Here is a 288358-nt window from a genome sequence, read left to right on the forward strand (position 1 = left end):
CCCGCCTGTATATGTCTACTAGCAGCCCGCCCCGACGTCGTCCGGGGGCAATGAGGCTTTAGGGCCGTGTCCCGGTGCCAGATCCTTACCTCAGCCGCCGTTCTTCAGGGCTAACCGCCCGCCCCGGCCCCGTCCCCGGCCCCGTCCCGCCCCGACATTGTCCGTGTCCCGGAGCCATACCTGAGCCGCTGCTCCTCCCCGTGCTCCTGACTTCACCGCCGCTCCTCGCCGCTCGTCACCGCTTCTCCCCGCCTGTCCTCCTCTCCTCCCCGCCTGTCTGCCGCTCCACCCCGCGCTCACGTCCGCCGCTCCTCCTCGTCAGCACGCACGTCGCGGCCAGCACTACGTCGCGGCCGGCGCTACTTCCAGGGGACTATTTTTTTTTATGTTACATTTTTTAAATAACGTTTAATTTTTACTTTATATAGCCTATGTCCATCTGCACACCCTGACAATTCCAACGATGTATCGGGTGTGTGGATTGGCGCTGTGGTTCCCGAGTTTACCCGCCTCAAAGCTTTAAATTTCTTTCTTTATTATAGTAGTATAGATAGCATGGCTTTAATGTGCTAATGTTGTTCATCCAAGAGTCATCACAATAGACATACCTCTTCTGGCAAACATTTGAGCAAGAAGACTTTGGTATTTCTCCTGCTGTTTCCCCTTTCCCCAAAATCTTCTAGCACCCTGAAGCTTTTTGCGCCCTGAAGCTTCTAGCGCCCTGACGCTTCTAGCAGCCTGACACTTCTAGCAGCCTGACGCTTCTAGCGCCCTGAAGCTTCTAGCAGCCTGAAGCTTCTAGCGCCCTGAAGCTTCTAGCGCCCTGAAGCTTCTAGCGCCCTGAAGCTTCTAGCAGCCTGAAGCTTCTAGCGCCCTGAAGCTTCTAGCAGCCTGAAGCTTCTAGCGCCCTGAAGCTTCTAGCGTCCTTAGGGTTCTAGCACTCTGAATCTACTGTTTTACTTGCCAGGTTACCGGTGTAACATGAACCTAGCATTCTTCAATGTTTTGTTAACATTAATAGACAGTCTCAGCAAATGCCTTTGCTCTATTTATTTTATTCAGCATGCTGGGGAAACCAACAGAAGCATGCTTTAAAAACCTAGGAATAAAGTAAATAAATCGAAGGCATTTGCTGAGGCCACGTATTAAGGTTTTCAAAATAGCAAAGAATGCTGGGTTCGTGCCACGCCAGTAAGCTGGCAAGAAACAATGGAAAAACGTCAAGTCCAGGCCAGGATCGACAAGTGATGCAAAGAGGGCCTCTTTTTTCAAAAGGTAAGAACTAGGGATTATTTTGACACAGGTGCTACATGAGGGCACAGTGACAACAGGAGGGGCCTAGACAGAGACATGCAGCGTGAGAGGAAAATAGAGATTGAGAGAGGGGAACAAAGATAGAGGGAGAGGTAGAACAGGGAGAGGCAGAGTAAAAGGAGAAAGGGAAAAGGAGAGAGGGCGGACTAAGCGGAAAAGGGGACTGAGAGATGCAAAACAGGAAAAGGAAAAAAGAAAAGGAATAGGGAAGAGGGGGAGACAGAAAATAAAAAGAAGACATAAAGGGAGGGAAAAGGGAAATAATTGATAGGATGACAGGAGATTATCAAAAGCTCCCCAGGTCTCCTTAGGGAAGGAATGGTTCAGATATGAGACGGTCTTTCATCAGCTCTGGTCCCTGCTCACCTCTGGAGGTAGTGATGCCTTCTCTGCTCACAGAGTCCTGGTAGTCAACAAAATATTGCTCTTCCTCCTCTTTTATCTTGAAAGGTGGAATTGATGTGCCAACTGCAACCACAAATGAAGGACATAACAAGAGATCATGTAGGTGTGACAAGGTATTTTTTGTACACATCATTATATGTAACTTCTTATTATTCAACCACAACCAAAATAAAATGCAGTCACCTGTAGTTAACCCCAGAACTGTTCGCCTTTAGCAACTTCTTGTTATAAGCTGTTGTCAGCCACTGCCATCTTGAGGCAGGACTAAAGAGGGGGCTTCATGTGAAAATAGAAAGTCGAATGGAAGACACCGCAAAGCATCCCTGGTCCCACCCATCCTCATGTCCACTGCGAAAGTGGTGTATCAGGTTTGGGCAGCACCGTCTGCTTACAGAAGAATCTCTAAGGAGGAAGAGTGCACATCTACTATTACCTGTGCTTACTCCTGTGTGTGACCAGGGTCAGACGCTCAACTTTTAAACTTGTGGTGCATAAAAAACAGCCAGGAATTGCATCAAGCGAGCAGGCGAGTAAGCAAGTCTGACTTCTCTCAGGTGGGTTTGAAAGGGCTATCTCAACAGAAAAGTTTGAAAAACACCACCATGTGTTCCATTTTACAGTCTATTTCCAAATTAGTTTTGTACTAAGTACAAAGGCCAGAATGCCTGACAACATCACCAAAGCTGCCTAGACAGTTCTTTTTTAAATCTGGGAGTGCTTGGAAATGGGTGAGCCTCTGGTTCCAGAGTGTAATAGTAATCAGAAACATAAGTGTGTGGAATCGAGCAATTAAACTAAAATTTATGTTATTTAGATAAGGAGTTTTTCCAAACTAGTGTAAACTGGTGTGTAAGCAAGCATATTCACTTTTAACAGAAAAATATTATGTTTCATGTCTGGAAGCACCTTATTTTGCACAACAGTTTTTCAGATCTCATTTCTTTGGTAGACGGTAAAACAGCAACACCCTACTTGATATAAAGCCTTTGGAAGCACCCACAGTGGTTCAATCAGTCCTGTCTGTTAGTAGCAGAAAGCAGTTTCTTAGTAAATGATCCAAGTCAGTTCTAATAAGGTGAAATGCGACCAGCCAACACCTTCCACCCCCGAAGGTTGTGTGCTTTAAGCATTTTCAAGACTAAAAACAGGATTGCTGGCATGCACTTTAAAAAAAACATGTATTATTTACAAAATTATTCTCATACACTGTTTGTCAGCCATATTTGGGTGGTTCAAAGTTATGTAGTGGGAAGCAGTCTCAAAATTACAGCCATCTCCTAAAAACATCTTAGTCCAAAAATAAGAAAATCTGCATGTTTGAGAAAGGAGACTGTATGGGAAAACTACGAAAAAAACAATAGTTTATGTTGAGTTGTATGGAAGGAAAATGTTACTTACCCAGTAAGCATCTGTTCTTGGCATGTAGAGCTGTAGATTCAAATGCTTTGCATACTCCTGCCATCTAGTGTTAGGTCCGGATGTTTGCAAGTTGTTTTTGTTCGAAGAAGTCATTCCAGTCATGAGGTAGGTGACTCTTCCTTTCGGTGATATTGCACTTGGGCATCGAATCTTTTTTAGATTGTTTTACCGCAGAGGGTGAGAATGGAGTTAATAAAGGAAGAATAGAGATGTGCATGCGTATCAACATAAGATAAGAAAGAACTGCAACAGGTACAGGTTCCTGGGGAGGCGGGTGCATGTGAATCTACAGCTCTACATGCCAAGAACAGATGCTTACTGGGTAACATTTTCCGTTTGAGGTATGTTTGCTGTAGATCACATGCTTTGCATAGACTATACAGCAGTATTCTCCCAAAGCGGTGGCTAACCTATAGCTGTTGCAGTTGTTTGAAAAAGTGTTTTAAGCACTGCCTGGCCTACATTAGCTTGTTGCCTCACTAACACATCTACACAATAGTGTTTTGTGAATGTGTGCGATGTAGACCATGTTGCTGCTTTACAGATGTCAGCTAAGTGAATATTCCCTAAGAAGGACATAGTAGCCCCTTTTTGCGTGTGGAATGCGCTCTAGGGGGTATTGTCAAGGTTCTTTTGGCTTCTGTTTGGATACATTCCACAATCCATCTTGCAATGCCTGATTTAGAGATGGGATTGCATTTGTGTGGTGGCGAAAAAGCAACAAAAAGCTGGTTTGTTTTACGAAAATCTTTAGTTCTTTCTACATAATATAGTAGAGCTCGTCTAACATCTACTGTGTGTAGAGCTCATTCTACTACATAATCAGTTTAAGGAAAGAACACAGGTAGTTCAACAGATTGATTGATATGAAGAGCAGAAAACACTTTTGGTAGAAATTGGGGATTGGTTCGAAGAACCATCTTGTTTTTGTGAAGTTGAAAGAAAGGTTCTTGGATAGTTAGTGCCTGGAGTTCGCCAACTCTCCTTAGGGAAGTGATTGCAATAAGAAAAGCAACCTTCCATGAGAGGAATTGTAGTTGACACTTGTGCATTGGTTCAAAAGGTGAACCCATTCGCCTTGTAAGGACTATGTTCAAATTCCATACTGGTGCAGGTGGAACTCTTGGTGGTATTACTCTCTTTAGTCCTTCCATAAAGGCTTTAATCACTGGTAGTCTGAATAGGAATACGTGTTGTCTGTTTTGTTAGTATGCAGCTACTGCTGCTAAATGCAATCTAATTGATGTGTAAACTAATCCAGATTGCTGCAAGTGTAACAGATTACATAAGATGTTTTGTACTGAAGCATCAAGGGGATTGATAGTGTTATTACAGTATATATCGTGTACTGTGTACCTTACAGGAGGAATGCTACCACCTATTCCTCCTGTAAGGTACACAGTACACGATCTTCTTTCCTTACAACCTCAGGAAAATCATACATGTACTAACAGATTATCCATTTGCCCTGAGGGACCTTTCTCTTGTATTTCCTGTGGTTTCCAAGCTACCCATACCCACATTATAACTGGGTCACCCTGCGATAATCCTCCGATCATTAAAGGGTGGAAAAGTTTCCTGTTGAATGTAAGGTCTCTCCCCAAACACCATGTACAACTCTGGGACATCCTACATAGCATTAATCCTGAGATTTGCTTTATCACCGAAACGTGGCTCAAACCCCACACTATCCCTACCATCACCTTAGGGCTACCTTTGGGATACAAAATCCTTCGCCAGGATCGCATTGGAAAGGTTGGAGGTGGCATCGCTATCATTTATAAAGATACTCTGAACATCAAAATTTTAGAACAGATACTTCTACCTACCATGGAAGTAATTATCTTCCACCTCAAAATTAGCCCCACAGTATACTGGAAAGGTGCACTAGTATGCCGTCCACCTGGACCCAATGCTGGGTTTTCCATAGCCCTAACTGAGCTTTTAGCCCCTTACATTAAAGCTAATGAAAATTTCATCTTACTCGGTGATTTTAATTTCCACATTGACATCACAGATCGCTCCGACACAATAGCACTTGTAACTGATCTCGCTTTATTAGGCCTTCACCTCCGTAATAATGGGTCCACCCACATTGGGGGACACACCTTGGATTTAATTTTCACTTCCCTCCCAAAAATTTACTGTCATCCTCCTAAGTATATCCATTGGTCTGATCATAAATTACTAGATTTTTCTTTCCTGCATCCACTTGAACGTATTACTTACTCTACCACTCAGTCCATTCAACGTAGACCATGGCACAAAATCACCCCTGCCAAATTCATGCAAAACTGGGAAGAACCTGCGCTTTTGAGCTCGGATGACATAGAAACATCTCTTTCCAAATTTAACTCCTCTTTGATATCAGCTATCAATACTCTAGCTCCTCTGAAAACCATCAAACAACCAATCATGGCTAAAAGGGAAATATGGTATACCGAGGCCCTTAAAATAGAAAAACAGAAATGTAGGAAACTAGAGAAGTGTTGGAGACGAACACGTAAGGAGGAAGATAAGGAACAATACCTGGCAGCAATGAATTTATATTATAAAAATATCAAAAAGGCGAGGAAAATCAGCCTTACCTCCCAAATCACCGAGGCAGGCAATTCCACTCGAGAGCTATTCAGAGTCATAAAAACCTTCACCAATCCAGCAATGTGTGAGACCCCAGACATTTTCTCTCAGGATCTATGTAATAATATCTCCCAGTTTTTCGAAAACAAAATTGAGGGGATATATGAGAAAATCATGCAAGTCGCAGGCCCCCCAAAGAATGTAGTCACTGAAACACCCCCTGTTACTACCTCTGGGAATACTCTACATGTGATCCCTGAAATAACTCTACAGCAACTGAATATGCTCATTACCAACATGAAGACCGGCTCCCCTAATGATTTGCTCCCTGCTAAATTGATCCCTTCTTTGACAGAATCCTTAGGACCATCTATCCACAAACTAATAAATCTCTCCTTTGCCGAAGGAAAGCTCCCACAAACTTGGAAGGAAGCGGTTGTGAACCCTATCCGTAAAAACACCACTCTACCCTGGTCTGAGCTCTCCAACCTGCGCCCTATCTCCCTCCTCCCTTTTGTTAGCAAGCTGGCTGAGAAACACACTAACACCATCATTTCCAGCTTTATCGAGGCGACAGGGGGCCTGGACCAATCACAATCTGGGTTCAGGCCCAACCACAGCACTGAATCTGCCCTCCTCTCGGTGACTGACAAGATCAAAATGTCACAGGACAGAGGGGGCTCCATGATTTTAGTGCTGCTGGACCTGTCTGCGGCCTTTGATACCGTGTCCCACAACATCCTTCTCAGCCGCTTGCAGGGTGTGGGGATAGGAGGCTTAGCACTATCCTGGTTGGAGAGTTTCCTCTCCGGAAGATCGCAATCAATCAGCATTGGCCCCTACAGGTCCAGCTCGAGGGTGCTTACAAAAGGGGTGCCTCAGGGCTCTTGTCTCAGCCCTACATTATTTAATGTTTATGTGGCCCCCCTTGCTGAGATTGTACGAAAATACGGGTTCACACCAGTCTCCTATGCTGATGACACTCAGCTCCTCTACCCTTTCAACTCCCTTGGCCCTAAAGTGAAGGAAAACTTTGCTGAAGGTATGAGGGCAGTGTCACATTGGATGGCAGCAAACTGCCTCCAATGCAAGTGACAAAAACAGAGATTATGCTCTTCGGCAAAGCTAATCTCTTGTGGTCTCCCGATTGGTGGCCGCTGGACCTGGGTCCAGCCCCAACATCAAAGCCACATGTCAAAAACTTAGGGGTGAAAATCGACCAAAAACGAACCCTCAAGGATCACGCGAACCATATTGCAGGATTATGCTTTCACACCATCGGCCTCCTAAGACGAGTCTTCCCATACCTCCCTGATTCCCACAGGAAGACTCTCGTACAGGCTCTGGTCACTAGCCGCCTGGACTACTGCAACGCCCTGCTGACACTTGCTAACGCGGATGCAGTGGGACGTTTGCAGGTAGTCCAGAATACGGCGGCTAGACTGGTCATGAATGCACCACCTAGGACGCCATCCAAGCCCCTACTGGAGAAACTGCATTGGCTTCCTATACGGCAGCGAATTAGTTTTAAAATTTGTTGCACGGTACACAAAAGCCTATATGGAGATAGCCCCAAATATCTTGCACAATCACTAGAGCTGTACCAACCTTGCCGGTCACTTCGCTCCTGCAATCAAGCCCTCTTGAAACCACCAGTCACAAAAAAAGCCAGACAGGGAGACCGTGCATTCTCCTATATTGGCCCCGCTCTATGGAATAAACTCCCCATTGAGCTGAGACTGACTACCAATCACATGTCTTTCAGAAAGTCTCTAAAAACCTTACTCTTCCGTGAGGCATTTCAACCGTAAATAACCCTCACCATACCTGCTAACTGTGACATTCTGGCCCTGACGAGCAAAGCGCGGAGATACCCTTACGGGATTGATTCCTGCGCGGTATAAGAATTTAAATAAATAAATAAATAAATATAACAAAACGTTTCCACTTTGCTGCATAACACACCCTAGTAGTAGGTCTCCTAGCCTCCTTTAGGATGTTCATACAGTCTGGTGGTAATTGAAATAACCAAACTCTATGACTTCAGGAGCCAAATCGCTGGGTTGAGTTCCTTGGGATTTGGATGCCTTATCTCTCCATGGCTCTGAGTGAGGAGACTGGAGTTGAGATGCAGCTTTTGTTGAGAGCTCTAACAGGGTGGTGAACCAAGGTTGACATGCCCATGTGGGAGCTACTAGAATGAGTTTAAGGGATGATTGTCTGAACTTCTCAACTACAAGCGGAATGAGTGGGAGAGGGTGGAAAAGCGTAGGCAAATATCCCTGACCAGTTCATCCATAGGGCATTGCCTTTGGAGAGCGGGTGTGGGAACCTGGAGGCGAAGACTGGGCATTTTGCGTTTTGATCTGTGGCGAACAAGTCTATGTGAGGAAATCCCCATTCCAGAAAGTAGAGAAGAAGGATTTGGGGATGAAGTTCCCACTCATGAATTTGCTGCCTCTGTCTGCAGAGAAGGTCTGCAATTTGATTGTTTACTCCTGGAAGATGTTCGGCTAGGAGATACATTTTGCTGATGTATGGCCCATTTCCAAATGGCTTGTGCTAGTTGTGACAGTTGGAGAGATTGTGTCCCCCCCTGTTTTTGTTTGTAATACATAGCTGTCATGTTGTCTGTGCAGACTAGGACAGTGTTGCGCATTAGGTGAGTTTGAAAGGCTTTGAGTGCTAGAAACACTGCTAGTAGCTCTAGGTGATTGATATGAAGGCGCATGTACTTTAGAGTCCATAATCCTTGGATTGTGTGACTTTGTAGGTGAGCGCCCCACCAGTGAGCGATGCGTCTGCTGTTAGCACTGTCGGTGGAGAAGGGTCGAGAAAGAGCCGCCCTTTGGACACATTTTGAGAGTTCCACCACTGCAGAGAGGGATGGGTGCAGCCGTTTACCAACAATAGACTGAAATGCAAGACGCCATCATGCCTAGCAGTTGCATGAAGACTCTTGCTGGCAATGATTGGTTGGGCTGAAATTGAGTGAGAAGGGACTGAATACTGTGAATCCTGGCTGTATTGGGAGAGGCTAGAGCTTTGTGAGCGTCTATTGTGGCTCCCAGATAAGTTTGTGTGTTGGAAGGCTGTAGATGAGACTTCAACGCATTTACTGTAAACCCTAGTTGGTGAAGTAAGTGAATAGTGTTTTGAGCGTGTTGGAGACACATTTGGTAAATACTGGCTTGGATGAGCCAGTCGTCCAGGTATGGGAAGACATGGATATGTTGTCTTCTCAGCTGTGCTGCGACTACTGCCAGGCATTTGGTAAATACCTTGACTCTAAACGGCAGCACTTTGAATTGGTACTGGTGACCCGCTATGATGAATCTGAGGTATTTGCGATGAGCGGGATGAATTGGAATATGGAAATATGAGTCTTTTAAGTCCAGAGTAGACATAAAATCGCCCTGCTGAGAAGCGGGAGCACTTGTTGAAGTGTTACCGTGTGGATATGCTCTGAGAACATGTAGAGGTTTAGGTCTCCGAGATCCAGAATTGGTCTCAAGGAGCAGTTCTTTTTGGTGATGAAAAAGTACAGGGAGTACACACCCGTCCCTTGATGTTGTAACGATTTAGAAAAGGGGGTGGTGATGAACAGAGTGTCTGAATTAAGCAGACCACTCTTACCCAGTCCAAAGATCAGGGCTTGATCCATCACCGTTATTTAGCTCACTGCCCCATCCCAGCTCAGAACCTGGCTATATGCAAATTAGTCTGTCCCTGGCCCAGTGCATCATGGGAACAGGGCAGACCAAACTACCAAGCCAATTCTTCACCAGAAAGGAGACAAGCTACCGGGGACCGGTTTCTGGCATTTCAGCCTCGTCGGCCCAGCTTCCTTGAATCCTGATGGAGCAGTGAGCAAGGGACTCATGTCTGAGTATACCCTGCCACACCTATAGTGGCCAAAAACGATTTAGAAAAGGGGGTGGTGATGAACAGAGTGTCTGAATTAAGCAGACCACTCTTACCCAGTCCAAAGATCAGGGCTTGATCCATCACCGTTATTTAGCTCACTGCCCCATCCCAGCTCAGAACCTGGCTATATGCAAATTAGTCTGTCCCTGGCCCAGTGCATCATGGGAACAGGGCAGACCAAACTACCAAGCCAATTCTTCACCAGAAAGGATACAAGCTACCGGGGACCGGTTTCTGGCATTTCAGCCTCGTCGGCCCAGCTTGCTTGAATCCTGATGGAGCAGTGAGCAAGGGACTCATGTCTGAGTATACCCTGCCACACCTATAGTGGCCAAAAACGATTTAGAAAAGGGGGTGGTGATGAACAGAGTGTCTGAATTAAGCAGACCACTCTTACCCAGTCCAAAGATCAGGGCTTGATCCATCACCGTTATTTAGCTCACTGCCCCATCCCAGCTCAGAACCTGGCTATATGCAAATTAGTCTGTCCCTGGCCCAGTGCATCATGGGAACAGGGCAGACCAAACTACCAAGCCAATTCTTCACCAGAAAGGATACAAGCTACCGGGGACCGGTTTCTGGCATTTCAGCCTCGTCGGCCCAGCTTGCTTGAATCCTGATGGAGCAGTGAGCAAGGGACTCATGTCTGAGTATACCCTGCCACACCTATAGTGGCCAAAAACGATTTAGAAAAGGGGGTGGTGATGAACAGAGTGTCTGAATTAAGCAGACCACTCTTACCCAGTCCAAAGATCAGGGCTTGATCCATCACCGTTATTTAGCTCACTGCCCCATCCCAGCTCAGAACCTGGCTATATGCAAATTAGTCTGTCCCTGGCCCAGTGCATCATGGGAACAGGGCAGACCAAACTACCAAGCCAATTCTTCACCAGAAAGGATACAAGCTACCGGGGACCGGTTTCTGGCATTTCAGCCTCGTCGGCCCAGCTTGCTTGAATCCTGATGGAGCAGTGAGCAAGGGACTCATGTCTGAGTATACCCTGCCACACCTATAGTGGCCAAAAACGATTTAGAAAAGGGGGTGGTGATGAACAGAGTGTCTGAATTAAGCAGACCACTCTTACCCAGTCCAAAGATCAGGGCTTGATCCATCACCGTTATTTAGCTCACTGCCCCATCCCAGCTCAGAACCTGGCTATATGCAAATTAGTCTATCCTTGGCCCAGTGCATCATGGGAACAGGGCAGACCAAACTACCAAGCCAATTCTTCACCAGAAAGGATACAAGCTACCGGGGACCGGTTTCTGGCATTTCAGCCTCGTCGGCCCAGCTTGCTTGAATCCTGATGGAGCAGTGAGCAAGGGACTCATGTCTGAGTATACCCTGCCACACCTATAGTGGCCAAAAACGATTTAGAAAAGGGGGTGGTGATTAACAGAGTGTCTGAATTAAGCAGACCACTCTTACCCAGTCCAAAGATCAGGGCTTGATCCATCACCGTTATTTAGCAAGCTGCCCCATCCCAGCTCAGAACCTGGCTATATGCAAATTAGTCTGTCCCTGGCCCAGTGCATCATGGGAACAGGGCAGACCAAACTACCAAGCCAATTCTTCACCAGAAAGGATACAAGCTAGCCGGGCCGAAGACGGCTGTAATGCCAGAAACCGGTCCCCGGAAGCTTGTTTCCTTCCCAGTGTAAGAATTGGCTTTTGTAGTCTGGTCTGCCCTGTTCCCATGATGCACTGGGCCAGGGACAGACTAATTTGCATACAGCCAGGTTCTGAAACTGGGATGGTGCAATGAGCTAAAAAACGGTGTTGGATCTAGCCCTGATCTCTTGACTGGGTGAGAGTATTCTGCTTAATTCAGAGACTCTGTCCATCACCACCCCTTGTTGTAAATATTTTTGTCCACCCTAAGCGTGGAAGGGTATACTCAGATGTGAGTCCCTTGCTCATTGCACCATCAGGATTCAAGCAAGCCGGGCCGAAGACGGCTGTAATGCCAGAAACCGGTCCCCGGAAGCTTGTTTCCTTCCCAGTGTAAGAATTGGCTTTTGTAGTCTGGTCTGCCCTGTTCCCATGATGCACTGGGCCAGGGACAGACTAATTTGCATACAGCCAGGTTCTGAAACTGGGATGGTGCAATGAGCTAAAAAACGGTGTTGGATCTAGCCCTGATCCCTTGACTGGGTGAGAGTATTCTGCTTAATTCAGAGACTCTGTCCATCACCACCCCTTGTTGTAAATATTTTTGTCCACCCTAAGCGTGGAAGGGTATACTCAGATGTGAGTCCCTTGCTCATTGCACCATCAGGATTCAAGCAAGCCGGGCCGAAGACGGCTGTAATGCCAGAAACCGGTCCCCGGAAGCTTGTTTCCTTCCCAGTGTAAGAATTGGCTTTTGTAGTCTGGTCTGCCCTGTTCCCATGATGCACTGGGCCAGGGACAGACTAATTTGCATACAGCCAGGTTCTGAAACTGGGATGGTGCAATGAGCTAAAAAACGGTGTTGGATCTAGCCCTGATCTCTTGACTGGGTGAGAGTATTCTGCTTAATTCAGAGACTCTGTCCATCACCACCCCTTGTTGTAAATATTTTTGTCCACCCTAAGCGTGGAAGGGTATACTCAGATGTGAGTCCCTTGCTCATTGCACCATCAGGATTCAAGCAAGCCGGGCCGAAGACGGCTGTAATGCCAGAAACCGGTCCCCGGAAGCTTGTTTCCTTCCCAGTGTAAGAATTGGCTTTTGTAGTCTGGTCTGCCCTGTTCCCATGATGCACTGGGCCAGGGACAGACTAATTTGCATACAGCCAGGTTCTGAAACTGGGATGGTGCAATGAGCTAAAAAACGGTGTTGGATCTAGCCCTGATCTCTTGACTGGGTGAGAGTATTCTGCTTAATTCAGAGACTCTGTCCATCACCACCCCTTTTTGTAAATATTTTTGTCCACCCTAAGCGTGGAAGGGTATACTCAGATGTGAGTCCCTTGCTCATTGCACCATCAGGATTCAAGCAAGCCGGGCCGAAGACCGCTGTAATGCCAGAAACCGGTCCCCGGAAGCTTGTTTACTTCCCAGTGTAAGAATTGGCTTTTGTAGTCTGGTCTGCCCTGTTCCCATGATGCACTGGGCCAGGGACAGACTAATTTGCATACAGCCAGGTTCTGAAACTGGGATGGTGCAATGAGCTAAAAAACGGTGTTGGATCTAGCCCTGATCTCTTGACTGGGTGAGAGTATTCTGCTTAATTCAGAGACTCTGTCCATCACCACCCCTTGTTGTAAATATTTTTGTCCACCCTAAGCGGGGAAGGGTATACTCAGATGTGAGTCCCTTGCTCATTGCACCATCAGGATTCAAGCAAGCCGGGCCGAAGACGGCTGTAATGCCAGAAACCGGTCCCCGGAAGCTTGTTTCCTTCCCAGTGTAAGAATTGGCTTTTGTAGTCTGGTCTGCCCTGTTCCCATGATGCACTGGGCCAGGGACAGACTAATTTGCATACAGCCAGGTTCTGAAACTGGGATGGTGCAATGAGCTAAAAAACGGTGTTGGATCTAGCCCTGATCTCTTGACTGGGTGAGAGTATTCTGCTTAATTCAGAGACTCTGTCCATCACCACCCCTTGTTGTAAATATCCTTGATGTTGTAACAGCACAGGATCTATGTCTCCTTTGGAAAGGAGAGACTGTACTTCTTGCTGAAGTAGAAGTAAATGTTCTGGTGACATTTTGTGAGAACGTGGTGGTATGTTTGGAGGATTGTTGGTGAGCTCCAGGCAATAACCACGGTGGATAATTCCTAACACCAATTTGTCTGTGGTGATAGATTGCCAAATGGGGAGGAATTGTAGAAGGCATCCCCAGCAGGTGTTAGATGCTCGGGGGAAGTGCAGGCATGTTACTGCTTGTTGGGGGAGGTGGAATTACCCGGTGCGGAACCCTTGCCTCAGCCTTTATTGTTGTTACCTCTATATCCTCCTCTAAAGAAACCCCTTGCAGAGAAAGATTGATTGTTGCCTTTGTCATATTGGCATTATACATCATGACTGCGTGTCATCCGTAACCTTCAGCAGGGCAACATGCCTGGTGATCTGTTGACTGAAACACGATTTGTATTTTCGCAATATTCAATTACAGTAAGTGATGTCACCACTCCACCAATACCAATTTTAGTAATGGGTGCAACGGTTAGGTTCTTAGTGAAAATGTAGGACTGGGGAGCGACCATGTCCTCAGAATAATGTTGTCTGGCTTGGCCACTGTCCCTAGAATATGTGTTTGTTTCACCTCTGCTCCTAGTATATGCCTGTGTTGGCTTGCCTCTGCCCCGTGAAAATGGCTGTGCCGGCTTGACCTCTATCCTCAGAATATGCCTGTGTTGGCTAGGCCTCTGCCTTTAAAATATCCATGTGTTGGCTTCCATACTTCCTCAGAACATGCTTACACTGATTAGTCAGCAAAATATGCAGTACCTGGAGTTGGATTACAGTTTAGGTGCCTTACCATTCAACTGGTCACCTCTTCTATTTATGTCATTGCACATGAAAGAGGGAAAAGAGAGTGCTCGGTTGCAAAAGCCTTCACGAGGAGGGACAATACATCCTGCTCAACCTGCCTCAACAGTGAATACCAAGAAGAAGCTTAGTTTGAATTTCTGTGGTCATTGTCCGAAACAGAACCGGGAGTTCAGTGCTCTTCCTAGAACAGTATTTCTGAGAGCCAAATCTTTAAGGGGAACTAGTGAACAGTTTCAAGCTTTGGCTACCAGGCCTGTCTCCACCATGGTACCACAGTGGTCACTGCAATCTCCAACCTACACAAGATCCACATGCCTGCAGGGCAGCAACACCGTAGGGATCACTGCGGATCCATTGTTGCTCTTTCATTTTACGTAACTCCCGCAGCATCACCCACATGACTAGGGATCTTAATGTTTGAGAGATGACCTGTTGATGACGTTCATGTTAGAGCAGTAAGACACATCAACCAACAGACTTTTACAGGAAGTATTCCGGAAAGACCACTTAACATAAAACCCTGCTTGCCCTTCTCGCTTGCAGGGACTATGAGTATGAGCCATGGATCTGTAAGCAGGGCTCATGCTCCAGGATTCCAAGTCACCTTAACAAATATATTTATTTGATGTGACAAGCAATGCTTTCATAGAAATACGTAAGCAGTTAAATAGAAATAACAACTCTATCTTTTTTGTGGTAAAACAGGAAGCACAGTCCAAACAAGCATTTGCAATTCAATCGGTCTCGCGGTTGTGCAAGTTGGAGCTATTGGCATTGTAAATGACAATGTTTTTTTCCTAATTTTTTTGTTTGCAGTGGAGTAACGGCAGAGGTAAAGCAGCTGAACTTGCAATTGGTGAACTATTTTCGAATTTTAAGAATGATTAACAGCAACAGCACCCGTTGAAAGTTGAAAAAGCCCATTTCAGGTAAAAATGTAATTTAACAATGCAAATGACGATTGTTCCTTTGTTCGCCACATTTATGATTAAACTGAGAAGAAGTTCATCGAGCTAATCTAAACAAAAAAAATAAAAAAATAAAACTAAAAAATCAGTGATTTGCAAGTTCATGACTTGAGACAGTGCCTGTAATGACCAGGAGTGAAGTGGTCGGCCTAGCTTGGCAATGAATGCCAGCTCCATGTGGTATTTCTTGTTGACAAATGACTCCACGTTTATTATATATAACGGCAAGCAAATTCTGTTACCCCAACCCTTTAAACATCAATTTATATAACATCAAAGCCTTTGTGTGTCGCATTTGTGTTTCTTTTTGCAACTTGGTGTGCGTCTATCAAATGCCGGCTCGGGATGCAAGTCCTTAAGCCTATCATGGTGCTTGGTGCTAAGGCCCCAGCACAAATGGAGATCCTGTTTTCTTTAACTGTAGCACAACACTCTGAGAGTCATCAGTATTGGAGGAGATAGTCAGAAATTCTTTTGACATCTCTGTGTAACTGCCTCCACACTCATGGAAGTGCTCATTGCCAAAGGCTGCATGCTCCGATAGGAGAATTCCCAAGACGGCTTAGTCAATCTTTCCATGTAGGTGTAGCCCATTGCTACAGGGCCGGCGAAAGCCTCTGTGTTTGATTGGCAGGGACGGGAGGGCTCGGTGTGTGCAACCTACGGCTGAGGACAGTGGGAGACGTGGACCTGCCCTTAAATCTCATTCCCAAACACTGGATGGATCACCAACACAAACTGATATCAAGTGACCTCAACAGGAGGGAGCTGGGGGGTGAGGGGGGGGGGGAGTGCTGGGAGAAGAAGCTGAACAGCAAAAACGGGTGGGGCTTGGTGGTGGATTGGGAGACTAAATGAACTTGACGAGCAGGAAGTTGTGGAGGGACGGCTGGGAGCCGAAGTGGAACAGCACCAACGAGCAAGCAGGAAAGAAATAAACACACAGGAGAGCAGAGGAGGCGGCAGCTATAGCGCCGGAGAGGAAACCAGCAGTGAGCGCAAGCGAGATCATGAGCCTAAACAAGCAAAAATAAAAAAAGATTGCTCACAAGGTAATAAATAACAAGATGAGTGAGAGCTCATGTAACGGGGCAGTCCTCATGGTAGGTTACAAAAGTAGAAAAGTAGGGACTACAGATAATCAAAGAAAAGCAATCATTTCTAAAGGCAGACGAAACAACCAATGGTAAGCGCTGGGCGTGTGCAAAGCCCATAGACTGAATACCGCATGTCGCAAAGACAGCATATGCGCTGCCTAGGCGAGGCCTAAAAACTGTCATGGTTGAACAGCTTGCTGCAGATTAAATATTGTAAAAATAGTTGCAGAATGGTCGGGGAGACTGGGAGAAGATAAGAATAAAACATGATCATCGTATATGCTTACCTGCAACACTGCTGCTATGGCCCCAGTTCTTGGGGTCATGCTGGTCAGCGAAATAGGTCTCACCTCCACCGCTATCAGTGAAAGATCCAACTGATACGGCACCTGCGGCTCCTGTTAGACAGGGATGAACATGGACATGTTTATTATCATATTATGAGATGTCTACAAAGGGAAGGTCATCCATCACAATATTGAATAAAAACCTGGAAATCAAACCCATTACTCTATTTTATAGTAGGTACTTGACATAAGGCAGGCCGCAGTACAGTGAGCAGTGAAACATGTTAATGGAACCATTTGTTTTGTAGGTAGGTACTAAAACTTTATTTCAGCCATAATAAGGCCATAAAAGTACAAGATAAAAACAGAAACACGAGTTTGGTGGCAGTCATGAGTTGATCAATATCACAGTAATTAAAAAAGCACACATTGCACAAATAAAATGTAATAATAAAAAGCAATCAGTCTTGCATTTGTTTGAGTTGGAGCTGTTGGCATTGTAAATGGCAATGGATTTTACTTATGTGTTATGGAGTGTATGTTTGTGGTATGTAGTGGAACTATGTGGGTTAGATTGGATTCGTTAGCTGTGTACTTGTGGGTGTGGAACTGTGTGGTGTGGAGTGAATTTGAGTAGTGGCATTATGTGGCATGGTGTGCTGTGGAAATATATGCTAGGCAATTATGTGGCATTCAGTGTAGTGATATTGTGTGGAGTGGGATTGTGTATTGTGAAGTGGTAAGTAGTACAGTTTATTTATGTGTTGTGCTGTTGAATTTTGTGGCATGATGTGGAATTGTGTGGTGTGGACTGAATGTATGTGGTTTGTTGTGGAATTGTGGTGAGTTGTATTATGAGGTTTGGTGTTAAATTATGTGGTGTGGATTGGAAATGTGTGGAGCTGAATTGTGTGGCATGGAACTGTGTGTATAGCTTTGCATTTATGGTGACGGAAAAGAACAAATAGTTAGGAGCTAAGCATCAGATGTGTGTGTTTAAAAAAAAGGAAAGAGTTAGAGCTATTGGCATTGTAAATGTCTCTTACCTATGTGTTATGGATTGGAGTGGATGTATGTGGTGTGTACCAATCATGTGGGTTGGGTTGGACTGGATTTGTTAGTTGTAGGATTGTGTGGTGTGTAACTGTGTGGTGTTGGGAGTCGTATATTGGAATTATGTGGTACGGTGTGCAGTTGTATTATGTGGATAGTAATTATGTGTTTTGAGTGTATTAGAATTATGTGGAGTGGGACTGTGTGTGCTATGTAATGCTGAGGTGGGGCCGAGTGACGCTGAGTCATGCTGAGGTGGTAGTGCTGCGCTGGTGCTGAGGTGGTTCTGAGTCATGCTGAGTTGAAGCTGTGTTGAGGTGATGCTCTACTGGTGCTGAGTTGCTGCTGAGGTTGGGCTGAGTTGGTAGTGGTGCACTGATGCAGAAGTAGGGCTGTGCTGATGTTTATGTTGTGCTGCACTGGTGCTGAGGTGGTGCGGCACTGATACCGGATTGGTGGTGAACTGATGATGAGGTGGTGCTGAGTGATGATGCGGAGGTGCTGGTTCATGCTGAGGTGGTGCTGCTGCAATGGTGGCCAGGTGGTGATGAGCTGGTTCTCAGGTGGTGCTGTGCTGAGGTGATGCTGCGCTGATGTTGAATTGGTACTGCATTGGAGCTGAGTTGCTGCTGAGATGGGGCTGCCTTGGTGCGGAGCTAGTGGTGGTGCACTGATGCAGAGATGGTGCTGTGCTAATGCTGAGGTGGTGTTGAGTCATGCTGAGGTGGTGCTGCTGCACTGGTGCTCAGGTGGTGCTGAGCTGGTGTCCAGTTGGTGCTAAGTGAGGATGATGTGGTGTTGTGCTGAGGCGGTGGTGCACTGATGAGGATATGGTGCTGTGCTACTGCAGAGGTGGTGCTGCGCTGGTGCTGAGGTAGTGCTGCGCTAATGCAGAGTTGGTGGTGCACTGATGAGGTGGTGCAATGTTGATGCTGAGGTGGTGCTGAGTGATACTGAGGTGGTGCTGAGTGATTCTGTGGTAGTGCTGAGTGATGTTGAATGGTGTTGGGTTATGCTGAGGTGGTGGTGCTGTGCTGGTGCTGAGGTGGTGGTGAGTGATGCTGAGTTGGGGCTGGGTTGCAGTGATGCTGTGCAGATGTGGAGGTGGCACTGCGCTGATGCTGAAGTGGTGATGCATGGGCCTTGAGTTGCTGCTGAGGTGGGGATGTGCTGGTGGCGGTGCACTGATGCGGAGATTGGGCTGTGCTAAGATGGTGCTGTGCTGATTTTGATGTGGTGCTGCGCTGGTGCTGAGTTGGTGGTGACTGAGGACGCAGTGCTGTGCTGATGCTGAGATAGTGCTGATGTAGAGGTGGTTTAACACTGATGCTGCACTGGTGCTGAGGTGGTGCTGCACTGATGAGGAGGTAATGCTGTGCAAAACTTTTCTGTACCCCTTTACACAACCATCCCTCCAAAACAATGAGGTCTGCATCTCTAAATCTACTAACCAACCACCCAGGCAGACTCAGGAGTGTCTGTGGAAGGACAAAGCAAGCCTGCAGCCAGGAGCATGGCTCAGTGAGCCACTGACAAATGTGGTGATCAAATCCCAGCAAGGCAGGCTCAGCTCTCTATCACATCAAGGAAAGTAAAAGGAGTGCCATAAACTGGGTAATATTACCCATTGTTATTTACACATGATTATGAATTACACAAGTGAGGTATTTTGTGCTGTATAAAGCGAAAGTTATAAATTATCGCTCAAAACTTTCAAACCACTTCCTTGCCCATCGCAAGGCTGTAGGAGCCCTCCCATATATGGGTAAGAGTCACATAAACCGACCTTCCTCCCTGCCTCCACTGCTATCCGGCACATGTACCAGGGTCCATCCTTCTGGTGCAGCACCCCTTCTTTAACTTCCTCGCTGGCATGTAGAGCCTAAAATGATCATTGCCGACTCCTCTTGAAAAAGCACTTTTGAGACTTCTGTGTGCTACAACTTTACCAACATGGATTTGGTGAATGTATTGAGGAATACTGAACAAAAGAAAAAATGGAAGGGCACACTGCTTGAATTAATCCCTGCCACTGATAATTCCTCAAGCTGCAGTCCAATAAATGATATTATAGCCCACCCTGCCAACTCAGACACGAACCAGCCATGTGCAGAGCCGTCTTGGGCCTGTTCCAATAGGAACAGTTTAGTCTGAACTGCCAGGACAGATCCCCTGAGTAGGAACACCAGCAACCTCAGACTGGTTTTGGTTCATTTGGGCCTTATCAGTCGGGTGCAGCTTGGCTCCAGTGGCGCAGTGAGCACAGGTTCCATATTTGGGCATACCCTCACACCTAGAGCGTTGCACTCAGGAAAACCAGAAAGTGATGGGTATATTGCTTGAATTAACTGGTAACCACCTTGAGTCACAATCCAGTCCATCTGATTTTGTCCACCATGCCAATTAAGACAGGAACCATCCATATGCAAATCAGCCCTGGGCCTGCTCCAATGGGTACAATTTAGCCTGAAATGCCAGTCAGGTCCCCTCTGAGCAGAAGCACAAGCAAACTTAGACATGTTTTAGCCTATATGGGCTTCATCAGTCGGGTGCAGCTTGAGTCCTGTAGCATAGTGCACATGGGACTCATGTCTATGCATACCCAGCTTACTACTTTGTTGCTACAACCGATACGTGCTTCTTATCAGCTGCTGCATGGCCCCTGAAGAAGGGTGCACAACACCCAAAATGTATTGAGATTCATGTAAAAACAGCTGCCATCATATGTTTTGAATGGACCCTGTTCATGAGGTTGAGCAAATAAACAATTCGTATTGAATTCACATGACTTTTTGTTGAAAGTTATTTGTTACATTTGTATGGATGTATTACTTTGTTGAGTTAGCCTACGGGCTTCAATGGTTTGAGCACTGTGTTTCCAGGCAACCACCAGTTACCTAGGTCATTTGCAATTTATCTTACGGAGACGGTCAGGCTCTATCACAGAGTATCACACCTAACCCGAGAATTCGTAGTAACTTCTAAGAAAATATGAGTGCACAGCATCAGTTCTTGCATAGTTGGACTGAATGTGCTATATCATTGCTTTGATCTTAAAAGAGGACAACAGTCTCAATCACAGATATACATCAATACAATCAATTAATGAAAGTTTGTTCCAGAATGAATATGCTACTTACCAGTATGCATCTGTTCTTGGCATGTAGGGCTGCTAACATTCATATCTTAGCATTAGATCGCCGCCTAGTGTTGGGTCCGGATGATCGCACATTGTTGTCCTGGAAGAGTCTTCGAAGTATCCTGAGATAGGTGGCTCCTCCCCTGGACTACAGTGCGCATGGGCATCGGCTCCATCCCCAGATTGTTTTTCGCCATTGTGGCAGAAGATGGAGTGAAAAGTGTAAAGGATGTCCATGCTAATGATTGAATACAATAGTATATCTGCAGCTGCGACAGGCACCGGGGAGGAGGGTGGGCGATATGAATGTTAGCAGCCCTACATGCCAAGAACAGATGCATACTGGTAAGTAGCATATTCAGTTCGAGGCATGTGGGCTGCTAAATTCATATCTTAGCATAGAATACATAGCAGTCCCTCCATTAGCGGCGGTTGCCTGTGCCAGCTGCAGAAACCTGAAAAAGTGTCTTGAGAACAGCCTGTCCTACAGCAGCTTGCTGCTTGGAATGCACATCAACACAGTAGTGTTTTGTAAAGGTATGTGGGGTAACCCACGTGGCTGCTCTGCAAATGTCTTCTAAAGGAATGTTCCCCAGGAAAGCCATGGATGCCCCCAATTTGCGTGTGGAGTGCGCCCTTGGGGGTATCGTTAAAGTGCGCTTGGCCTTTTGATAACAGATTTGGATGCACTTAACAATCCACCTGGCTATTCCTGCTTTGGAAATAGGGTTGCCTTTGTGCTGTGGTGAGAAGGCAACAAAAAGTTCTTTTGTTTTCCTAAAGTGTTGTGTTCTGTCTATGTAGTACATTAACGCCCTCCGTACGTCTAACGTATGGAGCATTCTTTCCGCTACCGTTTGTGGGTTTTGGAAGAATGCCGGTAAGTCAATAGTTTGGTTGAGATGAAACTGTGACACCACCTTCGGAAGGAATTTGGGGTTAGTACGTAGCACTACCCTATTTGGATGAATCTGAATGAATGGCTCTTGGATTGTGAGCGCTTGTAGCTCACTAACGCGCCTCAGTGACGTAATAGCAATGAGGAAGGCTACTTTCCACGTTAGGAACTGGAGTTCACATGAGTGCAGTGGCTCAAAGGGTGGTCCCATCAGTCTGGTGAGGACCACATTGAGGTTCCACATCGGAGCTGGCGGTGTTCTTGGGGGAATGACTCGTTTCAGACCTTCAAGGAAAGCTTTAATGGCAGGCACCCTGAAGACAGAGAGATGCTGCCTATTCTGAAGATAAGCTGCGATGGCGGATAGATGTATCCGAATAGAAGTGAACGCTAGATTGCACTTGTAAAGATGTAGCAGATAGCAAATGATGTTAGGGATAGATGCATCTAGCGGGTTGATGTCATTGGCTGTACAGTAAATGACAAAACGCTTCCATTTTGCAGCATAGCATGCTCTGGTAGTCGGTTTTCTTGCCTCCTTGATGATGTCCATGCATTCTGGAGGTAGGTGGAGGTATCCAAACTCTAGGACTTCAGGAGCCAGATCGCCAGGTTGAGCTGTTGCGGATCTGGATGCTGAATGTCTCCATGGTTCTGCGTCAAAAGTCTGGGCGTGAGGCGCAGCCTTTGATGCGGCACCACCGAGAGTTCGAGGAACGTGGTGTACCATGCTTGGCGCGCCCACGTTGGAGCAACCAGGATGAGAGTCATCGAGTGCTGCCTTAGCTTTCTTGCCACCAGCGGTATCAGAGGGGCTGGCGGAAAAGCGTACGCAAATCTGCCTGACCAGTTCATCCATATCGCATTCCCTTGCGACTGTGGGTGTGGGAACCTGGCGGCAAAGTGTTGGCATTTTGCGTTTTCGTTTGTGGCAAACAGGTCTATCTCCGGATGACCCCACTGCTGGAAGTACGGGCGGAGTATAGATGGGTGTAGTTCCCACTCGTGCATTTGATGGCTGTATCTGCTGAGCAGATCCGCCATTTGATTGTCCTTGCCCGGGAGGTGTTCTGCCATGAGGAAAATGTTCCTCTGAATGGCCCACTTCCACATGCCCTGAGCCAGATGAGACAGCTGTGGCGAGTGGGTGCCCCCCTGCTTTTGAATGTAGTACATCGCGGTCATGTTGTCCGTCCGGACTAACACTACCTTGTTGCACAGATGTACAATGAAGGACTTGAGTGCCATGAAGATTGCCATCAGTTCCAGATAGTTGATGTGCATCTTCTGTTGCTGCGTCGTCCATAGTCCCTGCACTGTGTAAGTGAGCAGATGAGCTCCCCATCCCTGGAGAGATGCGTCCGTTGTCAGGATAATCTGTGGCACTGGCTCCTGGAACAGTCGGCCCTTGCAAAGGTTGTGTGGAGTCCACCAATGCAGAGAGTCGTATGCCCGACTGGTAACCAACACTAGGTCTGTCAATTGTCCCTGAGCCTGTGTCCACTGATTTGCTAAGCACTCCTGGAGCGGACGCATATGTAGACGTGCGTGAGGGACTATGAAGATGCAGGAGGCCATCATGCCAATCAACTGCATGAACACTCTCGCTGGAAGCGAGTGTTGTCGTCTGAACTTTTGGATTAGCGACTGCATGCTGTCTATCCTGACTTGGTTTGGCTGGGCCATGGCCGTCAGGGTATTGATTGTCGCACCTAGAAACTGCCGGACATGCGCCGGCTGAAGATGCGACTTTGGGTAGTTCAACGAGAAGCCCAAATTGTGAAGGAGGTGAATGGTAGTCGACATGTCCGCGGCGCACTGTTGTTCCGACTTGGCTTGAACGAGCCAGTCGTCTAGGTAGGGGTAGACATGGATGTTCTGCCTCCTGAGGTGCGCCGCCACTGTCGCCAGACACTTGGTAAACACTCTTGGGGCTGTGGTCACTCCGAAGGGTAGGACCTTGAACTGATAATGCTTGCCTTGGATAGTGAATCTGAGGTATTTTCTGTGGGACGGGTGTAGTGGAATGTGGAAATAAGCATCCTTGAGGTCTAAGGTTGCTAAGAAGTCCCCTTGTGTTAGCAAGGGAAGAATCTGTTGCAGTGTAAGCATATGGAAATGTTCTGATAGTATATACAGGTTGAGGGGACGCAGATCTAGAATGGGTCTGAGAGATCCGTCCTTCTTTGGAATAAGGAAGTACAGGGAATATACCCCTGTGCCCTCCTCCTCCACCGGCACGAGCTCGATAGCGCCTTTTTGCAGCATCACCACTACTTCCTGCTGCAATAAGTGCAAATGCTCTGTGGACATAGGCCGTTGCCTTGGTGGAATGTTGGGTGGAGTGGACTTTAACTCTAGACAATAACCGTACTGGACAAGTTGTCGCACCCACCTGTCTGTGGTGATGTTTCTCCAGACGGGCAGGAACTGCTGTAGTCTCCCCCCGACAGGTGTTAGGTGGTCGGGGGGCAGTGACAGAGAGTCACTGTTTGTTTGGGGCAGAGGAGCGGGAGTTGTTGTTTCCTTTTCCACGTCCTCTGGTACTGTTTCCTCGGTAACCCCCTTTGTTTTGCTTGGGGTACGAGGATTGTGCTCCACCTCTGGAGAATTGTGACTGTTGACCCATCTGTCCTCTGGTGACTCCACGTGCACCTTAGCGACGAAAATTGTTGCCACGAAACTGTTGTGATTGTAGGGCCCCCATAGACTTAGCAGTTTCGGTGTCTTTCTTAATTTTTTCTAGTGTGGTGTCCACATCTGGACCAAACAGTCTATCAGGATTGACTGGCTGATTAAGAATGGTTGTCTGAATGTCAGGTTTAAACCCCGATATGCGGAGCCACGCCTGTCGTCTCAGCATGACGCTAGTGTTAATGGCCCTAGCTGCTGTGTCTGCGGCATCAAGTGCACACTTTATGGCCGCGTTGGAGATCAGTTTTCCCTCTTCTATAAGCAGTTTGGTGCCCTCTTGAAACTGCGAAGGCAGGTGTTCTATAACCCGCTCTAGGGTGTCGTAATGCGCCCTATCATAACGTGCCAAGAGTGCCTGTGTATTTGCAATACACCAAAAATTGGCAGCCTGTGCAGCTACTCTTTTGCCTCCTGCCTCTAGCACTTTGGACTCCTTATCCGGGGGAGGAGCTTCACCCGTTGTTTGGGAGTTGGCCCTTTTGCGGGCATTTGCGACCACCAGGGAGTCAAGCGGCAACTGTCCCCGAATGTATGCAGGGTCTGCAGGTGCTGGTCTGTACTTCTTTTCGATACGTGGATTGACCACTCTCGCCCTGGTAGGTTCCTTAAAGATGTCCGCAGCATGTTTGAGGACCCCTTTGAGCATAGGCAGTGTCTTTACTGTCCGTTCAGAGACTGAAAAAGTGTCAAATGGAAAGTCTTCTTCTACTGGGTCAGCATGCATGTCCACATCATGATTAGCAGCTGCCCTTTCAATGAGTGCATGAAAACCTGCAGAATCTTCTGTTGGGGATGCACGTGCAGTGAAAGGCTGTGGGTCTTGCCCCACATCTTGGGTGCCTTGGTCACCAATGTCATCATATGAATCCGGCTGTGCATCTGGTTCATTGATGGGGAAAGTGTATTGGTCATCTTCAACATATCCTTCACCCTCAGAGTGTTCTGGGGAAGGAGTTGGGCTCCTTCTTGGAGGAGGCTGGATAGGTTCCATGAGGCCTGAAGCGTCTTCAGGAAGCCTTTTTTTCTTTAGGGGGATGACATAGGAGTCCACTGGCTGTGAAGTGATCCTCCTCTTGTAAAGGGTCAATTTGCCCGTGTCTGCGTCGATAAAACGCTCTGAATCCTCTTCAGAGTCGAGTACCCGACTTGAAAGTGCCCCTGCCGTAGAAGAATCCGACTTCTTTGGCGTCGATTTTGTTGAAAAGGCCTTCGGCGTCTCTTTTGGCGGCAGAAGGAAGAGAAGTTTACCCGCAGGCTTCACCGGAATGTCCATCGGCTTCTGTGGCGATGGCATCGGAGCCGGCGTAGCAGAGGCCTTCTCCCTGATTCTCTGTAGTGAAGCGGCGACGAGGGACGCGTCACTTACAGCGGCCCTTGGCGCCGACGAGGAGGTCTTGACCTTGCCCTCGGATCCGACGTCCTGTTGGCCCTTCTGAGTCTTGGACGACGATGCCGCAGCCGCCGACCCAGAGTCCTTGGACCGATGCGCAGATGTGCCAGCCTTCGATCCGTGTGATTTTGTCGGCTCCATCACCACCACGCGTCCGACTAACGGAGTCCCAGTCGGAACCGGAGCCGTGTCGCTGGCTTTGGCGGGCTTTGACGGCGTCGCAGCCGTTGACCCGTGCCTATTACCCTTCTTAGAGGATCCCTCCTCTGGCGCCGATTTCGACCCAGTGGAATCGACAGATTTCTTCGACTTTTGTGGACCGGAGGTCGACGGAGTCGATGAAGCAGCGGGTGTCGTCGTTTTTGGTGGTACGGCCGCCATCTTAGGGTCGTTCGAATCGATAAGTTTCGGTTTCGTTTTCGGGTCGGCCATTTTAGGTGTAGTCGATACCGAAGGTTTCAGTTTCGGTTTCGATACGGGCTGCGCAGCAAGTAAGTCCGTGGCCGGGCCTGAAGGCGGGGCCGAGGCTTGCGGTACGGGGTCTTGGGTAAGGCCGACAGGCGATCCCGTGACCCGATCTTGATCTTCGTAACCTTCGGGGCATAGCTCGTCCCCTGAGCTATCTTCCGCGGCCCCATAAATTTCTTCGACGTCCCCTACCTCGTCTACGTATTCAAGGCCTTGATCCACGACTCCGTCGTCGTCTTCCGGATCTGCCTCGACCTCCGTCTCGGGCGGGGAGATTTGAAGATGATGGCTCTGGTCCTCCTCTTCTCGGTCGCCGAAGATGTTTTCTGGAGCCGGGGCCGCTTGTCTGGCCTCAAGGCGCACCGCGCGCCGAAGCTTGAGTGTCTTCTTTGACCTGAATTTTGCGCAGGCCCTGCAGTTGTCTTCGTTATGGTCTGGTGAAAGGCATTTGTTACAGACCGGGTGCACGTCGATATGTGGGTATTTGGACCCACAGAGCGGACAGTACTTAAACGGACTCCGCTCCATGCTGGAAAGTTGCGTCGTGTCGCGATGAGAAGGCCTCGATGTCCGAAGAGTGCAAGCACTCCGTTGATTCCGACTCCAAGAGACGGAAGAACTCAAGACCGTGCGCAAACAATACCGACGCAAAGAATACAAGGCCTTTTGGCCGTAAAAAGTTAGTTTTTCTCGGTTCCGACCGGGAGAGACGTCGAGACCGCATCCGAACCCAATGGCGGAAAAAAACAATCTGGGGATGGAGCCGATGCCCATGCGCACTGTAGTCCAGGGGAGGAGCCACCTATCTCAGGATACTTCGAAGACTCTTCCAGGACAACAATGTGCGATCATCCGGACCCAACACTAGGCGGCGATCTAATGCTAAGATATGAATTTAGCAGCCCACATGCCTCGAACCTATTTTTATTCAAGGAGTTTAGCAAATGTGTTCTTAAGGTTCACTAACTAGATCAGGACCGAAACAAAGAGATATCCAAGTATTAAAGCACCAAGTACTAGATTAGTGAACTTCAAAACACGGTGATGGTAGATCTTGGAAGAAAATCAAACATATCCAAAAACTAGACATACTGCTGCTGAGCAGTGTGTTTTTCAAGAGTCTCACTGACACCAAAACTGTTAGTTTTGATTGGTTTTACCTGCTGCTGTATTCATGCTTTCCTTCCTCTCAGATTCGCGAAGGTCAACAGAATAGTTTACTTCTTCCTTGTTGATAAATGAAAGGTCTTGTTTTATAAACGCATTGCCTATTATTAAAAGAAAAATAAAGAGCTTTGTTTAACAGAAACATACCAGAAAGAATACATTTACAATTTAATTTTGTAAACCAGTAAGCATGGCCATAGAATTGAATTGAAAGAAACCACCTAAAAGGTAATCTAAACTGCTGAAGCGGTCAAGATGAAATGCAGAAATATTAGCACAGTTTTGTAAATATGTAAAATATTGCTTTAGTTTGATGACAAATCTATTCAATTACATATTGGTTTTGTAAAGTGACGACATATCGCCTTCTAGACAGTTGTCCCAATTCTTCAAAGTTAGACTGAGGTTGTTCTTGAACGATGGACCAAATACTCTGATGTTTTTAACCATGCTTCCCTATGTGACTGAAGTAATACTTGATAACTCGTGTGGTACTTCCCACCACAAGGACAAGACCAGGGTTAGACTGGAAGACAAGTTTCACCTACAACTAGTCTGAATTTGATTATTTCTTCCACAGGACCCAGTGGAGCTCCATGGGGGCTGGGTCGCTTGGGTCTGGATCCTCGTTAGCTTCAGGATGTCTTTCTTACATTTTCCTATAAAACATTATCTGTGGAATAATAGAAGGAACTATAGATTGTGGGTGCAGATTTGTCTCCGGGAACGTATATTTGTTGTAGGATCAAGCTGCTAGTTTCTTTTGGGAGAACATTGCTTTAAGGAGTTGGAGTATGGGAGGGAAAACCTATTTGGTGAGCAGTTTGGATACATGTGGTGTGAAGCACAAGGGGCAATGGATTTGGTTTTATGACCTGGAAAGGTGGCATAGTTGATGGCTTTGAGTGAGAATATTGGGTTGACTGAGATACTACAAAATCATCCAAATGTATAAGTATTTAAAAAAGTCCTGGATGGATTTTCCAACAGATATGTTTCCCCAGGAAAGGCTGTTGAGTTTCCTTGTGTCAGACAATGATGTGAAACTTGTTTCTAAAAACATGCAACTGTTCTGGAAAGAAACTATACCATCTATGACCGTGAGCTATTAGCAACCAGGAGATGGGTATGGCCAAGGTGGCGACCAGTATGGTCGCTCTGATCTGCGTTCTTTTACCTTGACACACTGTACAGCATCCTGAACAGACCGTGGCCAGACATGGGTTGTTCTTAGTTCCCCGAACGTCACTGCTGGGGCAATTAGCCCCCACCTTCTAGGCTTTTCCAGAAGGTATATTTAGCTCAATCCCGTTTTTCAATCACGCAGGACTACAGCATAAGTCCATACTGTAGAGGACGTACATGACAGAGACTTATTCACACCGTCCCCACTAGAATAGACGAGGATTTTATGGTCCTGATGAAATGCCGAAATCCTATGGACAATATATGGCATGAAACATGTTGACCCCACGCACTTGACACACATAATTTAGAGCTGAAGAGGGTGTAATCCTCCCTCTGCAACCACAAAACTTTTTAGTCTTCTGTTCTTATAGCATAGAAACCCAGCTAATAAAATTATTGTGTGGGATTCTGACAGACACACAGACACACTCCCTTCCATCTCTACTCTTGACATACGTGCCCCACTATCACATTGGCAAAAAGAGAAGACCTCCGCCAAAGAGCCCCCTCGCGGGGCCCGTTGGGCATTGCAGTGCTGGCCCAACGAGGAGCTGCCCGATGATGAAGCATGATACCCTCCACGGGGGCGAGGGTCCTTGCTCCTAATTGGAGCTACTCCATATTTATCATCCTTCACACCTTTACAATTCCTGGACACCAGGCTTCCGTTGCTCCCCCCCACCCCTTAGGAACTGCATTCCTTTGCTCTTGCCACTGTTATTAGAGGACAGTATGCAGGACCTGCCAAACCCCTGTTCCTCCCTCTATTTTTAAATAAGTGGGGGATATGCTCTGCCCAGTGTGAGGCGCTGCAAACTCGGCTGGACCCCTCATCCCCAGAGGACAGCGGCAGCATCAGGGGGCAGAGGCATGAGGGGCAGTGCGGACTGCGGTGGTTCTTCTGCTGGTGAAAGGCGGCCTGCAAACAATTTAACAGCCACTTTGTACTGTGTAATGGGGCAACCCCCCAGGAGAAACACAGTCCCGCCAACCAGATGAGGGGCAGGTCTTTGGGAGGAAGGACAAATTGCTAATAGAGAGGAGAGCCCACTCCCACCCACATACCTCCCCTAGCTGCAACTACGAACTGTATGCCCCAACGCTGCTCTCAACACTTCTTACTGAGGGACTTTGGAAGTGGACAGAGCTCACACATACTCACCACAATTGGGTGGCTAGGTGGTGCTACAACATCAGATCTGTGAAGTGAGTTAGGTGTCCAGCAATTCTATATGGTGGTAGTGCCTGGACATGCACCCCTCCTCCTGATGCGCCCCAGACACAACAGGTCCACAGCTGCTATGGCTCAGCCGGGGGCGTATGGGGGCAGATAGGGGACCCTCCTGCACTTCAACACAGGGCTCGACCCAAGCTATCAGAACACTCCAGGAAATTTGATGAAATCCTAAAGGCTATACTATGCATCAAATCGACACTGGAACCCAAGATAGACTTCCTGGGAGTCGACATGGGCCTACTTCACAATGATGATCATAGAAAGCCGAAGGACCATATGGACAACAGTAACAGTAAGTAACAGTAATAGTTTATTTGCATAGTTAATTAAAACAATTGCAATACAAGCTTTAAAATTTCCGTCTACATGTAAAAAAATATATTACAACAACCTTTAATTCCATCTATATACAAACGATACAAAGTGATCGGAACGCTTCAACCACAAGATACAACCGAAAAGAGAGCGGGGGACGCACTGAGAGCAGCACTCGCCGCTATCACACAATCAAGGAAGGTGGAGGAGAAGCAAACCCAAAATGGCGCCCGCCTGAAGCAACTCTGCCGTACTCAAGGTACCAAACACTAGAAAGCCCGTCTGACGGAGGTGATGGCAACGTGAGAGAGGAGAATACAGGACAGAAGCCGGTCTCTGTGAATCACCGCCTGCAACTCACCCTGCAAAGCCAAGGCAGAAAAGTACGAGAGGTGAGAAACGAAACCAAACCAGACCCAAAATGGCGCTCACCTGAGGTCGCGAACAAATCGGACAAACAAAGCAGCAGGCGCAAGAACCAAAATAACTGGACACACGGGCTGGAACAAATCTGCCGTATAAGCAGGTACCGGGCGCTAGAGCGCTAGAGTCGTTTCATTTTGCTAACGAAGGAAGCGAGAGGCGCGAGGGGTGAAAAACAAACCAAAACCAGACCCAAAACCAAAATGACGCTCACCTGAAGCCGCGAACAAATCTGCCACACAAAACAGCGGGCGAAAGAGTCAAAATAGAACCATATATAAACAAGTATCAAGCGCAAGAGTCCTCAGTCGCTATCGAGGAAGCGAAGAGCGCGGGATGCGAGAAACAAAATCAAGACCTCAAACAGCGCTCGCCTGAAGCCGCAGCTGGCGCAAGAGCCAAAATAACTGGACACACGGACAGAAACGGATGAGAGCAAATCTGCCACATAAGCAGGTGCAAGAGTGCAAGAGTCTCTTATTATTGCTAAAGAGGGGAGTGAGAGGTGCGAGAGGTGATAAACAAAACCAAAACCAGACCCAAAACCAAAATGGCGCTTGCCTGAGGCCGCGAACAAATCGGATGAGAACAAATCTGCCGCATAGACAAGTACCGAGCGCAAGAGTATTTTACTATTGGTAACGAGGGGAGTGAGAGGTGGGAGAGGTGAGAAACCAAAATGGCGATTGCCTGAGGCCGCGAACAAATCGGCCATACAAAATTATGGGGAGAAACAGAGAAAAACAAATCTGACATTTAAACAGCGGATGCGAGAGTCAATTTTAGACCAAATCGGCCATATAAGCAGGTACCGAGCGAGAAACGGAATCAAGACCCGAAACAGCGCTCGCCTGAAGCCGCAGCGGATGAAAGAGCCAAAATAACTGGACACACGGACAGAAACGGATGAGAGCAAATCTGCCACATAAGCAGGTACCGAGTTGCAAGAGTCTCTTATTATTGTTAACGAGGGGAGTGAGAGGTGCGAGAGGTGAGAAACAAAATCAAAACCGGACCCAAAACCAAAATGGCGCTTGCCTGAGGCCGCGAACAAATCGGCCATACAAAGCCATGGGCAGAAATGTATAAAAACAAATCTGCCATATAAGTAGCGGGAGCAAGAGTCAATTTAAGAAAGTCCAATTGGTCGCACACTGCTTGTCCTACCAGCGTGCTACCCCAAAGCATTGTGGTCCATGAAGTAAGCATCAGCGGGTGCGCCTCTGCCGGCGTCTTGAGTAAAAATTGCTGTCGCGTTGGCCATCCCTGGACACGTGTTTCGAGGTTGTTACCTCTCGTCAGCAGGGAATAGGCATGTATGTAGGGGTGCTGCGTAGGCTACCAAAAAATATTCTCAGGTCCAGTACCGCTCGTGGCACGCAGGTGCGTAACCCGGGCTCGTCAGCCCCACCAGCTAAAGAGAGCCTGAATATAAAAGAAAGTCCAATTGGTCGCACACTGCTTGTCCTACCAGCGTGTTACCCCAAAGCATTGTGGTCCATGAAGTAAGCATCAGCGGGTGCGCCTCTGCCGGAGTCTTGAGTAAAAATCACTGTCGCGTTGGCCATCCCTGGACACGTGTTTCGAGGTTGTTACCTCTCGTCAGCAGGAAATAGGCATGTATGTAGGGGTGCTGCGTAGGCTGCCAAAAAATATTCTCAGGTCCAGTACCGCTCGTGGCACGCAGGTGCGTAACCCGGGCTCGTCAGCCCCACAAGCTAAAGAGAGCCTGAATATAAAAGAAAGTCCAATTGGTCGCACACTGCTTGTCCTACCAGCGTGTTACCCCAAAGCATTGTGGTCCATGAAGTAAGCATCAGCGGGTGCGCCTCTGCCGGAGTCTTGAGTAAAAATCACTGTCGCGTTGGCCATTCCTGGACACGTGTTTCGAGGTTGTCGAGGTTGTTACCTCTCGTCAGCAGGGAATAGGCATGTATGTAGGGGTGCTGCGTAGGCTGCCAAAAAATATTCTCAGGTCCAGTACCGCTCGTGGCACGCAGGTGCGTAACCCGGGCTCGTCAGCCCCACCAGCTAAAGAGAGCCTGAATATAAAAGAAAGTCCAATTGGTCGCACACTGCTTGTCCTACCAGCGTGTTACCCCAAAGCATTGTGGTCCATGAAGTAAGCATCAGCGGGTGCGCCTCTGCCGGAGTCTTGAGTAAAAATCACTGTCGCGTTGGCCATCCCTGGACACGTGTTTCGAGGTTGTTACCTCTCGTCAGCAGGGAATAGGCATGTATGTAGGGGTGCTGCGTAGGCTGCCAAAAAATATTCTCAGGTCCAGTACCGCTCGTGGCACGCAGGTGCATAACCCGGGCTCGTCAGCCCCACCAGCTCAAGAGAGCCTGAATATAAAAGAAAGTCCAATTGGTCGCACACTGCTTGTCCTACCATTTATACAGGCTCCCTTGAGCCGGTGGAGGTGACGACCTCGAGACAACGCACCTGCGTGCCTTAAGAGGTATCTGGACCTACGAATATTTTCGGCAGCCCACGCAGCAACCCCGTGCACACGCCTAATCACTGCTGATGAGCGTTAATGAACGCGTAACACGTGTCCAGGGATGGCAAGCACACCAGTGAACACCCGCAAGACTCTAAACTCGGGTAGAAGCGCACCCGCTGATACCGACTACATTGACCATCATGCTCCGGGGTCACACGCTAATGGGACGAGCAGTGTGCGACCTCATTCGGACTTACTATTTATACAGGCTCCCTTGAGCCGGTGGAGGTGACGACCTCGAGACAACGCACCTGCGCGCCTTAGGAGGTATCTGGACCTACGAATATTTTCGGCAGCCAACGCAGCAACCCCGTGCACACGCCTAATCCCTGCTGATGAGCGTTAATGAACGCGAAACACGTGTCCAGGGATGGCAAGCACACCAGTGAACGCCCTCAAGACTCTAAACTCGGGTAGAAGCGCACCCGCTGATACCGACTACATCGACCATCATGCTCCGGGGTCACACGCTGATGGGACGAGCAGTGTGCGACCTCATTCGGACTCAAGAGTCAATTTAAGACCAAATCGGCCATATAAGCAGGTACCGGGCGCAAGTCCTCAATTACAAACGTGGAGGTAGTAGATCACTGGGGAGGAGAGGAAGAGGAACAGAACTACCGAGCGCACGGACAAAAACGGATGAGGCAGCAGTAGAGTCCAGACATACGCCTCCCTCTGAGACCCCCACCCTGACACTAACACCCCGGGAACACCTGTGACAGAAACGGATCACCAGAGATAGCAAGCCCCGATATCAGGAACTCGAAGCGAAAGACCAAGAGAAAATTGGCGAGGGACCAGACACACATCCAAAACAAAGAGCGGAGAGGGAAACATGGCAGACAGGGAGTCCAGGCTGCAGGCACAACTACAGAAAAAAAGCAAGGGCGAGCCACAAATATCAGACTCGCCCATAAAACAAAAACAGGACATATCCACCACGCTGGAGACCATTCTAAAGAAGCTGGCTGTGGTGCACGACCTAGCGAAATCCACTAAACTCACCACCGAGTCTATTCAACTTGAACTAGCTGCCGTCAGAGCTGATCTGAACACAGTAAACACCAGGCTCGCAGGGGCAGAGCAGCGCATCAGCGACACGGAGGACGCCACTCAGCGCACCAAGAAAGAAGTTATGTTATGTTATGTTATATGCTGTTTTATTACGCGCTCAATTACTACCGGAGTATCCTGGCGCGGAAGTGAGGGGTCTGTGCATGAAAACGGACTCTTTGCAAAGGCAAGCAGCAGAATTAGAAGATAAAAGCAGTAGGGGAAATATACGAATACTAGGAATCCCAGAAGGCGCAGAGGAAGAGATGCGCCAAATTCTTAGAGGATCTCATCCCGAAGATCACAAACCTAAAATTTGAACGCCAATTTGAACTAGATAAGGCCTTCAGAGTTCCAGCCTCAAAAGAACCAGCGACAAAATTCACCAGCCCAATCATCTGCAAGCCTCTCAGAGCCCAGCACGCGGAAGAGATCTTTAACTACGCCAGAAAAAACAACCAGATCATCTGGAAAGGCCAAAAAATCATACTGACGCAAGACTACTCCAAAACAACAGTAGACATCAGGAAAGGTTTTCTCGGCTAACGCCAAGAGCTCAAGAGCAGACAAATCCTATTCACCTTCGTAGCGCCAACAAAGTTCAAAATAACCGATAAGGAGAAAAGCCTTTTCTTCACCGACCCACAGGAGCTGCACCAATACCTAAGGAGGCCGCCGACTGCAAAGATGGAAACGTCCACCCATGGAACTGCCAAAACAGGGCCCTTTCCTGAGCCTGCGGGCGACTAAAAAACAGAAAGATAACAAGCCAACCTCTCAAAAGAAAGAACTAGCAAACGTTTTTGCTACCTCTAGAGGATCATTCCAACGACCGGACCTACCTCACGAAACGAAGACGCACGTCTTTTATATCATCTACCTTATCTACCTCAAGGAAAATAGATCCTGACAACCATGACATTCCGGCACGCCGAAGCACATGGCACTCTTTGTAACTCTGTTTTTAGACCAGAACTACCTCATGGAAGGAAGACACAAGTCTTGAACCTTACCCACCTTATCTACCTCAGGGAAAACAGACTCCGACAACTATGACATTCCGACATGCCAAAGCACATAGTATCCTTTCCTTTTTAACCAGCTTTTAAGACTCCTAGACCATTGCTAGACTACTAGCCTCGATATGTGAGGAACACTGACTATACTACCCTGACAAATTTACCGATCGCAGTGTTGCTGAATCAGACATGGCTCCGGAAAGCGCAATGGCGATCCTGCCGTCGCACTTTCCAGATCCTGGATGCGGGGTGGAGGGAGGAAGAGGGAGGGGGCTAGGGAGGGAAAGGGGGGCAGGCGGGACACCAGGAACAGAGGAGGGAAATGGGGAGACAGTACTTCTTTCTAATCTTACTTTCGCACTTTCTAGACTTTACTTATTCATTCTACACTACTGCAAAATTCAGTCTTTGACTGCAAAGAATTTGCCAATGAGGGTCGGGCACATAGAGCGGCACAGAAAGCGGCACCCACACCACCTAGATAATGGTTAACAACACCCCTGTCGTGCTAGTGACTGACCTCAAAATAACATCACTGAACGTCAAAGGCCTGAACCACCCAATTAAGTGCAGGAAAATACTCGATTACCTAGCCAAATCCAAGAGTGACGTAGTCCTACTACAAGAAACTAAACTCGACGAGGAAAGCTACAAACTAGTTAAAGCAAAGTGGATTGCCCACTCGATCTGCTCCCCAGCTCATCTCATCTCCAAGAACTCCAAACTCACGATTAGCTCACACGACAGCGAAGGCAGACTACCGATAACAAACATCTCAAGAGGGAGTGAACTATACCATATAGCGAATATATATGGCCCCAACTCAGGCGACCTCCAATTCTGGGAGGAAACAGCCATCACCCTTGACAAAATCCCACAAAATTAACTACTGATAGATGCAGGGGATATCAACATGCCCTTAGGCCCACTGTTAGAGAGACAATCCCACTACCATTACCACCCCAACAGCTAACACAAAGCACTCCTCAACCTATGCGTAAGATTCAACCTCAAAGACACATGGCGACTCACACACCCAACCACGAGGGATTATACATTTTACTCGAATCCACACAAATCACACACAAGAATAGACTACATTCTAATATCAGGGACACACACACACATGAAAGAAGAGGCTCTAATAGAGCCAAGGCTAGTATCAGGCCATTCAGCTGTCAGCCTGAAATTGGCTGGCTTACACAATGAGGCAAGAGCGCGCAGATGGACGTACAGAAATAGCATTATCACAGATCCCGCCCACAGGAAAGAAGTCACAGACGCCCTCACCGAGTACATAGCCACAAATGATAATGATGAGGTAAACGTAGATGCACTGTGGGACGCTCTGAAGGCCACAATTAGAGGGAACTAATCGACATTTCGGCTAGGATCCGAAAGAAGGCAAATCTAAAACTGACTGAGTTAGAGACAGAAATCAAAAGGCTAGAACTCAAATTCATAAGAGACTACCAGACAGATCTCACTCTTCACAAACTAACAACCGCCAGATACGAATACACCAAAATCACTAGTGAAAGAGCCGGCCTCTGGTTCAGCAGATGCAAGGCACTGAACCTATGCGAGGCCAACAAAGCAGGGAAACTCCTCGCCTCATATCTGAAATACAAAAGCAATCAGAGAGCAGTCACTTCGATCACTGACACTGACAGCAAAACACACACCAAACACAAAGACATTCTCAGAGTCTTTAGGCAATTCTTTTCAGATCTCTACAAAAACGAGAAACAACTAGATAAAGACACGTGCAAACAATACCTGGAAAAACTAGGGCTACCTAAATTAGATGACGTAGACAGCAAGAAACTAGGAGCACAATTCTCTGCAACAGAGATAGAAAAGTCAGTTAAGTCCCTAAAAAAGTACAAAGCTCCCGACCTGGACAGTTTCACGGGAGACTTCTTCAAGTCCTTCCTTCCACAACTCGCACCACTCATGAAAAGAGTTTTCGACCACACAGCACACACAGGGAAAATACCAGCAACCATGACAGGGGCGACCATAACAGTTATACCAAAAGAAGACAAAGACCATCAACTACCGAAAAACTACAGACCAATCTCCCTCATCAACTTAGATTGCAAAATCTACACTATAATCCAAGCCACTAGATTAAACAAGATACTGCCAAAACTAATAAGTAACACCCAGGTGGGATACATGAAGGGCAGAATGACAAGTGACAACAAACGCCTCCTATGCCACGTCCTAGAACATGCCTCAAAAAGCCACTCCCAAGCTGTTGCCATAGCGCTTGACGCAGAAAAAGCCTTCAACAAAGTCTCCTGGGCTTTCCTAGAACAATGCATGGTAAACTTCAACCTAGGGGAAGATTGCATAAAAAAGATAATGGCCCTGTACCAAACACCCACGGCAAGCATCACAATAAACGGAGGTCTATCAGGACCACTGACCCTCCAACAAGGCACGAGACAGGGATGCCCGCTCTCACCCGCTCTCTTGCTACTAGCCCTAGAACCCCTAATCCAAAGCATCAAACAAAACGAAGATATTCGTGGTATTTGCATAGGCGACATTTCGGTAAAAGTAGCAGCCTACATCAATGATATACTAATTATGACAGACCAACCAAAAACCTCGATAGAAGCCCTTATGTCCTCAATTAACGCATATGCGTCCCTTGCGGGTCACAAGCTCAACAAAGTCCGAATGCATACCGCTAAATATCCACTGTAACAGAGAGTTGCTAGGCTCATCGGGAATCAAGTGGCAGACTGGGCACGCAGATACCTGGGTATCCACTTTAATAATGACCTGATCTCCACCCTTAGGCACAACGAGAAACTAATGCGAGACAACATAAAGAAACAATATGAAGCATGGTCCCCAAAATTCATGTCCTGGTGGGGTCGAAACGAGACAATAAAAATGATGATTACCCATTGGTGAACTACCTCTCAAGCATGCTCCCAATATTCCTCTCAGAAGATTTCCACCAAAGACTAGATAAAATGTGCTCCAAATTCCTGTGGCGGGATTAATGAGCCAGAATAAGCATGAAGAAACTAAGAAGGCCGAAAACCCAAGGGGGTGTGAACCTTGCAGGTTTCAAGATCTTCCAACTAGCTTTCCTAGCCAAGCAAGGCACACACTGGGTAGAACCAGCGAAAGACTACACACCCACCTGGGTACAGCTGGAAAAAGCAATACTAAAAAACCTTAACCCACTTGCCCTTCTCACCGCCACCAAACACCCACTCCCATACAACCCAATACTGAAAAATACCAGGATGGCACTGCTGAAACTAGATAGTAAACTTGAGGTGAGCATCAAGGGCTCCAAGGCAGAATCCCTATGGTCGAATAGCGCCGTAAAATACAGGGGCAAAAAACTCTACTTCGACAACTGGATAATGAAGGGCATTTCACACCCACACCAGCTCGAAGTAAACTCCACACCACTAACCTTCGGCAACCTAAAATCTTCCCTTCAACTAGAAGACCTATACAAGTTCCTAAAGATCAAAACAGCCATAACAAAGTCCAAAATAACAAACTCGATGCCTTCTATATTCGAATACGTCATAAATATAAATAAGATAGGACACCAGATCTCTCGCATATATAAAACTCTCACCGTGCAAAGAAACAACACCAATGAAAAGACAGAGAAATACTGGAACTCGCACATACACCCACCACTAGAAGAGCAAGAATGGGACAAACTACGGGCATCAGCCACACAGGCCAAGATCACCCCTGTACTTGCGCAGACCAAACTGTGGCTCCTACACAAAACATTCTGGACCCCAGAGCGCCTGCACACACTAGGACTAAGAGATAGAGATGCATGCTGGAACTGCAACAGGGCCAAAGGAGACCTAGAACACCTGATCTTCCTATGCCCGACTCTCACGGCATTCTCAGGGAGGGTCTTTGATTTCATAGACAAGATGTTCCAATGCAAAATGTCAAGGGGATTCCACTCGATCATCACAGCCTCTATCCGAACCAACCTCCCTACAAAGGGAGAGAGAGAACTCTTGGACCTTCTCCTAATCACAGCAACGAAGCTAAAACTCACAAACTGGAAGGACACATCCAAAGTGTCATATGGCGGGTGGCTCTCCTGAATAACCTACCTAAGGGGAGCTGACACTTTAGCGAGAAGATACTCACCCTGGAGATCCTCCTCCAGAGACTTATGGAATTTACTAGACGCCACCCTGCCAACTTTTGACCCTCCCTGAGCGACAAACAACCTAAGCTCGACAACCAGCCAACAATAAATGTATGAAATCTTGCTACTAGCAGACCGATGCAATCTCTCTCCCTTCTCTCTTTACTTATTCACTTTTTCCCCCTTTCTTCTCCCTATATTACTCATCCGAACAAGGAGCCCGTCATTGACCGAACATGTTTGATGTAAAGATGCCAACAGGCGGGCTCCCACATTTAAGTCACCCTGTTGACTGTATGTATATATGCAAATACTTTAAATAAAAAATCTTTTTAAAAAATAAAACAAGGAGGAGGAGCCAAGATGGCGACCGAGATGGCTGCGTAAACGCTCGGCTCCGTGAGCCTTCTCCCCCCGCGCATACATCCTGGCACTTATCCTGGGCCGTAACGACATATTTATGTAGGCGAAGGATAGTCTTCACTTACCGTTTGCTCCGGAGGCTTCTGCTTGCTGCAGACCCGTTGCAGTGTTCCCGAAAGTTTTGCGGCCTTCACGGAGCTGGGACCGGGGCCTCGAGTGCGAAGAGTGGCCGGCCACGACTATAACAACAGCGGCCTCTGGTGATGGTGAGGAGTCGGCCGGAGGGAATTGACGACCAGCTGGCCGATGGCGACAGTGCCGACTCAGCCCAACTTGCGGAGAACCATGTCAGGAGTGCGATACAGCTGGGTCGAGGGGAGTGCATGATACTTGGCCCCCACTCCGGTGTTGTATCCGGGCACACTAACGGCTTTTCCCGGTGTCAGCGTGTGGCCCCCAGGGAGCGGCGGAGTTTTTAGCATTTTGGTGACTCTCCGCTGAGAAACCTGCCTTGACTTTTGAGATTCCCGTTGTGAATCCTGTCCCTCCCTGGTGTGGGGCCTGATCCCGAAGTGAGGTGGAGAAAGACGAGGCCGGATCAGCTAAGATGGCGGATAGCACCCTCTTACGCACACCTCATCCGGGCAGAGAATCCGTTGTGTGGGAGAGTCCTGGGGTCTGGCACCACGAGAAAGAGCCCACGTCCAGAGATATATTGGCTGCGTTAACAACCCTGTATATGACCCTGAGCCGGGACACCTGGGATCTGGGAAGAAGGATGGCCGCCATTGTTGTCCCGCCGCTCCACATGGGCATGATTCACTCTCAAGGAAGCGCTGATGTGCCCGCCTCTGCGTCAGTTACAAACGTCCCAGCTGAGCCTTCGTTCGTGGAGACGCCGACAGACCCGGTCCGTGATGCCGCTTTGGATTGCCCTGTTGTATGTGTGGTTGCCTCGTCGGGGCCCTTATCTATACGGCGGCTGAAGAAACGACACCGATCCATAGTTTGGGCTGCACCGGCGGCGTTTCAACGATTACTGGATTGTGTGACTCTCTCTTCCTGGCTGGTGAGACTGGATTTGGGCTGGGGGATGTTTCCGGAATCGCTACTGACACTGACGGATTTCCGCCATACGTATTCGGCTGGGTTTTGGGGGCTACGGTCCCATGGAGTAATGGCGCTGCCTGGTCTGCCCGGATCGATTGGATCCTCCGCACGGCTCTGTATGCCGCTTGATGACTGGCTGCATGTGGGTACTATTGATAGAAAAGACCAGGGGTGATACCATCTGGGAGAACGCATTGTTGGCTGACGGTGTTTGGGGGGACACTCAACGGGGATGTTATTGATTGAATTGATAATTCTTGCCTACTGTGGTTATTCTGACCTTGCTTTTCTGATGCTTATAGTGCGCGATGGGTGAGGGGGGGTGGTTTGATCGAGGGCCCTTCTCCACTTTTCTCTTTCCTTCTTTTTCCCTTTTTCTATTATTCTATATTACGGGTTCTCCTTTAGGGCGATAGGCACGCTGCTGGGGGTGGGGGGGGGGGGGTAGGCCATAGCCTTCTGCAGGGGTGCAGGGTGGGCGGTAGGGGGAAGGGGGTTGTTTATTTGTTCTTTCTTTGTCTCTATGGCCCTTTGTCTTTTCTTCTTTATGGTGTCGTCGTTTTTCATGTTTCCTACAGTCTGTCTTGTTTTAGGGGCTGGGGTGCTGTTTGACACGTCCTGTATGTGTTGTTTACATTTATCCTGACTCGTATGCCTTGCCCCCATGTCTTTAAGAGTGTTTGCACTCTTTGCAGATTTCTGTTTCATGTTGCTATTGTAGGACCATGTATGATCGTATGGCAATTATTCTGCTATTTTTTATTTTTCTTTACTGTAAAATGAACCCTATTGAATCCTGATTATCACGCTGTATGCTTGAATACGAGTTATATCCTGGATACGTATCTGACCCCGAATTACGGGTTGCTGTATCTTTCTATATTGCTCTGCTGAATTTCCGAATTGACTAGCGGCCGGCCGGAAGGGTTGTAGGCCCATGCTTGCATTTATGTGAAGTGATAATAAAGGTTCTCAAAAAAAAAATATTTAAAAGACAATTAAGAATCAAGTCTTGGCAGTTTCTTTTCCTCTGCCTTCATGAACTTCACAAGACTACAGTTCAGCTGAGGATCGTGGGGTATAACAATTATCTAAAAAACAATTACGAAACCAGTCTTAACATTTTCTTTTCAACTACCTTCATGAACTTCACAAGACTACAGTTCAGCTGAGAGTCGTGGGATGCGAAGAATATCTGAACGACAGTTAACAGTCAAGTCTTGGCATTTTCTTTTCCACTGCCTTCATGAACCTCACAAGACTACAATTCAGCTGAGGATCATGGGGTGCGAAGCAGGCAAGAACTGCCTGTCTTCGTGAGTGAATTCCACGTCGGTTAAAATTGTATTTTAGCACATTCTTTCGTTCTTCCAGCAATTTATCACAGGAACACAGCAAATGCGGCATGTCCTCCGGCACCGTTCCACATAAGTGACAGATGGAGCCCGCCTTATTCTTTAACCAGTGTGGAAGGTGCCAAATACAAGGTAACAGACCCAGCCTGTACTTTAAAAATGTCATTTTAACTATTTTTGAGTAGCCCAAATCAAGGTAGCTCTGCAGTGCCTGTGTATAATACGTGTTCAGGATCAGCCAGCCGTGTGACCTTTTTGCAAGTGATGCCTTGTCTTCAACCCATGAGAGATGTTTAAATGTTTTCCTGACTAATCTTTTAAGCGTAGTATGGCTTGTGGGAGTGTCCCAAGGCTGATGTAAGCCAAGATTCAACAGGATCCTTTTAAGGTACTTCGCGGCTGGTGAGGCTGGGTGTTGTGCTAATTCCTTCCATAAATAGTCATTTAAGGTTCCTTGTTTGGTTTTGCACGTTTTGTCCCAAACAGTTATGTATGCCCCCTGTCTTACCAGGAGCTGTTTCTGGACGCCAAACTCGAACCTAATTTGAGCCGGTGAGGTTTGTTTAGGCAAGCTAAAAATAATCCTATACGCAGCTGTAACTGTGTTGTCCAGGATATTGGCATCTCTACCTCTCAGTACTTCGCTCCCGTAAGTTATTGTAGGCAACAGTTTAGCTCCTATCACTTGTGTCAGAGGCAGGAGAGACGGGCTGGTAAGTTTACTGTTTAATGCTTTTAGAGCAAATACTGTCACAACGCCTTTGCCTCTGATGCTCATTTTCTGAACAGTAAACTGGCCACTGTTATCAATTTTGTCACACAAGAACCAAAGCCCCGGCGTCCCAGGCACAGGGTCTCCCAAGAAAGGAGGACGAGACCCAGACACATAAACTTACTAGAACCATAGCCGCAATGTCTGAAGAAGCAGCAGATCTAGCCTCCACATACGACTCCCCTCCCACAGCCTCCCTTAAATCCAAAATTCAAGTGATCACGGGCTTCAGTAGTGATCACGGGCTTCAGTAGAGAATACCCCCCCACAAAAACCTCTAGACCCCCACCTCTCCTCACCACCATACCTAGGGCCCCACCTGGAAACAATCTCAGCAAAAAAGGGCTCTCCACCAACTGCATGATCATTAACTGCAGATCAGCCACTAAACATGCAACAGAATTAGCAGAAGCCATCCTCTTTCAAGACATAGACATTGTGTTCATCACGGAGACTTGGCTAAATGAGATCTCACCACAATGCTTAGATATGCATGTGCCCCCAGGCTTTACTATCATCAACAAAGATAGGAAAGATCAACGAGATGGAGGTGTAGCTATCATTCACAAGGACTACATCGACATCATAGAAATGGACTCGTGTAAATACAACTCCTTTGAATGCCTTACTGTCAACATCAAAATTAAGGACAACAGTCCAATACTCTGTCACCTTCTCTATCACCCACCAGGTAACACTCCCTCATTTGGGGAACACCTCTCCGACCCGATTGCACATTGCGCACTCGGAGACGCTAACAACCTATTCCTGGGTGATCTGAACCTTCGCTGGAATGAATCGAGCAACACGCTAATTCAAACCTTAAACAATCTTCTATGTGACAATAATCTATTCCAACACTGTACAGAGGAAACTCACAACAAAGGAGCAACCTTGGATGCCATCATTGCTCATCGAGACGCAATCACGATCAACTACATTCTACCTGTGGACTGGTCGGATCACCAAAGAGTGCTATTCCTGCCTCTTGCACAAGACCCACCCAAATGGTCTAGAAATCTCATCAAGATTCCACTTAAAGTCATGGAAGAAAGGCTAAGCTTGCTCCTCCCCAGCGGCAACGAGCATCTCTCTACAACAGATCTCACCTTGCTCCACAATGCAAACATTGATAGACCGATCATTTGGTTCCTGAGGCGTGAGCCCGGAACAGCAGCACCAATTAAGCTTCGAACTATTTTAAAATTATAAAAGTGTATTTCTTGTGTTTTTAACTTTGAAAACTATCCTCTGTGCATTTCCTACCTCTGACGGCTCTTGCTCGCGCTTGAAGCTGAGGCCACAGCAGCTGATCTAACGCTGCCTGAGAAACACCAGCGCCATCTTGGGTGAGTCAGAGGACGAGCAGACTACTTGCTCGGCCCTCCCACCCTAATCACTACAAAAGCCCAGTCCCTCGGCACTCCCTCCATTGATAGACCGATCATTTGGTTCCTGAGGCGTGAGCCGGGAACAGCAGCACCAATTAAGCTTCGAACTATTTTAAAATTATAAAAGTGTATTTCTCGTGTGTTTAACTTTGAAAACTATCCTCTGTGCATTTCCTACCTCTGACGGCTCTTGCTCGCGCTTTAAGCTGAGGCCACAGCAGCTGATCTAACGCTGCCTGAGAAAGACCAGCGCCATCTTGGGTGAGTCAGAGGGCGAGCAGACTACTTGCTCGGCCCTCCCACCCTGATCACTACAAAAGCCCAGTCCCTCGGCACTCCCTCCATTGATTGTTAGGGGTGCTACTGGTCGTCTTACGTAGTTTTGAGTGAATCACATTCAATTCATGATTTATTTTTATTATTAGTTCAATTATTTTTAGTTTTAAAAAAATAGGCAAGTTTTGGTATGTAATTTATATTTTATTTCCTTGTTTAAAGCTGATTAGAAAATTGCATTAGCTTATGCTTGTTGGATTTAAGTCAGGGTATTTAGTCCAGGAGCTTTTGCTGTTAGATTGTGCGCTCTTAGAAGAGACAGGCTCGCGCTGGCTCTCCTGTCTGACACCTAATTGGTTAGTGAGCTCGCGCTGTCCTCGAGGCAGTGTAAGGCTATAAATAGACTTTTGATCTAACGGTCGGTGCTTCGTCTCATGTTGGAGTTCCTGACGAGCGCTACTGTTTTCCGACGCTGGGTAGAAAACCGATCCAATTTTCCACCTCGGTATTCATCTTTGAGCACCCTAATTCCGACCTTCATTTCTTAAATCTAGTCGAGCCCTTTTTTCCTGATCAGCTGAGAAAAGAAGCCGGGACTTCGCTTAAGAAAGAAAACCCGCGTCTTCCTTTTAGTCCTGCCAGGTCATCGAGTGTCAGTACCCCTCTAGTAGCAGCTGGTTCAAATTTCCAGTTCGCGTCTTCCTCAGAAAACTCAGCCGGCATTACGCGTGTCAGTTTCCTACACGCAGCAGCTGGTTCGAGTCATCAGTCCGCCGCGTCTGCTGCTACGAGCCCAGCCGGGATATCGAGTGTTGCTTCCTACACGCAGCAGCTGGTTCGAGTCTCCTGTCTTCAAACCAAATTGAAGGGACAGTAAGATTTAATGCTTAAATAGCCAGAGAGAACTGAAGAGTTTTAGCGTTTCATAGGAAAGACTTTTCTGAATAAATTAAAAGCTCTTCCTGGTTTCTGGGTTTGAAAAGGCTTTGGGTTAAGACAGTCTTCAAAAACAAACCTTGGTAAATACAAGCTAAAACTCAGGTGGAACAATTGCAGAGTTGGTTTAAGGAGTCAATTAAGTACTTTTAACCCAAGACTAGACTCTTGCTGAGAAACAAGCCTTGGCAAGACAAGGAACTGTTGTTAAACCAGAAGTTTCAGAATTCATGTGTAAATAGGAAATTGTTTAAAATTTGAAAAAGAAGATTCAAAGCCTTAAAAGACTTGCTGGTTTTAACTTGTTTAACTGCAGTATATGTGTAGGCTGTTGTATTCTCTTTCTATCATCCTACTGCAGATTAATCTTTCAGTGGTGAAATTGCTGAAGTCTCCAGGTATGAATCTTGCATGTTTTAAATTAGTTTTTGTTCACTAATCCAATTAACAATTAACATTTAATTAGGGGAAACCCTTTTCTGACTCATAACTTTATCTTTTAAAGGAGCCTTGAGTTTGAGACAGAGCAATTCAGTTATTATTGAGTGTGAACAAAGGCCACAAGAATCCTTGGTCAGTAAGAGATGTGTTTAAACAATTTTTGAGATTAGAATAATTGTAGAGAAGAGTTATTTATTGTTAAAAAACCTTACTACAGAATTGCATGAAACCTTAAGCACATTCCAAGGAGAAGTCAACGGCCTAGAACACTACAGAGAGAAGCAACAACAACCGAAGGAAATATCTCTTATATGTTGTTAGTTTCTCTGTCCACTTCCCCTTTCCCTTAGGGAAAAGTTGATTCAGTCAGTGTTGAAATTCCTGATTGTGTTAATTAATCCTAGAGGGAGTTGGGAGTTTGCAGCTTAAGAGGAAACGTCAGAAGTGACTTACAGGACTTCTCAACAGTAGACGAAGCCTAATTAATTAAAATCGTTTCCTCTTAAGTCTGTAAATTCGCCCTCATGGATGTCTCTCAGTTGTCGCAATTAGTGCAAAAAATGACAGTGGAAATGGAGAATTTACGATTGGAGAATCAATCGCTTCGTCAAGAGTTAGACGAGACTAGAGCGGGTTTTTCTGTTTGGAGGGATCCCTCTAAGGAGAGAAAGCCAGTTTTAGCGCCAACAAAATTTGGAACTGAGTTACGTCAGGCACATTCCTCTGGAGGTCCGTTAGATAGTCAACCAGTCCAAGTCACTGTAGTCACACGTACACCTGTTCCTTTGGCAAATCCAGAAAGATTTTCTGGAGATACTAGTAGATTTGCAACTTTCATTAATCAGTGTCAATTACATTTCATGTGTAAACCCCAAATTTTTTCTTCAGACACAGCTAAAGTGGCATTTATAATTTCATATCTTGGTGGGGTGGCTGCAAATTGGGCAATGCCTTTGGTTGATAATAATGACCCTCTTCTTCATAATTTGCAAGATTTTAAGGTTGCCATGTCTAATTTGTTTGCTAAGCACACCATTATTCAGTCTTCTGATAATAAGTTATTGAGTCTTCGTCAAGGGACTAAGGATCTCATTTCTTATATTACTACGTTCAATAGACTTTTGACTGAAACTCATTGGCCAGAGGAGAAGAGAATTTCTTTGTTTTATAGAGGTCTTAAAGATGATTTGAAAGATTCTCTTGCACACATAGTTAATTTGCCTGGTGATTTTAAGGAATTTCAGGATTTAGTGGTCAAGCTTGACCACAGGTTAGGGGAACGTAAAACTGAAAAAACAAGAAGTGATTTTAGAAGCTCACAATTTAGAGTTGAGAAAAAAGATTCAGAAGTTAAGAATACTTTTGTTGAACCTGTTTTGTCGGGTGGTTTTAAGGGTCCTTTGACCCCTGAAGAAAAAGAACGGAGACGTAAGGGCAATTTGTGTTTATACTGTGGCAAGCCTGGGCATTTTGCTAAGGATTGTACTGTTAAACCTGCAAAAAAGAAAGTTCTAGCTATTGAAATTCCTTCGTCAAATCTGTCGGAAAACTAGAATTCTCGAGGAAAGCCGAGATCGTTTCCTCGAGTAAATTTTCTTCTAAGATCTCTCAATTTGTCACTAATATAACTACACATATTCCTAAACATTTTACTATTCGGATGGTCTTTATTTTAACTACTCTTCAGAGACATAGTATTCCTGTACTTTTGGACTCTGGGGCTACTGGAAATTTTTTCGATATAGAGTTTGCCCATAAATTAAATCTAAAATTTGTTGCCAAGGAGGAACCTGAGCCTGTGAGGGCTGTTGATGGTTCAGTTTTGTCTTCTGGGATGATTCGTTTTAATACTGAAACATTGACTTTAGTGGCAGATAATGGTCATACTGAAAAGGTGGTCTTTGATCTTATTGATGCTCCAACCTTTGGTGTGATCTTGGGCATTCCTTGGTTGGAATTACATAATCCTAAAATTGATTGGATTAAGAGAACTGTTACTTTACAGTCTTCTTTTTGTAAATTGCATTGTTATCAAGAAACCAGAGATCCGGTGATGCCTCTTTTTTGTGCTACTTTAAATCCTGAAGTTAATAATCTTCCAGTCGAGTATAGGAATTTTTCTAAGGTTTTTGATCCTGTTGAAGCAACTAAATTACCACCGCACAGAATTTTTGATTGCAGGATTGACTTAGTTCCTGGCGCTATTTTACCTTGTAGTAGAATTTACGCCTTAACTGAACCTGAAAATGTTTATTTGAGGAAGTATCTGGATGAACTTTTGGAATTAGGTTTTATCCGTCATTCTACTTCTCCGGTCTCGTCTCCTCTTTTCTTCGTTGCGAAGAAGTCTGGGGATTTGAGGGCTTGTATTGATTATAGAGCGGTTAATAAAGCGACCATTAAAAATAGGTATCCGTTGCCTTTGATTCCTGTGCTTCTTAATCAAATTAAAGGCTCTAGTATTTATACCAAACTGGATCTTAGGGGAGCATACCATTTGATTAGAGTCAAAGAAGGTGAGGAGTGGAAGACCGCTTTTCGTACGAAATTCGGTCTTTTTGAGTATACTGTTATGCCGTTTGGTCTTTGCAACGCTCCGGCGGCTTTTCAATATTTTATCAATGAGGTCTTGCACGATCTATTGGATGTCTGTTGCATCGTTTATATTGACGACATTTTAATTTATTCTAAAAATTTGGAAGAACATGTGCAACATGTTCAGTCAGTGCTACAGAGACTGAGAGATCATTCTTTATATGCTAAATTGGAAAAATGTGTCTTTAATGCCCCCAAAGTGGAATTTCTTGGCTATTGTTTGTCACCTGAAGGGATCCATATGGATCCTAAGAAAGTTGAAGCAATTTTAACCTGGCCAATTCCTGTTTCAATTAAAAACACACAGAGAATTCTTGGATTTGCTAATTTTTATAGGCGATTCATTTCTAAATTTTCTGAAATTGTTACTCCCATTACCCATTTATTGAAAAAAGGGAAAGCTTTTTCTTGGACTGAGGAAGCTGATCAAGCCTTTTCTTTATTGAAAAGGGCTTTTACCTCTGCTCCTATCTTGGTTCATCCTGATCCTGATAGACCATTTTTTGTGGAAGCGGATGCTTCGCAGACAGTCATTGGTGGTGTGTTGCTTCAAAAGGATGCAAATACTGGTCATTTACATCCCATTGCTTTCTTTTCTAGGAAGTTACTTTTAGCTGAACAGAATTATACGATTGCAGAACGAGAATTGTTAGCCATTAAAGATGTGTTTCAGGAATGGAGACATCATCTCTTGGGGGCTAAACATACTATCACTGTATATTCTGATCATAAAAACTTGCAATTTTATTCCACTGTTAAGGCTTTTACTCCTAGACAGATGAGGTGGTTACAATTTTTTAGCGAATTTGACTTTCTAATAATGTATCGGCCTGGAAATAAGCAGTTGTTATCAGACACACTTTCACGATTAGTTTGTGAAAAAGACTTGAATTCTGTTAAAGAACCGCCAAGTATTCTACCCTTAGAAAAAATAGCTGCTGAAATTCATTCTGAAAGTTTCTTAAACTCTGTTAAGAAGGAATTGAAAACTTAATTTTCATGAATGGTTATCAAAGAAGGGGCATTCTATTAGGGATGGTTTTTTCTATCACAACAATAAATTGTTTATTCCCACAAGAGATTTACAGGATATGGTTATGCAATGGAATCATGATTTGGCAATTGCTGCTCATCCAGGTATTAACAAAACCTTGGAATTGTGTCAGCGTCATTTTTGGTGGGAAAAAATGATTCCTGCAATTCAGCAATTTGTGAAAGCTTGTCCAGTCTGCTCACGTCAAAAGTCCTTACATGTAGCTCCTATGGGTTTACTTCGTTCGATGACAATACCTCCTCAACCTTGGCACACTATCGGTCTGGATTTTATTACTGATCTCCCTAAATCTAATGGTTATACCACGGTTCTTGTAGTGGTGGATTTGTTGTCTAAAATGGGACATTTTATTCCTTTGCACAAGATTCCATCTGCTGCAGAATTTAGTACTGTGTTTTTATCTAATATTGTAAAGCTTCATGGTCTTCCCTCAAAGATTATTTCGGATAGAGGTCCTCAATTCATTTCGAAATTCTGGTCACAACTCAGTAAACAGTTAGGAATTGAGTTAGCTCTGTCTTCTTCTTTTCATCCACAGACTGATGGACAGACTGAAAAAGTTAATCAGCATGTTGAACAAGGTTTAAGATGTTTGTTAACAACTTCTTCTAGTCCTTGGGATGAGGTTTTACCTTGGGCAGAGTTTTCTTATAATAATACCACTCATTCGGCTTTGGGTTGTTCTCCTTTTTATTTTCTCACTAGTCAACATCCAAGATCTATCCCTATTCTCTTACCTGATGAACAACTGTCTATGCCTGCAGTTGCTGATAGGTTGACATATCTGATGGATGTTCAAGAAAAGGCTAGAAAACAATGGATTAAAAGTAAATTGACTATGAAAAGGACTGCTGATTCTCATCTTAAACCTTCTCCTTTGTATGAGGAAGGTCAGTTAGTTTGGTTATCTACTAGAAACATCCAGTTAGAGGGTCCTAGAAAGTTGAAACCTAGGTATATTGGGCCTTTTCAAATTAAGAAAATTCTGAATCCTGTGTCTGTAAAATTAGTTTTGCCGGAAGAATATGCTATTCATCCTGTTTTTCATGTTTCCCTTTTGAAACCTTTTGAACCTTCTACTCAACCTGACAATCCTCCCCCGCCAGTGGTTATTGGTGATCATGTTGAGTATGAGGTTAAAGCTATTTTAGATTCTAAAAGGATTCGGGGTACCTTGTTTTATTTGGTTGATTGGAAGGGTTATGATCCTTCTGAGCGGTCTTGGGAGCCTGAAAAGAATGTTCATGCTTCTAGACTTGTTAGGTCTTTTCATGCTTTACATCCTGATAAACCACGACCTGTAAGACGACCTTTGGGGGGAGGAACTGATAGGGGTGCTACTGGTTGTCTTACGTAGTTTTGAGTGAATCACATTCAATTCATGATTTATTTTTATTATTAGTTCAATTATTTTTAGTTTTAAAAAATAGGCAAGTTTTGGTATGTAATTTATATTTTATTTCCTTGTTTAAAGCTGATTAGAAAATTGCATTAGCTTATGCTTGTTGGATTTAAGTCAGGGTATTTAGTCCATGAGCTTTTGCTGTTAGATTGTGCGCTCTTAGAAGAGACAGGCTCGCGCTGGCTCTCCTGTCTGACACCTAATTGGTTAGTGAGCTCGCGCTGTCCTCGAGGCAGTGTAAGGCTATAAATAGACTTTTGATCTAACGGTCGGCGCTTCGTCTCATGTTGGAGTTCCTGACGAGCGCTACTGTTTTCCGACGCTGGATAGAAAACCGATCCAATTTTCCCACTCGGTATTCATCTTTGAGCACCCTAATTCAGACCTTAATTTCTTAAATCTAGTCGAGCCCTTTTTTCCTGATCAGCTGAGAAAAGAAGCCGGGACTTCGCTTAAGAAAGAAAACCCGCGTCTTCCTTTTAGTCCTGCCAGGTCATCGAGTGTCAGTACCCCTCTAGTAGCAGCTGGTTCAAATTTCCAGTTCGCGTCTTCCTCAGAAAACTCAGCCGGCATTACGCGTGTCAGTTTCCTACACGCAGCAGCTGGTTCGAGTCATCAGTCCGCCGCGTCTGCTGCTACGAGCCCAGCCGGGATATCGAGTGTTGCTTCCTACACGCAGCAGCTGGTTCGAGTCTCCTGTCTTCAAACCAAATTGAAGGGACAGTAAGATTTAATGCTTAAATAGCCAGAGAGAACTGAAGAGTTTTAGCGTTTCATAGGAAAGACTTTTCTGAATAAATTAAAAGCTCTTCCTGGTTTCTGGGTTTGAAAAGGCTTTGGGTTAAGACAGTCTTCAAAAACAAACCTTGGTAAATACAAGCTAAAACTCAGGTGGAACAATTGCAGAGTTGTTTTAAGGAGTCAATTAAGTACTTTTAACCCAAGACTAGACTCTTGCTGAGAAACAAGCCTTGGCAAGACAAGGAACTGTTGTTAAACCAGAAGTTTCAGAATTCATGTGTAAATAGGAAATTGTTTAAAATTTGAAAAAGAAGATTCAAAGCCTTAAAAGACTTGCTGGTTTTAACTTGTTTAACTGCAGTATATGTGTAGGCTGTTGTATTCTCTTTCTATCATCCTACTGCAGATTAATCTTTCAGTGGTGAAATTGCTGAAGTCTCCAGGTATGAATCTTGCATGTTTTAAATTAGTTTTTGTTCACTAATCCAATTAACAATTAACATTTAATTAGGGGAAACCCTTTTCTGACTCATAACTTTATCTTTTAAAGGAGCCTTGAGTTTGAGACAGAGCAATTCAGTTATTATTGAGTGTGAACAAAGGCCACAAGAATCCTTGGTCAGTAAGAGATGTGTTTAAACAATTTTTGAGATTAGAATAATTGTAGAGAAGAGTTATTTATTGTTAAAAAACCTTACTACAGAACTGCATGAAACCTTAAGCACATTCCAAGGAGAAGTCAACGGCCTAGAACACTACAGAGAGAAGCAACAACAACCGAAGGAAATATCTCTTATATGTTGTTAGTTTCTCTGTCCACTTCCCCTTTCCCTTAGGGAAAAGTTGATTCAGTCAGTGTTGAAATTCCTGATTGTGTTAATTAATCCTAGAGGGAGTTGGGAGTTTGCAGCTTAAGAGGAAACGTCAGAAGTGACTTACAGGACTTCTCAACAGTAGACGAAGCCTAATTAATTAAAATCGTTTCCTCTTAAGTCTGTAAATTCGCCCTCATGGATGTCTCTCAGTTGTCGCAATTAGTGCAAAAAATGACAGTGGAAATGGAGAATTTACGATTGGAGAATCAATCGCTTCGTCAAGAGTTAGACGAGACTAGAGCGGGTTTTTCTGTTTGGAGGGATCCCTCTAAGGAGAGAAAGCCAGTTTTAGCGCCAACAAAATTTGGAACTGAGTTACGTCAGGCACATTCCTCTGGAGGTCCGTTAGATAGTCAACCAGTCCAAGTCACTGTAGTCACACGTACACCTGTTCCTTTGGCAAATCCAGAAAGATTTTCTGGAGATACTAGTAGATTTGCAACTTTCATTAATCAGTGTCAATTACATTTCATGTGTAAACCCCAAATTTTTTCTTCAGACACAGCTAAAGTGGCATTTATAATTTCATATCTTGGTGGGGTGGCTGCAAATTGGGCAATGCCTTTGGTTGATAATAATGACCCTCTTCTTCATAATTTGCAAGATTTTAAGGTTGCCATGTCTAATTTGTTTGCTAAGCACACCATTATTCAGTCTTCTGATAATAAGTTATTGAGTCTTCGTCAAGGGACTAAGGATCTCATTTCTTATATTACTACGTTCAATAGACTTTTGACTGAAACTCATTGGCCAGAGGAGAAGAGAATTTCTTTGTTTTATAGAGGTCTTAAAGATGATTTGAAAGATTCTCTTGCACACATAGTTAATTTGCCTGGTGATTTTAAGGAATTTCAGGATTTAGTGGTCAAGCTTGACCACAGGTTAGGGGAACGTAAAACTGAAAAAACAAGAAGTGATTTTAGAAGCTCACAATTTAGAGTTGAGAAAAAAGATTCAGAAGTTAAGAATACTTTTGTTGAACCTGTTTTGTCGGGTGGTTTTAAGGGTCCTTTGACCCCTGAAGAAAAAGAACGGAGACGTAAGGGCAATTTGTGTTTATACTGTGGCAAGCCTGGGCATTTTGCTAAGGATTGTACTGTTAAACCTGCAAAAAAGAAAGTTCTAGCTATTGAAATTCCTTCGTCAAATCTGTCGGAAAACTAGAATTCTCGAGGAAAGCCGAGATCGTTTCCTCGAGTAAATTTTCTTCTAAGATCTCTCAATTTGTCACTAACATAACTACACATATTCCTAAACATTTTACTATTCGGATGGTCTTTATTTTAACTACTCTTCAGAGACATAGTATTCCTGTACTTTTGGACTCTGGGGCTACTGGAAATTTTTTCGATATAGAGTTTGCCCAAAAATTAAATCTAAAATTTGTTGCCAAGGAGGAACCTGAGCCTGTGAGGGCTGTTGATGGTTCAGTTTTGTCTTCTGGGATGATTCGTTTTAATACTGAAACATTGACTTTAGTGGCAGATAATGGTCATACTGAAAAGGTGGTCTTTGATCTTATTGATGCTCCAACCTTTGGTGTGATCTTGGGCATTCCTTGGTTGGAATTACATAATCCTAAAATTGATTGGATTAAGAGAACTGTTACTTTACAGTCTTCTTTTTGTAAATTGCATTGTTATCAAGAAACCAGAGATCCGGTGATGCCTCTTTTTTGTGCTACTTTAAATCCTGAAGTTAATAATCTTCCAGTCGAGTATAGGAATTTTTCTAAGGTTTTTGATCCTGTTGAAGCAACTAAATTACCACCGCACAGAATTTTTGATTGCAGGATTGACTTAGTTCCTGGCGCTATTTTACCTTGTAGTAGAATTTACGCCTTAACTGAACCTGAAAATGTTTATTTGAGGAAGTATCTGGATGAACTTTTGGAATTAGGTTTTATCCGTCATTCTACTTCTCCGGTCTCGTCTCCTCTTTTCTTCGTTGCGAAGAAGTCTGGGGATTTGAGGGCTTGTATTGATTATAGAGCGGTTAATAAAGCGACCATTAAAAATAGGTATCCGTTGCCTTTGATTCCTGTGCTTCTTAATCAAATTAAAGGCTCTAGTATTTATACCAAACTGGATCTTAGGGGAGCATACCATTTGATTAGAGTCAAAGAAGGTGAGGAGTGGAAGACCGCTTTTCGTACGAAATTCGGTCTTTTTGAGTATACTGTTATGCCGTTTGGTCTTTGCAACGCTCCGGCGGCTTTTCAATATTTTATCAATGAGGTCTTGCACGATCTATTGGATGTCTGTTGCATCGTTTATATTGACGACATTTTAATTTATTCTAAAAATTTGGAAGAACATGTGCAACATGTTCAGTCAGTGCTACAGAGACTGAGAGATCATTCTTTATATGCTAAATTGGAAAAATGTGTCTTTAATGCCCCCAAAGTGGAATTTCTCGGCTATTGTTTGTCACCTGAAGGGATCCATATGGATCCTAAGAAAGTTGAAGCAATTTTAACCTGGCCAATTCCTGTTTCAATTAAAGACACGCAGAGAATTCTTGGATTTGCTAATTTTTATAGGCGATTCATTTCTAAATTTTCTGAAATTGTTACTCCCATTACCCATTTATTGAAAAAAGGGAAAGCTTTTTCTTGGACTGAGGAAGCTGATCAAGCCTTTTCTTTATTGAAAAGGGCTTTTACCTCTGCTCCTATCTTGGTTCATCCTGATCCTGATAGACCATTTTTTGTGGAAGCGGATGCTTCGCAGACAGTCATTGGTGGTGTGTTGCTTCAAAAGGATGCAAATACTGGTCATTTACATCCCATTGCTTTCTTTTCTAGGAAGTTACTTTTAGCTGAACAGAATTATACGATTGCAGAACGAGAATTGTTAGCCATTAAAGATGTGTTTCAGGAATGGAGACATCATCTCTTGGGGGCTAAACATACTATCACTGTATATTCTGATCATAAAAACTTGCAATTTTATTCCACTGTTAAGGCTTTTACTCCTAGACAGATGAGGTGGTTACAATTTTTTAGCGAATTTGACTTTCTAATAATGTATCGGCCTGGAAATAAGCAGTTGTTATCAGACACACTTTCACGATTAGTTTGTGAAAAAGACTTGAATTCTGTTAAAGAACCGCCAAGTATTCTACCCTTAGAAAAAATAGCTGCTGAAATTCATTCTGAAAGTTTCTTAAACTCTGTTAAGAAGGAATTGAAAACTTAATTTTCATGAATGGTTATCAAAGAAGGGGCATTCTATTAGGGATGGTTTTTTCTATCACAACAATAAATTGTTTATTCCCACAAGAGATTTACAGGATATGGTTATGCAATGGAATCATGATTTGGCAATTGCTGCTCATCCAGGTATTAACAAAACCTTGGAATTGTGTTAGCGTCATTTTTGGTGGGAAAAAATGATTCCTGCAATTCAGCAATTTGTGAAAGCTTGTCCAGTCTGCTCACGTCAAAAGTCCTTACATGTAGCTCCTATGGGTTTACTTCGTTCGATGACAATACCTCCTCAACCTTGGCACACTATCGGTCTGGATTTTATTACTGATCTCCCTAAATCTAATGGTTATACCACGGTTCTTGTAGTGGTGGATTTGTTGTCTAAAATGGGACATTTTATTCCTTTGCACAAGATTCCATCTGCTGCAGAATTTAGTACTGTGTTTTTATCTAATATTGTAAAGCTTCATGGTCTTCCCTCAAAGATTATTTCGGATAGAGGTCCTCAATTCATTTCGAAATTCTGGTCACAACTCAGTAAACAGTTAGGAATTGAGTTAGCTCTGTCTTCTTCTTTTAATCCACAGACTGATGGACAGACTGAAAAAGTTAATCAGCATGTTGAACAAGGTTTAAGATGTTTGTTAACAACTTCTTCTAGTCCTTGGGATGAGGTTTTACCTTGGGCAGAGTTTTCTTATAATAATACCACTCATTCGGCTTTGGGTTGTTCTCCTTTTTATTTTCTCACTAGTCAACATCCAAGATCTATCCCTATTCTCTTACCTGATGAACAACTGTCTATGCCTGCAGTTGCTGATAGGTTGACATATCTGATGGATGTTCAAGAAAAGGCTAGAAAACAATGGATTAAAAGTAAATTGACTATGAAAAGGACTGCTGATTCTCATCGTAAACCTTCTCCTTTGTATGAGGAAGGTCAGTTAGTTTGGTTATCTACTAGAAACATCCAGTTAGAGGGTCCTAGAAAGTTGAAACCTAGGTATATTGGGCCTTTTCAAATTAAGAAAATTCTGAATCCTGTGTCTGTAAAATTAGTTTTGCCGGAAGAATATGCTATTCATCCTGTTTTTCATGTTTCCCTTTTGAAACCTTTTGAACCTTCTACTCAACCTGACAATCCTCCCCCGCCAGTGGTTATTGGTGATCATGTTGAGTATGAGGTTAAAGCTATTTTAGATTCTAAAAGGATTCGGGGTACCTTGTTTTATTTGGTTGATTGGAAGGGTTATGATCCTTCTGAGCGGTCTTGGGAGCCTGAAAAGAATGTTCATGCTTCTAGACTTGTTAGGTCTTTTCATGCTTTACATCCTGATAAACCACGACCTGTAAGACGACCTTTGGGGGGAGGAACTGATAGGGGTGCTACTGGTTGTCTTACGTAGTTTTGAGTGAATCACATTCAATTCATGATTTATTTTTATTATTAGTTCAATTATTTTTAGTTTTAAAAAATAGGCAAGTTTTGGTATGTAATTTATATTTTATTTCCTTGTTTAAAGCTGATTAGAAAATTGCATTAGCTTATGCTTGTTGGATTTAAGTCAGGGTATTTAGTCCATGAGCTTTTGCTGTTAGATTGTGCGCTCTTAGAAGAGACAGGCTCGCGCTGGCTCTCCTGTCTGACACCTAATTGGTTAGTGAGCTCGCGCTGTCCTCGAGGCAGTGTAAGGCTATAAATAGACTTTTGATCTAACGGTCGGCGCTTCGTCTCATGTTGGAGTTCCTGACGAGCGCTACTGTTTTCCGACGCTGGATAGAAAACCGATCCAATTTTCCCACTCGGTATTCATCTTTGAGCACCCTAATTCAGACCTTAATTTCTTAAATCTAGTCGAGCCCTTTTTTCCTGATCAGCTGAGAAAAGAAGCCGGGACTTCGCTTAAGAAAGAAAACCCGCGTCTTCCTTTTAGTCCTGCCAGGTCATCGAGTGTCAGTACCCCTCTAGTAGCAGCTGGTTCAAATTTCCAGTTCGCGTCTTCCTCAGAAAACTCAGCCGGCATTACGCGTGTCAGTTTCCTACACGCAGCAGCTGGTTCGAGTCATCAGTCCGCCGCGTCTGCTGCTACGAGCCCAGCCGGGATATCGAGTGTTGCTTCCTACACGCAGCAGCTGGTTCGAGTCTCCTATCTTCAAACCAAATTGAAGGGACAGTAAGATTTAATGCTTAAATAGCCAGAGAGAACTGAAGAGTTTTAGCGTTTCATAGGAAAGACTTTTCTGAATAAATTAAAAGCTCTTCCTGGTTTCTGGGTTTGAAAAGGCTTTGGGTTAAGACAGTCTTCAAAAACAAACCTTGGTAAATACAAGCTAAAACTCAGGTGGAACAATTGCAGAGTTGTTTTAAGGAGTCAATTAAGTACTTTTAACCCAAGACTAGACTCTTGCTGAGAAACAAGCCTTGGCAAGACAAGGAACTGTTGTTAAACCAGAAGTTTCAGAATTCATGTGTAAATAGGAAATTGTTTAAAATTTGAAAAAGAAGATTCAAAGACTTAAAAGACTTGCTGGTTTTAACTTGTTTAACTGCAGTATAGGTGTAGGCTGTTGTATTCTCTTTCTATCATCGTACTGCAGATTAATCTTTCAGTGGTGAAATTGCTGAAGTCTCCAGGTATGAATCTTGCATGTTTTAAATTAGTTTTTGTTCACTAATCCAATTAACAATTAACATTTAATTAGGGGAAACCCTTTTCTGACTCATAACTTTATCTTTTAAAGGAGCCTTGAGTTTGAGACAGAGCAATTCAGTTATTATTGAGTGTGAACAAAGGCCACAAGAATCCTTGGTCAGTAAGAGATGTGTTTAAACAATTTTTGAGATTAGAATAATTGTAGAGAAGAGTTATTTATTGTTAAAAAACCTTACTACAGAATTGCACGAAACCTTAAGCACATTCCAAGGAGAAGTCAACGGCCTAGAACACTACAGAGAGAAGCAACAACAACTGAAGGAAATATCTCTTATATGTTGTTAGTTTCTCTGTCCACTTCCCCTTTCCCTTAGGGAAAAGTTGATTCAGTCAGTGTTGAAATTCCTGATTGTGTTAATTGATCCTAGAGGGAGTTGGGAGTGTGCAGCTTAAGAGGAAACGTCAGAAGTGACTCACAGGACTTCTCAACATTGATAGACCGATCATTTGGTTCCTGAGGCGTGAGCCGGGAACAGCAGCACCAATTAAGCTTCGAACTATTTTAAAATTATAAAAGTGTATTTCTTGTGTTTTTAACTTTGAAAACTATCCTCTGTGCATTTCCTACCTCTGACGGCTCTTGCTCGCGCTTGAAGCTGAGGCCACAGCAGCTGATCTAACGCTGCCTGAGAAACACCAGCGCCATCTTGGGTGAGTCAGAGGGCGAGCAGACTACTTGCTCGGCCCTCCCACCCTGATCACTACAAATGGCTCCCCCTCCCCGGAAGCGCAGCGGACGGGTGCAGCGGGCGCGCCGGGGGTGCGCCAAAGGCGAGCCCGTCTGCGCCCATCCGCGACCGACCGGGACCAGGGGCCACTGACCCTGCACCATCGTATACCTCTGCGCAGCTCCTTGCCCTTCGGGGCGACTGGCCTATTAGGCCTCCAACTTCTGACCGCATTGCAGCCCTTGACATTTTTATATCTTCCTCTGCTTCTACTATTGCCTCTTCGGTTATGTCCCCATCTGTCCCTCACTCGGTCTGCTCTCCTACTCCCCTCTATCCCCCGCATACCTTGGCCTCCGCCTATCTTCTCAATACCCGCTCTGCGGGAAAACACCAATTGGAACTATTTAACCTTCTCGACTCTGAGTCCGCGGACTTATTGTTCCTCACGGAAACCTGGCTTTCTGCCGATTCCATGCCTGATGTCCTATTATTGTTCCTTACGGAAACCTGGCTTTCTGCCGATTCCATGCCTGATGTCCTATCGGCTCTACCTGCCCCCTACTATATCCTTCGGGCAGATCGCACTGACGGTAAAATTGGTGGAGGTGTGGCCCTGATCGCTCGGTCCCATCTACAGTTTCAACCGTTGGCCCATCCCCCAATACCCAACGTGGACTTTCTAGTCGCCCGCTCCACGAACCTTCTTGCCCCTCTTACTATAGTTCTTCTCTATCGCCCTCCCCAAACTATGCCCCATTTTCTGCCCGCTCTGCAAGATCTGTTGGCCACCCTGGCGATTAATAATTCATCTGTTCTCCTACTGGGGGACTTCAATTACTGGCCTGGTGACCCTAGGGAAGACCAGACTTCCAAAGATTTTTCTGATACACTCCGCTGCTTCAATTTTATTTCTCATATTCACATTCCCACTCATACCCGCGGCCATGTCCTTGATCAGATCTGGTCATCTGGCCGAACCATATCGTCCACTACTGTTCTCCCCTGCCCATGGTCGGACCACTCGATTATTTTCTTTTCCATTGATCTTTCAGTAACCAACAAGCCCCCCCTGCCCAAGAATGTCCTTGCACGAAACTGGAATCGGGTGGATTTTAACGCTCTTCACTCTTCCCTGGTGACCTCCCTCCCTGACCTATCTGACCTCCCCCTTGATCTACAGGAAGACTCCATTAATTCCTGGCTCTCCTCCTCTTGCGACCTGGCCGCTCCTCTCAGGAGGGTCAAAGCTTGCCGTCTCCATGATGCCAACAAATGGTTCTCTTGTGACCTTAAAACCCTTAAATTGGCCCTTCGGCAAGCCAGCCAAGTGAAGACGCACTTACTGTCCCCTCCTGAGGGACCGTTACAGGTCCCTCCTGAAAAATTATAAAGGAGCCATCCTTTCAGCCAAGTTACAATACTTCTCGGGCAAAATTCTATCTGCCACCAACAAATCTAGGGAGATCTTCTCCATCGTCCACAACCTGGCCACATCAGATAGAGTTAACCCTAACCCCGTCCCCTCTGAATCCCTCTGCCTGTCCCTTAATGACTTCTTTCTCCAGAAGATCGCTAATATCAAACGCAATATCCCCCACCTTCTTCCCCTCTCCCCGCCGCTCCTCTTCCCCCTCTGCTTTCTTCTCTTGATCACTATCCCTCCATCTCGAGGGATTCTTTCCTTGCCTTGCTCGGGAAGGTCAAGTCAGGCTCCCCCGCTGACTGTGGCCCGGCTCGCATACTAAGAGAGCTGTTCACTGGGTGCCCCGATCCCCCTCTATCCCTTCTCAACGCGTCTATCTCCCAGGGTATAGTCCCATCCTCGTTGAAATCTGCTACAGTCATCCCTATTCTAAAAAAACCTGGCTCCGACCCTTCTCTCCCTGCCAATTTTAGGCCTATTTCCCTGCTTCCCTACCTTAGCAAAATCCTCGAGAGCCATATCACCTTATGCCTGTCAACCTACTTGGAGGATAACCATCTTCTTGCCTCCCATCAAGCTGGCTTCCGCCCAGTCCATTCGACTGAAGCGGTAGTGACTTCTGTTCTTGATGACTTGAAGAGCAAGGCGGACTCCAACTCCCCTCAGGCCCTGGTGCTCCTTGACCTGTCCGCCGCTTTTGACACGGTCGACCACTCCATCCTTCTCGGCCGTGTCAGGGCGGCGGGCATTCAGGGCACTGCTCTCTCCTGGCTCTCCTCGTTCCTCCAGGGTAGGACGCAGGCTGTTCGCCTTTCAGGTTTCTCTGCCCCCCCCGTCCGGTGCCTTGTGAAGTCCCCCAAGGTTCCTCCCTTTCCCCCCTTCTCTTTAATCTCTATATCTACCCCCTTATTGTTTCTTTACTCAGCATGGATGTTTCCGTGTACAACTACGTGGATGGCCTTCAGCTGATTTTTGATCTTTCCCCCACTCCTGGCTCCCCTCTAAAACTTCAAACTGTTCCTATTTTTATTTCTGAGTGGATGAACCAAAACCATCTCAAGCTCAACCCGGACAAAACAGAGCTAGTCCTGACTGGTGGCGCCATTAGTTACTGGACGCCTGCCCTTTGGCCATCCATCTTTGGCCCTCCTCCGGTCCCCTCGGCAACGGTAAAAACTCTTGGCATTAAAATCAGTCGGGACCTATCCATGCGTCCTCAGGTTAGCTCTGTTGTGTCGTCCTGTTTTTTGTCCCTCAGGATCATTCGCAAGGTTTCCCGTTTTTTTTTTCTTTTGATGCCCTCAAAATAATTGTCCTTGCCATGATCGTTTCACGGTTGGACTGCGGGAACTGCCTATATGCGGGCATCCCTGCCTATGAGCTTCGGCGCCTTCAGACCATCCAAAATCAGGCAGCCCGTCTTGTCCACCGACTCCCTAAATATCACCACACTACCCCCCTCCTCAAATCCCTCCATTGGCTCCCCATCTTGCAGAGAACCCTCTTCAAGATGGGATGCCTAGTTTTTATGGCCCGCGCCCGCACTGCCCCCATTTTCATCAACTCCCTGATCACTCATTACCTTCCTAGCCGCAACCTCCGGTCCTCCAGTCAGGCACTCCTTATTGTTCCTCGCTTTCGCAAATCCAGAACTGGTAGCACCAGATTTTCTGTTCTTGCTCCCCGGCTCTGGAACAGTCTTCCGCTTTCTATTCGTGTTATCACTGTCTACTCCCACTTCCGCAAGGCGCTCAAAACATATCTGTTTGCCCAAGCCTTTACCATCCTGTAATCCCCTGGCTGCCTCCTCCATCTGATACTCTCTATCTATTAGCGCCAGGAAGCCGCTTGGTCGCAGTGCGCTTTATAAATATTTTCAAACTCAAACTCAAACTCATGGTGGTCTTTGTCCGTGTTTTCTCCAAGTTTATTGTCAGTTCATTTATATCCGAGTATTGCTGTGTTGCATTCACCAGATGTTGTAGCCCAACTTTAGTATGGCTAATTAGGACTATATCGTCTGCATAGAGAAGACACAGTAATAAAAGCCCTCCTAATTTTGGAGCATGGGAGTTAAAACTATAGCGGATCGGGATTAGATCCCCTAAAAACAAATTGAATAATGTGGGAGCTAAAACACATCCCTGTTTAAGACCCTTATTGGGTGCTATTCGTCTTGACAGGAGTGTACCATTACCCAACTTTATCTGGATCCACGTCTCCGTGTGCAGGTTGATCAGCAGGTCTAACAGTGGTCTTGGTATCCCCCATCTCTTTAATTTGGACCATAAGATGCTCTGGTTAATATGGTCGAATGCAGCCTTATAATCTATAAAACAAAAGTGAATCTGCATTTTAGTTGTTTTAGCCTTATCTATTAGCATGCCCATTGTTAAGATGTTGGAGGATGTCCCCACCGATTTGGCGATCCCGGTCTGGTTTACTGGAATTAAGGATTTCTCTGAGGCCCATTGCTGCAGTTCTTCTAAAAGTATTTCTGCTAAATATTTTGCACTGTTATCCATAAGGGCAACTAGGCAATAATTTTGAGGAAGAGACTTGTCCCCAGATTTAAAAATGGGAGAGATGATTGAGCCCTTCCAAGAGCTGGGCAATATATTGAAGTGCCTTATTTCCAAGAATAATGGCTCGAGCACTAAGGCCCATTCTTTTTCCTCTTGTTTATAAAGGATGGGCGAATTCCATTCGGGCCTGGCGCCCCCTCTTTTCTTCCCTTTTTAATTTGCGCCTGATAATTTCTTATAAACTTGACTATCCTTAATTTGTGGTTGGTGCAGAGCCTTCTGGATTACCTGTGCCCCTATGCAATGTCAGTGATTTTATGTTGACAGAATTTTCATTCACATTAACAGTTTCTGTCAACAAATAAGATTCTTTATCCTGATTAAAATGACTTCTAAGGTGGCATGCCCAGACTTCTTCGGTGATATTAGAGAAAACTCCTTCATGCATAGGTCTTAAAAATTGGATCATGGTTTTCCAGAATCTTGCACCATCACTCTGTTTGGAATCCGCATGTAGTTTTGCCCATATGTTTTCCTCCACAGATCTGTTGGCTTCCCATTTTGTTTTTTTCAGCAATGCCTTCGATTTCCGTAACTGGTCGTGTTTTACAATATCCGTAGAATTCTGCCATAATTGTCTTATCATATGATTGATTGATTTTTTTTTAAACACTTGATCTTCTCTATTTGCTGTTGTGTAACATTTTTCATATGGACAACAGGAAATCTATGTTGGCAGCCCTAAAAGCCCACAGTTGCGGAAGCGGAATCCCTCATTAGGGTACCCCAGGGGAAGGTACATTACCTTAGGAAAAAGATAAACAATTCTGAGGTCAATTCACGTTGCAACAATGTTAGGATTGTGGGTATCCCAGGGTGTGCGGAGGGCCGCAGCTTGGAGCTCTATCTGGAGGAATTCTACTTTCTACTGGGAGACCTCAACTTCCACCTGGAAAAGAACAACGACAGCAACACCACCACCCTTCTGGACAACCTCGCCAATCTCGGACTCAAACAACTTGTTGACACCCCCACCCACTACGCGGGACACACGCTCGACCCAATCTTCACCTCCAGCAAGCACATCTCCTTCAATCACACCACAGCTCTCCACTGGACGGACCACAGCTGCGTTCACTTCAACTACAAAAAGACTACGACCCACAACCACCCACAACCAATCCCCCGCAGAAACTGGAACAAAATTACCACCGACCAGCTCTTCACATCGCTTCACCAAAACCCTCCTGCCAAATCATCGGACCCAAACCAAGCAGCCTCCAACCTCACACAATGGATCACCCACAGCGCTGACGAATTAGCACCCTTGAAAAACCATGAAATCAAGCAAGGTAGCAAAAAAGCCCCCTGGTTCAATGATGACCTTAAGAAATCCAACAAGATCTGTCGCACCCTCGAGAAAGCCTGGCGAAAAAACCCAACCACTGACAACCTGGCCACATTCAAGAACGACACCCGCAAACACCACCAACTGATCCGATCCACCAAGAAATCAGCATTCAAGGATCGACTCGACAACAACGCCCATAACAGCAAGGAACTATTCAACATCGTCAAAGAGCTTACCAACCCCACCGCCGGCACCAACGACATCACTCCCTCCCAAGACCTCTGCGACTCTCTAGCCTCGTTCTTCCACAACAAAATCGCTGACATACATAACAGCTTTGGAGACCAGTCCACCCCACCCACCTCCGAACTAAAACCCCCCTCCAATAACCTGTGCGCCTGGAACCCAATCACCACTGAAGACACCATCTGCCTGATGAACTCCATCCACTCAGGATCACTAACCGACCCATGTCCCCACCACATTTTCAACAAAGCAGACTCCATTATCGCACCCCATCTCCGTTACATCATCAACTGCTCCCTCAACTCCGCTACCTTCCCATAAAGCTGGAAACATGCCGAACTCAGCGCCCTCCTGAAGAAACCCACAGTGGACCCTTCTGAACTTAAGAACTACCGCCCCATTTCGCTCCTCCCATTCCCTGCCAAAGTCATTGAGAAAGCCGTCAACAGTCAACTCGCTGCCTTCCTCGAATCCAACAAATCCCTCGACCCTTCACAGTCCAGGTTCAAAGCCAAACACAGCACCGAGACCGCCCTCATCGCAGCAACAGACGACATTCGAACTCTACTGGACAACGGAGAAACAGCTGCCCTCATCCTACTTGACCTCTCCGCAGCCTTCGACACAGTCTGTCATAGCACCCTTATACAGCGCCTCAACAACGTCGGAATACAAGGAAAAGCATTGGACTGTATCATCTCGTTCCTCGCCGGAAGAATCCAGAGAGTCCGCCTCCCCCCTTTTAGATCAGAGGCCACCAAAGTCATCTGCGGCGTACCACAAGGATCATCACTCAGTCCCACCCTCTTCAACGTATACATGAGTCCCCTCGCATCTATCGCGCGCCAACACAACCTCAACATCATCTCCTACGCAGACGACACACAGCTGATCCTCTCCCTCACCAAAGACCCAAACACCGCCAAAACCAACCTACACGAAGGGATGAAAGAAGTAGCCGAGTGGATGAAGAACAGCCGTTTAAAACTGAAATCGGACAAAACGGAAGTCCTCATCTTAGGATCATCCCCCTCCGCCTGGGACGACTCATGGTGGCCACCGGCCCTGGGAAACGCACCCATACCAACGGACCACGCACGCAACCTGGGCTTCATCCTGGACTCCTCCCTCTCGATGACCAGACAAGTCAACGCAGTCTCATCATCATGCTTCAACATCCTACGTATGCTCAAAAAAATCTTCCGTTGGATCCCCACCGAAACAAGAAAGACGGTCACCCATGCACTGGTCACAAGCCAACTGGACTACGGAAACACCCTTTACGCCGGAACCACAGCCAAACTACAGAAAAAACTCCAACGCATCCAAAACGCCTCAGCCAGACTCATCCTAGACATCCCCCGCCAAGCTCACATTTCCGGTCACCTGAAAGATCTCCACTGGCTCCCCGTCAACAAGAGAATAACGTTCCGTCTCCTCACCCACGCACACAAAGCCCTCTACGACCTAGGACCCGAATACCTCAACACGCGCCTGTCCTTTTACACCCCCTCCCGCCAACTACGATCGTCCAATCAAGCCCTCGCCGCAATTCCACGCATCCAAAGATCCACCATGGGAGGAAGATCCTTCTCCTACTTAGCAGCCAAGACCTGGAATTCTCTCCCCACCTACCTCCGCCTTACACAGAACCACCTCTCCTTCAGAAAACAACTAAAAACTTGGATATTCAACAAGTAAAGCACCTCCCCTCCCTCAAGCGCCTTGAGACCCTCTGGGTGAGTAGTGCGCTATACAAATTTTAAACTTGACTTGACTTGAGGAATGGCTGGTCAGACTGTGTGGGGGGCAGAGTCTCAACTTTTTACTCAGTGGAAGCAGCCCACAGGGTGCCAGCCTCTTCAATTACTGTGAAAGGGACCACATCCTGCAAGTGGCACAGGCTGTGGGTCCCCGGCTTGTGGGGAACTGAATTGTCAACTTATTTCATGACTACAATGCGGAAGTGCAGAAAAGGAGGGCTTTTTTCTGGAAGTCAAAAGGCATCTGAAGGAGCTGAAGTATGCGCTGTACTTCACAGCCCCACTTAAGATCATGTGCAACAGTAATACAATCTTCTGCTCATCCACTGAGGAGGCCTGGGACTAGATGCAAGATAGGGGTCTCATGTCCATCTCCAGACACCACAGAGATAAAGGCAGTTAGTCAGTGCACAGAAGAGTGCCCCCCGCAGCAAGAATAGAATGTCATGCCCAACGTAGGGGCAAGCAGCAAGGAAAGGGCACAGATGGTTTCTGTGCTTGAGCAGCACAATGTGCATTCCCTAGGCGCACCAGAGGGTGGAGAGCTGGTTCCATTGGATGTCAACCTTACATTTGCAGACACTCCACTGGGGAGGGCCAAGACCGTATGCCCATCACCGCAAGAGTGTTATGACTTGCCTGAGCCCAGAGAAATTTGTGTAACCACATCCAGTCCCTTCTATGCTACGCAAAATAGGAACTTCAATGCCATACAGTGGGCTGACTGCATTTTCCACCTCGCTTCAGGTTTTTTCCATCAAACAGCAGGTCACCATCCCTAAGTTTATAGCCCATTCCCAATGGGTCGCAAATTGCGACCTGCCTCATGAATATTGATACGGCAGGTAATTTGTGACCCCATCAGGCATTGCTAAATGAGTCTGAGACACATTAGTACATTCCGTTTGACACGTCGCAAATTTACGACCTACAAAACAGAATGGTGGTACATCTGGCCAAAGGTTTGTTAAGCAGGGGAGAATTTATGGCTGCAGTATATTGTTTGTGCAATGTAACCCATAGTTTCATTGCAGGAGGCAATGAAGATAGGACTAAACGAGACACAATATGTAACGTATATTCGAAATGTATTTTGGGGTTTCAATGTTGAAAACAGCAAATAAAAAATAAAACTACAAAGGGACCATTTACCTGAACTGTGGCAATTTCTTACGTCTGTAGCTTGGGGATGCTTCAAAATGGAACACAACTCTCGCTCCTTCCTCAAAGCAATGTCAGATTCATGCATTGGAAATCCTGCAGATGAAAATCATTTTTGGATCTTCAAATATCTTGTATGTTCAAAAGAGGAAAAATCAATTATATAAGAATAAAAGGTATCTGACGTGCATAGATTTAGGAATAGTTAAAAGATACAGCATTTATAGCACATAATGACTTAAGGTGTTTTAACATGCTTAGAACGGTAAACATTTAGAACCAATTCATCCTGACCTGGGTTGGGCCAATATTGGCTTTCCCACTGATTGGTGTCCTGGACTTCCTTCATATCCAAGGTTGGCATCTTCTTCTTCCTTAATAATGCGTCAGATCCGGCAATCGCACAACCTGGTCAAAAAAGGCATATATTGGTGTCCCTGGGGCTATTATAACAGTGTAGAAATGTCACTAGCAACTGTATAATACTTGAATAAAAAGAAAAGAACAGGAGCCAATAAAGAGTAAATATAAACGTTAGCAAAGCCAGTAAGTCTAGCTTACGTATGTGTTCTGTATTGTGAGAGCATCAACGAGAAATGCCATCATGTACCCAGCCTGATGGAAAGATCTTGTGCTGTTCCACTGATGTAGCTGCCAAGTAGTCTGCCTCATGGGTAACACTTTCAGTCAGCCCTCCATTACAGAGCTTGAGCAAGTCATTATTCATGCACTGCAATGGAAGCAGTTTGTTGGCCGAATCACTCACCCAATGTACCAATGTATGCCCATGGAGTGGAAATAAGCCATTTTATGAACGCCGAACGCAGTACATGCAACCAAGGCCCTGGTAACAAGGGCGGGTGGCCGAATGCAGTACATACAACAAAGGCCCTGGTAACAAGGGCGAGTGGCCGAACGCAGCACAAGCAACAAAGGCCCTGGTAACAAGGGCGAGTGGCAGAACACAGAACATGCAACAAAGGCCCTGGTAACAGGGGTGAGTGGCTGTATGCAGTACATGCATCATAGGGCCTGGTAAGAAGTGCGAGTGGCCGAAAGCAGTACATGCAACAAAGGCCCTGGTAACAAGGGTGAGTGGCCGTACGCAGTACATGCATCATAGGGCCTGGTAACAAGGGTGAGTGGCCGTACGCAGTACATGCATCGTAGGGCCTGGTGACAAGGGTGAGTGGCCGTACACAGTACATGCATCATAGGGCCTGGTAAGAAGGGCAAGTGGCCGTATGCAGTACATGCATCATAGGGCCTGGTAACAAGGGTGAGTGGTCGTATGCAGTATATGCACCAAAGGCCCTGGTAACAAGGGTGAGTGGCTCTACGCAATACATGCAGCATAGGGCCTGGTAATATGGGCAGGTGGCCGTACGCAGTACATGCAACAACGGCCCTGGTAACAAGGGCGAGTGGCCGAATGCATACATGCAACAAAGGCCCTGGTAACAAGGGTGAGTGGCCGTATGCAGGTCATGCATCACAGGGCCTGGTAACAAAGGCGAATGCAGTATGCAGTAGATGCATCATATGGTCTGGTAACAAGGGCGAGTGGCCGAACGCAGTACATGCAACAAAAAGCCTGGTAACAAGGGCGAGTGCCCGTACACAGTACATGCATCAAAGGGCCTGGTAAAGAGGGCGAGTGGCCATACGCAGTACATGCAACAAAGGCCCCGGTAACAAGGGCGAGTGGCCGAACGCAGTACATGCAACAAAGGCCCTGGTAACAAGGGTGAGTGGCGGTATGCAGTACATGCATCATAAGGCCTGGTAAGAAGGGCGAGTGGTCGAAAGCAGTACACGCAACAAAGACCCTGGTAACAAGGGTGAGTGTCCATATGCAGTACAAGCATCATAGGACCTGGTAAGAAGGGCAGGTGGCCGAACGCAGTACATGCAAAAAAGGCCCTGGTAACAAGGGCGAGTGGTCATACACAGTACATGCAACAAAGGGCCTGGTAACAAGGGCAAGTGGCCGAACGCAGTACAAGCAACAAAGGCCCTGGTAACAAGGGCAAGTGGCAGTACGCAGTACATGCATCATAGGGCCAGGTAACAAGGGCGAGTGGCCGAACGCAGTACATTCAACAAAGGCCCTGATAACAAAGGTGATTGGCAGTACGCAGTACATGCATCATAGGGCCTGGTAACAAGGGCGAGTGGCCAAACGCAGTGCATGCAACAAAGACCCTAGTAACAATAGTGAGTGGCCGTACGCAGTTCATGCATCTTAGGGCCTGGTAATAAGGGCGAGTGGCCGTGCGCAGTACATGCAACAAAGGCCCTGGTAACAAGGGTGAGTGGCTGTACGCAAAACATGCATCATAGGGCCTGGTAACAAGGGTGGGTGGCCGTATGCAGTACGTACAACAAAGGCCCTGGTAACAAGGGCGAGTGGCCGAACACAGTATATGCATCATAGGGCCTGGTAACAAGGGTGAGTGGCCGTACGCAGTACATGCATCATAGGGCCTGGTAAGAAGGGCGAGTGGCCGAACGCAGTATATGCATCATAGGGCCTGGTAACAAGGGTGAATGGCCGTACGCAGTACATGCATCATAGGGCCTGGTAAGTAGTGCGAGTGACCGTACGCAGTACATGCATCATAGGGCCAGGGAACAAGGGTGAGTGGCCGTACGCAGTACATGCATCTTAGGGCCTGGTAACAAGGGCTTGTGGCTGTACGCAGTACATGCATCATAGGGCCTGATAAGAAGGGCGAGTAGCCGTATGCAGTACATGCAACAAAGGCCCTGGTAACAAGGGTGAGTGGCTGTACGCAATACATGCATCATAGGGCCTGGTAAAAAGGACAGGTGGCCGTACGCAGTACATGCAACAAAGGCCCTGGTAACAAGGGCGAAGCGGCCGAACGCTTAAATGCAACAAAGGCCCTGGTAACAAGGGTGAGTGGCCCTACGCAGTACATGCATCACAGGGCCTGGTAACAAGGGCGAGTGGCCGAACGCAGTACATGCAACAAAGGCCCTGGTAAAAAGGGCGAGTGACGGTACGCAGTACATGCATCAAAGGGCCAGGTAATAAGGGTGAGAGGTTGCACGCAGTACATGCATGAAAGGCCCTGGTAACAAGGGTGAGTGGTCATACGCAGTACATGCATTATAGGCCCTGGTAACAAGGGCGAGTGGGCGAATGCAGTACATGCATCAAAGGGCCTCGTAACAAGGGCAAGTGGCCGTACGCATCAAAGGGCCTGGTAGCGTAGAGGCAAGGCCCTAAAGAATACAAAAAAAGATGGATGGAACGCTCAAGTTAATTTCAGCCACTGGCCGCATCCCAGTTCATCGTTATTTTGCACAACGTGCCACCTCAGTTTGGACCCAGCCATACTCAAATCAGTCTTGACCATGCGCCAATGGGAACAGTCCAGTCCGAACTGCCAAGCCAGGTCCTCCATGAACTGGAACTCAATCAACCCAAGACCAGTTTGACCCTTATTCAGGCTCATCAGTCGGATTTAACTAGGTTTTAGTGATATAATGAGCAACAGACCCAAATCAGGCCATACTCGTCTCACTTAGGAAAGGATACAAAAAAGTGATGGATGGAATACTTGCATTAATCTCAGCCCTGGTAATTACTAGGTGCTGCCTCCCAGTCCATTAATCACATAAACACAAAACCAGGGACACAACTGGTCTCCTGCGTATGCCTCAAATTCACTGACATTAAAACAGCAAGAAGGAACTCACCTTGTTCTGCCCCCAGTGGCAAAGACTGCATCCCATTCGCCCTACTCTCGGTCTTGACTGGAGCTCTCTGGCTGTGGGAGGTCACCCCGCGCAGAGATGTTCTCTACTCTTCGATTATAGGTGAAGGATGTATGCAGAGTTCAAAAGAAGCTTTAGTCCCAGAGCTCCAGGCCCTTTTTTTCACAGTTGGGCACCCTACTTTCTCCACTACAGGGAGGGCTGAGACTTCCTACATTTTCCTCTTGATAGGTCTGCCTGGAGCAGAAGGCACATCACTGCTAGACTAGTCTCTTTCTCTGGGCCCCTCCAAATGTCAAAAGGCAAAGGTCAGAAACAGCAATAAAGTCAAATGTTCCCCTATGATCCTTTTCCTATCTCAGGATCTTTCCATCCTAGATCTGTGGTAGCATAGTTCGGATCCATTGGAGCCCAAAAACTATAGACCAATATCTTTGCTTCCTTTCCTGGCAAAACTATTGGAGGCCCAAGTTGCTTTCGAATTATGCGTGTGCTTACATGATACAGAGCTCTTGCTTCTTGCTCAGGCGGGTTTTCGTCCCCAACATAACACCGTATTGGTTTTACTATCAGCAATCGATGACTTGAGGTGGAAAGAAGATCAGGGTAGTGATGCAGCATTGGTATTGCTGGAGCTCTCCGCGGCCTTCGACGTGGTCGATTAAGATATTGATCGAGCATGTGAAGGACCAGGTATTGAGGACAGTGCACTGAAATGAACTGCATCCTTTTTTAAAAACAGCACAACTCAAATTAAATGCTGATAAAACAGACTTTGTCTTGCTAAGAAATTAAACGAAGGCATGAGATCAATATTACTGGCCTATGGATCTGGGCCGGCTGCCTGTACTTTAACCACTGATTAAGAACTTAGGGTGATGTTTGACGGTACCTTGTCAATGCAGACTCGAGTAGGATGGATCTATAGTGTTTAAATGCACTTTCCTTTTCAAAACTATAAGGAAAATAGCCCACCTATGCAAGCATATAAAGTAATGACTAGGGGCCAGATGTAGGAGGCCATTTACCGACCGGTAACGGCCGATTTTGGCCGTTACCGACCGGTAAATGGGTATTTGTGATGTAGGGGGCCTATTTTACCGATTCGGTAAATTTACCGAATCGGTAAAATACAGAATCGGTATTTTTACCGATTCAGTAACGGCCAGATGTAGGTGGGACTCTTCAGAGTCCCTAAGGCATGGGTACTCATAGTACGGCCCGCGGGCCAGCTGCGGCCCGGCAAGCCTTCCCTGGCGGCCCGCCGACCTTCCAGACATCGTACCCGTGCATTAAAAAAAAATGTCATCGTGTCTTCAAACACTGCTGGTTGCAGCCGCGCAAGTCTAAGAGACTCTGCTGCTCTGTGGGGGCCGGCCGCCGGGTGATTCCAATGACAGTCACAGTGGAGCTGCAGGGGTCTAAGAAGAGGTTAAATACAGCAAGGCCTCATTACCATACAAATGGTCTTGTGAAGTGCTCGGGTGGGGCTGTGTGTGCCAGGAGGCTGTCTCAGCCCGGGCTGACACACAGCAGGGTGAAGTGAAGAGGGTGACGGAGGTAATGGGACGGAGACAAAGGGAGAGGGAGGGAGGGAAAGAAGACTGTAACACCGGGGCTTGTTCCATTAAATATGAGAGCAGCAGCAAGTGCAGAATCCAGGAACACCGTCTGGTGTTCAAATCCAAAAGGTTTCTGAGTTATGTAGACGCATTCCAAACTTGCCTGTAGTCAGCACATGTTGAAGCGCTGGTGTGTTTTGGTTCGAGTAATTATTAAGTTATTGCTGGCAATTCCTGCAGTGCAGGAGTATTGGGACCACTCAGTCCAATGCAGGTAAGCAATTGAAGGTGCCAAAGTATTGCGGTACTTCAGACAAGCAGCGCTAGTGCTTAGGGCAGTGTCTTTAGAACCCACATTGTTTTAAAAACAGGCAACGTTTCTCAGTCCTGGCGTCGCAATGAACAAGATGCAGGCACTCCCGTTTAAGGGAATTATGGTAATGGCAGCCCCTCACAGATAAATGTGCTGGGGCACTGGGAGGGAGGAAAAGGGGAGGGAGACAGAGGGGGAGGGAAAGGGGGGGAGAGGGAGACCGAGAGAGAGACAGACAGAGGGAGGGAGACAGACAGTGGGAGGGAGAGGGAGGGAGAGGGAGACAGAGAGTGAGACAGAGGGAGGGTGACAGACAGGAGGGAGACAGCCAGAAAGAGGGAGACAGCCAGAAAGAGGGAGACAGCCAGAAAGAGGGAGACCGCCTGAAAGAGGGAGACCGCCTGAAAGAGGGAGACCGCCTGAAAGAGGGAGACCGCCTGAAAGAGGGAGACAGCCAGGGAGAGGGAGACAGCCAGAGGGAGGGAGACAGCCAGAGGGAGGGAGACAGCCAGAGGGAGGGAGACAGACAGTGGGAGGGAGAGGAAGGGAGGGAGAGGGAGACAGAGAGTGAGACAGACAGGAGGGAGACAGCCAGAAAGAGGGAGACAGCCAGAAAGAGGGAGACAGCCTGAAAGAGGGAGACAGCCTGAGAGAGGGAGACAGCCTGAGAGAGGGAGACAGCCTGAGAGAGGGAGACAGCCAGAGAGAGGGAGACAGCCAGAGGGAGGGAGACAGCCAGAGGGAGGGAGACAGCCAGAAAGAGGGAGGGAGACAGAGGCAGGAGGGAGACAGACAGAGGAAGACAGGGAGAAGGAGGGAGACGGGGAGAGGGAGGGAGAGGGAGACAGAGAGTGAGACAGAGGGAGGGTGACAGACAGGAGGGAGACAGCCAGAAAGAGGGAGACAGCCAGAGGGAGGGAGACAGCCAGAAAGAGGGAGACAGCCTGAGAGAGGGAGACAGCCTGAGAGAGGGAGACAGCCAGAGAGAGGGAGACAGCCAGAGAGAGGGAGACAGCCAGAGAGAGGGAGACAGCCAGAGGGAGGGAGACAGCCAGAGGGAGGGAGACAGCCAGAAAGAGGGAGACAGCCTGAGAGAGGGAGACAGCCAGAGAGAGGGAGACAGCCAGAGAGAGGGAGACAGCCAGAGGGAGGGAGACAGCCAGAGGGAGGGAGACAGCCAGAAAGAGGGAGGGAGACAGAGGCAGGAGGGAGACAGACAGAGGAAGACAGGGAGAAGGAGGGAGACGGGGAGAGGGAGGGAGAGGGAGACAGAGAGTGAGACAGAGGGAGGGTGACAGACAGGAGGGAGACAGCCAGAAAGAGGGAGACAGCCAGAGGGAGGGAGACAGCCAGAAAGAGGGAGACAGCCAGAAAGAGGGAGACAGCCAGAAAGAGGGAGACAGCCAGAAAGAGGGAGACAGCCAGAGGGAGGGAGACAGCCAGAAAGAGGGAGACAGCCAGAAAGAGGGAGACAGCCAGAAAGAGGGAGACAGCCAGAGGGAGGGAGACAGCCAGAAGGAGGGAGACAGCCAGAGGGAGGGAGACAGCCAGAGGGAGGGAGACAGCCAGAGGGAGGGAGACAGCCAGAAAGAGGGAGGGAGACAGAGGCAGGAGGGAGACAGACAGAGGAAGACAGGGAGAAGGAGGGAGACGGGAGAGGGAGGGAGAGGGAGACAGAGAGTGAGACATAGGGAGGGTGACAGACAGGAGGGAGACAGCCAGAAAGAGGGAGACAGCCAGAGGGAGGGAGACAGCCAGAAAGAGGGAGACAGCCAGAAAGAGGGAGACAGCCAGAAAGAGGGAGACAGCCAGAGGGAGGGAGACAGCCAGAAAGAGGGAGACAGCCAGAAAGAGGGAGACAGCCAGAAAGAGGGAGACAGCCAGAAAGAGGGAGACAGCCAGAAGGAGGGAGACAGCCAGAGGGAGGGAGACAGCCAGAAGGAGGGAGACAGCCAGAGGGAGGGAGACAGCCAGAGGGAGGGAGACAGCCAGAGGGAGGGAGACAGCCAGAAAGAGGGAGGGAGACAGAGGCAGGAGGGAGACAGACAGAGGAAGACAGGGAGAAGGAGGGAGACGGGGAGAGGGAGGGAGAGGGAGACAGAGAGGGAGACAGAGAGGGAGACAGAGAGGGAGACAGAGAGGGAGACAGAGGGAGGGCGACAGACAGTGGGGGGGGAGACAGAAAGAGGGAGACAGACGTGGGAGACAGACAGTGGAAGACAGATGGAAGGAGACAGACGGAGGGAGAAGGGAGACAGAGGGAGAAGGGAGACAGAGGGAGGGAGAAGGGAGACAGAGGGAGGGAGAAGGGAGACAGAGGGAGGGAGAAGGGAGACAGAGGGAGGGAGACAGAGGGAGGGAGACAGAGGGAAGGAGGCAGAGGGAGGGAGGCAGAGGGAGACAGGCAGAGAGAGACAGACAGAGGGAGACAGAGAGGGAGGGAAACAGGGAGGGAGACAGGGAGGGAGGGAGACGGACGGAGGGAGGGAGACGGAGGGAGGGAGAGGGAGACAGAGGGAGCCAGAGGGAGTCAGAGGAAGGGAGGTGGAGACAGAGGAAGGGAGGGGGAGACAGAGGAAGGGAGGGGGAGACAGAGGAAGGGAGGGGGAGACAGAGGAAGGGAGGGGGAGACAGATGGAGTCAGTGGGGGACAGAGGAAGGCAGGGGGAAACAGAGGAAGGGAGAGGGAGACAGAGAGGGAGAGGGATGGAGACAGGGAGTGAGACAGGGAGGGCGACAGAGGGAGGGAGAGAGAGAGAGACAGACAGAGGGAGACAGAGAGGGAGTGAGTGAGACAGAGGGAGAGAGAGGGAGAGAGCTAGAGAGAAGGAGGGAGACAGAGAGAAGGAGGGAGACAGAGAGAGAGAGAGAGACAGAGACAGAGACAGAGAGAGAGAGAGACCGAGAGAGACCGAGAGAGAGAGATGTGTGTATGCCGGGTCTGGTGGCTCAGTGGACGAAGGCGTCCGCTGCAGGGACCTGTGATCAACCTCATGGTAAGAGTTTTTTTTGTTGCTCTAGCCCCGCCCCCTACCCCACTGACCCCGCCCCACCGGTGCGGCCCTCGGACACAAACCACACTATAATTTTGGCCCCCGAGAGAAAGTTTGTTAGTACCCATGCCCTAAGGCCTTACAGATTCGGTATTTTACCACCCAATCCAATTGGGTGGTAAAATACAGAATCCAGGTGTGCATGCACATGTGTGCATGCACACCTATGCCATGTGACAGACAGACATGCCCTTAGGGCATGTTTGTGTGCCACATGGCACACATGCCTGTATTTGGGGTGCTAGAGGGTGTCAAAGTGACACCCCCTGCACCCTTACTGGAATCGGTATTTACCGAATCGGTAAATACCGATTTGGTATTGCCCATTGATTCCTATGGGCTTCAAGGCCCATAGGAATCAATGGGCATTACCGAATCGGTATTTACAGAATCGGTAAATACCGAATCTTAACAATTAGGTATTTACCGATTCTGAAATACCTACACCCCCCCCCCCCCCCTCTATTTTACCACTTCTTAAATACCGAATCGGTAAAATTCGGTATTTAAGAAGTGGTAAAATAGAATTACCTACATCTGGCCCCAGGACTTCTATTTTATTCAGGTTAGACTATGCCAATGTGATCCAAGCCGACCTGTCCAATAGCCTTTTACACACACTGAGGTGCAACAGAACGAGTCCGCCAAGCTTATCTTTGGTGTCCCAAGGTACACCCTTGTTGCACCAATGCTGAAAAACATACACTGGCTCCCGGTGAAACAAAGGAACGATTTTAAACTTTGCTGCATAGATTTTATGAGTGTATCCAACTACGCTCTGACATATGTGGCAAACAAGATTACCATATATACCTTCCTGTAATTTAAGATGTGCCAAATCTAATTTAATGATTGTTCCCAAATTTCAGAAATGCAGGTCAGGAGGCAGGGGTTTTGCAGTTTTAGCTCCAGCTACTTGGAACTCTCTGCCGTGGACAATCCGGCAAGAGTGGGTTTTGTCCTTCAGGAAACACTTAAAGACCTGGCTGTTTAAACAAGCCTTTGGGCTTTAACTGGAATTGAAAATAATTCTTCCAACTAGTGTTTTACGTCAGCACCAGAGACCTTTTGGTGCACGTGTGCTTTATAAATGAGTTTCAACTTAACATAATATGTGATGTTTGATGAAGTACAGCTGGGGCCGGGAGAGAATAGTTGAGAAAAGATTGCAGAGCTGAAGGTGGACAGATCATGCCTGAGACTGGACGAAACCTAATGAAGGTCAGGAGTACATTTTAGAGGGTGGGCAGAGGACAAGTGAGGAGGACAGAGCACGGCTGAGGCTGTTAAGGGGGGATGACCAGAGAGTGATAAAGCATATATTGCAGTATGTTCAAAACATGGCTGTGCATAACGCTTGTGTGGCTGAGCGCGTGCTGCTTATGGCTAGAGCTGTAGTTCAGAGTTCGCAGACTGCGATCGACTGCGTTCAGAGCATGAGGGGGCAGTGCAGAGTGTTTATCTCTCAGGATGGTAATGCCTTGGTCACTCAATGGGGCAAACCCAGACTTTGTCTTCAGTACAGTAGGATCATGTGCTGCTTACTGAGGATTCAGTCGCCAAGTATTGCCAGCGCAAGGAGCCCTGTGGTCTACCAGAAAAAAAGATCTCTGTTTCTAGGATCAATCGGTGTGTGTGGTCCCTGAGGATGAGTTTATGCACACTAATGTCTCTGTATAGTGATCATGTGCAAAATAACACTAAACAATGCCATATTTGCTAGACAATTTTTTTACTCCTCACTCACTTGGGGAACAAATATTGCTGCCTCGTATCTTGGATTCCTGGTAGTCCACTGGGAAGAGTTCCTGAATCTCTTTAGGTCGTAGGGAAAACACAGATGTGTAAATCACAGGACCTGGAAAAGAAAATGAACATGAAAACTGCACACATGACTAAATACCAAGCACATGTACTTGTGCTAACACACAGCAAAGCGTACTTGACAAAACCCAAAGCCCCTTGTATATTGAATGAAACACAAAAATGTACAAATGTATAAAATACAAAAGACTCCAAAATCGATAGTGAACAATTTACCATCCCTCCTAAATCATTAGCAGTTTCACAAAGCAAACAAATCAAAAACAGAATAGGACTCAAGAGCAGTCCTTTAAGAATGCAACTTTCTTACACTATTATTAAACAGCAATGAAACTTTACCCAAAGACGTGACAGCTTGATGCAGTTCTTTCATCACAATCTCATAAAGTTCCGTCTGCCATTTATGCAAAAGTTTCCAATCCTCCTTAGAGAAGCGGGCTGCAAAATCAGTGAATGAACCCAGTGCCTATGAAAACAAGAGAAGCAGTGCCAGTTCAGAAATTAAATTTACTACACAAAAGAGATATTAGTGGTGTCCTACCGTGCCTGGTAGAAAAGCTTAGTACGTGCATACTGCTAGCAAAGCATCTTGCTCCCCTCCAAGCACTAGCTCACAGCTACCAACTGATCCTGGGGGGCTACTGACTGTACCAAGTGCGCTGTACAATATGGGAAGTGCCGGCCAGACACATGCTGTGCAAGCCGTATTAAGATTGACTTACTTCCTGCAACTTAGGGGTTATTTAGAGTTTGACGGACAGGGCAATCTGCCACAAATGTGGTGGCATTCGCACAGTCTCCTAAATGACTCTCCGCCTGCCCGCTCTATTTAGAGTCAAGTGAACCTTCATGTTTCCACCGGCAGAGTCCCCGCTGCTTCCACTGGCAGAAACCTTACACAGAAAGCCCCATGGACATTAGGCTGTCGGTCAAAGTTCCTCGGGCTATCCTTCCCACTTAGGGGCTGATTACAATCTCGTTAGGAAACACTTTTGACCAAATTGGTTTCGGAATCATTTCCGTACTAATCGGATTCTGCAAGTCCGACCGATCGATTATAATGCTTCCCAACATCGTTTGGTCGGATTCCCCTTGACTTCAATGGGAGCCTGTGTTCCGAACGAGAACACAGGCTCCCATTGAAAAAATGTAATGTTGGGGAAAACCATGCAACCTGTGATGGGCAGCCCATGGTGCCTGCTACACTGTGCATGCTTTAAAAGGGGGATCCCATGGGTACCCCTTGTGCCCCAAATAGAGACCTCAGAGTGAAGAGGGACCTGCTACAGGCCCCCGAATTCAGATTCCAAAGGCCGTTTTGTGTTGGGCACACCGAATCAGAAAGGCTGTCCGAATCGGTCATCATAATCTCTCGTTCGGAAAACGTGTCCATAGCACTGTACGAATCCACTCCGACTGACTCGGTCTGTCCGAATGCCATTTGGACAGACCGAATGGTTTCCTTGCATCGTAATCAGTTGTCCCGAAAGGTGTCCGATTCGGACGGAAACATAGATTCCCGGAAGCCGGGAGCACTTTAGCAATTATTTTTAATACTTTGAGTGTCACTGTTGTGTTGTGTGCTTTTAACCTACCTGATCCCCATTCCCGACATAGACTTCGGGCTCAAGCAAGCTCCTGATCACCCCGTGCAGCGGATCTTAGCCCTGCCGCGGGACTCTAAACAAACAACACTGCCGCCATTACCGGCGAACCCACAGGCCACGCCCCTTTCGTGAGGCCACACCCCCTCTTTTCCGCCACCTACCTCCTATAATTCATGTGCATTTTCCGGACGCGCAGCGGACGAGCGCAGCGGGCGCGCCTGAGGCAAGCCCGTCTGCGCCCGTCCGCGCCAGCTCCGGGCCTAGGGCCAGCCATGCTGCCGGTTCCCATCCTGCGTAGAGGCTGGTGTGGTCTAGATCACAGCTTATGGATCTAAGAACCACAACTTGCACGCCCTCTTTACAGTGTAACCTCTCTTCGACGAACCCTCTCCTTTTTAGATGTAACAGCTGCCCTTTCTCTTTCTCTCCTTATACAAAATGCCCCTATGATCCATTAATCAGTCAGCCCATACCTATAAGAACATATTCTATGGGACTGTTGAATTGTCACTCCTTGCCATGTCACGCTAGTGACATTTGGCTGCTACTATCTACCATGTCCTGGGACCTACTTTTTCTGACTGAGACATGGATAAAAGACTCCTCTAATTCAGACATTTCCCTCGCCTTGCCCTCGGGCTATCGCCTTACAGGTATTAGCCGTGAAGTCTCCAAGACGGGAGGCGGAATCGCGGTTTGAGGTTCCGTAAAAATCGTTACGACGTTTTGGGCACCGCCGAATATGGACGAATGGGGTATCAATGAACCGTAAATGACGAGTTGTGTAAGTGTACGCGTTTTCGCCATACTACTCAGAAGAGTTCCTTACAATTACAGGTTTCTTCAAATGGACGCTCGGGTTCCATTTTAGATACGGCACCCATTTTGTTTCTTGCCCTCACGTAGTCAGCGAACAGGCAACTGTCCGCATCGTGACCCCTTTTGTTCCCAAGCTTCACGGAAGAAGCATATGCCTTTTCATGCGTCTTTTATGAGTAGGGGGAGGACACTGCTAAAGCAGTTATCTCCGCTCGGACGTGATCCTGCCGTGCCGGTCTATTGTTTCAGACTCGCACGTGCTGGGATCAAGTCCTTTTAGGCTACGATTACGCATCCAATATTATCCTCACACTCCCTCTTCACTGTTGTCTGACTTCCTCGCAGCTGTTCTTGTCTCTTTCTCTTGTTTATTTACAACTCAAGTGGAATGTACCTAATGGTGGGAAGATGTGCTTTTACAGTTGGAACTGGTGATGTTGATGTAATTATGTTCCGGTGCTCTGAATACATGAAAGCGATCCTTTGAATTTTACTGTGGGAAATGAGTTGTAACCTTTTGCTTACATATTGTGCAATGACAAAATCCTGTATAAAAGAGAGCGACTCACATATGCAAGGAGAGCAGACTCTCAGAACCTACACTCTGTTGTACTTCTTGTGACTTTTGCCTCCCTGCAGTAATAAACCCTGATCTTTGACGCACAAGGAAGTGTCCCGTGTCTCTGTCTTTAGTGCGCCAGAACAGGTATCCCACGAAGGTTCTAGGTGTTGTCCCCTGGCACCGCTGGGCCTTAAATAGCCCAGTCCTTCAGTTGGCGCCCAACGTGGGGCGACATCGGCGATACCGGTCCAAAGCCTGACGATTGTGAGGAACTTCGTGTGAAATCTCCGAGGAAAAGGTGCACCCCGCTTCATCGATCCTGTTGTCGAAATAAGTGGTCCGAAGATTTTTCCCGCGAAGATTCCCGCCTCCTGACGGCTGCGACGGACCGATGCCCTGACTGTCGACCTGTTTTCGACGCCTGGCGTACACCTTTCGTACAGCGAGACGATAGACGGGCCTTCCTGGTGACGCCATTGAAGCCCTCAGTTAAGTATTTGTGGGTCGCTCCCAGTCCTTAGTTGTTGTTACAGCTTGTTGAAGCTTTGTTGTTTGCATAATTCCAGTGCATTTGTGGTTCTTAGTTGTTGGTTCTTAGTTGTTATTTGACAATTGCAATTGCCAAAAACCGAGGGTTTTGTTTTTCACGAAGAATTAGTGCTTCGGCAACCCTTGAAGTTTGATACTAGGTGTTGGACTTTGGCCCTTAGGGCAGGTTCACCCCTAGACTTTTTGCTGGAAATGGTGACCTGGAGATGGTGATTTTTGGATTCTGCGCACTTTCACTGTGTCCCAGTGGAAAGTGCGTGCGCCCTCTGAGTGCATGTGCTGAGCTAGGCCTGCCCGCCCATAGGAATGCATGGGGAATGTATGTGTCCCTGGTAGTTCCTGATGCGTGGGGTGTACAGGCTTGAGTCTGGTATGTGTGAACTCGTGAGAGTGAATGCTGCGAGATGGTGTATGCAGCATGTATGTGTCTAGTAGCGAAGCGCCATTTCTAGACATGGCTGTACGTGTGCTGTGAGGGTGCTGGCGTGTGATTGGCTGGAGCTGGCTGGCATGCCAGGCTCCAGGAAGTCTGGATGGGTCTGCCCGGTGGTGAGTGGGAGATTAGCATGAGTAATGTGTGGGAGGAGTGTACCTGTGTCCTGGATGGGCTGGGTTTTCCCCACACAATGCTGGCTCCGCCCCCCTGTGGTGTGTCTAATGACCCAAGCCCTGCCAGTGAATAGAGAGGGTGGTTGAGGTAAACAGAGTACTCAAGAACCAGCTGCGACTGGTTCAGCCCCCACTCTGCACCCTCAGACAAAGGAATGCACTGTATAAAAATGGGGCTGTGTCCCCACTGAAGTTGTTCTTTCTTGATCCTACTTGAGGGGGCTGCTGCTGCTGCTGGGGCCAGGAGGAACCGCCACTTGGACTGCCTCCCTGCCTGGAGGGCCAGTGAGCTGGCCCCTGGCCCAGCCTTGCCCCCCCTGCCTGCCAAGGAGGACTTTTGCTGGACTTGTGTTTCCCCTGAAGCGCCTAAGAGCGCTTTATTTTGTCCTGGCGCTGTAGTTTGTGCCCACAGCGCTTGGGAGCGCTTTATTGTCCAGGAGCGTTGTTCATCGTCTCAGAGCGCTTGGGAGCGCTTTCTGTAAGGCAGGTGCCCACCCTGCATTTCGCTGCTCGAGCGGCTGCCCACGCCGCATATTTGTTTGATTTATTTAACACGGGAGCCCACTCCGTGTGAAATCACCGCTGCAGCCCGGGAGACCCGGCCGGGCCGCCGCGCTGCCTACGGCGACCCGGAAGTCCCGCCTCCTTCCTCCCAGTGCCGCGCTGCTATTGGCTGCAGCCGCGACCCGGAAGACAGGCACAAGACGCCCGGACGAGGGCAGGACCGGCGAGGTTCCCTTCTGCTTCCCCCGGTCTGGGGAAGCCTAGGTGAAGACAGAGGTTGGCCCCAGCCGGCGGGGCCCCCGCAGCGGAGCCGAGAAGCAGCCTGCCGAGGCTCCCGAAGGAGAGAGGAGCCCCGCAGCCCGTGAGGAGAGCAGGAACAGCCGGTGAGTGAAAGCCGGCTAGGGGAGAAGTGCGAGGTCGCGCACCTTCCCCCCCCCCCTGCCTCTACTCGAGCGGCCCCCACTTGACAGCGGGCCGCTCCACCAAGGCGCACCTTTGCCCCACGAGTCCCCCGAGCCGGGACTCCAACGGTTGGGGGCAATTACTGGATCTCGAGTCCCCCAGAGGGGGGGACCCCCAAGAGGGCGCCAATTGTCGTGAGAGCCCAGCGAGGCTCTTGAGAGGGCATTTCTTTGTGAGAGCCCCGAGGGCTCCAACCAGGTGGAAAGTTGCTTTGCGAGCCCTGAGAGGCTCTTGGGGGCACATCAGGAGTTAAGAGCCCAGAGAGGCTCAGGCGACCCCATTGTTGTTTAAGAGCCCCAAGAGGCTCAGGGGCCATTTGTGTATTCAGAGCCCAGCGAGGCTTCAAGGGGACAGTCATTCTGCAGAGCCTGTGAGGCTCCCCCAGCGTGTTGGCCCCATCATTGTGCTACCAGTTGCCCAGCACTTTGTGGGCAACTGCCACGTTTAGGCCCTGACATTGGGACACAGGGACAGTCACAGGTGGTGACTTGTGAGTTTTGCGCAACTGTGTTTTATTGTTACACCTCTGAATGTATTGTTGATGCATCATGTGTTTTCCTCTTTACACCTCTGAATGAATGATATGCATTGCATCATGTGTTATGTGCTTACACCCCTACAGGTATTGTGATACATAGGTGGTTGTTTTCTCCCTAGTACAGGTGGTGCTAGTGAGGTCCTGGTTACCAGTGATTACTGGTTGTGTGCTATTTTGTGCTATATTCTATGTACTAAGTGCTATTTCTGAAAGTGCTACTTCTGATTCCTGACAGTGGTCCAGGTGGCCCTGTCTTGTACATATCCCCTGTAAATTCTGCCCGTGCCGCTGGCACATTGTAAAGTGTGTGTTTTATCTAATGTGTTTTGGTGTAATACAAAGGCTATTTTTTATATAACCTTGTGTGGAGTTTCCTTTGTGGTGGGCCTTTGGTTGTTGTTGCTGGGGTGCGTGCGCAAATACTTAGCCTACATCGCCTCCAAGTTTAGCCTTGCTGCTCGCGCCACGTTACCTAGAGGGTGAGTAGGGGTTATCTTGGCGTGTAACTCCCTTGCCCTGACTTGGGTGTGGTGGTCTCTGACTGACTTTGGCGAAAGCCCTGGCCAGCCGGGGATCCCATTTCCAACACTAGGTTAGTGTACATGATGCCTAGCCATAGTGGTTTTCTCGGTTTCTTTAAATGTTGCAACAAGGATTCCCGGTTGGAGGACTCGTGTCCGATACCTCCAGTTGGAACTCCGATATATGAGCTCTATAGTCGACATGGTGTGGGCCCTATTATATATAATAAATATTGGGTCCGTTACACGAAAAAAGATGGTGTCCTTAGTTGGCCACCGCACGGAAGTTTTGAACTTGCGATTTTAGATAATCTTGAAGCTAAATTGTTTAAAAAGAAAGCTAGGCCAGCTATGTTTGATTCCTTTCGGTTGTGGCGTAAAGAGGCCAAGCAGAAAGAAATCAAACAGTCTAAAAAGAATCGAAGAGACGGTATGGTCCCGATAATGCAAGTTGTACAACAATGTCAGCGAGATAAAGAAGAAAAAGAAATAGAAGTTTCTACTAGATTACAGCATATGAGGATAGACAAATGTTATCCGGTTTTACCAACTAGTCAGGATAAGAAACAAGAGGATTCAAAGGAGGATCCCTTGTTAGCATATTTTATGAAATCGCCGCCCCCTTATGCACAGGGTGCTACGGCCCCTGTAGTTCCTCCTGTAGTTCCGCCTGTTGTTCCTCCTGTTGTCCCTCCTGTTGTTCCGGCGGCTGCGGGTCAGCCAGTTGTTGGTCCTACGTTTGTCCCACCACCTGTCTCTATTCCTACTGCTCCTTTGCCTGTACCTTCTCAGCCTCTTGTCCCTGCCACCCCGACTATCTTGCCTGCTTCTGCTGTGTCTGCCTTCACTTCAAACGTTGTGGCTCCTGTTCTCCTTTCTCCTTCTGTTCGTAATCGTATCCCTAACACTGTTGCTACCCTTTATTCACTGCTTTCTGGTCAGTTATTTCCATCCGATACTTCTGAAACTCCCCAAAGACGGAGTCAGATCCCTAGTGGAAGGGAGAAAGAGACGTTAGTGACATTGGCACATAGGTGGATAAGACATCCTGCCAACTACCCTCCACGCATGGTTTTTGAGCCGTTTTCTCAGTTTAATGAGCCTACACAGAGATTCGTGTTCGAAGAAATGTGTAACTTTTTGAGGGAACAATGGTATAATGACAATTTAGATAACGTACCGCCCGATATGATTGAACTTCAGAGTCAATTTTCGAACGGTATGATTGTAGGTGGCGATGTACGACGTGCCTTAGAGCGATTGTTATCCTTTAGATCCACAGTGCCTTCTCGTGTGTCATTTAATGTTGACGACTTGGAAACTTGGAAAGCGGCTCCTGGTCAGTATCCTATGAGAGAAGTTCCGCCAGTATACATGCCAGGTGATCCTAATGCTAATCCTGTGGTTCCTCCATATTTCCAGAGAGTTTGGATACACCTCCCATGGAAGCGATCAGAAGTATTGCAGGTCAAACAGTCCTTGCCTGATCCACGCAAGAATCCGGCGGGTTACTATAAGGAGTTGTCTCAATTGGTAGATGCTACTATTATGAACCTCGCCGACATCGACATGCTGTTCGGTAATGTTGTACCACAGCCGGTTTGGGCGAAAATTCGTCAGGAAAATCATGCGAATGAGTTAGGCGGTGATTGGGCTGCAATATTAGCGGCTGATGGCCGACAAGTTGGTGGGGCTAAGCCTGAGCAGGTAATTTCGGATCTGCCCCAGAGAATAATTACGTTCATGAAAACGCTTATGCCGGCGATGAGGGTAAACTGGGATAAATTAGCAGCTTGTAAGCAGAAGAAGGACGAGAGTGTCTCTGATTTCTTTACTAGATTCGAAGAGGCATTTGACGATCATAGTGGTCAGGATATGGGCACTGAGGGAGGCCAACGGTTGTTTGTTGACAAATTCGTGTTGAATTTGTTGCCTGAACTATGCAACAAATTGAAAAATTCAGAAAGTGCATGGGCTGTTTCAACCACTGCACAGATATTAGCAACGGCTCAATATTATGAGAATAGGGAAAAAGAAGAAAGTGATCGTGTAGATAAGAAAACGAAGGAGCTCAAAACTAAGGTTTTGTTGCAGCAAGCGTATCCTCCGCGTTCAAATCACACTGATTTGCAACAGCAATATAGACCACAATCACAATCCTCCAGAATACAGTCACGTCCTGACTCCTCTGACTTTAGATCTATGATTGGGTATAACCAGTGTGCATATTGTAGAAGAGAGGGACATATAAAATATGATTGTCCCGCTTTGCGTGACCGCCTTAATGGTGTGTCGGCACGAGGGGGTCGTGGTGGTCCTCAACAAGCATCTCGAGGTAGAGGTCGCGGTGCCTTTCAAAATCAGACTGAGCGCCCTACTACGTCCTCGGACGCGAATAATTGTTTTGACCAGCGAAATGTAAGGTCCGATAAATCAGCGCAGTATTACGCGGACGACTATTACGTTGAACATGAGACTGTTGTAAACGACCGTTACTAGGACAGCCACCGACAGACAGAGGGAGTAGTATCAGTTCCGGTTGATCAGAGTGGGCCTTACGTCGCAGTTGCTACATCTGGCGTAGTTGAGCCTTTTCTGCTGGACACTGGTGCGACGAAAAGTTCCATCATGCATTCAAAACTCCCTGGCGCACCTTTGTCCGGCTTAACAAATGTTTCCGTTGGATTCTCTGGCGCCCCTGTTAGCAATCCTGTATCTAGCCCTTTGCCCCTTGCAATTGGCCCTCGTGAACTGGAGGCTCCATTGATTCTATCTACTGGTTGTGGTGAGAATCTTTTGGGTCTGGATTTGCTGAAACGGTTATACGCGACTTTGTATTGCTCTCCTGAAGGAGTGGAGCTTACATTAGGTCGGAGAGTAATCTCTCCTATGTACTTGTCGATCGATAAATTCCCACCGGAATTGAGCTCCCTTCCTGCGTCTCTATGGGCCACAGGTCCCAATGACGTGGGTCTCTTGGACATCCCACCTTATATGATCAAGCTGAAACCAAATGTGCGATTGCCACGTATACCACAGTATCGTATCTCCATTGAGGGAGAACGGGCGCTATTAACGATTGTACACGATCTGATCGAAAAGGATGTCGTTGAAGAAACTCGGGGAAATGTGTGTAATAGTCCTGTGTTACCCATTTTAAAACGAACTGATCCATCTAAACCTCCTGTGTACCGTTTCATAATCGATTTGAGAGAAGTAAATAAAATCGTGATTCCACAATACCCCGTGGTCCCTGATATCACGACTTTGTTGACCCTGATTCCAGTGTCTGCCTCCTGGTTCACGGTAATCGACCTAAAGAATGCTTTCTTTAATATCCCGATTGCTGAGGAAAGCAGAGATCTATTCGGATTCTCATTAAGTGGTCGCAGTTTCAGACTGAAACGCGCACCACAGGGCTATTGCGAGAGTCCGTCGATCTACAGTCAAGCCCTTAAAAGTCAACTTGATTCATTTATATTACCGGCAGGCGCAGCCTTGATTCAGTACGTTGACGACCTGTTGGTCGCCACTGATACCGAAGATATTTGTAGAACTGCTACAGTATCATTGTTGCAGCATCTATGTGACTTACATCACAAGGTGTCACCTTCCAAGCTGCAATATTGTTGCCAAGAAGTAACCTACTTAGGTCACTTATTGTCAAAAGAAGGGAGAAGGTTGACCCCAGAGAGAATTGCAGCGATTACCCGAATGACTGTGCCAAAAACTCAGAGAGATGTACGTGCCTTTCTAGGTATCACGTCATACTGCAGACAATGGATCCCAAATTTTTCACTATTGGCAAAACCATTGTTAGCTCTCACGTGCAAGGATGTTCCGACTCCATTGCCATGGACTGAAGAGTGTCAGAAAGGTTTTTCTGAATTACGTGATGCGTTGTGTTCGGCTCCTGTGTTAGGTACTCCTGATTACAGTAAGCCGTTTACACTGTACGTTCACGAGAGGGATGGTTGTGCGTTGAGTGTTCTGGCGCAACAATTTGGTGACAAACAGCGCCCATGCGCATATTTTTCTTCGACCTTAGACCCAGTAGCTAAAGCTTTGCCGAGTTGTTTAAGAGCAACAGCGGCAGCTGCGGCGTCCATTCGACAGTCCGCAGGTCTGGTCATGGATAATATGCTTACGGTGATGGTTCCGCATGCAGTTGACACTCTCTTGAACCGAACGAAAACTCAACATTTGACGAGCGCAAGGTTGTCTGGGTATGAGCTGACGTTACTGGCTAGTCACATACGGATAAAACGGTGTAATGTGTTGAACCCAGCAACATTATTGCCGATCAATACGGATTCGAGTGATGTAGCACCACATGACTGTTATCTGAGAACCGAAGAGGAAACGAAAGGTCGTATTGACCTAAAAGATACTCCGTTGGTAGATCCCGATGGTACTTTGTATGTTGATGGTTCCTGTTTTAAGTTACCGAATGGTGATGTGACGACTGCGTATGCTGTAGTGACGTTGAGAACGGTTGTGGAATCTACGAGATTAAATCAGAACTCGGCTCAGGCAGCTGAGTTGGTCGCCTTGACGAGAGCGTGTGTGTTGTCCAGAGGAAAGCGGGTGAATGTGTTCACAGACAGCCAGTATGCTTTTGGTGTGGCACATAGTTTTGGGCGATTGTGGAAAGAAAGAGGATTCTTAACGTCGCATGGCACAAAGATTCAGCATGGACAGCTTGTGAATGACCTTTTAGATGCACTCACATTGCCTAAACAGGTGGCCATAATTAAATGTAGTGCGCATCGAAAAGTGACAGATGATGTTGGTCGTGGTAATGCGTTTGCAGATGTGACTGCTAAGGAGACAGCGAAAGATCTGACAAATCGAATGTATGTTACAAGTTCAGTGAGATGGCCTGCGGAAACTAGTATGTGTGAGGACACAGTGGAGAGTTTGAAGGAAATACAGAATGAGGCCACTGAAATGGAAAAGACTAAGTGGAAAGAAAGCACGGGAAAATTAGATGAGGATGGATGTTGGGTTGATTTGTCAGAGAAACAGAGATGGATGTTACCGGATGCATATGTGCTTGCTGTTGTTACAATGGCCCATGGCACAGCACATATTAACTCGAAGGGCATATGCAAGTTGTTGTCTCCTGTATGGAAGAATGATGGGATTACTAAGTGTGCAGAGAGAGTGGTTAAGAATTGCATGCTATGTTTGATGCATAATCCCGGTAAGGGCACCCACACTCCACCTGGTCATTTTGCCCCTCCTACATGTCCTTTCGAAGTTATCCAATTAGACTTCATCCACATGGAGAGATGCAATAATTTAAAGTATGTGCTGGTTGTGGTTTGTGCGTTCTCCAGATGGATTGAGGCTTACCCTCTTAAGGATAATACTGCCCTATCCACAGCTAAAATTCTGCTCAAAGAGTATTTCCCCAGGTACGGCATGCCTCGGATTGTATGGTCGGACAACGGAAGTGAGTTTGTGGGAAGCGTGATGAAGAGTGTGTGTCGTGGTTTAGGAATATCCCAGAAATTTCATAGTGCTAATCATCCTCAGTCAGCGGGTTTGGTGGAAGGATACAATGGCACCCTGAAACTAAAACTTGCTAAAATTCAGGCAACAACTGGTTTATCATGGCCTGACGCTTTGCCTCTAGCTCTCTTATCGACCAGGGCTACTGTACACTCTCGAGTAGGGCTTAGCCCATATGAGATTGTGTTTGGCCGTCCTGCGAACATTTGGGGGGTTCCGAGGCCTAAAGAATTGAACAGACTTGAATATCCAATGTTAATTGATTATCTATATGATCTGACTGCTAAATTGAGTTTGATTCATCAACAGGTCTTTGAGGCTCTGCCGTCACAAACAGAGGGTCCTGGTCATCGGCTCCAACCAGGGGACTGGGTCCTCACTAGAAATTTCGGAAGAAAACGCCATCTTGAGCCGAGATTTGTGGGACCCTTCCAGGTGCTACTAGCAACGAGGACGGCGGTTCGACTGGAGGGACGGAAACACTGGGTGCATGCCACCCACACCAAGAAGGTTCCGCTTCCTCTGCCGGCAGACACATGGATACGTAAAGGTTTTTCCTCGTCTGAAACTGATGTTCCCCAGCGCTTTGTTCCCCAGCGCTTTGTCCCATTTAGCGAAGCTCAGACCATAGGGAACACTTCAGTTTTATCTGACACCCCTGTTGATTCCTCTCAAACAATTTCCCTTCCTTCAACATTGGGGAATACAAGTACTGAACAATTGCCTGGACAATCGAACACTCTTTCGCCATTCAATCCACTGTTTGAAGATCAGACTCGACCCGGAAGAAACCGATACTTTCTTCGTACACGCAATAAAGATGAATAAATTGTTATCATTCTGATTTCAAAATATCCCCTCACATTCTGCCTTGACCATTGTGGACATTTTATTATGTATGTATTTCTTTTCCAGAACAGCTAGGAGACGTATATGAAATTGATTATTTAACTGATTAAAACCTGCCATCTGGGTTGGCTGTAGGGCCGCACGGGCACTTCCTTCTGTTTAGCAGTTATTGACATTAGGTCAATTTCTTTTGTCGATTTCCGGGAACCCCTGGGAATTGATAATCGCTACCCAGAACGAAGTGCGTCAAGAACGTTGCGGACGGTTGTTAGAGGATGGAGTTCTCCAAGCTGACGAAGATAGAGGAAAAGACGGTGCAAAGATCTAAATTGTACAGCACATTTCGAACAAAGTGTTTTTTATTACAGGTTTTCACGTTGTTCCTAACTGTTTCTATGCTGCTGGTGGGTGGAGTATATTTTGGTTTTCTATCATTGCTGCCTTCTGCCTTACCCACCTCTCCTTCTCATGATCTAAATTTCGTCTCTACTGTTTCTCCACATTCTTTTCACCTACTGCCTCAACATGAACAAGTCAGACGTGCGGAATTTAGAAACAATTCCTTTGTGCAACTTTTGCATCAGCATCAGTTGGTGGTAAATACTACAAACTGTTGGGTGTGTGGGCTAATGCCACATACAATGGACAGGGGTATCCCATACTTGGTCCTTCCGTACAGCCCCCAAGGGTCAGTTCGGGCATTCCAAACCATGTTCCGTAGTGCACTAGATTCCTACCCCCATCGAGAGCCACGCTCAGCAAACTTTGGTCCTGGCCAGTATCGCAAGTCTCTAATGATAGCTATTGCCGATCTAAATAGAGATATCTTCGATACGTCACTTATCCCAGAAGAGGAGGTGCAAACCTATAAGTACCTTAGTGAGGCTGAGTATAGTATATCAGTGGGTGATAGGCAGCTTAAAAGCTCATCTCCAATCTGGATTGTACCTCACCTAGGCCACTTTTGTCTGCAAGGTCGTGGCCGAAATCCAAGAGCCCAGCTTGGGAAGAGTGCTTGTGTGGATACTTACGTTCTACCGATGCTCTCTTCCCCTGTCTTTCTGACTGCCAAGGGTACCTATTTTGTATGTTATGACCGAGCATATACGTGGTTACCACATGACTTCTCAGGTACCTGCTATATTGCAAATCTCTTGCCCCGACTTTCACTGTTGCTGCCGACTATCACAAAACCAGAGTTGTGAGAGGTGTCATTAGTAAAGAGGATACTTCCGGTCAAGAAGCAGGAGACTTCTTCAAGGGTTTTCTACCGTTTTGGGGCCCCATGGTCAATAGCAGAAATCTGAGACAGTTAACTCGTGTAGTAGAGTCAACTGCTAACATAACTGCAAGTGCCCTTGGTAACCTGACAGCAGAGCTTCAAGCGGATAGGCTTATGACGTTACAGAACCGTATGGTTCTAGACGTTGTACTAGCAGATAGAGGTGGTGTGTGTAAGGTCATCCATTCGAGCTGCTGCATTTTTATACCTGATAACGCTCCAACTGTCTATCAAGCCATCTCAAAGTTGCATAAAATCTCGGAGTCCATACACGAGGACGAAGGAGATTGGACGCTTCTAGGATGGATTTGGGGTCTAATGTCGACTTGGGGTTGGAAGATTCTGATGATTATAGGGGTTGTCGTGACATTTGTGTTCACGTGTTGTCTTTGTGTACAGTGTGGTCCTGCCTTATGTGGCCTTTGTGCTACAACGTGTATAAGAAGGCCACCTGTTTCCAAGGAGACATTGATGGATAGAGTTATGTTCCAACAACATCTGAATGATCTGATGAATATCGAGATCGACTCCGACTTCGACTAGTTCTTGCCTACAGAGGGCAAAAGGAGCGTCTGAGGTTCCGTAAAAATCGTTACGACGTTTTGGGCACCGCCGAATATGGACGAATGGGGTATCAATGAACCGTAAATAACGAGTTGTGTAAGTGTACGCGTTTTCGCCATACTACTCAGAAGAGTTCCTTACAATTACAGGTTTCTTCAAATGGACGCTCGGGTTCCATTTTAGATACGGCACCCATTTTGTTTCTTGCCCTCACGTAGTCAGCGAACAGGCAACTGTCCGCATCGTGACCCCTTTTGTTCCCAAGCTTACCGGAAGAAGCATATGCCTTTTCATGCGTCTTTTATGAGTAGGGGGAGGACACTGCTAAAGCAGTTGTCTCCGCTCGGGGGTGATCCTGCCGTGCCGGTCTATTGTTTCAGACTCGCACGTGCTGGGATCAAGTCCTTTTAGGCTACGATTACGCATCCAATATTATCCTCACACTCCCTCTTCCCTGTTGTCTGACTTCCTCGCAGCTGTGCTTGTCTCTTTCTCTTGTTTATTTACAACTCAAGTGGAATGTACCTAATGGTGGGAAGATGTGCTTTTACAGTTGGAACTGGTGATGTTGATGTAATTATGTTCCGGTGCTCTGAATACATGAAAGCGATCCTTTGAATTTTACTGTGGGAAATGAGTTGTAACCTTTTGCTTACATATTGTGCAATGACAAAATCCTGTATAAAAGAGAGCGACTCACATATGCAAGGAGAGCAGACTCTCAGAACCTACACTCTGTTGTACTTCTTGTGACTTTTGCCTCCCTGCAGTAATAAACCCTGATCTTTGACGCACAAGGAAGTGTCCCGTGTCTCTGTCTTTAGTGCGCCAGAACAGGTATCCCACGAAGGTTCTAGGTGTTGTCCCCTGGCACCGCTGGGCCTTAAATAGCCCAATCCTTCAGGTTATCTTAAAGACTCACCTGACGATCACGTCGAGAAAAAGTATGAATATAGGGCCCATAGTGGCACTATATTTTTCTGTCTCGGACACTTTTGCAGCCATCTTTTCAGGGATCCTGGTCTACAGTCCCCCTAATACCCTACAGCCTGCTATTTCTGAACTGTTAGCAGTTACTGCAGATCTGTCTCTTAAACATCCTCACTTCACGGTATTGGGAGATTTTAACCATCACATAGATGTAAGTGACTGCAGTCGTGCAGTCCATCTTCTAGACTCCATGCAAAGTATGAATCTGACACAAGGGGTCAGTGGCCCCACACATGTTGCGGGACACACCCTTGATCTAATCTTCTCTAATTGTACGAAGCTAAAAATTCTCCACTCCTCTGACATGGTCTGATCATTTTCTGATTCCGTTCGAGGTATCTATACCCCATTCCCTTAAGAAGGAACCTGCCACTAGAGAACAAGGCAGGAAATGGCACAAGATCTCCTGCACTGCCCTTGAGCAAACGTACAACAATAGCCTTGACTCACATTCTGACGATCTCAATGTAGCGGTTCTTACATTTAATAAAGACCTCATGACCGCCATCGAGAAAGTCGCGCCCTTACAGACTTTTACCTCCCGCAGACTAAAACCGCCTGCTCCTTGGTTCACCCAGGAATTAAGGGAAAATAGAAGCAGCTGTAAAAAACTGGAGCGCCTATGGCGCCGGACCTATGATCCTGCTACCAAATCTCTTTACAGACAGGCTCTTAAAGAGTTCCATAAACTCAAACGTAACATCATGAGTGTATACTTTGCAGAAACAATTGTTAATGCACAAAACTCCACTAAGGCCCTCTTTAACATCGTTAAAGAGTTTACTAATTCCACTGCCCTGTCCGCTCCCGTCACCCCCTGCCAAGCACTTAGTGAAAACCTATCTGACTTCTTCTCTGAAAAAATTGCCAACATCACGGCAAATATCCTCCAGCATCGTACGAAAGTCACCCCAAACTATGATACCACCTGCAAATCAGGCTCGCCGCTGGATCCTGCCCCGGCTCTGATCCTAAATGAGATTGCCCCGCTAGTGATCAACCCCCTTTTGGAAATCTGGAACTCCTCCTTATATTCAGGTGTTATCCCCTCCGTATGGAAACACGCGCTGCTAATTCCCATTAAAAAAAAGCTGGTGTCGACCCAATGTGTCTGAGCAATTATCGACCGATTTCACTCCTACCTAAGCCAGCCAAAGTACTCGAGAAGGCGGTACAAGAACAACTGTCCGACTATCTAGTGTCAAACTTACTGCTCCACGACTCTCAGTCAGGATTCAGGCCGAACTTCAGCACCGAAACAGCCCTTCTAGAAGTGTCTGAGTCGATTCGTGAGTGCACGGATAGGGGAGAGGAGGCCATGCTTGCCCTCCTCGACCTATCCGCAGCATTCAACACCATCTCCCATGAAACTCTACTTACACGCTTGCAGGAGGTGGGAGTTGGTGGGACCCCTCTAGCATGGGTCAAATCATTTCTCACGGATCGATTCCAACAAGTGATGCTGGGCTCTTTCTTTTCCACCAAGAAACCGTTGACATGGGGGGTTCCACAGGGATCTGCCCTGAGCCCTCTCCTGTTCAATGTATACCTGAAGCCTCTGGCAAAAGTGGTAGAATCATGGGGCGTCAGAGTGATCTTTTATGCTGACGACACTCAGCTGGTGTTTTCCTTCAAAGATCACTCTGAAAGCTCTCTGCTAAACTTTTGCCACTGTACGGTAAATATTGCCGCCTGGATGTCCTCAAACAATTTAAAACTGAATACAGATAAGACGGAAGTCTTATTTTTTAATCAGAAATCCCCCATCTCTACTAGCCTCTGGTGGCCGGCTGAATTAGATCCTCCTCCTGTACCTGTCCAAGCTGCCCGCAATCTGGGCTTCCAATTTGACACTTCCCTCTCCTGCAAAGCCCAAATTAACAAAGTCACAGCGTCTTGCTTTGGAAAACTTCGTATGATTAAAAAAATCATCCCTTTTCTTCCATTAGACTCACGCAAGACAGTAGTCCATGCCCTCATCACTTCCCATCTGGACTACGCAAACAGTCTGTATGCTGGAGTCCCGGCTTATCTCATAAATCGACTGCAGACTTTACAGAATTCAGCGACCAGGTTGATCTGTAATGTCCCCTACCGTCATTCCATCTCCCCTCATCTGATCAAACTCCATTGGCTCCCAGTGAGACTACGTATTCAGTTCAAATCCCTGACCCTTGCTTTTAGAGCTCTTAATGGTCGTGGCCCCGCTTATCTGAGACGCAGACTGAAGATCTCGCAAGCACCCGCAATCTCAGATCTAACCATCTTCGCCTAATGATCTGCCCCCGTTTTTGTTTAGCGCGAACGGGAGGAAGGGCCTTCGCAGTGGCCACATCTAGATTGTGGAATCATTTACCATTGGAAATGAGATTCCTGACCTCTGAGCCTCTGTTCCGAAAGAAACTTAAGACATGGCTCTTCTCCCAGATCTAGCCTACCTGGTATCCTCCTAAGCTTCCCTGAACCTCACCAGTTGTTGTCTTTAGCCCCGGGACACCTCCGTCGGAGGTAGCTGTGCGCTCTACAAACTTCTAAATAAATAATAAATAAATAAAATAAATCAGATTTGTCGAATCCGAATCCCGTTCAAAGCCTTTCCGGATGGCATCGTAATCAACCCCTTAGTGGGGACATTCTGACATACTTGTTTTCTGGTTGGGACTGAAAGGAAAAGCACGCCAGTCCAGAAAATAAACGATAACAAGCACTGGCATAGCTAATAGGTCTCGCATTTGGGACCTTATAAGTGTTTAGCCGGAGCTCTTGGATTTGCCAATGTTTTTAAGCTATGCTGCAAAGCAGCGTGGCTGATGTGTAGCATGTTGAAAAGTTATAATAAAAAAGTGTTATAGGCATTTTTTTTACCATACATATAACAAAAAAGGCATTATATACAACTGAAAAAGCACTGGTAAAAGCATTTGGTTTCATCTATCTGATTCACATTATTTTTATTTTGTTGTAAGATTTAGCTTGGTGAGCAGTTGTGCAGTGTGATAGTAAAGAGTGCAGCACTGGAGACAGGACTGCAGTTTGAGAGTAAAGAGTGCAGCACTAGAGGCGGGACTGCAGTGTGAGAGGGGAGTGTGCAGCAATAGAGAAGGGACTGCAGTGTGAGAGTAAAGAGTGCAGCACTAGAGGTGGGACTGCAGTGTGAGAGTAAAGAGTGCAGCACTAGAGGTGGGACTGCAGTGTGAGAGTAAAGAGTGCAGCACTAGAGGTGGGACTGCAGTGTGAGAGTAAAGAGTGCAGCGCTAGAGGCGGGACTGCAGTGTGAGAGTAAAGAGTGCAGCACTAGAGGTGGGACTGCAGTGTGAGAGTAAAGAGTGCAGCACTAGAGGTGGGACTGCAGTGTCAGAGTAAAGAGTGCAGCACTAGAAGTGGGACTGCAGTGTGAGAGTAAAGAGTGAAGCACTAGAGGTGGGACTGCAGTTTGAGAGTAAAGAGTGCAGCAGTAGAGGCGGGACTGCAGTGTGAGAGTAAGGAGTGTAGCGCTAGAGCGGGACTGCAGTGTGATAGGGGAGTGTGCAGCACTAAAGGTGGGATTGCTGCGTGAGAGTAAAAATTGCAGCACTAGAGGCGGGACTGCAGTGTGAGAGCAAAGAGTGCAGCACTAGAGGCGGGACAGCAGTGTGAGAGCAAAGAGTGCAGCTTTAGAGGCGGGACAGCAGTGTGAGAGTAAAGGGTGCAGCACTAGAGGCGGGATTGCTGTGTGAGAGTAAAAATTGCAGCACTAGAGGTGGGACTGCAGTGTGAGAGTAAAGGGTGCAGCACTAGAGGCGGGATTGCTGTGTGAGAGTAAAAATTGCAGCACTAGAGGCGGGACTGCAGTGTGAGAGTAAAGAGTGTAGCACTAGAGGTGGGACTGCAGTTTGATAGTGGACTGTCCAGCGCTAGAGGCGGGATTGCAATGTGAGAGTAAAGAGTGCAGCACTGGAAACGGGACTGAAGTCTGATGGTGTGTGCAGCACTAGAGGTGGGAGTGCAGTGTGAGGGTAAAGAGTGTAGCACTAGAGGTGGGACTGCAGTGCAATAGTGGACTATCCAGCGCTTGAGACGGGTAAAGAGTGTAGCACTAGAGGTGGGACAGCAGTGCGATAGTGGAGTGTGCAGCACTAGAGGTGGGAGTGCAGTGTGAGGGTAAAGAGTGTAGCACTAGAGGTGGGACTGCAGTGCAATAGTGGACTATCCAGCGCTAGAGGCGGGATTGCAATGTGAGAGTAAAGAGTGCAGCACTGGAAACGGGACTGAAGTCTGATGGTGTGTGCAGCACTAGAGGTGGGAGTGCAGTGTGAGGGTAAAGAGTGTAGCACTAGAGGTGGGACTGCAGTGCAATAGTGGACTATCCAGCGCTTGAGACGGGATTGCAGTGTGAGAGTAAAGAGTGCAGCACTAGAGGTGGGACTGCAGTGTGAGAGTAAAGAGTGCAGCACTAGAGGCGGGACAGCAGTGTGAAAATAAAGAGTGTAGTACTAGAGGCGAGACTGCAGTGTGGAAGTAAAGAGTGCAGCACTAGAGGTGAAAGCAATGGAAGCAAGGGGCGGGATGTAAGTCCCCTTTAAAGATATATTTAATACAAAAGATTGTGCAGGCAAAATCAAAAAAATAATTAACATAAAACTGTCTTCTAGTTTTTTGTCCTTGCAATGTTGGCAATTTCTTCCTGCCTGTCTTAAATGCTTGTTTGCTATAGCTTTTTAATATGGGGGAGGGAGTGGGAGGAGGTTGGGAAATAGTACCTGAATTACAACACGAGCAGCGGACGGATAATTGGGGAGAATCAACAGATGCAAGATTCCGAGGGCAGACTGAGGTGGTGCTGAGGTGGTGGTGTGCTGGTGCGAAATTGATGCTCAGGTGATGAAGAGTGATATTGAGGTGGTGCCCAGTGATGCTGAGGTGATGCTGAGTAATGATGTGGTGCTCAGTTATGCTGAGGTGGTGCTGTTGCACTGGTGTTCAGGTGGTGCTGAGTTGGAACTGTGCGGAGGTGATGCTGATGCTGAGGTGGGGCTGTGTTGTTGGAGATGTGCTGGTGGTGGTGCGCTGATGCGGGGGTGGTGCAGGGCTGAGGGGATGTTGCGCTGATGCTGAAATGGTGCTGCGTTGGTGGTAAATTGCTGCTGAGGTGGGGCTGCACTGGTGCTACAGTGGAGCTGCGCTGGCGCAGAGGTGGTTACCTAAGAAGGGTACACCCAAAACTAGTCTCTGGGACCTGGGTGCAAAGCAGTACGTAAGGACAGTGGTCCCAGAAAATGACAGTACAATGTGAGGGATCGAAACAAATATTCAAAAAAATAATAAAACAGACTCAGTTTTTAATTCACACTGGGCAACGATCTGTTAAAGGCCTCTAAGCCGGAATCAACAGAACTCTCCTTCAATGCAGAAAATGTGGCAGGAGCGTAGAGGGGCGGTGGGCACAGCACAGAGACTGACCCTTCGAGCAGAGGTGCACATGAAGCGAACTCGCAGTAGGTGACTTTAGGAAGAAGAGAGCCTTGGACAAGGGTGGGGGGATGAATGCTGGGGTTGTTTGACAGCAGCAGGAGCTGCAGCTGTATCTCACCCCATGTTCACATGGTGCACACGCCTCGGAGTCACTGGGATGTGGTGTAGGGTAGGTGGGGGGGGGGTTATTAAAGGGGCCGGGTGCGAGTGGGGGGTTGAACGTAAACATCATTACACACACTGCTCAGGAGTCCAGCCCACCTTGCCTGCATCCTGCTGGGACATCCCTTCCCTGGGCTCCATTGCAGCTCCGCGGGCCGGGGGATGGCGCTGCCGCTGCCACCGAGCAGGGGTGGCCGGGTGAGTGGCCGGGCCCAGGGACGCCCCACAAGCAGCACCTCACAGTCCTCAGGTCAGCCCTGCTGCTCTGCAGGATGGAGGCTGAACGCATGCGTCCATGCGCATGCGCAGGAGGGGGACGCTGCGCTAATGCGCATGCTCAGCGCGAGATGACAAGCAGTAGTTCACCGCTCCCGAGAAAGCGCCACGCTGCAGGCGAACCCATGCGACAAAGCGCATGTGCAGGATGAGAACATATAACTGATGCGCATGCTCAGAACGAGCCGTGACGCAGCTCTATTGTGCAGGCTGGAGGCTGCACCCACGCTCCACAGCGCATGTGCGGGAGGGGACATCCTCTATTGTGCATGCTCAGGGCGAGACGTCAAGCGGCACCTTGCAGCTCCCAGGAACGCTGCTGAATCTGTGCTCCAAAGCGCATGCGTACGATAGGACCACTGATGCGCTCCCTCCGAGCCCCTGAGCCCTTGAACATTAGAGGGAAGCTACAGACCGGAAGTGGCAGACATTGAGCTCCACTGCAGTCTTTATTTATTTATTTGTGCGTTTTTATATAGCGCGGACTTTACCCGAAGGTGTCAGAGCGCTTCACAATAGGAACAGAACTGATACATGAGAACATTACACGTGAGCAAAATACAAAGGCAAACGTTACATTAAATGAAGCAAAAATGACATCGTGCGCCAACAAAATATAAGAGGTAGCAAACGGTGCATTACAAAAGTGACAATCGTGAGCCAACAAAATACAAGAGGTAGCAAACGTTGTATTGCATGATCATTTTCCATGACCATGGAAGTGCCTTCCCAGCTGTGGTTGGAGGGTCTGCCTTTTTGCAGTATTTTCCATGTACTGGTGTTCGGTGCCCTTTTGTAACATGCACACACCACTCTGCCCTTGTAACACACGGTTGCTACCTCTCACATGTTTTTACCTTTGATATTTGCACAAGTGCCACCTTGCCTACGTAACGCTTGTGTAGTGTTGGGGCCCTAGGCCCACATGGTGGAGTAAAGGATGACACAGGACACCATTTAGGGGATAGCAGATCTGGCCACGAGCACGTGCGCTCGGGTCTTTTTATTAACAGCGTCACCTGACCCAGTGACGTCTGTGGTGAGTGGGTGTTTAGTGTAGGGTTACACAATGGAACAACTAGACTGTGTCCTAGCAGGACACTACATTCCTCCCAAACTTTAATGAAAGGAAAAACGAATGTCCAACCTGCAAGAAAACAGAACAATAACATTTGATAGCCCCAACAGATCTTCTTCAGGTGATCAGCTGGGAGAATGTTGAAAGTTCCAGGACTACAAAGTCAGTCAGATGAGCTTCACCTCGGCGGTGTACTTCAGATCATCCTTGTCTTGCTGTGTTGACGCTTATATACAGTGTTCATCACTTGGAGCATTGGGAGCAGAATGGGTGTGACCCTTGAGGGGTCTCGCAGGTGTTCCTAGTCCAGTGGATGACAACGCTTGTTGGTTGTAGGAGACGACTATGGCACGAGAGGTCTTTCTTTGGATTTGCTGATCTTGATGCCTTCACATCTCCGTCCGGCCAAGTAACTTCGGACTTGGCTTCCTTGCCAGACTCCTCTCTCACTGGAGCCTCGAAGACTGGCCTCTCCTGCTTGGACTCTTCTCTCACTAGAGACGCTGGGAGGACCCTCTTGCCGGACACGATGGGACCGGGTGGGCCGTGCGGGCTTCGCATGAGCCGCGCAAAGGTGTCGCTGCCGAACTGCCAACGGACTCACCGCCAAGTCTCTCATGATGTCCTCGGGGGTGTTGATGTCATCCGCCAGGATGGTCTTGCCGTTAGGACATGGGTTCAGTGTCTTCAACAGACCGTTTCTCGGTGCCAGGTGTTTACCTGGGGCCTTCATGCTTCCTGTTGCCTGTCGTGGAGCTGCCGCTGCTGCACCTCTCCCATCCGTATTCCTCTCTCACAGGACATGCGGCCGAGGCCCTTGTCCCCTGGACTGCCACATGATCGCGTGGGCTGTGCGGGTCGCTGCGGAACTTCGAACATGGCCACAGTCGAGTCTTGTGTAGTCCACAAGGGTGGATTGTCTAGTGCTCGGGTATGCTCTGCTTCGGCAAGCTTCAGGTTCACGGGGCACCCATGCAGTTCTTCAGTGGTTGGTCCCCTCGAATGCAGGTTGTAGGGATTACTGGGATCCACACGGATGTTGCGATGTTCCTTGGCCAGCACCGATGTTCCTATGTGCTGACTGTTGCGATGCTCCTTGGACAGCACCGATGTTCCTGTATGCTGTGGTTCTCTCTCCTCCTCTGTGGAGTGATGTTGTGTTACTCCATTCTTCCTCTTCGTTCACTTCCTCGACGCGGTCCGGTCTTCTTTCTTGCTTACTCATGCTAACCAGGCTTCTCCATGTAGCGGGCCCTCTACATGTCGTCCCCTAGGTCTTGTCCACGTGGTAGGACACTGTCTTCACTTGGCTTGGTGATTAGACCTGTCGTCGTATCTTCCTGTCCCTTCTTCCTTTTCCTTTATGGCGTCGCGCCCTTCCTTTCCATGTTCCTTCTTGCGACGTGGTCTGGTCCTCTTGCTGTCGTTGGCCTTCCCGACCAGTCTTCCCCAGGCGGCGTGTACTCCACCTGTTTCTTTCTGGTCTGGGCATAGATCTCCAGCATGGTATTCTTCTCTTCTCGGACTGGACTGTTTGTCGCGATCTTCTCTGTTGCTGCTTTCTTTTCTTGGTGACCAGACTGGGTGGTCGGCTTTCATCTTGGGCATGAGTTGTCATGCTGTGCTATTTTTTTTGTGGTCGCTATTCACCGTCATGGTGTTTTGGCGTTGGCGCGCTTTGTCTGCGCGGAGGAGGGTTGCGTCACCGCTCCTGGTGCAACTCTGGTGCATGCTGCCATGCGTGCTGACGATGGCGCTCCGGTTGCTGCGAGACATCGCTGTCTCTGTTGGGGACCTTTGTATGCTGTCCCGTGGCGTTGGCGTGTCGCTGTGCAGCGTCACTCTGGCGCTCCTGATTTCTGGCACGTTCCGGCGCAGTGCTGCGCGGTCCTGGCATGCGGGTGTGGAGTTCTTGGATGCCTGTTGCGAGTCATTGGGTACTTGCTGCTTTGGCTGTTGTCAGGGACTTGCTGCTTTGGACCGTTGGCGGGAGTGGTTGATGCTGCGGTGAACACCTGTGGCCACAAGGCGTCGCTGCTCTCTCCGTCGTTTGATCTCGGCACTCGTTTTCCCTGGACGTTCTTCCAGTGCTTGGCAGTCGTTTCCTCCAGACGTTCTGTCAGTGCTTGGATGCTTAGTGAGGCGTTCGTGCCTCTTTCCCACGTCGCGCATCTGCAGACCCCTTGCTGGTGTGTGTGGGTGTCTTCTGCGTGGTTGCGCACTTACTTGCTGCGTGAGATTGGATGCTTTCCTTGGGGCGTTACTCAGTCTGTTGCCCTGTGCTGCTGCTGATTTCGGGGTGGTGGCAGCACCACTGGTAGACGTGGATGTGGCTTTGCGCCACTTGTTGAGATGGCACTTGCTTTGACCAATGCTTGTTTCTGTCTCGCCGGGAGTCCTTCGGCTTATGGAGCTGCACTCTGCGGGCACTGTGTTGCTGCGGGCTTGTTGTAGGTTGCAGTCTGTAGGTGGTTGGCCCAAGGCTTGTTTGCTGCTCCCTCCTGTGCTCTTCTTACAGCCGGCCACTAGATGGCAGTAGACACCGATTTGGCAGCAGCCTGCCTTGTGGCTCTTGTCTTCCCTGTGTTGTGGGCTCTACTGTCTGTCCCTCACCGGCTGCACACAGGGAGGGCTGGAGCTGTTGGTAGCTGGCCCCAGGGGCTTGGACGCCACCTCTTTGCTGGTATCCCAGTCCTGCGCTGCTGTGTTTGCTCAGGGGGGGGTGGGGGGGGGGGGTAGTGGGGCGCAAATGTTCTGATTCTTGCCGGCACTTTCATTTGATGTCCCTGTGGGGGCACATTTGAACTCGGCGGCTCCTGGCCGCATACAGGCTCTGCAGACCTCTCTACCCTCCCCGCTCGCGGCAGCCTCCGGCAGTCCTCGCGCGGGCGGGGGGGGGGGGGTGTGCGTTGATGCTTCCTCAGGCGGGTGAGCTCCGGGTTGTTTTCTGTTCTCTTCTGGACAGGGTGCGCTCGAGGCAGGCCGCGGGTGAGCTCCGCCGGCTCTGCAGTGTCTGTCCTTTGCTGGGGTGCCACCGGCAGGCCGCGGGTGGGCTCCGCTGGCGCTGCTGAGTCTTCCTTTTGGGGGGGGCGCTACCGGCGGGCCGCAGGTGGGCTCCGCTGGCCCGGATCACGTGCGAGGGGGGGTCGGGAGGCAGGTAGCTACTCCGCTCCCTCCCTCTTGTTGTTCTCCTCTATGGCGGGTCCGGTCGCTCCTTCTCACGCCGCCTCCAATCTCTGTGCCCCGCCGCTTCCACTCACACACGCGGTGGGGACAGGGGACGACTCGGGCAGGCCGCGGGTGGGCTCCGCTGGTCTTGCCTTGCTCAGAGTTTATTTTCGGCCGCGTTGCACGCAGGCCATGCGGGTAGGCACCGCAGTTGTGCAGCATAAGAGGGGGGTCGCTCCTGGCATTCGTGGCCCCCTCCGCTCACCTTCGGCCGGCCGGCCTGATGCTCTGTCGCGGTCGTGGCGGGTGGGCTCCGCCCGGCCGGTGCACCTCTCCGGTGGGGTCACTGCTTCGCGGCCGTCGCAGGTGGGCACTGGGCGGTCTGCTCGGCACCGGTGGTGCTGGATGGTGGCGGCCGACGCGGGTAGGCTCCGGTCGGCTCGTCCTTGAAGGCTGGTGCGGTGGGCCTCCCGGTCGCTGCAGGCTGTGGGGCTCAGACGTGCCCACCGGCTTTCCGGCGCTTTGCGCCCTGCTACAGGGGGTGCCCTGCAGGCGGGCAGCTCTCTCCCCCTTTTTCCAGGATGATTGGCAGTGGCACACGTGGGCTTCACTACCGACCTCGTCGCCAATGTAGTGTTGGGGCCCTAGGCCCACATGGTGGAATAAATGATGACACCGGACACCAGTTAGGGGATAGAAGATCAGGCCACGAGCACGTGCGCTCGGGTCTTTTTATTAACAGCGTCACCTGACTGTGGTGGGTGGGTGCTTAGTGTAGGGTTACACAATGGAACAACTAGACTGTGTCCTAGCAGGACACTACAGCTTGTTCTTGTGAGGTAAAGGGTTTTTAGGAACCCGTTTGGTGCCAGGGGATAACATCCGAAGACCTCTGGGTTCTCCCTGTTCCGGACCACAGAAACACGGAGTCTTCTAGTCGAGTCAGAGATCAGGTTTTATTGATAGCTACCAAGTAACAGGTGTCCTAGAAGCACAACAAACACGGGTCATGTGTTCTCAGGAGACTGTTCGTTTTTACAGAACCAGCCTTCTCCTTATATACAAAAATAATAGCTGCAAGCAAGAATTCTTGAGTTTATGATATGGCTATACACATATTTCTACAATAATACAAAAGAGCGAAGTCATGTAGGCAAGCCCGTATTTTAGATGTCCAATTCGTGATAGATTACTCGGCCAAGCCCGGAACTCCCATCAGATATCGGTGAAACCCCAATAAAGGAAGGCACCTCCTAGTCATAAAACTGGCCATAAACAGGGAGCGTGGACAGGTGTGTATGTGTGTAGAAAACATGATCTGTGCGCGGTGAATGGTTTATGGTATGTTGTACATTGATGCTATCTGGTTTGGCCACTGGGCGAGGAGCTGCCTAAACAGGTTTGGCTGGAGGAAAGGGAGTCAGTTGGGACAGGTCAGTGGGAAGTCAGGGAAGGTGGACGTGTCCTTTTAGATCAAGCTCGACCTTTTATTGACTTATCATGAGGGCAAGACACAAGATGGATACTGTTTACAAAATGGAGTCTGGGGTTTGGGACGGAAACTACGATTCAGGGGTGTTAGCATGCCTCGATCATGACGCAAATACATAGGAATGATGTCCTAATCATTATCGGTTCGTCGACACCAAATTCGTCATGGTACGTTGATGTTTCGGGACACGGATATCGGGCCTCGATACCGGGACAACAGTAGAGTCCAGAATTTCAGAACCACAGACCCTCCTTTTGCCCTCATATAAGGCTATAATTCATGTTAATCCGAGTCTAAATCTGTATGAAGGAATTCGTGGAGATGCTGCTGTAGCATCATTCTGTTGCTCAGTTCGTCCCTTGACACAGGCTTCCGTACACATGAAGTAGCACAGAGGCCACATAGTGCCGGAGCGCACTGTACACATAGGCAGAACATAAACAGAAGTGCTAAGATCATCCCAATGAAGATCAGTGTTTTCCATCCCCAGGTAGCGATCAGTTCCCAGAACCACCCTAGTAAGGACCAGTCCCCTTTTTCTACATGAAGGGAACCAGATATCTCGTGTAACTTAGAGATGGCCTGGTACACCGTCGGTGCGTTATCAGGGATGAAAATGCAACAACTGGATTGGATCACTCTACACACACCACCACGATCGGCGAGTATGATATCTAGGGCAACTCGGTTCTGAAGGGTCATAAGTCGATCCGACTGAAGTTCGGTCGTCAAGTTGCCAAGAGCTCCGGCCGTTGTACTCACGGCGGATTCAACTATCCTTGATAACTGGCGAATATTCCTGCTGTTCACCATAGGCCCCCAAAATGGCAGAGAACCCTTTGCGAAGTCAGCGAATTCCTGACCCGCGGTGTCGTCTTTACTCACGACACCTCTAGCTGTCCTTGTCCGATGGTAATCTGCTCTGGCCGTGTAGGTGGGAGGCAGCAGAAATGCGATAAAGCATGTACCTGAGAAGTCAGGGGGCAACGAGGTGTGGGCTTGGTCATGGCAGACGAAATACGTGCCTTTGGCTGCTAATAGTATAGGGGAAGTTCGAGAAGCGAACACATATGTTTCCGTGCATATACTCTTTCCTAATTGTGCTTTGGGATCCCTGCCGATACCTTGTAAACATAAGTGACCTCGGTTGGGTACTATCCAAACTGGGCGGGATTTCTTTGCTGTCTGGCTCTTACTCAGGTAAACCCCATATTTAGTTACGTTCCAACGAGTGTACGGAGTGAGTTCATCTTTGGGAATCGTAAGATAGGTGTCGAACTCTCTACTCATATTTCTTATCCCTGCTATTAGTGCCTTGTTACTGGAGTCACTTTCAGTAGAACGTGTCGGGTATGGTTCTAGGGCGAATAGGAACATGGTCTGGAAAGCCCACAGAGAACCATAATAGCTGAATGGCAGGATGAAGTATGGGATACCCTTATCAGTCGTGTGTGGCATGAGTCCACATATCCAACAGTTCGATGTGTTCATGATGGACTGGTGTTGGTGTAGGAGTTGAATGAATGAGTTATTTACAAATTCGAGTCTTCTGGCAGATTCGTGTTCAGGTAGAGGGTGAAAGTAGTGTGGAGAGATAGTAGGAGGAGGCTGTGGCCGGGTGTCATTTGAAAAGGTAACTTGGAATACGAATAGAGTATAGCCAGTCAAAAACATCGTTATGCTACACAACATTAAAATACATGTTATCAAAAACTTTCTTTTGGCCAGTACAGTGCATAGTTGTCTTTCAACGTTTGTGAGTGTGGTAGGTCTCTTTACCCCAGGAAACTCCATCCTCTAGTTGCTGCCCGCGGTGGTAGGTTGGTTCTGCCAGGGGGTGCGCTCTGTTCAGTCCGGGGTAACTCCCTTAGACCAACCAGAACCGTTGACCTAAACGTCCCCAGTTGCACTCCCCAGCCTTCAACCGCGACCCTAGCAGCAGAACCGGATGGCGGTTCGAAAATCAAAAATGAGCAAGTTTCCTGAGAGTGAGAGAGCTGAAAAATCAAAAATAGTTCTTGGGGGAAGGGAAAATCACATTCGTTCGTTTTTATTTAGTCTCTTCGTTTAGACCTTAAATTGTACCGTAGTTTTCCTGGCACGGTGTGGTCTTCAAACAATGTCTCAGGTTCGGTAGTGTCCAACTGCATAGACTGTGGCACAAATCCTTGTAAAATACGATCACTCTCCTTTTCGGTACCAGTTTCTTTTAGACGTGCATCGCTGAAAGGGATGAAACGAGGTATGGATTCTGTCTCGGAGTCGGCAATTCCTTCGTTGACCCACCGGTCGTATGGAAGGGGCAGAGGGACCCGTTTACAATGGGTCCCGTGCACCCAGTTCTTTTTGCCTTCCACCCGAACCGCTGATCTCGTGGAAAGAAGTACCAGGTAAGGTCCGGTCCACCTCGGCTGTCCGTTGTTTGTGCGCTGAAAATTCCGCACCAAGACCCACGAGCCGGGTGCGATGGAGTGACCTGGATCGTCAGAGGCTGGCGGAGAGGAACTGTGAACCTGTTGGTGTAAAACACGCAATTTAGTTGTCAATTCGCACAAATAGTCAAGCAGTACGGGGTACTCTATTTCGCTAAGTTTGTTTGGCCTTGGCACGCCCCAGACGTTGGCTGGGCGGCCAAACACTATCTCATGGGGGCTAAGTCCTAATCTGGAATGGACTGTCATTCTGGTTGACAAGAGTGCTAGGGGCAAGGCGTCAGGCCATTTAAGACCTGTGCAGGCTTGGATTTTGGCTAATTTGAGCTTCAAAGTGCCATTGTAGCACTCTACTAATCCAGCTGATTGGGGGTGATTCGCAGAGTGGAATTTTTGTTGGATGTCTAAACACTCACACACTCTCTTCATCACGCGTCCTACGAATTCACTTCCATTATCACTCCAGACGATTCTAGGCATGCCAAATCTCGGGAAGAACTCTTTGACAAGGGCTTTGGCAGTTGACAAGGCTGTATTGTCCTTAAGGGGGTACGCTTCCACCCATCTGGAGAAAGCGCAAACAACAACGAGCACATACTTCAGATTGTTGCATCTCTCCATGTGAATGAAATCGAGCTGCAAAACCTCGAACGGATACGTTGGAGGCGCAAAATGACCAGCTGGAGTTGAGGTTCCCCTACCGGGATTGTACTTCAAACACACCATACAGTTTCTGACCACATTCTCTGCATATCTCGGGATATTACTATTTTGCCATACTGGGGCCAATACTTTACAGATTCCTCTCGAACTGATGTGTGCAAATCCGTGAGCCATTGTTACTACTGCGAGTACATATGCGTTAGGTAATAGCCATCGCTGGTGTTCTGACAATTCGACCCAACAACCATTCGCATCTAACCTACGCTTACTTTCTCTCCATTCATTCACCTCTTTCTCAGTTGCCTCGGCTTGTATAGATTTCACGCTTTCAATGGTGTCCTCACACATTCCCACATCAGTAATCCATCTAGCGGGACCTACAACATACATCCGACTCATTGTGTTCCTTGCAGTCTCTTTTGCAACCTCGTCTGCAAATGCATTCCCGCGGCCAACATCATCCTGAATCTTTTTGTGTGCACTGCATTTTACAATGGCAACTTGTAGTGGCAAGGTCAGTGACTGGAGGAGCTCATTAACTAGCTGACCATGTTGTATCTTTGCACCATGTGACGTAAGAAATCCGCGTTCACGCCACAATCCCCCAAAACTGTGAGCCACACCAAAGGCGTATTGGCTGTCAGTGTACACATTCACTCGCTTTCCTTTCGCTAGCACACATGCTCTGGTAAGCGCAATTAGCTCTGCAGCTTGTGCAGAATTATGGGAAATGCGCGCAGTCTCTATAATGGTGTGTAATGTCGTTACGGCATATGCTGCAGTCGTATCACCATTCGGCAACTTGAAGCATGAACCATCAACCCATAAAGTATCGTTGCATTCAGGAAGGGGAGTGTCCTGTAAGTCTACTCTCCCTTTTGTCTCTTCTTCTGTCCTAAAACAGCAGTCATGTTTATCAATCTCGTCTGTTCCTGTCGGAATGGGTAATAACGTTGCGGGGTTCAGTGTATCACACCTCTTTATGTGGATGTGACTTGCTAGCAGTGTAAGTTTGTAACTGGATAGTCGAGCGCTGGTAAGGTGTTGTGTCTTCGTCCTGTTTAGTAAAATGTCTACTGCATGTGGAACCATAACGATCAGAGTATTATTCATGACTAATCCAGCAGATTGTCGGATGCAGACAGCTGCTGCGGCGGTAGCCCTCAAACAACTTGGTAGGGCTTTAGCCACAGGGTCTAGAGTTGCCGAAAAATACGCGCATGGGTGCTGTCTGTCCCCAAAATGTTGTGTTAAAACTGATAATGCACAACCTTCCTTCTCATGGACATATAATGTAAAAGGCTTGTTGTAGTTGGGGTTTCCCAACACAGGAGCCGAACGCAATCCATCACGCAACTCGTGGAAACTCGTCTGGCAATCTTCAGACCAAGGCATAGGATTTGGCGTGTCTTTGCAGAGTAATGCCAGCAAGGGTTTAGCTAGTAGTGAGAAATTCGGTATCCATTGTCTACAGTACGATGTAATGCCCAAGAAGGCTCGAACCTCTCTCTGTGTCCTTGGGGCACTCAGTTCTGCAATTGCCTGTATTCTTTCTGGTGTCAGTCTCCTTCCCTCCTTCGACAAGATGTGACCTAAGTAGGTTACTTCTTGTCGGCAAAATTGTAGTTTGGAAAGAGAGACTTTGTGCTTCATATCACATAAGTGATGCAATAATGATAACGTAGCTTTCTTGCAAATCTCTTCAGTGTCTGCAGCGATCAGCAGATCGTCTACGTACTGAATCAGAGTTGAACCATTCGGTAGAACAATCGTGTCTAGTTGTGTTTTCAGGGCCTGACTGAATATTGGAGGGCTTTCGCAATAGCCTTGAGGAGCGCACTTGAAGCAGAAGCTTCGTCCTCCTAAATTAAATCCGAAAATATCTCTACTCTCCTCAGCAATCGGGATGCTGAAGAAAGCGTTCTTCAGGTCGATCACCGAGAACCAATTTGCTGAAGCTGGAACCATCGTCAATAAAGCAGTAATATCGGGGACAACTGGAAACTGTGGGATAACTATCTTGTTCACTTCTCTGAGGTCGATCACGAACCTATACACAGGGGGCTGTGAAGGATCGGTACGTTTTAAAACCGGTAAGACTGGACTGTTACAAACATTTCCTGTTGTTTCTTCGATGACGTCTTTATCAATCAGGTCATAGACAATCGTCAATAACGCCTTTTCACATTCGCTAGATATTTTGTATTGGGGAATACGTGGCAACCTAACGTTGGCTTTCAACGTTATGACATACGGTGCTATCTCCAAACGACCTACATCATTAGAGCCGTTTGCCCAGAGTACATCAGGAAGACACGACAATTCAGTTGCAATACTTTCTTTTGACACATACATTGGAGAAACTATTTTCTTACCTAAAGTAAGCTGTACTCCCAATGGTGAACAGTACAAAGTCGCATATAACCTTTTTAGCAAATCCAAACCTAAGAAATTTTCACCGCAACCTGTGGTAAGAATGAGGGGTGTTTCTAATTCGCACGGGCCAATAGAAAGAGATACAGGACTGGAGATCGGGCTTCTAACAGGGGCGCCAGAGAAACCTACTGAAACATTCATTTCGCCGGACAAAGGTGCGCCAGGAAGTTTTGAGTGCATGATAGAACTTTTTGTAGCACCAGTATCCAGCAGAAATGGCTCTGACACTCCTGAGGCTATTACCTCGACATAAGGTCCATTCTGATCTACTGGAACTGAAACAACTCCCTCTCTTTGTCCATGGCTGTCCTAGCAATCATTACCCTCATTTTCGTGTTCGGTTTAATAGTCGTCAGCATAGTACTGAGCTGACCTAGATGATGCATTATTCTGTTGGTCAAAGCTGTTCATCGAATTCTGAGGCGGAAAAGAAGTTGTATTCTGCGTGAAATTTCCACGGCCCCTACCTCTAGGGGCATGTTGAACACCTCTTCCCCTTACACCTGAAGCACCGCTCAGACGTCGCGCAAGAGCCGGACAATTACTTTTAAAGTGACCCTCTTCCTTGCAATACGCACATTGATTCGGGCCATAAGCAATACGCTGGTGGGAAAACTCGTTTCCTTGCGCGTCTCTCGAGTACTGCTGTTGTGGTTGATAATTGGGCTGACTAGCCGTACGAGGCGGATAAGCTTGCTGGAGAAGAACTTTAGTTTTTAAATCTTTCGTCTTTTTGTCGACTTTATCTAGCTCGTCTTTGCGCCTATTTTCATAGTACTGGGCTGTAGCTAAAATTTGAGCTGACGTAGAGACAGCCCAAGCACTCTCTGAATCTTTTAGTTTATTACACAGTTCAGGTATTAAATTATGTACGAACTTGTCTACAAACAATCTTTGACCACCCTCGGTAGCCATATCCTGACCACTATGATCGGTGAAAGTCTCCTCAAATCTTGTGAAAAAGTCAGACACATTCTCATCTTTCTTCTGCTTGCACGCAGATAGCTTGTCCCAGTTTACGCGTACCTCGGGCATTATCGTTTTCATGTACGCGATAATTCGACCGGGAAGTTCAGCTATTAACGGCTCAGGTTTAGAACCACCAATTTGTCTAGCATCGATAGCGGCAATGTTCGCCCATGAGTCACCTAGTTCTTGGTCATGGTTCGTATGACGTATTTTGCTCCATAGAGGATGTGGAACAACGTTCCCGAACAACATGTCTATGTCCGCTAAATTCATTATACATGAGCTTGCAGTTTGCGATAACTCCTTATAATACCCAGTCGGGTTTTTACGAGGATCAGGCAATGTCTGCTTTAGTGCTAAGACATCGGATCTTTTCCAGGGGACATGTACCCATACACGCTGGAAATGAGGCAGAATCGGTGGATTCGCATTCGCATCACCTTCCCTCCAAACCGGAGGAACCTCTCTCATGGGGTACTGTCTCGCTCTTTTCCCGTCTGGTGCATCGTCTTCATGACATGATCTAGAGACGTTTCCTTTACTCCTATAAGAGAGCAATAATTCTATAGCTTTCTCAACATCTGCACCTATAATCATACCTTCATAGAACTTAAAGCGTGTACGCCATAGTTCGTTCATTGTATATTTGGGATCATTTGTCTTTACATCTTCGCCTAGATATACACACATTTCTTCGAATACGTATCTCTGAGTGGGTGCATTCCATTGACGGAAAACTTCCATAACAGACTGAACATCATATCTAACAGTGTCCGTAATCCATTGGCGTGCTAGTTCATTCAGCACTCGTCTTTCCTCGTAATCAGGCAGTTGACTACGCAACTGTCTATGTTCTGTTTTAGGGGTCGTTCTAGGCGACCCGAAGAAAGGTGAAAGCAGACCAGTGACGGTACCTGTCACTCTTTGTCTAATAGAAGGAGAAGCTTGCGGAGGAGCAAGTGCATCGGAAAAAACAGGCTGAGGCAAAGAAGAAGTAGAGGCAATAGTAGAGGAAGTTGAAACAGTGACAGACGTAGTATCATAGGGAACAGTTGGAGCTGTAGGCAAAGTGGTAGAGGTAGATGGAGTATGTAGCAAAGATGGCGGCCTTTGAGAAGGCTGCGCCGGAGAAGTAGGAACCAGCTGAAGAGTAGCTGGCGTGTGTGCAAGAGCTGTGTTTCGTGCGCCGGGGCGTGGTATAGAAAAACGCTTTGGCGTTGTAGTAGCGTCTAACGCATACGGTGGAGGTGAGCTTAATAAGTGGGACATTAATGGATCTTTCTCAGATCTTTCCTCTTGACCTTGTCCCTTATTTGGTAACATCGGGTAGCATTTATCTACTGCTAGTTTCTTGCTCCTATGTATTTGTTCGTTTTCTTGCTCTTCCTCGTTATCCCTGTATGCAACGGCAGCTTGCACCATTGACATACCTCTTTTATTCCTTTTTGCTAACTTTATTTCTTTCTGTTTGGCTTCTTTGCGCCATAAGCGAAAAGAGTCAAACATCGCCGGCCGGGCTTTTCTCTTAAATAATTTGACCTCTAGGTTATCTAATATTTCTGAGTCGAAACTACCATATTGGGGCCATTTTAAAACACCATCCTTGCGGGTGTATTTTATCCACACTTCATTATATGTGATAGGGCCTACGCCGTGCTTTACGTAGAGCTCGTATGTTGGAGTTCCAATCGGAGGAACCGGACAGGAATCCTCTAATCGGGAGTCCTTACTACAACCAAGACAAAACAAGTTTCCAAGTCTGCTAAAACCAGGCATCTTTGCTCACTAGTCTAGCTTCAAACTTCAAAGGATTATCTGTTACGATATTTCTCGTGAATACACAAGTCCTTCGGCTTTGGGGCTTGCAAGTACCAAATCAAGGCGTATCTCAAGGATACCAAAAACTAAGGACTGGGAGACGCTCCACTTATACTTAACTGAAGTATTTGAAGATCGGTGACGTCGCTAGAAGACTCGTCTATCGTTTCGCTCTACCAAGGATCACTGGGTCCAAAACAAGGCGATAGTCAGGGCAGCAGTCCTTCGTAGCCGTCGGGACGCGGGGAACCTCGCAGCAAAGACCTTCGGAACCACGTCGACATACAGGGGTCGCTGAAGTGGCTGGCCGTCCTCCGGAATTTTCACACGAAGCTCCTCAAGAACATCTGGCTTGGACCGTCGCCGCTTGATACCGCCCCGAGTTGGGCGCCAACTGAGGTAACGGGTTTTTAGGAACCCGTTTGGTGCCAGGGGATAACACCCGAAGACCTCTGGGTTCTCCCTGTTCCGGACCACAGAAACACGGAGTCTTCTAGTCGAGTCAGAGATCAGGTTTTATTGATAGCTACCAAGTAACAGGTGTTCTAGAAGCACGACAAACACGGGTCATGTGTTCTCAGGAGACTGTTTGTTTTTACAGAACCAGCCTTCTCCTTATATACAAAAATAATAGCTGCAAGCAAGAATTCTTGAGTTTATGATATGGCTATACACATATTTCTACAATAATACAAAAGAGCGAAGTCATGTAGGCAAGCCCGTATTTTAGATGTCCAATTCGTGATAGATTACTCGGCCAAGCCCGGAACTCCCATCAGATATCGGTGAAACCCCAATTAAGGAAGGCACCTCCTAGTCATAAAACTGGCCATAAACAGGGAGAGTGGACAGGTGTGTATGTGTGTAGAAAACATGATCTGTGAGCGGTGAATGGTTTATGGTATGTTGTACATTGATGCTATCTGGTTTGGCCACTGGGCGAGGAGCTGCCTAAACAGGTTTGGCTGGAGGAAAGGGAGTCAGTTGGGACAGGTCAGGGGGAAGTCAGGGAAGGTGGACGTGTCCTTTTAGATCAAGCTCGACCTTTAATTGACTTATCAGGAGGGCAAGACACAAGATGGATACCGTTTACAAAATGGAGTCTGGGGTTTGGGACGGAAACTACGATTCAGGGGTGTTAGCATGCCTCGATCATGACGCAAATACATAGGAATGATGTCCTAATCATTATCGGTTCGTCGACACCAAATTCGTCATGGTACGTTGATGTTTCGGGACACGGATATCGGGCCTCGATACCGGGACAACAGTAGAGTCCAGAATTTCAGAACCACACTTGTGCCTGAGTGTCTAGCACCTATTGCAGTATTATACCTCAAATTATACTCTGTTTTCTCTTGTAACCGCACACTTGTCACTTTTTCCTCTTGTGCACTTTTGACTACCTCATGTATTTTTGGTTGCTCACAATTTTTACTACCTCAAGTATTTTGTTTGCTCACGATTGTCACTATTACCTTTACTACCTCCTGTATTTTTGGTTGCTCACAGTTTTTACTACCTCATGTATTTTGTTTGCTCACAATTGTCACTATTACCTTATGTAAGTAACGTATGTTTTTGCAATCTGTTCTTGTGTAATGTTTCTCATTATGTTTCATTTCTGTTCCTAATGTGAAGCGCTCTGACGCCTTCGGGTAAAGTCCGCGCTATATAAAAATGCATAAATAAAATAAAATATTGCAGGAGGAAAAAGTGACGTGTGCAGGTTACAGAAAGCATACAAAATAAACATAGAGGTATAATACTGCAAAATATGGAGGACACTCCAGCACAAGAACAAACGTTACGTAGGCACTGGTGGCATTTGTGCAGGTATCGAAACAAACAAATGTAAGAGGTAGAAAACAGTGTGTTACAGGAGAAAGTGACGGGTGCATGCTACACACGAGTCCCAGATACAGGAAGAAGGATAATACTGCAATAAAAGGCAGACTCTCAAACCACAAGAACACACTGGGAAGACACTTCCATAGTCATGTAAAGTAGATTTTTCAGTAGTTGAAGGGCTTCCTTCAGATAAAAGAGAGGGCATGGATTACATTTGGAAATGTCTTTGAAGAAGGAGAACTTTGAGGTCAGTTTTGAAGGCCTGGGAGGAGGTGGTGGTCCGGAGCTGAGGCGGAAGTGAGTTCCAGATTCTCACTGCGCTGCCTGAGAAGGATTGGGCCATCGATCTCTCCTTCTTGAAAGTGGGAGGTTCAAGCAGTAGATTTTCCGCATTTCGTGATGGTCTAGAGCCTCCAGAGAGTTTTAATTTATTCGCCAGGTAGCGTGGAGAGGAGGAGTGCAAGGCTTTATGGGTGATGCAGGCAGTCTTGTAGATAGCTCTAGCCTCGATGGGAAGCCAGCGGAGGGAGGATAACATGGGAGTGATGTGGTCGCTTCTTTTGGCCCCATAAATAAAACGAGATGCTGAATGTAGAACAGACTTCAGGGGGGAAAGGTGGGATTTGGGGAGGCCAGTCAGAAGAGAATTGCAGTAGTCCAGTCTGGAGAGGACCAGCGATTGGGCCAGGGTTTTAAGGTCATGCACCGGGAAGAAGCGACGAATCCCCCAAAGAAGGCGCAGTTGGTATCGGGCAGACTTTGCAATTGAATTAATGTGGGAGAGTAGATTGAGTTTTGTGTCGAGTATGACACCAAGGGATTTTGCGCTGTCGACAATGATGGGTTTATTGTTCAGCAGATTCATCTGGTCCATCCATGATTGCACCGGGGGAGGAGAAAGAGAGGAGGAGAGGAGGAGGAACTCAGTTTTGGAGGGATTAAGAATCAGTTGATGTGTTGACATCCAGTTATGAATGGAGTCGAGGGTAGAGCTTAGGAGAGAGAGATCGTGAGTGGAGGCAACCTTGAGGTAAATTTGAGCATCGTCAGCGTAGAGGTGATAGTTGACCCCAGATTTACTTAAGAGATTTCCCAGAGGTTCCAAATAGAGATTGAACAATGTGGGTGCAAGAATAGAGCCTTGGGGAACACCTTGACCCACCGCCAAAGGCGATGAAAGACTGTCCGCTATTTTGATCCTTTGAGATCTATCAGAGAGGAAGGAAGCAAACCATTTGAGCACAGTGCCCTCCATGCCCATTCTCTGTTGAAGAATATTGAGGAGGGTGTTGTGGTTGACAACGTCAAAGGCTGCCGAAAGGTCAAGGAGAATTAGAAGACAAGACCCCCCCCGAGTCTAAAATTCTCAGTGCGTCATAGATCACTTGCAGCAGGGCAGTTTCAGTGCTGCAGTTTTGGATGAAGCCGGACTGAAAATTGTCAAGAAGATCATTGTCCTTGATATGACGAGAGAGTTGTTTCGCAACACATCTTTTTTGTGATCTTCGCAAGAAAGGGTAGGTTAGTGATGGGGCGGAAGTTGTTGAGGTCATTTGCATCCGCAGTGGGTTTTTTAAGCAAAGGGGTGACCTGCCCAGATTTGAAGGGAACAGGAAGAGAGCCTTGACAGAGGGAGAGGTTGACCAGAGTGGTCCAATAGGGAAGAGAAAGGGTATAGAATTCAATGGCAATGGCACTAGGGATGGGGTCGAGCGAGTGGTTGGAGGGCTTAGTTTCGAGGATGCACTTGCGGAGGACATCTTCAGAGATGGGGTCGAAGTTCTGCCAGATGGCTAGTGATTTGCGCTCCTCTGGAGGGGTAGGATGAGCGACCTGAACCACAAGTGATTTCACTTTTTCGTCAAAGAATACAGCAAAATCAGCAGCTTTCTTTGTAGAATCTTCCAATTTGGAGGTTGGGGGAGAGTAGTTAGAGTTCTTGATGAGATCAAATAGTTTTTTGGGTCTATTTTTGGCTGAGTCAAGGAGGGTTCTGAAGTGTGATGCTTTCTCAAGGAAGATGTGCTTGTGGTACTCGGATCTTGCTGAGCGAAGCGTGGCCAAATTATCGGTGGAGGGTGCTTGCCTCCATTGTTTCTCCAGGCGTCTTAGGTGCTTCCTTTCTTCATATAGGGATTTGCTGAACCAGGGTGCTGAGGGAATGGGCCTTTTCTTTTTGCTTTGGAGAGGAGCAACGCTATTGATTTCGACTGCGAGGACTGAGAGGTATTGTGAGGTGAGATCATCAACATCTAGGTTCGGGTCTAGCCTTGGAAGTGACAGCAAAGCTGATTCACAGAAGGAAACAGTGTCAATATTCTTAGCGTCACGGAACCAGGAGGTAGCCCTCTTAGGTTGACCAAGAGTAATAGAGTGAGCTAGGAGAAGAGAGAATGGAATGAGGAGGTGGTCAGACCAGTCTACGTGAATTGGGGTAGCGATAGAAAGCATGCCTGCTTTAGAAATAACAAGGTCCAGGATTAAGCCCTTAGAGTGTGTTGATTCTGTGCAGTGTTGGGTGAGATCGTTTGTAGAGAGGAAGGAGGCCAGCAGGTTTGCGGACGAGTCTTGCAGGGAGCCCCAGTGGAGATTGAAGTCACCCACGAAGGTCTGATTTTCACTTTGTGCGTATTGGTCGCTGATGAAGTCAGTGAGTTCATCCGTAAATGAAGGGCCACTGCCAGGTGGGCGGTATATGACATGGAATCTAAGGGGTGAGCGGTGGTGAAGTTGAAGCTCAAGAGATAGACATTCAAAAGTGCGGAATGCGCTGATGGGAAAAGCCTTGAGTTGAAGGGAGTTTCTAAAGATAACTGCAACACCTCCCCCAACTTTGATAGGTCTGTCATTCCTGAAAATAGAGTAGCCAGTGGGTAGGAGGAGGTCAAACATGGATTGAGAGGTATCGTTGAACCAGGTCTCTGTTAAGAAGAACAGGTCAATATTGTGAAGGGTGATGGTATCAGAGATTTTGAGTTTGTGTTTTATTGCAGATCTGCAGTTGTGAAGCAGGCAGCGCAGTTCTGTCGAGACTGTTTTGGTGACGGGGGCACTTGGGCAAAGAAGGGTGATAGGGATATTATACCTATATGGGGGTGCACGGGAGTGTCTAGGTGGATGCTTGGTTCTGACAGAGGAGATGGTTGGAATAGAGTAGGTAATTTGGTTACTCGGAAGTGCTGGTTGAAGAAGGGTGGCGTTCAAAGGTTTGCGTGAGTGAGCGATGTTTGCAGACGACAGGTTATGCTTGGCTATAATGGTGTGAGGGGGCGAGGTGCAACTCGTGGGAAGGTGAGAGTCTCACGCGCCGTGCTGTCCAGGAAGCCTGTGAGCCCGCGGCCCTGCGCCAAGGATCCCAAATGAGTGTTTTCAGGCCGGCTCCCATAAACCCGTCCATTTTGCTTCTTTCCCCTCCCACCCTTGTGCCCCCGTCTGTCATCTCCCTCCACCCGCCCTCGTTTCTGTTTCTCCCCTCCCTCTATCTGCCCGTCCGTTTCTTCTCCCCCACCGCGCCTGCTCTATTTGTGAGTTTCAACACAAAATGATATCTTCGTTGTAGTCCAGTTTCTTGCCAGTGGTGTGTGTAAAGACGATTCTATAGCAGGACCGGAGGCTTCGAATTATGCTTCTCTTTCTTATATTTGCTACTCACAGCAGCCAATGAAAAACGTTTTGTATGCAAATAAAACTACATTTCCCATGATGCCTGTACATACATCACATCCTGCATAGCCCCATAAGAGCTGCTGTACCCTGTGTCTCCTCCTCTTTCTTTGCTGCTCCCGCTGGAAGTTAAGTGCTCAAGATCTATAATATGATGATGATGTTTTTGTCTACTATTGCACGTTGATTGTTAATTATTGAGATTGTCATTGTTGTGCTTATGGTTGCACGTAGATCGTGCTACGTTTTTATTTTGCTGTTTGGCACTTGTATACGCATATCGCACCGTGGGTTGTGACTTCCCCCACCCCCCTGCCCCCCTCCATTCTTATTTAAGGCTGCGCGTTCATCGCGCTGTTTACCGAGTAATCTTCTTTTTCAGGTTTGCATCGCTTTGATTAGTTGACCTCCGGGCGTTGGCAAGCTCCCGCCTGGAGCAGTGGTTGTAGTTGTGGCCCGCTCCCGCTGGGAGCAGTGAATAAATTAACACGATCCCCTGCTAGCAGCAGTTAACGCAGTGCGCTCCCTACTGGGAGCGGTGAAACACTTTAACGCGAGTGACCTGACCAGGCTTACTTTCACTTCTTGCCGGTCTCAAAGTACCGCGCTGTCCTCGGCAGCTTAGATTTACAGGTTTATAGGCCACAGGCTCCCCTCATGTTTATGCGCTTAATAACGTCATTGAGTCAAAGTGGCCTAGGGGCAAGGTCTTGGACTCCTATCCTGAAGGCTCAGGGTTCGAACCCTGGTTACCCTGGTTGTGTTTTTAGAAGTTACAAATTTGTAGTTTAATTCCACTTTATATTTAAATTTGAATTCATAAAATTTAGGCTTCGGAATTTTTATTTATTTATTTATTCTCAATATTAATGCTGCACTGGCTTGTGTGTGCGTGATAACGCTATTTGATTATGCCACTCTGGCCCAGAATAAGGTCGCTCCCACGGGGGCGGAGATGTCGTGCTGTTGTTGGCAGCATTAAAAGAGAGTCACTGTGAGACAGTGGTTAAGGTATACATTATTACTCAAAAATGTAGGTGTTCAAATCATGGATTTCGGTGATTATGGTTTTCTGAATTAACATTACTCCGGTTACTTCCATCGGGTTTTGCTGATCACTGAGCGGTCTCGCGCTTCCCTGCCAAAGGCTTTCCCTAGTAGCCGAGTGCGGTTATGGAGTCATAACGCTCCGGTGTGCGTATCCCAAATTGGGCTACATTTGGGCGATTTGGCCTACGCACGTCGCACGCGTCCCCTGTTTGTTTTGTTTCGAGGTCTCAGTGCCTCCTGCTTTACCTGAGCAGATTTCCTGGTAGCCTTCAGGCTTTAACAATAGGCTGGCCCTCGGAGTGCGCACACGCTCCTTGTATTTTACAATGACTCCGACGCCCTTTGGGCTGGTATTGTGACTACAGCTTTGCCGAGGAGCCGCTACATTATTCATTTCTCTGTTTTTAGTGTGCACAGGGTTGGCTCCCCCTCTACTCCTCCATTGAGCTGTGCTTTGCACTACTATATATATTGAATACGGATATCCCTTGAGGGTGATGATGGGCTATATATATATATATCTTGTGTGGTCAACAGGGCCTCGAGTATGATTTTCCCTAACTCAGGGTTATTGGGCTTGATTGGCGCCCATTATCGTTCTGCTACCACAAATCCTTGAGCATGATTTTGTTTTATTTGTATTTCCTTTTCGCCAATACGTAAGGCAGCCGCGCGCGTGTCGCGGGATTTAGCCTAGGGCATTGCGACCCCCCCCCCCTTTTGCGTTTAGCTGAGGAATTGCCAGATGGCGTCGCCAGGCTTCCTTTTTTCTAGTCGTCTCAGTAAGGGATTCCCAGACTTGACAGGCCGCAAATCAATGTAGTAGTCAGCCACGATCGGCGATAGGCGTCGGTGTGACGCCATTTGCACCAGTTCGTCCGAGAGGCGCAAAGCCTTTCACAAGGTTGGGCATCAGGACTCCGGATCCAGGTAGGCCCTTTGCGACAGGCCCGTCTGGGACAGACTGGTTTTTGTTGTGTATATAAAGGGTAGACGTTTTTTGCTTGTGGTCACATTCCTACTAGTTGATCAGTTCTTTTTCCATCATTTTCCGCGGCTTCTGGCATATAGCGTTCAGGAGAGAGTCTGGTGGTCTCCTCCTTCCCTTCATTGGCAGTTGTTCCGGCGGCGGTTCTAATGGTTGATGCTAGGTATAGGTTATCCCAAGCTCTCAGCTCTCTAGTACTCTCCGAGTACCGAGTTATTTTACCTTTCAGGTAAGTGGGATATATATGTATGGATAGGTCTATCTTAACGGGCCTTGGCCTCACACTTCCAGACATCGGATTATGATGTGCTGGAATAGCCCGGTTATAACCTTCAGACATTGTGGCTCTTAGATTAAGTTACAGGTTTATCTTAATCCTGCGCGACTCAGTTGTTGTACGACCCACTCTACAGTGCGAGGAAGAATTTCCGCTGGTATCAGTGCAAGAGTTTCCATTCGGGTGAGTGCCATAGTAGCAGTGCGTTGGGCACTGTTAGAACCGGGGTCTCTAGTTGGCAGGGGTATGTACCCTAGCCCAAGTAGGGATCACCGCTTCCGACCTGGTAGCTTGACGCAGAGCAGTAAAGGCGTAACTTCAGAGGCAATGTGTAAAGTATTTGTGCAACACACAACGGCGATGACACCGTAAAACACTCACAAAAGGAACACCACACCAGTTTTATATAAAAATAAGAATAGCTTTATCTAAAAATTATGCGAGAACCAAAAGCAGGTAAATCCAGCTCCAGGCAAGATCAATAATAAAAAGGATTCCAGTTTCCAAGCAAGACCAATAATCAATAAGAATGAATCCAGTTCCCAGGCCTGATCAAATCACCAAAAGTCCATGTGTGCCAAGGGCTCCTGCTGGTAATGTCTTTCTCACAGTGTCCTTGGATGGTAAAAGTTCACTTGAGGTAGGATCTTATGGTCACAATTCTCTGTGGGAAGGTTCTTAGGCCAAAGTTCCCTTGTAGCGTAATAAGTGTGCCTCTCATAGAAATGATGCTCCCAGCGTAGGAAGTGCTCTGCCCAGGTGCTGCTGGTAATGCTAAAAAATGCCCCAGTGTCAATTACCAAGTAATTATGCCCCCGTAGGCCGGTCAGTGAAGGACGGTTCCCAGCCAAGCACAAAGCACACACTCCAGGTACCCGGCCAACCCGCACCCCACCCCCTCGCAGTAGCCTGGTTGCACTGAGGCGTTACCTGGGGTGGTGGTTGCGGGCACGGGTGCGAGGCTCCTCTCCCCCTGTGGCCTCGGGCTCAGCAGGCGCTGCACGGGTGGGGGTCACGGCCACACAGCGCTCCTTTAGCCCAGCGCTTAACAGTGCCTCCAAGTCCAGAGCAACGACGGAGCCTCCTGCCACACAGCGCTTCGCTTCTCAGCGCTACACAGCGCGCTCCGGTCCCAGTGGCGGTGACCTCAGAGCCAGTTTCAGTCGGCTTGCGCCAGAAGCAGAGGCAACCACAGAGCGCTCGGGAGGATCACGGGGCAAGCAGTGCTGAGGGCAGACACAGCGTTGCAGGGCAAATCTTGAGTGTTGTTGCTGTTCCAAAGGGCAGTCTTTAAAACGCTGTGGTCCAAGGACAGGTAGTTTCCTTTAGCTTAAAAAGGGTGCAGTCCCAAAAAGGCAATCTTTAAAAGGTTGAAGATTCTTTAAAATGTGGTTCAAAGAAAAGTAGTTCCTTTGGGATGTTGTGGAGACACTCTGGTGGTGATGTTGCAGTCTCCCATGCAGGGCAGGATCAGCAGACAGTAGGGCAGCTCAGCAGGTTGTGGGGCAGCAGTTCCTTGGAGCAGTCAGCCTCCTTCCCAGTGGCAATCCTCTTGCGCAGCAGTCCTCACTCCAGCAGGGATTCTTCCAGGTCCAGCAGTGTAACAAGAATGTGAGGCCAGGACCCTCCCTTATATATCTTTTTAGTCTAGGGGCTAGAAAGTGGTGGAAGTCTCTGGAAGGGTCTGGGGGCAGGGGCTTCTGGAAGAGTCCAGTGTGTTCCCTGCGTTCCCTGACCTAGCTGTCACAGTGACGAGAGACAGGCCGTTAAGGCTACAGTGGGCAGCCCATCACAGCTCATCCCAGGGAAGAAGGTGTGAGTCACCACTCCCACCTCCCAACCCAGGCAGGCTATCAGTATGCAGAGGGGAGGGGGGAGTCTGCAGCCTAATCTAAGTGTAGGCAGGAAAAGGTCCCCTTTATAAAAGTGGGATCCCTAGCGTAGTAATGCCCAAACCCTATATATCATTGGAAAGGGTTCCCCGCCTCGAGTCCAACAAGACCAAACATGATAGACTTATTAGGTCCCTGTCAGAAGTTATTCCACAAGGGGAGGTTCCCAATGTTAGCCTAAGGAGGATTAAACCTTACTGCGGTAGCAGTGGCTTGTGGCAGATATGCCAGCCTCACAAGGTTTTAGGGAAGAGCACCTGCACCTCAGCACTGTTTAGCAGTGGTGAGGCGCCCAGAGTCCTAAGTCCAATGAAATGTAAGGTAAAAATGGGAGGCAAAAAGGGCAAAAATGTAGGGGAGACCACCCTAAGGCTGACAGGTCTAACACGTGTCCCCCCCAGCTGAAAGTGGGGAGAACTACCCAACCTCCAGGGAGTTCTCATCACTAAGGCGGAAAAACCGAGAGAGACCGTCAGCATTGGCGTGGTCTACTCCGGGTCTGTGTTCCACCCTGAAGTCCATCCCCTGTAGGGAAATGGACCACCTCAGCAATTTGGGATTCTCGCCCCTCATTTGCATGAGCCATCTGAGGGGCCGGTGGTCAGTCTGGATCAGGAAGTGGGAGCCAAACAAATATGGCCTCAGCTTCTTCACAGCCCAGATCACCGCGAAGGCTTCTCTCTCTATCGCACTCCACCGCTGTTCTCGGGGGAGCAGCCTCCTGGAGATGAAGGCTACTGGTTGGTCCTTTCCCTCCTCATTGAGTTGCGAAAGTACCGCCCCTATGCCATGCTCTGAGGCGTCCGTTTGGACAATGAACTCTTTGGAGAAGTCAGGGGCCCTGAGCACAAGAGCGGTGCACATGGCCTGCTTTAGAGAGTCAAAGGCTTTTTGGCAAGCCTCTGTCCAGATCACTTTTGTAGGTTGTTTCTTAGAGGTTAGCTCAGTCAAGGGGGCCACAATAGTGCCATACCCCTTGACAAATCTGCGGTAGTATCCTGTGAGGCCCAGGAACGCCCTGACCTCAGTCTGTGTTTTGGGAGGCTCCCAAGCCAGGATGGTTACTATCTTGGCCTGTAGGGGCTGCACCTTGCCCCCTCCTACCAAGTGTCCTAGGTAGACTACCGACCCCTGCCCTATCTGGCATTTGCTAGCTTTGATAGTCAGGCTTGCCTGCTGCAGAGCCTGAAGCACTTCCTGGAGGTGACCCAAATGGTCCTCCCAGCTGCTACTGAAGACAGCTATGTCGTCCAGGTAGGCAGCAGAGAAGGCCTCTAAACCAGAGAGGACCCGGTTCAACAGCCGCTGGAAGGTGGCAGGAGCATTTTTCAGTCCAAAGGGCATTACCCTAAACTGGTAGTGGCCCTCTGGGGTGGAAAAGGCGGACCTCTCTTTAGCTCCATCTGTTAGGGTGATCTGCCAGTACCCTGACGTGAGGTCAAAGGTACTCAGGTATCGGGCAGCCCCCAGCCTGTCAATGAGCTCATCCGCCCTCGGGATAGGATGAGCGTCAGTCTTGGTCACAGAGTTCAGTCCCCTGTATTCCACACAGAACCTAAGTTCTGGTGTGGTGCCCGGTGGGGCAGCTTTTGGTACCAGAACCACCGGACTGGACCAAGGGCTGTTGGAGGGCTCTATCACCCCCAACTCCAGCATCTTAGTGACCTCACTCTGGATGCTGGCCTTCACCTTATCTGACAACCTGTAAGACTTGGACTTGACAGGGGGACTGTCTCCTGTGTCCACATCATGGGTACACAGGTGGTTAATCCCTGGGATAAGGGAGAACACTGAGGAGAACTGCCCCAGGACCTGGCGGCAGTCCCTCTGTTGCTCAGGAGTCAAGGATGGGGAGAGGACCACTCCCTCCACCGATCCATCCTTCTCTTTGGAAGCAAAGAGGTCCGGGAGAGGTTCACTTTCCTCTTCCTCGGCCCCATCAGTTACCATCAGTAAGGTAAGCTCAGACCTCTCATGGTGGGGTTTGAGGCGGTTGGCGTGTAGCACCCTGTGGGGCTGCCTGGGGGTTTTAAGGTCCACTAGGTAAGTGGCCTTGCCCTTCTTCTCCAATATCTCATAAGGGCCTGTCCAGCGATCCTGGAGGGCATAAGCTCTCCAGGCTCCATGACCCACACCTTCTGTCCAGGTTTTAGCTCCACAGGGTGAGAATTCTGGTCGTACCATTCCTTCATTACCGCCTGGCTGGCCTCTAAGTTGTCAGAAGCTTGTTTCCACAACTTAGCCATTTGGCTACGGAAGGCCAGCATGTAGCTCACTACATCCTGGGGAAGCCTCCTTGGAGTCTTCTCCCACCCATCCTTCACTAAACTGAGAGGCCCCCTTACAGGGTGACCGTACAAAAGCTCGAAGGGGCTGAAACCCACCCCCTTCTGCGGTACCTCCCTGTAGGAAAACAGCAAACAGGGCAAGAGGATGTCCCACTTTTTCCTCAGGCCCTTAGGCAGACTCCTGATCATGCCTTTTAGGGTCTTGTTAAATCTCTCCACGAGACCATTGGTTTGTGGGTGGTAAGGGGTGGAGAACTTATAAGTAACCCCACACTCCTTCCACATGGCTTGCATGTAGGCAGACATAAAGTTGGTACCCCTGTTGGACACCACCTCTTTGGGAAAACCCACTCTGGTAAAAATCCCCATCAGGGCCCGTGCCACTGCAGGTGCAGTGATGGTTCTCAGAGGAATAGCCTCTGGGTACCGGGTGGCGTGGTCCACCAGAACCAGGATAAACCTGTGACCAGAAGAAGTCGGTGGATCCATGGGCCCAACAATGTCGATGCCCACCCTCTCAAAGGGGGTGATAACGACAGGCAGCGGTTCCAGGGGAGCCTTCAGCTTAGTCCCTGTTTTCCCACTAGCTTGGCAGGTCAGACAGGTCCTGCAGAATGTATCTGAGGAGATCCTCATCTGCGGCCAATAAAAATGTGGGACAAGCCTAGCAAAGGTCTTGTCTTGGCCCAAGTGTCCTGCCAATGGGATCTCATGAGCCAGTTCCAAAAGAAAGGCCCTGTAGCACTGGGGGACCACTAAGGCCCTTGATGACCCATGCACAGGAGCCTTGGGCTCACTGTAAAGGAGCCCATCCTCCCACTAAATATGATACTTCGCGGAGGCATTGCCTGCTGCTTGGGCTTCGGCCTGTCGCCTCATGCCCTCAAGGGTAGGACACTCCTTCTGTGCCCGGCAAAACTCCTCCCTGGTGGGCCCTCCTTCCACCTGCCACCCTGCAGGGGTAGGTAGGTCCCCCAAGGGAGCAACGTCCCCCTCCGTGGACTCCGGTGCAACCTCCTCAGGTGCCCTATCCATCTCACGGGGTGACTGCCCCGGGGCGGGCTTCCCACTCCCTCGGGCTCCTCCCTTCTTAGCAGCTGGCTGGGCCATTTTTCCAGGCTCCAGCCCTGGCTGACTCCCTTTCCGGACAGCCATAGACCGTGTGGTAGCACAAATCCACTCCGGTAACCCCAGCATCTCCACATGCGATTTGAGCTCTACCTCCTTCCAGGCAGTATGCTCTAGGTCATTCCCTAACAGACAGTCCACTGGCATGGCAGGGCTCACAGCAACTCTTAAAATGCCTGAAACCCCTTCCCCCTCAAATGGAACCTGTGCTATGGGATAGTGACCCCCCCTGTTGTCAGCCATCACAACTGGATGGACTGCATCGGGAATTATTTGCTCTGGGGACACCAGCTGACTCCTTACCATAGTCATGCTGGCACCTGTGTCCCTCAGGGCCTCCACCCCCGACCATTGAGGGTGACCCACTGCCTATACTTGGTAGTATTTGAGGGCACATGGACCTTGGGAACCATCTCACTGTCTCCCAGAGACACTAGGACAAGCCCTGCCCCCTCACTCCCATCATCTAGGGACAGCTCCTCCCCAAGCGCTACACTAGCCACCCCGGGGTTTTTACCTCCAGTGGGCTGTGGTGCTCTCTTGCGACACTTGGGATCCCCCTTGTAGTGTCCAAGTTCACCACACTCATAGCACCGGACAATTCTGGGCAGCTGACCTTTGTCAGGATAAGTGGGCTTCTGGTGGCCAGATTGGGGCTGGGACCCAGACCCTTTCCCTTGTGAATTATTTTGGGGGCCTTTGGGAAACTCTTTCTTTTTATCTCCCCCCTCTTTCTTCTGGTAGGAACCCTGACCACCCCTTTGGGAGTCCCCCCCAGAACCCTTGTTGGACACCCTGGTACTGACCCAGGTGTCCGCCTCCTCCGCAAGCTTCCTAGGATTGGTCAACTTGCGGTCAACCAGGTGTTGGCGCAGCTCTGGAAAACATTTCTCTAGAAGGTGCTCTCTTAAAAACAAGTCATACAACCCTTCATAGTCATGCACATTGCTGCCCCGCACCCAACCATCTAAAGCTTTACCAGCGTAGTCCAGGAAGTCTACCCAGTTCTGTGTGGGAAGTTTGTGGCTATTCCTAAACCTCTGCCTATACCTCTCAGGGGTAAGACCGAACCTCTTAAGCAATGCGGCTTTCATGACAGAATAGTTAGTCTGGTCTTCCTTCTCTAGGTAAAGGAGGGTGTCCCTAACATCTGGAGGTAGGTACTTATACAAACCACCCCCCCAATAACTCTCTGGGACCCCATGGGCTCTTAAAGATACCTCATAGGCGGCTAACCACTTATCAATATTATCCCCCACCTTAAAACTGGCCATCACATCTTTAGGCATAAAGACCCTGGACTCACGTGAAGCTTCCATAGGTACGCTGCCACCATTCTTGTTGCTGTTGGCCCCTACTTCTAGGGCCCGGATTTCCAGTTCCTTCAGGCTGAGCTCATGGGCAAGTTCTTTTTCTCGCATAGCCAGTCGCTTGTTCTCGCGATCCTGCTCCATGGCCCACCTTTCTCTTTCCCGCTCTTTCTCCAGCTTGGCAAGCTCCAACTTGAGCTGTCTCTACTCCCTCCTGTCCTCCAGGTCCTCTACGGACAGGCTCTTCACTGACACACTACTGCCTGCCCTGGAAGGTACCCTTGTACCTGGTAACAAATTACCATTTCCCGCCAAGTGCAGTAGGTCAAGGTTTCCTGTGGCGTCATGCTCTGGTCCTTGCCCGTCCCCATCTCCTTCTGAGTGGGCTGTTACCCATGCTCTCAAAGCTTTCTGAAGCTCTGCCTTCTTGGCGCTTCGCTTGAAGGGCACCCCTTTCTCCTCGCAGAACTCTTTGAGTTGCGCCACTGTGTAAACTTCCAGATTGGCCAGCTCGAATTCCATGTTGCTAGGTGGGGCCTCAGACGTTTGTAGAGAAAACCAAATGAGACTTAGGCAAAAGGACTTTTAAAAAGAGCAGCCAGTCAGGGAGAATTAAAAAAAATTCAAAAATGCCAATTGGAGAGGGTAGACAAAAATTCAGTAGAGTCAGGTGTAGGGTTGCGGTGTACACTGCGTCGCTGCGTGGTGTTACACAAGCACAAGTCCTATCCCATCGCTCGATCACCAATGTTAGAACCGGGGTCTCTAGTTGGCAGGGGTATGTACCCTAGCCCAAGTAGGGACCACCGCTTCCGACCTGGTAGCTTGGCGCAGAGCAGTAAAGGCGTAACTTCAGAGGCAATGTGTAAAGTATTTGTGCAACACACAACGGCGATGACACAGTAAAACACTCACAAAAGGAACACCACACCAGTTTTATATAAAAATAAGAATAGCTTTATCTAGAAATTATGCGAGAACCAAAAGCAGGTAAATCCAGCTCCAGGCAAGATCAATAATAAAAAGGATTCCAGTTTCCAAGCAAGACCAATAATCAATAAGAAAGAATCCGGTTCCCAGGCCTGATCAAATCACCAAAAGTCCATGTGTGCCAAGGGCTCCTGCTGGTAATGTCTTTCTCACAGTGTCCTTGGATGGTAAAAGTTCACTTGAGGTAGGATCTTATGGTCACAATTCTCTGTGGGAAGGTTCTTAGGCCAAAGTTCCCTTGTAGCGTAATAAGTGTGCCTCTCACAGAAATGATGCTCCCAGCGTAGGAAGTGCTCTGCCCAGGTGCTGTTGGTAATGCTAAAAAATGCCCCAGTGTCAATTACCAAGTAATTATGCCCCCGTAGGCCAGTCAGTGAAGGACGGTTCCCAGCCAAGCACAAAGCTCACACTCCAGGTACCCGGCCAACCCGCACCCCGCCCCCTCGCAGTAGCCTGGTTGCACTGAGGCGTTACCTGGGGTGGTGGTTGCGGGCGCGGGTGCGAGGCTCCTCTCCCCCTGGGGCCTCGGGCTCAGCAGGCGCTGCACGGGTGGGGGTCACGGCCACACAGCGCTCCTTTAGCCCAGCGCTTAACAGTGCCTCCAAGTCCGGGGCAAAGACGGAGCCTCCTGCCACACAGCGCTTCGCTTCTCAGCGCTACACAGCGCGCTCCGGTCCCAATGGCAGTGACCTCAGAGCCAGTTTCAGTCGGCTTGCGCCAGAAGCAGAGGCAACCACAGAGCCCTCGGGAGGATCACGGGGCAAGCAGTGCTGAGGGCAGACACAGCGTTGCAGGGCAAATCTTGAGTGTTGTTGCTGTTCCAAAGGGCAGTCTTTAAAACGCTGTGGTCCAAGGACAGGTAGTGTCCTTTAGCTTAAAAAGGGTGCAGTCCCAAAAAGGCAATCTTTAAAAGGTTGAAGATTCTTTAAAATGTGGTTCAAAGAAAAGTAGTTCCTTTGGGATGTTGTGGAGACACTCTGGTGGTGATGTTGCAGTCTCCCATGCAGGGCAGGATCAGCAGACAGTAGGGCAGCTCAGCAGGTTGTGGGGCAGCAGTTCCTTGGAGCAGTCAGCCTCCTTCCCAGTGGCAATCCTCTTGCGCAGCAGTCCTCACTACAGCAGGGATTCTTCCAGGTCCAGCAGTGTAACAAGAATGTGAGGCCAGGACCCTCCCTTATATATCTTTTTAGTCTAGGGGCTAGAAAGTGGTGGAAGTCTCTGGAAGGGTCTGGGGGCAGGGGCTTCTGGAAGAGTCCAGGGAGTTCTGGTATGTTCCCTGCCTTCCCTGACCTAGCTGTCACAGTGACGAGAGACAGGCCGTTAAGGCTACAGTGGGCAGCCCATCACAGCTCATCCCAGGGAAGAAGGTGTGAGTCACCACTCCCACCTCCCAACCCAGGCAGGCTGTCAGTATGCAGAGGGGAGGGGGGAGTCTGCAGCCTAATCTAAGTGTAGGCAGGAAAAGGTCCCCTTTATAAAAGTGGGATCCCTAGCGTAGTAATGCCCAAACCCTATATATCATTGGAAAGGGTTCCCCGCCCCGAGTCCAACAAGACCAAACATGATAGACTTATTAGGTCCCTGTCAGAAGTTATTCCACAAGGGGAGGTTCCCAATGTTAGCCTAAGGAGGATTAAACCTTACTGCGGTAGCAGTGGCTTGTGGCAGATATGCCAGCCTCACAAGGTTTTAGGGAAGAGCACCTGCACCTCAGCACTGTTTAGCAGTGGTGAGGCGCCCAGAGTCCTAAAGAAATGTAAGGTAAAAATGGGAGGCAAAAAGGGCAAAAATGTAGGGGAGACCACCCTAAGGCTGACAGGTCTAACAGGCACCGTCACTCAAACAGTTTTCCGGTCTTTCAGTTATTCGGGCTCTTTATCGTGCAAGCCTCTGGAGGCTTACTGTTCAGCATGCGTAATATCTCGACTGCGAGAACTATCAGCGGGTATGGGCATATAGGGCACCTTCTTAGTGGACTTGTTCCAGGACTCAGGACATTCTGCCGAAATTCCCATATTTCGGTTGTTGCGGAATACCTCCTTGGCGTACAGGACAGTAAAGGATTGTTCCATCTGGTTTCCTGGTATTCCGGCGACTGGGTAGCAGCTTTCGCGCATGGAGGACTCCATTTTGAAATTCCAATGCTCCTTGGGTCGGTGGCGACCGGCTCGGTTTCCTGCCTTATCTTACAATTTCCCCTTTTTCTCATGAAGTAGCACTCATGTAGATAAAGGCAGATGCCTTTATGGTTCACCAGGGAGCTACGACTCGCAGGTTAATCGTTGCCGTTTAGTAAGCACGGGTCTGGGTTTGACACATGGCAACGTGGTGAGTACAGTTTCCCCTCGTGGCATGTGTTCCGACTTTGCTTTATTTACGATCAAGTTTCTGGTATCTACAATACTTTCCAGGTTTTTCGAACGTGTTGAGGGCGTTCATTTCGTATTTCTGGGTCCTTCCACCCCCGCCATACGTTTCGGCGATAGAGGGTCGCTTGGTTGATATGTACGCCATGTGGCGGCTTTGTGAGGATGGATTTCTCTAATTGTGAATTGTTTACCAAGTAATGTGCGGGGACTTCAGTAGCGTTCACCTTATGGCGTCCATTTTGGCCGTTTTTCTGCGGTTCATTCTCGGTTCAGGGCAGGTTGCTGAACTTGCGTCGGGGTTTTTCTTTCGAATTCTTTTTTGGTGACGTAAATATCCCGAACCGGAATAATTCTCGTGATTTCCTTTTTATTAATAGACATATAATAGTATGTCGACTGGACATTAAATATTGTCGGGCAGTGTTACGAAGCATTCCACCTTTGGGTGTTCCTAGGGCGAGGCAAGCCCGCGTTTTACAGGTACAGTATATACTCTAGGAAATTGCTCTGTAAGCAATGTCTGAACTGCATGTGGTCAGGGCCTGGGCACACGACTTCGAGATAATGCACTCTATGTGTGTTTCTTCCCATTCCTTATGGCTTACAACGATGATTCTCGGATTTACTATGTGAGGTTTTCGTATAATTGTTCATATGATTGTTGATGATTATTGACATTTCATATGTGGGTCCGAGGTTATTATAGCCGATGGTTGAGGGCTTTTTGCCAGAATGGGTGTTTAGTTCAAAGAACAATGCTTATCATTCTTGTTTTGATAATTCCCATTGTTGAGCAAGTTTTAATTCTTCTGATGGAGTTTCTCAGACTCTATTTAAACAGTATATTATGTAACGGTGGGAGATTGAAGACTGTAGTTGTGTTGATAAGCGTTAAACTAGCATAATCCGAAGCCTCCGGTCCTGTAATAGAATCAAAAATTAGCTCGCATTCGCGCCAAGAATTTTCAATTCTATTAAGGACACGGAGGCGAGGATTATCCCACCCGGTTTATTACAGTATTGGTAATAATTACCCACCCGCATGTACTTGATATTCTGTATCAGCAGAAGTTACGGGTTTTCCTGTCTCATTCCTTTCAGCTTCGAGTAAAGAAGAAGGAGCAGGTGTTCTTCTGGCTTAGAAGACGTAATCTTTCCAGTTGAAGATGGTTCTCCATGTTGAAGGATGTTTATTGGGACTCATATTCCGTGGAATGGACTGGATTTATTAATGTGTGGACTATATAAGTTCGAGCAAAGAAAGAGGAGGAGACACAGGGTACAGCAGCTCTTATGGGGCTATGCAGGATGTGATGTATGTACAGGCATCATGGGAAATGTAGTTTTATTTGCATACAAAACGTTTTTCATTGGCTGCTGTGAGTAGCAAATATAAGAAAGAGAAGCATAATCCTCGCCTCCGTCTCCTTAATAGAATTGAAAATTCTTGGCGCGAATGCTAGCTAATTTTTGATTATGCTTTCTCATTTCTTTACTGCAAAACACAGCAGCCAATGAAAGTAAAACTACAGTATTGAAAAAACCACAATACCCATTAGGCTTTGAACCACGCCTCCTTATCACAGCCAAACACTGCATTATCAAGTATACAAAGTAGAGAGACACTAATCTGGCCCCCTCTTTCTTTGCTGCTCCGCAGCCCAGATAAGTGTCTCTCTACTCTGTATACTGGTTTTCAGCTGATATGTGCATTGCTTGAATTTGCCTTAAAATCGTTGATTTTAAATGTTATTTGCGGTATATTATTGTGTTTTACCTGTGTTGTATTACGGGGTTGGCGCTGACTTCTATCACGCTGCGCAATCTCTGCACGTCGGGACCGGAGCGAGGCCTTCTGAGCCCGCTCCGCGCCCCGCGGCCTTTTCCCGTATAAGCACGTGTTGCACTGTAGGCTTCCTGTGTGTCTCCTCCGGCTGCCGACGCTCAGCTGTGATCACGGTCCGCGAGCCGGAGGAGTTTGGCCCCCACCTCTGGGAGAGGAGCGTAAGTTGGGGCCTTTGCGGGCACCCAGCGTACGTCTCCAAGGCTTGCATGCATCTCTACGCGCGCGCAGCCCACAACAAAGTGCTGAACATCGACGCTCCACCCCGGGCTGAATAGGGGTTACCGCAGCAGGCCAGGAGACAAATTGGGCCTTTTCTCACTGTCTGAGGCAGCGTTTTCGATCGGACGATCAGCAGGCATTTGAAAGACATTAACCCTTGACTGAACAAGGCCTCTGTGAGCAATCATTTTAGGCCTCTGTGAGCCATCATTTTTGGTGACCCGCCTGCTGGCTGCAGATAGGGTCACTTCCCTCCATTAGTCCTAGAGTGGGACTTACTGACTGAGAGTGACTTTAATACTGGTATTGTGATTTTGTTGGCTCCTGCGTCTGGCACTACTCCCAACCGACACCCTCTTCCTGGGCTGATAATTGAGCTTCCCTCTGGGGAATTGGATTAGAATTTATTCTATTTTGAGGATGGCAGAATTTGATTGCTATCAGGAGGAGGTTGATGCATGCGGTGAGCAGGGTGACGAGGAATACTACGAGGAAGATTCCATGGAAGACATTATTGATAAAAAGCTTGACGCTAAATTAGATAAGGCCTTGTCTTTCACCCTGTTACCCTTAGCTAAGAAATTGGAAATGCTTGTCCCTGCAGCTCCCAAAGCCCCCCCTCCTTCAGGTGCGGGTCAGATCCCTGCTTCCCTGCCCCGTGAGTCTCCTGGGTCCTCCTGGCCACATGTCCACTCCTATGCTAAATTTTATAATTCCAAAGAATTCGCCAAGGACGCCGTTCCTTTCCTTCCCCTTCCACAGTCGTCCCCTATCCTTGTGGTGGATACAACTACTGGTACTGATACGGACACAGACTCCTCCCAAGCGTCTAAACCGCGAAAGTGCGCAAAGAACCGTAAGCATGCTTCCTCCCCTGTTACCCCATCCCCTTTCATGTTTGACCCATCGGACATTGTCCACCCTAGATCCTCCGACTGGGTTCCTCCCCCCGCGGTGGCGGAATACTTACAGACCCACCTGCGCAAGGGGTTTGACAAAGAAGTCAGGGTTCGCCTGAAGTCTGAATGCCCCCGTCCGGACTTAGCCCACAAGGTGGCTCTCACCCCTGACATTGATACATCGATGACCACCTTGCTTAAGAAATATAAGAAGGACCCCAAGAAGGGGATTGACCGCGCACTCATAGCGTGCCAGGACAAGGTCCTCGACCTTTCGGGCCCTTTGTCAAAGATCCTTGAATTGGCCCTCCAAGCTCAAGAGACAGGTGACGCCATCCATCCTGAGGTCCTGGCTGGTTGGGCACAAAGAGCTATTTGCATGTTAGGTAACGTTAACTGCGCCCTAGCTTCAGAACGAAAAAAATCATTCCTGCTTAGGATTGATCCACAGTTAGTGGAGTTGGCCTCATCAGAACCGGGGCCTTTGGCTGAAGGCCAATTGTTTGGAGACTAATTTGTTAAAGATATCGCCAAATTTGTAAGCACGTTCCCAAGACAAATCTCAGGCCTCCTTGAAGAGAGTTCTACACCAGATCTCTGGTAGGGCAGGGCGTGGCAGAGGACGCTCAATCGGCCGCTACTCCAACACAAGTCCACAGAGAGGATATGCCCCCAGGCGTGGCAAAGGTTACACCCAAGAACCCGAGCAGGCTGGATTCTATCCGTCCAGATCGCGTGGCTACAGAGGCCGTTTCAACCGGGGTGTCAACCGAGGATACAAGAATTTCGACAATCAATCCTCTGGTAAGTCCTGTGTGTCCTGTCATTCCCCTAGGGGGCAGATTGTTGCATTTTGTGGTAAATTGGACGAATCTCACTTCAGATGTTTGGGTCCTTCAGACCGTGCAGGGTTACCAGATAGAACTGTTAGAGTGTCCCCGTCAGGTGTTTTCCTTCGCCCTCTCCTTTTTTCCCATCTCGAACAGAGTTTTATAAACACAGAACTGGAAGAGCTTTTGGCCAAACAGGCTATTGCCGTGGGAGCCTTCATCCCCGAAGGGTTTTGCAGCAACGTCTTTTTGGTTCAGAAAAAAGGCAGCGGTAAGCGCCTACTATTGAACTTAAGAGATTTCAATCCCTATGTCGTGTATCATCACTTCAAGTTGGAGGGTATCCATCTCTTAAGGGATCTCCTACTAGAAAAGGACTGGATGGTCCGGCTGGACTTGAAGGATGCTTACCTTACTGTCCCGATTTACCCCTCACATCAGAAATTCTTGCAATTTCAATGGAAAGGGCAGTGCTACCGTTATCGCACTCTTCCATTTGGCCTCTCCTCAGCCCCTTGGGTGTTCACCAAGCTCCTCAAACCAGTGGTCTCCCGCCTCTAGGAGATGGGGGTGCGTCTCATTGTGTATTTAGACAACATGCTAATTCTGGCGCAGGATCAGGATCTTCTCCTCACCCATCTGGAGTGGACGATGTCCCTGTTACAGAATCTGGGTGTTGGACTTGGCCCTTCAGGCAGGTTCACCCCTGAACTTTTTTCTTTTAGTATGTGACTTAGTACTAGTGATTTTTGGCTTCTGTGCACTTTCACTGTGTCCCAGTGGAAAGTGCGTGCACACTCTGCATGCGTGTGGTGAGATTGGCCTGCCCTCCCATAGGAATGCATGGGGAATGCCTGTGTCCCTGGTAGTTCCTGATGCGTGAGGTGTGCAGGCTCGAGTCTGGTATGTGCGGACTCGTGTGATTGAATGCTGCGCAATGATGCGTGCAGCGTGTTTGTGTCTAATATGGAAGTGCCACTTCTAGAAGTGTGCCTGTCTGTGCAGTGAATGTGCTGGCTTGTGATTGGCTGGAGCTGGCTGATGTGCCTGGCTCCATGAGTCATGATGGGTCTTCCCCGGTGGTGAGTGTTCAGATTAGCATGTGTGATGTGAGGGAGTGGTGCACCTGGGATCTGAATAGGGCTGGGCTTTCCCCACACAATGCGGGCTCCGCCCCCTGTGGTGCGACTGATGACCCTTGCCTGCCTGGTGAATGGAAAGGGTGGCTGAGGAAAACAAGGTGCTCCCAAACCAGCTGCGACTGGTTCTTCCCCCACCCTGCACACAGACAAAGGATTTTACTGTATAAAAAGAGGCTGTGACCTCTTGAAAAATGTTCTCTTCTTGGATCCTGTTGTTGAGGGGGGCCTGCTGCTGCTGGGCGCCAGGAGGACCGCCACTGGGGATTGCCTCCCTGCCTAGGAGGACCCTGTGAGCTGGCACCTGGGCCCAGCCCTGCCCCCCACCTCCTGAAGGACTTTGTGCTGGTCCCTGGACTTTTGGGACCCTAGCGCCTGGAAGCGCTTGATTTTTGCCTAGCTCTTGAGAGCGCTTTATTCTGCCTAGCGCTTGGGAGCGCTTTTGTTCTCAGCCGGTGCTCACCCGGCATTTGCCCCGTTTATTTGCCGATTATTAAGTACCCTGGCAGGTGCCCACCCCGCCAGGGACCTGGTGCGGTTTTGTGGCCCCAAGCGAGTGCCCACCTTGCTTTATATTTAAATTGAAGAGGGAGCCTACCCCCCGTTTCACTGCCGCTAGCCCGGGACACCCAGTGACGTCGTACCCTGGACCGCGCTGCGATTGGCTGCCGGCCCGAGGTGGGACCCGGAAGTACTGGGTCAAAGCAGGAAGCATTCTGCCTCCCAGCGAGGCTCTACCGAGGGAGAGAGCCCCGCCCACCGCCGACCGGAGGAGCAACGGGAGCCCACCCCGCGCCCCGGCACCCAGGAGGAGTGTCGCCGGTAAGCCCGAGCCCCAGGAGAGGAGCCGCCGCCTGAAGGAGCAGGCGGGGCTCCGGTGTCACAGAGAGCCCCGGACTGCGGACGACTAGAGGAAGATGCCCGGGAAGCTCTCCGGCCCCAGCCGCCGTCCCGGTGAGTGCACGGGGGGTAGAGAGAAAGAGAGGGGGGCCGTCAGGGCACATTGCCGGTGTCCGCCCCCGCTCCATTGCTGGTAGAGAGGCCTGAGAGGCTCCGTGGCACAATTGTACCGAGTCCCCCGAGCGGGACTCCACCGAAAGGGGCATTGCTTTGTTTTAGAGCCCCGAGGCTCTAGGGGGCATTTTGGGCTTTCGAGTCCCTAGCGAGGGACTCCAGCATCAGAGGGGCATTTCGTTTTAGAGCCCGCGAGGCTCTTGGGCATTGTGGGGTGGTAGAGCGGCCCCGGCAGACAGCGGGCCGCTCCCCCCACAACGGGCATTCCTCTTCAGAGCCCCGAGGCTCCCCGCCCGCATTGTTTGTGTTATGAGCCCCGAGAGGCTCTGGGGTACCACATTTGCTCGAGCCCAGAGAGGCTCAGGGGAACATTGTAATTGTTCAGGGCCACGAGGCTCCAGCATTGGCCCCATTGTCTCCACAGCTGCACAGCAGTTAGTGGGCAGCTGCTCCGTTTAGGCCCCTGACATTTGGGACAGTCACTGGTTGTGGCCTAATGTGATTTCTTCACAATTGTTCTTCCCTGCACCTCTGAATGTGTTTTAATTCGTCATGTGCTCTTTCTCCTACACCGCTGAATGTATGTTTATGCATCATGTGTTTTTCCTACACCTCTGAATGTTGTGATGCATCATGTGTAATGTTCCTATGCTTATACCCCTAAATGTATAGTGATACTTAGGTGGTTGTTTTTGCCTAGTACAGGTGTTGCTAGTGAGGTCCTGGTTCCCTGCGTGACATTTTCCTATGGTGGTTAGGGTTGCGTAGGTGGTACTTACCTCTTACCAGTGATTACTGGTTGTGTGCTCTATTTTACATTGGTGTTAAAGTAATTATTCTATGTTCTACAAGTGCTATTTCCAACAAGTATTCTAAACCTAAAAGTGCATATTCCTGACAGTGGTCCATGTGGCCCTGTCCTGTACATATCCCCTGTAAATTCTGCCCGTGCCTTTTGGCACATTGTAAAGTGTGTGTTTTTATCTAATGTGTCTGCTACAATACAAAGGCTATTTTTATACATAACCTTGTGTGGAGTTTCCTTTGTGGTGGGCCTTGGGTGTTGTTGCTGGGTGCGCGCGCAAACGCTTAACTCGCATTGCCTCCGAGTTTAGCCTTACTGCTCGTGTCACGTTACCAAGGGGGTGAGCAGTGGTTATCTTGGCGTGTAACTCCCTTGCCCTGACTTAGAGTGGTGGTCTCTGACTGACTTTGGCACGAGCCCTGGCCAGCCGGGGATCCCATTTCTAACACTAGGATTTGGAATCAACGTCAAGAAAGTCAGCAAATGGAATTTCTGGGATTCCTGATAGACTCAGTTTCTGCTCAGCTCCTCCTTCCAGCGAGCAAAATCAGGTCCATATAGAGAGAGATCAGATCCACGTTGTCCAAAGAGATGATTTCCTTGAGAGTTCTAGTGAGAATTGTGGGGCTTCTTGCATCCTCGATACAAGCCATTTTCCCGGGACCCTTGCACTACAGGGCCCTTCAGAGACTCAAAATCTTTTATCTCCAAAAGAGGTTCCACTACGACCATCTCATTCCCTTATCCCCGGAAGCTCGAGAGGAGCTTCAGTGGTGGCTGGAACACATGACAGCCTGGAATGGGCGAACAATTTTCGACGCCGCCCCGGACGTGGTCGTCGAATCCGACGCCAGCCAATGGGGTTGGGGCGCTCGTTGTGGGGAATTTACCACAGGAGGATGGTGGTCAACAGAAGAACTAAAGTTACACATAAACTGCCTTGAGTTGTTGGCAGGGTCCTTTGCCATCAGATCTATCTCACCCCTGAAGAGCAATTGTTGCATCCTGCTTCGAATGGACAATGTCTCAGCGGTGAGTTACATCAATCGCCTACGGGGGACGAAGTCCCACATGTTAGTGCACATTGTGAAGGAGTTCTGTTATTTCTGCCTGGATCGCAAGATCTCTGTGGTGGCAGAATTTCTCCCGGGGAAGCTCAATCACGTAGCGGACTGGAACTCCCGGGTCCTCCGAGACTACAGCGATTGGAGGCTTCATCCCTCGCTTTTTGCTCAGATCATGGATATGCGAGGCCCATGCCAGATAGACCTGTTTGGCTCTCGCCTCAATGCCCAATTTCCCCTGTTCTTCAGTTGGAGACCGGATCCGATGGGAACGGACGCGTTCCTTCACCATTGGGGGCATCAGAGGAATTATGCATTTCCTCCGCTTGCTCTGATCCCGAGAGTGGCGGCCTTTGTCTGTCGTCAGAGGGCTTCAGTCGTGTTGGTGACACCGTTTTGGTCTACTCGGTTGTGGTTTCCCACACTGTTGGAGTTATCTGTGGATCTGCCGTTCCGACTTCCTGTGTTCCCGAATCTCCTCCAGGACCCAGTGGGGTCAGGCAATCCGCTGGTCCTACAAAATCAGTTAACTCTGATGGTGTGGACGCTCTCAGGAGACATGAGAGCATGGCAGGACTTTCACAGGCAGCTGCCAGCTTTATGCAACATTTCTAAATGGAGGGGTTTTGTCCTACGGGTCCTGGCTGGACAAGTTACATTTGATAAAGAAGAAAGTGCCAGGACTCGATTTTGACAGACCAGAACTGGTTTATTCAGCTGGTGTGTGCCTTCTATTATTTATTTAGAGAAGGTATGCATTTGTCATAAATCATGCATTTCAAAACAATTTCAAATTTCACAATATACAGAGGCTGAAAATATCCCTTTTGCTGGGGATACAAATAAACGCAATATTTCGTACATTTCAATACATTTCAAAACAATGTGTACAAACAATAATAAATGAAAAAATAATTCATGAGCTATTATGCTTTCATCATTTTTTTCATTTTTTTCATAAAACAGGCATTAAATCCTATACACCAAAACTCATTCAGGTACATTCATTATTATGTCGCTGTGTTGTATGCCTACAGCCAGATGGCCGACGCGTTTCCAAACCCTTCTGTTATTCTAATGGGTTCTTCCTCAGGGCCGGGCTGTGTACCTATGGTGTAAAATTGGGGACATTAAATATCTCCTATTTTCCTAAGTTCTTTACTTAGCTTCATATGTAGGCTGAGCCTATGGAATTTTACCTTGTGTGACAGGTTTATTGACTGCTGTTTTCTAGCACGGGGTATCAGGTGGCCTTGCCTTTTCACCATTACCTAGATGTGGTTAAGGATGGGTGAATTTAGTAAATATATTAATTTTCACATTTCTTTATGCTGAAAGGTATCTATATAAGGGCTGCGCTAACACTTACTTGTTTTCTTTCGGTTACTCTCTCAAAGTGAAGTTGTTGTTAAAATATGTGTCGTGTTCCGCGGTGACTCCGATCTGTGTGTTTAAAAATTCGGAATCAGTTTCAAAAATAAAAATGTTAGATCGAGTTCTGTTTTTGTTTGTGATTTTCGCCTACCTGCGTGTAGCGCGGCTGGCGACCCAAGCTCTTCACATGGTTCGAATGAGCGTTCGCGTTTCCTACTCAAGTTCTGTGGAAGGAATCAAGCCGATATTGGAGTTTACTTGGCATTGATTCTATTTTATTGCTGCGCTTTTAGAAAGACATTCACAATGTTTCCTTACCTCCGTTTGTGGGTCTCTCGCTGCGCTAGGGGTTCTATGCGGCCGCTTCTCGCTCCGAGTGCTGCTAGTCTAATTTGGATTGAACACCAAAAGGAACACGGTTTCCAGTTTAAGTATGCTGCTAGGGATTGTGGGATTTGTAGTTTTTGAGGAAAAAGGGGTTTTGATGTGATTGTGTGTTAAGTTAAGCGCAGCACATTGACTCAGTACCTTTTAATGAGTCATTCTTTAGTGGTGGTGGGGTTCACATTGGACTCAATAGTTAGTTCTTTGTAGTTCCGACATCTCGTTCAAGCCATCCATCACGCAATTAAATTTTAGTATTAGATAAGCCTCTTTTTTTAGTAACATGGCATCGATGTTTCCTCCTCTCGGAGGAACCTTCATGGCTTGAAGTATTGTCCATTTAAAATCGTTTTCATTGTGTTTCTGTTCGACAAAGTGCTGCACCATGGGTGCGGACAGTACTTTGTTCTTGATCCTAGATCTATGTTGGGATATTCGTTGGTTGGCTTTTTGGGTGGTTTTTCCTATATACAATTTGGGACACGGGCACATGACTGCATATATTACATTTGATGTTTTGCAGTTCGAGAATTCTTTGTGTGTCCATTTTATTGTCTTGAATGAGAATTCTTCACCTTCAATTGTGTTGGGGCAGGAAGCACACGACCCACACTTGTGGTGGCCTGTTACTGGTGGTAGTTTCCACAGTGTGCGTAAGTCAGTTTTGACTTTGCTTACTCCCAGATCGGCTCTTACAATCCGCTGGGCTATGCTTCTATTTTTCTTTAGGGCAAACAGAGGTTGCTCCATCGGGACTTCTGAATTCTTAATCAGATGCCAATTCTTTAGAATGATCGATTTCAACTTGTTTGTGTATGGCCCGAAAGTGGTAACACATACCGGCCTCTCCAATGGTTTGATTTCTTTGTTGGTTCTCAATAACTCATCTCATGGAGTGTGCCATGCCCTGGTAGTTGAATGTTTCAGTAATTTGTGGGGATAACCCCTCCGCTGTAATTGATCACTCAGTATTTGTGAATGGATCAGAAAGTCTTCTTTTCTAGAGCAATTCCGTCGGATTCTCAGCATTTGTCCGTACGGCAAGTTGGATTTTAGACTTTTGGGGTGATAACTGGCATAGTGTAAAATTGTATTCTTATCAGTGTCTTTGCGATGTAAGGTGGTAGTCAATTCGTTTTCATGAGGAAAAACCACAACATCTAGGAAGGTGAGCGATGTTCTGCTAAATGTCATTGTGAATTTTATATCTGGATGTCTGGTGTTAAGCCACTGATGGAACTGGGTGAGCGTTTCTTCTGACCCATTCCATTGGCACCAGATATCATCAATGAAACGATACCATTTGGTTATGTTTTGAAGGAATGGATTGTTGCGGTAGATGAAGCGCTCCTCATACAGGGCCATGAAGAGCACCGCCATTTCTGGGGCATAAGGACACCCCATGGCAGTGCCCTTCACCTGCACGTAGAACGTGTCCATGAACCGAAAGTAGTTCTTTTTGAGGGCTATTCTCGCTAAGTTGATGATGAAATCTGTGGGGACTCTATGTGGTCTGGGTCGTGTGTCTAGGAAATACTCCATTGCTTCTAATCCTTCTTGTTGGGGGATTTGTGTATAAAGGGAGGTGACATCAAAGGATACCATCACCTCTTGGTTTCCATCGAATGGAGTGCCTTCGACTTTGTTGATGAAGTCCCTGGTGTCTTTAAGGTATGATCTTACTTCAGACAAAAAAGGTTTAAGGAACACATCCACGTATTTCGCGAGTGGTTCCAGCACCGAATCACACCCGGAGACAATGGGTCTTCCGGGTGGTTCAGATAAGTTTTTATGAATTTTTGGTAAAAAATAGATTACCGGAATTCGTGGGCTTTTTTTGTCTAAATATTGGAATTCCTTCATTCCTAGTATCCCCTTGTCCCGACCTTCTGTGATTATAGTCCGAATCTCAGCTGTTATTTGTGGAGTTGGGTCCTCTTTGACTTCTCTATACCACTCGGTATTTTTGATTTGACTATTGGCTTCAATAATGTATTTCTCTCTGTCCCAGACTACAAGGGCGCCCCCTTTGTCTGCGGGTTTTAACACTATCGATTCGTCGTTGCGTAAAGTATTCAAGGCTGTTTCTTGATCCCTAGTGATGTTCCTCTTGAGGAACACTTTTTGTTTGCTTAATTGAGTGATGGAGGATAGAACGATCTGTTCAAAGGCTATTATTTCCTTTGGGATGGTATATGTGGAAGGTACAAACGTGGATTTATTGGAGAGATTAGAGGGTTCATTGACTCTGGTATCATCTCTGTTGTGAAAAAATGCTTTTAGTCTCAATTTTCGACAAAATTCCAATGCTTCAATTTTTAGATGCGTCAGGTCGGTGTAGGATGTTGGTACAAATTTAAGTCCTAGTTCTAGGACTGATTTTTCCTGTACAGTTAGTTCCCTGTTTGAAATGTTTACTATGGAGGTCTGATCTACGATTTGTATTGGGTTCGTCGCGTTCGCATTTCCCATGGTTGGGGCTGTGGTTTGAATCTCACTCGTTCAGCTTTATGCAACAAGCATGGGCTCCTTCCACCCGAAAACGATATTCAGCTTCGTGGAAGAAATGGGTGGGTGGTGCCTTCAAAAGCAGGTGGATCCCGTGGGATCAAATGTAACTGAGATTTTGAATTTCTTGTCTGAATGTGCAGAATCAGGCCTTGCTTACAGGTCAGTTAATAACTTCAGGTCTGCTATTTCTGCTGGGCATGATCAGGTTGATGGTAAGTCAGTGGGGATGCATCCCCTGGTTTGTAAGTTACTTAAAGGTGTCCGCGTGGCTAACTCTCCTCGGCCCAGGTATTCCACTTTATGGGATGTTTCTAAAGTTCTCTCCCTTATGGAATCCTGGCCGGAGAATGTTGATTTGTCTTTGAAACAGATTTCTGCCAAGCTTACAATGTTGCTATGCCTCATTTCATGTCGAAGAGTGTCTGATGTTCGAGCCCTAGACCTGGCTGGTAGGATGTTTTCTCCACAGGGTGTTTCTTTTATGATCACATGACGGACTAAGACCATGTCTCGTTCAGTGGAGTATCCTTCTTTTCCTCATAATAACAAATTATGTGTATTACAGTGTTTGAAGTGTAAAGAAGAGCGTACTATTGCACACAGATCTGATCCTTTGGGTCAATTGTTAATTTCTGAAGCCATTCAAATCAGTCTCTGCTGCTAGATGGGTTCAATGGGTGATGTTGGAGGCAGGTAGTGACATTTCTGTTTATGGTACCCACTCTGGTGTGTTTTGCAGTAAAGAAATGAGAAAGCATAATCCTCGCCTCCGTGTCCTTAATAGAATCAAAAATTCTTGTTGCGATAGCTAGAAAATTTTGTATTACACACACCAATTAGAGAAGATTTTGAAGAACTGGGGAGAGGATGTGGTCTCACGGCCAGAGTTGCCGACTTTTGAGCTGGAGAACCAAGGTTTGAGCCTCGGGGTTTACTCCACATCCTCTGATTTTGGGCAAATCACTTAATCTCCTGTGGCTACCAAAAAAATGAATGTGTTGTTGTGCAACGTAACTGGGGCTCATGTAAAGTGCTCCTATACCCTTGGGTTGAGTTTGCGCTATATAAAAACTGCAAAAACAATAAAAGATTCTTTCCAACGCTCTCCATGAGGGAAGTAGCGCAGATGCATCCTCTCCAGACTGTGCCTAAATGTCGTCTGTCAACATTCCAGAACGGACAGCTGATTACATCACAGATGTCATAAAATACGGTGTCCCAACATGTGCAATTCAAAACGCTCAACACAACAGTGTGGTTGTCCTCACTGTTCAGAAGACGCAAGGAAGTGGGTGTGTGATCACGGCATTGTGGCACCGGTGTCCCTATTGCAGCCACTCGACTTAACTCCCAACTCTGAGCTCTGCCTGTAGGTTCCTCATCATATCACCCAAGCAGACCGCGTATGGGCACTGACACTACTCCCTCTGCATGCAAGGGCTCTTCAGCTGAGCGTGGAACATGTATAGTGTTGTACTTCTTCATGGCAACCCTTGACCGCGCTTGTGCTGTCAGGTGATCTGTTGTATGTGGGTTTCTGTTGCAGTAACCCCCCCCCACACTTTTTGCCAGACTACTGATGCACTTTTTCTTGGTGTGCCCTGGGTCCCTGCCAATCAGGTTCTCAGGGCCTGTGTTCTTTCCCCAAAACTAACCCAATTGGCATCTCTGGCCACAGGTCAGCCCCTAGTAAATACACAGGGCACTGTGACCAGGGAAGACCTCTTTAAGGGCTGCAGCACTTATTGTGCCAACCTTAAAGGCCCTGCACCTTTACGCACACACACTGCCTTTGCAGGCTGCATGTCTTGGTACAGAACAAAGTGAAGATTCGACATGGCACACACCCCTGTGTACCATGTCCACAAACCACTGCCCTGGCATACATCAGTCACCCCTCTAGCTGAGTGCCTAATGCCAGTGGAGAGGGTACAGGTGCATGACCCCTGTACCCCTACAGTGCCCAAGTCCATTCCTGGGCACTGTAAGTGCAGTGCTGCCATTAAGAGTATATGGTGCTGGTGTTGTGTTTCTATCTAGGACCCTAATTCGATATTCCCGATGTATGCACTTATGTGGTTATAATAAATAATATCCTTATAAAGGCATAAGAATCATATCCATATTTAGTAATAGCCCATGCAGTCCAAATACGGCAAGGCTACTCCCCTAGACTCCTACAAAGTACAACGCGTTCTTTAAACAAACCAAGCCTCCAGCAGCCTGGGAATTCCCCCTGCTTTTGTTTTGATTTGCACAAGAACTCCTGGAGTACAGAAAGAACTGTTAGTTCTTAGTGACGTCTTATGTCCAACCTTACGTCAAACACGGCACCTTTCAGGTATAAATATACCAACGTTGCCTTAAGCAAACACACCGTGGTTTGGAGCAGAGCGGCTATCTACTTACCCGACGCCCAGCTGATGCGAGAGCCGAAGGAAGCCGACCCACCCTTTTGACGCACTGAGGAAGACGCTGTCTTTTTCTCCAGCCGAGAAAATCCAGCTCCGGTGTTTCCAGTCACCCTTGCGGGTTGCTGGGAGATCGAGTCCTGAGAGAGAGATACAAGACCTCCTACATTCTAGAACCAAGGTACGGAGCTGACTAAACCCTTAAGAGAATTCTTGATTCAGATTCTTGGCAAGAAACAAACTTAACTTAAACTGCAACTTACTTACTCCTTCCCACGTATTAGGCCTAGGTCAGGTACCCCGGGGTAGGCGTATCTTAGAAGCACCAGTTGAGTACGTTAGTCAATATTTTTATGTATGTATATATTTTATCCGTTTAAAGTATCATATGGCTAAGAAACCATATCAATGCTTTTACAGTATTATTTCATAATACTCCTTTTACTGTACGCACTTTACTTCATGATAAGTATTGCAATTCATTTCTCTTGCATGAGAAAGAAGACTGCTCAATAAATAACACATTTTATTGAAAACGCCCGTCTCTCTATTACTCTGCACTCTAGTGAAACTAAGTACGCACGATTGACTGAGTGAAATAGTTGTCTATTGTTTTCACACGACTCTAGAGATATACTCTTTATTCTGAGGGAGCAAAGTTGTCATGTTTATGCGGTTGTCAGAAGCTAATTCCTTCTTGTCTATTCGGGGAAGTTGAACTCCTCCTTGTTTACTCGAGAAAGTTTCTAGTGACCTCTGAGCTAGCTGGCAAAACTAATTAAGTCTAATATAGTCAGTAGAGACCTAGATGACCTCAGTCCTACGTCTAAACTGCTGTTTATATTATTCCAATGCGCAGAGCCTATAGGGAAAATAGGAACTACACTACATGGCGCCCAACGTTTGGTAAGGCGATACTCTAACGCAAGACGCTAGAGTAACTCAGTCGTGCTTTTCACTCAGACCCCTTTTTCCCGTAAAAACTCCAATAGACGTCTGGAGTGGGTAAAAGGTTAATATCCGCCGGAACTTAGGATGAGAATCCTATGTATTAGTTTTTGGTTTAGTCAACGTTGAAGGATACAGTGTTCCAAAATATTGTGCACCTAATCTTTGTTTCCCTTTAAACTTGCTCTGCAAACAAAAACTTTCTGTCAGTAAAATGGTAGAAAGTGACGATGAAAGGAGAGAGCTAGAATAGCAGCTCAACTCCTAGCGGATGACACAAGTCTCCAAGAAAATGACCCGAATGTTATACTCATTCCGGTAAATGTTAGAAAAACTATAACAATTAAACTTATAGAAAATGGACTATCATCAAGAGGTGGTACAGTCATATTTGTGGTAGAGGCCCATGAATATCGGCAGACAGAGGTATTCTATTCATGGATACATTTTCCAGCAGCACACGCTGTGACACACGAATTCCACTATTACAAAATAGAGGAACCTCCGGATGAATACGCTCCTTTCGAGGACGTTGAAATTCCACTAACTTACCAAGAGCACCTGCTCTGGTTTAATGGCGCCCTAAAACATCAAAATCACATCACCAGGCTTGGTCCACTAGGTAGACCAGGAGCTACATGGCCGGTTCTAGCCAGCTACACACCACATCCCAACATTGAAAAAATGTCAAGTGAAGAACTTTTAGTTAAAATAAAAGAACTAACAAAGGCATACAGAGAATTAGTTCAATTGGCAATGGACGATATAACGTACCTCCAGAAATTAAAAGAAACAGATATAGCAGAACAACCTTTTTGAACTTGCCAGAATCATAGAAAAATCCTATGAAGAACTAGGTAGAGATAGTTTGGGTGGGAAACCAGTAAAACACCAACTACTTGAAAATCCTGAAAAAACATTTATTAAAAATAATCTTAACACTCCAAAAAAGAGTTGGGAGGGTAATAAACAATCCACTCCCAGAGAAAAACTATTCCAGTCCAGAGGAAGGTCTCCTCAACGGAGAAAAGATACAACCTTAGAGATAGGGATAAATTAAGAAAACCTGACAGATATCAAGATAATGATACACGTCCCTCTCGATCTTTTCAGACTTCCTCACAGAAATCGGAAAGAAGAGGACGGTCAGAACACAAAGAAGAGCACGCCAAGTCCAAAGACAAGGAACCTGCTCATCAAAGTAAAAAATTACAATATCCAAAGGAGAAGGTAGCTAGTATTAAAATAAAACATGCCGAGGATTCTGAGGACACAACTGAAAAATGGAGAGTGGGCCCAGACAATGCTAGACAGCGCAGCAGAAGTAACCATAGCTCGCAAGATCTTGATGAATCTTCTGGAGACAGTGGACACGAACGAATACATTCAAGTGGAAACTGCAGACACCAGAGTTAGCAAACCCCATAAGTTATACGAAATAACATTGCTTATAGAGTGGGACAAGACTAGGAAAGTAAGGGGTCTCTTTTGGGATAACCTTTCGAAAGGCTATGACATCCTGTTAGCTGAAAAAGACTGGCCACCAGAGTTTGTCAGGGAGTGCCCTCATGGCGAAGAAATTATTATGCCTGCCTTCTCAAATCATATTCCAAATCATAAAAAATATACATTTGCAAGGAAATGGGCAGTGGCCCAAGCTCCTGCATTATATAAAAATCATGTAGGATGGGATGAGGATTCTCCTCCTTACAAAATCCAGTTAAAAAATCAACCCACTGCACAAAGGCAGTACCCAGTTAAACAAGAAGCTAAGAAGCAAGTCAGGGAGATCTTAGATCAACTTGAATATCAGACGGTGATTGAAACATGCACCTCACAAATGAACAATCCTTTGTTTCCTGTCTCCAAGCCAGACGATTCATATCGTCTAGTTTTGGACTACAGACACCTAAACTCCTGCTGCAAAACATTTGCAGTACAAAACTCACACAGTGCAGCACTAATGAATAAAATCGTGCGCAAAAAATATAAAACGACATTAGATATCTCAAATGGATTCTTTTGTCAAAACATTGCACCTGAAAGTAGGTATTTGACCGCTTTCTCAATAATGGGGTCGCAAAAACAATTCTGTCGACTACCACAGGGGTTCAAAAATAGCCCAGGATTATTCTCAGCAAGAGTAACAGAGTTACTACAAATATATGATGATGAGGCATTATCCTATGTCAATGACATCTATCTTACAGATGATGACCTGGAGACTCACTTGAAAAGAGTGAACACCATAATACTTGGGTTCGCAGCTGAAGGGTACAAATTCCACTTTAAAAAGTCACGAATTGCTCACCTAACTGTCCTGTTTTTAGGATATGAGTTATCAAGTGAAGGCAAAAGCCTAGCAGACAACTTCTTAGAGAAGTGTGCAGTACTCCAAGCTCCAAAAACGCTGAAGAACTTACAATCAATACTAGGTTTCCTGAATTTCGGAAGAACATACATTTTAAATTATGCAGTGAGGGTTAAACCTCTCTATGAATTAATAAAACCTGATTTCAAACCAATTAATTGGACTCAGAAACACACAGAAATTTTAAGATCATTACAAACAGACATGTTAACTAAAACAAAACTACAAACACGCGAAAACATACGCTACCTTGTAATCCGAGTCATCCCAGGAAGATGCGGATTCACGTACCTGACCTCTAATGAGGGAGAAACGGTACCAATAGCTTACAAATCACATTTGTACACACAAGCTGAAATGAAATTCAGTTCTACTGAAAAAATTCTAACCGGTTCAAACTGCTGTAGCAAAAGAAAGAGCCCTAGTCCAAGGGAAAAACATATCTGTTTTAACAGCAGAATAAGCCCTTGAGGCATTAACAAGCCCACGTAATCTAAATGCAGTGGCATTAGATCCAAAATGGATACAATGGGAAACTTCTCTGCCAATCGAAATTCTGCCCCTCAAACAGTACACATGTGTAATCTACATGGACAGATTTGCACAACACTACGATGTAGAGGAAAAATCCTACAACGCAGCGTGCGCGATTGTTAAAGGTCGCTGGCGCTTTGGTAAATTCAGACCAATAATAACCAAAACTGAATCACTCAGAAACTGTTCAGCTCAGCGAGCTGGAATAAGATCTTTAAAGATGGCGCTTGAAATTGCCGATCGTGAATACCCCACACTAATAGTGTGCGATTCGCATTTCTGCGTCAAGTCTTACAATAGTGACATGCAGACCTAGATTCAAAACGGTTACAAAGATGACACAGGTGCCACAATAAAGCATAAAAAGCTCTGGGAACAAGTAGTTCTTTTGCAGAAAGAACTACGAAAGACTCACGTGATACATACACTGAGTCATCAACGTGATGGCGTTCACGTTGCAGGGAATTCATTGGCTAACAGAGCCACAGCGGAAGCAATTCAACCGGCTCCCGTAGTCACAAAAAAGCGTTCTAAAAAACACATAGACGGAGAAACCATGCTAGCGGTAAAAACATCATTAAAAGGCGACTATGCAGCATTACCTCTCGGCTATCCACTCAATAATACATACATAATTGATGCAAACTCCGTTCCTTTTGCTCTAATCCCTGGAGTGGGGGATAGAGTAATTCCAAACACGAACCTGAGAGTCTTCTTGATTGAAGACGCACACATGGGATTGGGTCTAAGGCACCAAGAGATCGTGAAATCTCTAAAAGAATTACAATCAGAATACTGGTGGCCGGGGATGAGCCTGCAAAATTACAAATTTGCAATGGATTGTCCAGACTGCAACCGAGATCGCAGTCATGAACGGGACCAGACTACTGCCAGGACACCTTTATTAGAAAGCATCAGGCTATCTATACGCAGAAATCCAGCCGGAGAAATGTGTTCCCATAAATATCAAGACTAGATTCACTTAAAATGCAGACACCAGCGCTCGGCTGACGCCAGAACTGTTATAAAAGATTTGCGAGTCTTTATCGGCACATACGCAATTGGCATGCTTCATTCTGACCAGGGTCCTGCGTTTAGCTCTCGAGCTTACAAAGAAGCCATGGCCAGCATGGGCATTGCATTGCGGTACTCTTCTCCCTTCCATCCTGAGGGAAATGCGGTAGTGGAAAGAAAAAACCGTGACATAAAGAAATCTATAACGGCGAGGGTATTAGGTTCGGGTGATGGGTGGGTCAAACATTTAACAAGTGTCCAACGTAGTCTTAACAATCTGCCAAGAAATTCTCTAAAAGGTCTCACTCCGTACGAACTATTGTTTGGCACTAGAATGCACATCCAGGATCTAGATTGTCAGACTTCAGTGGTAGAAGAAAAACCCTTTGATATCAAAGAACGTTTGGCTGTTTTACAGGACTTAAATGAAACAAGAAGAAGTCTGAGTAATATAAAGTTAAAGCCAACAGCCACTGAAGAGAAACCACCTGTCCCAGCAAGACCTGTCTGGATTCCAAAGATTGGGGATCTAGTCAGAGAGAAGATCGCGGTAAAGAAGGAATTTGGGCCTTCTTACAGAAAAGCAGTACCTGTCTTAGCTGTCAGCGGAACAAGATCAGTTGTACTACCGCCCCTTGCTGGTAAAAAGGAGAACCGAGTTGTATCCATCGACCTGGTAAAACCACAATCATGTGGCCAATAATAAGTAGTAGGCCCAGTGGACTCCCAAGAAATAGCAGAAGACCAAATCTGGCTACAATTCAAGAGGTTCAAACTGAGAGACTAATCACATTTGATAAACCTGCAGTAAATAAAAAAGGACTATGCAACAAAGCCATGGAACTTGTGCCTCTTGAAACCCAAATTGCAACAGTTCATCAAGAAACACCTGTCTACAACGATGTAGCCTCAGACTATGCTGATGAAACAAAGAAAAATGCAAAGACAAATGAAAATCCGAAAGCAATTCCAACAATTGACAGAACTGCATCTGGCTACTTCATCAATTTCGATTACTTTTCTGATGATCCAAGCGAACATGAAGAAACGCCAGCAACAAAAACTTTCAAAGAAAAAGTAACTGAACTTTTTCATCAACTAAAAGAAACATATCTGATTTCACCATGGATTGAATTTTGGATTGTGTTAGGTGTACTTTTCCTCCTGCTTTGGCTCATCATGGTTCTATGTTTGGGAAAATTCTTTGATGGAACATAGAGTACAATGGACACAGCAAGTCAGAACATCAACTTGGTCCTAAAGCCTCACACATCCTCTCATTTCCAGAAAATAGAACTGTCACCAGTAAACATCACAGCCAATCCAATACCCGGTGGGGTAGCATGGGACAAAACGGATTATGAAATCTATGGCCCGATTGAGCTCTTGAAATATCCACACCAGTTTAAGGTTTCCTTAAGTGACTTTGTGACACCAAGTACTTTCTCTGATGATTGGGACTTTGAAAATATTAATAATATGATGTCAGATTTAGTAATGTCAGCAAAATTTACAGAACTTGATTATTTACAGGGTTCATTGAACTATGAAGAAATGTACTGTTTTAACTACTATGGTCATCACTATTTGCATAAATCTGCTCAACCTAGAAATGTTTTAAATTACAATCAATGGGAACATTGTCCAACACCGCCAAAAGGCAGTTCGAAAACATTTTATGGGAAATTCACATTCTTCTCACGGTTTAACAACAGTGATCCAGAAACATTTTATTTTAAATTGTTAAATAAGACAGGAATGAAAACAATGTTGACAAATAGTAAATTGATTTACTCAGAAAAAAGTTATGAAAAAATGTCTACATTTGGTTTTGAATTTTGGAAAAACAACATTGAAACAAAAACCATCTGGGGTGCAAAAGACTGGCAGGTACAAGGTCTAGAAGCATTATTTAGAGCCTGCATGATCCCAGAACAAATAATATTCTTGAATGTCACCGTTCAACAGACAACCTGTCTTGGCCTAGCCAAGATAAAAGACTTAAACAAACCGTCTATTCCAAAGCCCATGCCTGATAGTAATAGCACTACAGATGTGGAGATAGACTTATCCCATATTTTACACCAAAACAGAACAAATCCTAATTGGAAAGAATGGTTGATCTGGCCCACAGACACAAATAACTGTCAAGATAGATTCCTGAACAAAACACAGGGATTTAAACAAGCCACGCCAGACCCAAGATACTCCCAGGGACAACATCCAGGGATAGTTACAACATAGAGTGTAGGGAAACTATGCCTCGAATGGCTACAGAAATCCACACTGGCTGAAATTAAGCAACACTTGACTTTACTTAAAGAAGGTGCTGACTTGCGTGATTTCATACTGGGACCACGCAAACAGCGTCAAAAACGTTTCATATACGCCGGTATATACGCTGCTTACAACGAAGCTTGGAAAGTAACACAAATTGAAACAGCAGAAAAAAATAAGAGAAATTGATCGTATAAATTTGGAAAAATCGCTTTCTGTAGTGGACAATGGGTTAACGACTCTGTCCTCCAGAATATATTCACTGGACAGTATTGTATCATCTGCTATTGATATAATAGAGCAGGACTTACTAATGTTACAACATGGTCAGTCGCAATTACGTTCTATTGTACAGCTTGGCTGGACGTTGCAAATTCTGCGTTCAGGCTACGTGCCATGGTGTTTAATCAACGTAACGTCATTATTTTCTATCTTTAACCTTACTGATAAACAAATCAGTTGGGCACAAAAAGGAGCAGGCTATACGATTCTGAGCACTGAAAAACTTAAGAGATTACCATTGACAATGTCAGAGAGACCTGTCATTGAATGGATAATACACGGAACAATTACAATTCCGATAACAACTTTCCAGTTTAAGTATTGCCAAAAATATATACCAGCAGGCCTGTATGAAAGGTTGGGTAAAGGATACATCAAGTCAACATGGAAATTACCTTATACACATAAATGTTATAGTGAAGGGAAAAAAGAGGTATTCCTTAGTGGTAACAATTGTAAAAAATCACTAAGCGGTACACTCCTGTGTCAAGATATTAACTTGTATGGAGCCTGCGAAGGGTCTTCAAATAACCTTTCATGTCCCCTGCACGGCACTCCTGCAGCACAGATAGATCCATTTTTCAGACAGCTTTCCAACGGCAGCTACGTTCTAATAAGTGACCACAACTGTTGTGGCATGGTGCCAGGAAAAGCCTATCTCATGAGCGTAAGTTCCATGGTCCCTTGCTGTATGCAAGTATTGTATCCAAACAGCAATCCAGACATGGAAGCGGCAATATGGCCTTCTTTGAATATCTCTTATATTCGAATTGATACTTTAAGCAGAATGAAGTCTATTCTTTTACAGACAACTGTGCCTTTAACCTCGTCCAAAGAGACGTATGATCTGCAAGTTGCAAGGACAGCAGCAGAGATACATTCCCTATTATCAACAAATTGCCCCGTACATTTTGTAGAAATGTTAGGTCAAATTTTAAACATGTCTGACACCAGTGGCATCGCACATGTATTTAAGACAATTTTTTTGGGACTGTTAACACCCTTTGAAACAGTTCTGGACATTTTTCTGAATTTTGTCCATTCTGTATTCGGCGGCCTGCCTCTTCGTTTGGGGCTCGTAGCAGGAATTTTATTTTTGATCCTTCTGCTCCGATATGGCAAGCCAAGCTACAGACAGAACTCCAGCTACAATGGAAGAAACGATCTTAGCAATACGCTACAGAGACCAGATAACTAGAGTCCTCGGATTGGCCCGGCTAAGAGATCTAAGTGCAACCTGGTTTCTTGCATTCAGACCTATCTGGCAAGATTGCATCTTACCTGTGCTTCGATGTCTGCTATGCGGCGAAGAATGTGTGTTGGACGTCTGTCGTACACTTCCATCAGCAGTACCAATGGATATCGATACTTTGCTAGGTCCAGTAAAGACTCATGCATCGTGTTGTCCCCAGCGGCTACCTATTCTGATGACGGCATTCGTTGAGACTTCACCATTACGATTAGGTGGCAGTGAAGTACGAGAGAAAAGCAGCACCAAACAGGTACAACCTTCTGTGAGCATTGCTGATCCCGACACCGATGATAGCAATCATTCTCACATATGCACAATTTCAGCATTTTCGAACTTGGTCGAACTTTCACCTGATGTTGTAGACCAATTTTTTGCAAGCCTGTCTGATATGATGTTCTCCCCTGAACAAAAAGAATAACTTTTTAAACAACGAGTACACAGCGTTCCCTGAACTCTGAATTCGGCCTTCAGTTTTGATAAACAGACCTACTGAAAAAACATTTGGAACTATTTTTCCCCTGAGAGCGAAATTATTTTTCACTTCCAAAATATTTACTTTTTTTTGGGCACACAGTAATCTGCTTAAAGTAGAACTATTCTTAGAGAACAGAGCTTCTATTTTTTGAGATACTAGTGACAAAATTTTACCTCAGCCTCTAGCGCATGTACAGCATTTGTATAAATATGTGATGAAATGGTCTCGACCTTCTTTTCTGTATTCAGAGCCATTTCATGTGTAATTTTCGCAATTCATTCAGCTGATACACATATGCATTTTTTAACTGAATGATGACACTGCTTGAAAAGCGTACAGTACCAATACTCATTTTCGTGTATTTACCATATACCATTTCAAATGCGAATTTTGTATTTTGGGGTGGGTTGTTAAACACACATGCATCGTTATATGTTTAATATTGCTTAGTTTTTAGTAATGATGGACATTAATTCGTGGAGTGGGTGTTGTGTTTCTATCTAGGACCCTAATTCGATATTCCCGATTTATGCCCTTATGTGGTTATAATAAATAATATCCTTATAAAGGCATAAGAATCATATCCATATTTAGTAATAGCCCATGCAGTCCAAATACGGCAAGGCTACTCCTCTAGACTCCTAGAAAGTACAACGCGTTCTTTAAACAAACCAAGCCTCCAGCAACCCGGGAATTCCCCCTGCTTTTGTTTTGATTTGCACAAGAACTCCTGGAGTACAGAAAGAACTGTTAGTTCTTAGTGACATCTTATGTCAAACACGGCACCTTTCAGGTATAAATATACCAACATTGCCTTAAGCAAACACACCGTGGTTTGGAGCAGAGCGGCTATCTACTTACCCGAAGCCCAGCTGATGCGAGAGCCGAAGGAAGCCGACCCTCCCTTTTGACGCACTGAGGAAGACGCTGTCTTTTTCTCCAGCCGAGAAAATCCAGCTCCGGTGTTTCCAGTCACCCTTGCGGGTTGCTGGGAGATCAAGTCCTGAGAGAGAGATACAAGACCTCCTACATTCTAGAACCAAGGTACGGAGCTGACTAAACCCACCAGTTGAGTACGTTAGTCAATGTTTTTATGTATGTATATATTTTATCCGTTTTAAAGTATCATATGGCTAAGAAACCATATCAATGCTTTTACAGTATTATTTCATAATACTTCTTTTACTGTACGCACTTTACTTCATGATAAGTATTGCAATTGTGGCAATTCATTTCTCTTGCATGAGAAAGAAGACTGCTCAATAAATAACACCTTTTATTGAAAACGCCCGTCTCTCTATTTCTCTGCACTCTTGTGAAACTAAGTACGCACGATTGACTGAGTGAAATAGTCGTCTATTGTTTTCACACGACTCTAGAGATATACTCTTTATTCTGAGGGAGCAAAGTTGTCATGTTTATGCGGTTGTCAGAAGCTAATCCCTTCTTGTCTATTCAGAGAAGTTGAACTCCTCCTTGTTTACTCGAGAAAGTTTCTAGTGACCTCTGAGCTAGCTGGCAAAACTAATTAAGTCTAATATAGTCAGTAGAGACCTAGATGACCTCAGTCCTACGTCTAAACTGCTGTTTATATTATTCCAATGCGCAGAGCCTATAGGGAAAATAGGAACTACACTACACTGGGAGTTTGTCGTTACAAACTCCACAACATCATAATGGCTACATTGAAGGCTGGGAAGTTTGGTATCAAACTTCTCAGCACATTAAACCCACACTGATGCCAGTGTGGGATTTAATGTAAAATGCACAACAGAGGGTATCTTAGAGATGCCCCCTGAAACTCGAACAACTTCTAGTGACCTCACTGAGTGGCAGCCTAGGCTGCAACCACCAGATATGTTTCTGGACCCCTGGGTTGAGAGCTTCTGCTCTCGGGGGCCTGAAATAATGCATATCCTGGGACGAGGTGCCAAGCCTCCTCCCCCAGGATGGGCAGGGTTCACGAAGGAGAAGCTTCAAAGGCATGCCGCCTTTGTGAGCCTCTCCAGACCATTTGCTGCTTTAACCACCTGGTCTCCACTGCTTCTACCCCCTGCTTTGGGCAGGAGAACCGGTGGGAAAAACAAGTGAGGAAGAGAGGTGTGCCCACCTCTGCCAACTCCACCCTTCAGGTGGGGGAGGTGAGGTGAAGCACAACCTCGAGTCCTCGCCATCTTGAGGATGGGGGGACCCAGCCAACCAGGGACAGGCTCCTGCCCCCCTCCGACAGGAAAGTGGCAGAATAGGGGGTGTACCCACCACAGGGAAGGTACCCATTGGTCCCTGCCCTTTACCTACCTGTAACACCCCTAAATTTAGTATTTAGGGGGCACCCTGAACCTACCGAGAGTCAGTGAGCCGGCTTCCTTAGTCGTGCTTCCCAAACGCGTTTAAACGACTCTCTGTAAATGTTTTTCAACAGACGCTCAAGATATTGATTGTCTGACATGGGGGACCATTGGCGTACACAGAGTTGTTTACACAGACCAGTTCAAAGCTGGTTTTATGTTTTCTACGGAGAATTCAACGTAATCACATTTGAAATCTGCACATTGAGAAGGAGTACATTAAGCCCCTGATGAAGGGCCACCGCCCGAAATGCATTGGGCACCTGGGCACATTGAAACTTTGATATATACTGAACTTTTATCATGAGGATGTAATGATAATAAGGATACACAGTTGAAGAAACCTTTATGAAAAAAAAGAATAAAAGAGTTGATTGAGAATATCTTATGAACACAGAGCTTACTTGATATTTTTATTGCATTGAGTGTGAGTGGGAGACGTTCCTCTACATTAGAGGACTGCGCTACTGTAAAGTGAATCATTTCATCCTTACACTCAGAAGGATTAACCCACCTGCTTCACTCACACGACGACAGAGATCACCTTGATAACATAGGAGTGCGTGGGTCAACAAAACAGGGTATTATTATTTTCAGACAACCACTTGGGTAACACAACGAGGAAAAGCGCAACTCATCCGTACCTGTTTCCAATGCATCGCTGAAGAAACCGACGCATCGCCTGCTCGCGGCTTGAGAAATTGCCGTACGCCGCATCGAGTGCGCGATCTACGAAAGCCGAGATCACCGCACCGATTCCGACACAGGCCTTGCTGTGCAGCTGCAAGAACCAATGCATCATGGGGCCATGGCTGAAGGAATCAACGCAAGTGCCGCTGCTGCATCGAGAACCGAAACACATCCCAGATCCTCACGCATCGCACCAGGCGCAAAGTCTACGAGGACGCTAGGGCTGCTGGAAGAAACAGACGCCTCACCTCCCGCATAGTAAGAAACCACTGCATCGCCTCCCCGCACAGTAAGGAACCAACGCATCACCTCCCCTGTGTGGCAGTTAGGTACCTACGCATCACCTCCCCTGGAGGAAAGCGCAGACGCATCAACCTCCCTACATGTAAGGAACCCACGCATCACCTTCCCTGCGGCTGTTCTTGCTTTTGAATTTGACGTATCCAAGGCACTTTGTGTTAAAAGTGTTGCATCTGCAATTTGCTTTGAACAAAACTATTTTTACCTTTTAAAAGTTATATTTTGATTATTGTATTGTGGATTTTTGCGGTTGTGGTCTTGTTTGGTTTAGATAAAGATTACTTATTTTTCTAAACGGATGTGGTTTCCATTTGTAGTGTTTTCATTGTATTACAGTGTATTTGTTCACAAATGTTTTACACATTGCCTCTGAGATGAGCCTGTCTGCTCGTGCCAATCTACCAAGGGAGTGAAGTGCATCCCCCTTACCCTGACTAGGAAGAAGGGTCCCTACTTGGACAAAGGTGCCAATCATTGCCAACTAGAGACCCCCATTTCTAACAGACATCATAGAGTCGATTAACTGCACCAAGTAAACAACCCATTGTGGGTTTCCCAAAGTAATGCTTGTCACATTGTTCATTACTCCCCACAAAAGTGTCGTAGGGCAGCCTATCTGAAAACCCCTAATTCGAGAAATTTATTTACCTAATCAAGGGAGGGAATTAATCTGAAAATAACCAGAATGACTATATCATAACTATACTATTTCTTTAGTGTTCTATTCAACAAAGTAACCTGTTTCCATGTTACTGGCACCTGTAATTTGATTAGCACTGCTCTTGCTTCTTTCTGCAACTTTCTTTTTTTCTGCACTTCTTTTGCTTCTTTCTGCTCATCTCTTCCACTTTCTGTTCCTCTCTTGCCTCTTTCTGCACCTCTCTTGTCTCTTTCTGCACGTTGGTTGCCTCTTTCTGCACCGTACTTGTGTCTTCCTGTACCCCTCTTGCCTCTTTCTACAACCCCCTTCCCTCTTTCTGCACCTCTCTTGCCTCAGTCTGCCCACTGTTCCCTCTTTCTGTACCCCTTATGCCTGTTTCTGCAACTCTCTTGCCTCTTTCAGCAGTTCTCTTGCCTCATTCTGCACCTCACTTGCCCCTTTCTGCAACTCTCTTGCCTCTTTCTGCAGTTCTCTTGCCTCCTGCACCTCTCTTGCCTCTTTCAAAACTTCTCTGGCATGTTTCTGTACCTCTCTTGCCTCTTTCTGCACCTCTCTTGCCTTGAGTCATATAGAACAGGTAATGCATAAGAGGCAAATGAGATGAAGTGGCACATACAGGTTGAAACTGCAGTTTTGCATGAACAGTTGGTGCATGTCCCTGTAGAAAATCGAGGGGTGGTGTTTGAGTTGCCTGAGACACAGGATTCCCCTTTGCAATGGAGCAAGGAGTTGTGGCAAAACATTTGGGAAATTGTACTGCAAAGTACAGCTACTGTGTATCATGCAGTTACTAGACAGATGCTTTAGTTCCCTTACAGATTAAAAGGCTAAAATCTTGGAGACAGAGGTGGTGATGCACATTTCTGATTTGTTGGGCATGACTAAGTGCGAGCACCTAGGAGGGAAAGACCCTTCTAACAGGTGGGAAGAGAATGAAAGGATGCATATTCTCCCAGGCATACTTAGAACTGTGACTCCTATTTGAAAGTTTGCACAGCACAGACCAGTCCCACAGGAGGTGAGGGGGCAGTTGGAGAAAGGAAAATTACCAGAGCAGGTAGGGCAGATGGATTTCCTTGGACTTGTGCCAAATGATCAAGGGTGTACTTATTCAGCAGTGTATGGAGAGACAGTCAGGGAGGGACTGCCCCAGCCCTTCATACAGAGCAAGGGAAATGAGAGTTTGATTCCCATACCAAGAATCTAGGGGCCGAAGTGTGGGCAGAATTCTCATACAATTACCCAGAGTCAGCTGAAAACCATGCAGACAGAAAAGATAAAACTTTACCATCAGACCCAAAACAGAAAAAGGAGAACAAGTGTTTTCTGAAAAATAATTTGTTTGCAAGAAGAGTGATGCTTGTTTCTCTCCTAGATCATACTGCGACGTCCGTCTCTGGTGTTAGTGAGTAGAGTTCGCTGAGAATTAGCATGACTGCACTACTCAGATTCTACTGTTAAATAAGTACCCAACCAACGTTGGTGGCGCCATGTTGTGTAGTTCCTATAGTACCCATGCAGGACCTGCACGTTTGCATAACATAAACTGTAGGGTTGGTGGCAGACTGGTTCCGTACACCCCATGGAGAAATGTTAGCCTACTTGCATTTAGGCTAGCTCACAGTGCCAGTGTCTCCTCTTATCGGGGAGAGATTCGTTTCTGGCAACCTTAGAACATGACAACCCTGATCCCTCAAGATCATGGAAACAATGTACTCCTTTACGCTCAGTCACTCGTGCTCATTTAGTTTATGTCAGAGATACACAGAATAAACAATCTGGGCGTTTCAATAAGGGTTTATTGAACAGTTGTTATTCTTTTGTAAAATATATGAGCTGCAGCAACCATTAGACAGTAGCAGAGATATATGATTTTTTCTGTCTCTGTGAAAATAAAAGGTTAGTACAATTCTACCATCTGCCAAGGACATCTACCTGGATGAGCTAACATGGACTAACCACTTTACTAGTCTTTATAAAAAATATGATGATGCTCACATGGATTTGGAAGTCCCACGCTACGATCACCCCACAGATTCCCGGGTTTCACTTTAGGTGAAACCGAGCTGGCAATTAATCAAATAAAGTCTGGCAAAGCACCAGGTCTAGACAAGATCCCAGGGGATTTATATAAGCACGATCTAAAAGTATGGGCACCATACATTAACCTTTTGTGCAATAAGTTATCCCTTACTTTAGATTTCCCAGAAAGTTGGAGAGGAGCTGAAATTGTGTTCATTTTTAAAAAAGGGGATAGGATGGATCCCTCTAATTATCGGCCAATCAGCCTGATGGATATCCTCCAGAAAATTTACTCACGACACATTTTAACCCGTGTCAGTGATTGGATGGAGGGAAATGCAATTTTAACCAAATTCCAAGCTGGTTTCCAATGTAAAGTAAGCACAATTGATCAGATATTTAGATTTTGTTGCCTTTATTGGAAATACGTTTTAATTAAAAAGGGTCATTTATATGTTGCTTTTGTTGATTTGAGGGCAGCATTTGATTTAGTGCCACGCAACCTCTTATGGAAAATGCTGAGTGTAGTAGGGATGCCAACTAGTTTATTAGTTCAGATAAAAGAGTTACACGAAGGGAATTTTGCGAAAATGCGATGGGGTCCAAGTGGGGAACTAACCCAAAAAATCCCTATCGAGCGTGGTGTTCGCCAAGGCTGCGTACTGGCCCCCACGCTCTTTTCCCTTTTCGTGAATGACATCCCGTCACACCTAGAGGGATGCAAAAATGACTCTCCAAAACTGAATGGAGAAAGGGTAACATCTCTACTATTTGCCGATGACACTATTCTGATTTCCCAAACTAAGAAAGGACTCCAGGCACTACTGAATTCTTTTAGCGAATACTATAGCAAGAAAGGACTGGAGATAAATGGGAAAAAGACTAAATGTATGGTCCTAAATCCAACAAAAACCGAAAAAGGCTGTTTATTCTTGGAAGGAGTAAGACTAGAATCGGTCTCCCTATTCTCATATCTAGGGGTCACATTAGATTCCAAATTTTCATGGAGAGCACAAATGGAAAAAAGCAAAGTGGCATTCGCTCAGAATGCAAAGCCAATCCTCAGGGAGCAAAGTCTGAGCACTAGCAAAGCTGTGTCTCCGGCTATTGAACTTTTTAAATTTAAGGTACAACCAGCAGTGCTATATGGCGCAGAAATATGGGGACCAGGGTCTAAGGATACCTTTAGTGTCCTGGACAATAAATTTATGAGAAGCCTGGTAAGGGTCCCAAGAGGCACTCCTCTAGTGCCCCTTCAATTAGACCTAAACATCAAAAGAACCGATCACTACACTATAATCCGGCCACTGATGTTATGGGTCAGACTATGGCGGGTGCCAGAATTACACGACTATAGGGACGGGCTAAAAGAAATCATGGAGTTAGATAATTTAAAAACTATCCCATGGTTAAAACACGTTAAAAACTGGTTCAGTAAAATAGGCCTAAAACACTTCTGGGAGAACCCTGAGCAATTACCGCCCAACTCGAAATTAATTTTAAAAAGGGCTTTCTGGAGCTGTATTGTTAATATGACAACAAGTGCCTCAACTGCTGGGACCATAGTAACAAATTTTCTTAGCTTTAAGAATGTACCACTATTCGAGACCTTTATGGATGAAATAGAGCCCCCTCTCGCAAAAACTATATTCTTAAAATTAAGGTACGGGAATCTTTTACTAAAAACAACTTAGGCACGTTGGGCAAAGAGGCCTAATGCCCCATCCTTAGTGACTGATGAAATTTGCTCCATGTGTGAATGCCACCAGATTGAAAATGAGTCTCATATTTTTTTCTTTTGTCCTGCTTACGTATTGGCCAGGAAAAGATGGATAAAACCAATATGCCTATTGTTGGGCGTGAGATCATGTACACAGGCTATGAGAATTCTTACAACTAACACAAACCAAACAATAATATTTAGTGTTAGTAGATTCTTATATTCAATCTTTTTCCTAAGGAAAAAAAAGGGCCAACAGTTGTAAACAAAGTTTATCCATAAAAACAGGAATAATATAGCAACTAGTGGGGGTCTTTTTCCTTTTCTAGTATCTCATTGATGTTTGTGCTCTGATTTACTTTTATTACGAAATGTATTTTAGCCGATGGTCTTTTATGTTAAATGTTTTTTTATTGTATGAATGTGTAGTGACTCTTTTATGGCAACTATGCCGAAATAAAGATATTTTGAATTGAATTGAATAAGGGTTTAATGAACAGTTGTTATTCTTGTGTAAAATATATGAGCTGCAGCAACCATTGGACAGTAGCAGAGATATATGATTTTTTCTGTCTCTGTGAAAATAAAAGGATAGTACAATTCTACCATCTTGCAATTAGCATGAATAAATACACAAATATAAAATGCATGATGAAAGTGCGTGTACTCCTAGGATCCCTATCTAGATGTACCTAAGTGTACCTAGCATATGACTAGGTGGTATGCCAAGCATCCCTCTACGATTTAGTCGAGCCCCATTACCTGAAGTGTGAGAATGTCGGAGCCCATCTTGATCTCGAGTGGGACACCCCGCAAGGGCTGTTCAGACCACTGTCAGCTGGAGCATCTGCATGCAGGAGCCTCAGCGTCTCTGGTCAGTGTGTCGGCCTGGAAGTCTTGGTTCACTCTAAGTAATACTAGCAAGAGGTGCTGTATTCATACCGAAAGTACCTAAGGTCCCTTTGTCCCTTGTTACTTGTATTAGCCATTGTTGGGTTTGAGTATGACGTATGGGATGAACCATGTACGTAGATATGGGGAGGAAGGTGGTGTAGGTAGGTGGTGTAGCCCCAGCCTGGTTTCCAAGAACCCTTATGAATATTCATGACTAATGTGACAGTCTAAAGATGGATTCATAGAGTGCCATTGTTCAGGGAAACCCTCCTTTTGCGCCCAGGACTAGAACTAGGTAAAGGTCAATGCTAAACGGCTTGTTACTGTGTAGTGTAGGGGAGATGTAGGTGAAAGGGTATTATGTCACCCGGGCCTATATTAGAGTACCTATATGAAACATAACAAATGTCCCTCCCCTGCGTGTGGGTGCCTTTGTCTGAGTGGGGCCATGAGGTGTGGGACCCCCCAACACCGAAGTGACCACCTGACAGCGCAGACTGGCATCTTTGCTGAAATCCTTTGGCTGAATCAACCATATGAACTTACCTAGAAAAGATGGTTTTTGAAGGTGCTTTTATGACAATGAAAGAGAAGAAGAAAAAAAAGGTATCATTTCAAAGCAGGAGAAGCTGTTCAGTTTGATGAAGAATATTTTGAGATTTCTTATTTTTTAAGCAAAGTATATAAGTTTGCCTGCTTCAGATGTTCCAGAATTTGCCATTTCTAACAGTATGAGCAATAATGAGCCAACATGTTTCATTCTATTTCTGTATCTCCATCCCTGGCTCATCATCTCTATCTCTCCAGCTCTCCATCTCTAGTTCTCCATCTCTCCATCTCTAGCTCTCCAGCTCTATCTATTCATCTCTAGCTCTCCATCTCTAGCTCTCTATCTCTAGCTCTCTACCTCTAGCTCTCCACCTCTAGCTCTCCACTTCCATCCCCCAGCACTCCCTCACCATCTCTATCTTCCCATCTCCCATCTCTAGCCCTCCATCTCTCTATCTCTCCTTCTCTAGCTCTCCATCTCCACTTCACTATCTCTCTCTATATCTCTAGCTCCACATCTCTATCTCTCTATCTTTATATCTGTTGCTCTCCATCTCCAGCTTTCCATCTCTAGCTCTCCATCTCTAGCTCTCCTTCACCAACTCTAGCTCTCCATCTCTAGTTCTCCATCTCTCCATCTTTAGTTCTCCATCTCTATCTCTCCATCTCTAGCTCTTTAACTCTATCTCTCCAGCTCTCTATCTCTCCATCTCTATCTCTCCATCTCTATCTCTCCAGCTCTCCATCTCTTGCCCTTCAGCTCTGTCTTCATCTCTATCTCTCCAGCTTTATCTTCGTCTCTATCTCTCCAGCTCTGTCTTTATATCTATCTCTCCAGCTCTGTCTTCATCTCCATCTCTCTCCAGCTCTGTCTTCATCTCTATCTCTCTCCAGCTCTGTCTTCATCTCTATCTCTCTCCAGCTCTATCTTCATCTCTATCTCTCCAGCTCTATCTTCATCTCTATCTCTCCAGCTCTATCTTCATCTCTATCTCTCCAGCTCTATCTTCATCTCTATCTCGCCAGCTCTATCTTCATCTCTATCTCTCCAGCTCTATCTTCATGTCTATCTCTCCAGCTCTGTCTTTATCTCTATCTCTCCAGCTCTATCTTCATCTCTTTCTCTCCAGCTGTATCTTCATCTCTATCTCTCCAGCTGTATCTTCATCTCTATCTCTCCAGCTCTATCTTCATCTCTTTCTCTCCAGCTGTATCTTCGTCTCTATCTCTCCAGCTCTGTCTTCATATCTATCTCTCCAGCTCTGTCTTCATCTCTATCTCTTCAGCTGTATCTTCATCTCTATCTCTCCAGCTGTATCTTCGTCTCTATCTCTCCAGCTCTGTCTTCATATCTATGTCTCCAGCTCTGTCTTCATATCTATCTCTCCAGCTCTGTCTTTATCTCTATCTCTCCAGCTCTGTCTTCATATCTATCTCTCCAGCTCTGTCGTCATCTCTATCTCTTCAGCTGTATCTTCATTTCTATCTCTCCAGCTGTATCTTCATCTCTATCTCTCCAGCTCTATCCTCATCTCTATCTCTCCAGCTGTATCTTCATCTCTATCTCTCCAGCTCTATCTTCATCTCTTTCTCTCCAGCTGTATCTTCGTCTCTATCTCTCCAGCTCTGTCTTCATATCTATCTCTCCAGCTCTGTCTTCATCTCTATCTCTTCAGCTGTATCTTCATCTCTATCTCTCCAGCTGTATCTTCGTCTCTATCTCTCCAGCTCTGTCTTCATATCTATGTCTCCAGCTCTGTCTTCATATCTATCACTCCAGCTCTGTCTTTATCTCTATCTCTCCAGCTCTGTCTTCATCTCTATCTCTCCAGCTCTATCTTCATCTCTATCTCTCCAGCTCTGTCTTTATCTCTATCTCTCCAGCTCTGTCTTCATCTCTATCTCTTCAGCTGTATCTTCATCTCTATCTCTCCAGCTGTATCTTCGTCTCTATCTCTCCAGCTCTGTCTTCATCTCTATCTCTCCAGCTCTATCTTCACCTCTATCTCTCCAGCTGTATCTTCATCTCTATCTCTCCAGCTGTATCTTCATCTCTAGCTCTCCAGCTCTATCTTCATCTCTATCTCTCCAGCTCTATCTTCCTCTCTGTCTCTCCAGTTGTATCTTCATCTCTATCTCTCCAGCTGTATCGTCATCTCTATCTCTCCAGCTCTATCTTCATATCTATCTCTCCAGCTGTATCTTCATCTCTATCTCTTCAGCTGTATCTTCACCTCTATCTCTCCAGCTCTGTCGTCATCTCTATCTCTTCAGCTTTATCTTCATCTCTATCTCTCCAGCTGTATCTTCATCTCTATCTCTCCAGCTGTATCTTTATCTCTATCTCTCCAGCTCTATCTTCATCTCTATCTCTCCAGCTCTGTCTTCATCTCTATCTCTTCAGCTGTATCTTCATCTCTATCTCTCCAGCTGTATCTTCGTCTCTATCTCTCCAGCTCTGTCTTCATCTCTATCTCTCCAGCTCTGTCTTCACCTCTATCTCTCCAGCTGTATCTTCATCTCTATCTCTCCAGCTGTATCTTCATCTCTAGCTCTCCAGCTCTATCTTCATCTCTATCTCTCCAGCTCTATCTTCCTCTCTGTCTCTGCAGCTGTATCTTCATCTCTATCTCTCCAGCTGTATCGTCATCTCTATCTCTCCAGCTCTATCTTCATATCTATCTCTCCAGCTGTATCTTCATCTCTATCTCTTCAGCTGTATCTTCACCTCTATCTCTCCAGCTCTGTCGCCATCTCTATCTCTTCAGCTGTATCTTCATCTCTATCTCTCCAGCTGTATCTTTATCTCTATCTCTCCAGCTCTATCTTCATCTCTATCTCTCCAGCTCTGTCTTCATCTCTATCTCTCCAGCTGTATCTTCATCTCTATCTCTCCAGCTGTATCTTCATCTCTATCTCTCCAGCTCTGTCTTCATATCTATCTCTCCAGCTCTGTCTTCATCTCTATCTCTCCAGCTCTGTCTTCATCTCTAGCTCTCTATCTCTATTTTAGCTCTCAGCTCTATCTTAATCTCTATCTCTCCAGCTCTGTCTTCATCTCTATCTCTCTAGCTGTATCTATATCTTTATCTCTCCAGCTGTATCTTCATCTCTATCTCTCCAGCTCTAGCTTCATCTCTAGCTCGCCATCTCTATTTTTAGCTCTGCCGCTCTCCATCTCCATCTCTGTCTCTCCCTCTCTAACTCTCCATCTCTATCTTTCTCCATCTCAAGCTCTCTACCTCTCCATCGCTAGCTCTCCATCCCCCAGATTCATCAAAGTCCTGTTTTGCGAGTCCTTAATAGCGAATTTTAAGGAATCGCTATTAAAGACTCTCAAAACGGGATGCATGTAGAAATCACAATACTTTTTGCGATTTCTACTGCTTCCTTATTTGCGATTCGCTAATTGCTAATCGCAAATAAGGAATGGCTTTCCTATTCATTCCTATGGGAATGGGGAGTCATTCCTTATTTGCGATTAGCAATTAGCGAATCGCAAATAAGGAAGCGATTTCAAGGGTGCCAGGGTGTCCAAAGGACACCCTGTAGCACCCCTTAAATGGTAATGTACACTGGTGTTGCGCACACACATGTCCAAAGGACATGTGTGTGTGTAACATACAACTTAGAAAAATGCACTATAGTGCATTTTTCTAAGTTTTCGCTATTTACCACATAGTTAGACTTCGCGGTAAATAGCGACCCCAGATTGCGAATTCGCAATTTTAAAATAGTTCATGAATTGCATTTAAGGAATCTCAAATTGAGATTCCTTAAATGCAATTATTCGCAATTTAGCGATTTCTAGTATTGCAATTTTTGCATTTGGGATGATGAATCCCAAATGCAAAAATAGCGCTCGCAAGGGCCTGATTCTCGGAATCTGGCCCTTTGCGAGCCGATTTTGGATTGATGAATCTGGCTGCATGTCTCTTCATATCTAACTTTCCATCTCTATCTTTCTCCCTCTCTAGCTCTCCAACTCTCTATCTCTCCATCGCTAGCTCTCCATGTCTCTCCATATCTAACTTTCCATCTCTATCTTTCTCCCTCTCTAGCTCTCCAACTCTCTATCTCTCCATCGCTAGCTCTCCCTCTCTAGCTCCCCATCTCTATCTCTATTTCCATCTATTTCGCTCCTTCACTAGCTCTTTAACTCTCCATCTCTAGCTCTCCATCTCTGTTTCTCCATCTCCAGCTCTCCATCTCTAGCTCTCCATCTCTGTTTCTCCATCTCCAGCTCTCCATCTCTAGCTCTCCAGCTCTAGCTCTCTGTCTCTTAATCTCTAGCTCTCTATCCCAGCTCTCCATGTCTAGTTCTAAGAGAAAGTACTGGGAAGAAGAAAGACATCAAATGAGCCACATTTAAAGGAAAGAGAACCAGTACATGTACAAAGAAAGGAAAGTCAAGATAGCAGATTGAAAAAAATGTTGGAAAGAAAGTGCAAAAGATGAGAGATTAGGGAAGTAAGGCGAAGAAATCAGAAGGGTGCAAGCCTCCCAGTGCCCCACGCCCATCGTTGGATTACCACCCTCATCGCTCCATTCTTCATGCACATAGCTGAACTAGGGGTGCTTTGAATGCAACTGAAGAGCGTTACAATATTTACAGGCAGTAACTGTATCAGAGTTTGAGAGAACCCCAAAAACGAGGGACCTCTTCTGCTAGCACGGGGACATGCTTGCAGTTGTCGTTATTCTTCTACGGTTGTTGCCTACAGATTGACAGTCCATCAATTTTCCTTCCCTCTCTGTCTTGTGAGTCTCGTAAGATCATACTCCGATCACCACAATTTCCACAGAGATGCAGGGTCAGGATGAGTTTAACCCCTCCCATGCTGATGACGAGCTCATCTCGTCATCAGTCATGGTGCTCGTGTGCTGATAACGAGCTGAGCTCGTCATGGCTGTTAGAACGCTCACACGCGGGGATTATTCCCCCGCTGTGCTGAGCGTTCTAAGGAAACGGGTGTGGCCGTGACAAGCTCAGCTCACGAGCACCGTGGCTGATGACGAGTGAGGTACTGGGTTTTTAAGAACCGGCACAGAACCGGTAACCCAGCGGTGTCAGGGAATACACACCCAGAGACCTCGGGTTCTTCCTGATCCAGACCACAGAAACGCAGAGTCTTCTAGGTGAAGTCAAAGATTAGTTTATTGGCTGCAACCAAGGTAACAAGTGTCCTAGAAGTACAACATATGGAAGTATATTCTCAGGAGACTGCTCGCCTTTACAAAGTCAGGCTTCTCTTCTTATACACAATTTTAGGCTTCAGGCAAAACATTCTTGGTTGTAAAATAAATCGTTAACATATTTCTAATACAAAGAAAAAGCAGAGTCATGATGACATGTCCATATTTCACTTCGTGCTGCCTACAACAAATCATTTGGCAAGGCCCAACATTTCATCAGATATCACTGGACCCCTAATAAAAACGGGCACCTCCCCACCATAAAGTAAGTGAAGCAAAAGAGTGGAGATAGATGTGAGCGAGATATGGCAGGTGTGCGCGCTGAAATGGTTTTATGGTTTGTTGAGCCTAGATGCTATCTTGCTCAGCCACTGGGAGGGGAACTGACTTAACGAGTTCGGCCTGGGGCAATGGTTCCAACTTGTACAGGTCATGGAAAAGTCGATTAAGGAGTATGTGTCCTTGTGGAATCGAATTCAGCTGGATTAAGGCCTATGTAAAGGGCAACACATAAATGGAAGCCAAGGGTTTAGAACTCAAATGACGATTTCGGGGTGAAATCGTCATTCGAATGTGCTGAAAATATATGTACATGATGTACTCGCCATTCTCGATCTTTCGATACCAAACTCGTCATGTTTCGACGAAGTTTTAATTCTCGAGTCCAGAATAATTACACGAATCCAGATTTTCAGAACCTCAATCCCTCCTTTAGCCCTTACATAGGCAATTAATCTATCCTCATGTTAGTCTGAGTCCAGGTCTATATTCCTAAAGTCATTGAGATGTTGCTGTAACATCATTCTAGTACTTAGTTCATCTTTTGACACAGGCTTCCTTACACATGATGTAACACAGAGGCCACATATTGCAGGAACACACTGTATGCACAGACAGAACAGGAAAAGAATGGCTAAGACCATCCCAATGACCATTAGAATTTTCCATCCCCAGGCGGATATCAGTTCCCAGAACCATCCCATTAACGACAAATCTCCTTTATCCATATGAATAGATTCGGAAATCTTATGTAGTTTGGAGATGGCCTGGTACACTGTTGGAGCGTTATCTGGAATGAAAATGCAACAACTAGACTGGATCAATTTGCATACTCCACCTCGGTCTGCAAGTATAACATCCAAAGCGACCCGGTTCTGAAGGGTCATAAGTCGATCCGACTGGAGCTCAGCAGTCAAGTTACTAAGGGCACCAGCAGTTTCAGTCACAGTGGACTCAACTACCCTCGTTAATTGCCTTATGTTTCTGCTGTTAGCCATGGATCCCCAGAACGGCAGAAAACCCTTTGCAAAGTCCCCAAATTCTTGACCTGCAGTGTCTTCTTTACTCAAGACACCTCTAACTACCCTTGTCCGGTGGTAATCCGCCGCTGCTGTGTAGGTGGGAGGTAACAGGAATGAAACAAAACATGAGCCCGAGAAGTCAGGGGGCAACCATGTATAGGCTCTATCATGGCAGATGAAATAAGTACCCTTAGCGGCTAAAAACGCAGGGGAAGTCTGAGATCCAAAAACATACGTTTCTGTACAGATACTCTTCCCTAGCTGAGCTCTGGGATTCTTGCCAACACCTTGCAGACACAGGTGACCCTGATGGGGTACGATCCAGATAGGGGACGATCTTTTGGCTTGCTGTTTCTCACTTAAAGTAGTGCCATATCCGGTCACGTTCCAACCTACATATGCAAGTATCTCATCATCCGGAGTATCTTCATAAGAAGTTACTTCCTTGATCATGTCAACTATACCTTTGACTAGGGCGCTAGTCTTGAGGTTGTCTTTTACAGAACGTAGGGGTTGGACTTCTCGTGCATATATGAACATTGTCCTATATGCCCATACTGAACCATTGTGACTAAATGGCAGGACCAAATAGGGGATACCTTTATCCGTTGTGTGAGGCATGAGACCGCACACCCAACAGTTAGTTGTGTTCATTACAAGTTGGTGTTGGTGTAATAACTGAACAAAGGAGTTATTAACGAACTCTAATCTCCTATTTGATTCGTGGTCAGGCAGAGGGTGGAAAGAATGAGAGGAAACAGTAGGAGGAGGTATGGGTGATGCAGTGGGCGCAAATGTTACATGGAAAGAGAATAAAACATAACTTATCAAAAAGATCATTACGCTGGATAGCATAAGAATACACAATATTATAAAACTTTTCCTTGTCATCGTGTTACACAGTCTCTGCTTAAAGTTCATTGGTTTGGCAGGTCTCTCCACATCAGGAAACTCCATCCTCTCTAAAGTGCTGCCCGCGGTGGGAGGTTGCCTCTGCTAAAGGATGCTTCCGTCAGTCTAGGGCAACTCCCTTGGACTAACCAGAACTACCGACCTAATGTCGTCAGCTGCACCCAAAAGACTTTAATCAACCGCGGCCCTAGCAGCGGAACCCGGATGGCGGTTCGAAAAACAAAAAAAAGCAAGTTTCCTAAATGGGAGAGCTGTACTTTCAAAAAGAGTACTTGGGAGGAAAAAGATATATTTATTTGTCCATAGGTCTTGGTCTCAAATCATAAAAAGGAATCACTTTTATTAGTTCGTTTTTCTCGGTCTCAGATTGTAGCGTCTTTTCCCTGTTACTGTCTGGTCCTGAAACAGGAGTTCAGGCTCCAAAAAGTTCAATCGTTCTGATGGTGGCACAGTCTCTTGAAAAATGTTCTCGCTTTCACATTCAGGGTTAGTTTCTTTTATACGGTCATCGCTGACAGGTATGACACGTGGCACAGTTGTAAGCTCTGAGTCAGTGACACCCTTCTGGACCCACTGGTCATGTGGCGGAGGTGAAGGGATTCTTTTGCAGTGGACCCCGTGGATCCAGTTGGCCTTCCCCTCCACTCGAACGGCTGACCTAGTGGAAAGAAGGACGAGGTGTGGCCCGGTCCACCTGGGCTGGTCGTTCTTTGTTCTCTGGAAGTTTTTCACGAGGATCCAGGGACAATGGAATGGCCTGGAGTCTCAGAGGCCGGAGGCAGGGTGTTGTGGACCTGTTGATGCAAAACACGCAATTTAGCCGTCAATTCATACAGGTAATCAAGCAAAATAGGGTGTTCTAGCTCGCTGAACTTCGTGGGCCTAGGCACTCCCCATATGTGGGCTGGCCGGCCAAAGACAATTTCATAAGGGCTGAGTTTCACTCGCGAATGCACAGTCATTCTGGTGGATAGGAGTGCTAAGGGTAGAGCGTCAGGCCATTTAAGACCTGTGCTCGCTTGGATTTTGGCCAATTTAAGTTTTAAAGTGCCATTGTAACATTCTACTAATCCAGCTGATTGGGGGTGATTTGCAGCGTGGAACTTCTGCCTAATGCCTCGCCCTTCACACACTCTTTTCATCACACGACCCACAAATTCACTTCCGTTGTCAGACCAGACCATTCTAGGCATTCCAAACCTGGGGAAGTACTCTTTCACAAGGGCTTTTGCTGTGGACAAGGCAGTATTGTCTTTTAGGGGATAGGCTTCTACCCATCTTGAGAAAGCACAAACAACAACGAGCACGTATTTTAAGTTGTTGCACCTCTCCATGTGTATGAAATCTAGCTGCAAAACCTCGAACGGATACGTAGGAGGTGCAAAATGACCAGCTGGAGTTGGGGTTCCCCTACCAGGATTGTCCTTCAGACATACCATGCAATTCTTGACGACATTCTCTGCACACTTGGGAATCCCTGAATTCTTCCACACTGGGGCCAACAACTCGCAAATCCCTTTCACGCTGATATGAGCCATTCCATGAGCCATTGTAACTACTGCAAGCACATATGCATCGGGTAACAACCATCTCTGATGCTCTGCCAATTCAATCCAACAACCATTTGCATCCATTCTACCTGTACTCTCTCTCCACGTGCTCAACTCTTTCTCTGTGGCCTCAGCTTGGATGGACTTCACACTCTCTATCATGTCCTCACATATTCCAACCTCCCCAGTCCATCTTTCAGGGCCTGCAACATACATTCGGCTCATCACATTCTTTGCTGTCTCTTTCGCGATTTCATCAGCAAATGCATTCCCACGACCAACATCATCCGTCACCTTCTTGTGAGCACTACATTTCACAATCGCCATTTGCAGAGGCAAGGTCAGTGATTCAAGAAGCTCATTCACCAACTGACCATGCTGAATCTTAGCTCCATGCGAAGTCAGGAACCCACGTTCTCTCCACAATCGTCCAAAACTGTGAGCCACTCCAAATGCATACTGACTATCAGTGTAGACAGTCACTCTCATTCCTTTAGACAATACACATGCTCTCGTGAGTGCAACTAATTCTGCAGCTTGAGCTGAACCATGTGGTACTCGTGCAGTTTCAACGACTGTGTGCAAAGTTGTGACAGCATATGCTGCAGTCACGTTACCATTTGGGAGCTTAAAGCATGAACCATCCACCCATAATGTACCATCACATTCAGCAAGAGGAGTGTCAAATAAATCCACTCTCCCTTTTGTCTCTTCCTCTGTTGTGAGGAAACAATCGTGCTGTTCTAAAGCATCTGATTCCTCTGCAATTGGTAACAACGTGGCTAGATTTAAGGTACTGCACCTTTTTATGTGCACATGGCTCGCTAGCAGCGTCAATTCGTAACTGGACAGTCGAGCACTAGTTAAGTGCTGTGTCTTGGTCCTATTTAACAATGTGTCTACTGCGTGCGGGACCATCACGATTAGTGTATTATTCATTACTAGACCAGCAGACTGTCGAATAGAAACAGCTGCTGCTGCTGTGGCCCTTAAACAAATAGGCAATGCTTTAGCTACCAGATCCAAAGTTGACGAAAAATAGGCGCATGGCCGCTGTCTACCTCCAAATAACTGAGTCAACACAGACAATGCACAGCCCTCCTTCTCGTGAACATACAATGTGAAAGGCTTACTGTAGTTGAGGGTACCTAACACAGGAGCCGAACTTAATGATGTGCGTAATTCGAGAAAACTTTTCTGACACTCTTCAGACCAAGGAATGGGATTGGGTGTATTTTTACATGTCAATGCCACCAAGGGTTTGGCCAATAACGAAAAATTTGGAATCCACTGTCTACAGTACGATGTAATGCCCAAGAAAGCACGCACTTCTCTCTGTGTTCTTGGCACACTCAATTTCGCTATTGCCTGAATTCTTTCTGGGGTCAGTTTCCTTCCCTCCTTCGATAAGAGGTGACCTAAGTAGGTCACTTCTTGTCGGCAATATTGAAGCTTGGAAAGTGACACCTTGTGATGCAGATCACACAGATGACGCAATAATGTCAAGGTGGCCTTTTTACAAATTTTCTCAGTGTCTGCAGCAATGAGCAAATCGTCCACATACTGTACAAGAGTGGCACCTTTAGGCAAAACAATCGTATCAAGCTGTGTTTTCAGAGCTTGACTGTATATTGATGGGCTTTCACAGTAGCCCTGACGAGCGCGTTTAAAGCGGAAGCTGCGACCTCCTAAACTGAAGGAAAAATATCCCTGCTCTCCTCAGCAATTGGGATGCTGAAGAAAGCATTCTTTAGGTCAATCACCGAAAACCACGAAGCAAAAGCTGGAATCATAGTCAATAATATGGTAATGTCGGGGACAACTGGGAATTGTGGCACAACTATTTTATTCACTTCTCGAAGATCAATCACGAATCTGTACACAGGTGACTGAGAAGGGTCAGTTAGTTTTAAAACAGGCAGAACAGGACTATTGCAAACGTTGCCTCGCGTTTCTTCAATCACATCCTTTTCAATCAATTCGTAAACAATCGCTAGCAAAGCTTTTTCACCCTCATTGGAGATTTTGTATTGGGGAATTCGTGGCATTTTGACGTTGGCTTTCAATGTTACAACATATGGTGGAATTTCTAAAAGACCTACATCATTAGGACCAGTGGCCCAAAGAATATGCGGGAGAAATGACAATTCTGCTGGAAGTGCATCTCTCGACAAATACATGGGAGAAACTACTTTCTTACCTAAAGTAAGTTGTACTTCTGAAGGAGAACAGTACAAAGTCGCATACAATCTTTTTAACAAATCCAATCCTAGCAAATTTTCACCACAACCTGTTGTCAGAATGAGGGGTGCTTCGAATTCGCAGGGACCAATAGAAAGAGACAAAGGGTCAGAAATCGGATTTCTAACTGGGGCGCCAGAAAAACCTACAGAAACATTCATTTCGCCAGACAAAGGTGCGCCAGGGAGTTTGGAGTGCATAATCGAACTCTTTGTAGCACCAGTATCCAACAGAAAAGGCTCTGACACACCTGATGTAATCACCTCAACGTAAGGTCCACTCTGATCTACTGGAACTGAAACAACTCCCTCTCTTTGCCTATGGCTGTCCTAGCAATCATTATTCTCCAAATACTCATCTTCGGTATAGTAATCATCAACGTAGTATTGAGCTGTCCTGTCAGATACGTTATTTTGCTGATCAAACCTGTTCATAGAGTTTTGTGGCGGAAGGGGACGTGTGTTCTGAGGGGCGTTTCCACGCCCTCTACCTCTAGGTGCTTGCTGACTGCCACGACTTTTTACACCAGAAACTCCATTTGCACGTTGTAATAGAATAGGACAATTATACTTGAAATGACCCTCTTGTTTGCAATGTAAACACTGGTTGGGGCCTACAGATACACGAGGTTGAGTATACTCGATTCTTTGCGAGTTTCTCTTATACTGTTGAGGCTGCTGAAAAGTATTTTGGTAGTGATTCTGACCATTATTATTTTGATTACCACCACCACGTGGCGGATAGGCTTGCTGTAGCAAAACCTTCGTTTTCAGTTCTCTAGTTTTCTTTTCTACTCTATCTTTCTCATCTTTGTCTCTATTCTCGTAATATTGTGCAGTGGCCAATATCTGGGCTGAAGATGAGACTGCCCAAGAACTTTCTGAATCTTTTAATTTTTTACACAATTCTGGAAGCAGATTGTGCACAAATTTATCGACAAACAATCTCTGACCACCTTCTGTGGTCATATCTTGACCGCTGTGGTCAACGAATGTTTCTTCAAATCTGGTGAAGAAGTCTGAGACTGTTTCCTCTTTCTTCTGCTTGCATGCAGACAACTTATCCCAATTTACGCGTATTGCAGGCATTATCGTTTTCATGTAATCTACTACTTTACCAGGGAGTTCTGCTATCAAAGGCTCAGGCTTGGCACCACCAACTTGTCGGGCATCTGCAGCAGTAATATTAGCCCATGTGTCATGATCCCTGGTCATGATCTATATGACAAATTTTACCCCATAAAGGCTGTGGAACAATATTTCCAAATAACATATAGATGTCGGCTAAATTCATTATACATGACCCAGCAGTTTGCGACAACTCTTTATAGTACCCTGCAGGATTTTTACGCGGATCTGGTAATGTTTGTTTGAGTGCTAAAACTTCAGCTCGCTTCCATGGGACATGTACCCATACACGCTGAAAGTGTGGCAGAATAGGTGGGACAGCAGTCGTGTCACCCTCTCTCCATTGTGGGGGAACTTCTCTCATAGGGTATTGTCGCGCCTTTTTCCTACTGGATGTATTATGCTCAGATTGTGACTCAGAACTGCTCCCCTTACTCCGATATGATAACAACATTTCAACTGCTTTCTCCACATCTGGACCTACAATCATACCCTCTCCGAACTTAAACCGTACACGACACATCTCTTGTGGGATGCATTCCTGATCATTGTCTTCTAAATCCTCGCAAAGGAAAACACACATCTGTTCGAAAACATATCTCTGTGTCGCTGCTTCCCATTGATGGAAGACTTCCATGACAGACTGTACATCATATTTTACAGTGTCCATGACCCATTTCCGTGCTAAACTATTCAGTGAATCTCTCTCTTGATAATCAGGCAGTCGACTTCGCAACTGTCTTCTTCCTATGTTAGGGGTCGTGGTAGGCGACCCGAAAAGAGGTAAAAGAAGATTAGTAACAGTGCTGGCCATTTTCTGCCGAATGGAAGGTGAAACTGAAGGAGGAACGGATGGAAAAACGGGGTGAGATAAGGCAGGGGCAGAGATAGCAGAAGAGGTATCAGGGGAAATAGAGGGGGCACTAGGCAAAATCGTAGAGGGAGCATTAGGCGACGTGAAAAATACAGTAGGCAAAATCGTAGAAAACACAGGTGAAACAGAAGTGGTCGGTGGGCCTGGAGGAGGCTGCACTGAAGAAGTAGGAGCCAGCTGAAGAACAGCTGGTGGGTGCTGTGGAGGAGCAGGAGGCGTAGTTTGCGCAACTAAAGGTTGCGGGGGTGCTGTGGCATTCTGCGCATAGGGGGGTGGTGAATTTAGTAAATGCGACATTAATGGGTCTTTTTCATGCTCTTTTGCTGCCTCTTGCTGAAGAGACGGCAAAACTGGATAACACTTATCTATTGCCATTTTACGTTGCCTGTGCAACTGCTCATTCATCTGCTCTTCTTCATTATCTTTAAACTGCACAGCAGCTTGCATTACTGAAAGTCCCCCTTCTCTCTTATTTTTCTTAGCTAATTTAATTTCTTTTTGTTTGGCTTCTTTACGCCATAAGCGGAAAGAGTCAAACATCGCCGGCCGGGCTTTCTTTTTAAAGAGTTTTACATCAAGGTTGTCTAAGATTTCGGAATCAAAGCTACCATATTGGGGCCATTTTAGAACACCATCTTTCCTGGTGTATTTAATCCATACTTCGTTGTAGGTGATGGGGCCTACCCCATGTTTCACATATAGTTCGTAAGTCGGAGTTCCAACTGGAGGAACCGGACATGAGTCCTCCAATCGGGAGTCCCTATTATTACCACCAAGACAAAACAAATTTCCAAGTCTAAGACTAGGCATCTTCGCTCTCTAGTCTAGTTCCAAACTTCAAAGGATTATCGATTACGATATTTCTCGTGAATACACGAGTCCTTCGGTTTTGGTGCTTGCAAGTACCAACACAAAACTTTGTATCCCAAAGATACCAAAACTAAGATCAACTAAGGACTGGGAGACGCTCCACTAATACTTAACTGAAATATCGATGACGTCACCAGAAGACTCGTCTTAGTGTTTCGCTCTACCAAACTTTAAGGGTCCAAATCAGGGCGATACCCAGGGCAGCAGTCCTTGTAGCCGTCGGGAAGCGGGGAACCTCGCAGCAAAGACCTTCGGACCACGTCGACATGCAGGGGTCGATGAGGTGGTTGGCCGTCCTCCGGAATTTCCACACGAAGCTCCTCACGATCTTCTGGCTGACTGGTACCACTGGAATCGCCCCAAACGTTGGGAGCCAGCTGAGGTACTGGGTTTTTAAGAACCGACACAGAACCGGTAACCCAGCGGTGTCAGGGAATACACACCCAGAGATCTCGGGTTCTTCCTGATCCAGACCACAGAAACTCAGAGTCTTCTAGGTGAAGTCAAAGATTAGTTTATTGGCTGCAACCAAGGTAACAAGTGTCCTAGAAGTACAACATATGGAAGTATATTCTCAGGAGACTGCTCGCCTTTACAAAGTCAGGCTTCTCTTCTTATACACAATTTTAGGCTTCAGGCAAAACATTCTTGGTTGTAAAGTAAATCGTTAACATATTTCTAATACAAAGAAAAAGCAGAGTCATGATGACATGTCCATATTTCACTTCGTGCTGCCTACAACAAATCATTTGGCAAGGCCCAACATTTCATCAGATATCACTGGACCCTTAATAAAAATGGGCACCTCCCCACCATAAAGTAAGTGAAGCAAAAGAGTGGAGATAGATGTGAGCGAGATATGGCAGGTGTGCGCGCTGAAATGGTTTTATGGTTTGTTGAGCCTAGATGCTATCTTGCTCGGCCACTGGGAGGGGAACTGACTTAACGAGTTCGGCCTGGGGCAATGGTTCCAACTTGTACAGGTCATGGAAAAGTTGATTAAGGAGTATGTGTCCTTGTGGAATCGAATTCAGCTGGATTAAGGCCTATGTAAAGGGCAACACATAAATGGAAGCCAAGGGTTTAGAACTCAAATGACGATTTCGGGGTGAAATCGTCATTCGAATGTGCTGAAAATATATGTACATGATGTACTCGCCATTCTCGGTCTTTCGATACCAAACTCGTCATGTTTCGACAAAGTTTTAATTCTCGAGTCCAGAATAATTACACAAATCCAGATTTTCAGAACCTCACGAGCTGAGCTCGTTATCAGCACCGGGGCGCTGTGCGTGCCCCCTGCCCCCCAGCACAGCAGGGGATTAATCTCCGCAGCCAAGGGGTTAAAGGCTGCCCCATCCTCACCCATGGATATGATGCACACCGGTGAAATGCCCACCCCTTCAGAGCCTTGCCACCTGGGTAGGGTGACCAGGAGTCCCGTATTTGCCCTGACAGACTGTCCCGGCAGAGTTCAGGAAATTTAGCTCATGTCCAGGTTTTTAGAGAGGGTCGTCTGAAACAGGTGGGAGGTATTTTTTTAATGTTTTGCAAAGCAGGGATAGTTAGCAGCTGTTATAAGAAAGCAATTTAATTAACAGTCATTTTACTGGCTCTAAAAATTGCATTTTATTTATGTTCTTACTGCCGCTTCTGTAAATGTCTGCTACGGCACACTGTTATTCTGTGCGCTGGGTTGAAGCAAAAGTGCAGTCCTTCTATTTTTGGAAAATGTCCCGGTTTTTGGCTTTAAAATTCTGGTCACCCTACACCTGGGTTTATTTTACTCTGGCCCCTCTGATGCTCATGCTCCCATGGTATACATTCTGTCAGGGGTCAATGGGAGATTGAATGAGCTGTGCTTTTAAATTAATGCTTTTAAAATAAACAACACCTGGCCCACATGCCTGTCCAGGAGGTAAGGCCACCTTCAAACCAGCAGTGTTTCCACTCCTCACACTGCCAGTGCCCGTCTTGTAATCAGGCATCGCTGGTGCATGCGCTGCATTCGTGTTCCTTCCTACGGGCAGGCGCATTAGCTGAATATAATATCTCGAGAGTGCTGCTGAGTTTTCACGTTCTCTTCTTTTAAGTTTTTTTTTGGTGCAGATTTTATATAGCGTGAACTCGACCCGAAGGTATTGGAGCACTTTACATGAGCACCAGTTACGTTACACAAGGATACATTCATTTTTTGCAGGAAAGGGGAGATTAAGTGAACCACAGGAAGTTGAGCCGAGGTTGAGCTTCGAACCCGGTTCCCCAGTTCCAAAGTCGGCAGCTCTGAGCGTTATGCCACATCCTCTCCTCTTACCTCCTACATTGTTGCCTTAATATACGACTACTCAACGTAGGTGTGACATGCCTCAGTCTGCAGCGTTGTATGTCTGTGGGAATTACATGCCTCGGAGAGGTATATGCTGACCCAAGAAGGTGTGCAGGAAAACCGAGGGCTTTTGTTTTATGCTGAGGACTGAAGAATCTGACCTTCAGCGTTATATTGATAGGAGTAAAACGGAAAGTACCAAACTTCTTTGTGGAGCTAGCATTGGCCAGTCCTGTAAGCCTGGTCCTTATTCCTTTGTAATATTTATTGCTTTGTGAAAGTGGTAATTTATTGGTTATTTTTAACCAGATGTACCAAACTGTTTTTGGTATTGCAAACCTAGCACGTCGCAAAATCACAGAGCTTGCAACAACAAAATGGCTTCTTGATATGCTTGGAAACAATTTTGCTGGTCAGAAAAACCTTTCCAACTTGCAAAATGGGTTTACATACCTAATCACTGTTAAGAAGTGGCATGAAAGGGGTGTTTCTTCCTATTTACAATTCATTATTGTATGTACCAATGTTTTGCATCACATACATTTGATCAGCTGACCACATCTCAATGGAGGTGGTAACTGATCTGCAAAGGGCCCCCCTCCCTTATGTGAATAGTGTTAACAGTCTTGGTGGGAGTAGGCAGTGGACCTGAGAAGGAAACACAGCAAGCATGGTTAGTGTCCAAATATGTATTGACTATGAGACCTGCACACATCAAAGAGCACCACCAGGGACATCAATGCAACTGAGTGCCAATTGTCTACTCCCTTCGGAATCTACATTCACTCTCACCTTACATTCTACTCACCCCAATCTACTCCCTGTGTTCCACATTCCGCAGTAGATTCACACATGAACAGGGCATCGCCCCCGCTTCACCCCAACACTAACATACACGAAGACTCTTCGAACCTGGTGATTACACTACATACATTTCCTATATACATTACACAAAAAATACTATCCCAAGATACACCTGTCCAACTACCTAGGAAGTCTCTGATCATGTGTATTATGCTGTTTGCCAGATTAAAAAACAATGATCTTTATTCTCAGTAACTATACATGGCGGCTCATTCAAAACATTAAATTCTAAACTTGTCCCAGGAAAGAAAAGTCAATCACATGCAGTACTTCCACACTATTCACCCTTGTTTCAGATTGAACACTTTCTTCCATCTTCCTTGCTTCATACATTTACCACAGAACAAAGTGCACATATGACATTCTCCCCTATTGCCCCAAAAAATCCACAGTTTTCTTCACCATCAATTTTCTCATCAAGACTTCTTTTATTGCATGCATTATGACATATCAATACCCTGCAAAAGTTCTCCATCTTTCCATTATATGCTCTTGACTGCCCTTAGTAAAACCTCTTTTAATCTTTGGCATTTAGATCAACGTATCAAACCTTTCTCCATCAAACTAGGCTTTTTAATTCTTACATACTGCCAACATGTCTAACCATAATTGTGGGTAGTTTATTTCCATGGACACGCTCTCTCAACTTGCACTCAAACTCCCTAACCCGCTCTCTCATTTTAATATCTTCACCAAATAAGCACTTCTCTGTCTGTCTTTTAAGCAACAATTTCATAGTCGATTTCTGTCCTCTCAGCAACTAAAACAGCATTTTACCCGTTACCAAGTTTAGAATACTTCTGTTAGACAATGTGGCCAGCAAATGTTTTATTTTCCCTAGATTTCCGACTCAAGGGAAAACAGGAAAAATTACTACTCTGTTAAAACGTTCATCTTATGCAATCACTTTGGAGTGATCAAATGCCATATCCATATGCCCGATAGGATAACTTTTCAAAATCTGGGGTTTCATTTGCACTCCATTATTGGAAACAAATACTACAGGAAATTCTATTACCTCTCCATAATAATGCTTCCAACCAAATGCACCTAGGGCCACTGTTGTGTTCGATTATAGATTCCGAATGAAATTCCAGATTCATGCCCTTATATAGATATAATTCACATTGCCCTTATATAGTCATAGAAATCCAGTCCTTATTTAGGCATAGCCCATGCTACCCAAATACAGGCATGGCTACTTCCATACGTTCATCTACGTCACAATGATTTCTTGGAAAACCAGACTCTTAAGCCGTTAGAGACTTCCCCTTACCTGCATATTGATTTCACCAAGAACTCATTATTATATATGAACAACTATTCCTTAGGAGTTCAATCATGACGTTCATATGCCCGACCTTTACATCAATACTAAGCACCTTCAAGGTATAAATATACCTTCTCTTGCTATGGCAAAGCACGGTGTGGTTCAGTGAAGTTCAACTACTTACTTGCACAACGCAGCTCGCTACAGCAAGTGCAGAAGGAAGCCAACTCTCCAGCTGACGCACTGACAAGAAGTTGACATCCTCCTGCCGAGAATCCAGCGCCAGTGTTTCGGACTCCCCTTGAGGGGTGTTGGGAAATCGAGTCCTGTGATAGAGATACCAACCTCTCTCATTCTAAGGTATGGAGCTGATTAGAACCTAGAGAAACCGTTGGCAATTCTTGGCAGAACTAAAACTTATGCTAAACAGTACCTACTTCTTCCCTGGTACTAGACCTAGGTTAGGTACATTGGGGTAGGCGTATTTTAGAAGCACCAGTTGAGTATTTTTAGCCTGTGTTATTTATGTATGTATTTTTATATATGTCATAGCAACAGACAATGCTATTACGGTATTATTTTATATTACTGTTTACGCTGTACACATTATACTTCGCAATCTGTCTAACGATTGTAGCAGTTTATATCTCTTGCATGAGAAATAAGTCTGTTCAATTAACCCTATTATTGAAAAGCCTGTCTCTCTATTTCTCTGCTACTCTGTAGAAACAAAGCATGCACGATTGACTGAGTGAAATAGTTATCTATTGTTTCCACGATTCTGAAGATATTGTTCCGGTCCTAGGGGAAACAAAGTTGTCATGTTTATGAGGTTGTCAGAGACTAATCCCTTCTTGTTGATGCGAGAAAGTTTCTAGTGACCTCTGAGTTAGCTGGCACACACACAATTAAGTTTAGTATACTCGATAGAGACATACTGACCTCAGTCCTATGTCAAATCTATAGTATATATTATTCCAATGTGCAGAGCCTATTGGGAATATAGGAACTACATTACACCACTTGCAAAAATAGTCAATGAGAACAAATGCTTAAGATTTTTCTGGGGTAGCATTGACAAAGTGTCCATAAAATGAATGGCAACTTTATGCCACGGTCTATCTGGCCCCTCTGTTGACCCTAAAAGTACGTTGCATGACTTGACAAACTCGTCTCTACAACAACTCACATTATACTCCCTCGCTCACTGCTCAATCATTCCATCAATACGTGGCCAGCAAACCTACTCCCGTGCCTTCCCCTCAGTACCCAAAATACCACTGTATTCATTGTGACACATTTTAACTATCCCTATGCATACCTCAATCGGAGATACAATTTTATCCCCCCTTAATATGAATTCAGCATCCTTAACCTTTCAAAATGTGGCTCAGTAACCCCTAACATCCTCCCCTAAACCATCCTTTGGCTATGTAATCCTTAAGACTAATCAATTCACTCTTGCATCCATCAATACCCCAATAACTTACCACCATCTGATCAATTTACACCCCTTACAACATCTTCACACATGAAAGCTACCTCACTCTCATGATTGTCAGCTTCAGATCTTTCAATATTATAACTAGTGGTAAGACAGGTTAATGAAACGGATATGCTATTTAATTTGCCTGGTACATACTCACACATACAGTGATGCACTTGGAATTTTGAGGACAATCACACCAGACATTGGGTTAAGTTCCTCCCTGCAGTTGAACTCATTATTGACCAATGTCTGATGGCAAGTCCTGCTGTTGAACTACTTCCCCCACACATACAACTTAAAGCACGGCTATGCCCACATATATCCCAATCACTTTCCTTTCTGCTGGCCTTAGTTTTCATGACACATCAACACCAACCATTCATCCATGCCTTTTGTGTAGCACCCTACTGTCCCAGACCCTCTGGCATATACTGCTATTAAATACTCAGCACCCACAACAAACCATCTCTGGTATCGTGCAGCAGCAATCTCATCTTTGAATAACTGGAAACCGCCTCCTAGCTCTTGGGACCATACACATTTCACGTTTTTCTATAGCAACCTTCTTAACGGCTCTTCTTTAGTAACATAGTTGTCCACAAATCTTGGACAGAGATCTAGAAGACCCAAAAGTGAGATTAATTGTTCTTTATGTCCAGGTTCTTGTGCATTGAGGATAGCATTAACATGTCCATTCTTTAGTTGAACTCCTCAACATGCAATTTTGTGACACAAATATGCCGCTCCTTGTTGTCCAAACGTACATTTTGCATGCTTCACAGTCAGTCCCACCTTCTGCAAAGGCATTAGCACATTTCTCAGATTTTATCATACTGCAGACTGTCTTTACGAAATATCAGGAAGTGATCCTGGTACAACCTTGCAGCATGTAGTGCCTTCGGTGTTTTATCATCACCCTCTGAAACAATGCGGATGTACTTCCAATGCAAAATGGCATCCTGCTATACTGAAAAAAACGTTCTGGTGCACTGCAGACAATTGTAGCGCAAATGAAGAATGAGCCAGGACTATACACACAGAGCATGTTCAAATCCACCCTGAAACACTACCACCAAATGATTCGGACTAGCAATCACACCGCTGTAGAGGACTGCATCAATGGTAGCACCAAAAGAAGCAAAGAAACCTTCGCCATTGTGAAGGATTTCACCTCATCAGCAATGCCTCCAACTCAATCGTCCTTTCGCAAAACCTCTGCAACAATCTCTCTCAATTCTTCAGCAACAAAATCACTGTCAATAACAACTTCAACTCGCAACCGAACCCAACATACCACACCAAATGCCTCTTGATTATCCAAAGAACCAATGCTTACCACATGGCCTTTCATTGCCTTAAAAGAAACCACCGCCATCATGAAGTCCATACACTCATGGGCCCCATCGGACCCCTACCTTCACTTCGCCTTCTCTAGAACACAGCGACCCACCAGTGCATTCCTTATGCCTCCAACTCTTCAGCGACCTTCCGAGATGCTTCAAAACATGCAGCTGTCCGTCCACTGCTGAAGAAACCCTCCAATAACCCTTCAATGCTCGCCAAATACAGACTGATCTCCATGCTACCATTCCATGCCAAGGTCTTAGAGAAAATCAGAAACATACACTTTACAGAATACCTGAATGCCCACCAACTCCTCAACACCACTCAGTTTGATTTCAGACCCAACCACATCATGGAAACTGCCCTCATCACTATCGCAGATGATATCCACATTACTCTGGACAGAGGCGACACATGAACTCTAATCCTCTCGACTCCTCTGCACCATTTGACACGGTCTCCCACCTCTTCCTCATCCAACCCCTATTCGTCATCGGAACACAAAGGCCTGCACTCTGATGGATCTGCTCCTTTCTGGCTGGAAGAACCCAGTCAGTCAGTCTGGCACCGTACACCTCAAATGCTTACATTCTCCTCTGTGGAACTCTACAAGTATCCTCCCTGAGGCGACCCTCTTCAATGTATACATAATCCCTCTAGCCAGCGTCAACCACTCTCATAACATCCTCTCCTGCACTGATGACATGCAACTCATTATTTCCCTCACAGACAAGTTGCCCAGAGCCCAGATCAAGTTCAATGCCTGTATGACTGAAATCACCCTCGGATCAACTGTCTAAAGCAGAACACCAACAAGACCAAAATCATGATCTCCTGGAGGAGTACTTCACCGTGGGACTCAACCTGGTGGCAGATAGAGCGAGGGCTGCCACCCATCCCACCACCCACACCAAGAACCTCAGGATCATCATCAACAGGAAACTCGACATGCCCACTTAAGTAAGCGATGTCACCACCTCATGCTTCCATACCCTGAAGATGCTGAGGAAGATTTTCAAATGGCGGTCAGTCAGCACCCAGAACACCATCACACACACCCTGGTCACAAGCAAGCTGGACCGCAGAAACACCTTCTGAGCTGTGATCAACAAAAAACTCACCAGAAGGCTGCAAACTTTTCAGAACTCAGTGGCTAGAATCACTCTCAACCTCACACACCAAACTCACATCTCACCACACCTGAAAAAGCTTCACTGGTTCCCTATACACAAACACGCACAATTCAGACTCCTCACCCCCACTTTCAAGGCACTACATAACAGTGAACCAGCATACCTCAACAATCACATCTGCTTTGACAAACCTTCTGGTCACTTCCACTTGTTCGTTCCTACTTGCATGCATCCCTCGCATACGGAAAACCAAGCCCGGTGGTCAACCTTTCTCTTATATTGCTCCTAAAACATGGAACAACCTGGCTCTATACATGAGAGCCTCCTCCACACCATTTGAATTTCTCAAGACGATGTAGACTTGGCTTTTTGAGTAATTCCACAAACCACCGCTCAGCGCCAGGATTCCCTCCTGGGTGATAATGCGCTCTTCAAATCTGCATCACCTAGTTTGCGAGAGACAAATTCTTGGTCAGTTACTACACTGACATAGCAAGAGCTGTCATCACTCTTCCATGCAAGCCTGATACTTTCCTAAGATCCTAGAGACCATTGCTCTTATCAGGTTACATAAGGAGGCATCCTCCTGACCTTCTAGAATTTACTCCTATCCAACTTTCACTTTCAGTAGAAGTAGTGAAAAATATATCCAGAGTAAAACAAATTGACAAATTGGTGAAAGGAGAGTTACCCTGCTTCCATTAATTTGGCTAGCACAGCAGCATGACACAAATTTGGTGGTCCTCATTTTGTTCAATCGTAGCCCAGCTCTCCTCTGATCTACAAGCCTTGCAAAAACATCTTTCATATATGTCCCTACATATCAGCTTTTCTTTAGATCTTCTCTGGTCTATTCCCATTCTCACCTGCCTCCACCATTAACTTTGCAGTTATCTCTAGCAACATATATTTGACCTGAAACAATAGTGTTATTTACTGTCCTAGATAACTCCACCTTTAACTTTTTTGACTGCCAGCACTTTGATTTGGTTTAACCTGCTGGAACACTACAGCTCAAGTCTGCCCTGGAAGAGTGGGCCTTTGTTTGCCTTGTATATCCAAGAACTCTAGCCGTGAGCCCTGAATGCACATTTTAGGGAATGTGACACTACCCTTTACTGCCTTTAGGCTGGTCACAATGTCTTTGGCTAGCTCTGCTGACTTCAGCACACATGGTCCAATCCTACAGACCATTCCTATTGCAAAGATATGACCCACATCTGCCTTTAGTGGCATTACAAGATGAAGGCATTCCAAGCCCTACCAACCAGGAAAAATCAAACTACTTCATACCACTTTGAGGCTGCTCACAATGTCTCATTAAAGACATCATTGCAAACCTAAATACTACTCTTGAAGTGAGTGTAAAGCATTCAGACTGACTGTAATATAATTGGTAAAAGTTACTGTGTGACCTGATCACTTTTACAGTATTTAAAGAAAGAAATTAGTCTTAACCCTTTTACAGATGTATAGTGTACTTTTACATGATTATTAGAAATGGGGGTCTCCAGCTTGCAGGTTGTTACCCTGTCCAAGTAGGGACACTTCTTCCTACTATGAATAAGGGGGATGCACTTTCAAAATAACCCCTGCTCACACTCTTGGTAGCTTGGCACAAGCAGTCAGGCTTATCTCAGAGGCAATGTGTAAAGCATTTGCACATAACAAACAGTAATACAGTGAAAACACTACAAACAGACACCACACCAGTTTGAAAAAAATATCCAATATTTTATCTGTTCAAAACAAGACCAAAAACAATATAAAATAGCAATACAGTTCTCAGAAATGCCAAAAATCAAACATAGACTTAAAATACAGGTGTCGTGAACAACAAATCCAACTAGTTCTGGCTGACCGCAGCGTCGGGGCTGGCTACGGTGTCAGGAAGACCCACAAAACAATACCTTTAGAAATGCAGGGTGTGGGCGACCTCTTGTTGAGCTCCAAAATACCAGAGTCATCAGGTGTTGGTTCCGAAGGTCGGTACAGGAGTCATTAGGCCCTTAAAGTCACTCGTGTTGCAGATCAAACTCCTCGCTGTTTAAGTCGGGAATGCCGGCGTAGGCAGGCATCAGGGCTGTGGTGCAAAGTGTAGCGGTGAGGAGTGAGGTGCCCTCAGGTCGCGGTGCAGGCAGTGGCTTGGTGAAGATCGTCCAGTGGCATCAGTGAGACCAGGGCTGCAGTGCGAAGTGAGGTGGTGTTCAACGCTATGCTGGTAGGTCACGGTGCAAGCAGCATCGTCGTCGTTGCTGAAGCTTGTCGTCGGCTGATGAACTGGAGTCTATGGCGCCTGCGTCAGTTAGGCCAAGTCTGCTGTGCGGGTGAGGGTGGGACATCATGTAACTGACGAGCAGTGCCCTCGGACCACGGTGCAGGCAGCGGCATCAAAGTCAGCATGCAGCAGCATCGTTGGGGATACCTGGGCAGCGGCGTAAAGCAAGGCGTAAAGCAAGGCGTGCGAAGTGCAGTGTCCACAGGTCGCGGTGCTAGCAGCAGCTCGGTGGTGGCATCGCGTGTCATCGTCAGTGTCGATCAGTGTTGCGGTGCGTAGTCCAGCGGCACCCTCTGCGGTGCCTACAGGCCACAGAGCCTGCAGCGACATCGTTGATAGCGTCGGGTTGCTTTTTTCTTCTGTTGCAGCACGAAACAAACAGTTCCTTTTTTTTTTTACTTTACTTTCTATATTTTAAGAAAGGGAAAAAAACAGGTCGTGGCATCAATATTCACATACATGTACAACCAAATCAGAAAAACAAACAATTAGCAAGAGAAACAGTGGAGAAAATACTGAAACATTAACTAAATGACAGTCAAATACAGAACGTATCCAACCATAATGGGCAGGACACAAAAAAACAAAGCAAAAAAAAGCTCATCAGAAAAACCAATAAATGAACACAATTCAATACTCCTTGATACCCTAAAGAAAAAAAAACAAGAACGAAAAAAAAAATATTTCAGCGCTTAGACCATTCCTCTAAAGGGGCAAATATCTTAGAGGCCATCTCCCGCCTTCTTCTCTCCCTTAATAAATACACTGAGGACTCCAGATTATACAAAGCTAGCATCCTAGCTCTCCAATTCAAAAAGGTAGTGGCCTCTACACTTACCACTGAGATGAAATACAGAGCTGTATCATTGCCATCACTATAAATAGGAAGGTGGTAGTATGTCTAGATCTTTCGACAGTCCCAGTAGACTCGCACCCCATTATGAACAGCTCTAGGGAGATCACAACCGGAATATCCAGCACCTTATTTATGAAGACCTCAGTTTCACGGAGGAAGTCCCCCAAATTTGGGCATGAAAAAAACATGTGGATTAAATCAGCCACTTGAGATCCGCACCTGGCCAAACAATCTCCCTTCCGGCCACCCCACTTTGCAAATTTTGCAGGAGTATAATATAGGTCGAACATTGCCATATAACTTTGAGTCCTAGACTACCAGAGTCTACAACATGGCTTGCTAGTCCTAACACAGACCTTATATCGACTCCTCCCTTACCCAGTTTCCCCAACCACTAAGTATTATGTGTATCAATATCATCCGGAAGACCTAATAAAAGATGTTGATAAAAGGTGCCTATTTTAGCCCTCCTTTGAGCCAATTCGATTAGGATAAACTTGTCAAACATTGTGGGATTATTATAATAATATTTATCTACAAAGCTTCTAATTTGGAGATATTTGAAGAAATCTTGCACTTGTATATGACATTTTCCCCTTAAAGAGGAGAAAGAGGCCATTTGCCCACCCGAGCATAAGTCACCTATGAGATTCCAACCCAGTCTCTGCCATCTGAAAATAACCTGATCCTGGAAGATAGATGGTAGGACCCCTACAGCATTGAAGGGCGTATAGATATTAACCTTCGGAATTATACATTTATGGCAAATTATCTGCCAAACCAAGAACATGGCCCGATGACTTTAAACCTAGTTTTTTTAAAGTAACTGGGTTCCAATACCCGCATTAGAATCCCCTTAGCCGCCTCCCCCAAAGCAAACTCATATATAGGTGGCCTACTGCACAACGGAACATCTGCCCTATCACCCAAAAGCAGTGACCCGAAATATTGCAACATGGCTGACCAATAATAAAATAAGAGATTGGGGACCGCCCAGCCCCCTCGATCCCTAGGAAGACAAGTCCACTTGGCTGTCCTGTGTGCCCGACAGTATCCCCAAAGAAACCTAAGACGAATTCTCTCGGCCCTAACCAAGGTTGCTTGCGAGAGCTCCAGAGGGATGGTCCTGAATAAATATAAAAACTTTGGGAGAACCAACATTTTGAGTACGTTGCAGCGGCCATAAAGTGACAGATGCAGATGATCCAACCTCTTCAACTTGGTCTTGACAGAGTCAACCACTGGAAGAATGTTTAGGTCAGGGATTTTGGCAACTGCAGCAGTAATTTTGACCTTAAGATACACTGCTTCTGTAACAACAGGAACATCGGAGGGGGACATAGCAGCTGACTGAATGACCTGCATTTTTGTGATATTTAACTTATGCCTTGATGACGAGCCCAATTATTCAGCAAGAATCTCTAAGGCAGAAAAGGCAGGTCAGACATCCCTAGTTAAAACCACAATATCATCAGCATAAGCCAACGTCTTGTATTCTACCCCCCTCACCCTAATTGGGGGGATATCTACACTCTCTTCGATTTTACTGAGAAAGGGTTTCGATGTAAAGAGCAAAGAGCAAGGGCGAGCAGGGGCATCCTTGTCTGGTGCCCCTGCTGATGTTAAAACGCCCTGACTCCTGCCCAGAGATCCGGATTGTTGCAGCTGGGGAGATATATAATGACTGAATGGCCGGGATAAACTCGGAATTAAAGCCCTTCCAATGGAGCACAGCCCATAGGAACCCCCAGGAAACCCTGTCGAACTCCTTCTCGGCGTCCAACAGGATCACACCCAGGGGAAATCCTGTGGTCTAAGCCCAGTCCAATAGGACGATGTCCCGGCGAACATGGTCAGCCGTATTCCTAAACGGAGTGATAGCCTGTGCTAGTCTTGAGGATAATATTTTTGAATATATTTTGCTGTCCGTGTTTATGAGTGAGATTGGTCGATAAAATGAGGGATTTAGCTCAGGTTTGTCTCTTTTTTTAAACAATACAATTGTAGCAGCCCTAAAAACTGACAACATTTCCTGGCTGATCAGTGAAGAAAATGCCTTGTAAAATTCCAGAGGAATGGCGTCTGGACCAGCAGCCTTCCCGTTGGCCAAAGATTTGATTGTCAGCTCAACCTCTTCCCAAGTGATTGGAGCAGAGAGTACCTCATTCTGCCCCAATGTGATTTCCGAAGTGTCAATATTCTGAAGGAAACCATCAGCCAGAATCTCATTCTGGGATTTACACTCTCCTCCTCATACAGCAAAGTATAAAAATTCTTAAAAACATCCATAACCCCCTCGGGCGTATCCTGAATAACACCCTAATGATCCTGAATTCTAACAATTCGACTTGCCATGCTTTTCTGTTGCATTCTTTTAGCGAGAATTTGACCTGAGTTTTCTCCAAACTCATACATCATTGTGCGGTATTGCACATACTTTGCGGCCAAGTCTTGGCCAAAAAACAGTTTAGCTTTGCTTATAGCCACCGCCTGCTGGCTCTGATCAATATTTAGGCCATACTGAATATTGTATGTTAATTCCAGCTCAGCCACCCGAAGCTCCTCGAAACGAGCCTTAGTCTGCACCTGTATAATCTTCCATCGATGAGCTGCAAAACTTTTAGTCTCGCCACGAAGTGCTGCCTTAAATGTGTCCCAAACTATGCAATCAGATGCAGTTTCCCTATTGATATTTAGAAATTCAATTATCCACTTTTCCATGTGGTCCCGATAAGATTGATCCAGAAGAAGCTTTCTTTCAAATGACCACACTCTAGGAACTTCACCGACCGCCCCCAGGAACACTCAACTATCAATGAATTATGATCGGATAGGGTTCTTGAAGATACTACAATAGAGGTCGCCCCTGCCAACTGATCGTAAATAAAAAAAATAGTCCAGCCAGACCATTTTATTATGGGGGGCAGAATAGAATGTATACCCATTGTTATCTTTATTATGTCGATGGCAAACATCAACAAACCCGTGTTCTAAGACTAAAGTTTGAAGACCATTGAAGGCCCGAGGTTTCCTACCAAAATACTTTTGATCACTTATCAAATTAAAATTACTTGTCAAATTAATATTCAAATCCCCACACAAAAACATTGGGTGCGGCCATGCTGCTAGTTCTAGATTTAGGCATTTTATAACTTCTGGGTCATCTAAGTTTGACCCGTATATCGTACAGACAGATAGGGATCTGCTATTGATAACAATTTCCACTATAACACACCTGCCTGCAATATCCTCTCTAACTTTCTTACAGGACCCCACCCCTTGCTTTAGCATAATGGCCACCCCTCTAATCATAGATGTCTGGCGGGAGCAAGCTACAAGATCATACCCAGGAATTTTCAGACACTCCTGCTTCCCCCATGGTATATGTGTCATTGGTAGACACAAAGGGGCCGATTCACACAACTAACTTAAGACAAAATCCTAAACTTACTACTTTTGGTATTCACAGAAGTTAGGATTTTGTATTAAGTTTGTCTTAAGACAAACTTAAGACAGACTTAAGACGAAATCCTAACTTAAGTCTGTCTTAAGTCTGTCTTAAGTTTGTCTTAAGACAAACTTAAGACAAAATCCTAACTTCTGTGAATACCAAAAGTAGTAAGTTTAGGATTTTGTCTTAAGTTAGTTCTGTGAATCAGGCCCGAAATCTCTACCTGCATGGTTTGGACAATTTTAGAGAGCAATGTCCATTTTTTCCCATCATTCAGACCACAGATGTTCCATGAGCTTAAACACAATCTAGCCTGCCCATTTATACAAAGCCCGCATCCTAGTCTCAAGTCAAAATGAACATACTTTTTAGTCATAGATTCTAATATAAGACAAAAACTGCTGTCACCAATACCACGAGTAAAAATTAGACCCAAACGCTTACTCACCCCCCAAAAACCCCAAATCCACCTCTACATCCTACCACCCACCCCTACCAGCCCAAACCCTTCACCCCCCTTATGAGGCATCAGGACCGAGGCCCTTGTGATGGGATAGGTTGGTACCTCCCACTCTCCCCTAGATCCTACCTCCTATTTAACTAACATCTGAGGATCTGAGCCGATCACAACCAAACAACACAATACTAAAGAGAAAAAAAAGAAGAAATCAGCTCAGCCCCCATTACAACACCTCAAGCCCTCTGCAATGTTGACCCAAAGAAGCAAACATTATTAACTAAATAGAATTAAAAAACTCCTTCGCCTGAACTTCAGATACGAAAAACCTAGTCTGTCCTTGATAAATTATTCAATTTGCAGGGAAAGAGCAAAAAGGATTGGGCTCCCTTTGCCTGAAAAGGGGCTATTTGCTGGCGGAGCTGCCACCTCCGCTTAACAGTTGCTGGACAAAAGTCCGGTCTGACAAAAAATTCACAATCCTTCTGTTAGAACCGGGGTCTCTAGTTGGCAGGGGTATGCACCCTAGTCCAAGTAGGGACCACCGCTTCCGACCTGGTAGCTTGGCGGAGAGCAGCAAAGGCGTAACTTCAGAGGCAATGTGTAAAGTATTTGTGCAACACACAACGGCGATGACACAGTAAAAACACTCACAAGAGGAACACCACACCAGTTTTGTATAAGAATAAGAATTTCTTTATCTAAAAATTATGCGAGAACCAAAAGCAGGTAAATCCAGCTCCAGGCAAGATCAATAATAAAAAGGATTCCAGTTTCCAAGCAAGATCAATAATCATTAAGAATGAATCCAGTTCCCAGGCCTGATCAATAATAAAAAGGATTCCAGTTTCCAAGCCAGATCTATAACCAATAAGAATGAATCCAATTCCCAGGCCTGATCAAATCACCAAAAGCTCAGGTGTGCCAAGGGCTCCTGCTGGTAAAGTCTTTCTCACAGTGTCCTTGGATGACAAAAGTTCACTTGAGGTAGGTTCTTATGGTCAAAATTCACTAGGGGAAGGTTCTTAGGCCAAAGTTCCCTTGTAGCGTGATAAGTGTGCCTCTCATAGAAATGATGCTCCCAGCGTAGGATGTGCGGCTGCCCAGGCGCTGCTGGTAATGCTAAAAAATGCCCCAGTGTCAATTACCAAGTAGTTATGCCCCCGTAGGCCAGTCAGTGAAGGACGGTTCCCAGCCAAGCACAAAGCTCACACTCCAGGTACCCGGCCAACCCGCACCCCGCCCCCTCGCAGCAGCCTGGTTGCACTGAGGCGTTACCTGGGGTGGTGGTTGCGGGCGCGGGTGCGAGGCTCCTCTCCCGCTGGGGCCTCGGGCTCAGCAGGCGCTGCACGGGTGGGGGTCACGGCCACACAGCGCTCCTTTAGCACATCGCTTAACAGTGCCTCCAAGTCCGGGGCAACGACGGAGCCTCCTGCCACACAGCGCTTCGCTTCTCAGCGCTACACAGCGCGCTCCGGTCCCAGTGGCGGTGACCTCAGGGCCAGTTTCAGTCGGCTTGCGCCAGAAGCAGAGGCAATCACAGAGCCCTCGGGAGGATCACGGGGCAAGCAGTGCTGAGGGCAGGCACAGCTTTGCAGGACAAATCTTGAGAGTGTTGTTGCTGTTCCAAAGGGCAGTCTTTAAAACGCTGTGGTCCAAGGACAGGTAGTTTCCTTTAGCTTAAAAAGGGTGCAGTCCCAAAAAGGCAATCTTTAAAAGGTTGAAGGTTTAAAATGTGGTTCAAAGAAAAGTAGTTCCTTTGGGATGTTGTGGAGACACTCTGGTGGTGATGTTGCAGTCTCCCATGCAGGGCAGGATCAGCAGACAGTAGGGCAGCTCAGCAGGTTGTGGGGCAGCAGTTCCTTGGAGCAGTCAGCCTCCTTCCCAGTGGCAATCCTCTTGCGCAGCAGTCCTCACTCCAGCAGGGATTCTTCCAGGTCCAGCAGTGTAACAAGAATGTGAGGCCAGGACCCTCCCTTATATATCTTTTTAGTCTAGGGGCTAGAAAGTGGTGGAAGTCTCTGGAAGGGTCTGGGGGCAGGGGCTTCTGGAAGAGTCCAGGGAGTTCTGGTATGTTCCCTGCCTTCCCTGACCTAGCTGTCACAGTGATGAGAGACAGGCCGTTAAGGCTACAGTGGGCAGCCCATCACAGCTCATCCCAGGGAAGAAGGTGTGAATCACCACTCCCACCTTTCAACCCAGGCAGGCTATCAGAATTCAGAGGGGAGGGGGGAGTCTGCAGAGCCTAATCTAAGTGTAGGCAGGAAAGGCCCACTTTATAAAAGTGGGATCCCTAGTGTAGTAGTGCCCAAACCCCATATATCATTGGAAAGGGTTCCCCGCCCCGAGTCCAACAAGACCAAACATGACAGACTTATTAGGTCCCTGTCAGAAGTTATCCCATAAGGGGAGGTTCCCAATGTTAGCCTATGGAGGATTAAGCCTTACTGCGTTAGCAGTGGCTTGTGGCAGATATGCCAGCCTCACAAGGTTTTAGGGGAGAGCACCTGCACCTCAGCACTGTTTAGCAGTGGTGAGGCGCCCAGAGTCCTAAGTCCAAAAAAAGGTAAGGTAAAAATGGGAGTCAAAAGGGCAAAAAGGTAGGGGAAGACCACCCTAAGACGGACAGGTCCAACACCTTCCCTACCCTCTTCCTATATGGCCTAGCTAGGTTGTAAACCTTCTCCCTGGCCAAAAAGTTATTCAGTCAGATTAAAATTGCCTGAGGCTTATTGCCAGCCAGGCCAGAGTTCTGCTTCTGCTTGAAAGGGAAGCGATGCGCACGTTAGACTTCAAGTTGCCAGTCCCACTGTGTAACCTCCGGGAAGGCTTCGGAAAACAGTTGCACAACGAACTGTCTAATATCTGACCCTTCCCTGCCTTGCGGGGTTCCCAAAATCCTTAAGTTATGTCTCCTGGCCCTGTTTTCCAAATCAATCAATTTCCAGAGCATGTCCTCCCTTTGTACTTTGATCGCATCCGCAAGTCCCTTCTGAGTAGTCATTGCATCCTCCAAAGTGGAGATCCGTTCTTCAGCCTCTACAATCCTCACAGCGATGTCCGAACACGTTTTTGCAACTCTTCGAATTGAGTTTTGCATCCTACGGCATGCAGCCTGTGTACGGGCACTCTCCTGTCGAGTCTCCTCACGATGTGCCATAATAGTTTGGTAAATGATTGACAAAGTCATTTCTCCATAGGGCACCTGAGGATGGTCAACAATGCCGCCTCCAGCTACAGACCCATCATTACCAACTAAGCCAGGCTGTGCAGAGAAGGAATAATCCCACATCTTTGAACCAAGAGACCCCGGGGTCTTACTTGCAACCAAGTCCCCTTGGTCTTTCAATTTCAAAGCTTTACGGACCGTGCGGGGGCCATGCGGTGAAATCTCATCTTTGGATACTTCAATCGACCGCCAGTCTGCAAGATCACTATCGTCATCAGTCCATTCTCTGTCTGGCCCTTCATCTTCTGATGAACCAATGTGGTCCAACATAGAATAAAATGTATCTGTCCCTTCGGGCTCCTTTATGTCTCCATTAGTGTCCAAAAAGCAGTTTCAACGAATCTCCTGAGCATCTAAACTCCCAGCGGTAACAGGTTGACTGGATAGCTCAGAGATTTGTGGGACTACAGGTCCCATAGTGCACTTAACAGGGAGAAGAATACCTGGATGAGGTTGATTATTACCTTCATTGGCAGCGTCAGAAGGTTTCTCACTCCCTCCCAGCCAGCAGCATATTCTTATCAGAAACGACCCCATCCAGGCCCAATACACTGACCTGGGTGTGTTCCTGAGGTCCAGAGCTGGTTTTCTCAAGGAGGGGGGGGTCACAGCGCTGCAAACCTCCACAACATTAGACACAGGTAGCAAAGGAGTAGAGGCTACATCTTTCGACTCTAAAACCGTATCCTTCAACATTTTTAAAGTAATCGGCGGCTCCCACTTGCTCTCTCATCCGCCTACAGGCATCTTAACTTTCCCTGTTTGCAGCTTAAACAAGGCAAGCAGGGTCTGCTTACCCTTACCGCATGCCGCGGTAGGTGCCTGAATCTCCAACTGCTGCCTCCACGCCCCCCCCCCCCCGAGCGGCCTGTAGCTCCTTTGTTCCGTCGACCGCTTTGCCGGGGCTGCCTGCTCGCGTAGTGGACGCTCGTGCCTTCCCGGTCGCGTTCTTTGCTGCTACTTTCGGGGCCATATTACCAGAAGAGCAATAAGGCAGATGGAAACGCTGGAGGCTAGAGCAACTCAATATTTATTTATTTATTTTTTTATTTTTTATTTGCATTTTATTATAACTGAACAGTACAATCATGTCATTAGCCTCGCACACACCTTTACCCCCCTCCCTTGCCACCCCCCAATTCACTGCCCGGGTTGACTTAAATATCTTCCAAATGAAAAGGACCTCAAGATCATAATTTCCCTTTGTCACAGACATTTTAACCCCCATGCGGTCCCATTGTGACCGACCGTGTAACCCCGATCCTTTCCCCCTTACAACCCCGCATCCAGGCCATGGTGGTGTCGCCATTTCCCCCAAACCTTGCGAAACTTCCTCGGGCACCCCCTTGCTTTATATGTGAATTTCTCAGCCGCCACATATAAGTCCAATCCCCTTCTCCATTCATCTAACGTCGGTATCTCTGGTGCACCCCAATGTTTTGCTATGTCCCTTTTGGCCACCACTAGGGCTAACACCAGAAAGGTCAACAGGGGACGTGTCAGATCTACATCATTCGTCATGCCTAAGAGGGCCAACTTAGGATCAGTTTGGATTTGGGTCTCCAGTACTTCACTTAGCTCCATAAAAATGTCCGCCCAGTAGCCTTGTATTTTACTGCATGTCCACAAAATATGGAAAAAATCCCCCTGAGGGTCCTGGCATCTTAAACACCTTGCATCTTCTAACTTCCCCATCCTCTGGAGCCGTACTCTATCAAAGTAGGTTCTGTGTAGAATATTAAATTGGATTAGGCGGAGTCGGGATTTAACGGCCACCTCTCTAGGATGCGTTAACACCAATTCCCAGTCAATGTCCTCCATGCCTCCCACTTCTGCCTCCCACGCCCGTCTAAGCTTGGACAGATCGCCCTAGCATATTATTTGTGAGGGTTTTATATGTTAGGGATACCGCTTTTCGCTGAATGTGTTCCTGTAGGAGTCTACCCTCGAGTGGGGCGAACTCCACCAGTTCTGCAGTCCTAATGTTTTGGGCCTCCCAGGCATGTCTTAGTCTTGCGTACTTGTAGAGCTGTGATGGATGTAATCCGAACTCTGATTTCAGTGCTGCAAACGATTTCAACTCCCCCTTGGCCACAATATCCCCCAATGTAGAGATACCTATGTCGTCCCACCGTTGGTATCCCGTTAGCTTGTGTAATTCCGCTAGCCACGTACAGTGCCATATTGGTGTCTGCCTCGTGGGTTTCCTCCCCCAGCCCGTGCGTTTCACTGCAGTATTCCATATCTGTAGGGTGATTTCTGTCGCAGGTAGAAGCCATCTCCGTCCGGCTCCCCCATAGAGATAAGATAGTATGTGTCGTGGTGCTAACTTCTGGCGTTCTAGCGCGTAGGTGGGATGGTCAGCTTGCGCATACAACCAGTCGTTGATCGGGGCCAAGTGCTCCGCCCAATAATAAGCCTCCAGATTAGGGAGTGAAATCCCCCCGCTGTATTGATGCCTTTGGAGCGTGGTTGACGCAACTCTGGGTTGTTTACCCAACCAGAGGAAGGCCCGTAGGTCCGCGTGGATTCTGGTGAAAACTTTTGGGGGCAGCGGGTAGTATTCGTTTTGCAAGGCGTACAAGTACTTGGGGAGTATGATCATCTTGTACATTGCCGCGCGGCCTAAAAGAGTGAGCGGGAGCTGCCTCCAGCGATCCATATCTAATATGGAGTTCACCATAATGCGTTCTACGTTTCGTTGATACGCTATGTGTCGGGCCAGGGTGAGATTAGAGCAACTCAATATTGACCCAAACCAAAGCCACAATATCTTGCCGGTAAGTCTTTTCTGTAGCTGTAGGAGTCGCCTCAGCATTGCATTTGTTGCTTTTTAAAGTCAATTACAGATTAAGGCATTTTTGCTTCAAAGTTCAACCATCACAGCGGGAACGGCAGCATAATGTGGGAAGGATTATCCAGAAGAGCCACAGCACCAACCTACACAGCCGAGTGACCGGCCGCCATCTTGCCTCGAAACACACAGTTCCCAGTGCTGATAGCAGATGAACTTGAAGTCTTTGCTGTTCCTGAGACTTCTTGAACAGGGGGCAAGCTCTTCTGCAAGCCCTCGGGGCAACTCAAACAAAGAACTTGCTGAAGTTTCATTCAAGTTCTTCCTTTGCACAAGACAGAAGCAGCTACTGAAGGCCAACACAGCAAAGCAGTAGTACCTCTTCACAGCTTCTCCAGCTCTTCTTCTTGGCAGGTGTCTGAGTCCAAAAGAGTTCTAAAGTTCTGGGGTCAGGGCCCCAATATTTATACCACATTTCCCTTTGTTGTCTTCGTGCAGAGAGTCTCTGTGCTTAGACCAAACCAGTTCTGTCCTCTCTGGTCCAGCTTCCTGGCAGGAGGTGGAGACAACATTGCTTAAGGCAGACTAGGCCTATTTTGGTGCAAGGAAATCTCCTTCCACTACTCTAAATGTAGCCCAGGTCTATTTAGCCCAACCCTGACTGATCCAGGAAAAGTAGGACACACCTCAACCCCCCCAGTGGCTGTCTACAGTGAATGTACATCCCCAGCCCCTGTCAATCCAAAGCTAGACAGTAAATTCACAATCCAGCAGAGGTATATAGGAGGGCTTAGCAAGAAAATACCCACTTTCTAAAAATGGTATTTTCAAACACCCAACATAAAAATCAACTTTACTAAAAGCTGCATTTTTACATTCTGAGTTCAGGCATATTAAACTCCATTTCTCTATCTTGTCTCAATGGGAAATTATACTTGTAAGATGTTACAAAGCATCTCCTATGTTGTCCTATTGGACAGATAGCCTCTCAATAGTGAAAAACGAAATACACTGTATTTCACTATCAGGACATGTCACACACATCAGTACATGTCCTACCTTTCATGTGCACTGCACCTTGCCCATGGGGGTGCCTTGGACCTACCTGAGGGGTGCATTACATTTAAGAGAAGGTAAGGTTTGGGGGCCTGGCAAGTGGGTGCACTTGCCAGGTCGACATGGCAGTCACAACTGCACGCAGACACTGCAGTGGCAGGTCTGAGAACCCTTTGAAGGGCTGCTAGTGTGGGTGACACAACCAGTGCTGAAACACCACTAACAGCATTTGACTTGCAGGCCCTGGCACACCTTGTGCACTTTACTAGGGACCTACCTGTATATCAAATAAGCCAAACATGGAAACATCAATCCATAAGCACCATTCACAGTAGGAGCACTTGCACTTTAACGCTGATAAGCGGTGAGAAATTGTTACGAGACATTAAGCCAGCAAAAACACAGTCAAAAACAGGAGGTCAGAAAGCAAAAGACTGGGGCAACACGCCAAAGGATGCCAGATCTAACAATGACTTATAAAGGTTCTCAAGAGTAAACCAACTTGAGTTGATTGAAAAAGAAACTAAGTCCTCTGTGGATCAAAACCTCACTTGTGTAGGAATTGACCATCATTTGCCTGGTGTACCCCAGTTTTTTGCCTTAACTGTTTGTGCCTGCTGTGGAACTCTATGCACTTCTCCATTGCTAGGAAAGTGCCTGTGCATCCCCTTTTAACATGATGAAATTGATATACACATGACTTGCCTATCTAATTTAACTCTAAGTCCCTAGTATAACGGTATTAAGCATACACAGGGCCTGTAAGTAAAATATCACTAGTGGACTGCAGTACCCATTGTGTCATCCCCTATAGTGACAGTGCAAACATGACTGCAGGCCTACTATTTGTAGACTGGCTGTTGCACTTTCAAGCACATTCAACATGCCAACATAATCCCATTTGACAGGACAGAACCTTCCTTTGAAATACTTATGTCATTCCTATATAGACTTTATTGGCCATATGGGAGGGTGAATTGGGAGGTCTTAAAAATCATAAAAATGTTACTAGACCTGCAAGTCTAGTGATTTGAATAATCAACTTGACCTAACAGTAATATATTTGAACCATAAACTGGTCTCAAATTGTGTGATCCTAGGCAAATATGTGATTTTACAAAGCCGCCTTTTTCTTTATTATCACATATGAGAGCATCTTCAAATAAGCGAGTTCAGCATTTCTGCTGCACACAAATTGTTTTGTTTGATTTAATAGACTAAACATTTGCTTCACGTATAATAGGAATCTAGCCCACCCATATGGTACACATGACCCCTAATAATAATAATAATAACCTCTGGAAAAATTTTTATTTGCACATCACCAAGTAAAGTGCTCTGATTTGTGTTCATCCTATTCATCTTTTTTTATCACATAGAATTACAAAAAAATATTTCATAACCACTGATATATATTTTGAAATGTTTGTACAGGTAATTTACAAGGGTTTTAAATGATGTGTATTAGAAATATAATCCTGACATCCTAATGCCTGTTATTTCACACGTTTTGTACAGTACGATTGTCAGACTCTTCACTCTACAAAATCAAAGAAATAAAAGTAAACACCAACTTCTAGGATAAAAGAAGCAGCAAATTGTAAGAAGACATAAGCTGACATTTGATTGACCTCTGTCTCTGAACACAGAGCAAATGTGACAAGATAAAAACAGGATTTAAAGCATATTTATTGCTCAGTCACTTAACGAGTGAACAGAACACCTGGGGCCGTATTACAGAAGGTTCACCGGGGTCGCAACGGGCGTTTGCGCCCACTTTGCGCGCCTCCGGGGCACTTTGGTATTATAGAAGAGGGCGCAGACGCTTGTGTGTCCCCTTCTATAATACCAATAGCGCTGGCACACTTAAAGCGCCAGTGCTACCTTCAGAGGGTGTTCCCTCATTTGCATAAGGGCCTGCCCTATGCAAATGAGGGGATTTCCTTTGACTCTGCACCTGCGCCATATTACCGATGCGGGCGCAGAGCCAAAGAAGCCCTTAAGAGGTGCAGTGACAGTGTGCCATTTAAATGGTGGCGCACTGTCAGTGCACCCCCTGAGACCAGACCTTTGCAGGGATAAAGGGGGTCCCATGGATGCCTTCACTGCACCCGCCGGCAAGGGGATCTATAATCCCCTTTGAAAGTGCAGGCGGGTGCCGCCTGCACTGTGAAAACACGGAGCAGCTGCTCCCTGTTCTCACATGAATGCGCTGCGCCAAGGGCAGTCCGAGGTTACGCCTGCCCTGGAGGAAGCATATACACCATAATTGAGAGCATTATCATTGTTTGCATCCGGCACGCCTGACTGAAAGGTGTGCCGGCTGCAAAGAATGATAATGTTTAATACGCCCCTGTTCTATGTCAACTTGCCAGAATGGGCCAGTGGGCTGTAAAAATAGCTCGCCCAGGACTAACCAGGTTGGTGTATCCACCCGTTCTCCAACGCACTCAGCGACAAATTATGCTGACATCCTGGTCTACTGCGGCCATTGACTATCATTGGCACTTTGTGCTTCTTGGAGCAATCTCTGGTTAAAACTTTAAACATTCATATCTCCTGATATCTTTATTGGATTATTGTAATTTTATTAACTCAATTTTGCTTTATTTTTTAATTCGTTTTGGAAATTTTTATTATTTGGGATTGTGACTATTTTTGGTACTGCAGAAATACTTTACATATTGCCCTAAATTAAGCCTGTCTGCTCTGTGCCATAGCCTGTGCCAGTGGAATTATGCGATTGTGGGTCTGTGGCATTACTTGCATAATTATGTATTTGCTGCATTTACCACATAATCCATCGTCTTCTTCATATTCTGCTGATTTTAAGAAAAAAAATAGGGGCATATTAGCAAGGGCAATATCGCCGCTTTAGCGGCACTTTTTGCCGCTAAATCGGTGATATTTTTATCACCCTATTAGCAAGCTGTCGCTAACAGCAGTTAGCAACAGCTTTCAGGCGATAGCGACTGGTTTGGGGCCCGCTTTGCATGTCAGCGATATTTATCGCTAATGACATGCAAATTGGTGGTACCCAAACGGTTAGCGACTGAAAGCAGTTGCTAACAGAGCTATCGCCTATTAGCAACGTAGGCTTTGCGATAAAAAAAGTCACGCTAAGTGCGATTACTGCTAGAATCTAACACCTGCTAAAAACATGACTTACCTGTTCCTTCAATGGGAGGTGGATTGTCAGGTTAAGTCCCCATTGGCATTAATGCCTGAATATCGCTGGATTTCCAGCGATATTCAGGAATTTCGCCAATATCGCTGGATATATTAGCACAATGGAGATAAATGTTGCTAATAGCATGTTTTCTCTGCTAACATATCCAGCAATAGGCAGCGATAACAATAAACGCGCTAAGCAAATTTTGCAATAAATATTGCAATTCCTTGTTAATATGCCCCAAAGTTTTTAACTCACACGGTTCAAAAGTTACTAAAACGCAGAAACATGTGTTGTCGAGCAGTGGAAGGCCATTTGCAAAGGTTGACTGGTCAACTTTATGTTGTTTATTGCCATATTTAGGTGTTAAACCGGTGCTAATGGTGTGCAACCTATGCCCAGACGGTGTTAATAAGTGGAAAAATGAGAAAATATTTAAGTAATATCATCACAAAATGTAACATATTATGCTGCATAAATTGCCTTTCTAGCCCCATAATTTAGTCAACACTGCAGCCTAAATTGGCCCTCCTTTGCCACACACTTCCGGTGTCCCGGGCCAAAGCGAACGGGGTTGAGCTCAAGTGGATTTAGTGACTTTGAGTGTTCACCGTGACAAGGCTTGGGATCATTCCTTGAGGTGGGTAGTCACCACCCCAAATAATAATCCCATTTCTTACAACATGTAAATACTGTAATATCTAATGATGAACATAATAATATCCCTCTGAAACCTAAGAAACTATTTTCTGATGAATGGCCTGCATCCTCGTGTGATGATAATTTTTTGCCTGGATGCTCTGTGCCTTTGCTGTCCTCACACTGTAACAAGCTATGCACGTGCAGAGACCGCCCTCAAATGCCTTCTCATCCATCTCAGCCATCCTCACACTTCCTCTCAGTCCTATCTGAGAGTCCTCTGGGACATCACAAGGGCCTTGCGAGCATTCTTTATTCCATTCCATGATCCCAGGTTGCTAAAGCCACCGAGAGCCGCAGCAGCTGAATTCCTGTAGAACATTTTCACACAACGTGTGATCTGAGGACTCCTCAGGGTTCTAGTTCAATTCTCACAGCACTTAAAATGTCTTTACAGAGGTGTCTCCGTTTGTTGACACTGTTTTATTACCGAGAAACTTAAGGGTGATTGAGCTTTTTACGAACAGAATATGCATGTGTCTTCTGTCTTATTTTTTTTTAATAATGGCCACACCGCCTCATTTTTCAGCAATGGACTAAAGGGCTCACTTCATCCAGAGAGTGGCCGTGGAAGGGAGGCAGGGAAGGCCCTGGGGTCTGCCCTGAGACCCGGCTTTGTGTCTTCAGATCTTTGTGTCCTCACGATGCGATGATGCTGATTGGTCAGAGGCAGCCATCCCATTGTGACACCATGGCTCTGGGCTGCTGGGTCTCCAGCCCCTGCCTGGAGACCTCTTTTTAGTACCAGGGCTGGCCTGCCATTAACAGCAAGGCAGCAGCAGGCAGAACGAGAACGAAGCAAGGAGAGCGTCCAGAAACAGCTGCTCAGAAACACCACAGAAGACCCTCTCGTACAAAAGCACCATTGAAGTGGCCTGATGCCCAAGAAGCACAGACAGCAACAAGGCATCTGTCGCTGCACACGAGCACTCACACTTCCTGACGCCTCGGCTTGCCTACAGATCCAGCTCGAAGGAGCACAGGTAACCCCTTCTTCTTGTGAACAGCACCAATTAAACCTGCTGTCTCTTGTTATCAGTACTACTGATCATGGAATGACCAACATCATTTCTCCAAAACAATCGGAAGGTAAACATATTGAATCGGCTCCCCCCCTTCCCTTTCTGCCTCTTTCCACCTTATTTCTGGCTTCTCTTCTGCCACTTTCCACCTTATTTCTGGCTCCTCTTCTGCCACTTTCCACCTTATTTCTGGCTTCTCTTCTGCCACTTTCCACCTTATTTCTGGCTCCTCTTCTGCCACTTTCCACCTTATTTCTGGCTTCTCTTCTGCCACTTTCCACCTTATTTCCTGCTCCTCTTCTGCCACTTTCCACCTTATTTCTGGCTCCTCTTCTGCCACTTTCCACCTTATTTCTGGCTCCTCTTCTGCCACTTTCCACCTTATTTCTGGCTTCTCTTCTGCCACTTTCCACCTTATTTCCTGCTCCTCTTCTGCCACTTTCCACCTTATTTCTGGTTCCTCTTCTGCCACTTTCCACCTTATTTCTGGCTTCTCTTCTGCCACTTTCCACCTTATTTCTGGTTCTTTTTCTGCTTCTTTCCACCTTATTTCTGATTCCTCTTCTGCCACTTTCCACCTGATTTCTGGCTCCACTTCTGCCTCTTTCCACCTTATTTCTGGCTTTATTTCTGGCTCCTCTTCTGCCTCTTTCCACCTTATTTCTGGCTTTATTTCTGGCTCCTCTTCTGCCTCTTTCCACCTTATTTCTGGCTCCTCTTCTGCCACTTTCCACCTTATTTCTGGCTCTTCTTCTGCCTTTTTCCACCTTATTTCTGGCTTCTCCTGTGCAACTTTCCATCTTATTTCTGACTCCTCTTCTGCCACTTTCCACCTTATTTCTGAATCCTCTTCTGCCACTTTCCACCTTATTTCTGGTTCTTTTTCTGCTTCTTTCCACCTTATTTCTGGCTCCTCTTGTGCCACTTTGCACCTTATTTCGGGTTTCTCTCCTGCCACTTTCCACCTTATTTCTGATTCCTCTTCTGCCACTTTCCACCTTATTTCTGGTTCTTTTTCTGCTTCTTTCCACCTTATTTCTGGCTCCTCTTGTGCCACTTTGCACCTTATTTCGGGTTTCTCTTCTGCCACTTTCCACCTTATTTCTGGCTCCTCTTCTGGCACTTTCCACCTTATTTCTGGCTCCTCTTCTGCCACTTTCCACCTTATTTCTGCCTCCTCTTCTGCCACTTTCCACCTTATTTCTGGCTCCTCTTCTGCCACTTTCCACCTTATTTCTGGCTCCTCTTCTGGCACTTTCCACCTTATTTCTGGCTCCTCTTCTGCCACTTTCCACCTTATTACTGGCTCCTCTTCTGCCTCTTTCCACCTTATTGCTGGCTTTATTTCCTGCTCCTCTTCTGCCACTTTCAACCTTATTTCTGATTCCTCTTCTGCCACTTTCCACCTTATTTCTGGCTCATCTTCTGCCACTTTGCACCTTATTTCGGGTTTCTCTTCTGCCACTTTCCACCTTATTTCTGGCTCCTCTTCTGCCACTTTCCACCTTATTTCTGGCTCCTCTTCTGCCACTTTCCACCTTATTTCTGGTTCCTCTTCTGCCACTTTAAACCTTATTTCTGATTCCTCTTCTGTCACTTTCCACCTTATTTCTGGCTCCTCTTCTGCCACTTTCCACCTTATTTCTGGCTCCTCTTCTGCCTTTTTCCACCTTATTTCTGGCTTCTCCTGTGCAAATTTCCATCTTATTTCTGACTCCTCTTCTGCCACTTTCCACCTTATTTCTGGCTCCTCTTCTGCCACTTTCCACCTTATTTCTGGCTCCTCTTCTGCCACTTTCCACCTTATTTCTGGTTCCTCTTCTGCCACTTTAAACCTTATTTCTGATTCCTCTTCTGTCACTTTCCACCTTATTTCTGGCTCCTCTTCTGCCACTTTCCACCTTATTTCTGGCTCCTCTTCTGCCTTTTTCCACCTTATTTCTGGCTTCTCCTGTGCAAATTTCCATCTTATTTCTGACTCCTCTTCTGCCACTTTCCACCTTATTTCGGGTTCCTCTTCTGCCACTTTCCACCTTATTTCTGGCTCCTCTTCTGCCACTTTCCACCTTATGTCTGGCTCATCCTCCGCCTCTTTCCACCTTATTTCTGGGAATGTCTGCTCCATTTTAGTGCTGTGCCATGAACTCACACATTGTGATTTGTGCACTAATGCCAGGGGGGAAGCCTCCTAACCTAGAGTTGGGTCATGTTCTAACAATCCTGCAGAACCCTTGTGATTGTACACGTAGTTGGAAGCCCACACTTTTGTACGGTATGGGGCTGTAATAGTGCTTGCTACCCCTGATGACGGACTGAGGCGCTTTGCAGATGGGGAGCATGCTCCTCTATGGAAGCCCAATGTCAAGCACAGAAGTGCATTTAATAAGTTGTTCTATTCAGTGTCATATCATTTGTAGCCAGTTTCCTATGCAAGTGTGTGCACAATCCATATGTTGATGATAAATAAGTGAAACTGAGTAGAATGTTTTACCCTGTGAGGCATATAGATTCAATTTGACATGGTTAATAGTTCAATGGTTTTGCAGTTTATGCTAAGCTCTGACATCATTACTAGACAGATTATGTTATATAGTAGCACATGGCTGTGCCTTCACTCTACAGCTAGATCAGAGCAATAAGGAAAATACTTCTCGCGGTTATTTGTCTGTTCAATCAATCAATCAATCAGAGTACTTGTAAAGCGCGCTACTTACCTGTGAGGGTCCCAAGGCGCTGAGGGAAGGGGGGGGGGAGGTGCTGAAGGCGAGTAGGTCTTGGGTCTGCCATATGTGGGTAGGGAGGGTGTTCCAGGTCTTGGCGGCAAAGTAGGAGAAGGATCTGCCGCCAGAGGTCGTTCGTTGGATGCGGGGGACAGTGGCGAAGGCAAGGCTGGCGGAGCTGGCGGGTAGGGGTGTGGAAGCTGAGTCTGCTGTTCAGGTAGGCTGGTCCGGCGTATGGAGTGCTTTGTGTGCGTGGGTGAGTAGCTTGAAGGTATCCTCTTGTCGATGGGGAGCCAGTGTAGGTCTCTCAGGTGGGGGGTGATGTGGCTGCAGCAGGGGACGTTTACGATCAGTCGGGCGGAGGTGTTTTGGATGCGTTGTAGTCGCCGTAGGTGTTTGGCTGGGATTCCTGCATAGAGTGCGTTGCCGTAGTCCAGTCTGGTGCTGACTAGGGCCTGTGTCACCGTTCTTCTTGTTTCGGTCAGGATCCACTTGTAGATCCTGCGGAGCATGCGGAGGGTGTTGTAGCAGGAGGAGGAGACGGCGTTGACCTGCTTAGACATGGAGAGGGAGGAGTCGAGGATGAATCCTAGATTGGGTACATGGTTGGTCAGTGTTGGTACTGTTCCCAGTGTGGTCGGCCACCAGGAGTCGTCCCAGGCTGAGGGGGTGGGTCCGAGGATGTTGACCTCCATCTTGACCGAGTTCAGCTTCAGACGGCTGCTCCTCATCCAGTCGGCGATGGCCTTCATTCCCTCGTGGAGGTTGGTTTTGGCGGTGTGTGGGTCCTTGGTGAGGGAGAGGATGGGCTGGGTTTCGTCGGCATAGGAGATGATGTTGAGGTCGTGATGGCGGGCCACTTGTGCGAAGGGGGCCATGTAGACGTTGAACAGCATCGGGCTGAGGGATGAGCCCTGGGGGACGCCACAGATGATGTCGGTGGCTTTGGATCAGAAGGGTGGGAGGCGGATGCTCAGAGTTCTGTCGCAGAGGAAGGACGTGGTCCAGTCAAGAGCCTTCACTTGGATTCCGGCTTCTAGGAGGCGTGCCTTTAGAGTGCGATGGCATACCGTGTCGAAGGCGGCTGACAGGTCCAGGAGGATGAGGGCTGATGTTTCGCTGTTGTCTAGTTGGTGCCTGATGTCGTCTGTGGCGGCGATGAGGGCTGTCTTGTTGCTGTGGTTTCATTTGAATCCGGACTGGGACTGGTCCAAGATATTGTTGTTTTCCAGGTGGCGGGCCAGTTGCATGTTGATGATTTTCTCGATGACCTTCGCCGGGAACGGGAGCAGGGAGATGTACCGGAAGTTCTTGAGGTCCTTGGGGTCCGCTTTGGGCTTCTTGAGGAGGGCGTTGATTTCAGCGTGCTTCCAGCTGTCCGGGAATGACGCTTTTTCGTAGGAGATGTTGATGACCTTCCTTAGTTGGGGTGCGATGGCTGCGTCTGCTTTGTTGAATATGTGGTGTGGGCACGGGTCAGACGGAGATCCTGAGTGGATGGAGTTCATGACCTTGCGTGTCTCGTCGTCGTTGACATTGTACCAGGAGGTCAGACGGTTGGCGCTGGTGGTGTTCACAGGGGAGGTGGAGTCTGGCGTAGTCGGGGCGGTCGTGGTGTTGAAGCTGTCGTGGATGTCAGCGATCTTGCGGTGGAAGAAGGTGGCTAGCGAGTCGCACAGTTCTTGTGAGGGCGGGATGTCGTTGGCGTTGGCGCTGGGGTTGGAGAGTTCCTTTACGATGCTGAAGAGCTCTTTGCTGTCGTGTGCGCTGTTATCCAAGCAGTCTTTGAAGGAGGATCTCTTGGCTAATCTGATGAGGTGGTGGTGTCTGCGGGTGGCATCCTTGTGGGCTGCGTGGTTGTCCGGTGTGCGTTCGTGGAGCCATGTCTTCTCCAGTTTCCGGCATGCGCGTTTCGAGGTCTGGAGCTCGTCGTTGAACCAGGTGGCTCTCTTGTTGGCGTGGCTGTTGGAGGGTTTCTTGAGCGGGGCCAGGGGAACATCCTTTACAACGCGGATTTTACTCCGCAATGCTTTCACAACGTGTCCGTTACAACGCAAGTCGTAACCACGACTTGCGCTGGAGGGCGCTAGAGGATTAAGAATAGTATATTTACTATTCCAACACCTTCCCTAGTGTCCACGGGGACTGGTGTTAGAATAGTAAATTATACTATTCTCAATCCGCGCCCCCAACGCAAGTCGTGGTAATGACTTGCGTTGTAAGGGACGTGTTGTGAAAGCACGCGTTGTAATGTCGTACATCCGCGGGGCCAGGGTGTTGATGCAGTCGTCGATCCGCTGTCTGAGGTTTTGGGCTGCGGCGTCTGGGTTTGTGGGGTCGGTGGGTGGGTTCTTGGCAAGGAAGGTGATCAGCTGGTCTTTGGTGACTTTGCTCCAGCAGCAGCAAGGCAGCTGTAGGGTGCGGTGGTGCGTGGTTGGTTTCTTGTAGGTGAAATGGATGCAGCGGTGGTCGGTCCAGTGGAGTTCGGTGGTGTTGTCGAAGGCGACGTGGGAACCTGTGGAGAAGACGGGATCCAGCGTGTGGCCGGCGGCGTGGGTGGGTGCGGTGACGAGTTGTCGGAGGCTGAGGTTGGCGAAGTTGTCGATCAGGGTGGCGGAGTTGGCATCGTTGTTGTTCTCAAGGTCCCCGAGGAGGATGTAGTCCATCGAGGCGAGTGCGTGGGTGCTGGCGAGGTCGGCGATGGAGTCGCTGAACTGAGCCCAGGGTCCGGGGGTCTGTAGATGAGTGTTCCTCTGAGGGTGGTGTTGGGGTCGGTCTGGATCCGGAAGTGCAGGTGTTCGGCGGTGTTGAGGGTGTCGTCTGCATGGGTGGTGACATTGAGGGTGGACTTGTGGACGATGGCTATTCCTCCTCCGATTCCGTTGGTGCGATCCCTGCGGGTGATCTTGTAGCCGTCCGGGATGGCTATGGTGATGTCGGGCGCCGAGGAGTCGTTCCACCAGGTCTCGGTCAGGAAGGCCACGTCTGGGGCGGAGGTGTCGAGCATATCCCAGAGCTCGACGGCGTGTCTGCATGAGGAGCAGGTGTTGAGAAGTATGCAGCGGAGGTCTGTGGGTTCGTTTCGGGGCAGCCTGGAAGCAGGTGTGGTTTCGGCCCGCGTTGAGTGCGTGGAGGGTGCTGGCATCATAGTGGATTCTGGTGTCGTGGCGTTCGTGGGGTCCAGGGGTTCTGGCGCTGGGCACGGTCCAGGCGCACGCCTTTGGCGTGCCAGCGGCGCGTCCGCTGCACACGTTCGCTGCGTTGCCACTTCTCGGCCTGCATATGAGGTGGCTTGGGAGGGAGGAGCAGCTGGGAGGCGGGAGCGGGGAGGTGAATGGGTGTGCAAGGGGGCGGAGCCGCAGGGAAGCAGAGGCGGAAAAGTGCCAGGTCGGGAGCGGCGGGGGAGGACTGGCGCACAGGGCAGAGGGGAAGGAAAAAAAACAGGAAACAAGGAGGCAGCAAGGGGGCAGGAACCAGGCAGTCAGGTGACGGCGTGGGGGCAACCTGCCTGCAAGCGGGCTCAATTTAAGGCATTTTAAGTACTATTTAAGGACTTTCAATTTTCCCTGCAGGATAGCATGTATATTTGTCTGCTAAACATTGCAGGAGATGGAGGGCATTAATGATATCTAGAGGTGAGGTCCCTTGCCTAATGTTTGTCTACAGAGAGCCCCCTCCCCCACCTGCCTTTTATAGGGGTGGTATCATTCCTTAAACTAGCATAGTACCCATATGCTACTCTGCAAAAACACAATTTTAGTATCGTTAAACAGAATAAAATATCAGAGCCATAAAAGACTGAGTTCTAGATGAAAATAGGGCAATTTAATTACAGAATATCAAAATGCAGTACAGAGAAACATGCATGAAATGCCATGAGGACTCAACGACAGAACTGCAGATAATGTAAAATCATAAAACGTAATAATCCCTTGGCAGGTATAATCTAAGTGTCAAAGCCATAACCAGTACTGTCCGCATCTCATTAGCAAGTACGAGTCTTGGGGGAAAATGGAAAGTCAACCACAAGGAAAATAATGAAAGAATCCCCAAAAATCGACCAAAAATCAGAAGCCCGCAGGTTTTGTAGATAAATCACACAATCTATTAATAGATTCTAAAAATTCAGTATAGTATGATCATGGTTTGGGTCGCATTGGCTAACCACAAAGAGCAACATAATATTCTAAAGTTTTCGTTCCAACCCGTTTCTTGAAGAGAAATCTTACATCTCCTCCTTCAGCAACTGCGCTCCGGAGACACAACAAAAAATGAAACATCTCTCTATCAATGGCTCTTAGAATTAGCACATCTACACTAACACTTCCGGCGGAAGTCCTAGAAAATAATACTTTGGCTACATGATGGATGGAAACTTAATTCACAATACATGTTTTCCAACAAAGTTGTACATTGCTAATACATTGACTTAATTTACTTGCTGCTGTACTGAAATGCGGGGGGAGATGGTGATAGAGCGCAAGACCACTAGCTCAATGTACCATACTCACCTGGGCCCATAAAAAATTCACACTTTGAACTAATAGTCCTGTTTCCTTTTACTATTTTTAGTCTATCAGTACTTTGAGTCCTCTTAGGACTTATACCTGTAAACCATGACTTACCAATCCTTGTCACCTTAGCTATAAGTCCTAGGGATTGAAAAGGAGTTAGAATAAATAAGTAGTTTTTAAACAATTTTACCTTTCCTGCAATAAACACAGACTCGGGGAAAAGTTTTAAAAGTTTTGTCTATGCAAGTTTAAGTGAGTCTTCATCCAAATTACAGAGATCATAAATTTCATAAGTAAGAATATTGTTAATAGAATATAAAGTTTGCAAGAAATCACAGTAATACCTTTAAACATTGGTACCTGGGAAGGGTGAGAAAGGGAAATAGCACAAGGACATACCACATGGATTATATTTACCTAGAATGGTGTAAGGACCAATCCTAGCCACGGGCTGGGGCAAAAGACAAGACTCCCGACTAATCAGGTGCCCACGGGACAAGTCAGGTGTAGATCAGGACAGGTGACCTCCGCTAAGTGCAACGCCAGCGTCACACCCCTCTCTCTCTAGACCAATTAGTACCCCGACTAGGTAATCGATAATTTCCCACAAACACCTCAATTCTTCTGACACAGTGCTCCGCCAGCACCTCTGTTCTCGATTCCCTATAGCATGCGTTGGGCCTACCTTAGTTATACCAGTTCGAGGGCAATGTACCACCCCTAAATGTTGCAAATCTATGTGTTCCTCTTCGGTGATTGGTTGGAAAGGCAAGGAGAGGTCATCACACCATACTAAGATGAGATCATTCTTCATTGACTTGTATTGATCAAGTTCCCGCCCATAATTTTATTTTCTCATGTTTTTATTCCACCCAGCAATATTGGTATACAATTTAAATACATTGTATTAGAGACAGTCTATTCGCTTCCTCTCTAGAGGTCAGATGAGCAGGTTCCCAGGAACATTGTGGGTAAGAAGGGTGTTGGCAGCCATTCAATGACAGTGGATGCATGACTTTCAGGGATTCTTTGCGCGGGCGCAGCTTTTTCAACATGGGGTTTTGCGTCACTTTCAGGCCCAAATCCGAGCTAGCAACAAAGTAAAAGAGAAACATATTAGAATACAAAAATAAATGAATGCACTGTATACCACTTATCTCTACTCTACCCCCATTACTTTATTTATACTATAGCATTAATGGTTAAGCAGAACAAACAAAGTTTAGTACAAGCAGCAGCATATGCTTAAATGTGTGAGACATTAAGCTGCCATCTTGGCACTAGTGTGCAGAAGCAAGAATTTCTCACCAAAGCAGACGTAAGTCACACCAGAAAATGTGGCGGACGCATGCGCAGTAAAGTTCCCGCGTTTTCGGCGGCCATATTAGGACACTCGGGTTACTGTTAGTAAAAGCACATATGCACGCTTCCCCAGCTTACTAAATGTGTTGTGCAATGCAAATATTAATTAGACAAAACATGTTGATTAATTAATTACAAGTTATTTCGAGAGGGTTGAATACAAGCAAGTTTCTGTACATGTGAAACCTTGCTCCATTAATACCCTCTTTGATGATATTTTATATCATCACTAATTACGGAATTAGATGTCAACTTTAACACTCTCCCAGGTCAATTTCTTCAATTACTTTGGGAGTTTTCTTTTCACTTTTATTCGGGTAAACTTTCATCATTTTATATATATCCCCCTTTAATTCTTCCATTTGAATGTCATCTATTTTTCGTTTCTTCTTTTACTCATTCACAGTATACCCTTTTCTATTTCTGCAGCATTTGCACCAAATCATTATCACCAAAATTATTAGTGATATCCCCATTATTGGCATCAGTACTTTACCTACAATGCTACTTCCAACATTAGAAAGCCAACTACCCACTGAGGAGAGACCATCAGTTAGTCTCCTCCATTCACTATCAACCTCCAGTGGTTTCAGTTCTTCTTCCAAATGAGTAATATTTCTTACATACCTTTCAATTTCAACACTTTTATCAGGTATGTAAGTGCAACAATGTTGCGCCTTCAACATTTTACAAACTCCGTCCTCTTTTGCCAATAATATGTCAAGAGCAAGTCGATTTTGTAAAACCATCGATCTGATCGCAACCAGTTCAGTATTGATCAATAGGAATCCTCCAGCAGTGTCAGTCGATAAACGATCCACCACTGTAGCCAATTTACAAATTCTTTGAGTATTCGGAATTACTCCCACTGAAGGTATCAATGCACTAAATATATCACCTGCAATTTCTGCAAAACTAGCTCTTCTATAATGTGTTAGTTCACTTCAATTTTCATTGCTTCCAGTGATTCTCTTTACATGGTATACTTTCGGGAATACTATTCCGAAATAGCAACTTCCATACCAATGATCAGGCAGCTTAAAGTAAGGTTTGTTCCCACAAATATAATAGACTCCAGAAAATACTGGATCAGTTCCCCCTTTTAGTCCCCAACCCCCAATTATGAGGAAATTGTGTTCATATTTACTGGAACCGATAAATACATTGTTATATTCTGTTTTCAACCTATGGAGACGTATTTTTCCATTCTTCTCAAAATCCAGAGACATAGCAGCATGAGTCTTGCCAGTTGCCAATAATTTCTCCCTTTCAGCCCATTTGGGTATCTGGGGTTTCGGTTCAGTGGCCTTTCTATGAAAATCCTGTCTCCCTTTCTCTACTAAATTCAGAAATATCTTTTCTTCTTTGTGTTAAATTGTCTTTGTGTGCATCAGCTATATCTATTGCTTTCATTGTTAGAAAATATTCACCCATGAATTGTGAGTCTTTGCTACAAAGGACATGATTCAATTTCCTACGGATAGGGATTTCAGAGAAAATTACGTCTATGTTAGAATAATAATACTGTAAATTTCCAGTTCTATAAAACAGACTAGTTAATATGCTACACGAAATACCATAGGTCAGGGGTAAATGGTGGTAAGTAACGCCTTCAGCTACTGAGGTCGGTAACTTCATACAAACATAACAATCACTAATTTGCATTGTCTCTACATAATGTACTAATAGATTAGCGAATACATTCATATTGGTTTCGTTTCTATTTCTAAAGTGATGTAATTCTATCTCATCTGGTGCTTCTAAGTCTACTCTATCTTATTTGTGGTGCGCTATCTTTCCATGTATGCTAGTGCCATTCTGTTTAGCAGCCATCAAGTAAGGTATTGCTATCGTCAGTCCTAGCCATACTATAAGCACTAGCAAAACACTACATATGCATATTCTACAGCATGTCTTTATACAATTTCTTTTCCAGTTTCCAGTAACTCTTTTATCAGCCATTTTGACTAAGGAGGCTACCCCCCTCTTTGAGAATTTTACACAGAATACACCTGTGGATTTATCTCAAGTTGGCCTCACTTCTTCAATATATTGATCAGCAATCAATTCTTCATCACTTTCATCATTGATTTCCAGATTTTCAAAATCTTCAAGGATGATATACGTCCATTCAGGGCCTTTGAATTTATTGTTCAGTTTCTTCAGGCATGGACTTCTCCTTCTTTGATTGCTTGTAGATGGTTCAGTTGGATTGGTTACTTCGTCCACCTGTTCAGGTTTTTCATCTATTGTGACTAGGCGATATTTCAGTCTTTTAACAAAATCAGGCCATTTATCGCCTTTTCTAAGTCTTTTTGCTGGCACTGTGCTTTCTAATTCTTCAGATGTTCTTTTATTTTCTTTAAGTTGTGGCACAACTTAATTTTCGTCAACTTCAGGTATCCTCTCTAATTGACCTTGTCCAGGGCTTATTATTGTTGACGGTTCTGCCTGGTTGGGTTCTTCTAGACTAATCTGACCTGGTTCAGGATATGACTTTGTTGGGCCTGGAGTTTTTTCTTAATCCTGAACCCGTTTTGCTAATCCTGTCTGGTCCTGCTCAGGTCTTGCAATTTCTTGATTGTCTTCTGCCTGTGCGTTTTGTCTAGTACCTATCTGTCCCTCCTCAGACAGAGGCGTTCGTGTGGGGGTTTCGTTGGTCTGAGTATATTGCTCCTCCTCATAATAACCATTAGCTTGGATTTCTGTAATCTGAGTACATTCTTCTATTCCTGTCTCATCCTCACTATCAGTCTGACTGTCTAAATACTTTTTCTTGTTCTTAGTCTTACTTCAGGTATATCAACTACTGGGATCCATTCATCCCAACTGGTGCTCGGTTGTTCTTTGTCAACTACTACAGGATCAACTTCTTGAGACCCTTCAGCTGCACAACCTTCAGCCGCAATTTCGTCAGGCTCTGGTACCCTTTTGGTGTGGCTTGCGTGGATCCAGTTAGGGATTCCCTTGCACTTTACAGCTGTGGCAGTGACCAATATCACTTGATGTGGCTCTCCCCACCATGGTGCTAGGCAAGATTCCCGGGTTATGATTTTTTATCACTACCCAATCTCCAGGGTTCAACTCATGTGCTGGAGTTGAATGTCTGTCTTTGGCGTCTTCCCCAACCTGGTGAGAGATATAACGCACTTGGTCAGCCAACTCTTTTCAGTACTCCAACACTAAAACATCAGATGTAGTTAACAGCTGGTGTCCTCCTGGCACACATGCTTGCGTCATTGCCCTTCCCATGAGTATTTCATGGGGACTCAAGCCTATTTTCTTGTCTGGAATGCTTCCGAGTCCCATCAGGACAAGAGGTAAAGCATCAGGCCATTCTAATTGGGTAGATTCACACATCTTTCCCAATCTTGCTTTAATTGTGCCATTCAATTGTTCTACCACTCCAGAAGCCTCTGGGCGGTATGCACAGTGCAGGTTTTGCTCAATGTTAAATGCTTCAAAGATTAGACCAATAATCTCATTATTAAAATGTTTTACTCGGTCTGACTCAATCGTTACTGGAAAACCGAACCGAGGAATGAGCTCTCTCAAAAAGAGCTTGGCTACAGTTAATCTGTCATTCCTGCGGGTGGGGTTTGCTTCTACCCACTTTGAAAATAGACAAACAATAACCAAAACATGCTTTAATCCTCGACACACAGGTAACTGAATCAAATCAAGTTGTAGTCTAATAAATGGGCCTCCTGCCTTCCCAATTTTCCCGGGCAAACCACTGTTTTCTTACCAGGGTTCATTCGCTGACAAGTTAAGCATCTCTGGCAAAGACTCTCTGCTATGTTCTTGAACATTGCATTGAACCAGTCCTGTCTGAACAACCTAATCATGGCATCTCTCCCTATATGTGTATCCCCATGGTACATTCTGGTAATTGGTGCAAGCATACAGTCAGGTAGTACTGGTCTCCCATCTAGGTAAACTATCACGCCATCTTCAGGTCTCATCTGACACCCTATTTTCTGCCAATCTTCATTTTCTTTTGGTTCTGCCTCATTTTGTAAATCTTTCACTTCTTCCCATGTATTCACTCCTCTCAATAGCCTAAGTTGGCAACTGTTTCCACATGGTTCAATTTTCTTGTTTACTGCCATTTTATATCTGGCACAATGTTGGGCCACTTGGTCAGCATAACGATTACCAGCTGTCACTTTGTCATTTTCAGATTGGTGAGCAGCACACTTGACCACGGCCAATTCTTTTGGCAATTGAATTGCTTCAAGTAATTCTTTTATACATTGTCCATTTTTAATACGGGTTCCTGAAGAAGTCATGAACTCCCTTTGCATAGTGTAAATGGTTACTCTCCAATTTTTCCCAATTTTGCACGCCTTTATTAGAGCAATCAATTCAGCTAATTTGCAGACTTGACTCCTGGTAAATAGGATGCTTCGACTATATTAGATAATGTGCACACGGCATAAGCAGCACTTAGTCCTCCTTCCTCATGGCACATACATGAACCATTTACAAATAGCTCCTGTTCTGGGTCTTTTAAAGGTTCTTCTTTTATGTCTGCACGAGGTTTAGTACTGAATTCAGTTAGGTTGATACAATCATGTTCGACTTCCTCTCTTACTTCCTCAAAGTGGGAATCTGGCAATAAGGTTGCTGGATTCAAAATAGTGCACCTCACTATGGTCATGTTCTTTAAACCAATGATAATTCTCTCATATTTAGTCATCCGACTAGGAGTTAAGTGTTGAGTACATGTTCTGGTTAACAGAATCACGACTGAATGTGGGACATACACTGTTACAGGGTGTCCCATGACAATGGATTCACTTTGCTCAAGACTCATGCATGTTGTAGCTACTGCTTTCAGACAACCTGGCAGTGCTGATGCCACTGGGTCCAATGTGGCAGAAAAATATGCCACAGGTGGTCGCATTAATCCATGATTCTGGGTTAGGACTGAAAGGGCACAATTGTCTCTTGTGTCACAAAATAGTGCAAATTCCTTAGAGTAGTCAGGCATCCCTAATGCTGGAGCTTCACATAGACTGTTACGCACTTTTAAGAAAGCAGTCATGCTTTCATCGTCCCATTCGACTGGATCCTTTGCTCGTTTCTTTGTCATCTGAATCAATGGTTTAGCTAGCACTGCAAATCCCACAATCCACTGCCTGCAGTAACCTACAACTCCGAGAAACATTCTGATTTCTTTCTGAGTTTGGGGTAGTTTCATGTTTTGAATTATTTTAATTTTTTCTGATGTCACTCTTCTGACCCCTCTTTCTACCTCGTGTCCCAGATACTTGACTGAGGTTGTACAGTATTGTAATTTCTCTGGGGACACTTTATGTCCACCTTTTGCTAAATGGTTCAATAATGCAATGAAATCAATCATGCAGTCATTTAGGGTTCTCGATGCCAACAATAGGTCATCGATATACTGCACTAGAACTGATTGTCCAGGCAGCACCAGTGATTCAAGGCACCTTTTCAGGATTTGTTTAAAAATAGATGGGCTTTCCGTGTACCCTAGTGGAACTCAATTCCAAACATAAACATGCTCGTCAAACTTGAACGAAAATAAAAACTTGCTATCTGGATGCAGTGGAATGGAAAAGAAGGCATGACATAAATCAATTACAGTAGACCATGCTGCTCCTCATGGTATCTGATATAGAATCACTCCTGGATTTGGTACTACTGGACAACATGGGATGACAATTCTATTAATTTTACGGAGGTCTTGGACCACCCTGTACTTTCCGTTTGGTTTCTTTATGCCAATTATAGGTGAATTGCAAGGACTGCTCATTATTTCTTCTAGAATGCCTTGTTAAACCAAACGCTCTATTTCTTTTGCAACTCCTGCCTTTATTTCGGGACTCATTTTGTACTGTCAAATATTTGGGTAAACTGCACCTTCCTTCACTGTAACTTTTATGGGGTCGACATCTGCCATTAGACCTACTTCTTTCCCAGAAAAATCCCACACATCAGGATTAACAAACGTTTTTAGTTCTCCTGGTAAATCTTCTAGGCACATCTTTTTTTTTTTTTTTTTTTTTTTTCAAAAACCTTTATTGGAGCAAGCATAGAAAAGTACAAGAATGGGCCTACAACCGCACGGGCTGGCCGCTAATAACAAGGCACAATGCACGAAACAGAAATGTACACCCGTGGTCGGGTACAGCTCGAGCACAAAGCATCACTCTACATATGTCACAGAGCAACTCGAATTTTTTATTTTACAAAAGAAAAACAAACACTAAAAGGCGAATATACGATAATTAAGGTCAGCCCAAAGAGGAGGGGACGGTCCACGATCAGGAGAACACACCCAGAGCCCGGAGGCTCCAATCGAGTCGGGAGGGGGGGAGGGGAGCAGCGGGGAGAACCGGAAATATAGAAAAAACCCGTATGGGGAGGTTCCGGGAACGCACGGCTAGGGAGATAGGTCAATCTCAGCAGTGCCTACAAGGGGAGGGGTGCAAATATCCCCACGATAATCATTCCACTGGCCCCAAACCTTCGTCCACGCCCTGGGTCTGCCCCTGGCCACATAAACCGTCTTCTCACGAAACATGGACCAATCCATGTTGTCTTCCCACTTCGAGACCTCAGGGGGCCTGGAAGCGCCCCAGAGTTGCGCAACATCCCGCTTCGCAATCATGTATCCCAGGGTAGCCCATCTGGTCTGGGCCACAGAGTAGTCAGTGGGCTCCCACACATTCAACAGACACCGTCTCGGCTCCGGCCGCAGGGCAACACCAGTCACAGCAGTCATCACCTCAAGCACAGCAGTCCAGTAAGCCGCTACAGCCGGGCATTCCCAAAGGATATGTAAAAAGGTCGCATTCAAACCACAACCACGCTTGCAGAGCCCATCCGAAGAAAAGCCCATCATCACCAGACGCGGACCCGTGACATAAACTCGATGGAGAATCTTAAGTTGAACCAAACGGAGACGGGCAGGAATGGCCACCTCCTTGGGAGAAGAGAGTGCCGACTGCCAATCCTCGTCGTCCAGCTCCAACCCATCGCCAACCCAAGCCTCCCGAAGTCGGACCAATAAGTCCGCCCGATTATTGATCAATTTCTTGTAAATCTGAGAAATAGTACTATCGGGAAGATGCCCGTCAAGGACACGGTCCTCGAGGGGGGAAGATTCAGGCAGGGCCTCATTAGGAACCAAAACTGAGGCGAGGGCATGCCGGACCTGCAGGTAGCGAAAAAATTCCCTACTACTCAAACCATATTCCGCCTGGAGGGCCTGGAACGACTTCACACTACCGTTCGAGCACACATCACCCACCTTACAAATCCCTATCATATCCCAGCGGTCGAAACCCTTGGTAGACCAAAGTCCGCCTAAACGTTCCGAGGCGTAAAGCGGCGTCGCCAACGTCAAGCGATCCTCCCACCCCAAACTCACATTCGTAGCTCGCCACACAGTTACTGCGATCTTGGATGGGCCCACAAGATGGCGCCCGGCCGATCGAGAGTAAAGTGCTCTAGTAAAGTCCCCACCCGGGAGCTGGAATCTGTCCATCTCGAATGCAGGATTACGACCCGGGGAAAACATCACGTGATTAATGGCAGACAACTGGGAAGCCCAGTAATATCGCTTGATATCGGGGAGCGCCATGCCCCCGTCATACCAAGGGATGGTGAGCTTTGTAAGTGCGATACGCGGACGCCCATCCCATATCAATTGCCGCTGAAGACTCTCAATCTCTTGGAAATAGGTCTTAGGAATAGCGTCATAGGAGTTTTGGAGCGCGTAAAGGAAGCGCGGCAAGGACATCATTTTAAACAGAGCCGCCCTGCCCAGAGGAGACAAAGGAAGCTTACGCCAACGGGCCACATCCAGGCGCAATCTAAGCAATGGTGGGAGGAGATTACGCTCAAAGCGGAGCGTCGGGTCCAACGTAATGAAAATCCCTAAATACTTGAAACCCGAGTGGACCACCTGAATCGGAAGTCTGCTCGGCAAGGGGGGCAAAACCCCCGAAAGAACATATACACAGGACTTGGTCCAGTTAATAACAAGGCCCGAATTGGCTCCAAAGGAAGCAAGAACGTCGAACAGAACAGACAGAGATTTACGCGGGGAGGTGAGATATAAAAGGATATCGTCCGCGTAAAGCGACACGCGGTCCTCAAAGTCCGGAGACCAGCGGATCCCCTTGAGGGAAGGTTCCCACCGAAGCCAAGCAGCCAATGGTTCCATGGCGAGCGCAAACAGAAACGGAGACAAGGGGCATCCCTGACGGGTACCCCTACCAAGGGTGAAAGGAGCCGAGACCCTACCGTTCACCACTACTTGCGCCAGAGGTTCCGCGTACAATAACTGGACCCAACCAATAAACTCAGGCCCAAAACCAAATTTCTCAAGAGCCGCCCAAAGATAAGGCCACTCCACCGTGTCGAAGGCCATGGAAGCATCCAACGATGCCAAAATGGCCGGCTCCGTCAGAAGCCCCGCCCCCGCAATCGCGCCGTGAAGACGACGCAGGTTCAGAGCCGTGTTGCGATGCGGGATAAATCCAGATTGATCCGGATGGACCAAGTCACTAATGACCGTCAAGAGACGGGATGCCAGGAGTTTCGCCAACACCTTGGGTTCAACATTTAGTAGAGATATGGGCCTGTAGGAGGAACAAAGATCACGTGGTTTACCCTCCTTGGGGATGACAACTATTGTGGCCAGTCTCTGATCATAAGGGAGAATACCCCGTTCCCGGGACTCCAGAAACATGGCGCGAAGATACGGAGCCACCCTATCGGGACGCAACTTGTACAATTCGATCGGCAATCCGTTCGGGCCCAATGCTTTGCCCGAACGGAGGGAACGGATGGCAGTAGCTATCTCATCAACCGTAAAGGGGGAGTCCAACGCCACACGGTCTAAATCGGAAACAATGGGCAGGGCTATATCACGCAACAAAAGGCGAGAGTCAACCACATCCCTCTCAGACACAGGGGTATACACCATACGGAAGTAATCGGCAAACCGGTCAACTATTCCAATCGGGTCCGTTACACTCACACCACTCGCAGACTGTATCACGGGCACCACACGATTAGCTCTCTCTTTCTTATCCAGCCATGCCAGCAATTTACCCGCTTTGTCACCCACATCATACAAACGACCCTGTTGCTCCCGAAACATCACTTTGGCGGCATCTGTGACCATGGACTTATAAGCAAATTGTTTCAGACCCAGGGCATGGAGCTTCTCAGGCGTGACACCAGATTCCAAACCCTCCTCCAATGCAGAAATCTCCCCCTCAAGATCAACCACCTCTCTATTTCTCGCTCTCTTAGCCTCTACAATAAGGGAGAGGGCCCGCCCACGAATCACGGTCTTAAAGGCCTCCCATAGGGACACAGCAGAGGAAACCGACCCCTCGTTATCCAGAAAATACGAGTCAAAGGACTTAAGCAGAAGGGTGCGGGTCTCGGGGGAGGTGAGGTACCACGGATTAATGGGGGCCACCCGGCCCACTGCCTCCACTCCAACCTCAAAACGAAGCCAGAGCGGAGAGTGGTCAGAGACACCCCTGGGCAGGTGCACTATCTCACGCACCGCTGGGGACTGAGCCGCAGGCATCAGGAAATAATCCAGCCGAGACAGACTCCCATGGGCCCCAGAGTGAAAGGTGTACTGAAGCTGCGTAGGATGCAAAAGCCTCCAGCAATCCACCAGGCCAAAGGTATCCAAAAATCCACCCAACCACTGCTGAGCCGCAGGGGTATCCCTAGGGGGGTGGCGATCGTGGAGACCGGAGACTACTGAATTAAAATCACCAGCCAGAAGGAGAGTACTATCAGGGAGGTCCAACAAGACACGGCCCAAATCTGAAAAGGTAGAAGTCTGCAAGCCGGGGGGCACATAAACAGTTAGCAAGGAGAGGGCACGGCCTTCATATCGACCCACAAGAACAGCATACCGCCCCCGATCATCCTGAATAACATCATCAATAGCCAGGGGGAGGGAAGCCCGGACAAGGATACCCACACCCCTGGAACCCGAGGTAAACCCCGAATGCGCTACGAGGCGATAGCCCCACCTATTCATTGCATGACAAACATTGCCTATCAAATGAGTCTCCTGCAGGAAAACAATGTCAGGAGATAAACGTCGTATACATTTCAACACCACACTTCGCTTGATACGATCTCCCAGACCATTAACGTTCCACGAGACAAATCTCAACCCGCTACCCCCCATCCCACCCGAAAAAGCCCAAACCCCCCACCAATGAGCATGACCATAAAAGGGAATCCAGATACAGAATAAAGTCGCCTTGAACCCAGAACACACAAACAACAAACTTCCCAACCACCCACCCCCCAGGTAACAAGAAAACACCCCCCACCCTGCACCCCTGCAAAAAGCTAAAAAGCCACCCCAACCTGCAGTGTGCCTGTCGCCCAAGAACCCCTATTCTACACAAAGACCCCGGAGGAGGAAAGGCTCTGTCCCACCCGCCCCCCGATCAAACCAATGACGAGAAAAAATCATACATCAAAACACATGTGAGGTAGAGGAACATAGGCTTACATCCCTGGAGAAGGTATACAAAACAAGGCATCAGTCAAAGATAAAATGTTCAGCTCTCTACGCCACCCTCAGCACCGCCCGGGTGGGCTTCGGACTCAGTCTCAGGAGGTCGATGAGGCAGGGAGTCTAGCCAGTCATTCACAGCATCTGGCCGATCAAAGAAGAAAGTACGATCATTATACTCCACTCGCAACCTAGTCGGAAAGAGCATTGCGTAACGCATCCCCATGTCCCTAAGACGCTTCTTGGCACCACGAAATCCCATACGCTGCTTCTGGACCTGTTGGGAAAAGTCCGGATAAAAGTTCACCGTGGCATTCTCAAAGGCCACCGGGCCCTTCACCCGCGAGGCCTGCAGGATAGCGTCCCGATCTCTATAGTGGAAAAGCTTTGCAATAATAGGTCTCGGCGGGGCGCCCGGCTTGCCCTGGCCCCCTGGAACACGATGTGCGCGCTCCACTGCGAAAAATTTACTAAGGCCAGACGGAGAAAGGTGGTTCTGGATGAGGTCTTCAACCAGGAGATCAACCGAGTGAGGTTCTGGATTCTCCGGCACACCCACCACGCGAACATTACAGCGACGTGCCCTGTTCTCAAAATCCTCCAAGCGCCGGGTCATGAAATCGTTCACCCTACGGAGATTGCCAATCTCCGTCTGAATATCAGAGACGTCAGTCGTGAGGCTGGATGATTTGATATCCAACGACTTCACCTTTTCGTTCGTCTTGGAGAGATCGGCTCGAATCAAATTCACCTCAATTGCCACAGTGTCAAGTTTGTGGGCCAAGGTTTCGTACTGTTGGCCTATGGATTCCCTCATGCCAGAAATGGCGCCCATGATGTCCTGCAAGGAGGGCTCCGTCGACGCATCCACCACTTGATCGGACGCGATGGGACCGGGCAGGGCAGCTCCGGGGGACCCTTTAGAGTGGGTATAACGATCCATAACATTGGATTGAACCGGACCCCCGCGCAGCGGTGTCTTCGTCTTGCGCGTCTCTCGGTCCCCTCTGCCCGCCATTTTGAAGATGCGTCACGAGTAAAGTCACCAGGGTCGACGGACCGGGCACCAGAAATGGAGGCCCCGGGACCAAAGGACTGCAAGAGGGATAACACCAGGATAGAGGCAGCCCACTCCAGGAACAGTGCAGCCGAGGGCCAGACAACCCACTCGTGTCCCGGCCGCAGCTCTGGCCCGACCCTCTCACCAGTGTCCCAGTCTGAGGCAGAAACGAAACCGTAACTTAAGAAGGGGACCCGCAAGACCAATCCCCCTGCCGTTGTTGTTCAACTCCAAGACGGCCACCGAACCTCACCCAGTCCCGGGCGTACTTCGAGGGTGGAGCCCAAAAGTTCAATCGAACATAATTCAGGCACCCGATGTCCAAATCAGTTTCTGAAAGGTCCAGGTAGATCAGCCCAACGTCCTCTATATGAATCCTCGCAAAAAATCAGGATTAAAGCAGGATATTAAGCCGGGAGCGGCGGGGGTCCGGAGAGCGCTGTGCTCACGCGGCCATCTCGGATGCCCGCCAAGCTCCTCCCCCTAGGCACATCTTTTTAACTTCTGTTTCTTTTCTGGCTAGCATAATTTTGTACACTCCGTCTTCATCTGGAGTCTGAATTTCAACACCATTTGCTGTGCAAAAGATTGTGCAATTCATTTTGCACAGTAAATCCCTTCCTAGCAAGTTTACAGGGCTAGAATCGCATACTACGAATTTGTGCATCTCTCTAAAGATACCGATACAGACTTCCGTTGGTTCTGTAACAGGGGTCCTAAATTGTTTATTAGAAAGGCCCACTACTTCGATCGCTTCTCCAGAAAGCAGTAGGTTTGGGATGTCTGCTGTTGGAGAAGTGTGGCTCACTGGTTAGAAGAGGCAGACCTGGAAGCAGAGGTCAGCCCGGGACCAGGGTTCAATTCCCGGCTCTGCGGGGTCTTGAGTCCTAAAATGTCCATGGACTCGACAATTCTCGCTCCGGTGCCTACTCGATTCACGGGTTCACACTCTGCGACTCTGGGCAATAGCTTGCTTAATCTCCACAACGGCCCCTCGCGGCGGGATGCCTGGCTTTCACCTTGCGGATACCCTGCCGGGGTTATCTCACAGGGGAATACCAGGACGGGTTCCCTAAGCAAGCGCTTAGAAACCGCTTGGTGATTTGCGCTATATAAATTCCTGTACATTTACATTTACAGTTCTCACAGTAGAACGGATAGCACCAGTGTCCAACAAAAAGGTAACGTCATTTCCCTCCACTTTTCCCTCAATGTAAGGACCTGACTGATCTACTGGTAAGGATGCGCCAAGTACGCAATCCTCTTACCCCCCTCTCAGGCACCGTCAGTAGGACTCGTCCTCAAAAATTGTGTCCTGTAAAAGAAACTGTGGTGTTACCGTATTTTTCTTACCACTTCTCTCCCGAAATCCGATGTCCACACTTTATTTGGGTTGACTCACAAAATTTGGTATAGGGGCTTGAGGTAACTGATTCTGTATTACCTGTTGCAGCTGTCTCATTGACACCTCATTCTGCCTCTATGGATTTAAATTTTGATTTTGGACATTATTAAATTTTGATTTTGGACATTATTATTCTGTATTAATTTACACTTGTTTCTCCAATGCCCCAATTTTCCGCACCCATGACAAGAAAACTTTTTCTTTGTCTCTTCTTTACTCATTTTCCCCCTGGGTTTACCTCCACTTCCTTCACCTTGGCCTTCCCCTTTTTCCTGATTATTCACTTGCTGACTTCACTGAAGTTCCTGCTGTTCAGCCATTTTTACTTGAGCCCCCATTACTTTTTCTTCTAATTTCTTTCGTTTATTATCAATTTCATCCTCACAGTATTTTGCATACTTGAGAATCTCGTCAACAGGCTTCGCTTGACAACATAATTTATGTTCTTTAATCGTTTGAGAGATTTCTGGTTTTAATCCGGACACAAAACGATAGATAAAATGTGTCATGTCCTTATTATCAATATTTTCTAAATCACTGTACTGTTTAAATACCTGCAAGAGGCATTCATAATATGCATGTACAGATTCATCTTTATTTTGGATGGTTCTATCTATTTTAGTCCAATCTGTTTCTTTTGGAGGAATCTTTCCCTTTAAGTAAGTTATCACCTGATTATATTTTTTCATAACATCTTCTGACGGGGCTCCTATCTTTGGGTCTCTAGGGTATTCATCATTTGGCCAGTCTACTGTAATTTCACACTCAGTCCACAAATCAGCTGGAACAACAATGTTGAATAAACCATCTAAATCATTTAACAGTACCTTCGACACATTCACAAACCTTTCAACTTGCCGGTACCATTCTACAGGTTTCTAAGCTTTGGGAAATCATTAGTAAATGATAAAATATCCTGTCGGGACCATCGGACATGTACATAACCTCCTCTGGGCACTTCTCTCATCGGACATCACAGTTCGACTTTTTCTGCTTCTTTTAGTAAATACTCAAAAGTGGTTTTATTTGCCTGTGCCTCTTCCTTTTTCTTTATCCATCTAGCTTTCCATTTGTCTAAATCCCCCCATTTTTGCAACAACGACAAAAATTCCTTTATCTGCAATTTACGTCCTGACACATTCATGTTTGCCAAGTCAGAAAATTCAGCTCTATACGGTTTCTGCAATACCTTTGATTTACCAATGTCAATTCGCATTTCAGAAGCCAAATTCATTAACTTTTCGTGGTATATTTTCGTATTTCGAGTAATACTTCTGCATATAAACAACAATTTATCTTCATTGAATGAATTTAGTCTGTCCAATCCAACATTTCCTGCAACCATTTCTTCTAATTCTACCCTTAATTTGAATATGTCCAATACTTTTGGCTGTGATTTTGGCTTCGCTATGTCTCGGGTCCATCAATGTAATTCTTCAGGGCTTACTACAGTTGCACTTCTCACTCCTGAGGATGTCTCAATCTGTACTTCCTTTGAACATCGGGGAGTAATTTTCCTGATCGAGTCACCCACTGGCTCTCGTATAGGTAAATCCATCAGAGAAATTACTGATTCGCATTCACTTGCTTGATCATCAACTATTCTTTTCTAGGCTGTACTATGGGTGTAGTCAGAAAGGAAGCTTTAGGACTAGCTTGCTTATCTCCATATAAAGGAACTACGGGACCTATAGTTACAGGTATTGTCAGGGCTTCGGGACTTGTATTTAATTGGGTGATTTTCTGAATTAATTCACTAAGCTGTTAGTTTAAGGCTTCCTTCTCTCTTTCTTGGAATACCTTCTCCAATGAGGTTTCATGTATCATTTGCGGAATTAAAGGTGGTTGTAGAAATGGAGCACTAGGAGTAACTCTATGGGTTTTTTCTTGGTAAGGTGGCAGATTTTTCATTAACAAATCATCTAAATAATCATCATCCGAATCACCACCATCAGTCATTAAATGTCTTGTTTTTTCAGTACTTTTACTTCCAGTCAGTTCTTCAGTGGTAAAAACAGGATATAATCCATTAGCATAGACTGTCTCCACTGTTACATTTGTTTACATAGAGTATCTTTTGGAAATCTGGGGTAAAATCTACTAAAGCTTCTGTCACCTCGAGATCTAGCTCGCTCAAAAGCCTCTGTCTCCCATTCTTCTAGGGCTTCATATTGCGTTAATCTTGGTCTGGGGTCTAATTTATTCATGCGAGTTTGCAAATTGTGCAATATTCTACCATTAAATGTGCCATGTTCTGGAAATGCTAATATGCCATCATCTTTGGTATATTCGATCCAATTTTCTAACCACACACAACTGTGATAGCCCCGTTCTACCATCATGTATGATGCAGGCGTTTTTGGTGGGGGAATAATAATTCCTGCTCTCGTTTTCACTGGTTTATCCTTTTTTAAGTAATTCTTGATTATCTGCATAAATGATTTTTTTCTTTTCTCTCTGTACATGTTATATGGTCTTCCTCTAATATCCCTTTCTCGGGCGAAACCTAAATATCTTCTATCTGGACGATTTCTTGCAATTGTTAAATGCCACATATGCCACTGTTTATCTTTCTATGATATTTCAATTTATTCAATTATTTTGATTTGTTTACTTTGCAGAAATATTTCTCAAATACCAGTGCATCTCTTATTTTCAATTGACCAATGAGGCTTTGACTTACAAGCAGTGTTAACCAATGATGGCGCTGCTTTTCTGTGACGTGAATCTCACTCTCTGCACTCACCCCTCCTTTACAATTTTCTCACGGCTACACACCCGCTGCTTCTACCAATCCCAGCGCGGCTCTCTATGACATCAGTGCAGCACTTGCGACTGACTCCCTCCTTTGAAAGGTAATACGAAAACTCAATTTTTTTTAACACATTTCATTATTTGACAAAATGAAAACATTCGCTACTGTGCCTGATTGACTAAAAAAGAAAAGAGAAGACAATTTCTTTCAAAATTAGTGAACCTAGTTCCATCTACTCTTCATGCACTACAAGTAAAACAACCTTCCGTTTACTCTTCACTTAAGTAAAAAGAACCTGCTACTCCTGCAGAATTACCCTTTCTAGGTGATATAAGACCAAAGTTTCACCAGCGAACTCCTTTGCTACCAATCGTTCTCACCTTTATACCAAAAAAATAATCCCTAATTAGTGCCTCAAGTTTTACCTAACTTTCCGCACCTATTCCATCAAGGCCAGTAACCTCACTGCAGTGTGGTGTCCATTTACCAACTGCTATTCAATATCCCAGGATGTTCCATACAACATTTAACAATACAAGCGAATTTTGGTTAGTACATATAATCAAAAAACAACCAATAATCAATACGTAACTAACTACCTATTTTTAACTAAACCCTAACCGTCGCTCTGCTACCAGGAAAGTATACTGATAGAGACCGGGACCACTAGCTCAATGTACCATACTCACCTGGGCCCATAAAACTTTCACACTTTGAACTAGTAGTCCTGCTTCCTTTTACTATTATTAGTCTATCAGTACTTTGAGTCCTTTTAGGACATATACCTGTAAACCATGACTTACCAATCCCTGTCACCTTAGCTATAAGTCCTAGGGATCGAAAAGAAGTTAGAATAAATAAGTAGTTTTAAAACAATTTTACCTTTCCTGCAATAACCACAGACTCGGGGAAAAGTTTTAAAAGTCTTATCTATGCAAGTTTAAGTGAGGCTTCATCCAAATTACAGAGATCATGAATTTAATAAGTAAGAATATGATTAATAGAATATAAAGTTTGAAAGAAATCACAGTAACACCTTTAAACATTGGTACCTGGGAAGGGTGAGAAAGGGAAATAGCACAAGGACATACCACATGGATTATATATGTACCTAGAATGGTGTAAGGACCAATCCTGGCCACGGGCTGGGGCAAAAGACAAGGCTCCCGACTAATCAGGTGCCCACGGGACAAGTCAGGTGCAGATCAGGACAGGTGACCTCCGCTAAGTGCAACGCCAGCGTCACACCCCTCTCTCTCTCTAGGCCAATTAGTACCCTGGGTAATCGATAATTTCCCACAAACACCTCGATTCTTCTGACAGAGTGCACCTCTGTTCTCGATCTTCTATAGCATGTGTTGGGTCAGTGACAGGTCAGCTACTCGGACAAGTCGGCCAATTTCTCTAACTAAGCCTACCTTAGTTATACCATTTCGAGGGCAATGTACCACCCCTAAATGTTTCAAATCTATGAGTTCCCCTTCGGTGATTAATTGGAAACGCAAGGAGAGGTCATCACACCATACTAAGATGAGATCATTCTTCATTGACTTGTATGGATCAAGTTCCTGCCCATAATTGTATTTTCTCACGTTTTTATTCCACCCAGCAATATTGGTATACAAATTAAATACATTGTATTAGAAACAGTCTATTTGCTTCCTCTCTAGAGGTCAGATGAGCAGGTTCCCAGGAACAGCGTGGGTAAGAAGGGTGTTGGCAGCCATTCAATGACAGTGGATGCATGACTTTCAGGGATTCTTTGCACAGGTGCAGCTTTTTTAACATGAGGTTTCGCTTCACTTTCAGGCCCAAATACGAGCTAGTAACAAAGTCAAAGACAAACATATTAGAATACAAATAGAAATGAATGCACTGTATACCACTTATCTTTTCTCTAACCCCATTACTTTATTTATACTATAGCATTAATGGTTAAGCAGAACGGACAAAGTTTAGTACAAGCAGCAGCATATGCTTAAATGTGTGAGACATGAAGGGGCCATCTTGGCACTAGTGCGCAGAAGCAAGAATTTCCCACCAAAGCAGAGGTACGTCGCACCACGTAGATGTGGCGGCCACATGCGCAGTAAAGTTCCCGCTTTTCGGCGGCCATATTAGGATACTCAAGTTATATGTTGTGTAATGCAAATATTAATTAGACAAAACATGTTAATTAATTAATTACAAGTTATTTCGAGAGGGTTGAATCCAAGCAAGTTTCTGTGGGGAACAACCTTTACAACGCAACTTTTACAACGCACTACCATTACAACGAAACTTTTACAACGCAACATCCATTACAACGCATGCATTTACAACGCAGTCATTACAACGCATGACACTACAACGCACACCACTACAACGCATGCCATTACAACGCAGTCATTACAACGCATACCATTACAACGCATAGCATTACAACACATAGTACCCTTATACTATCCAACACTTACCCTACTGTTGCACCCCCTGGAGTTAGAATAGTAATTTTTTACCCCTACACTATCCAACACTTACCCTACTGCTGCACCCCCTGGAGTTACAATAGTAATTTTTACCCCTACACTATCCAACACTTACCTTACATGCAATGTAATGTAATGCGTTGTAATGGTATGCGTTGTAAATGTAGTATGTGTTGTAGTGGAATGCGTTGTAAAGGTAGTTTCAAAGAATTTGTTGTAATGGCATGCGTTGTAATGGTGTGCGTTGTAATGGATGTTGCGGTGTAAAAAATGCGTTGTAAAGGTAGGCGTTGTAAAAGTATGCGTTGTAACGTCATACATCCGTTTCTGTACATGTGAAACCTTGCTCCATCAATGGCTTTTCAGAGTGATACTGACTGTGAGGGGAATGAGCAGGAGGAGAAAGCTGAACAGACCACCAGAAGCTACATCTGTATTAAAAACAAGCATTTGCAATGCAATTGGGACTTTATAAGTGTTTAGTGATGCAGCATATTATCGCACCTTAGTGCAAGGTAGATCTCTGCGGCTATAAATGTATCACTGCGTAAGCACTTGTCAAATAATCAGATGCAGCCACCTCTAAAATTCTACACCATGTGACAGTTTGGCTGCTATTATAAAGTAAAATTGTACACCCCTGGGGAGAGTAAATCAAGCGCGAGGGAGCTGTTGCCTGCCTTAAGAAGAGCCAGCTTTAAAGAGGCACTTTTGAATGTCGAAGAAGAACAAAAACTGAAGCTGACGCCATCAAACAAGCAGCATTCTGAATGCCTATTGTTGATGAACGTGAGAGAAGCCGGGCCGTACTAACTAAGAGGTTTCACATGACTTCAACGGAAGGCGACCAACCGATGCCCCTAACATCAACAGGAAATGTAAATGTATGCATAGGTGTTTTAAAGCAGTTTACAAGGGGAGACCTGAGATGTGTTTTTAGATTGTTACAATGGAGACTAGCATTCATGAGTGGCAAGACTTATTCACTGCTTAATTTGAGCCCGTGGTTGCAGGTGGGGCCTACTAACACTAGTTTTGGGGATTTTCAATTATTTTTCCTCAACAAACTTTGATTCAGAGGAAGCGAGAGACAACCATTCAGGGGGAAAGAGAAAGACGTAATAACACTGACAGAGGAAGAAAGCAGTGATGAAAAATAGTCTGCTAGAGGGAGAATAAAGAAGCAGTGTGTAGTGATGGATCAAAGAGGCATGAGATGGAATCAAATCTATGCAGCTTTGGTATGTGGTACACCAACCTTTGATTGCAGCGGCCGCAGACTTTTGAGCAAAACTTTGGGACATGGCACTTATTCTTATTGCACAGTGATGTGTTCTCTGAAGAGGGTTGAGGCAGTTCTAATGTTAATAGGGTCTTTGTTCCTGAGGATAGGGGCAGAGATGGAGAAAGCTTGTCTTCTATTAGTTTGTTGCCTTTTTTGTTTGCAGTCTGGGGATGTCCTGGCTTCTGGTGTGGTGCTTCTGAGAAGAGTAGTTTCTCTACTGGATATTTTCACGGGCCCTTTCTGAGAACCTCATACGTGACTGCAGTGGTTTTTGGAGAGGACAACTACATGAAAATGCAGAACGGGGAAGTCAAGTGGGCCTTATTTTAGCATCCTGGCACACATCTCTTAAGCAACAATATTAAGAAATGAGCTGAAAGTTAGCATGAAACCAGACATATCTTGCTGAGTTTCAAATTACATTTCCCCTGTACATGCAAGCTAGCACACATTTGAGTAAGGATGTACAAATATTAGGCTATTTTTTCCGTGAACATACCCTCCACACAAGAATAAAAAGTTTACCAAACTATGGGGCTTATTAGGATGCGTCCGTTCGCCACCCCAGAGGTGGAGGGACCTTCCGCAGGGGCAGCGGCGGTCCCTCCGCGCAAATTAGGATGTGACCGCCACCCTGGCGGTCACTTCCTGTATTTTTAACATTGCGGCGGGTGCTGCTTCAAGCAGCACCCGCCGCAAGGTTAAAAATGTATGTTTAACATTTACATGCACAAAGCGGCAGGCACCGCGCGGTGCCTGACGCTTTGTGCATGTAAATGCTGGGGGGTACCATAGGTACCCCCCATGTGCACCCCCCACACCCCGACACCCTGGGGGCCCGCAACGGTCCCCCAAACGTCTAAGACCACATGCTTTTCCACGGCAGAAAACCCGCTGTGGAAAAGAATGTTTCCCCATGCATCGTAATATGGCTGGCGGTGTCTGATAGACACCGCCACCATATTGGAGCTTTTCCGCCGCGGGACCGCAGAGGAAAAGCGGTACACGGTCTCCCCGTCCGTAGATGACCCCCCTGCCATCCTAATCTGGCGGGGGGTCTTTTCTCTCACCGCAGCGGTGAATCCGCATCTTCCGGGCCGGCGGTGGCTTCCGCCGGCCCGGAGGATGCGGATTCACCGCAATCCTAATCGGGCCCAAAGTCACCTTTGCAAAATACAGTGAATGCCATTATCCAGCGAGATTTGCATTTTATTTTGGCTGCTGTGGCGTCATAGCTGCATGTTTCCCTCTCGGAGTATCCGAACTGTTCTCTCTAAAAAACAGCGACCATTCTCAAACAGGAGCCTTCCAAAGACTCAAAAATGAGCAGGAGCAGAAAAGTGGGGATGGATTCCGTAAATCTTCCTTCTCATTACTCCGCTTTTCTTCAGAAGCTCCAGAGCGACTCTTGGCATGCGAGCTCCATTAATAAACTATATTAGTTTTAACTTTTTAAAACATAAGCTTTAACTTCGAGGAATAGCACAGGATCTAAAAATTCTAACTCTGTTGGTACCTAGTGCTGGTATTAAAGGCACAACACCATCTTCTCCTTTGGTGGCTGTTTAGTGGCGTTACATGTCGGTGACTGCCGGCCTAATGCTATTTTAAAGAATGAAGGAAGAGACACCGAGTGAGTGACATATGTATAGATGAGGCATCATTTCAGTGTATGCTACCAGTCATACTATAGGCTTACTTTAGCGTAGCTTTCACGCCCTGTAAACGTAGGTTTTCAGAGAGGCTCTGGAGAAATTAGCCTTTCACTACTAGCCTCTATCAACTTAGGAAAATGAGAAGTGCCTTCAACAAAAAAATCTGCATTGCTAAAACTGACCATTTCAGGGAGCAGCTGGACAGTGCTAAAAATAGACCCAAGATACTATTTGAAATCATCACGTCCAACCCCAAGCTGCCTTCCTTGACTCTGCTTCCTAGCGGGGAGGACTTCACAGTGCACTTCACTGAAGAAAACTAAGAAAATTGGATAGGAGTTGCAACCTAACACTCACATGCTGCCACCTCTAATCTACACCACATCATCAGGGAAGCCCTGGGTTCCCTCTTCACTCTCCCTACCTTTGGATTGTTCTCCCAAAAATTATACCTCTTGGAATTCCTTTATCCTGCCAGTTTGCACAGAACTACTACATGCTATGACAACTCTTAAACCGGTCAACCACTTCAATGATCCTCTGCCGGCAAACATTTTTAAAGACCTCAACTCGGCCATTCTACCGCTTTGGTCGAGGATCATTCATGAATCACTCCTGCAAGGGAACATCCCTGATTGTCTCAAAATTGGGTAAGTAGCTCCCATCCCTAAGAAACCCAACTCGGATCTATCTGACCCTAACAATTTCCAACCGATCACCAACATCATGACACTAGCCAAACTCCTCGAGAAATGAGTCCACAAGCAGCTATGCAACCATATAGAGAAATTTCAACTGCTTGACCTTTATCAATCCGGTTTCAGAGCAGGGCATAGTACTGAAACTGCTCTAACTCACATTGAGGATGACGCTTTGAAATCCCTAGATCAAAATGTCCCCTATCTTCTGATCCTTCTGGAACTGTCTTCTGCATTCAATACCATCAAACATGAAAACTTGATTAATCTTCTTCAACTTAGGATGGGTCTCTCAGGGTCGGTCCTAAAGTGGTTTGCCTCTTTCTTACATAACCGCACTCAAAGGATTAAACTCAACCAGTCCCTCCCATCCAGTACTCCTTTCAGGATTGGAGTTCCGCAAGGATCCACACTCTCTCCCACACTCTTTAACCTCTATATGGAGCCTCTCATCGTCATTCTGAACAATTCTCAAATTCATTACCACATGTACGCGGACGACACGCAACTGTACCTGAAGATCTCCTCTCTGGAAGACATTACAACCTTAAATGACGCTTTCTCGCAAACTCAACAATGGCTAGTCCAGAACCATCTTTTGTTGAATACCCTCAAAACTGAATTCCTGCTGATTGCCCCATACAACCACTCTGCTCCGATCCACGAATGGCTAAAACAACTCACAGCCCTTAACTGCACCCCTCTAGGGCCCTTCTGGAACTATAATAGAAGAATACTTCTTGGGCCGATTACAGATTTGTCCTTTACTCTACTATGCTGTGACGAGCCACTATATGATTGTTTTACTGTATGTTACGGGAAATATTTTGCACTATATGAGAAACTGAATGAGTGGGGCCTTCTACCCGGTATCTGACTTTGATTGTTTACTCCTTGTTGTTTTACAATATTGACCTCAACTGTTCTGAGTTCATGCATGCTTCTGCCTCTGTGTACATAGCTCTGATACCCGCAAGTGTCATGTTCGCATTTTATTATGCTGTTGCACTGAAGAGTCCTCCAAACAGAAAAACATGCAGGCGTTTGCAAAGTCAGCCTCTAGTGAGGGCAACCTTGTATCTTATCCACAGAGCACATTAAGATAATTAGCACAATCAGCAGAATTTCATAATTATGAAATGGATGCAGTAATTTAAAAGTGAGATGTTCGTTCGGTTGAGAATCACTCCCGCCACTGGATGGGGCCGATGCTGACCCATGCTGGGTATAAGATATCCAGCTCTCTGTTGCCTGCCTCTACTGCAGACCTTAACAAGGCACCACGGACAACGGGAGGGAGGGGGTGGGTTAAAGGCACCACGGACAATGGGAGGGAGGGGGTTGGGATAAAGGCACCATGGACAACGGGAGGGAGGGGTGGGGTAAAGTCACCAAGGGCAAGGTGAGGCGGGTGTGGGGTAAAATCACCACGGACAACGGGAGGGAGGAGTGGGGTAATGTCACCACAGACAACGGGAGGGAGTGGGGCTGGTATAAAGGCACCACTGAGAACGGGAGGGAGGGGGGTGGGGCAAAGGCACCACGGACATTGAGAGCGAGGGGGGTGGGGTAAAGTCACCACAGATATATGGGGTAAAGTCACCATGGACAACGGGAAAGAGGAGGGGGTGGGGTAAAATAACCACAGACAACGGGAAGGAGGGGTGTGGGGTAAAGTCACCACAGACAATGGGAGGGGGGTGGGGTAAAGGCACCACTGAAAACGGGAGGGAAGGGGTGGGGTAAAGTCACCAAGGGCAAGGTGAGGCAGGGGCGGTGGAGTAAAGTCACAACAGACAACAGAAGGGAGTGGGGCTGGGGTAAAGGCACCAGGGCCAAAGCGTGAGGGTTAAAGGCTCCACGGACAATGGGAGGGAGACAGGTGGGGTAAACTCACCAAGGGCAAGGTGAGGCAGGGGCCGTAGAGTAAAGTCACCACAGACAACGGAAGAGAGTGGGGCTGGAGTAAAGGCACCACGGCCAACGGGAGGGAGGAGGGCTAAAGGCACCACTGAGAATGGGAGGGAGGGGGGTGGGGTAAAGGCACCACAGACAATGGGAGCGAGGGGTGGGGTAAAGTCACCACAGACAACGGGATGGAGGGGAATGGGGTAAAGTCACCAAGGACAACAGAAGGGGGGTGGGATAAAGGCACCACTGAGAACGGGAGGGAGGGGGATGGGGTAAAGGCTCCATGGACAATGGGAGGAAGGGGGGTGGGGTAAAGGCACCACAGACAACGGGAGAGTGGGGGGTGGGGTAAAGTCACCAAGGACAATGGAAGGGTGGTGTAAAAGCTCCACAGACAACGGGAGGGTGGGGAGGTGGGGTAAAGGCACCACAGACAATGGGAGGGAGATGGGATAGGGCAAAGGCACCACGAACAATGGGAGAGAGGGGGGGGGTGGGCTAAAGTCACCATGGACAACAGTAGAAAGGGGGTGGAGTAAAGTCACCATGGACAATGGGAGGGAGGGGGTGGGGTAAAGTCACTACAGACAACGGGAGGGAGGGGGTGAGGTAGTCACCCCGGATAACTGGAGAGAGGGGGGTGGGGTAAAGTCACCACAGACAATGGGAGGGAGAGGGGGTTGGCGTAACGTCACCACAGACTAAGGGAGGGAGGGGGTGGGGTAAAGTCACCACAGACAATAGGGGGGAGGGGGTAAAGTCACCACAGACAATAGGGGTAAGGGGGTAAAGTCACCACAGACAACGGGAGGGGGTAAAGTCACCACAGACTAAGGGAGAAAGGGGGGTCAGGAGGGAGGGGGTGGGTTACAGTCACCACAGACAACGGGAGGGAGGAGAGGGTGTGTTAAAGGCACCTGGGACAACGTGAGGAAGGGGGGGTGGGTTAAAGGCACCACAGACAACGGGAGGGAGGGGGGTGGGTTAAAGGCACCACAGACAACTGGAGGGAGGGGGTGGGTTAAAGGCACCAGGAACAATCGGAGGGAGGGGGTGGGTTAAAGGCACCATGGACAACTGGAGGGAGTGGTGGGTTAAAGGCACCATGGACAACGGTAGGGAAGGGGTGGAGTAAAGTCACCAAGGGCAAAGTGAGGCGGGGTGGGGTAAAGTCACCACAGACAACAGGAGGGGGTGGGGTACAGTCACCACAGACAACGTGAGGGAGGGATGGGTGGGTTAAAGGCACTACGGACAACGTGAGAGAGGGGGTGAGTTCAAGGCACCACAGACAACGGGAGGGAGGGGGTGGGTTAAAGGCACCAGGGACAATGGGAGGGAGGGGGGGGTGTTAAAGGCATCATGGACAACAGGAGGGAGGGGGTGGGTTAAAGGCACCACCGACAATGGAAGGGAGGGGAGTGGGTTAAAGGCACTACGGACAACAAGAGGGAGGGGGTGGGGTAAAGTCACCACGGACATGAGGAAAGGGGGTGGGGTAAAGTCACTACAGACAACGGGAGGGAGGGGGTGGGGTAGTCACCCCGGACAACTGGAGAGAGGGGGGTGGGGTAAAGTCACCACAGACAATGGGAGGGAGAGGGGGTTGGCGTAAAGTCACCACAGACTAAGGGAGGGAGGGGGTGGGGTAAAGTCACCACGGACAAATGGAGGGAGGGGGTGGGTTAAAGTCACCACAGATAACAGGAGGGAGGGGGTGGGTTACAGTCACCACAGACAACGGGAGGGAGGGGAGGGTGTGTTAAAGGCACCACGGACAACGTGAGGAAGGGGGGTGGGTTAAAGGCACCACAGACAACGGGAGGGAGGGGGTGGGTTAAAGGCACCATGGACAACAGGAGGGAGTGGTGGGTTAAAGGCACCACAGACAACGGGAGGGAGGGGGGTGGGTTAAAGGCACCACAGACAACGGGAGGGAGGGGGTTGGTTAAAGGCACCAGGAACAATGGGAGGGAGGAGGTGGGTTAAAGGCACCATGGACAACAGCAGGGAGTGGTGGGTTAAAGGCACCATGGATAACGGGAGGGAAGGGGTGGAGTAAAGTCACCAAGGGGAAAGTGAGGTGGGGGTGGGGTAAAGTCACCACAGACAACAGGAGGGGGGTGGGGTACAGTCACCACAGACAACAGGAGGGAGGGATGGGTGGGTTAAAGGCACTACGGACAACGTGAGGGAGGGGGTGAGTTAAAGGCACCACAGACAACGGGAGAGAGGGGGGTGGGTTAAAGGCACCAGGGACAATTAGAGGGAGGGGGGTGGGTTAAAGGCATCATGGACAACAGGATGGAGGGGGTGAGTTAAAGGCACCACCGACAATGGGAGGGAGGGGAGTGGGTTAAAGGCACTACGGACAACGAGAGGGAGGGGGTAGGGCAAAGTCACCACTGACAATTGGAGGGATGGGGTTTGGGGTAAAGTCACCATGGACAAGGGGAGGGAGAGGGGTTAGGTGTAAAGTCACCACAGACAACATGAGGGAGGGGTAAAGGCACCACAGACATCCAGAGGGAGGGGGGTCAAGTAAAGTCACCAAGGGCAAAGTGAGGTGGGGGATGGGGTAAAGTCACCACAGACAATGGGAGGGAGGGGGTGGGGTAAAGTCACCATGGACAACGGGAGGGGGTGGGGTAAAGGCACCACTGAGAACGGGAGCGTGAGGGGTGGGGTAAAGGCACCATGGACAATGGGAGGGTGGGTTAAAGGCACCACAGACAATAGGAGGGTGGGGTAAAGGCAAAACAGACAATGGGAGGGTGGAGGTTGGGGTAAAGGCACCACGGAGAGCGGGAGGCAGATGGGGTGGGGTACCACAGACAACGGGAGGGAGGTGGCTGGGTAAAGTCACCACCGACAATGGGGGAAAGGGGGGTAAAATCACCACAGACATTTGGGGTAAAGTCACCATGGACAACGGGAGGGAGGAGAGGGTGGGGTAAAGTCACCACAGACAACGGGACGGAGGGGGGTGGGGTAAAGTCACCACGGACAACAGGAGGGGGGTGGGATAAAGCCACCACTGAGAATGAGAGGGAGGGGGATGGGGTAAAGGCTCCACGGACAATGGGAGGAAGGGGGGGTGGGGTAAAGGCACCACAGACAATGGGAGGGTAGGGGGTGGGGTAAAGTCACCAAGGACAATGGAAGGGTGGGGTAAAGGCTCCACAGGCAACGAGAGGGTTGGGAGGTGGGGTAAAGGCACCATGGACAATGGGCGGGAGATGGGGTGGGGCAAAGGCACCACGAACAATGGGAAAGAGGGAGGTGGGCTAAAGTCACCATGGACAACAGTAGAAAGGGGGTGGGGTAAAGTCACCATGGACAATGGGAGGGAGGGGGTGGGGTAGTCACCCCGGACAACTGGGGAGAGGGGGGAGGGGTAAAGTCACCACAGACAATGGGGGGGAGAGGGGGTTGGCTTAAATTCATCCCTGATTAAGGGAGGGAGGGGGGTGGGGTAAAGTCACCATGGACAATGATTGTGAGGGGGTAAAGTCACCACAGACAACAGGATGTGGGTATAGTCACCACAGACAACAGGAGGGAGGGTTGGGGTAAAGTCACCACGGACAAAGGGGGCGTTGGTTAAAGTCACCACAGACAACAGGAGGGAGGGGGTGGGTTACAGTCACCACAGACAACGGGAGGGAGGGGAGGGTGTGTTAAAGGCACCACAGACAACATGAGGAAGGGGGGTGGGTTAAAGGCACCACAGACAACGGGAGGGAGGGGGTGGGTTAAAGGCACCAGCAACAATGGGAGGGAGGGGGTGGGTTAAAGGCACCCACCATGGACAACAGGAGGGAGTGGTGGGTTAAAGTCACCACAGACAATGGGAGGGAGAGGGGGTTGGCGTAAAGTCACCACAGACTAAGGGAGAGAGGGGGTTGGGGTAAAGTCACCACGGACAATGGGTGGGAGGGGGTAAAGTCACCACAGACAACAGGAGGGAGGGGGATGGGGTAAAGTCACCATGGACAAAGGGAGGAGGTTGGTTAAAGTCACCACAGACAACAGGAGGGAGGGGGTGGGTTACAGTCACCACAGACAACGGGAGGGAGGGGAGGGTGTGTTAAAGGCACCACGGGCAACATGAGGAAGGAGGGTGGGTTAAAGGCACCACAGACAACGGGAGGAAGGGGGTGGGTTAAAGGCACCAGGAACAATGGGAGGGAGGGGGTGGGTTAAAGGCACCATGGACAACAGGAGGGAGTGATGGGTTAAAGGCACCACAGACAAAGGGAGGGAAGGGGTGGAGTAAAGTCACCAAGGGCAAAGTGAGGCGGGGTGGGGTAAAGTCACCACAGACAACAGGAGGGGGGTGGGGTACAGTCACCACAGACAACGGGAGGGAGGGATGGGTGGGTTAAAGGCACTACGGACAACGTGAGGGAGGGGGGTGACAACGGGAGGGAGGGGGTGGGTTAAAGACACCATGGACAATGGGAGGGAGGGGGGTGGGTTAAAGGCATCATGGACAACAGGAGGGAGGGGGTGGGTTAAAGGCACCACTGACAATGGGAGGGAGGGGAGTGGGTTAAAGGCACTACGGACAATGAGAGGGAGGGGGTGGGGGAAAGTCACCTCTGACAATGGAAGGGAAGGGGGTTAGGTGTAAAGTCACCACAGACAACAGGAGGGAAGGGGTGGGGTAAAGGCACCATGGGCAAAGTGAGGCGGGGTGGGGTAAAGTCACCAAAGACAACAGGAGGGGGGTGGGGTACAGTCACCACAGACAATGGGAGGGAGTGGGTGGGGTAAAGTCACCACGGACAAAGGAAGGGGGTTGGTTAAAGTCACCACAGACAACAGGAGGGAGGGGGTGGGTTACAGTCACCACAGACAACGGGAGGGAGGGGAGGGTGTGTTAAAGGCAGCACGGGCAACATGAGGAAGGAGGGTGGGTTAAAGGCACCACAGACAACGGGAGGAAGGGGGTGGGTTAAAGGCACCAGGAACAATGGGAGGGAGGGGGTGGGTTAAAGGCACCATGGACAACAGGAGGGAGTGATGGGTTAAAGGCACCACAGACAAAGGGAGGGAAGGGGTGGAGTAAAGTCACCAAGGGCAAAGTGAGGCGGGGTGGGGTAAAGTCACCACAGACAACAGGAGGGGGGTGGGGTACAGTCACCACAGACAACGGGAGGGAGGGATGGGTGGGTTAAAGGCACTAAGGACAACGTGAGGGAGGGGGGTGACAACGGGAGGGAGGGGGTGGGTTAAAGACACCATGGACAATGGGAGGGAGGGGGGTGGGTTAAAGGCATCATGGACAACAGGAGGGAGGGGGTGGGTTAAAGGCACCACTGACAATGGGAGGGAGGGGAGTGGGTTAAAGGCACTACGGACAATGAGAGGGAGGGGGTGGGGGAAAGTCACCTCTGACAATGGAAGGGAAGGGGGTTAGGTGTAAAGTCACCACAGACAACAGGAGGGAAGGGGTGGGGTAAAGGCACCATGGGCAAAGTGAGGCGGGGTGGGGTAAAGTCACCAAAGACAACAGGAGGGGGGTGGGGTACAGTCACCACAGACAATGGGAGGGAGTGGGTGGGGTAAAGTCACCACGGACAAAGGGAGTGGGTGGGTTAAAGTCACCACAGACAATGGGAGGGAGAGGGGGTTGGCGTAAAGTCACCACAGACTAAGGGAGAGAGGGGGTTGGGGTAAAGTCACCACGGACAATGGGTGGGAGGGGGTAAAGTCACCACAGACAACAGGAGGGAGGGGGATGGGGTAAAGTCACCATGGACAAAGGGAGGAGGTTGGTTAAAGTCACCACAGACAACAGGAGGGAGGGGGTGGGTTACAGTCACCACAGACAACGGGAGGGAGGGGAGGGTGTGTTAAAGGCACCACGGGCAACATGAGGAAGGAGGGTGGGTTAAAGGCACCACAGACAACGGGAGGAAGGGGGTGGGTTAAAGGCACCAGGAACAATGGGAGGGAGGGGGTGGGTTAAAGGCACCATGGACAACAGGAGGGAGTGATGGGTTAAAGGCACCACAGACAAAGGGAGGGAAGGGGTGGAGTAAAGTCACCAAGGGCAAAGTGAGGCGGGGTGGGGTAAAGTCACCACAGACAACAGGAGGGGGGTGGGGTACAGTCACCACAGACAACGGGAGGGAGGGATGGGTGGGTTAAAGGCACTACGGACAACGTGAGGGAGGGGGGTGACAACGGGAGGGAGGGGGTGGGTTAAAGACACCATGGACAATGGGAGGGAGGGGGGTGGGTTAAAGGCATCATGGACAACAGGAGGGAGGGGGTGGGTTAAAGGCACCACTGACAATGGGAGGGAGGGGAGTGGGTTAAAGGCACTACGGACAATGAGAGGGAGGGGGTGGGGGAAAGTCACCTCTGACAATGGAAGGGAAGGGGGTTAGGTGTAAAGTCACCACAGACAACAGGAGGGAAGGGGTGGGGTAAAGGCACCATGGGCAAAGTGAGGCGGGGTGGGGTAAAGTCACCAAAGACAACAGGAGGGGGGTGGGGTACAGTCACCACAGACAATGGGAGGGAGTGGGTGGGGTAAAGTCACCACGGACAAAGGGAGGGGGTTGGTTAAAGTCACCACAGACAACAGGAGGGAGGGGGTGGGTTACAGTCACCACAGATAACGGGAGGGAGGGGAGGGTGTGTTAAAGGCACCACAGACAACGTGAGGAAGGGGGGTGGGTTAAAGGCACCACAGACAACGGGAGGGAGGGGGTGGGTTAAAGGCACCAGGAACAATGGGAGGGAGGGGGTGGGTTAAAGGTACCATGGACAACAGGAGGGAGTCATGGGTTAAAGGCACCACAGACAAAGGGAGGGAAGGGGTGGACTAAAGTCACCAAGGGCAAAGTGAGGCGGGGTGGGGTAAAGTCACCACAGACAACAGGAGGGGGGTGGGGTACAGTCACCACAGACAACGGGAGGGAGGGATGGGTGGGTTAAAGGCACTACGGACAACGTGAGGGAGGGGGGTGACAACGGGAGGGAGGGGGTGGGTTAAAGACACCATGGACAATGGGAGGGAGGGGGGTGGGTTAAAGGCATCATGGACAACAGGAGGGAGGGGTGGGTTAAAGGCACCACCGACAATGGGAGGGAGGGGAGTGGGTTAAAGGCACTACGGACAAAGGGAGGGGGTTGGTTAAAGTCACCACAGACAACAGGAGGGAGGGGGTGGGTTACAGTCACCACAGATAACGGGAGGGAGGGGAGGGTGTGTTAAAGGCACCACAGACAACGTGAGGAAGGAGGGTGGGTTAAAGGCACCACAGACAACGGGAGGGAGGGGGTGGGTTAAAGGCACCAGCAACAATGGGAGGGAGGGGGTGGGTTAAAGGCACCATGGACAACAGGAGGGAGTGGTGGGTTAAAGTCACCACAGACAATGGGAGGGAGAGGGGGTTGGCGTAAAGTCACCACAGACTAAGGGAGAGAGGGGGGTGGGGTAAAGTCACCACGGACAATGGGTGGGAGGGGGTAAAGTCACCACAGACAACGGGAGGGGGTAAAGTCACCACAGACAACAGGAGGGAGGGGGATGGGGTAAAGTCACCATGGACAAAGGGAGGGGGTTGGTTAAAGTCACCACAGACAACAGGAGGGAGGGGGTGGGTTACAGTCACCACAGACAACGGGAGGGAGGGGAAGGTGGGTTAAAGGCACCACGGACAACATGAGGAAGGGGGGTGGGTTAAAGGCACCACAGACAACGGGAGGGAGGGGGTGGGTTAAAGGCTCCAGGAACAATGGGAGGGAGGGGGTGGGTTAAAGGCACCATGGACAACAGGAGGGAGTGATGGGTTAAAGGCACCACAGTCAACGGGAGGGAAGGGGTGGAGTAAAGTCACCAAGGGCAAAGTGAGGCGGGGTGGGGTAAAGTCACCACAGACAACAGGAGGGGGGTGGGGTACAGTCACCACAGACAACGGGAGGGAGGGATGGGTGGGTTAAAGGCACTACGGACAACGTGAGGGAGGGGGGTGACAACGGGAGGGAGGGGGTGGGTTAAAGGCACCATGGACAATGGGAGGGAGGGGGGTGGGTTAAAGGCATCATGGACAACAGGAGGGAGGGGGTGGGTTAAAGGCACCACCGACAATGGGAGGGAGGGGAGTGGGTTAAAGGCACTACGGACAATGAGAGGGAGGGGGTGGGGGAAAGTTACCTCTGACAATGGAAGGGAGGGGGGTTAGGTGTAAAGTCACCACAGACAACAGGAGGGAAGGGGTGGGGTAAAGGCACCATGGACAACGGGAGGGAAGGGGTGGAGTAAAGTCACCAAGGGCAAAGTGAGGCTGGGTGGGGTAAAGTCACCACAGACAACAGGAGGGGGGTGGGGTACAGTCACCACAGACAACGGGAGGGAGGGATGGGTGGGTTAAAGGCACTACGGACAACGTGAGGGAGGGGGGTGACAACGGGAGGGAGGGGGTGGGTTAAAGGCACCATGGACAATGGGAGGGAGGGGGGTGGGTTAAAGGCATCATGGACAACAGGAGGGAGGGGGTGGGTTAAAGGCACCACCGACAATGGGAGGGAGGGGAGTGGGTTAAAGGCACTACGGACAATGAGAGGGAGGGAGTGGGGCAAAGTCACCACTGACAATTGGAGGGATGGGGGTTGGGGTAAAGTCACCGTGGACAATGGGAGGGAGAGGGGTTAGGTGTAAAGTCACTACAGACAACATGAGGGAGGGGTAAAGGCACCACAGACATCCGGAGATAAGGGGTCGAGTAAAGTCACCAAGGGCAAAGTGAGGTGGGGGATGGGGTAAAGTCACCACAGACAACGGGAAGTAGGGGAGCTGGAGTAAAGGCACCACGGCCAACGGGAGGGAGGGGGTGGGGTAAAATCACCACGGCCAACGGGAGGGAAGGGGGTGGGGTAAAGTCACCACAGACAACGGGAGCGAGGAGGGTGGAGTAAAGGCACCATGGACAATGGGAGGGTGGGGTAAAGGCACCACAGACAATTGGAGGGTGGGGTAAAGGCAAAACAGACAATGGGATGGTGGGGTGTGGGGTAAAGGCATCACGGAGAGCGGGAGGCAGATGGGGTGGGGTAAAGGCACCATAGACAACGGGAGGGAGGTGGCTTGGTAAAGTCACCACCGACAATGGGAGGGAGGGAGCTAAAGTCACCACAGACAACGGGAGGGTGGGAGGGGGGTGAGGTAAAGGCAGCATGGAAAATGGGGAGGAGGGGGTAGGCTAAAGGCCCCACAGACAATGGGAGGTATGGGGTTGAGATTAAACCGCCACAGACAACAGTAGGAAGGGGGTGGTGCAAAGTCACCACGGACAATGGGAGGGAGGGGGTGGGGCAAAGTCACCACTGAATATGGGAAGGAGGGGGTAGGGTAAAGTCACCACATACAACGGGAGGGAGGGGGTGGGGTAAAGTCACCACAGACAACGGGAGGGAGGGGGGGTGGGGTAAAGTCACCATGGACAATGGGAGGGAGAGGGGGTGGGGTAAAGTCACCACAGACAACAGGAGGGAGGTGGGAGGGGTAAGGTCACCACAGACAACGGGAGGGTGAGGGTGGGGTAATGGCACCATGGAGAAAGCTAGGGAGGAAGGTTAAAGGCACCACTGAGAATGGGAGGGAGGGGGTGGGGTAAAGGCACCACAGTCAATGGAAACGAGGGGGGTAGGGTAAAGTCACCACAGACATTTGGGGTAAAGTCACCATGGACAACGGGAGGGAGGAGGGGGTGGGGTAAAGTCACCACAGACAACGGGATGGAGGGGGGTGGGGTAAAGTCGCCATGGACAACAGGAGGGGGGTTGGATAAACGCACCACTGAGAACGGGAGGGAGGGGTAGGGGTAAAGGCACCATGGAAAATGGGAGGGTGGGGTTGGGGTAAAGTCACCAAGGACAATGGGAGGGTGGGGTAAAGTCACCACAGACAATGGGAGGGAGGTGGTGGAGTAAAGTCACCACAGACAACGGGAGGGAGGGGGGTGGGGTAAAGTCACAACAGACAACGGGAGGGAGGTGGGAGGGGTAAGGCCACCACTGACAACGGGAGGGTGGGGGTAAAGTCACCACAGACAACGGGAAAGAGGGGGGTGGGGTAAAGTCACCACTGAGAACGGGAGGGAGGGCTATGGGGTAAAGGCTCCATGGACAACGGGAGGGTGGGGTGGAGTAAAGTCACCAAGGACAATGGGAGGGAGCGGGGTTAGGTGTAAAGTCACCACAGACAACATGAGGGAGGGGTAAAGGCACCACAGACATCCGGAGGGAGGGGGTCAAGTAAAATCACCGAGGGCAAAGTGAGATGGGGGATGGGGTAAAGTCACCACAGACAACGGGAAGTAGGGGAGCTGGAGTAATGGCACCACGGCCAACGGGAGAGAGGGGGGTAGGGTCAAGTCACCACGGCCAACGGGAGGGAAGGGGGTGGGGTAAAGTCACCACAGACAACAGGAGGGAGGGGGTGGGGTAAAGTCACCATGGACGACAACGGGAGGGGGTGGGGTAAAGGCACCACTGAGAATGGGAGGGAGATGGGTGGGGTAAAGGCACCACAGTCAAGGGGAACGAGGGGGGTAGGGTAAAGTCACCACAGACATTTGGGGTAAAGTCACCATGGGCAACGGGAGGGAGGAGGGGGTGGGGTAAAGTCACCACAGACAACGGGACGGAGGGGGGTGGGGTAAAGTCGCCACGGACAACAGGAGGGGGGTTGGATAAACACACCACTGAGAACGGGAGGGAGGGGGATGGGGTAAAGGCTCCACGGACAATGGGAGCAAGCAGGTGGGGTAAAGGCACCATGGACAATGGGAGGGTGGGGGATGGGGTAAAGGCTCCACGGACAATGGGAGGGAGGTGGTGGAGAATAGTCATCACAGACAACGGGAGGGAGGGGGGTGGGGTAAAGTCACCACAGACAACGGGAAGGAGGTGGGAGGGGTAAGGTCACCACTGACAACGGGAGGGTGGGGGTAAAGTCACCACAGACAACGGGAAAGAGGGAGGGGGTAAAGTCACCACAGACAACGGGAGGGAGTAAAGACACCACAGACAACAGGAGGGAGGGGGTGGGGTAAAGTCACCATGGACAAAGGGAGTGGGGTGGGTTAAAGTCAACACAGACAACAGAAGGGAGGGGTTGGGTTACAGTCACCACAGACAATGGGAGAGAGGGGAGGGTGTGTTAAAGGCACCACGGACAACGTGAGGGAGGGGGTGGGTCAAAGGCACCACAGACAACAGGAGAGAGGGGGTGGGTTAAAGGCACCAGGGACAATGGGAGGGAGGGGGTAGGTTAAAGGCACCATGGACAACAGGAGGGGGGTTGGATAAACGCACCACTGAGAACGGGAGGGAGGGGATGGGGTAAAGGCTCCACGGACAATGGGAGCAAGCAGGTGGGGTAAAGGCACCATGGACAATGGGAGGGTGGGGGTGGGATAAAGTCACCAAGGAAAATGGGAGGGTGGGGTAAAGTCACCACAGACAACGGGAGGGAGGTGGTGGAGTATAGTCACCACAGACAACGGGAGGGAGGGGGGTTGGGTAAAGTCACCACAGACAACGGGAGGGAGGTGGGGTAAAGTCACCAAGGACAATGAGAGGGTGGGGTAAAGTCACCAGAGACAACGGGAGGGAGGTGGTGGAGAATAGTCACCACAGACAACGGGAGGAAGGTGGTGGAGAATAGTCACCACAGACAACGGGAGGGAGGGGGTAAAGTCACCACAGACAACGGGAAAGAGGGGGGTAAAGTCACCACTGAGAACGGGAGGGAGGGCGATGAGGTAAAGGCTCCATGGACAACGAGAGGGTGGGGTAAAGTCACCAAGGACAATGGGAGGGTGGGGTAAAGGCACCACAGACAATAGGAGGGAGAGGGGGTTGGCGTAAATTTACCACAGACAAAGGGAGGGAGGGGGTAAAGTCACCACAGACAACGGGAGGGGGTAAAGACACCACAGACAACAGGAGGGAGGGGGTGGGGTAAAGTAACCATGGACAAAGGGAGTGGGGTGGGTTAAAGTCACCACAGACAACAGGAGGGAGGGAGTGGGTTACAGTCACCACAGACAATGGGAGAGAGGGGAGGGTGTGTTAAAGGCACCACGGACAACGTGAGGGAGGGGGTGGGTTAAAGGCACACAGACAACGGGAGGGAGGGGGTGGGTTAAAGGCACCAGGGACAATGGGAGGGAGGGGGTGGGTTAAAGGCACCATGGACAACAGGAGGAAGTGGTGGGTTAAAGGCACCACAGACAACAGGAGGGAGGGGGTGGGTTAAGGGCACTTCGGACAACGAGAGGGAGGGGGTGGGGTAAAGTCATCTCTGACAATGGAAGGGAGGGGGTTAGGTGTAAAGTCACCACAGACAACAGAAGGGAGGGGGTGGGGTAAAGGCACCATGGACAAAGGGAGGGAAGGGGTGGAGTAAAGTCACCAAGGGCAAAGTGAGACGGGGGGTGGGGTAAAGTCATCACAGACAACAGGAGGGGGTGGGGTACAGTCACCACAGACAATGAGAGGGAAGGATGGGTGGGTTTAAGAAACCACAGACAATGTGAGGGAGGGGGTGGGTTAAAGGCACCACAAACAACTGGAGGGAGGGGTGGGTTAAAGGCACCAGGGACAATTTGAGGGAGGGGGTGGGTTAAAGGCACCATGGACAACAGGAGGGAGGGGGTGGGTTAAAGGCACCACAGACAATGGGAGGGAGGGGGGTGGGTTAAAGGCACTACGGACAACGAGAGGGAGGGGGGTGGGGCAAAGTCACCACAGACAATTGGAGGGAGGGGGTTTAGGGGTAAATTCACCATGGACAATGGGAGGGAGTAAAGGCACCACAGATATCGGGAGGGAGGGGGGTCAAGTAAAGTTACCAAGGGCAAAGTGAGGTGGGGGGATGGGGTAAAGTCACCACAGACAACGGGAGGTAGGGGAGCTGGGGTAAAGGCACCACGGACAACGGGAGGGAGGGGGTGGGGTAAAGTCACCACGGCCAACCGGAGGGAGGGGGGCGGGGTAAAGTCACCACAGACAACGGGAGGGATGAGGTGGGGTAAAGTCACCATGGACAACGGGAGAGGGGTGGGGTAAAGGCACTACTGAGAACTGGAGTGAGAGGGGTGGGGTAAGGGCACCATGGACAATGGGAGAGTGGGGTAAAGGCACCACAGACAATGGGAGGGTGGGGTAAAGGCAAAACAGACAATGGGAGGGTGTGGGATGGGGTAAAGGCACCACGGAGAACGGGAGGCAGAGGGTGTGAGGTAAAGGCACCACAGACAACGTGAGGGAGTTGGGTGGGTAAAGTCACCACCAACAATAAGAGGGAGGGGGGTAAAGTCACCACAGACAACGGGAGGGTGGGGGTGAGGTAAAGGTACCAGGACAACAGTCGGGAGGGGGGGCAAAGTCACCACGGACAATGGGAGGGAGGGGGCGGGGTAAAGTCACCACTGAAAATGGGAAGGAGGGGGTAGGGTAAAGTCACCGCAGACAACGGGAGGGAGGGGGTGGGGTAAAGTCATCATGGACAATGAGAGGGAGAGGGGGTGGGATAAAGTCACCACAGACAACGGGAGGGAGGTGGATGGGGTAAGGTCACCACCGACAACGGGAGGGAGGGAGGTAAAGTCACCACAGACAACGGGAGGGTGGGGGGATGTAAAGGCACCACAGACAATGGGAGGTGGGGTAAAGGCACCACAGCCAATGGGAGGGTGGGGGTGGGGTAATGGCACCATGGAGAACAGGAGGGAGAGGGGGTGAGGTAAAGTCACCACAGACAATGAGGGGAAGGGAGGGTGGGTTAAAGTCACCATGGACATTGTGATAGAGGGGGTGGGTTAAAGGCACTATAGACAATCGCAGGGAGGGGGTGGGTTCAAGCCACTATGGATAATGGGAGGGAGGGGGGTGGATTAAAGGCACCATGGTCAGCAGGAGGGAGGGTGCGGGTTAAAGGCATCACAGACAACGGGAGGGAGAGGGTAGGTTAAAGGCACCACAGACAATGGAAGGGAGGCGGGTGGGGTAAAGTCACCACAGACAATGGGAGAGAGGGGGGTTAGGTGTAAAGTCACCACACTGCAGGGGACACATCACTAAGGATTAAATCCTCCTTTGTCCCTCCTCCACATACTATACCAGTGGAAATCACAGCATTTGAACAAGCTGTATTTCATGAAATTGAGAATATGGAGACACCGACAGTCTTTAAGAACATGACAGCAACTGAATTTAAGGCTCTTGACAAACTACGCAACAACCCCCAGATCACTATAAAACCTATAGACAAGGGGGGTGCGGTAGTAATTCTGAACACAACAGATTATGAGCTTAAATGCTGTAGATTACTGGGTGACACTAAAAATTATCAACCGTTAGTGCATGATCCATCACAGGACCTAAAAAGAGGTATCACAGACTTGGTGGTAGTTGCGAAAGCAAATGGCCATAGCTCAACGAATGAGGTCGCGTTCCTGACGGAGGGCAAGGGCATCATACCGTATTTCTACACATTGCCCAAAATCCACAAAGGCAAAAAATCCACAAAGGCAAGACACCCTCCCACGCCCCCCCCCCCCGGGCCGGCCAATTGTCTCGGGCATTGGGTCCCTCCTTGAGCCCCTTTCACGTTTCTGTGATTACTTTCTAAAACCTACTGAACACTTTACATTGTGACATGACTAATACCATACTGATCACATTGGATATCGTGAGTCTGTACACTAGCATTCCCCAGGATGATACCATCAAAATCCTGGGTGAAGCTTTAAAAGCCACGACCTGGGAGCCTAATACTCCTAAGGAGTCTATATTAGCATGCGCCACGCTGGCACTGAAAAAGAACTTCTTTGAATACAAAGGTAAACTATTCCTGCAGTGCGTGGGGACTTCCATGGGCAGTACATTTGCCCCTAGTGTGGCCGGATTGTATGTCCACTCTTTCGAACAGAAGAATATTCAAAATGTTAACAACACCTTTATCGAGGTATATTGATGATGTGTTGGTGGTTTGGCAAGGCACAGTGGAGTCTCTACAGGCCTTCCGCCTTTGGAGCAACACTTTAGATCCCAACCTAAAATTTACCAACACAGTTGACAGAGAAGAAGTCGTCTTTTTAGACGTGATCATATGCAAGAGCAATGGGTCCTTTGTCAAGAAAACACATTACAAACCCACGGCTAGAAATAACTTGCTGGAGTTCACAAGCTTTCATCCGAGAGCCTTGCGAGAAAATCTCCCTTATGGCCAAAATCTCTGGCTGAGCCGCAACTGTACTCACCTAGAAGACTTCCGGGTTCAATCTAATGACCTAACCATCAAACTAGAGAACCGGGGGTATCCAAAAAATTTCCTGTCCAAAGGTTATAAAAGGGCAAGGAATCAATCCAAAACCACAGGGCGAGATTCCACTACCATGCGTCACCACCTACAGCTCAGCCTCCAATGCTGTGAAAAAAAACATTCAAAAACATTGGCGCATTCTAAACAGCAACAATAGGAACTGGGAAAAACCCCTGTTCTCTTTCAATCACGGCTGCAGTTTGCGAGATGCCCTGGTGAACACACGCCCGATAACAAACACGCCAATTGTAACCAGATCCGTGACTGAAGCATGGGGGCTACCAAAAGTGACCAGACATTATCCTTGCTCCAATTGCAGCATCTGTCACATTACATCACCAACAAAGACTCTTAATCTTGGCAAGACAAAATATGGACCCAGAGAGCGCACATCAATTACAACTCCACACATGTGGTATACCTTATAACCTGCCCTTGCGGGCTGCGTTACGTGGGTATGACCACACGCAAAGTGAAACAAAGAATCTGCGAACATCGCAGTAATATCAGGTGTGGTCGCGGTACAACTAAACTGAGTGATCATTTCATTCAGAGCAACCACACCACTAATGATATACGCTGGACAGTAATCGAACAGGTGGACGCTAAGAGAAACACACAGAGGTTTCTTTTTGAAAAGGAACAAAGGTGGGTGTACCGTCTGGGTACCCACTTAAATGGCCTTAATGACAACATCCCTTGGGGCTCAGTGCAAAACAACTAGGACTCCTCTCTCCCTTTTATCAGTTGAACCTATTGTCTGGGTTTTTAACAATTTGTATGGGGCCTTTCATCTCACGCCCCTCTTCTTTGCCCCTTGTCCGTCTGTTATGACAAATGCACACCTTTATTTCCCCATTGGGACATCCTGGCAACCCCAGAGGCCTCTTTTAAGACACACAATTTATACGGGGGTCAGCACAGTAGTATGAGTGTCTTTTAACTGAAATACCCCATTCCTTTATGTCTTATCACTGACATCATGCATGTTCTACCAATAATGTTCAGACATTCTTGGAGGCCTTTATTTTAGCGCCTCTGTATCAGGACACCACATTTGGGGCTCTTACATGGACGAACTATTTGGCCTCGTGTATTTGCAAAGGATTTTCCTCGTTTCTAACTTTTAACTTGCACTGTTATTCACGAAGGTTTCCATGCCAACCATCACTCCGGACATGTTTTTCCTTCTCCTATACGCTCTGATGGGTGATATCCCTTGAGGGTTCCACTTAGGGAGTCCGTGATTGGACGTTGCCCCTTGTGGGTTCCGATTGGTTGCCTGACAGACACGTGGTCGCGACCCGATCCATCCACACAACAAACAGTGAGCAATCACCTCTTCGCGCTGATGGCGTTTTCCTGATCCTCGCTCTGCCTATATATACCCCACGAACCCTGAGAGCAGCGTTCTTCGGGGTCCAGCAGATGAGGGCATTGCAGGTGCCAAACGGGTGCTTAGCCAAAAGGGCGTGAGTACTACGGAACTAAGATAAGTACTTCTCTAAACTTGTACGCCTCTATGCTCGTACAAGCCTCTTCCTTTCCTTCCAACATGGTGTGCCATTATGCTATCACCTCCCTCCCGAGATCCATGGCGTTTTAAACTGTAGCGCCTCACGTAAGAACGTTTCTGTTACTTTATCCTTTTTATATTTGATTATGTGTGATTATGTAGACAGCCCAACAAATCACCGAGCTGCCCGTCTGCCTTGTATAATTCACGTGTTAGCCTTATGAATATGGGCATTTCACTTATCTTTTGCCCGCTTTTTTATAGCATATCCACGCTATGAGACACTTCCCGGACCCTTGTCCTTGCGTCTCCACAAGATAATTGCTACCTCGTTATGAGCACGAGTTCCCCTTGATCCTCACTCGTGTTCAGGTTATGACTACATTGCACACTAAGGGCACCTGAGCAAGTTTATACAGTATTAAACAGCAACAGATATCTGGGTATCGAATTTAATCTATGTGGTTTTCTCTCCTTGTCTCCTCAATGTTTTGTCTGTTGTATGTCACTGTCTCTGTCATATAGAAAAAACTTGGTTCCACTCCAACGCGTTGGAATCTTAGAAAATTTTTTCTATTTTTCACATAACTGACACCAGGCTAGGTTGGGCCTTAGCGCGCCCATACCACCGGGGCTCGAATCTTTACACATTTTAATTCACTGGTCCTGACGAATGCCTGATATACCATTTCACATAGGCTGAAACATGTTGACCTCACACTAGGATAATACCAGACTTATAATTTAGTCCTTTATCCTACACTTTTTAACCGAGTCCGATTGGCAAAACGAATAAATTCCCCTTTTTGACTCAGTTGTGACTTTTTTAATCCCACACTCTATTCACTTCACATTCACAAAAAAACAGCTCCGCAGTAATCTGGCGTTGCAGCACACCAGGGTGGTACTCGGCCACTCCTGGTGGGGCCCGATGATGAAGCATGTCACCGACTAGGTCAGTGAGTTAAGGCTTTAAATTCAACCTATAAAGGTTTTCTTTGCAAGTGACTTAAGACTAAGTACTAGACTACTTGCTGGCTCCTTATGTAGTTATTCTCAGTAGTGACGCTCCTCTGTTGTTCTATTGTAAAGTCACCACAGACAACAGGAGGGAGGGGGTGGGGTAAAGTCACCACGGATAACAGGAGGGAGGGGGGATGGGGTAAAGTCACCACGGACAACAGGAGGGAGGGGGTGGGATAAAGTCACTGCAGACAATGGGATGGAGGGTGAGGGAGGGGAGGTAGGTAAAGTCACCACGGACAACAGGAGGGAGGCGGGTAAAGTCACCATGGACAACGGGAGGGAGGGGGGTGGGATAAAATCACCACAGACAATGGGAGGGAGGGGGGGTGGGGTAAAGTCACCACAGACAATGGGAGGGGGTGGGGTAAAGTCACCACGGAGTGGAGAAGTGTGGCTCAGTGGTTAGAGGCGGCAGACCCGGAAGCTGAGATCGGCCGTGGACCAGGGTTCGATTCCCCGCCTCGGCAGGTCTCGGGCTCTAAAATTCCACAGACTCGATAATTCTCGCTCCGGTGCCTACTCGACTCACGGGGTCACACTCTGCGACTCTGGGCAATAGCTTGCTTAATCTCCACTACGGCCCCTCGCGGCGGGATGCCTGGCTTTCACCTTGTGGATACCCTGCCGGGGTATCTCACAGGGGAATAGCAGGACGGGTTCCCTAAGCAAGCGCTTAGATACCGTGTCGGTGATTTGCGCAATATAAATACATGTACATTTACATTTACACGGACAACAGGAGGGAGGAGGGTGGGGTAAAGTCACCACAGACAACGGGAGGGAGGGGGTGTGTTAAAGGCACCATGGACAACAGGAGGGAGGGGATTGGGTTACAGTCACTACAGACAACGGGAGGGTAGGGGGGTGGGTTAAAGTCACATATGGACAACGGGAGGGAGGGGATGGGGTAGTGTAAAGGCACCACAGACAATGGGAGGGAGAGGGTGGGGTGGTGTAAAGGCACCACGGCCAACATTGGGGTAAAGGCACCACAGACAATGGGTTGGAGGGGTGGTGTGGTTTAAAGGCACCATGTACAAGGGAAGGGAGGGGGTGGGGTGGTGTAAAGGCACCACATACAACGGGAGGGAAGGGGGTGGGGTAAAGGCACCACAGACAATGGGAGGAAATGGGGTGGGGTAAAGGCACCACAGACAACGGAAAGGAAGGGGAGGAAATGGCACACCAGTCAATGGGAGGGAGGGGGGATGGGAAAACAGCACCACGGACAATGGAGGTGAGAAGGCACGGATTGCAAAAGGGTGGCAGGGGAAGACACAGAAAGAAAATAGTGTTCACAAACTTAATAAAACATACTGTGCAGCACTCAAAGTAAAGGGGCCAGTAGCCATGGAAGGATACAAATGACAACATGGCCGTCATAAGGAGGGACTAAAAGCCTAAAAACAATCGGAAGGCAGCATTTAGGAACAACAAAGACACAAGCCAATGAAAAAGATGGGTAGAGAGTGGGCGGAGATTCCACTCCATACTGAATACTGTATGCCTCGCAAAGCGAGCAGCGCATGCGCGCTGCTCTATAGGCTTCACCTAATAATTGTGTATTGCACGAAAATGTGGCATAACTCTTCCTAACAGTGTATACACTACTAAGTGACCTAGGTAACTCGTTCCAAGTGCAACGTCATTAGTTCTTCGGTTACAACTATATGAATCATTAAAAACACAAATTATGAACATACATTTTCACACTATTTCCACATTTTGCATCTTTTTTTAAAAACGCGACAACATCCATACACCGCACTTATGATTGGTAGGGTTAGCTGGACACAGGAGTTGACCTATTCACAAAGGTGCTTTTCACACATAGTAAGAGCTCTCCAACCCCTAAGGCACATATCTCCCAATGGTAAATTATGTGAAAAATATTAATCTAAATGAATGTAATGGACTTACTTGAAATGTAGTACAAAATAATAAAATGCTACAGCACCATTAACATAATTGTGAATTAAATATTTGATTACTGAAAAAATGTCAAATAAATTACAAATATTATCAAAGATTAAACTCCCACATACAGTAACATTTTTATATTTTTAAATTATGTAAAATTACAAAAACTTACATTTATTTTTAAATTAATAAAATGTTTTTATAGGATTGCTAATATCAAATATATATATGTGTGTGTGTATGTGTGTGTATATATATATACAAACATATATATGTATTTAAAATATAAAATACATTATTTAATTTTGACTTTATTTTCTATGGGGTTCCATGTATGTACTGTAGTGCTTGTGAGTGGCCATATGTGGTGCTGGACGTACTTTTTATACATTTAAATTAATGTAAAAATATATAAAAATAGTACATATTTATTATTTTATAATTATAAAATATGGAATAGCATTTTTAAACAAATTACATTATATTTATATATATATGAATGAATTTTTTTCGGTTCTAACTAAACACCTCGCTGGTTTGTAGATTTTTTTTTTTTAATGGGCCGTTTCTTTGTTCTCCCGCTCGTATATTTTAAACCCAAATTTTGTTTAAATGGACCACTGCTAAAATGTACGTGCTTTATGAAGTGTTGATGTTGCAATTACCATAAGTGCTTTAACTTCTCTATGCACTGGCTCAGACATGACTGTTGTGTGGCTACATATTTCTATGCAGCAGCTTAGACAACTTCAACTGAAACACTGTTTTTGTTGTTTTTTTCTTGGAGCTTTTGTTTTCTGGGAGGATTTCAGTTTTTTCCTCGAACTTGGGACTACATAAGGGGATTGTATTGAAGTAATTCACTTCAAGCCGTGCGGGATGCATTGCCATATCAGCCCCGCTCCACTGAATCCTGAGTTTGGCGGCTGATGCGGTTTTGGGGACCCGAGGAGGCACTTTCCATTCCACTCTACAGGATACCGGCGGCACGAACATCCAGCCCTGCATTCCGCGATTCAATCGGGACAAGAGCAGATTAACGCCCGGCACCACTTACCTGGGAGAGAGATGTATCCTGGGAACTGCAGTCCACCATACCTTGCGGATTGAGTTACGTGATCCAACATTTGAGAGGCGGAGCGGACGCTCACTATCGGTGACCAGCAGGAGGTAATTGATGTTAAAGTGAAGCAACCTGAACTTTATGGCGCTGACTAGAGCCGGAAAGGCCGAAATGCATCCGCCATCTAACAATAAAGATGCTTCCATCCATAACTTCCCACATATAAGCATGGGCTTATATGTGGGAAGTTATGGATAGAATGGGATTCGGTACAAATTTTGTAAGAGCTATTAAGGTATTGTATCGATCACCTAATGCGAGAGTTACTGCTATGGGTCAAAAATCGGAAAGGATAACCCATCACAAGAGGTACCCGACAGGAGTGTCCCTGTTCTCCACTTCTTTTTGCGCTATTCATTAATCCTTTTTTAATTAAATTACTAGAGTCACCATATATTAAACCATTTGTTGCTGCTAGTATACCTCACTCAATATTCGCTTATGCGGATGATATAGCTATTGTCACCACTGATCCTAGGCAGGCAATCACAGAGATTGAACGCTTAGCTATCGAGTTTGGAAATAGTTCTGGATACAAACTTAACGCTTCGAAAACGCAGGTGCTGTGCTCAGATAGCGTTCAATTTGACGATAATAGGGTAACATCGGAGGTGACATATCTAGGAATCATTATCAAATCACATACAAAAGAGATAGTGGAATCTAACTGGGTTAGTACAATACATCAAATTCAGCAATCCTTAGATAGGTGGAGGCGACTTCAACTCTCCATAATCGGTAGAGGCAACATCATTAAGATGACCGTATTAGCCGAAATATTATACATATTTCGTAGCATTCCCCTAGAATTTCCCAGCAGCCACATATCTAAACTGCAATCTTTATGTACTAAATTCTTATGGGCACCTGGGAAAACTAGGCGTGCTATGAAATGGCTAACACTCCCGATAGAGAGAGGAGGACGGGGGATCCCGGATTTTTTATTTTATTATTATGTATGTTTCTTACAAAGAATGCAAATTTTACTGACTGGAGAACAAATAGAGGACCCGGCTGAGTCCCCTTCAATATTTTATTTATTATTGGGAGAACATTCAAAGGGCTTTTTATTAAAAGAGTTGGAAGGGAACTATTACAAGCATACCCGATTTAAGGTGATTGATTCAGTATATAAAGTTTGGAGAAAAGTTAGGATCCTAATGAAGCTAGAGAAAATCACATACTATACCCCGTTTTCAGCTGAGAAGATACTTCCCTCTATATTTTGGGACCATGTGGCCAAGGAATGGAACAAGAAAGGGGTGGTTAGAATTGGAGATTTGTTTGAGACGGATGGAACGTTCAGAGCTTTTTCTGATATGAATAGTAAATATCAAATACCCCATTTCAGTTTCTTTAAATACCTTCAACTCAGCGATTTTTGTTCAAAGAAATTAAATAAACCGGCCTCCAATAGATTAATAGAGGCAATTCAATTAAAGAAAAAGATTGGCCTGATATATCAGTTATTGTTGGAATACAAACCTGACGATTTGACTAAACATAATACATATTGGCAGAATCAGCTGGCAGAAAATGACTGGAATATCGTAGATACCATTTTGATGGCTAAAGAATTATGCTTGTCAGCTAACATGAAGGTACAGGTGTATAAAACTATGTTCAGATTATACTTTACTCCTAAACGAATGGCCACATGGGGTCCACAATATGATGGAAAATGCTTCCGGTGTGGAGGGGAAGAGGCAGATATAATACATATTTTTTACAACTGCTCCAAATTGCTGCCTTTCATTTCTAGTATAGAAAGATTCATAGCTGAAGTTATTCATTATCCTTTAAAAATATCCCCAGCTCTTGTGTTAACTGGGGTGAGCCAATCTATTAATGATAATGCGGATCTGTGTAAATGTAAGAATTTTTTGTTTGTGTTAATGATTATAGCTCGGCTCTGTATTGCTACTGAATGGCTACAACCTGAAGCACCTATGTTTGAGTTCTGGAGAAGAAAATGATTTAATATATATGAATTAGAATGGAATTTATATGCTTTAAAAGGGGCAAGGAAAAAAAAGATTGGTTTATTGACATGGGGGGGCACTTAAAGATTATATAGAGAAATAACTGCTGAGCTATCTATTATGTAATGAATTGAATTAACGTAATTTTTGTAAGCTGGAATTAATCTATTGGACAGAAATCTCCGGATGTATTTATATGGACTTTGTGAATGTACTATTCTACTTTGATCGAACGGAGGCAATAAAAATAATTCAAAAAAAATAAATAAAGATGCTTCCAAGTTTCCCCTACGAGGCCTCAGCTCGTTCTTTTGAAGGAGGGTTATGGTGAGATATATATCTATACTACTATTATAAAGCAAGAACTTTGGACCTTTGAGGCGGGTAAACTCGGGAACCACTGCGCCAATCCACACACCCGATACATCATTGTAATCGTCAGGGTGTGCAGATGGACATAGGCTATATAAATAAAAAAAATTATACGTTATTTAAAAAATTAACGATAAAAAAAAGTAGTCCCTTGCAAGTAGCGCCGGCCGCGACCTGCGTGGTGACATCAGGAGCGCGGGGAGGAGCGGCGTGCAGGAGCGGAAGAGGAGCGGCGACATCAGCGCGGGGCAGCGAGATGTAAATGGCTTGTACAATTACCAGTTCCTTTTGGCTTTCGTAGATCCGTAGGAGGCGCTGTGGTAGCACGTGACTTATTTGATGTCAGCTGGGAATTGTAGTATTTATCGCCGTAGTTTATTTCCCGTAGTGGGTTCCACACTGTCATACAATTGTCTCAAGTCACAGTGGTTTTGTAACACTCCACAGCCATCCAGCCCCAGAGGAAAGTGCAGGAAGCACTGAAACGCGTCGGGCCAGCAAGATTAAAGGACGGAAGCTGGGACATCTGCATGCAATAAATGAAGTTTTTACCGACTTCTCTGCTGCCGTGTGCTTTCTTCGTTGCAGAGCCTTTGAAAGAAAATAATTAATGCGACAGCTTCGTCGTGGAAGAAATGCACCACCTGGACACGCAGGAAGGAGCCGTGGAGAAAGGGGCCGTTATGCAGGGACTGACCCGGACATAATACGGCGCAGCAGAGTGCAACACTGATGTAGATGTTCGAGCCAAACCGGGGCATATTGGAATGCCTGAATAACACAGTGGAGTGTTACAAAACCACTGTGACTTGAGACAATTGTATGACAGTGTGGAACCCACTACGGGAAATAAACTACGGCGATAAATACTACAATTCTCAGCTGACATCAAATAAGTCACGTGCTACCACAGCGCCTCCTACGGATCTACGAAAGCCAAAAGGAACTGGTAATTGTACAAGCCATTTACATCTCGCTGCCATCCAGCCCCAGAGGAAAGTACAGGAAGCACTGAAACGCGTCGGGCCAGCAAGATTAAAGGACGGAAGCTGGGACATCTGCATGCAATAAATGAAGTTTTTACCGACTTCTCTGCTGCCGTGTGCTTTCTTCGTTGCAGAGCCTTTGAAAGAAAATATATATATATATATGTATATATATTACCTACTGGCGATAGCCAGTAGGTATATATAGTTAGGATTTTTTTCCTATGGGATTTTTGAAAATTCTATGTCGAATAACTTTGGCGTTTGAGGACAGAATTGGCTGAAATTTTCAGGAAAATGGAACATTTTGTTTCTGCGCAGCCCCTGAAAATTTGGGGGGGTTTCGTCAAGGGGGGGCTGAGAAAAAAGGGGGGTCCCAAAACGTGTTTTTCCCATGCAATTTTCCATAGGGCGGTTGGCCTCACTTTTAGCCCGAACGGCTGAATGGATTTACACCAAACTTGGCAAAATTGTAGGGACTGGTAGCCCGATGTGCCTTTGCTATGTCTCAAGATATAGGCTCCAGTGGTTTTTACGAAAATTAACTTTGAAAAATATATATTGGGCTACATTGGGCTATATATATGTTGGAGCCCAAATGTAGCCCAATGTAGCCCAATGTAGCCCAATGTAGCCCAAAGATGGCCACCAGAGACAAAAAAAAACAAATGTAGCCCAAATATCAGCCAGATGTAGCCCAACTATAGCCCAATGACAGAATTTCCCAGAGTGTTCTAAAGAACAACTAGAGTGCTAACAGTCCTACTTATTACAAAGGTATGGCACACCTGAAGCCATCTTGATTGGAATAAAGTGGTAACTCTTAAAACATTTAATTTAAAAAGGAACAAAATGAGGGGGTTCATTTTGCCATAGAAAGTATGATTAGCGAATATATGACGAAATCCCGCATACCATCAGTCCGCAAAAAAAATCCTGCATGTACTATTAGGCCGCAAATTAAAATAACGAAAACTTTTAGAACGAATATGCCTTTAGCATACACTAAACAACTAAACTACCCTAAACCCTAAAACACTACCCCCAGCATGACCCTACACTACACAAACAGTACAACACTACCCTAAACCCTAAAACACTACCCCCAGCATGACCCTACACTACACAAACACTACAACACTACCCTAAACCCTAAAACACTACCCCCAACATGACCCTACACTACGCAAACACTACAACACTACCCAAAACCCTAAAACACTACACCCCAGCATGACCCTACACTACGCAAACACTACAACACTACCCTAAACCCTAAAACACTACCCCCAGCATGACCCTACACTACGCAAACACTACAACACTACCCTAAACCCTAAAACACTACCCCCAGCATGACCCTACACTACACAAACACTACAACACTACCCTAAACCCTAAAACACTACCCCCAGCATGACCCTACACTACGCAAACACTACAACACTACCCAAAACCCTAAAACACTACACCCCAGCATGACCCTACACTACGCAAACACTACAACACTACCCTAAACCCTAAAACACTACCCCCAGCATGACCCTACACTACACAAACATTACAACACAACCCTAAACCCTAAAACACTACCCCCAGCATGACCCTACACTACACAAACACTACAACACTACCCTAAACCCTAAAACACTACCCCCAGCATGACCCTACACTACACAAACACTACAACACAACCCTAAACCCTAAAACACTACACCCCAGCATGTCCCTACACTACGCAAACACTACAACACTACCCTAAACCCTAAAACACTACCCCCAGCATGACCCTACACTACGCAAACACTACCCTAAAACACTACACCCCAGCATGACCCTACACTACGCAAACACTACAACACTACCCTAAACCCTAAAACACTACCCCCAGCATGACCCTACACTACACAAACACTACAACACTACCCTAAACCCTAAAACACTACCCCCAGCATGACCCTACACTACGCAAACACTACAACACTACCCTAAACCCTAAAACACTACCCCCAGCATGACCCTACACTACGCAAACACTACAACACTACCCAAAACCCTAAAACACTACACCCCAGCATGACCCTACACTACGCAAACACTACAACACTACCCTAAACCCTAAAACACTACCCCCAGCATGACCCTACACTACACAAACATTACAACACTACCCTAAACCCTAAAACACTACCCCCAGCATGACCCTACACTACGCAAACACTACAACACTACCCAAAACCCTAAAACACTACACCCCAGCATGACCCTACACTATGCAATCACTACAACACTACCCTAAACCCTAAAACACTACCCCCAGCATGACCCTACACTACGCAAACACTACAACACTACCCTAAACCCTAAAACACTACCCCCAGCATGACCCTACACTACGCAAACACTACAACACTACCCTAAACCCTAAAACACTACCCCCAGCATGACCCTACACTACGCAAACACTACAACACTACCCAAAACCCTAAAACACTACACCCCAGCATGACCCTACACTACGCAAACACTACAACACTACCCTAAACCCTAAAACACTACCCCCAGCATGACCCTACACTACGCAAACACTACAACACTACCCTAAACCCTAAAACACTACCCCCAGCATGACCCTACACTACGCAAACACTACAACACTACCCTAAACCCTAAAACACAACCCCCAGCATGACCCTACACTACGCAAACACTACAACACTACCCTAAACCCTAAAACACTACCCCCAGCATGACCCTACACTACGCAAACACTACAACACTACCCTAAACCCTAAAACACTACCCCCAGCATGACCCTACACTACGCAAACACTACAACACTACCCTAAACCCTAAAACACTACACCCCAGCATGACCCTACACTACGCAAACACTACAACACTACCCTAAACCCTAAAACACTACCCCCAGCATGACCCTACACTACGCAAACACTACAACACTACCCAAAACCCTAAAACACTACACCCAGCATGACCCTACACTACGCAAACACTACAACACTACCCTAAACCCTAAAACACTACCCCCCAGCATGACCCTACACTACGCAAACACTACAACACTACCCTAAACCCTAAAACACTACCCCCAGCATGAACCTACACTACGCAAACACTACAACACTACCCAAAACCCTAAAACACTACCCCCAGCATGACCCTACACTACGCAAACACTACAACACTACCCTACACCCTAAAACACTACCCCCAGCATGACCCTACACTACGCAAACACTACAACACTACCCTAAACCCTAAAACACTAGCCCCAGCATGACCCTACACTACGCAAACACTACAACACAACCCTAAACCCTAAAACACTACCCCCAGCATGACCCTACACTAAACAACCACCACAACTCTACACTACACTAACACAACACTACACTACACAACACTACACTACACAATCACTAACCCACGAAAAAATTAACACAAACCCACTTACCTCTCTCGTCATCGTGGTTTTCACAACGCAAATGCATTTACCATACATGCCTTTAAAACGTAATTCTTTGTAAAGGCATGCGCGATAAATGCACATGCGTTTTGAAAAAATGCGGGATAATGGTATGCGAGGTCAATGACCTTGCGGGATAATGGTATGCGGACTGAAAGTCTGCGGGATAAAAAATGCGGGAAAATGGCTGCAAACCATGATTAGCAGCAGACTTCCCTGGTGAGCACTAGCTTTACTACAGTGATCTAATGAGCAACTAGAGTGCTAACATTCAGAATGTATGGCAAATGTATGACACATCTGAATGCCTTCTTGATAGAACCAAAGTAAACAAGCATTGAAAATGCAATAGATCTCGCCCTCGTTTAAGTTAAAGCCATTCTGTTTGTAATGAGGTGGCTTTTTAGCTTTGCTTTTATTAGTGTTTTTAAAACTTTCATGTAAATAACATGCATATGTATGCATATATGTATATGTATGCATGCATTTATATTTATATAGATATGCAGATTATATATGTTTATATATGTATATTACCTACTGGCGATAGCCAGTGGGTATATATAGTTAGGATTTTTTCTCTATGGGATTTCTGAAAATTCTATGTCTAATAACTTTGGCGTTTGTGGACGGAATTGGCTGAAATTGTCAGGAAAATGGCACAGTTTGTTTCTGAGCAGCCCCTGAAAATTTGGGGGGGTTTCGTCAAGGGGGGGCCGAGAAAAAAGGGGGGTCCCAAAACGCGTTTTTCACATTCATTTTTCCATAGGGCGGTTGGACTCACTTTTAGCTCGAACGGCTGAATAGATTTACATGAAACTTGGCAAAATTGTAGATATGGTTTGCCCGACGTGCCTTTGCTATGTCTCAATATATGTGCTCCAGTGGATTTTGAGAAATTAACGTTTAAAAAAAAATATATATCTGTGACAGCGCTCCGGTTAGCGCCCCGGTTCGCGTACCTGACACGTAACGGAACTTCGCGAAGCGAAGCTGATTGGCTCTCCGGTGTCTGTCAACATTCTAAACAGTCCGGAGCGGCCGCCATCTTGTCTCTCGGTAGGATCGAGAGACAAGATGTGGTGAAAAACGAAGGGGGAAATGAAGGAAAGGGGGCAAGGTAGACCCCTCCTGACCCCCTAGGATTGATGAGGGGGATATTAAAGTGCCCCGCGGGGCAAAAAATAAAAAACATTTTTTGCGATTTTACGCCGTAGAGGTGCGTCCCGGTACGCGAACCGGGCAGCTCACCGGGCAGCTAACCGAGCAGCTAACCGGCAGCGTAGCTGTCAACATTGTAAACAGTCCGGAGCGGCCGCCATCTTGTCTCTCGGTAGGTTCGAGAGACAAGATGTGGTGAAAAAAGAAGGGGGAAATGAAGGAAAGGGGGCAAGGTAAACCCCTCCTGACCCCCTAGGATTGATGAGGGGGATATTAAAGTCCCCCGCGATTTTTCGCGGTAGAGGCGCTTCCCGGTACGCGAACCGGGCAGCTAACCGGCAGCGTAACGGGAGTCCGCCAGCTTGTGTTTTTGGAGCGTCCGGTTCGCGTACCGGGTAGCGTCCCGGTAAGCGTAACAAGGGGAAAACCAAGAGAAACAGTAAAAAAAAAATGAAGGGAATAGATTTCCAGCAAACTTGGCAAAATTGTAGGGACTGTTTGTTTGATGTGCCTTTGCAAGGCCTCAAGATATGTGCACGTGTGGATTTTGTCTAATTAAGGTTAAAAAAAATATATATATCTGTAAGCGTGCTTCGGCACGCTTACGTTACGGGTTTTGTTTGCGCTGCAGAGCCGATACGTCACGGTTATGCGACGCGTCATGAGGCGTCTCACGTGGCTACGTGATACGTCACGTAATAAAGAATATATTTTACAGCTATAGATATTAGCTTTTAAAAAACCAATGAAATTCACTGAAAAAACCATAGGTTATAGACCATATATAGTTAGGAAGTTGCATTTACAAAACCTTGAAAATTCACTGAAAAAACCATAGGTTAGAGACCATATATAGTTAGCTGGACATTTTATTGACATAAAACCAATGAAATTCCATATAGAGTTAGTTGCACTAACTATATATCGCGCACCCGCAATCCACTGCTGATGATGTCACATATTACATCATTCATGACATGGTCAGTGACATCACTGATGACATCACTGATGACATCTCAAATGACATCACTGATGACATCACTGATGACATCTCAAATGACATCACTGATGACATCATGACACACCAATACCAGTTACTACATACGCACTCACTGATTCCTACGTCTACACACACATTCACTCATTCACCCATACAATCACTCATACATACAGTCACTCATTATTACAACACTATCGAATGCACTCATACACCTATGCAGATACTCACACACTGCCACTCATCCATGGAGTTACTCACACACCTAGTCAGTCCTGTAAAGAATCAATCACACTTCCATTTCCTCATCTATACAGTTAAACACAGAACACCATACTTCAGTGACATCACTGATGACATCACTGATGACATCTCAAATGACATCACTGATGATATCTCAAATGACATCACTGATGACATCATGACACACCAATACCAGTTACTACATACGCACTCACTGATACCTACGTCTACACACACATTCACTCATTCACCCATACAATCACTCATACATACAGTCACTCATTATTACAACACTATCATATGCACTCATACACCTAGTCAGTCCTGTGAAGAATCAATCACACTTCGATTTCCTCATCTATACAGTTAAACACAGAACACCATACTTTTTCACACATATACTAACACATACTTACTCTCTTATACAATCACTGATACAAGTACACATTGATATGCACAGAGTCACACACCTCCCAGCCAGCCACACACACACTCAGTCTTCCATACATCCACTCATTCTTCAATATGTAAAACATATTTAAACTTTACAAAAACACACAGACACTAGATGATGTCATCAGTGATGTCATTTGAGATGTCATCAGTGATGTCATCAGTGATGTCATTTGAGATGTCATCAGTGATGTCATCAGTGATGTCACTGACCATGTCATGAATGATGTAATATGTGACATCATCAGCAGTGGATTGCGGGTGCGCGATATATAGTTAGTGCAACTAACTATATATGGAATTTCATTGGTTTTATGTCAATAAAATGTCCAGCTAACTATATATGGTCTCTAACCTATGGTTTTTTCAGTGAATTTTCAAGGTTTTGTAAATGCAAATTCCTAACTATATATGGTCTATAACCTATGGTTTTTTCAGTGAATATATATATATATAGATATATATATATATATCCACACAGGTTTCAACGCACAATGCAGCAGACTCAATTCCGCCGCGGCACCGTCAAGAAACAGGAGACCCAGATTTCCGTGAGTAATTATTTATTTTCTGCAACGGACAGCATAACGTTTCGGCCTTCCAGAGGCCTTGGTCACATGGCGCCACTGAGGGCGGCGGCAGAAATTTAAAGTGCTAGTGCAGCTGAATTATCCAATCACAGTAGGTATGTATTTAAAACGCAAAGAAAGTAGTAAAAATACTACAATTTTAACGCTTACATTACTGTGTGCTTTGAAAACAAAATTCACAATAATGGGATCAATCCCTGTAGTAGTAATATTGCACAAGAATCTCATGAATCACGCTATTAAATTGGCTCACATAATGCTGGTAATCTTATATGTCATTGACAACATGATTATACACAGTAGCTGGATAAATCCCTGACCGCAATATACTTTATATTCATATATATCAATGACAATTTTAGAAATCTGTACCACAACCACTCTGGATAGCATTGTTGATTTAAGCATGAATTGATGTGCATGACACCATAAAAGTAATAAATATTTATCTATAAACATTTATGTACATATATACAAAAAATCCCGTAAAGATGCTGAGCATATATTTACATATGACTTGTAATCCAATTTTCTATGTACAAGAAAAAATGAATCAACATCAATGCCCCCAGCTTAGTTGATATATTACCTACTGGCGGTCGCCAGTAGGTATATATAGTTAGGATTTTTTCTCTATGGGATTTTTGAAAATTCTATGTCTAATAACTTTGGCGTTTGTGGACGGAATTTTCAGGAAAATGGCACATTTTGTTTCTGAGCAGCCCCTGAAAATTTTGGGGGGGTTCGTCAAGGGGGGGCCGAGAAAAAAGGGGGGTCCCAAAACGCGTTTATCCCATGTTAATTTCCATAGGGCGGTTGGCCTCACTTTTAGCCCGAACGGCTGAATGGATTTGCACGAAACTTGGCAACATTGTAGGGACTGGTAGCCCGATGTGCCTTTTGTAGGTCTCAATATATGTGCTCCAGTGGATTTTGAGAAATTAACGTTTAAAAAAAGATATATATCTGTAACAGCGGACCGGGCAGCGGCCCAGGACGCGTACTTTTCGCGCAACGGAGCTTTGTGAAGCGAAGCTGATTGGTTCTCCGGCGTCTGTCAACATTCCAAACAGTCCGTAGCGGCCGCCATCTTGTCTCTCGGTAGGATCGAGAGACAAGAGGAGGCAAAAGCGAAGGGGCAAATGACCATAAGGGGGAATAGTAGATCCTCGCTGACCCCCTAGGTTTGATGTGGAGGTTTTAAAAGGGCCCCGCGGGGCAAAAAAAAATAAAATAATAATAATCGAACGGCTGAATGGATTTGCACGAAACTTGGCAAAATTGTAGGGACTGGTAGCCCGATGTGCCTTTGCTAGGTCTCAATATATGTGCTCCAGTGGATTTTGAGAAATTAACGTTCAAAAAAAGATATATATCTGTAACAGCGCTCCGCTTCGCGTACTTTTCGCGTTACGGAGGTTTGCGAAGCTGATTGGTTTTTCGGCGTCTGTAAACATTCCAAACAGTCCGTAGCGGCCGCCATCTTGTCTCTTGGTAGGATCGAGAGACAAGAGGAGGCCAAAGCGAAGGGGCAAATGACCATAAGGGGGCATAGTAGATCGTCCCTGACCCCCTAGGTTTGATGTGGAGGCTTTGAAGGGGTCTCGCAGGGCAAAAAAAAATATACAGTTTTTTTAGTTTTTTTGCGTGGAGTGCGCCCGGTTCGCGAACCGGGAAGCGTTCTGGGGAGCGTACTTTCTTGAAAATTAGTGAAAAAAGTTAGAGTAAAATAATAATTGTGAGTGATCAGATGTAGGGTAGCTCTGAGAAGAGCTTTTGGGTTTATGGTACATTTAGGTACTTATAAGTAGGTACCAATGCACATTCTTAAATTCAGAGTGAAAACTCTGTTGCCCTCATCTGAGAAGTGAACTCCATCTCCTCTGTAGATATCTTGCATGTAGTAACGCAAGTTATTGTTGTACAGGGAGCCCATTCCATGGTCTCTCATGTAAGCTGAAACAGATTTGTTTACATGCTTCCTCGACTTCTCAATTTGTGGACAAAATTGGTTCGACCACCTCCATTTCTGTCTTTGGCATATATTTGAATATACCAAGGCAGTCTGAGGAAAAAGTGTTATCAATTGCTCAAAGGTGTCCTTTAAAAGCATTTCCAGACCTACCCCAGTCAAAGTGCCCAAATCATTACCTCCACAGTGCACAATTAACAGGTCAGGTTTTGGCAAATGCATAAAGGTTTTCACCAATGGTATCAATTGGTGACATTTTAATCCTCTGTGGCCAAACCACTTAATTTCCACATCTTGTAAATTGAGGTTAGGTAAATTCCTGTTTTCAGCGTACCTTTGAGCCCAATATATGTAACTATGTCCAACAATCCAGACAGAAAACATGGTGAGAGAAGGTTCTGCTGCAGTCAGATGAAGTGTGGCAATGAAATGGCAGTTGAAAAAATGAGAGTGTAAAATGAAAAAAACTGAGGAGTTTCTGTGTTAATGAAGCAGTAAGAGTGATTGGTGGATTTTGATTGCTGAAAACAGAAAGTTAGTGTGCATGGATGAGTTCGTTGAAAGATGTATTTTGAGTGGCGAAGAAAAAATCATTAAATGAAAGAATGCTCTGGATATGCAGGTGCACTGAGAGTTCAGAGTTCAATTGCAACATTGTTGTGTGAGAGGTCTTGCAAGAGGTGGTTGCTATGCAGAAAAAGCAGAGAGGGGGCAGAGGGGGGAAGGGTTTTGCTTTGAAAAAAAGTGAGGGAAGGGTTTTGATTGGGTGACATGAGAGATATGTGTGAGGAATTACAGCATTTCTGTGCTTTTGATAGCTGCAGACTCTGGAGTGCATACCTTTTGCTCTGCTGAAGACAAATTGGTGTGTTTCTGAGACTGTTTTGAAACTCAAAGTATTTGCTAAGGTGAGAAAAGATTTCTTTAATTTAGATAGAAAATAGTGTGCTTTAAGGAGAAAATTATGAAGAAAGTTGTGTTTTTCAAATGTTGCTTTGTCTCAAGTGTTTCACAAATAGATTTTGTTTCTTTGAGAAATTGTGATTGGAGAAAATGTGAAGTATTAGTACTGACAGGGCTTTTATGTGCATAGGAGCTGTGGAGTGTTTTCAAATTATGACTTGTAAATCGTTTTTGAGAAAAAGCAATGGTTTTAATATTGATGAGAAGGACATAATGGTGTCTGCTTCTTTATAAGGTAATTGAGAGTCTCTGATGTTATTTTTCCCATTTCAATGTAAGAAGTTTGTCTGTGGAGCAAATTGCTTGTAAATATGCTCCCACCTGTGCATGGCAAATTTAGATTTTGAATGTTTCCGTTACATAGGCATGTTAAAGGTGACTGAAACATGCTGCAAAGGCAATCAAAAAATGCTTTTATGTGTCTTAAGGACATTTTAAGTAATTTCCCCATGTGCAGTGTTTTCAAATTATGAGTTGAAAATCGTTTTTGAGGTAAAGGAATGTTTTCAAAATTTATGTGCGCCATATGACCCCAAATTTCTTTTTCAGGGGTGCAGCAGGGTGTTCTTGAGACACCCCTGCACCGTCGGAAAAATTCGTAATTTGCGATGAGGTAATTGCTAATCGCAAATTGCACCTTCATTCCTATGGGCCTCCTGCTGCATGGAAATGAATGGGTAATTTGTAATTAGCAAATAGGTCATCGCAAACTAGGAATGGTAAAGAATCGCTATTTATTCCTTAAAGTTCGCTATTTAGGAAATGCAAAAAACTTTGATGATACATATGGCGGTTTATCTCTAACAAGATAAGAAGCATAGGGATAGATTTATGATGACTGGCGCATCACCAGGGATGTGTTAGTCATTCTGTGCCGCTGTTCCGTCACCTATGGTGTGCTGCATTTACAATGCGGCGCATCATGGGGCAAAAACAGCACAGATGCGTGACGTATTTGTGCCGTAAAGTTGGCGCATTGCTGGAGTTGTATCGCAAGTGTGATGAAGCTCCAGTAAGGTTGAGGGGTGCCCCTGTCGCAGGGTTTCTGTTCTGACACAGAACTGTGGACAGAGGATTGGAACCTCGGCGAATTAGGGTGTCCCAAAACTCACCTTAGTAATCAAAACCCCTTAGCAAGCTAGGTACAGTGTCACATTGGATATAACAAACTCTCAATGTTTAGACAATCCAGAATATGAACTTATAGTACCTCAGGATACGTGGAACTCATGAACAGTCGGTCGTTATATATTTCTTAGAAACGAGAACATGGAGTTAAGAAGAACACATGTGTATTTGAAATGTTTATTTACTAATGCCGTCTTCTCAGGCGTAGTATCTTAGATTATACAAGTACACATATTATCAGTAGCAAAATTACCAGCATAGTCAATAGTACATAAAAAGCGAATGGTGACAGTATGTTAACATGCTGTAAATTAATAAGAGTTAGCAACACTTATAAGCAGCCGCGGGCCGTGGAGGGAGTTACGGTGGGCAGGGAGGCGGGGAGGGGGAGGGGCAGGGTGGAGAGGGCTCCACCCTGCCCCTCCCCCTCCCCGCATCCCTGCCCCACCGTAACTCCCTCCACGGCCCGCGGCTGCTTATATCTCACCCTCCCTAATACACATAATATATTATTTGCTAAGAAGGTCTCTTTGTGTTGGTTTAGGGCGTGCCGATACTTTAGTGTCTTAGATTTGAAGGAATCACATCAGCATAGAAAAGATAATCCATATGCCGTGCTTAATATCGCCAACGGCATTGTGCCATAATATTCTAGCATGCGATTGCGGAACAGTGTCAGCAGCTGCAGGGCGGGAGCTTGCACAGGAGGGACATCCATATTTAAAAATGTAAAAAAGCACAAGAGCGTCCGCTGGTAATGCAAGTAAAAATGGGAATCCACGAAGCAGAGTGGAAAAAATAGAATGTAAGAAAGCAGGGATGACTCCAAAGATTTTCTCAAATTAAGTCACGAGACCACTGGTAACAATTTTAAAAAAGTGCGCCAGGCCCTTTGTGGAGGACGCGTTAGAGATAGTCCGAACCATCTTGCTAAAATGGAAAGGCGAATCTGTATTTAAAAGGGTCTGCACCTCTGTACGGGTGTTCGCTGTGTGAAGCACGAAAGTTTCACGGGCCGAACTCAAGGCCACCTCTCTCTGAGACAAAATAGCTCTTATTCTTGCCATGCCGTTGAAATGTGCTGCCAAGGTTGGTATTTGTGGCCAGATTGAAAACTCCCTATGTTCATGTGTGGGAGGAAATAGAACATTTCTGCAGCAAATAACCCGTTCATTTACTGTTACGATAAAATGAATACTTTTAATTGACCCAGAACAATCTTCATTATTGAGCATCAAATAACTACCATTTTCCAAGAACTTGAACGTGGGGATGATAGCAGGAACTGGTGTGCCTTGCAACACGCAAGCCATATTTGGTCGGTGTTTGTTGCATGAACCGTGTAACTGTATGTGCCTACACATTAGTGAATGATCTGGCGTCTCAGTGCATTCCTCTCCATTCAGATAAAGTTCTTGATCATCTTTGAAAATCTGTATGTGTATGGAAGCGACCAGACTTCATGAAGAAAACCACTACCTAAAGGTTAATAACGACCTATTGGTATATATTTCATACAATTTGAAAACTTATATAAAGCAAAAGGCAGCGTTATTAAACCGTGGATAAGGCACGTTGCCAAAGCAGTCAACCTTTTGGATTTATACTGGAAATGTTAAAGGAAGAATTACGGAGTAGGGCCTGTAAATCTTTAATAGACAACGAGTAAAATTACTCCAACCATCATATTCCTCTAACTCCGGGATAGTAGGGGTGTTTAATTTTTTAGAAGTAGCCAATCCAAAGCATTTGGTCTGGGAAATTGTTTCATTCACAAACCACATATGTTTTGGGATGAGACATGCACGGTGGAAAGCCTCAGTGCCTTGTACCTGCCAGGTTCGTGAACCCCAAACTGATGTAGATCCTGGATATTTTTACTCTGTATTACGTTAGCATGGTCTCATTACTGGTTTAAACGCCATTTTTCCTTTTTTGTAACTTCTGCACACGACACTTAGTTGTTGCTTTACCTTTCAGCCTACCTGCTTCAAGATCTATGCCTGCTTCAAGCAGGCGCAGGGTTTTGATGTAGCTTTGTCCTATCTTATTGTAAATGCGGCACACCGTGGGTGGCAGAGCAGCGGTGCACGTTAACTGGTGCATCCCTGGGGATGTGCTAGTTAATATAAATCTGCCCCTTTACATTTAATTATGTGCAGGGGACACAGAGTAGGTGAGGTTTATCCAAGGTTAAGAAGAGATGAGTCCTGTTCAGTGAAAAATTGGAGATAGGCTTCAGTATATTATATACTTAAGTAGTGTGTTAAGTTTTTGATGACTGTTATTAATTTACTGTTGGGTAATAGTGGTTAATAACATTTTTTATTATATTTTACCACAGATTCAACTGCAGATTATTTCAAGATTTTAGGATGCCTAGCAAAGAAAGAGTAAGAAAGGCTGCAAAACGTCAAAGACAGCAGGACCATGGAATAATGCAGCAGTCCTCTAACAAAAAGATTTGTCAAGTCACCAAGAAAGCACCGGGTAAGAGTCGAAAAACAGTCATAAGAAATATGTGTAGTAAAAAAAATATTACTACAGAAAATGTTTCAGTCCAGAAAAGGAGAAAGAATTCAAATGGTAAGGAAAGGCCAATGAGAAATGTTACTGCTAGAGTAAGAGATAACTCTATGCATGAAAGTAGAAGGAAACAACAGTTTAGGGATATTCGTAAACGAATGTTCCGCAACAGGATAATTGGGAATTTGTTAAAAAATATTAAGAAAGGTCAGCAGAAAGTGGTTTTTTATGAGAAAAAAAATAGTTGAGAAAGTTATTGATCAGGCATTTGAAATTAAACGCAAGTTATTTATTTTGACAATCAATAGAATTAGGAAGCTAAACAAGGTAATTTATGATTTCAAAAGAAATAGTAGATGGAAGAGAATAGTTAATCGTAGTAATTTTTGTGAAGTTTGTTCTGGAGAATGGATGCATAGTTCAAGCTCTGAGGCATTTTTTAATGAGGAGAGTTATTTCCAGGATAATGATTTGGTGCATGCAGTTGACACCAGTGGTCGAGCTTATGAAGTGAAAGATGGTTGTCCAGTTGAAAAAGAAAAACTTGTGAGAACAGAGATAGAAGAGGTGTTAGGTAATGAGGTTTTAGGGAGACGTCCTAAGGGTCCTGTGTACACCTGGAAGTGTAGTAGTATTTGCAGTGTACGACAGGATTCCATCAATTTGCTTTGTGATTTTATACGGTCATTTAGTAAGAAAAGTTTGAAGCAGAAAATGAAGTTGTTGCAAGAATTAGATCCTTGCAGAGTGAGAGAAGTGACAGGTTTGCATGGTCATTCACTGGCTTGTCTTTCCAGGAGAGTATGCCAGAGTGTTTTTCATCATTTCAGGATGCTAGCAGTGCATCATAATAAAGTGAGGAAATTAGTTAGAATGTTGTATTATGCTAAGAGTCCAGCAATTATGCTTAAACAATTATGCGCTGCTCTTTTGCATGGTTCTGAAATAGATGTGAAGAATATATGTGAAGAAATTGAGTTTTGTTACTTTGGAAGTAAAGAGGAGAATGTTGAAATTGACCAAGAAGAAGAGAGTAATGTGGAAGATAGTGTACAGGTTTCCAGTACAGATAATTTCCAGAGGGAAATTGCGACGTTTGAGGTGAAATCAAGTGAGAGGCCAAATTTCACTTGTGTGTGTTGTCGACGCACTTATTATAAGAATCAGACTAAGTTAGTGGATTTATATGGAAAAAGTGAAAGGGAAAATAATAGTGAATGGAAGGATTTTACAACATACTTGATGGTAGAAAATTGTTTTGATTTGGGATTGGATCAACGTGTGTGTACTTATTGTTGTAACAAATTAAATCAAAACCAGATGCCTGCTAGAGCAGTTCATAATAATCTGGAATTGGTTGAGATTCCTTCTGAATTGAAGGATTTAAATACTTATGAATCTATTTTGATTCAAAGTATCCATCCCTTTCAGGCTATTGTAAGAATGGAGCCAAAGACAGGGAAATTGCCTCCATCAGATTTACAGAGAGGATTAAAGGGAAGAGTTGTTTATTTGCCTCTAGATTTGAAGAAAAACATTAACACAATTGGAGTAGAAAAAGTGGAAGAGGAGCCTCTTGTTATCTTAGTTAATGGGGTTCCGACAAAGAATAAGAAAATATGGCAAGATTTAGTAGATGTTAGGAAAGTCAAAAGGGCAACATTGTATTTGAAAAAATATAATAAATACTATAAAAATGTATATGTTGCAGAAGAGGAAGTAAGTGAGGAAGAGGATAGCGATTTGTGTGCTGGTCAAATTGAGAAAGTAGAACCCTGTACTAGTGAAGAAATATATGAACATTATAGTGTTCATCCTTTGCATTCCAAGGAAGTCATGGGGAATGCTATTGAGTTGTTTCAAATGAAACAAGCGAAAGGGAGTCCCATTAGTGTTTGGGAGGAAAGTTTGGAAGCTCGGTGTTTCCCACAGCTTTTTCCAACAGGTCAGGGAGGAAGATATGATGAGCGACCTCATCAAATTCCTGCTTCTGAATACCGGACTTTGCGATTGTATGCAGGAGATCCTAGGTTTCGACAATGCATTCCTTATTTGTTTCATCTCCTGTTTGAAAGCGATCTGTCTGGACTGTCATATGCAGTGAACCACATCTTGAAAAGTGGTATACACATGCAAAACATCTCGGCAAGTGACTTTATGGATAAAGTCAATGTCCAAGACAGTATTTTGGATTCTCACCTGATTAATCTCATGGCGTGTCAGCGGGGTACTAATGAGTACTGGTACCGTCGTCATGGTGATTTAAAATGTATGCTGAGGAACTTAGGAACTCCCACATGGTTCCTCACTTTGAGCTGTGCTGAGTATGGCTGGGAAGACTTACTTGAATTTCTACGAGAGGCAAATGCTAACGTAGAAAACATCGAATTCAAGACACCCGGAGAACTGTGCTCTTTGGATCCAGTCAATGTATGTAGGTACTTCAATCATAGATTTGAAGGTATGATGTCTTTCATCATGAATAAGAAGAATCCACCTCTTGGAGAGGTGTTGGATTTCTTCTGGAGGAAGGAGTACCAAGCAAGAGGTGCTCCTCATATACATATGTTGCTGTGGATCAAGGATGCACCTAAATTTGGAACGGATGCAGACGACTCAGTGATGAGTTTCATAGAACAGTATTCTACGTGTGCTGTTCCAAACCCAAAGGAGAAAAAAAGCCTAAGAGAAAAAGTTCTACGTTTCCAAAGCCATCGATGTGGAAAGTACTGTCGTCGTAAATTCCGGAACAAAGACAAGTTCTACACCAAATGTCGTTTCGGCTTTCCACGATCGGTGATTTCTAAAGGAAGAGTGAACAGTTTGATGTCTTCGCTGCGACATAATGTGATGAAGAAATCACCTAAAAACACATACAATTTGAAGAGGAACGAAGAGTCTAAGTACATTAACGACTACAACCCGGTGATTTTGTCCATGTGGAATGCTAACATGGATATACAGTTTGTGGCTGATAACTGTATGGCTGTGGCTCGGTATGTGACATCTTACATCACCAAAAAAGAGAAGACAGAATTGAAGGATATGTGGGAGGACATTTCCCATGAAAAGAGCCTCAGCAAGAAGTTGTACAGTTTCAGTCTGAAGATGTTGTCGCATCGAGAAATCGGAGCTTACGAATGTTCTGACCGGTTGTCTTCAGCAAGTCTCTATGCCAAGTCCAGGAGTATCGTTTGGGCGAGTGTTGGTCTTGCTGCAACGCGTAATCGAGTTCTGAAACCTGTGCGGGAAATTGAGTATTTGGCGGAAAAGGAGCCAAACAGTACCGACATTTTGAAGACCAACATGTTGGATACATATTATCCAAATCGAAGCAGTCACCTCGAGAATGTTTGTCTGTATGAGGTTCTGCAAAATTACATATTCAAGAGGAACATCAAAGAAGATACTGAGAAAGGAGTGTATGCTGTAATAGGAAGTGAGGGATGTCTGGTCAAGCAAAGAAAATGCCACTTGATAAACCATCGAAAATTGAGTGGCGAATCTCCTGAAAAAAAGGAGTTTTTCTATTTAGCACTTTTGCAACTTTTTAAGCCTTGGCGTGCAGAAGAGGAACTGCTTGGAGATTTCCTTTGTTACGAAGACTCATTCAATGCTGCCAAGGAGACCATAGAATGTCCTGCTTTTCCCAAATATGTAGAAATGTTGAATGTGGAAATTGAGCAGGAAGCAACGATTGCAGCCGAGATTGCCAGAGACAGTTCTCAGGACAGTCAGAGTTCTGCTTCATTGAGTCAGGATCCACTAGGAGGACCTCTTATCGAAAATGAAGCTGCCACTGCTATGAATGAAGTGGAAAGAGCCATGGCACATGCTCAGGAGGATGCGGTTAACTTAGAAGAGTTGGAAAGACAACTCAACGTTGAGCAGAGGAAAATATATGACGAACTTACCATGCAAATTGATCATGGATTAAGTCATGACAAGAAAGAGTGCTCATGTACGTCGTTGAAGCCTGTCCGACTGTACGTGAGTGGAGAAGCGGGAACTGGAAAAAGTTTCCTTATTAAAGCAATTTCATGTTATTTGCAGGAAAGGACAGAGTCATCGCTGTCTTGTGTTGTCACCGCTCCAACTGGACTGGCAGCACATAACATTAAAGGGATTACTTTACATCGTTTACTGATGCTGCCAGTGGAGCATGACAACAAATTAGAATATCACAAGCTATCTGGAGATGCTTGTTTTGAAGTTTCAAGAGTCTTGAGGAAAATGAAACTTCTTATCATTGACGAAGTAAGCATGGTTTCCAATGTCATGCTTGCCTTTGTGCATTTGAGAATGCAAGAAGTTCTCAAAACAGAGTATGATGTGTTATTTGGTGGCAAACACATCATTGTTTTCGGAGATCTTCTGCAGCTGACACCAGTGAAAGGGCAACCTGTGTTCAAAATGCTCACGCATGAAGATACCAGGAAGTGCTTAGGGAGTATTGGCAACGTCAATATATGGTTAAACTTCAATTATGCTGAACTGCATGAAAATATGTGTCAGGCAAAGGATGAAGTTTACAAGACTATTCTACAAGATGTTAGAATTGGAAAAGTGACCGAGCATGGGAAAGAAGCTTTACATGCACGATTACTGACAAATTTATATCCAGACGAAGATGTTGTGCCTGAGAATATTTTTCAGAAAGTTACTGAGAAAAAATCTGGAATATGTTTGATGCCAACTCTTGCAGAATGTGCCAAATTCAACAACAAAATGTTGCATTTAGAAAAGCAAGAGATTGTGAAATTGGAAGCTATTGACAGAGTAGAGCATATGGGATCAACAATTATTTTGTCTGAGAATCTGAAAACAAAATTGGATTCATTAGAGAAGAGTATATCTAAAACTGCGGGTTTTGAAAAGACTCTGAATGTGTGCTTGAACTGCCGTATAATTTTAAGAAGGAATTTACATGTTGAAAGAGGTCTGGTAAATGGATCAATGGGTAATGTTGTTGATTTTGTGAAATACAGAAATAGAGATGGAATTGAATTTTTAAAAATTAAATTTGATGGCATTGAAGAAGTACAGCTAATTGCTCGTTGTTCTGCTAGATTTTTGCTTGTAAAAGACTTATATGTTCGTCGTAAGCAGTTTCCTGTTTGCTTGGCATATGCGGTGACAATCCATAAATCGCAAGGTTTAAGTGTAGACTGTGCATTGGTGAATATTGGCAGTTCTGTGTTCAAGGAGGGTATGGCATATGTGGCATTGTCACGAGTTAGGACTTTATCGGGATTGTACTTGATTGAGTGTGATGTCACAAACATTTGTGCGGATCTAGATTGTGTTAAGGAATACAATAGGTTGAGAAGAGAGTATGCGCCACATTTGCCTCAGTATCCTTTGTTTGAGAAACGTGTGGTAGGCCGGAAACGAAGAAATGTGACCAATACTGGGGAGGTTGTAGCAAAAAGACGAAAAGTCGATGAACCTGAAATTATAAGCAGAAACAAAAAGGATTCTGTTGAAGATGTTGTTGGTTTTCAATTTGAAAACAGTTCTGGTGTCAACTGCTATGCTAATGCAGTGATTAATGTTTTGTTTTCTCTACAAAATGTAAAAGAAGAGATTGTGGTCAATTCTGATCAAAGATTTTGCAGTTTGTTAAATTCTGTGTTAGAGAAATGTAGCACTGATAGAACAAACATAGAAAGTGTGTCTGAAATTCGAAATCTGTTAGACAGATGTTCAGGCCAAACACAATTCTCTCAAAATAGTCAGCAAGATTGTCAGGAGTTTTTAATGTATATGCTTGATGTATTGTATGCTGAAGGTGTAGATGTAGATCATCTGTTTGGGCTTTCTTATCAATGGCAGCATGACTGCGAGAACTGTAGGGTATCAAGTAGTACTAGTGTAGACTCAGAAAGATTTATATATTTAACTTTGCCAGACAGTAAATCAGTCTCTTTTAATAAGCTAGTAAAAGCAGCTGATCACAATATGGAGTGTAGGCAATGTAAATCTGAAATGATGTCCACATTATTTATACGAACATATGGCCAGTATGTCATTTTAATGTTCCAACGATGTAGGCCTGATGGAACAAAATTGACAACTTTAATTAAAAATTTTGTGGCTTCACAGTTGTCAATATCAGGAAGGACTTTTGTAACTGTAGCAATTATATATCATGATGGTTCTTCAATAAAATCAGGACATTATACAGCTTATTTAAAGTGTAGAAATGGCTGGTCATTCTGCAATGATTCTGTTTTAATTTTCAAAAAAAAATTGCCATATGACCTTAAAAACTCTTACCTGGTGTTTTTAAAACCAACATTTTAGGGAAAGAATCTCGGGATGTGCTCTGAGGAATTTCAAGAAGTTCTCATGGCTCCTACACTATTTGGCCTTGAAGATAAGTGTAGTACAGAGACATAACTTTTTACCATAACACTGGACGTTATTGAGAAATATGTGCACTTTGAATGAGTTCAGAAAAACTATTTCTTTTTATAAGCTAATTGAAGCAGCGAATCAAAACATGGAGTAGAGGGAATGTAAGTCTGCAATGCTGTCTACTGTTTTACATTGCTTTGTGATTAAAAGTGATGTAGAGAATTAAATAATTGTACTAGTCATAAAGGTAGTGTAAGTCTGCTTCATAGTAAGCAGTATCAGTGTGATAGGAAATGTAGAACATGATTGAGCAAGAAGGGGAAGATATTACTAGTCCAGGATTGTGTAAATGATCTTCAACATTTTAATTCTGAAAGTTGTGGAAATGCGAAAAGACGGGATTGGCTAACAAGAAATCCAAGAGTTATACATGGCTCTGACAAGATTTGGCCTTGTGGAATCTTGTGGTAGAGAGCAAGAAGTCATTTATTGTATGTAACATGTTTTTGAAAACGATGGAGGTTTTCTTTCAGAAAGTGGCGGGTTGAAAGTAATAACAGCACAACAGAGTGTAAGCTGTTCATAGGACATCCTTGGCCGTCATGGAAAGTAAGTTAACTTTAAGGAGTTCTGAATTCTGATTTCTAATGTTGTATGGGTTTTTTAAACACAATCATTTTGATTGTGTTTTTTTTTCCCCGCTGTTATATGATGAATACCTTCAAGTCACTGTTTTAGTGAAATTTGATACATTCTGAGAACAGCAAAAATAAACCATTTAACATGTATAATTAATTCTGTTCTGTTTGCATTTATGATGTACATGTAGAACTGTGTAGGAGGCATGGAGAAGGTGAGGCTTCTGTAAGTGTCAAAGTTGTTGCATACAGTGCTCATATTCTACGTAGTCTTTTATATTTCATTACTTTCACTGTTTCTGACTGATCTAAAACATTTTTTTTAAAAAGAACAGTAAGTATAAGGGAAGGAAACAGACAGTTATGTTAAAAGAAACACAGCTATAGGGAATAAACTAGGGATACTGTTACCCGCAATCCTCTGCTGATGATGTCACTGAGCATGTCATGAATGATGTAATATGTGACATCATCAGCAGTGGATTACGGGTAATAGTATCTCTAGTTTACTCCCTTATAGCTGTCTTTCTTTTAACATAAGTGTCTGTTTCCTTCCCTTATACTTACTGTTCTTTTTAAAAAAAAAAAATTTTGGGTTCGCTTCCGGTTCGCGTACCGGGGAGCGAACTGGGAAGCGAACTAAGAGAAATAGAGGTTGGCACAGTTGCAAATATTGTACCAATTTTTTAATAACGGGGAGGTAGTTCTGAAAAGAACTTTTTTTTAAATTGTTTTTGTTGTTTTATATTTTTTTTATTATTTTTCTGAACATTTTTTTACTTTTTTTGAATTTTTCTGAACAGTTTTATATTTTTTTTGTTTTTTTTTCGGAGGGGGCAACGAAAACGATTCATTGTAAAGGGCTCAAGAGGAGCAAGAAAACAAAAAAAATGAATTTATTGTTTGGGGAGTTTCGGACAAACATGAGCATGATTGTCAATAGCTCTGTTGATCAGAGTGATGCTACTTTCTGCGTAGCAAATGAATCCACTGCAATGTACGCAGACTTGTTTTACTTCACGAAATCTCGTTTGTATATTTGGCACCATCTCCCTGCCCTCTGGTCCCGTTACTTCCGGTACAACAGATCTTCTGGCCATAATAGGGAGATTATCTAGGTCGTCCTGTTCCTCTTCTTCCTCTTCTTGCTGAATTATAACTTTAGCAGGTGGTCCACTCTTCCTTGGATGTGGTGGAGGTGGTGGGGAAGCACCAGCTGAAGCTAGTAAAGAAGCCATTGCTCACTGGTAACAAAGGGTCTTTCTCTCACAATGATGAAAGTCAGAGTGAGGAAAGAAGGAGGGATTTTCACCATTTGGGAAAAAAAATAGTTCTCAACCAATGAAAAGTGTTCATTTTAGATCATATGACCTAGTCTTACATCATTAGGAAACCGAAAGTGAAATGAACCAATGAAAAGTGTTATTACCAAGTCACATGACCTGCTGTGTGTATGTTACGCGCTTTGCAGGGCCTCCCGGTTTGCTTCCAGAAACCTGTGCTTTGCGACTCGGTAAGCGTACGAGTTCGCTAACGTAGCACGTCATATGACGTATCACGCGACAACGCGAAACGTCATGCGGACGGGAGGCGTCACGATGTTGTTTTCTAACGCGGCAGTTGCGGTAAAGAAACGTTTACCGGCTCGCGGTCTATTTCGCGGCATCAAGGTCAGCTAACGGGAAGCTTCCCGATTCGCGAAGCGGGAACGAAGAAAAAAAATATTTAAAAAAAAAGTTATTAATAAACATATAAAATATATTTTTGGATTTAAAGAAGAATACATTTTACAGCTACAGATATTAGCTGTTAAAAAACCAATGAAATTCACTGAAAAAACCATAGGTTATAGACCATATATAGTTAGGAATTAGCATTTACAAAACCTTGAAAATTCACTGAAAAAACCATAGGTTATAGACCATATATAGTTAGGAATTAGCATTTAAAAAACCTTATTTTACTCACACAAAACCATTGAAATTCCATATATAGTTAGTTGCACTAACTATATATCGCGCACCCGCAATCCACTGCTGATCATGTCACATATTACATCATTCATGACATGGTCAGTGACATCACTGATGACATCACTGATGACATCTCAAATGACATCACTGATGACATCTCACTTGACATCAATGATCACATCACTGATGATATCATTCATGTGATAATACAATGCATCTCCTCACACTCTAATATAACCTCCGTTACACCCAGTGTTAAATAGAGAGTATCATTTTTGAAACCATTGACACACCAATACTAGTTACTACATAAGCACTCACTGATTCCTATGTCTACACACACATTCACTCATACAATCATTCATACATACAATCACTCATCTTTACAACACTATCATATGCACTCATACACCTATACAGACACTCACACTCTGCCACTCATCCATGGAGTTACTCACACACCTAGTCAGTCCTGAAAAGAATCAATCACACTTCCATTTTCTCATCTATACAGTTAAACACAGAACACCTTACATTTTTGAAACATATACTAACACATAGTTACTCTCTTATAGAATCACTGATACAAGTACACATTGATCTGCACAGAGTCACACACCTCCCAGCCAGCCATACACACACTCAGTCTCCCATACAAATACTTGTGCAACCAATCAATAACCCATATAGCTACTTATATAGCTACTGATTAACACGTGCAGCAGCTTGCACAACAACAGACATACTGATGCACACTTTTAGACAGTTTAGTCACTAACCCGTGCATTCAGTAAGACGCATTTAATCACTCACTCATACAGTCAATCACGCACCTACTAAAACCTTTATTCAGACACTTATACATCCACTCATTCTTCAATATGTAAAACATATTTAAACTTTACAGAAACACATAATCACTGGATGTTGTCATCAGTGATGTCATCAGTGATGTCACTGACCATGTCATGAATGATGTAATATGTGACATGATCAGCAGTGGATTGCGGGTGCGCGATATATAGTTAGTGCAACTAACTATATATGGAATTTCAATGGTTTTGTGTGAGTAAAATAAGGTTTTTTAAATGCTAATTCCTAACTATATATGGTCTATAACCTATGGTTTTTTCAGTGAATATATATATATATATATATATATATATATATACATATATATATATATATATATAAAACTATTTAAAACTATTTAAGTTAGTTTAACATTATACCCTATGGGATTTTATTTTGAGCCCTTACTTCCATTATTTTCTATGGGAGGGTGTTGCAGTATCAGTCAGTGGTCCTGAATAGTGAAGAACTTACTACGAAGGTGTAAGTTACTTCCAAAATGTAAATTACTACAAAAGCAAAGTTTGTAAAAACCGATAAGTAGTAAACGTACTCAAAAATGTAAACTTACTCCAAAGTGCAGTTTGTGAATCAAACCCTACATGTTTAATGTCAAATTTTAGAAACACAGCAAAGTATAGTCCAAAGTAGTTGTCATATTTGCACCACAACCCATTGAAGAAATTTGATCTTTTCTCACAGGATACAATTCTGTTCTCCATAGTCATAAAGTTGGAAAGCTCAAACCCTTAATAGACACATACCATTTGTAATATATCACTTGCTGTCTTTCTTGATTTTTTATCAAATGTGTTTCTAAAGAGTCCTGATGTTAATAAAAACATAATTAAAATATGACATAACTACAAATCTTTTCACAGTATTAGCCTGACTCTGACACAAACTATTAAAAGGGTGAATTTTTATCACAAAACAATAACGTGTATAGTTAACCTATACCATTGATATACCTCGTGTCTCTCTGATAGTAGGATAACTCTCATGTTAGGACACTTATGTGTAAGCCTATTGTGAGTCTGTGATCGAGAGAGACTTCTGATGTTGAATCCAATTGATAGCAGGACTCACATTCACAGCAGAGTGTCACTGTGGAAGGTTTATGAGAGTAGAGTTTATCTCATCTTATGCACCAATGATGAAAACCTTTGAATAGTGGAAAAACACACATAGCATATTTTTAGTCAGGGTCAAAGCAACATTTCATCATTTTTTTAAAAAGCTGCCCAGCTTTGTGAACTGCCAAGCAGGCACAGTTTGTAATAATAAAAGTTGGGGCTATAGAGAGGCCCCGCGCAGCTTTCCTGCTGGAGCTTGTGCCAGAAACCGCAGGCCTGCCCTTGCACTAGCTGGGGCTTCAAACAGAAGAGAAAGTAGACAATGCAGGTGAGCGGGGAGCCATTGTGCGTCCTGGCTGCCACCCTGACAGCAGAAACATCACAGGGCGGTTCCTACATTTAGGTGGAAGAGCATCGCTCCACCAAAATGCCCCCAGAGACAAAAAATAAAATGGTAATGAATTTAATTAATTACCATTTTATTCTTCATCACCCCATCCCAAACGGAGCGTCAGGCCGGGGGCGGGGCTGCGGCTGACTGGCAGCAGCAGAGAGAGCAGGGCATTTTCAGTTTGAAATGACATATCTTTTTGTCTGGCCATCTTGGGACGGCCAGACACACATGCACACTTTAAACCTCTTAAGACAGCTGGGTTAGAGAAAGCAAAAGCCTCCAGGGCTCTTCTGAGTGTCGATAGAGCCGCTCCCACCAATCCTGGCACTGCTCTCATGCTGGTGGGAGCAGAGCCAGGATTGCCTTGGGAGTCTGGAGCCTGTCTGCCTGCCTGCGTCGCGGAAAAAAGGCCATAGAGGAGGATGTTGCGCTCGCAGGTAAGTGCTTTTAATGTAAGTTTTTTTTAACCGTCCCTCCCACCATTCTCAGGACATGCCAGCCGCCACTGGAAACATGTACAGGGAGCTTCGGCCAAATGTGCCTTGCCTTCCTTGGTTTATTCTTCTCTACCTAAAGGACCTGTACACACATCACATGCTAGGTGGATGCATATCTCATGCACTGCAAACATAGACACATTACTAACACTTTTTTCTGGTGCGCTGGCACTACATGCTTGTGTGCTACCAATATTCTGAGGTTCCTCTTTGCAGGCTAGGGCTGGCTTAAAGGAATATAGATCCTGCGAGCTGCAGATACCAGGTAATAGAACCATGTGGCCTGTGGTGAGCCTTCCTAATGATATCATTTATGTCTGCGTCTCTCCAGTTGGGATGGGCATTAAAAGCCAGACCTGGTAGCTTAGTAGACCAATGCATCCTCTGCAGCGACCTGTGTTTGATCCCATGGTGTGGTCCATATAGCCTGTAATACTAAAATAACACTTGGACTGATTGTGCACTGTGTAAATGCCCCATTGCCTATTACTTTATATTTGCACGGGGTGCAAGATATCTTCGCGGTTCACCCCTGTTTGGATCTCCAGGGAGTTCAAAGACAATCAGACATCATTTTAAAACTGGCTCCTGGCTGTGGAATCCTGTTCCCACTAGACAGACTAGCCACTGGGACTGGAAATATGGTTTGTGTCAGGGGAGGAAAAAGCTTTCAAGTAGGTACTTCACCATTTCTTATCCAAGGCTGTCCCTGAACCTTCATGCCTCAGTGATCTTGAGGTGATCACAAGGTCCAACACTGGTGAAGGTCTGGTGTGCAACCCTGGTCCTACAAACGACCCATACCAAGATAATGACTAAAACTGCAATTAGTGTGAGATGGGCCTTGAACTGT

Source organism: Lissotriton helveticus, chromosome 7 (genome assembly GCF_964261635.1).
Source record: "Lissotriton helveticus chromosome 7, aLisHel1.1, whole genome shotgun sequence".
NCBI classification, from domain to species: domain Eukaryota; kingdom Metazoa; phylum Chordata; class Amphibia; order Caudata; family Salamandridae; genus Lissotriton; species Lissotriton helveticus.